This window comes from Chamaea fasciata, unplaced genomic scaffold (genome assembly GCF_029207755.1).
Source record: "Chamaea fasciata isolate MVZ Bird 193981 ecotype frontalis unplaced genomic scaffold, bChaFas1.0.hap1 SCAF_17, whole genome shotgun sequence".
Taxonomy (NCBI): domain Eukaryota; kingdom Metazoa; phylum Chordata; class Aves; order Passeriformes; family Sylviidae; genus Chamaea; species Chamaea fasciata.
Window position 1 is genome coordinate 7,347,289 of NW_027094102.1, and position 267,483 is coordinate 7,614,771.

The 267,483-nt window shown below is 57.2% G+C and overlaps 24 protein-coding genes across 44 annotated transcripts in view; 18 read left to right on the top strand and 6 right to left on the bottom strand.

Moving 5' to 3' along the window:
- The first annotated feature begins 15,350 nt into the window (after positions 1 to 15,350).
- Positions 15,351 to 23,078, top strand: RSPO4 (R-spondin 4). The gene is made up of 5 exons (XM_066198958.1): positions 15,351 to 15,864; positions 18,888 to 19,076; positions 19,355 to 19,498; positions 19,588 to 19,773; positions 22,711 to 23,078. The coding sequence occupies exons 1-5, from the start codon at positions 15,786 to 15,788 to the stop codon at positions 22,782 to 22,784; spliced, it is 672 nt and encodes a 223-aa protein (XP_066055055.1). The 5' UTR covers positions 15,351 to 15,785; the 3' UTR covers positions 22,785 to 23,078.
- A 1,759-nt stretch (positions 23,079 to 24,837) lies between these two features.
- Positions 24,838 to 36,230, top strand: ANGPT4 (angiopoietin 4). 4 transcript variants are annotated; one of them, XR_010723300.1, is made up of 11 exons: positions 24,838 to 25,597; positions 29,854 to 30,009; positions 30,228 to 30,349; positions 30,647 to 30,879; positions 31,369 to 31,484; positions 31,868 to 31,969; positions 32,048 to 32,214; positions 32,982 to 33,112; positions 33,199 to 33,616; positions 35,328 to 35,661; positions 35,851 to 36,230. XR_010723300.1 is itself a non-coding variant. In XM_066199063.1 (10 exons), exons 1-9 carry the CDS (start codon positions 25,280 to 25,282, stop codon positions 33,357 to 33,359), a joined length of 1,506 nt encoding a protein of 501 aa, XP_066055160.1. In that variant the 5' UTR covers positions 24,838 to 25,279; the 3' UTR covers positions 33,360 to 33,393; positions 33,497 to 34,223. The 4 variants fall into 4 exon arrangements, 2 of the variants coding, with proteins under 2 accessions (XP_066055160.1, XP_066055158.1); XR_010723301.1 differs by lacking the exon at positions 35,328 to 35,661 and having other exon boundaries at positions 35,719 to 36,230; XM_066199063.1 differs by lacking the exons at positions 35,328 to 35,661; positions 35,851 to 36,230 and having other exon boundaries at positions 33,199 to 33,393; positions 33,497 to 34,223.
- Positions 36,231 to 36,234: 4 nt separating this feature from the next.
- On the bottom strand, positions 36,235 to 40,541 carry FAM110A (family with sequence similarity 110 member A). 2 transcript variants are annotated; one of them, XM_066199078.1, is made up of 2 exons: positions 40,366 to 40,541; positions 36,235 to 38,031 (listed from the first exon to the last, which is right to left on the bottom strand). In XM_066199078.1, exon 2 carries the CDS (start codon positions 37,961 to 37,963, stop codon positions 36,968 to 36,970), a length of 996 nt encoding a protein of 331 aa, XP_066055175.1. In that variant the 5' UTR covers positions 37,964 to 38,031; positions 40,366 to 40,541; the 3' UTR covers positions 36,235 to 36,967. The 2 variants fall into 2 exon arrangements, with proteins under 2 accessions (XP_066055175.1, XP_066055176.1); XM_066199079.1 differs by lacking the exon at positions 40,366 to 40,541 and adding an exon at positions 39,159 to 39,295.
- A 3,871-nt stretch (positions 40,542 to 44,412) lies between these two features.
- SLC52A3 (solute carrier family 52 member 3) lies at positions 44,413 to 47,234 on the top strand. 5 transcript variants are annotated; one of them, XM_066199069.1, is made up of 4 exons: positions 44,413 to 44,465; positions 45,352 to 46,422; positions 46,677 to 46,800; positions 46,924 to 47,234. In XM_066199069.1, the coding sequence occupies exons 2-4, from the start codon at positions 45,395 to 45,397 to the stop codon at positions 47,134 to 47,136; spliced, it is 1,365 nt and encodes a 454-aa protein (XP_066055166.1). In that variant the 5' UTR covers positions 44,413 to 44,465; positions 45,352 to 45,394; the 3' UTR covers positions 47,137 to 47,234. The 5 variants fall into 5 exon arrangements, with proteins under 5 accessions (XP_066055166.1, XP_066055163.1, XP_066055162.1 ...); XM_066199066.1 differs by having other exon boundaries at positions 44,425 to 44,774; XM_066199065.1 differs by having other exon boundaries at positions 44,425 to 44,609.
- A 3,745-nt stretch (positions 47,235 to 50,979) lies between these two features.
- Positions 50,980 to 55,969, top strand: SCRT2 (scratch family transcriptional repressor 2). The gene is made up of 2 exons (XM_066199082.1): positions 50,980 to 51,103; positions 53,252 to 55,969. Exons 1-2 carry the CDS (start codon positions 50,980 to 50,982, stop codon positions 53,956 to 53,958), a joined length of 831 nt encoding a protein of 276 aa, XP_066055179.1. The 3' UTR covers positions 53,959 to 55,969.
- A 1,385-nt stretch (positions 55,970 to 57,354) lies between these two features.
- On the top strand, positions 57,355 to 58,776 carry SRXN1 (sulfiredoxin 1). The gene is made up of 2 exons (XM_066199090.1): positions 57,355 to 57,643; positions 57,811 to 58,776. Exons 1-2 carry the CDS (start codon positions 57,383 to 57,385, stop codon positions 58,012 to 58,014), a joined length of 465 nt encoding a protein of 154 aa, XP_066055187.1. The 5' UTR covers positions 57,355 to 57,382; the 3' UTR covers positions 58,015 to 58,776.
- Positions 58,777 to 64,480: 5,704 nt separating this feature from the next.
- TCF15 (transcription factor 15) lies at positions 64,481 to 67,391 on the top strand. Its single transcript, XM_066199089.1, has 2 exons — positions 64,481 to 65,109; positions 66,955 to 67,391. The coding sequence occupies exons 1-2, from the start codon at positions 64,633 to 64,635 to the stop codon at positions 67,027 to 67,029; spliced, it is 552 nt and encodes a 183-aa protein (XP_066055186.1). The 5' UTR covers positions 64,481 to 64,632; the 3' UTR covers positions 67,030 to 67,391.
- Positions 67,392 to 73,069: 5,678 nt separating this feature from the next.
- On the top strand, positions 73,070 to 95,848 carry CSNK2A1 (casein kinase 2 alpha 1). 2 transcript variants are annotated; one of them, XM_066199077.1, is made up of 14 exons: positions 73,070 to 73,156; positions 84,956 to 85,149; positions 86,150 to 86,261; positions 87,178 to 87,279; positions 87,698 to 87,748; positions 88,464 to 88,523; positions 89,144 to 89,227; positions 89,610 to 89,720; positions 90,527 to 90,628; positions 91,524 to 91,624; positions 92,324 to 92,472; positions 93,745 to 93,831; positions 94,487 to 94,639; positions 95,509 to 95,848. In XM_066199077.1, the coding sequence occupies exons 2-13, from the start codon at positions 85,049 to 85,051 to the stop codon at positions 94,600 to 94,602; spliced, it is 1,176 nt and encodes a 391-aa protein (XP_066055174.1). In that variant the 5' UTR covers positions 73,070 to 73,156; positions 84,956 to 85,048; the 3' UTR covers positions 94,603 to 94,639; positions 95,509 to 95,848. The 2 variants fall into 2 exon arrangements, with proteins under 2 accessions (XP_066055174.1, XP_066055173.1); XM_066199076.1 differs by having other exon boundaries at positions 94,487 to 95,848.
- Positions 95,849 to 97,193: 1,345 nt separating this feature from the next.
- On the top strand, positions 97,194 to 108,696 carry TBC1D20 (TBC1 domain family member 20). The gene is made up of 8 exons (XM_066199084.1): positions 97,194 to 97,350; positions 99,606 to 99,791; positions 100,926 to 101,006; positions 102,467 to 102,653; positions 104,246 to 104,347; positions 105,244 to 105,385; positions 106,043 to 106,221; positions 106,356 to 108,696. Exons 1-8 carry the CDS (start codon positions 97,308 to 97,310, stop codon positions 106,627 to 106,629), a joined length of 1,194 nt encoding a protein of 397 aa, XP_066055181.1. The 5' UTR covers positions 97,194 to 97,307; the 3' UTR covers positions 106,630 to 108,696.
- Positions 108,697 to 112,043: 3,347 nt separating this feature from the next.
- On the bottom strand, positions 112,044 to 114,323 carry SOX12 (SRY-box transcription factor 12). Its single transcript, XM_066199080.1, has one exon. The coding sequence runs from the start codon at positions 114,278 to 114,280 to the stop codon at positions 113,381 to 113,383; it is 900 nt and encodes a 299-aa protein (XP_066055177.1). The 5' UTR covers positions 114,281 to 114,323; the 3' UTR covers positions 112,044 to 113,380.
- A 5,795-nt stretch (positions 114,324 to 120,118) lies between these two features.
- REM1 (RRAD and GEM like GTPase 1) lies at positions 120,119 to 123,225 on the top strand. Its single transcript, XM_066199081.1, has 4 exons — positions 120,119 to 120,578; positions 120,724 to 120,806; positions 121,842 to 122,046; positions 122,231 to 123,225. Exons 1-4 carry the CDS (start codon positions 120,263 to 120,265, stop codon positions 122,506 to 122,508), a joined length of 882 nt encoding a protein of 293 aa, XP_066055178.1. The 5' UTR covers positions 120,119 to 120,262; the 3' UTR covers positions 122,509 to 123,225.
- A 162-nt stretch (positions 123,226 to 123,387) lies between these two features.
- Positions 123,388 to 138,745, top strand: HM13 (histocompatibility minor 13). 5 transcript variants are annotated; one of them, XM_066199070.1, is made up of 13 exons: positions 123,388 to 123,867; positions 127,242 to 127,340; positions 128,547 to 128,629; positions 129,715 to 129,803; positions 130,567 to 130,652; positions 130,765 to 130,890; positions 132,783 to 132,840; positions 133,385 to 133,468; positions 133,808 to 133,844; positions 134,836 to 134,938; positions 135,718 to 135,803; positions 137,749 to 137,938; positions 138,580 to 138,663. In XM_066199070.1, exons 1-12 carry the CDS (start codon positions 123,646 to 123,648, stop codon positions 137,897 to 137,899), a joined length of 1,224 nt encoding a protein of 407 aa, XP_066055167.1. In that variant the 5' UTR covers positions 123,388 to 123,645; the 3' UTR covers positions 137,900 to 137,938; positions 138,580 to 138,663. The 5 variants fall into 5 exon arrangements, with proteins under 5 accessions (XP_066055167.1, XP_066055169.1, XP_066055168.1 ...); XM_066199071.1 differs by lacking the exon at positions 123,388 to 123,867 and adding an exon at positions 125,695 to 125,916; XM_066199072.1 differs by lacking the exon at positions 137,749 to 137,938 and having other exon boundaries at positions 123,416 to 123,867; positions 138,580 to 138,745.
- A 5,209-nt stretch (positions 138,746 to 143,954) lies between these two features.
- On the top strand, positions 143,955 to 144,872 carry ID1 (inhibitor of DNA binding 1). Its single transcript, XM_066199091.1, has 2 exons — positions 143,955 to 144,343; positions 144,544 to 144,872. Exons 1-2 carry the CDS (start codon positions 144,023 to 144,025, stop codon positions 144,583 to 144,585), a joined length of 363 nt encoding a protein of 120 aa, XP_066055188.1. The 5' UTR covers positions 143,955 to 144,022; the 3' UTR covers positions 144,586 to 144,872.
- A 3,097-nt stretch (positions 144,873 to 147,969) lies between these two features.
- On the top strand, positions 147,970 to 151,869 carry LOC136298381 (bactericidal permeability-increasing protein-like). Its single transcript, XM_066199064.1, has 15 exons — positions 147,970 to 148,129; positions 148,361 to 148,475; positions 148,556 to 148,684; positions 148,767 to 148,922; positions 149,054 to 149,117; positions 149,231 to 149,291; positions 149,460 to 149,551; positions 149,637 to 149,870; positions 149,977 to 150,036; positions 150,491 to 150,658; positions 150,834 to 150,901; positions 151,160 to 151,202; positions 151,390 to 151,453; positions 151,535 to 151,611; positions 151,691 to 151,869. Exons 1-15 carry the CDS (start codon positions 147,970 to 147,972, stop codon positions 151,730 to 151,732), a joined length of 1,533 nt encoding a protein of 510 aa, XP_066055161.1. The 3' UTR covers positions 151,733 to 151,869.
- A 916-nt stretch (positions 151,870 to 152,785) lies between these two features.
- BCL2L1 (BCL2 like 1) lies at positions 152,786 to 171,346 on the bottom strand. 4 transcript variants are annotated; one of them, XM_066199086.1, is made up of 3 exons: positions 171,180 to 171,346; positions 169,536 to 170,201; positions 152,786 to 154,514 (listed from the first exon to the last, which is right to left on the bottom strand). In XM_066199086.1, exons 2-3 carry the CDS (start codon positions 170,088 to 170,090, stop codon positions 154,377 to 154,379), a joined length of 693 nt encoding a protein of 230 aa, XP_066055183.1. In that variant the 5' UTR covers positions 170,091 to 170,201; positions 171,180 to 171,346; the 3' UTR covers positions 152,786 to 154,376. The 4 variants fall into 4 exon arrangements, with proteins under 4 accessions (XP_066055183.1, XP_066055185.1, XP_066055184.1 ...); XM_066199088.1 differs by lacking the exon at positions 171,180 to 171,346 and adding an exon at positions 171,018 to 171,042; XM_066199087.1 differs by lacking the exon at positions 171,180 to 171,346 and adding an exon at positions 170,441 to 170,741 and having other exon boundaries at positions 169,536 to 170,196.
- Positions 171,347 to 172,278: 932 nt separating this feature from the next.
- TPX2 (TPX2 microtubule nucleation factor) lies at positions 172,279 to 186,883 on the top strand. 4 transcript variants are annotated; one of them, XM_066199057.1, is made up of 18 exons: positions 172,279 to 172,381; positions 177,155 to 177,307; positions 177,625 to 177,750; positions 177,935 to 178,043; positions 178,542 to 178,673; positions 179,157 to 179,207; positions 179,341 to 179,463; positions 179,901 to 180,034; positions 180,340 to 180,497; positions 181,446 to 181,617; positions 181,747 to 181,885; positions 182,339 to 182,555; positions 182,780 to 182,878; positions 183,558 to 183,734; positions 183,855 to 184,001; positions 184,550 to 184,661; positions 185,316 to 185,503; positions 185,951 to 186,883. In XM_066199057.1, exons 2-18 carry the CDS (start codon positions 177,205 to 177,207, stop codon positions 186,059 to 186,061), a joined length of 2,298 nt encoding a protein of 765 aa, XP_066055154.1. In that variant the 5' UTR covers positions 172,279 to 172,381; positions 177,155 to 177,204; the 3' UTR covers positions 186,062 to 186,883. The 4 variants fall into 4 exon arrangements, with proteins under 4 accessions (XP_066055154.1, XP_066055156.1, XP_066055155.1 ...); XM_066199058.1 differs by having other exon boundaries at positions 172,280 to 172,381; positions 185,337 to 185,503; XM_066199059.1 differs by lacking the exon at positions 179,157 to 179,207.
- A 5,067-nt stretch (positions 186,884 to 191,950) lies between these two features.
- On the top strand, positions 191,951 to 200,332 carry MYLK2 (myosin light chain kinase 2). Its single transcript, XM_066199133.1, has 12 exons — positions 191,951 to 192,011; positions 192,971 to 194,630; positions 194,752 to 195,062; positions 195,985 to 196,090; positions 196,325 to 196,418; positions 196,540 to 196,649; positions 196,832 to 196,973; positions 197,158 to 197,228; positions 197,454 to 197,582; positions 197,882 to 198,034; positions 198,404 to 198,536; positions 198,884 to 200,332. Exons 2-12 carry the CDS (start codon positions 193,027 to 193,029, stop codon positions 198,962 to 198,964), a joined length of 2,934 nt encoding a protein of 977 aa, XP_066055230.1. The 5' UTR covers positions 191,951 to 192,011; positions 192,971 to 193,026; the 3' UTR covers positions 198,965 to 200,332.
- Positions 200,333 to 203,347: 3,015 nt separating this feature from the next.
- Positions 203,348 to 204,864, bottom strand: FOXS1 (forkhead box S1). Its single transcript, XM_066198849.1, has one exon. The coding sequence runs from the start codon at positions 204,828 to 204,830 to the stop codon at positions 203,484 to 203,486; it is 1,347 nt and encodes a 448-aa protein (XP_066054946.1). The 5' UTR covers positions 204,831 to 204,864; the 3' UTR covers positions 203,348 to 203,483.
- An 849-nt stretch (positions 204,865 to 205,713) lies between these two features.
- DUSP15 (dual specificity phosphatase 15) lies at positions 205,714 to 218,680 on the bottom strand. Its single transcript, XM_066199228.1, has 15 exons — positions 218,183 to 218,680; positions 216,590 to 216,623; positions 214,606 to 214,688; positions 214,113 to 214,162; positions 213,424 to 213,498; positions 212,804 to 212,975; positions 212,423 to 212,632; positions 208,606 to 208,932; positions 207,959 to 208,148; positions 207,681 to 207,757; positions 207,357 to 207,462; positions 206,964 to 207,065; positions 206,487 to 206,882; positions 206,276 to 206,394; positions 205,714 to 206,173 (listed from the first exon to the last, which is right to left on the bottom strand). The coding sequence occupies exons 1-15, from the start codon at positions 218,201 to 218,203 to the stop codon at positions 206,033 to 206,035; spliced, it is 2,103 nt and encodes a 700-aa protein (XP_066055325.1). The 5' UTR covers positions 218,204 to 218,680; the 3' UTR covers positions 205,714 to 206,032.
- A 10,998-nt stretch (positions 218,681 to 229,678) lies between these two features.
- Positions 229,679 to 231,364, bottom strand: PDRG1 (p53 and DNA damage regulated 1). Its single transcript, XM_066199142.1, has 5 exons — positions 231,211 to 231,364; positions 231,040 to 231,115; positions 230,751 to 230,825; positions 230,371 to 230,451; positions 229,679 to 230,051 (listed from the first exon to the last, which is right to left on the bottom strand). Exons 1-5 carry the CDS (start codon positions 231,292 to 231,294, stop codon positions 229,969 to 229,971), a joined length of 399 nt encoding a protein of 132 aa, XP_066055239.1. The 5' UTR covers positions 231,295 to 231,364; the 3' UTR covers positions 229,679 to 229,968.
- Positions 231,365 to 235,769: 4,405 nt separating this feature from the next.
- XKR7 (XK related 7) lies at positions 235,770 to 242,760 on the top strand. The gene is made up of 3 exons (XM_066198992.1): positions 235,770 to 236,194; positions 241,472 to 241,671; positions 241,751 to 242,760. Exons 1-3 carry the CDS (start codon positions 235,770 to 235,772, stop codon positions 242,701 to 242,703), a joined length of 1,578 nt encoding a protein of 525 aa, XP_066055089.1. The 3' UTR covers positions 242,704 to 242,760.
- Positions 242,761 to 246,495: 3,735 nt separating this feature from the next.
- Positions 246,496 to 250,327, top strand: CCM2L (CCM2 like scaffold protein). Its single transcript, XM_066199037.1, has 10 exons — positions 246,496 to 246,616; positions 246,872 to 247,039; positions 247,333 to 247,416; positions 247,507 to 247,690; positions 248,035 to 248,486; positions 248,568 to 248,703; positions 248,827 to 248,890; positions 249,111 to 249,258; positions 249,439 to 249,577; positions 249,815 to 250,327. The coding sequence occupies exons 1-10, from the start codon at positions 246,587 to 246,589 to the stop codon at positions 250,087 to 250,089; spliced, it is 1,680 nt and encodes a 559-aa protein (XP_066055134.1). The 5' UTR covers positions 246,496 to 246,586; the 3' UTR covers positions 250,090 to 250,327.
- Positions 250,328 to 251,671: 1,344 nt separating this feature from the next.
- HCK (HCK proto-oncogene, Src family tyrosine kinase) lies at positions 251,672 to 261,081 on the top strand. Of its 2 annotated transcripts, none has more exons than XM_066198933.1 (13): positions 251,672 to 251,751; positions 253,180 to 253,309; positions 253,700 to 253,742; positions 254,014 to 254,113; positions 254,260 to 254,358; positions 254,487 to 254,590; positions 255,004 to 255,153; positions 255,257 to 255,409; positions 255,727 to 255,909; positions 256,355 to 256,431; positions 258,808 to 258,961; positions 259,187 to 259,318; positions 259,895 to 261,081. In XM_066198933.1, exons 2-13 carry the CDS (start codon positions 253,181 to 253,183, stop codon positions 260,095 to 260,097), a joined length of 1,527 nt encoding a protein of 508 aa, XP_066055030.1. In that variant the 5' UTR covers positions 251,672 to 251,751; position 253,180; the 3' UTR covers positions 260,098 to 261,081. The 2 variants fall into 2 exon arrangements, with proteins under 2 accessions (XP_066055030.1, XP_066055032.1); XM_066198935.1 differs by having other exon boundaries at positions 251,706 to 251,830.
- Positions 261,082 to 261,548: 467 nt separating this feature from the next.
- The window catches only part of TM9SF4 (transmembrane 9 superfamily member 4), a 15,642-nt gene continuing 9,707 nt past the window's right edge, over positions 261,549 to 267,483 (top strand). Inside the window, exons 1-2 of the mRNA XM_066198761.1 lie at positions 261,549 to 261,638; positions 266,638 to 266,751. Of these exons, the coding sequence (XP_066054858.1) occupies positions 261,549 to 261,638; positions 266,638 to 266,751 (204 nt within the window). The remainder of the gene's footprint in view (positions 261,639 to 266,637; positions 266,752 to 267,483) is intronic.

The following is a 267,483-nucleotide window of genomic DNA, read 5'->3' on the forward strand; positions in this document are numbered from 1 at the left end:
TTTCCTAATCTGAGCATCAGCTCCTTGGGGGATGCTCATCTTGACTTCATTATGCGTCAATTAATTAACTCGCACTGCTCTCTCTTTCCATTTCCCTCTCAAGAAGTCACTGAGGCTGAACAACCGACCACAGCCCTGCAGGTCCCATGGGAATCATCACCAGGAGCCACGACACCTCCTGCCATGCTCTGCCACTCCTTTCTTCAGGGAAGACAGCTGGACTCATCAGGAAAGCTGTTGTGGATTTTCCACAGGGCCGGGATTTCAGCACAGGAGCTCCATGAGAGAGGCATCGGATGGGGATGAGTTGGGAACAGCAGGAAATGCCTCAGCCAGTGCTTCTCCATTGCTGAGATGTGATTCAGAGCAGCAGCAGCATTTCCACCCCATGGCTCGGCTCACTCCCAGGCAGCAGCCGTGGTTTCAGGCTTTGATGGCATTCACATTTCACTTTCCCGGCACAGCCCAGCCCTGGGTGGGCTGGGAGCCTACCAGTGGCTCCATTCAAATGCCTACTTTTGAGGCAGAGTTTGCAATCATAGGTCTCCCTCCAGAAACCTGATCTGGAATTCTGTATCTCACTGCTGCTATTAGACTCCCCCTACGTTCCTGCAGAGCTGCTGCAGGTGCAGGAGCACAGGGTATTTGGGATCGGTGGTGTCAGGAACTGTCAGTGTCTCAGCAGGATCACACAGAAGCTCTGCTAAGTGCTTGCCAAGCTTTCAGTTTCCCATCCAAATTACTGCCATTCCTGTTCACCCACCATCCACTCCCCACCCTCTCGCCCTCCGCTACATGCTCCCATCCAGCCCTCAGCTTGTCCTCCTGTGGCCTCACCTCCATGTTCATCCTTAATTTATTTTCCCACACTGTATTGTGTCAGCTGCTCCAGACTGCTCTTGAGAAGTGACTTTTGGTGCCAAGTCCCCCTTGGCCTGGTCAGCCTCTCCATGGCAGGAGAAAGCAGGATGCCTCCATGCATCCCCTCACCACAGGACCCTCCTGAGAGTCAGACCCCTGCCATACCTGAGCCCATGGCCCCGGGGCTGACTGCCACTACATCAAAGCCATTATTCCAGCACCCACGGTGCCATGCTGGCCCACATTGCCTGACTCTCTGTTGTCTCCTTCCTCTGCTCCCGTGCTTCACTCACTCCATGGCTCACTGATGATGAAAACCACTGGCCACATGAAAGCAGCCCCCTAATGTGAGTTAGGGGCCTGCAAACTGTGTGGGAGGTATGGAGAGCCCGACCCTGGCAGGAATCAACAGCCAAGTCACTAACGAGGTGATGAGGATTGCAGAGCTGGCACAGTTATTCTGCGAGTGGATCAGGGCGGCTGCTGGGCACGCTGGTGCCATTGTCAGAGCAGCCATGTCCTTTTTGTGACTGCTGGAGCCTAGCTGGGAGCAGGAGCAATGCTGTGAGAGCTGAGCAAAGCCCTCAGAGCAGCCAGTGCCCCGATGCCATCCTCGCACGTGTTCATGACGATTCACACCCAGCTCTTGCACCAAGGAAGCTGCCCTTGGCCATTTTCCTCCCTCTTTTACCCAGGAACATGATCTGCAGAGACCTGCTCCCTCACAGAGCACGGATAGGGGTGATGTCCCAAGGGAGGCAGTAGCTGGAACTATCCCAGCCAGACAGCGGTGCTTGGAGCAGGTAAAAGGCTGCATCAGCCGGGGTCACCTCCGTCACACAAACCGCAGTCTCCCCTGACCTTCATACTTTCTCACTGCCTCACTGCTCCCATTGCATGCGCCCACTGTGGTGTCGTAACGAGCAGAAGAGGAAACAGATTTCCCAACCGCCCACCCCGCTGGCAGCCCATGAGCCCTCTGTGCTGGGAATGGCAGCCTGCACAGCCAGGGTGGCTGGCTTATCCCTGTGCAGTGCTGTGCGTGCTGGGTATGACCCAGAGTTTCACAGGAGAAAGCAGAGGGGCCATGGATAATCCCTGGCTGATGTTCAGGTGTTGCAGGCTGCTGCTTCCCTCGGGCTCAGCTTGCTGCTGCTCCTCTCCCATGGATAGGAAAGCCCCCCATGCATCACCCAGGATGAGCTGGGCCGGGTGATGGATGGCGTTGGCATGTTTTCTACCAGAATCCCTGTCCTGCTCCAGGCAGGCAGCAGTTTCCTAGCACACAGTGGGAGGGAAAGATGGGATCCCCTCCTGCATAGCGGGGAGAGCCAGCAGCACTGGAGTAGCTCCTCCACAATCTGCTCACTGCCTCAGGGCTTACTGGCTCAGAAGCCACCTGATTGTGACTGAAATCACCAGTGCCAAGGGACGTGGACCGGGGCAGGGGTTTCTGGAATGGCCTTTTCCCCCTACTGCCATCATTGCCTTGAGAGAGGAGGTAGTCACTCCATGAAAATTCTGCCTCCCCTTCATTTCTCCTAAATTCAATTCCAGGGAAAGACGACACTGAGGCAGGAGAAAGGGGTTTTTTCTCCGGGGAAGAAATGCAAACCACATGCAGGCAGGCTTGGACAGGAGGAGGGACCGGGGCTGCGAGAGCCGGCGCTCAGCAGCGAGGCCGAGCTAAAGTCAATTAGTGCTTCAGGACTCCAAACACGCCTGAGTGCTGCACTTCGAGCAGGCGTGATCCCTGTCAGAGAGAGGCTGCCAGTAGGGTTTGAAAATAATTAGGAAACCCAGAACCCCAGTGCTTCCCAGAAAAGCCTGTTAGTTCTGCGGTGGAAACCTTGCTTGCAGGGAGTGCATCGCACAAACAGAGTCATGACTCATCAACTGGATGAAGCTAAACTCCATTTTTCGAAGGTCAACATGCTCAACTCCTAATGAACTTTACCTTTGGTAGGGCTCCTACACTCCCTTTGTCAACCTGAGTTCCAGGGATGCCCAGCACACCTGAGAGTAATGGAGGACGGTTTCAGGAGATGTATTTCATCCAGAGACAACAAGAGCTTCCAAAAGGGCAGTGGTAATGGGGAAACTGAGGCACAGAGGGTTCACACCACCAGCCCACTGCGTCCAGCCAGAGTCTGCACCCCACCAGCCCCATCCCTGCAGCCTGGGTGGACTGCCAACCCCTGCTCTTGGGGGATCTCAGCTGTGAATCTGAGCAGTCCAGGACAGCCTTGGAGGAACAAAACAAGACAATCAATCACCCTTGCTTCATCCCGCCCCAGCCTGCATTGTGCGGAGCCTGAGGGACTCCACATCAAAGCAGGAGCAGCTGGCTGCCGGGGTGTCCCAAGCTGGCTGCCGGGGTGTCCCAGCCCCAGACGGGCAGCGCCCTGCCCACGGGCAGCCTGTCTGCACTGCCCACATGGGCTTGGCCTCCACTCACTGCCTGAGCCCCGGCAGCAAAGCCGGGATGGAGTGCTGCTCCCTGCTCCGAGTACGGAGGGAGATGTCCGAGGTCACGGCGGCTGCAGAGAGCACCAAAGGTGGGGGTGCATGGATGCGGGGACACCACTGTAGCATTCTAGGGTTGGCAGCACCTTTGCTCTGCAGGGGCGAGCAGGAGGTGGCATTGCATATGGGGGAAGAGCCAGTCCCATCCCAAGCTTATCCTGGAGCTGTGGGAAGCCTGCAGAGCAAAGCCTGCTCCTGCCACGCAGCTCCCGCTATCCTCACAAGACCCTTTTCTGTGCAGTTCCTTCCATGCCACACGGCAGGCGCTTCCCCCGGGCTGCAGCCCCAGTGCTGCTGCAGACAGTACATTAATTTTTGGATGTCTTTTGCAGCTCCCCAGTGTTTCTCCCCGTCCCAGGCACGCATGGCTGGGATGAGGCAATGTTCTCGGGGAGTATTGGCTTCCCAGCTGGTGAGGAATATTCCTTGATGAAACTGGTCCAACATGCTGTGTGGTGGGGCTGGGGATGGTGAAGGGGTACAAGGGGTCCAGTTGTGGTGGGCTGGGCTGCACCATGGTAATCCAGCAGGATTGACCATCTGGGATGGGGCATCTGGGCAAGGGAGAGCACCCATGGAGCTGTGCTCTGTGTGGGTCCAGCAGTGGAACAGCAATTTGAGTACAACCCTCCAGATATCCCCTATTTTCCCTCTGGCAAAGGGTCAGGGTCACTCTGCCCTGTGACCACAGCATGGGACAGAGCAGGGAGGACAGTCTCTGGCAGCCTGCAGCATACACGTGCCCATGGTGGGTAACAATTGACATTTTTTCCAGTTCATTAATTAAAACACAGAACAAAAGTCACTAAAGTGTGAGTCTGGGTGTTTACAGGGAAAATTCCTCTTCAGGTGCCAGGTTTATTAATAGAAGAGGAAAAAAACAAGGGGGAGAAGCAGGGCCACAGCTGGACAAGGAACATCTGGGAAGGATATGCTTTTGTGGGGGTGGATGGTGTTTGTGTGTGTGTGTGGGATGGGGGTGTGAGGATGGGGATGCTGTAAGCACCTGTGTCCCCCCACCACTGAGCCCCTGGGATGCTGAGTGGCCATGGGGAAGCCATGCCATGGGCATTGCGGTGAGGCAGGAGGTTCCCAGCTCACCCTGTGAGACCCTGGCAAGGCTGATTCAGATCCTTTGAAGTTTTCCCCATTAGCTGCCACAAACTGGTCAGGATCCAGGCTGATGAAGCAGAACATGCTGTCAGCATTGCCACCACACTGGAGCTGCTGGGACACAAGAAAGACATGCTCAGCCAGGGTTCATGGTGTGAAGTTTGGGGCATCAAAACCCCCCTGGCTCCTTCAAGCTGCCCCAGGAGTGCAGGAACTCCCAGCAGTGTTGGGGGGTGGCGGAGCTGTGCCCCCCAGACCCACATGCCACCCACCTCCGCTAAGTGCCTGCACACAGGCTGGCATTTGCACTTCCATATGTGACACATTAGGATTTGTTTAGAAGCCCTTTATTGTCATATTTTGTTCTTTATTTCCTTCAAATTCAATTTGCTGAGGGATATGTGCAGATTGTGAAATTATTTTGAGAATAGTTCCTCTGGGTTTTTTAATTTCCTTTGTATTAAATTTTTACAGTGTTTAAAAGGCTATGAAAATTTTTATGTTAAAAAAAAAATAAACAAAAACCAAAAAAAACCCAACAAAAAAAACCAAGAGGGCAAAATTCCAGGGAGGAAAGGAGAAGAGCGCAAGAAGGGGATGAGCTGTGGTACCAGCCACTCCTGCCTCTGTCATGGCAGGCGCCGGGGATGGTCTGGCACAGATGCCCCCTCCTGCTCCCACTTCATCCTGGATGGAAAACCAGGCTGGGAGAGATGTGGCCACTGCCTCAAAACGAGTGCCATTTGCTGAGGCCTGGATGATTGTGGTTTTTCCCACCACTCAGCCTTTCCCTTGCTCTCCATATGGGAGCAGGACATGGATGCTGTGCACAAGGCCATGGGGCTCCACTGAGCCCCCGCCTGCCTTTCCAACCCCTCACAGTCATTCAGTGCAGACATGAAAGCCCACAGCCACTCCCGGCAAGAAATTCCCGACAAGAAAATCTTTGAATTATTCCCAAGCTGTGACTGTGGAAAGCCAGGCTGCCCCTCATGAAGGGCTCCACAGCTTGGAGGCATTAGGGACCCCTTTTGCTGCTGGGGCAATGGCCAGTCGGGAGCCACCCTCCCACCCTCTGTCCCCTATGCTGGGTGTTTCCAGCTCCTTCAAATCACAGACACATTTTTCATCTCTTTATTTCTACCATTGTCATTGTCATTGTTCCAAGCTGGTGCAAATTGGGAACTGGCCGCGCACTGACACTGCTGCTCCCTTCGCCCGCAGCCGCCCTTGTCCCCAGAACCAGCAGGAGGGCCCATTCCAGGGATTGGGATGGTACTGCATCCTGCCGCCAGTACCCCAGCGGCTTTTGCACCTTGGTCCATGTCCCTGCCTGGCACAGGACCCCTGGCATGCTGCATCCTGCCTCTCTCCAGCATCATTTCCTCTTTGCAACCTGCCCGAGGAGTTCTTAGACGAGGGTGCAGGGGCTGTACTGGTGTCTGGTGAAGGTCTGGCTGAGACACCCCCCCCCCCCCCGAGTTTTGCAAGGGCTTCTGGCACCTCTGCAGCATTGAGGAGGGGGGAGGCTTTGGAAATGATAGAATCATCCAGTTCCAACTCTCTTGCATGGGCAGGAACTTCCTTCACAAAACCATTTCTACCTGGCCTTGAACACATCCAGGGACTGGGAAACTCAAACCCAGCAGTATCCTCAGTCTCAAGGGACCAGGGACAAGGACTCCACTTTGCCCATCCCTTACCACACCCATGCAGGGATCTGTAGGGTAGTTGGTGCCTCTTGGCACCAGGGGAGGGACATGATGTGGAAAATAATTATGCAACAAGATTTATCCATTATTAACATGGAAACGGAAGAATTCAGTGAATGTGTAACTTTGATCAAGAGCAAGATGCCATGGCTGCAGAGTTGTCCAGTGCAGTAGGATGTGCCAGACAACCAGCAGCACCGACCATCTGGGAAGAATGACAGGATGTTTGAATAAGCTGAGAACAGACTTCCAGGGCTGTGGGGAGGCAGGGATGCAGGGATGTGGGGATAGAGGATGTATGGATGCAGGAAAGTGGGGATCTGGGGGAGGCAGATATGCAGGGATCCAGAGATGAAGGGATGCAGAGATTCAGGGTTGTGGGGATGCAGGTCCTGACCTGATGGTCCCTTTGCCCATCACTTCCCTCTGCCCATGCAAACCCTCTCCCTAACCCCAGTGTGCCGAGGCCTTCTCAGATCAGCCTCACTCTGCTCCTCTAACCCCTGCAGGGAACTTGGCAAAATGATGGAGGAGGATTGCTGAGCAGATCCCAGCTTTTGATCTGTTCTAGGAAAAGAGAGGCCACACCAAGAACTTTCTGAAATTCCTTCCTGAAGCCTTGGCTGGGAGCCGCTGCCGCTTTGCTGAGACATTCAGACCCTGGCAGCATTGGGGCTTGAGCCTGGCCTGGTCACGCCATCCTGCCTCTTCCCAGCACCCAGGTTTAGGGAGCTGCAGCCTTCGCAAGGGCTCCCTGCTCCAGCCTATGCCCCTGTGCAGGTGTCTGGGTGTGGAGCCTCTCTGCCAGCCACCTCCTGGCTCCACTTTGTCCCTAGAGTCACGAGGTGATGGCTTCTTCAGGCCACCAGCATTGCTTTCCCCGCCACATGCTGGCAAATTCCTTTCACATGAACAGGAAATACGATTTCTCCTCTTCTCTTTGTTTTTTCAGGAAAAAAATATGTTTAAAAAATAATCTAATCAGATGCTGTTTGTTTGTGGTCTCGGTGATCTCCAGTTGTTTGGTTGAGGCTCAATGAGATGCTATTGGGATGGCCAAGGACAGGGACACTCGAAACCTGCTGCAAACCAAGCTGCTCCCAGCCCTGCCACTGTCGGCAGAGCTGGGGCTCATCCCCATGTGGGGATGGACAGACATCCCCATGGCTCCACTGGAACTGGGAGCACTGGAGCCAGAACTGGTTTGGCTGATGGAACCATTGCTGGCCCTGCTTCTGTCGGGCTGGCTGGAAGAGTGTGGGAGCACAGGGATTGTTGTGTGGTCTTCCAGGAGGGCTCAAATTAACAAACCAGCATTGTTAAACAGCTCAAAACATCAGTAGCCTTTAATTACCCCTTTTTCTTAAGGGAGGAGGCATTTTGCACCTGGGGAGGGCATGCCACACATCACTCATCACAGTATGATGGGATTTTTCCTCAATGTGATGTCTGGAAGCAGTCCTGCTCCAGGCCCACAGTGGGAAAGCACTGCTATGCCAGGACCCTGGAAATCCCCATCCGTGGGAAGCACTGCTGTGATCCTCGCAAGACCCCTGTTCCTGGAATATTACACAGGAATATCTCTCCTCCTGCAAAGAACTGATGCAAGTTTATTCCCTGTCTCTGGGGCAACCATGAGCAGCATCAGTTCCCCTGGGACTGAAATCATCCTTTGCACCCCAGAGCAGGGTTGGGACCTCAGCAGGACAGACCCTCTGCCTGCAGGAAGGTGCCGGAACATCCCTACTGCAATGGATGGCCGTGTTGGTTCTGTTGGGAGCCTCCCAGACAGCCAGGGAAGAGTGGAGATGGATGGAAAGAGATGAGGGCACCAGGTCATGATGTCTCTCCATGCTGTGGTTGCCTCAGAGCTGAGACAGAGCTCTCCCCTGTGGTGGGGAGCCATGAACCCCCAAAATGCACTGGGAAGGAGAGGTGGCAGCTGAGAGCGCCTGGAGTGCGTGCGGGGTGCAGAGGAGGCTGGGGATATTTGGAAATGTTCTTTTTCTGCTTTCATAGCGTGGTGTGCATTTTTTACTTCATTTAATCTTTTTTGCTCAAATTCCCAAGTGAAGAATTCTTTCCATGAGCCAGATCCTGCTGCCACGGCTTTGCGCCCGGCCATGGCACTGGGGACCATTTGGAGACTGTGCCCCTGTATCCCTCCTCCAACTGCAGCAGCACGGACACTCAGAAGTGGGCATGAGGCTCAGGGCACCCACCTGGCACCCTGTCCATCACTGTTTCAGCTCCACTGTCCCACCCCAACCCCCTTTCCTCCCCACTCCTGCGATTTGGTGCTTTTGGGGTGATGAACCTCCTCTGTATGCTTCGAGCAGGAGCTGCCCACAACCCATTTTAAACAGCTCAGGCTTTGTCTTTATTCCAGTTCCTGAAAATTGAATTTGTTAGTGGCATAAACAGGATATAAAACACTGAAAAAAATAAAAAGGAGCAGGGAACATTTTTCCTCATGTCTTTTTATTCAACCTCTGAGGACCATATCTGCTGGCACTCCTGAGTGTAAGTCAAACCCCTGATGGCAAACAGGCCCTAGGGACCTGCTCTGTCCAGCATTCCAGGATGCTCCTGATCCTGGATTTTTTAATACAAAGGTCACAAATTCTGCTCTTTTCCTTTTTTTTTCCCCTGGTGTTCTCCAAACTAATGGTGGTTTATGGTGCTCTTTGACGTCAGCCACAAATGGGGCTGCCAGGTGGTAATAATTTTCCTCAATGTCGACTAAATACAATTATCACTCCATTTTCACTTCAGAAATATTAAAGTTTGTGTTCCTCCTGTTATTAATTCTGAAAAAAAGCCTTTATAAGTCACCGTGGCACACGGCCGCTGGCCCTGGGGCGCTGGCAGCCACAGCAGGGCTGGTGACCATAGTCCAGGCTGTGCCACGTCCCTGAATTTTTCTGGAGGTGAGGGATGGGAGGCAGTGCCCTAGAGACCCAGGGACAGAGTCAGGAGTTGGGATGTCAGCAGGACTGAGGATGGATCCTGAGGCTGGGAGAGTGAGGAGGGGCCCATGTCCCCGTGGGAGACCCAAATTCCAGTTCCTGTGGACCATGAACTTCAATTGGGTGTTTCCCAACCCCGTGCCAGCACAGCAGGGTCCATCAAAGGACAAGATCCTAGACACGCTGTTTCCTCCTGGCTTGGTGTCCAAAGCATGAGCACATCCCTGCAGCTTTGGCCAGGGCAGGCAGGAGCTGAGGAGCTGCTGGCTTTTGTCACGGAATGATCACATCCTGCTGCCAAGAGGGGTCCGTGAGGGTTGGGATGCTGCAAAAGTCCAAGTTCAGCTGCAACCAGAGGATCCAGGGCAGTTTCCAGAGCTGAGACATGGGTTGGATTATCAGCAAAATGGCATAAAAGTAAATTGTGAGACACAGACACCATCATCGCCTTTGGTGATCGAGTCCCAGCTGAGTGATGCCAGCACCAACATCAGGCTCTCAGCCCTGGCACAAGCTGAGGTGCAGTTACACATCCCATTTTTTCTTCCCTGAGGGCACACAGATGGGCACCCTGCTTGCCTTCCACTGCCCAGGGTCACCTCAGCCTCTCACCACATCCCCTGACTGGGAGCGTACACACTGGGAGCTGCAGCTGCTGCAGGGCATGGGCAGGACAGGTCATGGGCAGAGCAGGTCATAGCCACCGGAGCCACGACTGCAGTGGCTGCTTCCACAGCCCTCCCGGTCTCTGTGGCTATGGGGGGAGGGGGAGGAGGGGGGGAATTTCCCCATCCCCAGCCAGCAGCCTGCCCAAAACCTTTGTCTTCTGCTGAATTCCAGCTGGTGAGAGTCATCCACCAGAGTCAGAGGATTTACCCTCCTGGGGAATGATGTGCAAGAGGGAATCATGTAGTCACATTAAAATTATTTGAAAAAGAATGGGACTTCTGAGTGCTGTCTCACGTGGAGCCAGGAACATCCATCTGACTGATACTTCCATCTGTCTTTCTAAATAGTTTCCTTAAATAATCCAAATATTTAAAAAAAAAATTGAATTTGGCATATATGGTTCTTAGGAGAATAGAAGAGGGCCAGATACTAAAATACCACTGCCTTGCTCCTTCCAGTTACAAACACATGATTTTCATTGCAGGGAAGGCAGAGGCAGCTGATAGTCACATCTGGCACAGAGGAGAATGCTCCATGGTCACTGATGCTTTGGCTTTGCTGGGAGAGCAGGCTGTGCCCAGGCTGAGGAGTCCTGTTTGACACAGTAGCAGCACCCGACTCATCTGGGGAATTCCAGCTCCCTACAGTAAAGGAATCTGCAGTCCAGCTGCCTCAAACCCCAGGCTCCCTGTCCTGCACTGCAAGTCCCATCTCCTGCCTTTCCTTGGAGAAACCTTTCCTGAGCCCCCATTGTGCATGGCCAGGGGGAGTGGCTACAATGGCGGGAAGAGATTCTGGAACACTTTTCACACCACGTCTCAGTTCCTTGAAGACCTTGCCTGCTGTTGCTCTTACCATCACCTCCTGCCAGCTCTTCCCAGGAACCCTGCAGTGCCCACAAGTGGGAATTGGTTTATGGCCTGGCTCAATGTTGGTGACTCCTCGCCACTGTGTTTGTTTGTTTGTTTGTTTGATCCATTCAGCTCTGCTCAAGAAGCGATGAGAGAGTTTCAGTGGCTCATGTGGGATGGAGACTGATGTCGGCTTCAAGGATGTGCTTGGTGCAAGTGCTTTCCCACAGGGATGCTGGGGCTGGGGGCCTTTTGCTGCCCCAATGTCACCCACTGCTGGGGCAGAGTTGGATAAAACCTTCAACAACCCCCAGCCTTCACATTCATCTCCTCCTTTCACCTCCTCCAGCGAATACCAAGGTCACAGTTCAACAGTCCATGCAGCGAGCAAGCACATCCTCCGTCCTCCCAAGGTTCTCCACATTCCACTATCCTCATCTCCTGGCTACCTGAGAGCACTGCCCCAACACCACCTCCCCTTGGGAAATCCCAACTCAGCCGTCACCACCAGCCCCGCAGAGCAGAGGAGTCCAGCGTGGGGATGCCGTCCTTCCCGGCGCCCATCAGCGCTGGCCGGCGCTGAGCCCACCCCGCGCCAGTGCCGGGTGTTCCCCCTGCTCTGACAGCTGTACGGAAATTGGAAGGCGACGCTGACATGTGTCAACAATAACCAGCGAACAAGCGCCAGCGGCGGCGGCGGCGGCTGTCCCCACCACCTCGAGGAGGCTGGCCACTCTTGGCTGAAATCACGGCACGCTGCGGCTGGAAGAAGGAGTATTGTTTCAATTATTTCCATTATATAAAGTCAGGCCATTTAATATATTCTGCCTCAAAAGGGCTCAACTAAAGAGATAAAATAAACACTGGAAATCTGCTCTGCTGACATGGACCAGAAATTCAGTTTCGACACCGAGCCTTCCCTCCCATCCTCATTGCTCATCTTCCCTTTCCTCCCGGCTCCCTGTCCTACTCTTGCTGCCCCTCAGCCTTCAGCGCCACTTGATGCCAGTTCCCACTTTGGGCTTTGCTCCTGTTTTGGCAGCTGGAGCACTCGAGGGCTGTGCAGCCACTCTGGTATCCAGGACTGGAGTAAGCCAGAGGAGCCAAGAGGAGAGATGGAGCTTGAGAGCTCGCTCTGGGATAAAGGACTTGATTTATAGTAAATCTTAAGCCTCTTCGGATACCACATTCTCTGAGAACAGCAGAATGGCGGGTGGCACAAACCCAGGAATGGCTGCAGTGTGGCATGAGGAGGAGAAGGAGAAGGAAAAGGAGAAGGAAAAGGAGGAAGAGGGGGAGGAGGAGAGAGCAAATGTGCCATGAGCACGCTGTGGGCTGCACTTGACCGTGTCAGCACTAAAATCAGCCATCTTCACACCTTCCTTCTCATCTGGGAGAACTGATGGCACCCCAGCACTAAGGGACCTCAGTGGCTCTGTGCTGGCATGGGAGGTGGTGAGCTAGGCTGCCAGGAGGCTGGAGTTGCTCCTACCAGCTCTGACCAGACAGGAGCTGCTTCCCATTAATGCTTCCCACGGCATCCGCCTCCCCAGAGCACTCCTCCCTTGCAGGGCTGTTCTAGTCCAGGTATTCCCAACATGTTGACATGTGGGAAGGAGCACCAGCTACACCAGCTGTAAATCTGTTACTTGGTCTTTCCCAGCACATTTCCATGCTCCAAACTCTGCCTCTCCTGGAACGGGGTCATGGGCAGTGCCACCACCAGGGGCCCGGGTGATGGAGGGAGCCGTGTCATGGGATGCCAGTGAGGGCTGTGGTGCGGCGTGAGGTGGAACTGGCATTTCATAAGAGCAGGGAAAGGGCCTCTGCTGAACTGGCGTGAAAGTAGCTGTGACTTTCCATTCCTGTGGGAAGTGGCTGCCACCGTCCAAGCATCTGGGCTTGTTATGATGGGAAAGGAATGCCAAATATTTTTCTTCCTTATCCACTACCATCCGCTCAAACCCTCCCCTGATCAAACCCACATTCATCGCCTGGGATGCACTGGGGAAGATCCCTCCCAGCCCTCGTGGCTGCTGAGAGCTCATGGCACCTGAGGAGAAAACCCCACCCTCATCCAGGAGCTCCCTCCATCCCCCTGCCCCTTCCTGTCTCCTTCTGCGCCTAGCCAGCTCCAGATACTTAATTTTCACTTTACTACCTTTGCTAGGAGCATCCCTGCACCTGCATCCCTGTGCCTGCATCCCTGTGCCACCACCTCTGTGACCGCATCCCTGCTGACCTGTGCACCCGGCGGGACCACACTGTCCTCTCCAGAGCCCTGAGCATCTCAAAAGCAGCCACTGGGATGGTGCCACGGGCGTGTGCCCTGGGGCGCCTGCCGTGCCGGGAAGCAGGCGGTGCAGCTTTGGAAGGTCACCAAGATTTTTCCGAAGATGAAAGTGCGCTCAAGTGTCAAACAAACTTTCCAAATTATCTTTCTGGACACTTTCTCCCTTCTGCTTTGGAAGACGGAGGAGGAACATTTCATTCCCTCTGTGCTGGCGTGGAGCGGGGCTGCGTGAGCAGCCGGGAACTGCCAGCAGCACCCGCGGCTCAGCCTCGCTTCTCGCCGACATCATCCCTGAGTCACCGCGGGTGCTGCCCTGGCATCATCAGCTCGGCTTCCCCCTCCCCGCAGCCCCCCCAAACCCCTTCCAGTACAACAGAGGGCTGTCAGGTGCCCAGTTAAACAGCAGACACCACCTCTCCTCCCGCCGACAGTTGGATTTGTCATAAACAGACAAATAAGGGAAAGGTGTGGATTTCTCTGCTCTCTCAGGGATACCTGGCACACTGCAGCAGGAGCATTCGGACAGTGGCTATGCCGCCCTTGGCAAATCCCCCGTGATCCCAAACAGCTGGGGATGGGCTGAGCAATGACCAGTGGTGCCCCCAGGATCCAGCAGTGATGAGAGCTGTCTAATTAGTGTGTCCTCCTGTGACAGGTCACCCTGGCAAGGCTTGTGCCAACATCCGCTTACCCATGCCAGCAGCCAGAGACCGTGACCAGGTATGAGGTTCTTCCCTGGCCCTTGCCTAGTGTTTGCCTTCCAGGTCTGGACAAGGAAATTCCCTATCTGCTCCAGGGCAGCTGGGCTGGCACCCAACAGAACTTGTGGAAGCTCCTTGCCCTGCGGCACCTGCATCTCATCTCGGTCACTGCCATCCACACCAAAGCAGCTGCCTGCAGCCAGGATTTGGAGACACTCAGATATCCCCAATGCCATTGACATATCCCTGTTTTTCTGTTTTGGGATGGCACCAGCATCCCCATGTCCACATGGGCCCCCCAGCCCTTGCAAACTCCTGATGGTGATGGCATGCTGCAGGTTTGATTGTTTGTGGAAATTTCAGCTGAGCCAGATGCTTTAATTTATGCGTTTTATGTGTAACTTTTCAATTTATTTCATAATTAGAAAAAAAACCTAAAGTGATCCCAACCATTATTACTCCTGGTTTCCTCGGTTATTACTCCTGGTTTCCTACACTGAGGCCAAAGGGGTCTGAAATGGCTCCTTTGTTGTCTGATCATTAACCCTTCAGGAATGGAACGAAGCAGTGCCGGATGGGAGCGGTGGGGAGAGAGGCTCAGGGGGCTGGGGGAGAGAAGGGAAACAGGAGGGAGAAATTCAAGGGTAGAGAGAAGATTAACCCAAATGTATTGTCCCTGGGCATGGTTGGACACCCCAGGACACTGATGGACACATCCCCTGCAGCCCTGTGGGTGGTCCACTCTGGTGCAGTGAGTTTCCTGGTTCTCGGTGGCCCCCAGCCCATTCGGCCCTCCCAGGCAATGCAGACTCAGAGAGGTGGAAAGCAGCCCTGCAGCTCGTTGGCGTGGGGGATGAGCAGGTGGATGATGATCTGCCCCAGGGTGCTCAGGGGGGTCCTGTGTGCTCAAAAAGTCTCTGTGTGCCCCCTCTGGGGGGAGGAGAGGGGTAGCATGTGCTGGTTTGTGCATGGTGATGACAGGAGTGAATGTGCTGTCACTGGGGCTGTCACTGGTGGCCAGTGGCCTTGGAGCCCTGGTTGGGATGTCACCAGGCTGTTCCAAGGTTGGCACGACGGGACAAGCACATGGGGCTCCCAGGATGGGGACCTGCACCTACAGGTCACCTCGAATACCTGGCGAGTGAGGTGTTTCCCTCCTGTCCTGCATCCCACTTCAAGCACAGCCCCTAAGGTGGGTTTTGGGGTGCACAGCGTGGGACAAGGGGTGTGGACAGCCTCATGGGAGCCCGGAACAGCTCAGTGAGCTCGTCCTGGCTTGGAACAGCTTGGCATAGCTCGTCTCGGCTCAGCTTCGCTCCCGCAGCTCGGAGGGAGGTGAGTTAAGAAGCGCTCGGAAAATCAGAGTCAGCTGCAATCCTGGGGACAGCCGGGGCAGACCCACAGCCGCCGCCGGAGCTGCCGGAGCCCCACCACGGCTCCGGGGGACTCAGCCCTGCCCGGGGGGGCTCAGCCCTGCCCGGGGGCTGTCACTGCTCCCCCAGCCCTGCGGGGACAAGGAGCGGGGGCTGAGCCGGGGGGGAGCTGAGCCGGGGGGGCCGGCACAGGCAGCGTCACCCTCCTGGCTCCACCCCCCCAAAATCGCAGGGGGCTTCGCTGTGACCCCGGCGCTGGGATGGCAGCGGGACAGTCGGACCGCGGCGGGACGGCGGGACGGTTCCCAGCCGAGGTGGTGGCTGGAGTGCTCCGGGGGGATCCAGCCAGGGCGTTTGCCAGTCGCTTTGTTGCTGCTGGGGGATTTTTTATTTTTTTTTTTAGGATTATTATTATTTTGAAAGGGAGGGTGAGGAGAGGGGGCTGACACTGACTATAAAGGCAGAGCTCCCCGGAGGAGCCGGCACTTCCCCGACACCATGAGCACTCCCCGGGCCTGACAGCCCCAGCCTGCCCCACTATCGCCGGCTCGAGCTGCCTTGAAGTGTGGCTGTGTGTCCGAAGCTCGGGTTGGGATGGTGTGAGCCCGGAGCCACTCGTCGCTCTCCAACCACCCCTCACCAGCTCTGGCAGGACCCGAGCCCGCCAGCCGCTTGGATGATTTGATCTCTTCCCTGTCCGACATCACTCCTGCCCAGATGCAGTGGATAATATTCATGTTGCTGTTATTCATCAGCTCCATGGAAATGCTCACGCAGAACCGGTGGAAGAAGCAAGGTACAGTGTGCGCAGTGGGCTTGTCCCGCTCGGGTCCTGCGGGGTGGCTTTGCGACACCAGGCTGACTGTCCTGCCTGCAAGGAGCAGAAATGAGTTGTGAACCAGGGCTGGAGATGCCAGGAACCAGCTTACCCCCATCCCCTCCCCCTGTGCCCCTTTGGGGACTATCTCTGTTCCCCTCTGGGTGCGTGGCACGGGGCTGGCTTGGCAGTGCGGGCAGATGCAGAGCGCAGCCCCATAGCACTGCCTGCCCAGTGCCAGCCCTGCCTTTGGGGCTGGCAGGAGACAAGGGACACTGGCTGGCACTGGGACCAGCTCTGCAAACCCCAGCAGAGCCAGACACAGTGAGGATAGCACAGAATGGGCTGATTTTCCAATATTTTCTTTCTCTGCATAACACACTAAATGCCTTTGGAGTAAAACCTCCTGGAAGGATGCTCAGATCCAGGGCAGGCACTGTCCCCTGCCCCATCCTTTCCCCAGGAAGAGGCAGCAGCTGAGCCACTGCTTGGTGCCTGGGCAGGGTGTGCTGGGGCTGTGCCGAGGCACGTGCCCCCTCCCTTGGGCACTGGCTCATGTCGCCTCACCGGGCAGTGCCAGGCACTGCCAGCTGGTTGTGTGGAGTGGGTCTGGGCTGGTTCTCAGCTCTGTGCCAGGAATGCCTTGGGTTTGGGGCCAACACGTGCCAGCGTAGAGGCAGGACCTCCCAGGACCAGGGCTCTCAGGGCTCGGGCCCGGAGAGCTTCCCTTGAAGTTGTTCCATGTTAAAGGCATGCGGAGGCAGTAGGTGTGTGTGATGATGTGGGTGGCCAGGCTGGTGGCCAAAACACCCCTGATGGGAAACAGCCAAGCACCAAGAGGGGCTCCAGCTACCAGTGCCTGATGCTGGGTAGCACAATGCTCCAAAGGCCTCAGGTCTTGCCAGCCTGGGGGTCCGGCCATGGCTTCACATCCCAGATATGTTATATACCCTGGGATAACCTGCACAGAAAAACCAGCACAGGGTCCAGGAGCCACGAAAGATTCTGCAGCTCCCTACTGCCATTGGGAGCTCTGGTCTGGGCAGTCCAGTGCCCCAGGGACTCATGGTTCCCAGCAGGACTGGGCGTAGGGTGGGCAGAGATGGGGAATGTCACACCCATGTCCAGCACAACTCAGGTACCCACTGTGCCGCATGCCCAGTGCCCATCCCAGCTCAGCCCTGCACTCTGCCATCACCACTGGACAGGAGATGAACCCACCACTTGTCCCTAATCCCCAAGCCCATGGTTTCAGAGTGAGCCACATTCTGTTGTTCTCTGTGGTGGCTCCCAGTGTCACTCCCGGTGGCAGAGATGTGTGTGTCATGCCAGCAGCACTGTGGAGTGGAGGAGAATGACCCCATGTCTCCCACCTCCTTGGGATTATTTCCAAAGCTAGTGAGAGGAAGGAGGCCCCAGAGCCCATCCAGGGCTCCCCACTTTCTTTGCCCTGGCTGGAGGTGGAAGGAGAGCAGCGAAAACCCCCCACTAAATATCAAAAAGAATTAGGGAAGGGAAAGAGGCTCGTAAATCCATGGGTCTCCAGGGAAGCCACTCCAGCTGCAGCCAGGAACACAAATGTTGTCAGCATTTGGTAAATATCTAACAGAGACCATAACAACTTAATGGATCCAAGGTGCTTCGTTAGTGCTCCCAGCAGACGCAGCTCTAATGAAGGCTCCTGGCAATGCTGCCGTTCCAGTGTGCCCCAGAGAAGGGACTGGGATGAGCCAGCTTAGGGACAACTGCATGGCGCCACAGCACCGTGGGCTGGCTTGTGCCAGAGACCAGCTCATGGGGCTGCGAGGCATCGCCCAACATCCTCATCTGACAGAATCCTCTGCCAGCATCTCCCCGGCTTTCCCAGCACCTCTGCCCCAGCCCCACAGCTGTGGGACCCTTCTGATGCAGCTTCTGGGGTCACAGGGACCAGTGCCAGGCATTGCTCCCAGGGCTGAGTCTTTGTCCGTGCCAGGCAGCACCCAGCAGGTGGCTCGGGCTTGTAGCAACCTTGTCTAGTGGAAGGTGTGTCTGCCCGTGGCAGGGGGGTTGAGATGATCCTGAAGGTCTTTTCCAACCCAAACCATTCTGTGGTTCTATGGTTGTACAGAGCCTAGGTCCCAAGCATGCTGTACCGGGGCTTCTGGCACTGTCACTGCTATTCAGGCTGTGGTGCCAGAGCCAAGCAAACAGTTCCCAACACAGGGGCATGGTGAAGGTATTGGATACCTGCATGCAGGAGTTCAGCGGCCCCTTTTGTGATGCCCAGACAGCCTGGAGTTGCAAAAAGACAGAGGGCATGTGTAGCCCCCAGAACTCGATGCTTCCTGGCTCCCAAAGTGCCCCTATGCCAGGAGCATCCCTCCAGGCTGCTTTTCTGTGGGCTCGGAGAGCAGGAGCACTTGGTGGTGTCTCTGAGGGCTGGTGGATGTTGGCACCCTGTCCTTGTCTCTGGGAACAGAGGTCACGCACCTCAAGGTCAGTCACCCACAGGCTGGGAGTAACAGCACAGGCAGCCAGAGAGGCAGCAGAGACTCTTGAGCAAACAGACAGATCCTCTTCTCAGCTCCTCTTGAGTGCATCCAAAATGCCCTTTGTCCTCTGACACTTAACCAGCATCAACTGATTAATCCAGGTCAGATCATGTTTCTACCCGCTGACCCAGTGGTTGTTCCACTTCCCACGGGATGGGCAAGGCTAGCTTGGGATGTGGCTCAGACTGTCACCCATGGGCAGTGCTGGGCATGGGGCAAACCCTCAGTCTGGATCTTGGAGTGATGGAGGCCATCAATGATGATTAAGCTGGGAGCAATGGCTCCATGTGTCCCTTTGCTGCCAGCGTGGACAGAGGTGGGGATTTGAGGAGCAGAGAGAGGTGGGGTGGCATTTGCAGGGAGACAGGACAGTGCTGACACCCTGGAGAATCAGGAAGGGGCTACCACGGGGCTGGGACCCACCTCGGCACCTGTGCTGCAGCCCCTCTCCTCCATTTGTCCCCGCAGCAAGTGCCAGCCTGCTGGAAAACTGCACGGGCTGCGTCCTGTGCTCTGAGGACAACGGCTGCATCACCTGCCACCACCGGCTCTTCCTGCTTATCTGGAGGGACGGCATCCGCCAGTACGGGATGTGCGTCCACACTTGTCCCCCAGGCTACTTTGGTGTGCGGGGTCTGGAGGTCAACAGATGCACAAGTAGGTCCCGCGCCAGCCGGGGTCCCCCTGCTCCTACTAAGTGCCCCCTGCTCCCCTCGCCACCCTGCGGGTCCCAGTGCTGCGGGAAGGGCGATGGCTTCGTTTCCCACAGCATCCTTGTGGCACTGGATCCAGGGGCGGCCGGGTTGTGGGGGCTTTCGTCCCCTTTTCCCTTGCCCAGAGCTGCAGCCTGACCCCGCAGGTTTTGGGTCCCCGGTGGGTGCCGGGGATGCCGGGTGCTCCGGGCTGTCCCGCTGACCGGCCGTCCCTCCCGGCAGAGTGCAGGTCGCCCAGCTGCGAGAGCTGCTTCAGCAGAGACTTCTGCATGAAGTGCAAGGACAAGTTTTACTTGTACAAGGGCCAGTGTTTTCGGCAGTGTCCCCCCGGCACTGCGGCACAGCCCGGCACCCGCGAGTGCCAAGGTAAGCTGCAACCGCACCCCGTGCCCGCCGTCCCTGGGGACGCGCCTGGCGCCGAGGGTCACCAATCCCTTCTGTCGCTGTCCCTGTAGAGACGTGCGAGCCGGGGCCGTGGAGCGAGTGGAGCGCCTGTACTCACGAGAGCCGCACCTGCGGCTGCAAGTGGGGCGTGGAGACGCGGGTGCGGGAGGTGCCGGAGGCTGCCCGGGAGGAGAGGACTGCCTGCCCCGCGCTGCTGGAGACCAGGAGGTGCCGCATGAAAAAGCACTGCCCGGGAGGTGAGCAGCACGCCGCCGGGGCTGGGGACGGCTTCGCGTCCTTCCAAAGTGAGCCCGAGGGGCGCAGCAGGAGGACCGTGGCAGCAGGGGTCTGGCAGTGGCCGGAGAGCCATGCTGTCATCTCTCAAGCATTTTGAAATTCTGGGTAAAACCGTCATCTCAGGCACATGTGCTGAGCAGCCCTAGGGCTGACCTGGCAGTCCCCGAGACTGCCTGGGACAATCCAGTGTCCCCTTCCACGCTGGACTGGGCTGGGCACTGGCATGAACCGCCGTGGTGGGATGAGGCCGCCAAGCTCCAGCTCCCATCCTGCCACGACGTGAAGGGAGGCTTTCTGTACTGCAGCTGTGGGTAAGGAGGGTTGAGACACACAGGGGAGGTTCCTGCAAAAACCTCTGAGCTCCCCAAAAGCTGGAATTCTCATGGGGCAGGAGGGCATCACCCTGGAGATTTCTGTGGCTAAAGTTTTGGGAGACTCCCAAAACAGGAGTTTTGGGCACCATGTCTTATATGGCCAGATGTTCACTCATGCTCCTGCACTTCCCCCCACCTCATTCCCAGGCTGGGGGCTCTCTGGCTCAGGGATCTCCCCACCTTTCACACACCAGACCCGCTGCAGGGTCTGTCCAGGCGGTGCGTGCACGGGTGCAGGGCTGGCGATGGGAACCAGGACGTGGCTGATGTCATTTTTGGATGCAGGCATCTGGACTGAAGCTACCCTAATAAATCTCCACTTAATAACTGGCAGAAAGGGGGATGCATGAGATACCGATCTGGCAGCAGATCTGAGCCACCGAGGGTTGCGGTTCGGAGCTGCGGGATCACTCTGTGCTGTGGGATGGACTGGCCGGCACCGCCAGCGTGGCAGCGATCAGAGAGGTCAGGACTGTGAGGGTGGAGAGGAAAAGGATGAAGAAGGGGGGCAACAGCAAAGGACGTGCATGCTGGGTGAGGGCCACGGAGCCAGGAGAGAGGCTTCATCCCAGCACCATCAATCATAAGTAATATTTTCCTGCTGACAGTGCAGAGAAGCTGATTCCCTTCCCCACCCAGGTCCCAACTCACATCTTTGGGGTGCCAGGTGGCATCAATTTTGAGGATGTTCCCCTCCCTGCTGGTGTGTGCCAGCTCCAGACCCGCAGAGCTGGTGACAGTTTGATGCAAGAAATTTAATGTGAGAGGACAGGCTGCTCAAGAGCACTGTGTCCTGGAGCATGGTGCCCATGCCCTGCCCTGCCTGGCACACAGCAGGTCCCACTGGCAAGGACTGCTGTTGCCAGTGTTTCAGCACCTCATCCTGTGAAGTTACTGGGAAGGCACTGGAACCCGAGAAAAGTGCTTGGCCTCCTGCCTCTGTCTGTGTTCCTGCAAGCTGGAAGCCCTGGGGCTACGGTGATGGGCTCAGGGACTGTCAGGACTCTACTCTTGAGGCTGCTGTCTAGGATCAGCTTCAGAGACAGGCCTGTTCCCTGTCCAACAGAAGGAATCCCATGAGTGTCCCCCAAGCAGCCCCCTCAGGAGACAGAAGCCCCTCCATGTCTCCCACTCCTGGGCAGGCTATTCAGAGTCCCTGCCACGGCAGAGTGTGTGTCTGCCCTTGCTCCCAGACTCCTGCCCGCCTGGCCAAGTGCTGGGTTATAGGATCCAGATGCTGGAGGAGGACGAGGAGTTCACTTGATGCATCTGAGACACCCCCAGCCCAGGCAAGCCAGGGCAGGCAGCCGAACCCGACCGTGTGATGAGAGATTTGTGCCACCACTTCTGAGCCATCCAGGCGGCTGGAAGGGAAAAGCCTCCATGCTTGGCCATGGCACAAACCCCTTGCGCTGCTGTAAATCTGCCTTGGGTGTCTGTCCCGCTCTCCAGACGCTTGGCGTGCGTGCCATGCCCTCTCCTTTGTGGGTGGCAACTGTCTGGAGATCAGAGCCGAGAAACAGGGTTTCAGAGCCAGGCAGGACAAGAACTGGAGCCCTCAGAAAGGACTGGGGACAACAGTGCTGGCACACGCAACACCAGGGATAGTCATGGCCCCTTGTGCCCCTCACCATGTGACTCTAATTTTAGTGGGCACTGGGGGACAAGGATCGACAAAGCTGCCCAGTTTTTGGGGCAACCATTCTGATCTGTAGCATAGATTCCCCCTCCCACTGGAGCCCATGGCACAGCAGGGTTTATCCTGAATCCCCGTTTCTTTGTTGTCTCAGCACCAACACTTCAGCCAGGTGGAGGGTGTGTGGCAGCTTCTCGGGGTGAGCAAAGATTTGGGTCCCAACAGCCTGACCCTGGAAAGCTGGCAGTGGGTTTACCTGGGTTGCATCCAGGCTCTACCAGCACCCTGGTTGTGCCACTGGGATGGGGACAATCGACACATGGAGGGCATCCCCAGGGAGAGAGAATTAGCACCTATGCAAGGGTGCACTCTAAAGCCACCTTGCTTCCCACCATGCCCAAATCCTCGCAGGGGCTTTCTGGGCCCCATGGTGCTGGGCAGGTTCCCACCTCATGGCAGAGCTGAGCACGGCTGTGCCATGGCTTTGGGGTGTTGGTGCAGCCACTGCCCCTCTCCCAACACCCACAGTCCTTGCTCACAGACAAGCTGGGGTTTCTCCAGGAAGCTTCCACTTGGGTTGAGCTGCCCCACCCCATTCCTAGGGATTTTGGGGTACCAGGACTGAGAGTCCAGCCATGGGAGATGTGGGGACAACATGCCAGGGTCTCTCTGCCCATGCCAGCAGCACACCCAGACCCCCCACAGACCCACACTGCTGTTTCATGACCAGGGCAGGGCTCTGGGGTCCCCAGAATCAGAAACTGGGTCCAGCACTAATACCCTGAGAGAGGATACGGGATCAGCATCCCATGGATGGGACTCAGGTCAGATCATGTTGCCTGGCCAGCGAGTGAGCTCTACTTTTCTCCTCTTTTTTTCTGTTTCAGAGAAAACCGAACCCAAAAATAAAGGCAAAAAGCGGCAGAAGAAGCCGAAGACAGAAAGGCACACGGGCACCTAGCAGGCACCAGCATGGAAGCTGGGGCACCATGGCAGGAGCTCCCAGCCAGTTCCTGCCATGATGCTCCAGCCACATCACCCCTGCTTTTTCCATCCACAAAAAAAAAAAAAAAAAAAAAAAAAAGAAAAAAAAAGAAAAAAAGAAAAAAAAAGAAAAAAAAAATTGCACAATTTTCTCTGCCCCCCCGCCCCCCCATCCCCCTTTTCTTTTGAGACAATTTATGGCCTGTAAAACATTTCCTTTTCAGAAAATCTAATTTGCAATGTCCAAAGCAAAGCCCTAGGGCTTGGGGAGGGGGTGTCTCCTTTTTTCCTCTGGTCTTCCCTCTCCCCAAGCCTGCTCCATCCCTTCCCTTCATCCAGACGGGTGGGATGGGGTTAGGCCAGGGTTGGACCATGCTAATGAAGCTGAATCTTGCCTGGATAGTGTTCCCCAGGGCTGGGAGATGCCCTGGCACCACAGGGTCCTGATTTTATGGGAGTGCTGGGGGGCACAGTGCACCACTGAGCTGCTCCTGGTGCTGGATAGTGTCCCCCATCCTCAGCCACAGGCACGGGAAGCAGCAGGACTCCAAGGGTTGGGACCCCACCAGGGACCGTGCCATTGCTCACAGCAGCCCAACCTGGTGCTCAGCATCCCCACCAGCACAACCAAGGGCCAAATCCTGCTCTCCTGGGACTCAGAGGGTAGCTGGACCTCCAGACTGACAACCCTTCCATGCCAGTCCAGCACTCAGCACCCTCATTGGGCCAAATCCTACCGTCCTCAGGCTCACAGAGAGGCTCAAAGAGCTTCCCTCCCAGCTGAATGTGGGCACAGGAATTTGGGGTGACTGCTCTGTATTTGGTCTAGGGACACACACAGTGCAAGTGCAAGTGCAAGCCTGGGCAGGGGATGCTGCTGCCTCCTGCATCCCCAAACTGGGATGCATTGGAGGCAGAGCTGCAACCCCCTCCCAGCCATCACCAGGGGCTGACCGTGGGGTGCTGAGCCCAGGCGTACCAGTCTGTCCCTCCCTGCCGCGCTGTGTGTGTCCACAGGCACAGAGGGCTCTATCGGGATATGTACCATATGTGTTCTTCAGTCGCTGCCCAGCCGCAGGCAGCTCTGCATTTGGGGTCCGAACTCCCTGTCCCCGCCCTGAGCGTGAGCCGGGGGAGGCCGGGACTGGCCGCGGGGTGTCGAGGCTGCGGGGGCTGCACAGACCCTTCAGGACGGGAGCGCTGGGTGTCAGCATCGAGCCAGCCCCAGAGCCGGCACAAAGCTGCCGGAGCAGCTCCTCCGATCGCTTCATGACAAATAAACGGATTAAACGCCCGGCATCGCTCCTGCGTCCCTGTTTTCCCCATTCCCACGAGTTGCTGCCGAAGGGGGTCGGGGATGCTGGCCTTGGCCGCAGTGCAATCCCGCATTCCCCAGCTTTGCAGCTTGGATCCCTGTGGGGGGACACCCTGCACTGGCCCCCCAGTACTGGGGTACTGGGGAAAGATTTTATTCCAAGATTTTATTTAAAATACCACCAGCATCGCTCATTGCCTGAGCCAACGCTGGGGCAAGCGGCAAATGTGACGCTGGGACTGCCATTCCACAGGACTGGAAACCACTAGGAGGTTTTTCTGGGTGTTGGAGAAAATCCCCCTCTGCTAAGATGCTTGGGCATCCCCTTGGCAGCCTGTCCCCACCACCGGGATTGTCTCCTCCTGGGGGACACAGCCTAGATCCTGTTCCAGTACATGCGCTGGCAGACGTGGTGACCCCCAGTTCTGGCTGCAGTCCATCAGCCCCCCCCAGCCCGGGATCTGGGCACGCCGAGCCCCACGCACAGTCTGGCTGTGTCCTGCCAAGCTCTGCCTGGGACACAGCCCTCCTCCTGGTCCCCACGGGCCCATCCCATGGCCAGAGCAGCGAAATCCAGGCCTGGCTCCCGCTGGCATTATAAATAGCCGGGACTCGGGGCGGGAGCTGTGCTGCCCGGGACGGGGGTGCCTGGGTGTGGTGAATCCCAGCGGGTGCTGATCGGGGGAACTCGCTGCGTGCAGGACTGGAGGGTGGGAGGGCTCGGTGCTGCTGTGGCGCTGTCCACCCCGGGACCTGCAATGAGTTCTGCAGAGCACGGCCGGGGGAGGGACGGGGCTGCGTGTGCGTGAGTGTGAGAGTGTGTGTGTGTGTGTGTGTGTGAGTGAGAGAGACATTTATAGATCACGTGTGAAACTTGATCTCCCCGCAGTGGACTCAGAGGAAAGAAAAAAGATAGAAGTATTGTTTTTAAACAGATTTTTTCCTTTGTTTTTCTTTTTTTTTTTTTTCCTCCCCTCTCCCCCTGCGAGGGCTGGCGATAAAAGGCCGGGGCGGCCAGCGCCGGCTCAGAGGGAGGAAATGCCGAAATCGCCGCGCTTGGACGCGGCGGCGAGCGCCCACTGACCCATCCCGGCACGGAGCAAGCTGCCGGCGCATCCCCCGCCGTGGCACCCCGGCCCCGCGGGGACCCCCGCGCCATGCGGGCGCTCAGCCTCGGCCTCGTGGCCCTGACCTGTGCCACGACGGCTCTGTGCGCTGCTGGAGCCCAGCGCCGGGCTCTGGAGGGCGGCGGCCGCCGGCGCTACCACCGCGTGCAGCACGGTCACTGCAGCTACACCTTCGTGCTGCCCGAGGCCGACCCTGTGCCCTGCCCAGCCGGCCCCGCTCCTGTCCCCGGCCCGGCCAACGTGCTGCTCCAGCGGGACTCGCCGGCCGGCACTGCAGGGCACGGGGCTGCCCAGCGCCTGCGGCACCTCGAGAGGATCCTGGAGAACAGCACCCAGTGGCTGCTTAAGGTAGGGTGCAGGATGTGGGGGATGTGTGTGCGGGGACAAGCAGTGGGGTGGTGTGGGCAGGGATCTGTGTCCAGCACCCACTCATGCAGCATCCCTGTGGCACAGCTGTGGGCATTGTGCCCACCTGAGCATCCAGGTCAGCTTTTCTCTGCAGGTGTGCAGCTGGCATCAGGCACTGTCTGCACGAAGGGGATGCGTGCTGCGGGTTCTGCGGGGGGTGCAGCTCATGTGTGCTGCAGATCACTCACTCAGATCACTTCCCATTGAGGCTATATTCCCTGTCCATCCTTGCCATAGGGCTCCTCATGGTCCTGGCTGGGTTAGCTGTGCCAAGCATTCCTTGGGGGATCAACATTCCAAGTTCTGGGCAAGGAGACTGGGAAGGGGTTTGGCCAGTGGTAGGGCAAGGGTCCCAAGAGCAGGGGCCACCAAAATCTCTCCGGCTTCATCATTTTCCTTCTTACAGGCTGTGCAAAAGCTCCCAACACTTTGTGAGATTTTGTGTGGGACCCATAGCTCCTGGGTGGCCTATGGGTGCTGCACGGTGGCAGCAGTGGGGTGCCACACCAGAGGGGCTGTGTACCCACAGGGCTGCCACCCCCAGCCCCCACTGGCTTACCCCGTCCCCAATGTCTGAGGCAGGAAGCAGCATTTCCTTCCTGGAGCCCCCACCAGCTGAGTGCGGCTGCCTGCGTCAGACCCAGGAATAGCTCATCCCAGGGGACACATCCCTGGGGGGGCCCCAACCCCACAGCCCGTGCCAGGAACACTGGGTACCTGCACTGATAAGAGGGGAAATGCCTTGTCCCCAGCTGTCACTGACCCAGCAGAGCCAAATGGATGTCCTGTGGTGTCCCACCAGGCTGCAATGGGACCTGTGTGCCTCTGCACTCCCATTTCCTGGGTGATGTCCCTGTGCCGAGCCCCTGCAGCACTCAGGGATCAGGATGGGGCCAACACACTGAGTGGGGGTTCTGGGGATGGCCTGTGCCAGCCATGCTGCTTGGCTAGCCACCATGGCTGTGGAGGACAATGCAGAGAGCAGGGACGTGCAGAATGTTGTTCCTTGTCCCCTCAGCCATCCTAGAGAACAAATTCCTCAAGAGCTGGGAAAACGCTGAACCGTGGCTCTGCTGGAAGCCAGCCCAGAGCATTGCAGAGGGGTCAGCAGGGCCAGTGACAACCTGGCTGGTGGCACTGAATCTTTATCACTGTGCAACCTGCTGGGTCTGCTGGGTGCACAAAAGTCCTGGGGTCCCTGTGCCCTGGAATCCCTGTGCCCTCAGCCCTCTGCCTTAGTGTCCCTGTGCTCTGGTGTCTTTGTGCCCTGTGTCCCCAGGCCAGCTCTGGGCTTCCCTCGGGATGAGGGCACCCTTTGAATGGCCAAGCAAGGCAGGGGAGCAGGGTCCCACCACAGGTGCACATGGCTCTGTCCAGAGCAGACAGCCACCGGCAAAGTGGGACTGCACATCTGGGCAGCTGTGGGCAGCAATGCCCCTTACCACAGGCCCAAGGAGCACAAGGCAGTGGAGCACTGGCCAGTCAGTACCCCATCCCTTCCCCATCCCCATCCTGTTCTATCCATCCCATCCCATCCCATCCCATCTCATCTCATCCCATCCCATCCCGCTCCATCCCACTGCATCCTGCAGTATGGCTCTCTCCTTTTAGAGGCAGCTTGCAGCTATGTTTTTTTGCTGTTGTTCCTCAGCTTCCCAAATTTCAGCAGAACTGCCCAGTAACGCTTGTTTTGGTCAGGCTCCAGCCCTGAACAAACAAACGAGGGCTCAAAAGAGGCATTGGGTTCAGGGACAGATCGTAAACAACGTTGCATCCCTCTCTGTTCTGCCCTGGCATGGGGAGCCCAGCAGGGCGCTGAGAAATTGGGAGGTCTCCTGGTACCCAGCAGGGTTCCCCAGACCCCCCTCAGCATCTCCAGCACCAGCCTCCCCCAGGACCCCCACCCATGGCACTGGGGGGCTGGTCCACCCTCCCCACTCAGCATCCCTCAGTGGGGACATGGCGAGGACCCAGCACATAAGGGCACACCAGCTGCTTCTATCTCAGGAGGAATTAATTTTAGTTCAAACACAAACATTTGATGGTGCCGCTGGGTCTAGAGGGGGACTTGGGGTGAGATGGGGTCTCCAATGGGGCACTGGCATTTTGGCAGCTCTGAGGTGTCTGAGGCACAGGGGCTGATGCTGCTCACCCTGGGATGTGTGCAGTGAGCAGGTGAAGGGTTGTCCACCCACCTGTGACTCAAGGATTCCTGGGCTGGTGCTTGTGAAATGTTTAGGAATGCCAGGGCAGGATAGGAACTGGGACACAGGGGAGGGATGTGGCTGCAAGAAGACAGCACAGGATGATCCAGCTGTGGGCAGTGGGATCCCAGCATGGGCACAGCGAGTGGCTGAGTTTCCTGCTGCTCCACGGTGATGTTTTGGGGTGACCAAAACAGCACTACAGCTTTTCTCCCAGCGGCTCTGCTCCTATGGTGGAGAAATGAGTCTCTGAGACCAGGAGAGCCCAGCTCACAGCAGCACCCATGAGATGAAGGAGGGGAGATCCCGGATTCCCTGTCCTTGGCACAGAGCCTGTCCCCCTTGTGTCCTCTATGCCAGACATGCCTGGGGACACTGTGCCCCACTCCAGCTCCCGGGGAGCTGCTGGGGCCAGGATTCAGGGCTCCATCTCCAGGGCTCTCAGCCTTCCCCATGCCAGCTTGACCTTTTCCATGGGTATGTTCTGCCCTCGGCTCACAGACATGTTTATTTAAAAAAAAAAAAAAAAAAAAAAAAAAAAAAAAAAAAAGTGAAAAGCAAGATTGAGAGGGAGAAAAGGCCTCCCCAAGCCCTGTGAAGCAACAAGATTAACGACGTGGTTAAAGGGAAACTCTCCAGCAATCCCTCAGCTCGGGGAAATGTTTTCCAGACGCGGCTCTCCGACCTTTCTCTGCTTCCTCCCTGAGAGCATGTTCCTGCAAGGGAAAATCCCCTGGGAAAGGGGTGCAGGCAATGCTGGCCGGGATGGTCAGCCCTGGGACCTTCCTGCCCCGAGATCGTCCTGCCCCACATGGATGCTCACAGTGGGGTGATGGTTTTGCCACTGCCTGGTGCGGAGGAGGAGGGAACAGTGAGATTTCATCATGCCAAACAAGTGCAGAGCCCTGTGCCCTGGCCTGCTGCAATCCCCACTCCCACGCTGAGTATCCCAACACTGCTGCCTGCAGGATTGCCTGAACATCCTGGTATTTCATGATGCCAGACATCCCAGCACTGCTGCCTGCCTGCAACAGTGCCAAGCATCCCAGCACCCCTACATTCCCACCATGGTGCACAACATCCCGGCGCCACTGCTTGCTTTGACACTGCCCAGAGAGCAGTAGCCCAACCCCGCGGATTCTGGTCCACAATCCCACAAGATGCAGGAGGATGTGGGGCTCTGCCTGCACAACTGGGGAGCTCAGGCAGGGAGCAGGATCTGGGCATTGCAGGGACAGCAGCATCTGTGGGATGCAGGGAGCTGTGCAGCCCCCATCCCTCCTGCTCTCAGGGGCTGCTTTCCCAGCGTGGGCGGCAGCGCGGCCCCTTCCGCTCCCTGTGGCCCCCGCCGAGGGACCGTGCCCCCAGCGAGGCCATCGCCCTGGGGAGGGGCTGAATGGGAACCTCATGGCGGGGCTGCCAGAAATAGCAAAGCCTTTGGGAAAGGCGGCTCCCCCGCGGGCTGGGAAAGCGGAAGCGTCATCTCAGCTGTGTCTGAGCCGTGTTCGCAGCCAGCTTCTTCCCAGCCCCGAGTACTTCCACGTGGTGGAGCAGTACCGGGTGCCGGACACCCACCTTCCCTGGGTGACGGTGTTCCCTCATCCTCCACATCCCCAGCCCTGGGAAACCAGTGACTGGGGGCTGGCAGCTGATGCTGATGCCAGTGCCAGCCGCTCCCTGCCTGGCCACCCTGGCTGGGCATCAACCCCAGCTCGCCAGCACACCTGGGCACACAGAAGCCTTTGCCAGGCCCCAGCTGGTACCACAGCCCAGGAATCTTGGCAGCCGGTGCCTGAGGAGCCTCCCCTGCAGCAGTTCAGCTCTCTCTGTCCTCTGATAAGATTCTAAGGGCCCTGAGGTGGGTCAAGCCTTGTGGAGACCCAGGGCTGTGCCTGAGGGCTGTGCCCAGTGGTGCCAGGCGCAGCTGGGATGCTGAGACCGGACCCGAAGAGGTGCCCAAATGACCCCCTGCACCCTCACTTCCCTGCACAGCTGGAGAGCTACATCCAGAGCAGCGTGAAGCCAGAGATGGCAGAGCTGCAGCAGACAGCAGTGCAGAACCAGACCGCCACCATGCTGGAGCTCGGCAGCTCCCTCCTCAACCGCAGCGCCGAGCAGAGCCGCAAGCTCACCGACGTGGAGGCACAGGTATGGCACAAGCGTGCCTACGTCCCCACCACCCTGAGGCTGGTGGGTGGCATGGTTTGTCTGCAGATAAAAGGAATTCCCTGAGGTGGCACAGAGTTTAATGCACCAGTGGCAGAAGTACCAGGGCTGCGTGCCACAAACCAGCCAGCCCGGTGACACCATGGGTGTGGTGTGGCTCTGGCTGCTGATTCCAAGACTGCCCTCTGCTCCCGAGGCAGGTGCTGAATCAGACATGGCGGATCGAGATGCAGCTCCAGGAGAATTCCCTGTCCACCACCAAGCTGGAGAAGCAGCTGCTGCTGCAGACCAATGAGATCCACAAGCTGCAGAAAAGAAACAAGTAGGGGCTGGGGCAGCTCAGGGACCCCCACAGCCCTTGGACCCCACAGGGAGGCTGGTGTCTCCCAGCTCACACTGCACTTTGAGGGGGCTTGAACCCCTCCAGGTGCTGGCTGTAGTCCCTAGGGGGTTGCACAGCCCCAGCACGGCCACTGGGCTTTGGGTTCCCATTGCTGGGCACATCCCAGAAGTGAGGGCACAATTCAGGGGGTGCAGCAGGGGATGGGGACAGCAATGGGTCCCTGCAGACACACTGGGACCACTCTGCCACCCCATCACCGCTGCATCCCACTCCCAGCATCCTGGAGGTGCGGGTGCTGGAGATGGAAACGAAGCAGCAGGAGGAGCTGGCGGGGGCCCACTCAGAGAAGGAGAAGCTGCAGCGGCTGCTGAGCCGGCAGAGCAGCACCATCGAGGAGATGGAGAAGACGCTGCTGGCTGCCAGTGCCAACAGCAGCCTGCTCCAGCGCCAGCAGCTCCAGCTCATCCAGTCTGTCCAGAGCCTGGTGCGCCTCGTCTCCCAGGGCAGAGGTGAGCGGGGTGTGCAGGCAGAGTGGGGGACAGTGGGAAACCTCCTCATCCTCCCAGGAGTGTGCCAGGGTGCCCCTGTAGTCTGCTCAGCTTGAGTGACTTCACCTCAAAAATCACAGACTCATTCAATCACAGAATGGTTTGGGTTGGAAGGGATCTTAAAGCTCACCTCATTCCAACACCCTGCTGTGGGCAGGAACACCTTCCACTAGAAAATGATCCATTCATTGCAACCAAGGAGCAGCTTGGAGCCCCAAGGGGTGGGTCTATAGCCTGATGCCATTCCCAGCCATGGCAAACCCCCAGGGGTTAGGCTGGCAGCAGCCCTGGTGGCACAGCTGCCTTGCCCAGCCCTCTGGAGATGGCGCAGAAGGCAAAAAAATAATCCGTGAGCACAAAGGCATCCAAAGGGAGAGAGAAGAGCAACAAAACCAGGCAGACTGCACGGCAATCAGGGTTTCTGCCTTCTCACTGTCCCCTCTGCCACAGCCATGTCACCTGGGCAGGAGCAGCAATTCCAGGACTGTGCCGAGGTGCACCGGGCGGGCATCCATGCCAGTGGCATCTACACCCTGCACATTGCCAACCTCAGCGAGCCCAAAAAGGTGAGCACAGTCCAGACAGGGCTTCCCTGCAGCACCCCGGGGTGTTGCCCACCCAGCCCCACACCAGATCCCTGTTGCTTGGCACATCCCAGGGCATTTTCTCCACCCCATCCAGCCTTGGGGGCTGCACAGGGGTGAAGGCAGCACCCACGGCATGAAAACAGGGCTGTCACAGCCTTCCAAATGGGGGTATAAAACTGATATTGAAGGCACCCTGACCTATGAGCAGCAGACCCAGCCCCTGCCCATGGCCATGGAGGGAGGAGAGACCCCTCAGCCAGGCACTGGGCACAGCACACCCTCGCCAGCCTCTTAGCTAGCTCTATCACCCATAGAGCACCCACGCTGAGCTGCCCCCAGCCTGTGCCTCACTCCCCTTGCAGGCATACTGTGACATGGAGACGGATCGAGGGGGCTGGACCATCATCCAGCTTCGTGCCAACGGCAGCCTCAGCTTCCAGAGGAGCTGGAGGGAGTACAAGCAGGTGTGTGCCTGACCGGGGAGGGGGAAACCCTGCGGGCACCCCAGGCACTCTGAACTCACCCACCCTGCTGCTCCACAGGGCTTCGGGGACGCGTCGGGGGAATACTGGCTGGGCAATGAGGCCGTGCACCTGCTGACGAGCCGGGTGCCTTACGCCCTGAGGGTCGAGCTGCAGGACTGGGAGGGCAGCCAGGTGTATGCCCACTACGGGAAATTCCAGCTGGGGAGTGAGCGGCAGTTTTACAGGTAGGGGAGAGGTGCTGTGAGAACAGCCACCCTGCACTCCCCACCTCTGACTGTCCCCAAGTTCTGTGGGCAGCAGTGGCCAGGGGGAAGGGCTGGGTGTGGTGCCCCAGGGATGGGTAGGATCACATGGGTCTTCACTCTGTTGTCCTGTTGTAGTTATGATGCCTGGTGCTAGGCACATTGCTGTGACACTTTCATCTCTCCCTGGGCTCCTGAGAAGTAGATTTTTAATGTATAAAATTGCACCAAGGCAGTGGGATTTGCCATCTCAGTGGAAGAGACTTGCACACTTACACTGAGGCTGTTTGTTTGGGCCAGGGAGGTGACACAGCTGTGGCCACCAGGCATTCCAGGGCATGTTTGGCATCCCCAGGCTGTCCTTGTCCAGGGAGGGATGCTGTGCTCCTAACACTTAGCTTGCCATGACCATAAGCTCCTGGCCATGGGCAGGAGGGTGGAAAGCAGCTGGGGGCCTTCACTGCTGGACTGGAGGTAGAGCCAGACCCCAGACACCCCCTGCACCATCCCTCCCCTGCAAGCACCAAGCTGAGCCTCAGCAAGAGGACTGGAGGAGACTTGGGAGTCCTCTCTGCCCCAGCATACCACAACCTCCACTCTTGGGGACCAAGGACAGGAGACCAAGCTGGAACTGCAGCATCTCTGCCCACATCCCTCTGTGCTGTGTTCAGCTCATGGCAGCCCTGAGCAGTGCTGGGGGCTCTGTGACCCTCCAGCAGTGACAGTGGCTGTATTCCTGCTGGGCACAGGCTGTCGCTGCAGGACTACAGTGGTACGGCTGGGCAGCAGAGTGGCCTGGCACTGCAGGGCACCCAATTCAGCACCCGTGATGCTGACAATGACAACTGTCTCTGCAAGTGTGCCCAGATGCTCTCAGGAGGTGAGTGGAGCAGGGGGACACCCCCATGCAGCACTCATGAGTGCTAGCCTGCAATGTCACCTTCCCACCCTCCTCCCTTCCCACAGGATGGTGGTTTGATGCCTGTGGCCTCTCCAACCTGAATGGCATCTACTACCCGGCCCGGAACAACATCCGCAAGCTCAACGGCATCCGCTGGCACCACTTCCAGGGGCCCAGCTACTCCCTGAAGGGCACCCGCATGATGATCCGACCCTCCAGCTTCTAACGTGCCTGCAGCCGGTGCCAGCACTGAGAGAGAAGTCTGGGACAAGGGATGGTTGGGGGCGGCTAAGATGCCCCAGCTGCTGCAGGGAACCTTTGTCATGAGTTTTATTTTTTACTCTTCTTTATCCCGTTTTTCAGAAGTCTGCGGTGTCACCACGGCCGTGCTGGAGGAACCGTGGGCAGGGGTGAAGGGTGCTGCTGGAGCTGCAGGAGCTGGAGCTGCAGGAGCTGGAGTGGGACGAAGCCAGACCTGCCAAAGTGGGTTCCAGCACATGGAAACCCCCTGATCTCCCTCAGCTTCTCTCCCTGAATTTCTGCTGGGTCTCAGGGTTTAGTCTTGGGGACAGGGCTCCAAGATCCCCCCAGGGATGGGGCTTTGAGAACCCCTGGGACCATGTGCTTTCAGAGGGACCCCAGATAAGGTGGGGACTTTCCCTTTTCACTGGTTTTGGATATTGTAAATCCCTCACCATTCCACTTTCCTGCAGGATGAGAGGAGCTGGGTGGGACAGGAGTCCTGATAAGCATGGGAGCTGGTGGTGTCTCTCCTTCCCCTTTTGCCCAGACACAGCCATGCAGAGGGCCACAGGCTGTCCCCTTCCAAGCATGTCTCGATCCACTGTCCCCATGTATGGCAGGACAGGCACTGCTCCTCATGGGATGGAGCTGGGTTTCTCCAGCTCTCAGAGAGAAGGGAGAGCAGGGAGAGTCCTTGGGGACCTTCACGGGGAGCAGTCCTAGGACGGCCAGTGGCCCAGTTCTGGAAGGTGCTTGCTGGGAGCAGACACTGCACTGGCAGGGCCTGGCAGGGCCCCAGGATTGGCAGGAAGGGGCTGGAGGGTCGTGGGTGGGGAGGGGACTGTGGGTTAAAGGGGCTGGGAGGTGGGAGGTGGTGGGTGCTGGCACCGACACCGGCTGTGCACGCAGCAGCAGAGGGGGGCAGGGGGGCTCCTGCTGCCTGCCCTCATCACTGTCCCGAGGCACCCGCTAATTAACACTGATTAAAGCACGTGACGTTGTTGGCGCTTCCAGAAGATGCTCATCAGTGGGGAATAATTAAAAAATGGAAAACACGGGGGGCGGTGCTGCCGGTTTTCCTTCTGTCCTGGCTGCCTGCCTGCACCTCCTGCCTGCACATGGGGCACCCACGGGGAATCTCAGCACAGAGGGTGAGGGTGATGGACATTTCCCCGGCTGTCCCTCCTCCCTGGAAATAACTGATGGCCTCAGCTGCGCTCCCCACGAAACCGGAGCCACCGGGAAGCAGCTGCCAGGGAAAGCGATAGGGAGCATGGGGCTGTCCTGCTGTCCCCAGCAGGGACATGCAGTGGAGGGGGGCAGAGGGGGAGGGGCATTCTGGGGGGGGACACGTGTGTCTGAACACGTCTGTGCTGGGGTTTCATGCTGGCAGTCCCATGGGTGGGAGTCAGATGGAGACTCCTGATCCTGGAACAAGGCTGCTGTGTGTGCATCTGTGTGTGCACATCAAAATACTGCTCACAAACGCATGTGCACATGGACACACAGACATGCACACGCCTTGCATGCACAGGATCATGCACGCACACATGAGTACACAGGGCTTTGGATGGCCATGTCAGGTCCCATTCATGCAGGGCATGGGACACCAGAGCCACACCAAGGACTAACAGCACCTGAGGGACATGTGGCTGCTCAGCCCTTGCCTGGCTGGGGGCTGGTGGGCCCCCCCACCTTCTCCTTAGCAATAGCAACAAATTTAGACCAAGCCCTGGGACACACCATGCTGTGGAATCCAGCAGGACAGCCGGTCCCAGCCACCAGCAAGGATCTGGTTCCCTCAGAGATTTCCCCAAGGGCAAAGACTGTCCCCAAGCGAGTGCCCAGGGTCCCTGTCACCCTCTGGTTTCTGGGGTGTTTTCCTTAGGGAGGCACCCAGTGCCCCATGTGCCGTCATTAAGGATCCCCTGGGTGTGCGTGTCCTCCCCAGAGCACTTCATCAGCCTGACTCACAGCCAGATGCCATCCCCATGTCCTGTCACCACGTCCTGACACCACATCCTGCCCTCCACATTCCCAGCAGCTGGACCTGACAATACCCCAGCAGGAGTCAGATAGATCCTGCACCCCAGGCAGGGGATCTGGGTGGACACACAACAGGGCAAGAATCAAGCTGGAGTGGTAAATTCTTTTTTATGACAGCTCTTCTGGGGACCCCAAGCGCTGGATGGAAGCCCCAGTCAAGGGGCCCATGGTGCTGCCTTCCCCAGCAGCTGCTGAGGGGGCTGGCACTGAAGGGAGGCAGTGGCAGGTCCAGGGTCCAGGTAGGGTCCCTGGGTGCAGGTGCTTGCTGGTGGCTTTGATGTCACTTTCCCCAGCAGACACCTGCCTGCATGGGACACATCAGGAGCACGGGGACCGCAGGGCACAGGAGGCACCTGAGGTGCCGGGAGGGCTGCGGTGCCATGCGAGGCTGCCCTGGGAGAACACACGGGCGCTTTTCATCTTCAAAGCGCTCCCTGCACCAGCTTTCATCCCGGCCCACGTGGGAGGTCTCTGCTATTGCCGCCCCCATCTCGCAGTTCTTGGAGAGCCGGGACCTGGCCAAGCTTTGCAGGAGTGAGGGAAGGAGGCAGGGGAGGGTGCATGGCACAGAGGGGAATCCCAACAGCTGGGGCTCTGCTGGGACCTGCCAGACCCAACCGCCGCCCTGCCGTGCCCGCCGGGCCCCGCGCTGGCACACTGCAGTGTGGAACCCATGATTCCCTCCCAGCACTCATCCACTCAGCACCCACAGCCCTGCAGAGCTACAGGCACCTCAAGGGTCCGTGTCCCATCCCAACCTCCACCGCCCCAAGAGACAACACACAGCCTCCAAAACACAGGCATTTAATAAAATTGGCTGCATTATAATAATTATTATTTACAGATCAAACATAAGGAAAAGAGTAGGAAAGAGGAACTGTTGTCTTCATAAATACCAGGCCCAGCATGGTGGGGGGGGGGCTTCGTGCCCACTGGCAGCTGGGGAGGGGAACACAGGCACCCGCAGACACTCACACACACAGACACAGCCCTGGGCAGCTTGAAGCAGGGGGTCTGGTTTCCCCCTCACCCCTCAAAGCACCAGGCTTTTCTTCAGCAACAAGATGGGACCACAAGGATGTGGCCACCACTCCAGGCAGTGGGATCCCTCCCATGGGGGCTGCAAGGGGGCAGCTTCTTCACCAGTGCAGTGTCCCTGCTCCATGCAGGGGGGAACCAGCCCCTTGCACCCCACCCCGGGGTGCTGGTGAGGAGCAGGACAGGCAGGAGCTGCCAGCACTGCAGACAGGGCAGCCACACGAGGCCCTGTGGGTGTTGAGGACCAGCCACACACCCAAGGACACCTGTCTTCGGCCTTCCCATGGGCTTGCAGGGACCTGGCTCTCCAGCGCTGGCACAGGGGTCTGACAATGGATCCCTGGCCACCACATCAGGCCAGTGATGCTGTAGCACAGCAGGACTGTGTTCAAGGGTGCTGTCACCACCAAGAGGTCCCTGCTCCTGCCAGGGCACAGCCCGCGCTTTGTCCCCATCCAGCATCGCCCACTTATGAGCAACCCATCCCCGGTGCCCACCATGGCACTGCTACACATCGGAGACCTGCTGGGGCTCCCTGGCCTGGCGCAGCCCGTAGAGCCACTTGATGACACGGGCATTGCGCTCGATGATGGAGATGCCGTAGGGCACACGCTCCGCCGGCCGTCCCTCCGGCGTGGCAGCACTGGGTGGCGAGCGGCCGCCCTCCGAGCTGGCCGTGCTCACGCTGTGGAACTTGAGGGACACGATGTCAGAGCTGGCGCGGGCGAAGCGCTCAGCCCCCATGTCCTGCATCTCCTCGGGGTCAAGGCCACAGTAGTTGAAGAAGCGCTCCAGGTCGGCGGTGGCCCGCGAGAGCCGGTCGCTCAGGTCCGACTTGGAGCGGTGCAGCAGCGGCTGCCGGCGGGCGCTCTCGGGGCGGGCGGGTGAGCTCCGCGACGGGGTCACGGGCAGCCCACCCAGGATGGGGGATGCAGGCAGAGGTGTCACTGGGCTCCGCGGAGCTCCACAGGGACGGACGTCCACCCTCCGCACGGCCACACTGCCGGGGGGCTTGGTGGTGGCCGGGCTCTCGGGTGGCTTGACAGCCCTCTCCACCGCTGGCGCTTCCGCCCGCCACCTGCACTCCCTGCCCAGCGGGCTCTCCGCCTTAGGAAAGGGGCTGTCACAGAGGTTGATGAGGTTGTTAAGGATCTCCAGGTCAAGGGAGGTCTTCGGGCTGGCAGCATCGGCGCGGCGTGGCCCCGGGGGTGCCCTGCGGCTGGGGGTGAGCACAGCCCGGCACACCCCGGGGGTGAAGAGGGGCTGCTTGAGCAGCAGTGGCTTCACCGGCTCCTGCTTGGTGCTGGCGACCTTCTGGCTCTTCACGTACTTGGCCTTGTCTGCCTCCAGCCTCTCCACTGCGCTGGGCTTCCCGGCCCCCGGCTCGGCGTGCTGGCGGAAATACGCGGGCCCTTTGCGGAGAATACGGACGGGCATGGCCGAGGTGAAAGGCACCGTCACCCCCTTCATGATGTCACCGGCTTGCAGCGCCTCGACGGGCATTCTCCGTGCCGGCAGCGGGACACGGGTGGGCGGCCGCCAAGAGCAGCGAGGGGCTCAGGTGCCGTCGGCTGCGAAGAGGGGCCGGAGTGAGAGCGGGGCCGGAGTGAGAGCGGCGGCGATGCTGCCCCTGCCCGCGCCCCGGCCCCACGGCAGACAAAGACAGCCCAGGCTCAGCGGTACCGCACTCGCTGCGCCCCCGGCTCCGGGCTGCCTATTTGAAGGCGGTCACCACGCCTCCGCCGCCGCCGAGCCTCCCCGACAAGTCCCCCGGCCAATCCGCGCCGCACGCCTGCTTCAAACCGCACCGGGGCCAATGGCGCCGGCGGGGAGGGTGCCCCGGGCCCGGAGAGGAGCACCCCGGGGACAGAGTGGGGGCGGAGAGAGCCAAGCGCCCCTCACTGATGCTCTGCCCAAGGCGCAGGTGCCGGGGGTGCATCGCCCGCATCAAGGGGTGCGTTGCATGTGCCCATCGTCTGCGCTCAGGGGTGCACTGCTCACGTCCAGGGGGGCATTTCCTTCACCCAGGCGTGCATCACCCACTCCCAGGGGAGCATTGATTGCTCCCAGGGTGCCTCATATACATCCTTGCGTCACCCATGCCCAGGGGGGCATTGCCTGCTCCCAGGCGTGCATCCCCCATGCCCAGGATTCCATCACCTACCAACCACCCTGCCGGGCTGATGGATTCAGTGCTCCACTCGCTCTGCTGTTCCCTCAGCTCTCAGCCCTCTCGCAAGCTCCGGGGCTGCTCCCAGGCTCCCTGCTCTTATCCTGGAGCTTTTTGGAAAGTACGTGGAGTACACGGGGGTTTCCACTCGTGCTTCCCCGGCCGCGGTACGCTCGGGGCAGAGTGAGGCCCTGTGCACCCCGTGTCCTTGGGTCCCTGCCAACCCCAACAAGCGCAGCCGCCACAACGGTCGCGCAGAGGCACCAGCCCGCCCACAAAAAAACGGGGGGGCAGGGCACCCAAACCTACACCCTACACCCTTCTGCAGCCCCCTGACCAGAGGTGGAAATACCTAGAGTAGCCCAAATAGCCAGAGAGGCTCAGCAGTGGCAGGGCACACGGGAGCATATGTGGGTTAGACCCCCTCCCCCCCAACCCCTTTCCCAAGCTGCTCTAAGATTCCTCCTGAGGGTCCCGGTTTGGGGCACTGATGAGCCCGAGGATGTGACAGCAAGCCCCAGCACTCACCAGGTGCAGTGGTGGGCAGGACGGGGGCTGGTGTGCTGTGGCCTCACTCGCTCCCGTGGCAGCCCCGAGCAGGCAGCTGCCACCGTCACCACTCACCTGCGTGCACAAACTTCCTGGGAGCAGCCCAGAGCCCGTCCCAGCACTGACCGCCGGCGGCAGGAGCTAGCCCCGGCACCCTGAGCCACAGCTGAGCCATTTCTGCACCCCCTACCAGCCCACGGGTGCCAGATTCCCCAGAATCTGAACCCCAGCAGGATCCCTGCACAGCACACCGTGCACCCCCCTGACATGCTGTGACAGATGAGTGCCCATGGGGGAGGCTGGCTGCCCCTCTCCCGGTCCTCATCCCCTGCCTGGGGGGACATGCTGCCTCCTGACCCAGTCCTCGTCCCCTGCCTGGGGGGACATGCTGCCTCCTGACCTGGAAAATGTCTGCAGGGGGGCGGCCAGGCGTGGCGACAGCTGGGAACGGTCCCAGCACCGGCACAGATCCTCCTGCCTCCTCCCCAGGGCAGCTTTCTGCACCCCTCTGCCCGACTCCTTGGGTCCAGTGCTGCCCAGCCCCTTTCCCAATGGCCAGCTTCACTGCCCTCATAGTTGTGCCCAGCACAGGGAGGGCTCCCCGGTTCAGCCCAGGGGTGCAAAAGTGTCCCCCAGGCAAGGCAAAGCAGGAAAATGTCCCCATGTCACTGGAGCTCAGCTTCGTACCAGACACTCAGCCAAGCCACAGAGGAGATGGCTATCAAAGTGCAAGGACAAGGACACAGGAGCCCCAGCACAGCCGCCAGTGGCCGGCATGGGGTCCCCTCCCCAGCACGGACAGCCCGGCCGGGCACAACCTGCTGCTCCACATTCCTGCAGTGCTGAGCCACTGTGCTGGCACGGCCACACCGAGCTGGGCTGCACCAAGCCGAGCTGAGCCGAGCAGAGCCGCCCTCCGAACAGCCCCAAAAACCCGGCAATATAATCCCATGCCCCAAACCCAGTTGGAGTGCGGGGATCTGAGCTCTGGGCATTGCCCAGTGTGGCCCCAGCTCCTCTTCCTCCTGGGATGGGCAGTCCAGCCAGGCTCACATGGCACCCCCGATCACCTCCTGGCTGGAGGAGCTGCTCCAGAGGCACACGGCTGTGACCCCTTCGCAGACTCATCCAGCCCCATTCTGCTGGCACTGGACCAGCACGGGACCAGCACCACCTCTGCACCCACCTGGATCGGCCCTGCGGCGTGAGAGCCTCCTCAGCACGGATCAGCTGCCACACTTCCTTCTCCTGCTCTCTTTCCGAGAGTGTCCCGATGGTGTCCTGATGTCCCCAAACCTTCTGCTCCCCAGCCACCTCCTCCCCGTCCCCCCGCGTGACGGCAGCTGGAGCGTGCTGGAGCAGTTCTGCATGCGGCGGCTGCCGCTGACTCAGCGCCGGGCGAGGGAGGACGCCCTCCGAGGCAACTCAGCGCTCACATGGGATGGAAACCACGGGGCATTCCTCCATGCCAGGCTGCGTCACGCAGCGTGACGGTGCCCGGTGACGTCCCAGGTGTCGGTTCAGCTCACGGTGCCAGCTGGGCACCCTGGATGCACACACGGCTCGAGGCGCTCGCAGTGACAAGGCCAAAATGCTTCTGGATGTCACTGCTCGCTGTGGGCAGAGGGTTCTGGTGCTGGGTTAGGGTTTCAGGGACACGGGAAATTCTCAGCCTTCCTGTGGGCACCCAGATTCCCTCGTATCGCTGGTATGGCCAGTTGGCAGGACCTGCTCTGATTTGGAAATCTCACTTTGTTTCCCCATGCACCCAGTAACAATAAACTCCAAAACGTAGGAAAACAAACTGGGTAGTAGGAAGGGAGGTGACAGACTGGAACAAGGTCACCAAGCCTGCAGCCACCTGGACCTGTTGGCCTGAACCCAGCCCCAGGGTGGCTCCTGCCCCATGGTACAGGTATCTCCGTTCAGCTCTGCACGGAGGGATCGAGCATTTGGCTCATGCTGTGGAGCTTAATTGCAGGGCTGCATTGTTCAAACGGCTCCTGGAGCAACACAAGGAGCTGGTGGAGGGAGAAGGGCCAAGGGAAGCACGCAGTCTGGAAGCCAGAGGGCTGCCCTGAGCCCAGGTTCGCACAACGGGCTCAGCTGGAAAATCCCAGTCAGTAGGCGAGGGCAGAGCCCGCAGGCTGTGCCCCCCCACAGGTGCCGAGGCCGTGCGGGTGCAGGCAAGAGGCTGCAGGAGCTGCTCGGGCACGTCTGGCCCGTTGGAGCGGGGCGTTGGATCCAGGCAGCGCCCCAAGCCTCGCCCTCCCCCGGAGCATCCCGGGACATGCTCCGGGAGCGCGGCCTCCTGCAGGAATGCTCATCCAGCACCCGGAGCGGCATCCCCATCCCTGCCCCAGGAACACGTGCACGGTGTTTGTGAACAGAGGGACAATCAGGTGCGGGCAGTGCCTTTGCTCTCACCTTCTACAGACACCCTCGTGCCACTGCCAGGACCTCCTGGATGCTAAATTAAGCTGCCAACGAGTAGAAAACACACCCAGCGGCCAATTCCCCCCCTGGAAGTGCTGGGCGGAGGCAGCTACGGGTGCCTGGCAACACCTGCCAAACCGCAGGGCTGGGGCTTGGCAGTGTGGGCACCCCCACGCAGAGGCACCCCCAGAGCTGAGAGGGGTCCCCAAACCCTTCATTTTGGATGCCAATTCCTAGTGTTTTATTCCAGCCTGTTGCCATGCCCTGACCCAGGATAGGCCACCACCTGCTCCCGCCTCAGTTTTCCCCATCAAGAGCTCTACAGAGCTGCTCCAGAACGAACATAGGGACAGAATGGGGAGGCACCTGCTGCACCCAGCATCACCCCATTCCCTGTGGGCACAGGGAATGATGCTGCCTGCACCCGGATGTTCACACTCGGTCTCTGCTCAGGGGTTCGGGAAGCAGGGAGGTAACAGATGGGGACATGCTGGGCACGAGGCCTTTGTCTGGCCGGTGGTGGCGGCGGCGGCACAGACCCGCAGATGGCGGCTGCCGTGGGGCCGTGGCCACAGCCCATGGCCAGGCGAGCACTGGGCCCTGGGGATCCAGCCCTTTTGTTGGGGTCTCACCTCCGGCAGCGGCCCCTTCCCGGCTGCCCCCCACCAGCCTTTCCACTTTCAACTTGACCTGCTCCTTTCACATGGAAATGAAATGCAAATAGGGCTGGGGCTGCCAGGGTCGAGGCTGAGACCCGCCAGCAGGTTCCCAAGTCTGGGGGTCATACCCTCTGAAATAGGGTGGCCAATAGTCCCTGAAGTGAGGGGGTCCCCTTGACCCCCAGCAGTGGAGCAGCAGCCACCCTCTGCCCAGACAGACCATCCCCACTGCTCACACATGGAAGAAGGTATTAGGGGATGGGTCTCACTAGGGCTGAGCTCAAGGACAGACCCCTGCTTTTCTGGGCTGCCACCGTGTCACCCCCATGGCATGGGCAGTGTGCCCACCCTGGGGATCCCCACTGCACGCCCCTGGCATGCACTGGCTGCAGTTGGAATGGGCTCCCCAGCCCTGGCTGGGTGAGAAGGGGGCTTCCTGGAGGGATGGTCATTACAGCCCAGCAAAGTCCCGCAGGCAGGGACCACTCGGCTACCAAATGCTGCCATCTGCTCCGGAGCCTTCACTCGCATCTGCCGGGGGTGTGGAGGGGCGAGGGGCCGGGGGGCCGGGAGTTCAGCTGCAGGGCGGGCAGGGGGCGGAGAAGGCACAGGCGGGGCAGGCAGCACGCGTCGGGTGGATTTAGGTGAGTAGCGTGAAGGGACAACACGGGGGTCCCACACCCAACACCTCCTCGAATTGTCTCTGCCCCGTAGCCATTCGCCCTTGGGAAAGGTCTCGCTTGCCGGCTGAGCCGCCTCTTTGTGCTGACAAATTAAACACAAGACAATTGCCGTCCCCTCCCTGTCCCCATACCCATGGCACACAATGACCTCAGCTGCCCCACGCGCACTCCAAGCCCTCTGCGCCTGGACCTGTTCCCCACTTTCCCCAGCACCTTGGACCTGTTCCCCACCTTCCAGGTCCCCTGGGGTCCAGTACTGGTTTGACTGGGATAGAGGTAATTTTGTCCATAGGAGACAGTGAGAGACTGTTTTGGAGTTGTGCTGAAAGCGGTGCTGATAACCCAGGAGTGTCTGATCATGGCTGAGCCATGCTCACAGAGCCCCAAGGACTTTTCCACTCCTCCCGCTGCCCCACCAGCGAGTGAGAGCACTGGGAGTGCATAGGAATTGGGAGGGGACGTGGATGGGACAGCTCTGCCCCTCTCCCTCCCGCCCCAACCCCGGGATACCCCATATTATGGGACATTCTTGCTTTTCCTATTACACTGATTTTCTCTCAACCCGTCATTTTAGTCCCTTTAACCATTTTATCTTTTCCCATTTTGTATCCCATCCCACCGGGTGTGTGTGTGTGTGTGTGTGTGTGTGTGAGCAGCTGAGGGGGGCTAAACTGCCTGCTGGGATTAAATCACAGCAGTACCTCAAACTGTGACCATACCCCTGCCACTGTCACCCAGTGTCCCTGCAGCCCCGGGGACAAGAGACACCCTTGTCCCCACTACATCCAACGGTCCTGGCTGCCATGGCTGTTCCCACAGGCGCAGGGCAGGGTGGAGGAGCAAACTCTATTCCCCCGGAGGGACAGGTACGGGTACTGCAGACAGGTAAAGCAGGGAAGCAGGCAGGGAAGCAGACGGGAGAAGGAAGGCAGCCCCAGGTTTTGCAGGGCTGCAGCCCGCTCTCCCAGCGACACCCGGTGGGTGCTGGGGGAAGAGCTGCCAGGAGGCATCCTGGGGCGGTGGGTCCTGGGATGGGAGAGGGGGGGGTTGCTGCTGGGGGTGACCAGGGGTCTGTCTCCTCACCCGCGTCACCTCCCGACCGGTGCAAATGGTTCATCTGCTGGCTCACGGCTTGGTCCCCGCAGCGTCCCGAGGTGGGACAGCTGCCACATTCGGAGGTTCCCCAGCGCCCCATGCCAACCCGTGACCCCGCAGAGATCCTGATGGGGACAGGAACCGTCATCGGGTGACACTTGCACCTGCAAGGAGAGTCTGTGATAGGTGGGACGCAGTTCAGCCGGGGACAAGGACAAAGTCCAGGACACTGCCAAGAATAATAACCCCCCTGAGCTGGGGACTCTGCCAGCTGGGACCAAGACGAAGAGCAGAGCAGGGCCAGGCTGTCACCCGTCCGCATCCGGAGGTGGTGACGCGCCCGCCTCACGTCACGGCTCCGGCAGCCAGGACTGGCTCCCGCCCGCGTGGTGCTGCCGGTTCCTCAAACCGCAGTGAGTTGCCCTTGGGAGATTGCCGAGGGACCGGTCAGACCGGAGCCCGTTTCCTTCCCGGTTCCTGTTCCAAGCCCGATGTCTCCCCGCGGGGCCGGGGCCATGGGTGGGTCGTTGTGCTCGCCGGGCTCAGCCCCGTGAGACGTGAGTTTCCTCTGGCGGCCTCAACGGCCCGGGAGAGGGCTGGAGACGGCTCTGCGCGTCCGCGGGGGCATGGAACGTAGGGACGTGGGACGTGAGAGTTCTTCCCAGGAGCGGGATGGGAGTGGGCAAGGGATGTGCCCGGATCCCAGCTGGCTCAGCTGACTGGTACGAGCAGAGGCTGGGCTGCAGGTTAGGCTGCTGGGGCCTGGCTCCCGCGGCCACCGGAGCGTGACGGGATCGCGCGGGTCCTGACTGGGAGGGACGGGCGCTGCGTCGCCCTGCCCTGCAGATGCGGTGGGAGGTACGAGGCGTCCGTTCCCAGCAGAGCCGCTGCCCAGACCACTCAGCCCCCAGGTGAGAGCCCTCTTCACCCTGCCCCCGGCTGTGCCGAGCCCTTCCAGGCTGCACGGAGCTGCAACGTGAGCTGGCACAGGTTCAATGCCCTCCTGGGTACCGCACCTGGTGCTGCCAAGCCCCAGCCCTCCGGGATGAGACCAGGTGAAGCTCATCAGGATCCACACCCAGGGCAGGAGGGCACCATGTCATCACTTTAAGGGAGCAGAGGGGTCCACAGGGCTTGCATAGGGCAAAGTGGGGCTGGGCTGGGCTGTGGGTCCCACACCCCCACAGCACGTAGGACGGAAGCTGTTCTGCCAACGCAGGCAGCGGTCATGGGAGGACAGGGCCAGGATCTGGAAGGGTCAGATCGCACCTCACAACTAATCAAAGCCTCTCCCCACAGCACAGCAGCGTCACTCCCAGGCCCAGGCACCCAGCCCTGAGCCATGGCACTGCTCACCCACCTCCTGGCCTGTGCCTTTGGCATGGGCTCCTGGGTGGCCATCAACGGGCTGTGGGTGGAGCTGCCACTGCTGGTGACAGTGCTGCCAGAGCAGTGGTACCTACCCTCCTACATCACCATCATCATCCAGATGGCCAACGTGGGACCACTCTTCGTCACCCTCATGAATCGCTTTCGGCCTGGCTTGCTGAAGGAGGTGGCTGTTATCTATGTAATCGTGTCCGTGGGTGTCATGGCCTGCTTGCTCCTGTCTTTCCTCTGGAGCCACACGTCCCTCATTGCTGGGACGTCCCACAGCATCCCCTTTCTAATCCTTACCTTCTTCCTGGCCCTGGTGGACTGCACCTCCTCTGTCACCTTCTTGCCCTTCATGATGCAGCTGCAGCCCCAGTACATGAACACCTTCTTCATAGGTGAGGGGCTAAGTGGGCTGATCCCTGCTCTCATTGCCCTGGGCCAGGGCTCTGGTATCTCCAGCTGCACCAATGTCAGCTACGAGGTCAACATCACCACCAGCAATGAGACCATAGAGAGCACCGTCTTCCAGCTGGAGACCCGCTACCTCCCACCCAACTTCTCCACCCTCATCTTTTTCCTGTTCATGACTGCAATGATGCTGATCTGCTTGCTGGCCTTCTTCTTCCTCACCCGGCAGCCCAAGGTGTGGGAGCTCTCTCAGCAGCACCTCTTTCCCAGCAACATTGTGCTGAACTCATTTGACCAGATCCTTGATGAGGGAGGTGACTTGCAGCTGAGCAGAGGCTGCTCATGCCCAAAGGATCTCAAGGGACCTGGGGACATCCTGCCACAGAAGGTCTCCTACTCCCTAACCCAGCTCACCCTCATCTACCTCCTCATCACCTGGGTGAACGCCCTGACAAACGGAGTCCTGCCATCTGTGCAGTCCTACTCCTGCCTGCCCTATGGACACACCACCTACCACCTGGCAGCCACACTCAGCTCTGTGGCCAACCCCCTCGCCTGCATCGTGGCCATGTTCCTGCCCAGCAGGTGAGTTGCAAGGCCCTGGGGTTTGCAGCAGGGTGCACATCAGGGGCTTCTGCCCCGAGAGTGGCCCCTACTTTGCAAGGGTTGGGGGTGTAGGCTCGGGGTGGGAGAGGGCCTGTGGGGTGCCCATGCCCTGGCAGCAAGGACACCCCAGGAAAGGAGGATGGAGCCAGCAAGGAGCCGGAATGTGCTGCGTGTCTGTGCTGCTCACCAGGGACAGGTAGTGTTCTCCAGTGACGCTCACATGTCCCTTGCAGGTCCCTGACCCTGATGGTCATCCTCACCATGGCAGGGACAGGCTTTGGTGCCTACAACATGGCCATCGCAGTGATGAGTCCCTGTCCAGTCCTCCAGCAATCCCAGTGGGGCGATGCCATCATCGTAAGTCATGGTGTTCCTCTCAGTCAGGGAGGGCTTTGACACCACACCTGGATGTGACCTCATCACGATGTCCCCACAGTGGGGAACCCCTGGTCCTGACTACTTTTCCACCTGTGCCACCAGGTCCTTTCCTGGGTGCTGTTCACCGGGACGCTCTCCTACATGAAGGTGATGGCCGGGGTGATCCTGCGGAGCCGCAGCCGCAGCGCGCTGGTGTGGTACGGGGTGCTGGAGCAGCTGGGCTCCCTCCTCGGGGCACTGCTCATGTTCCCCCTTGTCAACATCTACGGCCTTTTCAAATCTGCTGACTACTGCACCCTGCAGTGCTCAGCATGAGTGGGGTGGACACCCCGAGATCGCCACTCTTGCCAGCATGAACTCCCCAAATCAGCGAGGCTGGCTGGCTGGGAAGCAGCGCTGGGACCGGCACGGCTGCAGACACAGCTCTCTGACAGGCTCTGCCAGGGAGCAGCATCTCCAGGGCTTTGTCTCCAGCCTGGGCACGGGATGTTCCCATCATGTGAAAGCAATAGAAGGTGTTTTACTCAGCTCTCTGCCTCCCTGCTGCTCACACTCCCCATGCTGAGGGGGCTGTCTGTGCCAATGCCCCCCCACCTGGGTACCTCTCAACTGGGGCCATGTCCTGTCCCTTCCCTGGGGGGTTTGGTACCATTTGGCATCGTGCCCTAAAGCCCCCCTGGAATCTGTGGGTGGGCACAGCCCCAGCTGCACCCGGCAGCACCGGTGTTCCCAGCCCTGTGCTTTGGCAGCTGCCCCCAGACAGGGGGTTTGCAGCCAGCTGGGGGGAGTGGGGACAAAGGCAGCCATGGGGAGGGGGATGGTGGGGAAACATGGAACATTCACGAGACCCCCAATAGCAGCTGGGGAAACTGAGGCACAGCCGGACTGGAGCGATACAAGTGATATTTACCACCTTCTGCTGTGGTAATCCATGCTTTCTGCTCCCTCCCCATAGCCCTGTGCCCCCCTGCACCCCATTCCAGCCCCACTGCACCCTGAGATGGGCAGAGTTGGAGAGGGGCCACAGCAGAGCCTCGCACCAGAGCAGTGCGGGCACAGTGCCCATAGCAGGGGTGGCACAGCACCAGTGCCAGGGTTGGCCCACCTGGTACCCAACTGTGCCCCAGCCATGCCAGCCAGGGCAGGGGCCAGGTGGACACTGGGGCATGGCAGGAACAGGAGATCAGGGCAGTGGCAGCCCCGGGATGGGACAGCACCCGTGCCCTGCACGCGCCTGCGCCCCTTTCCTGGGGCACGAGGCAGCCGGGCCTTTGTCCCCGGCCCTTTGTCTGGCATCTGCTCCCTGCGCCGGCAGCAGCACCAGACCACGGATTGGAGCCACTTCGGGGCTCCGGCTGCGACCCGGACGCCTCTGGGAAGGACGAGATTGGAATACCTAATGGCCAGCAGCCCCCCAGGCTGGCAGTGGTGGGGGTCCTGCAGCTGAGGCAGCAGGGAGGAGAGGAGAGGAGTGAGGGCTCTGCCTCCTGGCACTACTGGGCATCCTCTGGCAGACCCTGGCTGACCCCGCAGCCTGTGTCCAGGATTCATGGAGGATGGGGGAGCTGAGGAGCAGTGGGAGGTGTGGGGGCACCACAGGGCAGCTTGTCTCATTCCAGTAGCAGGATTATGTCCCTTGTGGGTAGGCTGGGAGCTGGAGTAGGGACCTGACCTCTCTCCTCCTGCCCCTCAAGAGGACGATCCTGCCCTTGGGAGCCCCCAAAACCCCTCACCCACAGTACCCCCACAGCCCCCCTCCCTCTTGTCGGGGAAACAATTGCCTCCGATGGGAATTATTTCCATACAGCTGCTCAGGAAGGCACAAACCCGGTGGAGGAAGGCTGAGCCTTTCTTCTGGCGCTGCTCCCCCTCCCCACAGTGGCGGGGGCAGGTTTGGGGGGGCCCAGGCGCTGCCGTCAGCGCTATCAGCTCGGCAGGGCTGGCTGCGGTTATTACCATACATTATCGCAGTCCCCTGCCTCCGAAAGGAGCCGGGGCTGCTCCCCCCTCCCAGCCCTCCCTCCTCCTGCCTTTTACACTTAATTACCTCCCTTATTACACCGCAGCCTGGAGAGAGACAAAATCCCAGGGCAGCGGGCAGGCAGGCAGCAGGCAGCGGGCGGGCAAGCAGCGGGCAGCGGGCAGGCAGGCCCAACTAGGGCGTAAGTAATCGCCCGTTCTGCAAACGTGCCTTCCAGGAGAGAGCAGGCACACGCACGGATAAATAAATCAGGGAGTGGAGGCCGGGAGCCCAGTGTGTGTGTGGGATGCCGCGAGCAGCCCGGCAGGCAATGTCCCCTCGGGGCCGCAGCCCTGCGGGAGAGGTGACCTTGAACTTGGCAGAGCCTTGACGTCAGGGCAGCGCTGCAGGGACAGATGGAACTTGTGGTGCTGCCGGCAACCCCTGGCCAAGTGCTGCGGGAGCAAGTGGAGAGACCCCAGCCCACATGGGGAGCAGCCCTGGGATCCTGTAGGATGTGGAGTGCTGTGGATATGGGATGCTCTGGGATGGGGATGCTGTGAGCTATGGGATACACTTAGTTGTGGGATGCTGTGAGATGCTGTGAGATGCTGTGGGATGTCAGATGCTGTAGCATGCTGTGGGATGCTGTGGTCTGTGGGATGCTCTAGGCTGTGGAATGATGTGGGCTGTGAGATGCCCTGGGCTGCAGGATAGTGTGGGATGCTGTGGCATGCCCTGGGCTGTGGAGTACCACACAAAGCAGTGAGCAGGAGCACTGCGATGCAGGGCTGGCTCCAGATGTGGCTCTGGGCACGACTGAAGGAGCAGACATGGCTGTGACCAGGCAGGCCCATGGCGCTGCCTGTGGAGATGCTGCTTTTGGTCCCCAGACCCGGTGCCACATCCCTGGCCAAAGGGGCTGGTGTGCCCAGGGCTGCCCCGTGCCAGCTGTGCCAGCACTCTGCCTGTGGTGACAGCGGAGGGACTGTCCTTCTTAAGTGCTACAACACTCTCGGCATTGCACGAGGCTCAGGGAGAGCACGGCCAGCTGCCAGTCAGGTCCCCGTGTCCCCCACTGGCCCTCAGATGGCACAACTCTGGCCTTCAGATGGCACCACTGCAGGGAAAGACAGCCCCGTACCACCAGCTGCTTGCAGCGGAGCGCAGAGAGGAGGGGGGGAGTGGGAGTGGGGGCTCCAATGAGACGAGGGGGGAGTAGGAGTGGGGGCTCTGCCCGGGAACAATGAACTGCCACGAGCCCGGCTATTGTTGTGGCTCCGAAGGTCACAGTGCTTCCTGGGGACTGGGAGTGGGACCGGGACATGGGAGGGGGAGAGAAGGTGGGAAAAGAGGGATGGGAACAGTGAGCAGGGATGAGGACAAGATAGAGCTGGGACAGAGATGAGAGCAAGGGAAGAGGGCAAAGGGTTGAGGACAGAGAAAAAGGTACAAGGGAAGGGAGAAGGGAAAGAGAAAGGGGTCAGTGGAAGGGGACTGTGGACAGAGATTAGAACAGGGAAGATGGATGGGAATGGGAACCGGGAACAGGGCTGGGAACAGGGAGCAAGGACAAGGAAAGGAGAAAGGGACAAGAAGCAGGAACAGGGACAGGGATGGAGACAAGACAAGGGACAGGGGACGGGAATGGGGACAGGGGATATGGATGGGGACAGGGATAGGGATGAAGACTCCCGCTCGGCAGACCCGTCCTTCCCTGGCCCCGGGGACTGGCGGCAGGGAGACAAAGGCGGTGGGAGGCAGAGGCATGTGCCCCCCCCTCCCGTCCCCCCCCCGTCCCCCTGTGTCCCCATTGTCCGTGGCCGAGGTGGGGGGAGGAACCAGGGGGAGGGACCAGGAACCCCACAGTGTCGTGATGCCCGGGGCACCCCGCGCTGCCGGCGGCTCGGGGGGCTCTGGGGGGGCTCCGGGCGCGGCCGGGCGAAGCGGCCCCCTCCCCCCCCGACCGCCTGCCTTCCTCCTCCCCCTCTTCCCCACCTCCTTCTCTTCCTCCTCCTCCTCCTCCTCCTCGCCGCCCTGCCGCCTCCCCGCCCCTCGCACTCGCCTCCCCGCGCCTCTCCGTGCGCACCGCCGGGGCCGAGCGCCGGGGCTGGGGCGGGGGGGGCCGGGGCCGGTGCGGCGGCCGGGGCCGGTGGTGGTGCCGGTGCCGGAGGTGTCCAGCGCTGCCCGGCCCCGCCATGCCCCGCTCCTTCCTGGTGAAGAAGCTGAAAGCGGAGGCGTTCCCGGCCGCCGGGGCCCCCGCGCCCCCCTACGCCCCCCTGGAGCCCCCCTACACGCTGCCCGGCCCCGCAGCCGGCGATGGTGAGTGCGGGGCCGGGGGTCCGAAGGGGCCCCCCCGCCTCTATTGTCTGTGCGCCCGGCGGGGCACCGGGAAGGGGACACGGGGGGGACGCAGAGCAGGACGGGGAGGGGGTCCCCGCGTTGTGTCCCGCGACGGGCGAGGGGTGCGGAGTGGGGTGTGTCATCCCTCGTCGTCTTGTCCCCGGCTCCTGGGCCACCGGCCGCTGCCGAAGTTGGTCCTTTGGGAAACATCCCCTGCGTGACAGCGTTAGCCCCGTGGGCAGCCCCGAGTCCCCCCCGGCCATGGGGCACCGAGGTGGGCTCCTTCCCACGACAAGTTGAGGGGGTAAGAAGCAACCGGTCTGCGGGGACGGCGGGGGGCGGCGGGGGGCGGCAGCCTCGTCGTACCGGAGGGTTTCATTGTTCGCAGCGGTGCCCCGAGCCCCCCTGGGAGCGCGGGGGGGGGCCGGAGTGCTCCGGGGCACGGGGAGCGGGGAGGGAGAATAGGGGGTACCCCCAGCAGCGGGTGAGGTGCAAAGGCTGGACTGGGGGTGGCCGTGGTCTTTGGAATCCCGTCCTGCGGGGGAACACTGGGGTGGGCTCAGAGTTCCCCGGGCTTGGCACAGCCCCTCAACGGGGCAGCCCAGGCACTTGCCCAGAGAGAGGGGCTGGCCGTGGATCGGGGGGTCTGTTGCATAGGCTGGGGAGTCCTGACTGCTGGTGGATTGAGAAACGGAGCTGGATGCGGGAATGGGCCTGATCCAGCCACTCACAAGCTATCATCGCCCAGCCGCTGCGGCACTTGTCCCCCCTTTCCTGGTGCTCCCCAACCCTTGGTGGGCTTTCCCTGCCAGGGGCTGGGGTGCAAAGCCTGTCTGGCCTGGGGGTCCTCTGCTCCCCCTCATCAGCCAGGAGCCAGTGGGGGAGGGATGTGCTGCAGCTGGGCAGAAGCTGCCGACGCTGCTCTCCTGGAAATAACCTTGCTGCATGCTCGGAGGCAGCGTGAGAAATTGCTGAGCAGAGCGCTTTCTGCACAGCCCGCGCTGTCAGCACGGCGCGGGGGATGGGGGGGGCCCGGCTCTGCCCCTGTCACACAGCCCCCTCCCCACAGTAGGCACCCCTGGCTGCCACGGGACAAATGGCAGCAGTTGTTGGCCAAGGGGTTCTGTGGGTGCTACCAGAGGGCGTGTGGATTTAGGGGATGCTCGGCTGCGGCTGTGCTGGGATGTCCCTGCTGCCCCACGGTGTGCGTGGGTCAGCCCAGCTGTGCACTGACCCCAGGCCTCCAATAGCCACTCTGTCACTACCATTGGGGATGAGGCCTCTGAAACAGCTTGCAAGGACCAGTGTGCACAAGGCAGGGGATTGCTGGGACCAATTTAGGGGTCTTGTGGTGCCTGTACATCCCCAGGATTGCTGGCCTCAGGGGGAGGGAGCTGCACTGCTGCTCCTGCGGTGACCTTTGTGTGACAGCGCAAAGGGACTGGGATGCCAACGCAGCACCCACTCTGACAGAGATTGGGAGTCCCACATACAAAGCATGTCACGAGCAGACTTGCACCAATGTCACATGTGTGTGATGCCGGTGGAGTGGTACCCGAGCCTGGCTCCACATCTAGGGGGCTGTGGGTTGCTCAATTTGGCAGGAGGCCAGGGACCTGGTGCTGCTGCCCTCCTGCTGCTGTCCCATTTCCAGGGAATAGGCCCTGCAGAGAGAGGTGGGGGGCTTTCCCAGCCCCTTTGCTAAGGAAGGGGAACCTGGAGCAGCCTCATTCCCCTCATCCCGGCTGCCCACAGAGCATAGCTCATTACCGGCAGGGCCCCGGTGAACAATGAGCTCCCAGCACTGACAGCTGTCTGGCAGCTAATGGCCCCCGGGGGCTGCCCGCAGCCGGGGCAGGCGCAGCTGGACATTCTGCAGCTCCATTCCCAGTTCCCATCCCGAGCAGCCCTACGGGATGGGACCCATCCTGCTGACAGATGCAGACAGGAGCCAGGGCAGGACAACATAGCTCTGGTGCCCAGTGGCTCAGCAGGGACAGGACCCAGTTTGAGGGAGGGACAATCCTGGTTCTGCACCTCCTGTGGGAAATTTTAACTTGTGACTTTTTCCTGTCCCTGGTGAGGCTCCTCTGGAGGGACAATGACCCTACTGTGTTGTCCCCACAGGGTACCTCCAGCACTGCCTGGCGCCAGCCGGTTATGACACTGACAAGAAGCAAGGCCTGCCACCACCGCCACCAGACCCAGCCTACGCACCCGGCCACGAGGAGTACAGCGATCCCGAGAGCCCCCAGTCCAGCTTTTCCGCCCGCTACTTCAATGGGGAGGCAGCAGTGACAGACAGCTACTCCATGGATGCCTTCTTCATCACGGACGGGCGGTCGCGCCGGCGCAGCGAGAGCCAGCGCCGTGGCAGCCACCGTCACTCCTGCCCCGAGTGCGGCAAGACCTACGCCACCTCCTCCAACCTCAGCCGGCACAAGCAGACCCACCGCAGCCTGGACAGCAAGATGGCCAGGAAATGCCCCACCTGCGGGAAGGCGTACGTCTCCATGCCCGCCCTGGCCATGCACGTCCTCACCCACAACCTCAAGCACAAGTGCGACGTGTGCGGCAAAGCCTTCAGCCGGCCCTGGCTGCTGCAGGGCCACATGAGGTCCCACACCGGGGAGAAGCCGTTCGGCTGCTCCCACTGCGGCAAAGCCTTCGCCGACCGCTCCAACCTGCGCGCCCACATGCAGACCCACTCCGCCTTCAAGCACTACAAGTGCAAGCAGTGCGAGAAGACCTTCGCCCTCAAGTCGTACCTCAACAAGCACTATGAGTCCGCCTGCTTCAAGGGCTCCGAACACAGCTGTGCAATAGGGAACTAGCCCCCCAACCCCTGTGCACATCCCCATTCCCAACCTCATCCTTCTATCCAATCCCCTTCCCTGTCCCCATCTCATCCCATACCCACCCCGATTCCCCTATACAACCCATCCTGTCCCCATCCCCATCCCTATCCCATCCTGGTCACAGTACCTGTGCCAGCGCTCCTGCAGCAGCAGCCAGCTGGTTTGTTGCTGTGCTGAGGCTGGAGGATACATCCCCACAGACTGACTTCCCATCTGCTCCCTGGGATGGAGGTCCCCCACTGTGGGACCCAGCTCCTTTTCCCTGGGTCCCAGAGCCCCCCCGCAGCCAGGCAGGTCTCTCTGCGGGGGACTCACCTGGGGACCTCTTCCACACCCAGGAGAGACTTTTCTCCCCTAGCTTGTGACTTCCACCTCTATTTATTTAATTTATTACTATTATTTATTTAGAGCTGCTGCTTCTCTTCCTGGGGGATCCCAGGAGAGAAAAGACACTTTTTTGCTCCCCGCTAGGAGCAAACCCTCCCCTTTGACCCTAATCTTGATGAGACCATGGGCTGGTGTTACTGCTGGCTTGGCAGGACTGATGGCCACTGAAGCTGACAGAGGGCAGGGCTGCCAGTCACCCTTGGAGCCTGGGGTCCCTGCAGCCCACCACACAGGGCACCCTGCTGCCTCTCTGCCCCGTGGCACAGTATTCACCCTGGCAGTGCAGATCCACAGCCCTGGAGTCAGGGAAAGAGCCAGGGGCTTCCAGCAGAGATCCAGAGGACATGTCCTCCATTGGCTCCCAGCCCATGGCTTGGCCAGGCACAACTGGCCCCTGCCACGGTGATGGGGAATAGCCCCCCCAGGCAGGTGCAGCCCCCTTCACCATGCAAAGGGCTGGGCTGGCAGCTGGGCTGGAGACCCAGCCCTGGGGCAGGTAGTACCCGAACCCCCAACCACCCCCCATGTGTCCCCAGCCCCTTGTCCAGCCGGCTCCCGGCTCCCTCGCCATTGCCCCCCACCTGCACTCAGGAGGAGGGGGTCAGAGTAGCTGTAAAGTTTGGGTGAGTCTATTTAAATGTTCTTATTTATATTATTTATAACTTATGCTTTTCACTATTTATTTGTCAAGACTTGCCGGGCCATGCCAGCGCTGGCTCGCAGGAGGTGGCAGAGCTGCAGCAGAGCTGCCGTGCCCAGGACACAGCCACGGTGACACGGACGGGGACAGGACCCCGAGAGCGGACTGTGTGACGAGCACGGAGGCAGGAGGGCACAAGCTGGCCCGGCAGCCCAGGCTCCATGTCCTGCAAGCCTCTCCCAAAGGCAAAGCCTTTCTTCTTTGTCTTCCTTGCTGCCACGGGCTCCTGCTTTGCTCCGTGCCCCGCGCCAGCCCAGTGGGGACGAACCAGCCACTCTATGCAACCTCCCGGCGGAGCGGCCCCGCACCGGCCCCGGAGCAAGCGCCGCGCACGGCATTCCGGAGCGGGGCCCGACCCACGCCTCCGCTTCCTACCTCGGGCCGCGAGTTGCCACAGCCCCATCACCCTGTGCCGGTCCCCAACGCTTCGGGACTCAGCCCGGCACCCCGCGGGGCCGCACTCGCGCACCCCCACACCGTCTTCCTGCGCCGTCTTCCTCCTTTGCACCGTCTTCCTCCCGCTGCCTCGGTGCCTGTGTTGGTCACGGGTTGGGTGGGGATGTCCCTGTCATGGTCCTCGCTGCCGTGGCACGGTGACCACACGTCCGCACCCCACAGAGGGGATGAGCATCGCCCTGGCCACGCGGGCACCCCACCGGGTTTTCCCCACGATGCCGGCGCCGTTCCGCGGAGCACGGTGTCCTGAGGCCGGCAGGCTCGGAGCACTGCGCCGCTGCCCCTCTCTCCTGTAAATAGCAGATACTACAGCAATAATTTTCCGTGCATGATAGATTTTTTTCTGCCAGGTTTTGTACTCGCCAGCCCCAGTATGACAAGTCTACTGAGATCCGGCCACCCGCAGTATTACTTGTAACGCAATTCAGGGATATAAAAGGGATTTCTGCCACTAACCATGTGTCTTGAGGGATTTGTGTCGGCGGTGGTGGGTGGCGGCACGCGAGCTGCCAGCCTGCCCATCCCACGGTGCCCGGTGCCCACGCCCACTCCTGGGCTGGAACATCGTGGAGAGAACTACCCCAAAGAAAGGGGTGATATCCTGGCAGCCCGTTGGGAACGGGTGGCTCAGGCGCTCGGAGTATCCCACGCTCCCTACGTGGCCCTGCCAGCCCTTTAGCCAGTGGGCAGCAGCCAGACAAACCCCTCCTGTGACACGGAGGGATTACGATGCCACACTGCCAGTGAGAGCGCCGGGGGCTGTGAGCGCGGCAGAGCGCTGACCTGGAAATAAAGCGGCGTGTGAAATCCCGGCAGCGGGTGCAGAGCCCGGCGGGCAGCCCGGGGAGGGCGCCGGTAATGCTCACACAACCCCCGGGGCGCCGCTGCGCTGGATGGGGAGGATTCTGTGAGCAAATTTTATTTGAACTCGCCGGTGGCAACAACACGGCAGAGCCTGTGCTCCCAGAGGCAGACAGGCATTCCTGCTCCCCACCCCTTTCCTCATCCTTTCCCAGATGTGGGTGCCAGTGGGGGAAGGCAAATTATTTTTAGCATCCAGCTCGTCAGCAAAGACCTAGCTGAGCCCTGGGCTCCCAGTGACATCAGTGCAATCATTCACTCGCAGAGTCATTACCAGATTCACCTTGCAAAAAACTAATTCCAGAGCCTCACAAACCCATCCCTGACCATCACCTGCATACTTCCGAGTCAGCTCTGGGGCTGGGGACCTTCCATGACACCAGGGAGCCAAGGTGAGGGCACTGGGACCAGCCATCCACTATCAACATGTCACTGGTGTGGATTCAGGGTGTCCCGATTGCAGCAGCCAGAGGGGTGGGAGACCCAGTTCTTCCCGGGAGCCTCTTCCCATTTGCAACACTGGTCTGAAGAAATGACCTAGAAAGGCTCAGGGCTGAAGTTCTTTAGTGCCTGCCCAGCTGTGGAGCATCCCAACATCATTGCACAGCTCTGCAGTTGCTGTTTCATGCCTCATCTTCCTTGCCGTGGACCCCTAAGTGTCAGCGCAGCCGGGAGGGGGCTCTGAGTCGGGGATGTGTTCCTGGTACAGCCAGGCAGGTGGGGGGCAACTCACAGTTGCAGGATGATCCTGAGTGCCCCGGCACGGCTAGGTGAGACCCGAGATTCCCAGGGGGCAGGATAGGGACCCCCAGCACACATGGTGGGGGGCTCAGCTGCCGCGTGCCCATGGGTGTCCCATGGGAAAGAGGAGCCGAGGGCAGCCCTGACCGCAGCTCTCCGGAGCAGGCAGCGGGCCAGCCGGCTCTGGCACCCGGCCCGGAAGTCTGTCCTGCCCCTTGCACTGTGACTCTGCAAAACAGTGGGGCGGCGGCCGTGATGACGATGGCTGGGCCAGGAGGAAGCAAAGGGGCCCGGCTGGGCGCTGCACTGCTCGGGGCAGAGCGGAGGGCTCGGCTGAGCAGGACAGAGGAAAGCCAAGGCCGGCCGGCAACCACAGCCATGGCTGAGGCCGAAGACAGGAGCATCCATACACAGCACATCGCGGCCGTGCACAACGTGCCTATGCGTGTCCTCATCCGGCCCATCCCGTCACAGCTGGAGCCGGGAAAGGTGCAGAGCCTGATGGAGACCCTGCAGGTGAGCACAGCCCCCGGGATGCAGAGGCAGCCCCTCCTGCACCCACTCAGAGGACACCGCTGGGGAAGCTGACAGCACCCAAACCCTGGCACAGTCAGGTCGGGGGTGTCAGGGCAGGTTAAGAGTACCGGGGTGTGTTGCTCTTGGACGTCTCTCCCCTTTCCCAGGAGGATCCCGAGCGGGTGCCCCCCATCGACGTGCTCTGGATCAAAGGCAGTGAGGGCGGCGATTACTTTTACTCCTTTGGTGGCTGCCACCGTTTTGCTGCCCACCAGGCACTCCGCCGGGAAACCATCCCCGCCAAGATCATCCCCTCCACCCTCAGCGACCTCCGTACCTACCTCGGCTCCTCCACACCTCACCTGCGCTAGCCCAGCAACCCGAGGATGCCCAGCTGCCCCCTCTGTCCCTGTTGGTTCCGACCCGTGAGCCCCTGGTGAGGATGTGCTCGGGGTCCCCAGCCCTGGGGAGTCCCCGGGGTCCCTCCAGCCGGGATGGGTCAGGGTCCCCCAGATTTGGAGGGTCCCCGCAGTCCCTCCAGCCGGGATGGGTCAGGCTCCCCCAGATTTGGAGGGTCCCCGGGGTCCCTCCAGCCGGGGTGGGTCAGGCTCTCACCGGTACCGGGCGGTGCCCGGCGGGGCCGGCAGGTGGCGCTATTGCGCCGCGCTGCGCCGCCCGGACCGTCCGCGAGGACCGGGACGGGACGGGACGAACCGGGACGGGATGAACCGGTTGGGGTGGGATGAACCGGGGCACGGCGCAATCGGGAATAGCTGAACCGTGATGGAACAGGCTAAACCGGGGCACGGCTCAACCGGGAATAGCTGAACCGGGATGGAACGGACTTAACCGGGGCATGGCTCAAGCGGGAATGGCTGAACCGGAGCGCACTGGAACTGGGACAAGTCACAGCTCATTCGGGGCACAGCTGAACCGGGAAGGGTTACAGGCGAACTGGGACACAACAGAATCAGGACACAGGGAAGGGACACAGCCGACCCGGCATGGCCGGTCCCCAGCCCTCTCTCAGCGACTCTGGGCTCACCTGTCGTCCCAGGCTCCATGGGGGACATCTCCAAAATCTTGCGGTGGGGACACCCACTGCTGCACCTGGAATAAAGATGGTCAAAACCCCTGCAGCTCCTTGGCGTGGTGCTAGAGGGTGCTGAGGTTGGGAGCAGGGATGCAGTGGTCCAGCATGGCACCGCATGGTGGCCTGGCACCAGTGAGAGCAGTGGCTGTGGGCACACAGAACAAGGACAGATGGTTTGCAAAGGGATGGATCTTCTGCAAGGGGATTGATGCTGTGTTTGGAGATGGATGCTGTGCTGGGGGGTGGATGTTGTTACAGGACAATGCTCTGCCAGCCTGCCCTGCCATGCAGCTGAATTCAGGGTCAGTTCTGGCCCATCTGTGGGGACACATGAGGTCCTGCCATGCTGGGAATGCTGTCATTTCTGCAAGCACCACGTGCAGCCTGGAGAAAATGCCTCGAGCATCCCCTGGGCATCCCAGCATCCCTCTAAGTCGAGAGCCTCCATCCAGGGAGGGGAAAGGCCACTGACTCACTCACCACGCCGTGAGTCAGCAGGACTGGGACAGGAACTGCGGCCGGACACTTCTGCCCCATCAGCCATGCTCCTCCCTGAACGGATGCTGTTCCCCCAGGGCAGAAACGGGCTGGGAGAGGAGGACACGGCCGGGTCGTTTGCATGGCAGGAGCTGGCAGTACCAGCATCGGGCAGGGAACAATTTACCGCTGCCTCCACGTTTCCGCAGGATCCACTGGGGAGGAAAAGCCGGGTGGGCTGGGGGTGCTGGATGAAGGGGAGGGAACCGGAGGGAGACTCCGGCGCGGCAGAGCTGCATGTGCCGCATGAAAGAAGCTGTGTGACGGGAGGAAGCCCTGCAAACACTCACGGAGAGCAGCCCTGGCCCGCGGCTCCCTGATGGGCCATAAATTTCTCCTAAGAATTGTGGCGTGCTAAAAAGTTTCCTCCTGTTAGAGAGCGGGGGGTGGAGGGAGGAGGTAGCAGCTCCTGCAGCAGCTCCTGCGGCAATGTGGACATTTCCAAAGTGCCCCCAGAAGGGTGTCCCATGGCAGTGACTGATGTCTGCCCATATCCTGTGTGCCCCCACTGCTGGGCATCTCATATGAACTCTGTTTGCCCCATTCTCACGGACTTGTGCCCTTCATCCCTTGGATAAGAGGCAGCTCAGCAGAACTGGAAATTCCACAAAGTGGGAATAAACTGAGGCTGCCAAGATCCTGCAGCTTCTTTTCCTGCAAGACACGGAGGCTTCTTCCACCTGGGAAGCCTGCTGCAGGATCTGCTTTTCCGGCTTACCATCCCCTGCAAACAGTGCTGAAGGTCCGTGCCAGTCCCAGGGTGTCCTGACATCACTCCCAGGGCTCCCTGGCACCAGCTGGGAGCCAGGACCCGGAGCTGTGTCCAAGGTGTTGTGTGAGCTTCTCCATGGCTGGTTGGTGCATCCATGTGGCTGGCATGGTGTGGGCAGTGGGAGCTGGTCCCCAGCTGGGGCTGCTGGTGCCACAAGCCCCTGGCAGGCACAGGAATAGGTCTGTCCAGAGCCCTGCTTTGCCTCCATGTATCCGTCCTCCACCTGTCCCCCTTCCCTCTGCCTGACCCGCGGGGTCTCTGGTGTCGCCGGCTGACAGCTGATCCGGCTGCCTCCAATCCATTCGTTCCAGGGCAGGAACAAAGGCGTTTTGTGGGCTCCCCCCAGCCCGGGCCGGGTGAGGGGGGGTCCCAGCTCCGGAACTAGGACAGACTTCCCCGCGCGACAGGCGTGTAATGCCTTCCAGACCAGCAGCCCCAGCCCTCAGGTACAGCCCGGGGGGGAGGGGGCCTGGTGCTTCCCACACTGCCTGGAGACCCACCAGGTCACCCTGATACAGCCCTGATCCAGGAAAATGGAGAAACTCTCCTGTTCCCCCAAATGTTTCACAATGCCCAGTCCCCATGGGACTCACCACTCTTCCCCACCCAGGGGGCTCCGGGGGCTCCCAGATTTGCCATCTCTGGTCTCCCAGTGTTGGAGAGCAGGGATACACTACCCTGGGATGAGACCTCTGCCTCACTGGGCTCAGCGTGGGGCATGAGGCAGCTGGACTTGGAGGCTCTGTGTGCCCAGCTGGACAGGACTGTGCATTTGGGATGAGGTAGCTCCCAGGCCTGTGGCCTCACTGGCCTAAGCACCCTGAAATTAGGGAGCCATAGACAGAGGAGCCAGTCCTGGACATCCCCCAGTGCCAAGATCTGGTCAGGGGCTGTGGACTTGGGGCACACAGTGGGATGAGATGAGATGGGATGGACCGGATGAGACAGGACAGGATGGGACGGGATGGGTTGTGATGGGACAGTATGGGATATGATAGGACAGGGTGGAATGGAATGGGATTGATGGGATATAGTGGGATGTGATGGGGTGGGGTTGAACGGATCAGTCCAGCACTGCTTCACCAGGGCTCAACAGGGTCAGGCCCACTGTCCTGGTGGCCACATGTTCCAGCACTGCTGCAGGTCTGGAATCCATTTGCCTCGCTGGCTGTGGTGTTTTCCCAGCAGGGCTGAAGCAATCCCATGGGGCCAGGGGCAGTCCTGGCCCCTGCCCCATCTGCTCCCTGTTTATTTTCTTACACTTAAGTATCACCTCGAAGATAAACACTCCCTGGTGTGGGGGGCAGGGGGCATTTCCCTGGCAGCAGAGGAGGGACCCAGCCCTCAGGGTGCCCAGCACCCTGACCCCACAATGCCCGCCAAGCAGAGGATGCCAGGTTGGACTGGGATCAGGGCTGCAATCCCATGCTCAGGCCATGTCCCCTCCATGCTGTATATCCCATGCAGGGTCCCATGAAAGCCCGACCTCCTGCCCTCTGCCCAGGGGTCAGTTAACTTGGCTGGATCAGCTGGGAGAGCTGGGATGCCAAACTCCATCATGTCCTGGCACCCACTCAAGCTGGCAGAAGGTTTGTGATGCCACAGCCTCAACTGCATCTCACGCTGCCCAGCTGAGTCAGAGCCCAGGCCACAGTGCTGGGGGAGCTGGGGGGGCTCAGGCACAGGGGCTCACGTCCTGTGCCAGAGGCCTGCCAGGCAGCACAGGAAAACCCGGATGCTGCCGTGCGTCCTCCTGCCCTGCAGTCACAGCATCCACAGGCAGCTGGACAGGCAGGGAGCCTGCAGTATTCCCTGCTTCCCATGGCTCCTGCTGTTCTCCCAGTCAGGGATGACAGCTCCTGTCCATCCATCCTTCTGTATGCAGTATCTAGTGAGGCGGTGGTCACACATATACACATCTGTGCCAATGTGGGGATGTCACTGCAGCAGGAGGTGGTGGCATTCGGGGTTTACATGGCACCCACAGGCACACATCCACATCCACGTGCAACTGCACAAACACGTGCACACGCCCTCATACTGACATATATTCCTGTGCACACACACACACGGATATACACATCCATGCATGCTTGGATGTACAGATGTGTGCAGCTGCACACCCACACACACACTCCTGTGTGCACACACGTGTGCTGTCCTCCCTGCCCCCCCGAGCCATCTCCTGTCTGCTGCTCCATCCCCGCCTGTGCCCTGCCATGTTCCAGACTCCACAGGCCACCATGCCCCCAGAAAAGCCCTGGGTAAGTTTGGCTGGGTGTGGGGACTGGGTGACCCCCCCAGCCTGTCCCTGTCAGCTGGTGGCCATGTGTGGGACGTGCAGCTGAGTACACAGCCCCTGCCATCCATCTTACTGCCTGTCAGGGCCAGGGGCTGCTGTGGACCCACAAGACATGTCTCAGCAAGACTCTGGGGTGAGAGGAGAGCAGAGTGGGGGTTCCCCTCTCTGTACAGGCACCTGTCTTCCCCTGCCTGTTCTCTGCTTGTCATGCCAAGGGTTTGCCCATCCCCAGCTTTGCCCCTGGCTCAGCCTGCATGTACCCTTTTGTGGGGGTCTGCACCTGGTCACGGACTACAGAAGAAGGTTGGGATCCATCATGGGGACTGATGCATGGTGAGAGCTCTCAGTGTGGACACAGTGCAGATTCCTGCCCATCCTCATCCCCAGGAGGATCCCTATCCTCTTGCTCAGCCCTGCATGTCCCCAGCCCCTGGTGTGGCCCTGCATGTCCCCTGCCCCAGGGGGACCCCTGGCCCTTGGTGCAGCCCTACGTGTCCCCAGCCCCAGCAAAACCACCAGCCCCCAGCCCATCTCTCTGCCCCCCACCGCGTGATTTACAGGCTCTGCACAGGCAGACAAATGGTAAAGGAAAACAGGGCAGGGGGTCCCGCCAGCCGGGGGCTGCTTGTGCCCTGCGGGGGGCAGAGGGGCCGTTTGCTCACAGCCAGCAGGATGGGAGGCACTGAAGTGGTGCCGGTGCCAGGCAGCACAGCTGCCCCTGTCATGGTCCAGCAGCCACAAGCCCTGGAAGCACTAGGAGAGCTCGTGGGGAGACCCAGACCCCAGGAGCCATCGCACAAGCTGCAGTCCTGCAACCAGAAGCTTTTGGCCATGGGACATTGAGGAACATGATGCCACCCCATTCCACGGCCCCCAGGGCACTCCACTGATCACCTCACTGGGGTGTTTGTGATATACCGGCTGCATTCCATGGCCACTGTCTCAGCCCTGGCAAACCTCCAAGATTTCCCCCAGCATCCCTCTCTGGCTTTGGAGCTGCTGGACAGTGGGGACTGCAGCTGGCACTGCCATATCCCCAGCAGCCCTGGGGCTGTCTGCCAGGAGCCAGATCCTGCCCTCCACATGTTTTTGCAGCTTGACCTGCATCATTCCTGGAGCACCGTGGAGGAGGAGGAGGAAAGGGAGGAAGGCAGACAGGAAGCCTCCTGCTTGCTTGCCTTGCTTGCTTCAGCTAGCTACCCCCCTGCCTGCTCCTGGGAGCATTGGGTTCAGGGCTGGGGGTTTGAAGGCAGAGTGGGACCTGCACAGACCTCTGGTGAGGAACAGGGCCATAGTCTGTGGTATTGAGCGCCAAGGAACGACAAGGAGCAACAGTCAGTCTGGTGATTCCCACTGCTGCCAGCACATCACTCCCCTCTCAGGAAAAGACTCTGTGTTTCCACTGCCGGCACACGCCTTCCTCCTGGGCAGGAGGAAATGCTCCTGGCAGTGCTGCCGGCAGTGCTGCCCGTGCCTCTCCATGTCCCCCGTCCCGTCCCACGGTGGGCAGGCACAGTGCCAGGCCCTGGGAATAGAGGAGCAAGGAGTGCATCCCTGCGGGGCTCCCTGCCCTTGCTGCTCCCTGCCTGCCCCGGGCATCCTCCTGGGCACAGACCCTGTCCCAGTGGGGCATGGCAGGTTGTGGGCTGCACCGTGTCCTCCGCTGGCATCCCTCTGATAAACACCCCAGGCACTGCACCAGTGCCACCCACTCCTGGTTGCCTTCCCCATCCCAGCTCCTGTGCCCCATGTTCATCTCATGCCACCCTGTGCAGGACCCACAGCTGGCAAGGGACAGCCAGGCAGGAGCTGGGGACAAGCTGCCTGTGGGCTGACTGTGTGTGACATCACTCTGCAGGTGACAGAGGCCATGGCACAGGCAGCACTTGTTGGACAGTGGCCCTGGCACTGCCACGGTTCATTTACCACCATGGGCATGACCTGAGGTCAAGGTGCCCGCAGCCAGGCCAGCATGCCAGAGTGGGGCCAGGCCAGCGGCCAGAGCCAGCACTGGCTCTCAGGGCTGGGGTGAGGACGCTGGCCGCTGGCCGCTGGCCGGAGCTCGGGGGGCCGGCTGGGGGTGGGCTCCAGAGCCAGCCCCTCCCCGGCCGTATAAATCCCGATTCCCCCTGCAGACAGTCGTCCCAGCCCTGCTCAGCTGCCGCAGCAGAGCGGCAGCGGGAAGGCGTCCGGAGCGGCCGTCGCAGCTGTGCCGGCGGGGGAAAGCTCCCCGCAGCCCGGGGGGTCCCCCCAGCAGGGCCGGGGGTGCGGGCGGGCACCCCACCATGGCCTTCACCATGCTGCGCCCCGTGGCCGCCCGCGTGCTCTACCCCGACCTCAGCATGCTCTCGGAGGACGAGGAGAACCGCAGCGAGAGCGACACGTCGGACCAGTCGTTCGGCTGCTGCGAGGGCGCCGAGGCTCGCCGCAAGCTGCCGCGGAAACCGGGGCCGATGGTGATGGTGAAGCAGAGGCAGGCGGCGAACGCACGGGAGCGGGACCGGACCCAGAGCGTCAACACGGCCTTCACCGCCCTGCGGACCCTCATCCCCACCGAGCCGGTGGATCGGAAGCTGTCCAAGATCGAGACCCTCCGCCTGGCCTCCAGCTACATCTCCCACCTGGCCAACGTGCTGCTGCTGGGTGAGGGCTGCGAGGACGGGCAGCCCTGTTTCAGTGCCATTTATGGCGCCAAGGGCGACCTGGACAGCAAACAGCCCCGCAGCATCTGCACTTTCTGCCTCAGCAACCAGCGGAAAGGGGTGAGCGGGGTTCTGGGATGGGTTAGGGTTCCTCCTGCCCCTCCTGGCCTGAGTGGGGGCAGGAGGCTCAGCATGCCCCAAGGGATGGGGGGCAGCAGACCCTGCCTGGGCTTAGGAGGGCAGGAGACTCGGCATGGCTCAGTGAGAACCACAGCTTCTGGCTCCAGCTCCCACTGGAGGTTCCGGCTGCTCCTGGCCAAATCCTGCTTGTGGCCACACGCCTACAGCTCCTGCTCACGTCAGAGGGCTGGGCTGCTCCCCCACGTCCATCCGGGCTGGGAGGCCTCAGGGGTTAAACAGTCACCCCGGAGCTGGCTGCATTGGTTGTCCCAGGGGGAGCTTAGAGTTCGCTGGCTGACCTCTTCCCCATCCCTATCCCTGTCCTCTTCCCCTTCCCCATCCGCATCCCTGTCCTCATCCCCATCTCCATACCCAACCCTGCCAGCCCACCAGCACTGCAGCAGGGCTACTCCAGCAGCTCTCTGATGTGATGAGGACAGGAAGAGCCCAGCAGACACCCCCCAAGAGGGGCCAGACAGAGTTCCCCATCCAGTGTTCCCATGCAGGGTCTGCTGGCAGCACCAGCACAGCTCCTACACGGGGCTGAGTTGGGCCATGGCAGAGCACCCCTGGTCTGCCCACCCAGCTGAGCTCCCCCAGCACCCTGTGGCTTAAGGGACACCTTTCCTGTGGTGAGCTGCCCATGCCAGGGTCCTGGGTGCCTTTGGCCTAGGATATGCTATAGCTGTGCAGGATATGGGGTGCAGGCTGCGGGGCTGGAAGGTGCCCGACCTCTTGGACATCCCTTGGCAGGGCAGTTAGCAGGGACTGCTGTATGTGCTGCTGTCCCCACAGACCCTCAAGATGTCCCATGTGTGACCCCAAGCAGTACAGCCATGGGTCACACTCCAGCCCTCAGAGCTTTTTCAGCTTTTGCTGCTCCATTTTTAATTGCTCCCCTGTTCCTTCTGAGCCCCTCAGCAACCTCTCCATCCCTCCTGGATCCTCCAGCCCTGGTCCCTGGCATAGCTGGGATCTTCTGGGCTGCTTCCTGGGGCTGCAGCCAGGGGTATGGCACAGTGCTGGATCCTCCAGGGGACCTTGTGCAGGCACTGGGGCTGGGAAGCTCCTTCTGGAGGGCAATAGGGGGAGCTGGGTTGGGATCCAACTCTATGCATCCCAGCCCTGAGGCTGGGCTGGAAAGGGGCTGTACTGGGCTGGAAATGGATTGTACTGCCCTGGAAATGGGCTGTACTGGGCCATGCTGGGCTGTGCAAGCTGGAAATAGGCTGGGTTGGAACTGGACTTTGTTGGGCTCTGCTGATCCATGCTGAGTTATACTGGAATGTTCTGGGCTAAATCTGGACCATGCTGGTCTGTGCTGGGTTATACTGGGAAGTGCTGGGCTGATGATGTTCTCATTAACTGGGAGGTAGGGCTGAGTCTCCCCATCCCTGTTTGGACTGTGTGTGTCTCTCTAGGGCTGTGGATCTGTCTGGGGCTGTGTGTCTGTCCTGGGGTGCTACTGGCCCTTGCCACAGGTCTGAGCCCTGCGGTGATGAGCAGCCATGGGGCTGTGTCCTGCAGGGTGACAAGGCCAAGGGGGACCCACCTTGGAGGGATCCACCACAGCACCCACCTCCCAGCCACCCACTCAACCACTTGTCAGGTATAGCCCCATCTGTCTGTCTGTCCACTCCAGGCAGCACAGAGCCACCCCAGGACTGAGCCACTGGCCATCTCACAGTGGGTCCCCACGGAGGAGTCGGTGTGGTGGACAGTGGGCAGGAGCAGGGTGCCCCCCACCCAGACACCCCATGGTAGCTCTCCCTCCTCTCTCTGCAGGGCAGTCGGAGGGACCTCGGGGGCAACTGCCTGAAGGTGCGAGGGGTGACGCCCCTGCGAGTGTCGCGGAGATGAGCCGGGGTCCGGCAGCACCCACCTGAGACAGCGGCAGAGGCAGACGGAGCCAGCACACGCCAGCCCAGAGACCGCAGCGGGGAGGGAGGGAGCTGCTCACCCGAGGTGGCAGCGGCCGAGCCCAGGCTGGCACCACACTGACACTGGCCCTGGAGCTGGCAGTGGGGCGGGAGGATGCACCCGTGGCCGAGGCTGCCCACGCGGGGCAGGGCCGGGGAGGGGGGTCCCCGCGCCCCAGGGCTGGGCTGGAAGGGGCCTGTGTGCGGCCGGCGTCAAGGCGCTCCGGGGGGACACTGTCGTGGCCCTGGGGATGCTGGTTGTGCACGTGCAGCCGCTTGGAAAATAAAACCTTATTTTTCTGATGGGCCGGTGCCTGCCTGTCACCCCAGTGTGGGGTGAGGTGGGGGTCCCTGAGATGGTCCTGGACCCCCAGCCCTGCACTGCTGCTCTGTGCTCTCCACCTGGTACATCATGACTGGTGCAATGTCACTGCCAATGCAACTGCCACCATTGCCACCGCTGCAACCAACACTATGACTGCCAGCAGCACAATGACCGTCCCTACTGTGACTGCCACTACCACCATGATGACCGTGCAGAGCCTTGCATGGTGGGGCTGCAGGCAGCAGCCCCTGCACGGGGTCAGGTGGGGACATGAGGGGTTTCCAGGCCAGATCCCCACATGGGACTCTGCTTGAGGGGGCTGGACTGGCTGGGCAGTGCAGATAGCTGAGCCTGGGAACGGTGCTGTGCCGGGGCTGGCGGCTCCCAGGGGCCAGCGTGTCCCACGGAGCAGAGGCAGCTGTGGATGGGGCGGCCGGGGGCTCCCTCCAAGGGCTGAAGAACTGGAGCTGCCCTACCTCCCTGGGGCCCTGGAGCCAACCTGGGGCAGGGGGAGCATGCTGGGGGTCCTGCTGAAGCCTGCTCCAGGGCAGGGGCTCTGTTGGGAGCCCACAGCACCTCTTGGCCCCCAGCTCACCGAGGTGAGCCTGCCCCAGGCTCCCTCCCCCGGGTTTGATTTATGGAGCTGACAGCGTGGTGCAGCTGTGAGAGCTGGTCCCAAGCAGGGACCGGGGTGGGTGGGAGAGGTTTGTTCTCAGCGTGGCTAATGTGTCCCAGACCCCAATAAACAGCCGTGAGATTCTCCAAACAGCCCAGGACACAGAATCCCTGCCCCCAGGTTTATCGGGGGGCAGGGGCCGTGGGGGATGCTGTGCTCTGCAAACAACCTGACTCACACATAAAAGGGGACCGTCCTCGTGAAGTAGCAGCTCTGGAGCCCCCCAGGGGATCAGCAAGGGCTGGTGGTCCCAATGCTGGGGGCACAGCAGGTCCCAGGCACTGAGTGTAGAGGTGACAGTATGTCCCAGGGCTGAGCAACAGTGTCCCAGGATGTCCCAGTGCCAGCAACTGGAGCCTCAACGAGCTCCAATATGAAGACCATGAGCCCCAGTGAATCCCTGCACAGGAGCTGTGCATCCAGTATGTCCCAGTGTCAGAGACTAGGGCCCGGGAAAACTCCAGTATAAAGGCCATGCATCCCAGTATGCCCCACTGCTGAGGCTGTGGATGTCAGCACACCCCAGTGCCAAGGATGGCACAGTGACCCCAGAGCAAGCTCCAGTGTAACAGCCCTGGGTCCTAGCATGTCCTAGTGCAGAAGTTGGGCACCCAGTAACATGCAGTGCTGGGGTTGTGGATTCCAGCACATCCCACTGCTGAGGCTATGGATCCCAGCACGTCCCAGTGACAAGCCTGTGGGTCCCAGTACATTCCAGCCCCTCCCAGCACGGCGAGAGGGAAACGGTGACTCAGAGCAGCCAGGCTGGTGGGAGCTGGGTGCCCCTTTGCCCCGTGTGGGGTGAGTGTTGCGGCCACCGATCGCTCAGGGCCACCGCCGGCTCCCCGGCAGCCACAGCCCTGCGCCGAGCTCAGCCACGCTCCCCTCCCATCCTCTCCCCTTCCTGCGTGCGGACACCCTTGGAAAGGCTCTTGGCCGCTTTCTCTGAGACAGGAAGGTGTCCCCGAGTCTCAGGAAGGAAAAACACTCAGTGCTGAACCCACAAAGACCGTCTCCGAGGGGCCAGGGCTGGAGAGGCTCCAGGCCTGACATCACCTGGGAACTGGAACCAGAACCGCAGCTGCACTCCGCGCCTGGTATTTTTTTTTTTTTAACTTGTGTTTTTAAACTTTCTTTTTATAGATTTTTATTTTATTATTTTTTTTCCCCTTTCCCTTCTCCATTCCCCTCCCAAATATTTCAGCCTCCCCGCAGGCTGGCCAGCCAGGCTGGAATGCAGCAGGGCTGCACCCGCGGGTGCCGGGAGCTGCCTTGCCGGTGGGACAGATGAGGCTGGGTCTGGCCAGGCAGGAGCTGCTGGAGCCGTGGGCAGGGGGTCAGGCTGGGGCTCACCCCCAGTGACAGGGGGCCAGGACCTGATAGCCCCTGGTATTGCTGTGCACCAGGGCTGCTGGAAAAGGATCCACGGCCATGCAGGGACATAGGAGGGTCTGTCTAGCCATGAGGTGTGGGAGGACAGAGGGCAGAGGGGTCAGGCAGAGCCTGCAGTTCGTGGGCAGCGCTGCTTTCCCGACCCACCACCCCCAGGATGGGGCTGTGGAGTCAAACCATGTCTGAGTCTGAGTCAGCAGAGCAAGGGGAGCCAGACAGGGATAGAGGACACAAAGAAAGACTTTGGGCCCAGGATCCAGCCCTATTCATTCCTTGTCCTTTGGCAACACCTTTGGGTGCTGCCTGACCCTCCTTGGGCTTCCCCCAGAGTGGAGGCTTATTATAATGATCCCAGTGTATCCTGGAGCAAAGTTCAGCTGCTTGTTGCCTGGGGAATCCTCCCTGTGACAGTGACAGCCATCAACTGAGAGTCACAGCTCACTCTGAGCCCTGTCGAACCTGGGGACGAACGACTGGGAAGGAGGCCCCAAGGTCTAGATGGCACTGAGTGCAGATGGGGTGACATATCTCTGCTGCCCAGGGCAGGGTGGAGAGAAGGATCAGGGAGGGATGGGCAGTCAGGGATGGGATGGGATTGAATGGGATGGGATGGGCAGACCAAGGGGCAGACCTGGCAGGATGGTCCTCCAGGTTGGGGTGCTGGGCAGTCCCTACCTCCCCATGCCAGCAGGGAGTACTGACTCTCAGACTGTCCTGACTCTCCAGCACCCTGCCAGGATCCCGGGGGAGAAAACAGGCAAAAGGTCTGCTTGAGACCCCCAAGACACCTGCCAGAACCTCACCATCACAAGGGATGCACAGCAAGAATGCTGCAAGGTCCCACATATGCCAGTGGTGCAGTGGACACTGCTGCAGGGCTGCCACCACAATGCCACGTCCCCCCCATGCACCGGACCCCTCAGAGCCATCGCCCTGCTGGGACCTCGTGCCAGCTGCGGTCCCTGGGGACATGGGCCTTGCAGCAGGGACAGGGTGTGAGGCCGTGGCGCGGGGTGAACGCCAGGTTAATCTCCCGCTGGAGCTTCCCTCTGCAAACAATAAGACAATGCCCGGCCGGGGCCGCCTGCGTAACCAGCGGCGCGGAGGGGAAGTTGTAATATTTGGATTTAGCCCTCAGTAAATTAAGGAAGAAAAAGGAAAAAGCGCTGGGGGTAATCAGAGCAGGGCTGGCCCCGTGCCCTGCCCCACAGCCAGTGGCCCTGGGGGCTCAGCTCAGCCTGTGGACAGCAGCTGAGCAGGGCCAGCGGCTCCAAGTCAGTGAGGCTGGGCATGGCTGGGAGAGGGATACGTCCCTGAAGGCCAGGCAGAGGATAGGCATGTCCCCACTATGGGGACAGCAGCCTGGAGGGTCAGGGCTTGGATACCCAGCAGGGCTGTGGGCAAACATGTCCAGCCACATCAGAAAAAATGGATCTGGGCCAGGAGGTTATTTTAATCCAAACCTTTTCATGGGAAAAAAAATCCTATTTCTGCAGCTGGGGTGGCTGGGCAGGAGAGGGCCCAGGGGGGTCATCACCTTCAGCTGGCAGTGGGTGGCAGGGGATGACAAGGGAGGGGGCTGTCCCAGGATATCTCCATGGCACAGCCCCTTTCCCAGCACATGCCCTGCAGTGGTGCCGGCTCCCTGGGATCCCACGGCAGGGCCTACACTCCATCAAACAGGCAGCGTGGCTGGAGATGGGGCTCTGAGAGGGGATGGGAAAAGGTCTCACTGCAGGGGATCCCTGCAGATGCTCAAGGCAGGAACAGTGCTGCAGGGATGGCCTTAAACCCTCCAAAACATGGCCTTCCCATACATGGGCAGCCTCACTCCCCCAGGGCTGCCCCTGCCTGCCCTGGCCCCAATGGGGTGAACAGGGCAGGGGCAACCCAGGGAGCCGGTTTGGGGGGACAGAGCTGGACCCCACTCTGCAGAATCTGAACTGGGGTCTTGGGAGGGCTGCATGCCCCCCTCTGCCCTGGGAAGACACTTCCCTCAGTTGGTGACCCAGGGTGGTGTGGGGTGCGGGGCTGGCAGGAGGGCTGGGGCAGGTGGGGGAGAGGTGACCAGCAGGCAGCAGTGGCACGGGAAGGCCTTCGGCACCGTGCCTCGCGCCAGGAGCCCATTTCCCCACAACAGGGGCCCTTATCAGCGGCAAATCCTCAGAGTGGTCCCAGGGGGGACCTCCAGCCCTTCCCCTCCACCTACCCCACTGCTCTCCCGCTCCGGTCCACGTCAATGCCGCCGCGAAGGTGTCGGAACAATCGCCTGACAAAGAGCTATTTTTAGGGGCCGGGGCTTGGAGCGAGGATACGGCCCGGCCGCTGACAATGGGGGGAAGGGGGCTGGGCTTCCCCCGTGACCACTCGGCAGCAGAAGGACCTGTAAGATTTCCTCGATGACCCAGGCCCGTACAATACAAGGAAAGCGCGAGAGGGAGATACCCCCGCCAGGACGAGCTGCTCCTTTACCTAATGGGAGTGACCCGGGGTGAGGGGCTGCGAGGTTTGGGCCAGCGGCCTCCCCTGGGGGAGACTCCCACACCGGGAGGGAAGCGGGGTGAAGCCTGGCCCTGCTCAGCTTTCCATGAGCTCGGGGTGGGGGGGGGAGGCTGGCTGCCTTCTGAAGGACATGGGGAGATCTGCGGGGGTGGTAAAAGGGGTGCAGACATAGCTCAGCGCAGCCCCCTCCCCTCCAGGCTGGCTCACAGCTCAAGCCAGAGCCTGGACATGGTGGGAGGATGGTGACAAACCCAGGGCTGCACGTCGCCGGCTGGCCCTGGTCTGAGCATGCCATGAGCCCAGGCTCCTGCCCTTGCTCAGGCTGAACCTGGATGCCTCTCCGCCCACCTCGGCGTCTGCCCTAGCTCAGCCTCAGCCAGATGGGTCGTTGGACCATCCGCTGTGGCCAGTCCTTTGGGGGAAAAGGGATGTCCTGGGCCGCACAGGCAAGAAATTGGACTAAGAAGGTGAAACGCAGAGAGAGAAGGTCATGGGGTGCTGGAATGGGTCAGGCTTGACCTGGTTGCTGGGCCGGCTGCCGGCTCAGCAGAGGGAGAAGCCCCTTCCATGAACAGCGCCCGAGACCCCACACACCGGGCGGGACCCCACCGCTCTGCGGCAGTCCGGGGGTCTGGGAGGGCCGGGGCAGGGCCGGTGGAAGGGCCGGAAAAGGGCTGATAGAAGGGCTGAAGAACGGCGGGGACAGGGCCGTGGAAGGGCCGGTACCGGGGAGAATGGAAGGGCAGGGAAAGGGCCGGTACCGGGGCACCTCCGCAGGCCGCAGTCGCCCCCTGGCGGCGGCTCCCGCGCACAGCCCCACAGAGGGGCTGGGCCCAAGCGGTCACCGCTTACGGTCGGGCCTCCCGCCGGCGCCGCGGAGGCCGACACGGGCCCCTCCACCTTCCCGCGGTTCACGAGGACACACCTGGACACGGAGCGGGAACAAGCCCACGTCCTCCCCACACCGCCGCCACCATCACGAACTACAACTCCCGTAGCCCCCCGCGGCGAGCTCCACCCTTCCCTGCGCACGCCCCCGCGGCGCGTGGCGGGGCTCGCGCGGTTTCCGTTTCCGGCGCGCCTCGCTCTGGTCCCTGCGGCGGCGGCCGAGCCTTGTGCCTCCGCCATATTGTCTGTGTGCGGCGGCGGTGGCGGCGGTAGCGGCCGCGCCAGGTACCGGCGGCTCCGGCGCCCACGCGGGGCCCCGCGACGGTGGCGGGCGGAGCGGGCGGCGGGGGGGAGGCGCCGCTGTGCCTCCTGAGCTCCTCCGCCCCCCCGCCGCGGGCGCGGTGTGGGCCGGGGGGCCGCGGCTGCCCCTCAGGAGAGCGGGGCCGCGGCGGCGCTGAGGGGGAACGGGCAGAGCGGGCGGGTCCGGTGCGGCGGGGAGGGCACGTCCCGCCGCCTGCTGCCCTTCAAGGGGCTCCGAGTCCCCGGGGGGAGCGGGCAGGGGCCTTGGAGGGGCCGCCCCGCTGCCCCCAGCCCGGTGCGGGGCCGCGCTCGGCCGCGCAGGAAGGGCAGGGCCCCGCGGAACGGGAGCCGTCCCCTCCCCCGGCTCTCCCAGCTCGCACCTTCGGGCCGTGTAGGTGTTATTTACCTAAATCGCTCGATCTTGCCTCTTCCCCACCCTGCCCGGAGAAGCGCGGAGATGCGGAGGGGCACGGGAAGGCCTGTTGGTGCTCGCTCCCACCCCCGGCTGCGCAGGGACTCCGTTCTGGGCCTTTCTGGGTGGAGGAGAAGGTCGTTCTCACGGCTTTCCACACCCGTCTGTGGAAGGAGCGATGGTCAGTCTTGCCCTCGCTGTAATTTAGTTAATTGTGCCTTGGGACCGAGAGCAGTGTGGCTGTTGGTAAAATGTGGTTTGAAAGAGAGGGGTTAGATAAGATTGTGGAACCACATGTCTGTCAGGTCACTTAATTCTTTCTTACTGAGAGCTTTGGGTAAAACCAATAAAGTTTGGATTGTGAATATTCAAGCAGAGCAGAGGGGCAGGCACTGATCTGTGGTCAGTTGCAGGACCTGGGGGAACGACATGGAGCTTTGTGCGGGTGGTTTGGGTTGGGTATTAGGAAAAGGTTTTTCACCTGGAGGGTGGATGGAGACTGGAACAGGCCCCGGGGTAGTGGTGGCAGCCCCAAGCCTGAGTTCAAGGAGCATTTGGACAACGTTCTCAGGCCCAGGGTGGGATTGCTGGGGTGTCCTGTGCAGGGTCAGGAGTTGGACTTGATGTTCTTTGTGAGTCAGTTCCAACCCTGCTACCCCTGAGAGGGGTCTCGGTGATTTGGGATTTGTGTTGCTCAGACCTGACCCTGGGCCCTGGGCAGCTGCTCTTGCACTGACCCTTGGTGTCAGGTTTGGAACTGGGGATGTGTCCCTGGAAAGGGACATGTTGTGCCATGTGCTCACCTGGCTCCTCAGGAAAGCTCAGTCCTGGGTCACTCCACAGATGGGTTGGGAAGAGCCCCTGCCAGAGGGGACTGGGCATGGTGGCAGCTGTTGAGAGGAAAGCAAGTGGACACCCAGCGTTTCTGCTTGGGGCTGGCAGGGATTCCTTTGTTCTTTGAACACGCTCTCTTTTCTGAAACAGAATTGCTCAAATTATTCAGACTCAGAGCTGGGGCTTGTGCCATCCTGCCAGCAGACCTGGGCGTTGGATGTGAATCCAGTGTGGGTTCTGGGTGCATCATCAGCTGGGGCAGAGGAATAGCTCATCCTGTGTTTGCTGGTTTTGGTGTGATGTAGAAAAGGGCAAAGTTTCTGCTAGGTGAGGAGAGAGCGAGCTTGGGAAGACTCAAGGCAAGATTTGGGGGAAGTGTGAAGCTTTGTCAGTTCCTTAATTAGCCCTAAAAGCAGGATTAGGGTAATGTTCCAATTCCTGCACCACATGCTCTGTGGACACACACCGTGTCTGTGACTGGAAGATAAAAACTGGAGTTGGGATGTCCCATCCCAGGGACAGGGCAGTGCTCTGCCCTCAGGAGAGGATCTGCCTGTGCCTTGTGGCTGGAGTCCCTGCTCTCTTGGGGTGACTCCAGGCAGGGAAGGGTTTATTGTAAAGGTCCAGACCTTGCTCTGAGCGTGGAAAATGTCCATCTTTAGTGCTAGGCAGTGATCCTTTCCTTCCATCTTGCCAATGGGGAAAAAAAATCCATTATTTCACCTTTCTCTAGTGATTTATGTCAATACCTGATAACAAAATTTCTACTGTTAGTGAAATTTGCTGTCTCCTTATTGCCAGTGTGTGTGTTGGCAGGGTTGGGTGTCCTGCCCTCAGAGCAGAGAGCTTGGTCAGTCAGCTGCTGCCTACAGGGAATTGAAATAGGGTTGGGGAAGGGAACACAGTCTTGGCTTTGGCTGCAGCAAAGAAGCAAAAACTCGTGCAGCTGAAGATCTGGGTGATGTGTGAGGGCATGAGGCACAGAGCAGGGACAGATGTGATGAGAGGTAGATGCTGAGGGAGAAAGCAGACACTTCCAAGTGGGAGGTTCAGAACAGGTCTTCTGGTTTTGGCAAGGGTCACAGGTTCATAGATTGAGGGAAGGTGAGGCTTGCTGGATGTTGGGATTATGGCTCCTTGGAAAAGTGGTAATAAAATTTGCTCTAGGTTCTGGCAAATATGGAGGAAATCAGATCATGGAATGTTGCAGGATATTGAGGTGGTTGAGCTTTGTGCAGGGGCAGTTAATGGTACTTGTTTGCTTGAGAAAAGCTGGTGAGATGTGAGGGTGAAGATGCAAACCTGGGATTGGGGATTAACTTGGTAAAATACCATTTCCTGAAGGTTCGACGTTGAAAGACTTAGTGTTTGATATTTGGGGCATTTTCAAGCAGTGCAGATTAGTTTCATCAGCATGGGATGTGTTGGAAGTAGGAATCTTGGGATATCTAGGATGTTGAAAGGTGGTTATGGATTTGGGGAGTTGTGGAGAAAGGAACTTTCTGCTCTGATAAAAGGAACGTGTGCCATACTTTTCCTAATTTTATTAAATGGTGGGTGTCCTTATACTTCCATTTCAGTTATTCTCCATTTTCTCCTTACAGAACTAATTTTCTCTTTGTCTTTCCTCATGTCCTCTGAGGAATAAGGGAAAGGAAGACAGGAGAAGCAAATGGGTGACATTGTGGTGGTGTGATTAATTTAGTGTCACATTTCTGAAGAGGCAGGGATTTATTTCTGGGTTACCAGACCTGTCACCTCCACCATTTCTCCATTATGGAATTGCTTACATTAAGATATTTGTTTTAGAAACTCTGTGCATGAAATTGTTGCCATCTTAGATCTTACTGTCCCATAAGGGTCTTGAGAGAAAAAACCCCCAAGATTTTAAGATCAGAAAAGACTGCCTTGACTTAGTCCGGCTACATACATTTGTTGCAAGATAGCTCTTGGATAATTTTTCTCAGCTTGGATATCTCCTTCCAGGGGCTTCCAAGAGCTGACTTCCCTGGAATTTACAGAATGTAATTGGAGAAAGGGAGTTCTCCTTTGAACCTGAAAAAAAACTGCTTGGAAGAGGAGGCTGCAGCATTTTGAGCTGGTGTTAGTGCTGTTGCTGAATGTAGAGTGTTTTTCCAAGCTGGTTTTTGGCCCCTTTTGCCATCAAGGTGCCAGATTTACATATTGGTAGGAAAGACTGATGAGAAGTGGGATTGTTGATGTGGTTGTGGGGTCAGTGGTTCATGGATATTTTCGGGTTAGGAATCCAGTAGAGAAGCAGCAACATGAGCCTGACGCAAGTCTTACCTGCTCCTGTGTTCACGCTGTTCTGGACAAATGATTTTATTTCCCATTTCATGCTGCTGCTTTGAGAGGCTGAAGAGCAGAAGGGAAGCCTGGAGTTCTTGGTGGACTTGGTGCCACCACAGACTCACATTTGGAAGGTTATGACTTCAATAATTTTAACTTTCCACTGAGTTTAGTTCTGAGATTTAGGTTATGTCCTCCTTTACTGAGTTCTATTTTTTAATTAATATTACCATTTGCAGGGAGGTGGTTTCTAAAGCAGGCTGTCCAGCTCCTGCTCATGTAATGGCTGCATCATGTTATGGCAGTTTATTTCGTGTGAGTGGTGAATAAAATGTGTGCTAGATGGAAAACCATTTTGAGTCAAGGCAAGAGTTTGGCTGCAGGTTTCCCACTGGATAGTCTTGCATGTTAACAGCAGACCTGGAAAATTGAAGTTACTCACTCTGTTTTTGCAGAAAGTAAGCTCTGCCCTTGCACCTTCTGGAACAACCAAAGGCTAAATTAGTCCTCTTTTAATTAACCCAAGTGCAGGGAGAATCCAGTGTGCTAATACAGAATTCCGTGTCAAAACTTGCTTTCCCTGGGTGGGAAAGGTCTTCCCTGTGGTGGGAAGAAGTGGCCCCAGATCCTCTTGTGTGTCCAGGGAGCCCAAAAGGTGCCTCTCCCTGTTCCCAAAGCCCCTGGAGAAGGCGTTTTCTCAGAGCACATTTGCACATGTGCGTGTGAGTTGTCAGAAAATCTTTATTTTTAGTGCTCAGAAAATGGATGAGCGTGGACGCGCACAACAAATTAATTTCCAGTCTAGAAAAGCAGGGGCTCCTGCAGTGTTCCTTCTCTTGCAGCCTTTGTCACAGGTTTCTGTCTGTTACCAGTGTGCTGTTGAATTCCAGCCTTTCTTCCATGCTTGGTTGTACTCCAGAAGGAAAAAGACGGCTTTTTGCTCACTCTGCAGCATCTAGATTAATTTCAACTGAACTTAAAAATTAAGTTACGAGTTTTGGCCCAATAGCTTTACTGGGGGCTTGTAAGGTGTCAAGGAGAGTGCTGATTGCTGGAGTTTAATAGCTGGTTTTTCCATTTGATTCTTGGAATGGTGGTAGCTAGTTTCATCTTGTGTTAATAATGATAAATTTTTCGAGAATTATGTCAGAACTTCTTTTGCTGACAGGGGTTTGCACCGGGTGTCTCTTGCTGTGCCTGCTCGATGCTGGCTGAGTGAGGGAGATGGTTTGTGGTGCACTGCTTGCCCCATGGAACAGCTGGTCACAGGGGTTTCCTGAAGAAATACTTAGAGGCAGTGTCCTCTGGTTTATCCTTTGGCTCTGGTAACTGTTTCTGCCTCTAGGAATTGCATGATCAGATCAATTAAAACTGTAACTTTTTCAGATGGTTGGTACAGGTCAGTTTTCTGAGTTTTACCTAAATCCCACTCCGCATGTGAACCATAGGAGTCAAATCAGCTGAATGATTGTCCTGGCAGTACTCTGTGCCTACTAATTAATGAGGAAAACAACTGTGTCACTTAGCAGCAATTAGGGAGGTAGAACTTTCCAGACGATGCTGCCAGTGGAACCTAATGTCAGCTGTGAAGAGCCTGTAGTGCTGCTGAAATGTTCCCCTTTGTGAACCTCCAGGAAGAGTTCTCTGGTGTTGCTGGGGTCTCAGAAACTGTAGTTTTGGTACCTGGAATACTGTCCAAAGCTCCAGCAGTAGGAGATTGAGTTTTGTTAGTGCTCTTGGAAGAAAAAGGAACTGCTTCCTGTTGAAGTATTGCTTTGGCTTTAGGGCAGACCTATAGGGGTATTATATTCCTCCAGAGAAAATCCCCCTGCCTCTCCTGCGCTCCCTGCTCAGCCTGAACTGTCAGTTTGGGGAAGAGATGCAAGCAGAAGAGTTTTGTAGTTTGTTTCTGTTTGGTGTGTGCACAGACAGGTTAAGTTGGCAGTGCCTGGTTATGTTGCAGCCATTTTTATTGGATTGTGTCAGGAGTGCTTGGCACTGGCAGTGAGGATATCCGCTGGCTTTGTGGGAGGCTGGCAGTGGTGGCAGGAGAAGCTGCAGGCAGGGCCTGTGCTGGGGCTTGGGGGTCTTGCTTATGTTGCTGCCCCTGCAGCTGCATGGCCTCATCCGAGGTCAGCTGTGGGGTCTTTGTGTTCTTTCCCCTTTGCTCCATGTGCTGTTGGCTAACTTAGCTCTACAAGTAAGTGTTCATGACCTTGGGAAATTGTCTGTCGTGCACAGAATTCCTCAGGAGATGGAGTGAGCAGCATTCCTGTCACTGCTGCTGGAGGTGATCCCGGTGTTCTACCCCAGCTCCATGTGCTGTTGCCAGAAGTGGTGTTTGGTGAAGGACAGGTGTCCAGCCAGGCTGGGGTGCTGGAGACACATAGGGGGTTTGTGTGAGCTCTGCTAAAATTCACCTGTTACAGATCCAAACAAAAAGGAAGACAAAGCATGACAGACCTTCTGCCAGCAGAGTGTGTGGCACCAGAGCCACTGCCAGGGCATCCTGGAGGGTGACAGACACGTTAGACACTGCTCTCCAAGTTGGGAAAGTGGGACAGTGAAGTTTTCCCCAAGACTGTGGAGAGTATCATAAAAGATGGAGTTACAGTAAAACCATTCCTGTGGCTTCTGTATAGATTGTGGTCCTCATTACAGAGGATGACTTCTTCATTGGCAGGAATTGTGAGGAATTCAGAAAGGAATCAGTGGAGCTGATGTAGGAAGAGCCAATCTAAATTTAGGATGTTTCTAGTGCAGAATTACTCCAAGATGTTTCTTCAAGTATAACTAAACCTGTCAACTGCTTTCCCTACAGACTGGCCATGTCTTGTTTTGAATTAATCACAACAGTTCATGTTTCTTTTTTAAGAGAATGTTGAGGTCATTACATATCATTATTTCTCTACAGTTGGACACAACCAGCTATTTAAAAGAAATCTGGAAAATAGTTTTGGTGGAAAATGCAGTTAAAGCAGACTGTGCTGTTCCAAAACAATACCCAGAGAAAAGTTTGATTTCAACCCTAAGCTTTTTTTTTTTTTTTTAAATTCAAATTATAAAATCTACTTTTCTGTTATGTTGTCCCTTTAGTAAAAAATGATCTTCAGGAAAGGATGTAAAATGTCAATTTTGTTAATCCAGGCTTGTTTCTATTTTAGCTGTAAAATCATAGAAAAATATAGGTTGCAAGGGACTTCTGGAGGTCATTTGTTCTGTACTTGTATTGCTGAAGTTTCAGCATCATGAGAACACACAAATCAGGTTTCTTTTGTGAGATAGAGCACATTTTTTAATAAAGTTGATTACTATTATTTCTTTAAAAGTAAGCTGGGTGTTGATTGATGTTGACTGTCAGTAGGCAGTACTGCAATATTTTGGCATGTCTTGATATTTTAATTTCAGAGGTATTTCTCCAGTATTAGATATTCTCCAAACTGTGAAGGAGCAAGTGCACTTCCCTGGGAGGATTACAGGGCTATGTGAAGGAAATCATCAGCAATTTTATCTGATAATTGTAATTCTTGATCACCCTACCCAATCACATTGTACACTCCTGATTTTAGAGGCTGGGTTTAAGCTTTCTGCTATGAAAGGTAACACCTCGCTTGCAACTGTAGATAAAAGAAAGGGGAATAACCTTTTGATTCCAGGCTCTGCACTGTAATTCTGCTCTTCTCCACTGACAGAGCTTTTCTTCTCTCACAACAAACCCGCTGCTGTCTCAGCCTGTTTACAGTCTTAGGCTGGCACAGTCACCACTGTAATGAGCTTATGTGGGGAAAGTAGTAGTGAGAGGAAAGTCTCTAGACCTGTTTGGCCAATCTGTCCACCTTGCTTTCTCCTCAGGAGGCAGGTGAGCTTGTCTGGAATTCACAAAGCTACAGAAATGTTTTCTTGGCTCTTTGAGTCCAGCTCCCTGCAGTTCAGGGCCTGGTTTACTCCTTTGGGACTGCTGTGGGTTCACTGAAGCTGAGTTCAGGTGGGTCATTGGGAATAACCAGGTTTATGTGGTGTTAAAGAAGGTTTTCTGGGTTCACTCCACTCCCTCTGGATGAACTTGGATCTCTCTGGCAATATATTGTTCACACTGAGGGCAAGGCATGCTGTTAGCAGCAATCCACAGGGAAGCCAGTGTCAAGCGGTGCTTGTGTTCTTGGCTACATTATTTATATTCCAAACCTGATCCACACAAAGGTCATCACTTGGGTAGCACTTGCCAGTTCCTTGGGACACCAGTCTTCTGGGAAGCTCTTGGCTTTCAGCTCACTGGGAGCTCATGTAAGTGCTGCATCATACTGGGGCGACTTCAGAGGTTTTAAGGTCTGAGTGAGTAACTGCTTGAGAAAGGTTCCGTGCCAAGAACATTTTCCATTTAAAAGGAGGAAAAAAAAATCATTCCAGTAGCTCAGTTATTCTGGACTAAAAAAAAAAAAAAAAAAAAAAAAAAAAAAAAAAAAAAAAAGGCAAATTTTACTAGAGGCAAAGTAGGTGTGTTTCTCAGAAACTAATCTGTATGGATTTCTTAGCTGTGTTTTGTTGCTGCTTGCTGTAAGTGCATGCATCTGGAAGGACAGAGAGTGTAGGAAATTCCTGTACTAATTGGAGTAGGTGCTGGAAGTATGGGTCCTTCACAAAATATCAAATTCTTTATGGCACCGTAGTTGCCTTTAGAATTGGAGTGCATTGTAAGGACGATGAAATGCCTTTTTAAAAATGAGGGGGTTTGTAACTGGTTTAGATTAAAATGTTTTAAAAATCAAAGTCAAAGAGAACATAAAGAGAACATTTGAGAGGCTTTTTACCATTTTGTTGAACTTTAGGCACAAAATGTCTTAAGCTTGCCAAGCTGTTCAGACAACAGGCTACTGTTAGAAGAATTCAAACTTTTAAGAACTGATCTTTTTTAATTAGTAGGCCTTCCAATTAAAAAATTCCTATATGGTGGCAGCACAATAGTTTGTCTCTGGGCTGGGGCTCTGGGCACTCCTGTGGAGTCTGTCAGCAGGACAGGAGTTGTGTTTGGCTCTGTTCCTGTGTGGGATGAGCAGGATTCCTCTTGATAAGGCTACTGTGTAAGAAATCAGCTCATTATCAGTTTGCTAATACACCAACGGCATTTTTGAGGACAGGCCTGTGTAGAAAAAGCCAGCAGTGAAAGTTTGGCGTGGTGTTCCTTTGCTGTAGCTGTCATTTTGGGTGATATCACCCAAAGGGTGAGCTCTTTTGGGTGATATCTGTCCAAGGGGTGTCACCACAGGGGCTGAATGAGAAGCCCTGCTCAGTGTCCTTGCACAGGCAGGCCTTGGCAGTGAGCAGCGTGTCAGACTGTGGTTGGGAGCTTTGTCTTCCTCTCTCTGACCTCTGGTACATTGCCTGAAAGCTCATGGTTGTTTCCTAGTTAAACACTTCTCTTCCAGAGAAATTAAAATTTTAATGTTGTTTCTGGAGGTGCTCAAGGCTACACTGGACTCTGATCTCACTGCATCTACTTCGATTAGGTGATGTTGAGCAGACTCTCTCAATATAAATTATTCTATGATTCTGTCATTAATGCAGGAATTAATAAATGACAACATTCTCTTTGGATTCTGCAGAAATAGAACTCATCTTTTATAGCAGGCTCAAGGCACTTCTTTAGGTACAGTCGCTGCTCATACTGTAGATTTTTCTGCTTTAGAACTGCAGGCTCAACTGATGCTTGCATGTCAACACCTGTCCCCATTATCTGTCCTTATTTGTGTCATTCCTTTCTGCCAAAGAGCTTGGATCCTCTGCAAAATAATCCCCCTCCAGGGGCACTGAAGGCAAAAATCTATACAAATTCCTTGGCAGTTTTGAGCAGAGAGTGAGCCGTTTTCAGGCAGGGTAAGTTTGTGTATGTCTGTAATTCTGTTTGCTTTAAAATTAAGTTATCTGTGCAGACTCTCTCCCCTTCCTGTATAAGGAACAGTAGACAATAATACCTACCCTTGTAAATAGACATTGTGTGCCATTCTTAGAAGCTGCAGTTGATGATTTCCTGAAAAAGCCCTTCTCTGAGCAGCCTGTTACAATGTGCTGCTTGAGCTAGGCTAGAGCTACGTGACAAAAAATAGCCACTGTGAAATTTGATCTATCTTTAGATAATGTGATTGATTTTTCTTTTTTTTTTTTCTTTTTTTTTTTTTTTTTCTTTTTTTTGTGCTGAAACTGATCTTGCTAAGCTGGGTGAGGGGAGCAGTCACGTGTGCTTTATTTATACTGGGTTGTGCTTAAAAATTAAAATTGCTAAGTCATCTGAGACATGTAGAAGTTCAGTTAATTCCTTCACAAGGAGTATTGAGCAGAGGAAATGGGCTAGTGCATATCCTGCCAGAAGCACAGGGAGTGATGAGAAACAAAAACACAGTGATTGAACTTGGAAATCTAATAAATTTCACTGTACTAAACTGTTCTAGTAAACTTGTATGCTCTAGTAATGCCTGGGGACATCTAATTTCTAAGTGTCTGAGTCATGCCACATAAATGCTTTGAGGTTTTAGATGATTGCTGTCTCATCTTCTGAAATTGTGTTTTGTGAGAGGACTAGCATTTTGTCCAGGAATAGACTTAATATATTTTTAGGAATGCTTAATATTCTTCCATTAGCTGGACACACAGCTGAAGTGCCCCATCCTTTTATTGGTCTAAGGCCTCAGTCACCCTTCCATTGTGGACTTTGGGATAGTGCTGTGTCCCTTTTTAACCTCTGGACTGGATTACTACAACGCTGTCTACCTGAAGCTGCCACCAACACCATTTGTGTGTCAGTAGGTCAAAAAATAACCCAGTGCTGAGCTCTGTCCCACCTAAGGAAGCTTTGTCCATGTCAGAGAGCCCTTGCATGCCCTTCTGCCTCTGGAAGCAGGATCAGCTGCTGGTCAGGTTCTGTGACAGGGTGAAGGACATCAGATCTGTGTCCCCCAGGTCCTCCACCATCTTCACAACCAGCGGTTCTTGCTGGGTCCTCACAGGAGCTGAAGTGCTGCAGACCTCAAATAAACAACAGGTCCCTGCCTGTAGAGCAGGATTTTGCTTCTAGAGTTTTCTTCTGGTGTGACGTGTCCTAGTAGCTTAAGCTAAGTGCTTGGAGCAGTTTTCTAGGTCTGTCTCATTAATGTGTGATTAATGGGACTGTTACTTCCTTCTGCGCTCTGGCAGTTGCCCATTTTCTGTGAAGGGATAAGATTGGCATAGCAAATAAGTATATTAGTTCAGATAACAGTGTTGCCCACTGTTTGAGCACATACACAGAGGCTGTATGGCTCTGCCACGTGCTGCTACACACCAAACAATGCTCTGCCCTGCTCCATTGCAGCTCCCTTGCTTGTAAGTTACTTTGAAAGCTGACAAGGGGATTCTTGTATTTAAACATCTAAAAAGGTGTTAACTTCCCCCCTGTGAAAGATATGAGAGATGTAAGGGCACCACATTTATCTTAAGTAGGACAATATTGATTTAAAACAGTAGTGAGTTACTACTGTCTTAAATATTCACATCTGGATGATATTCAGGCATACAGGATAAAAATACAGTGTTTGTCTCTGACATAGAGACAAACTTTCTTTTGAGTGGTTTTGACCAGTCTCAATACTGACAAAACTTACCAGAAGCGTTTCAAAAATCGCATTGTAAGGAGGAAGGATTGGAGGTACTTTGGGCAAGCAGAATGCAAAGGGCATTTTCAGATCCTTGCAGCAGTGCATTTCTTTCATGTTTGAATAAAGCAGCATAATCCAGCACAGATGCTGCTGTCTTTTGGACAGTCAGATTTAATGTTTTGACTGTAGGAGGTTGTGATTAAAGCTGGTTCTCATCCCAGCAGAGTTGATTTTGTTACACTGGATGGCCCAAGACTTGGGGATGAGATTGCAGCCTGTAGCTGTTGCTTTCAGTCTGGAGTGGAAAGGAGAGGATCTGTCTGCAGATACAGAACACAGGGTGTTCTTTTCTTTTGGAAAGTTAACTCTACAACCAGCAGTTGGAAACAAGGTGCTGAAAGTTACTAGGTCAGGGGATTGGTTTGCTAGGGGCCAGTCCTGTGTGAGGGAGAGGAGACAAATGGCTTTCAAGCTCTGACACGCGATCCCAGGCCTGTGACTGAGCAGACTCCAGCCTCTCCTTTGCAGCAGCTTTTAATGATTAACTTAAATACTTCTGAAGTACCTTGAGAATTTAACCTCTGGTTTATATTCTGTCTGCAGGTGGAGGAATCTGAGGCCTTTCTCCTCTGTCAGCACTGCAGAGCAGGTCGCCTCTGATTTCACATCTCATTTCCTCCTGCCAAGCTGTCTGATATGTCGGGACCCGTGCCGAGCAGGGCCAGAGTTTACACGGATGTGAACACACACAGACCCCGGGAGTACTGGGACTATGAGTCGCATGTTGTTGAGTGGGGGTAAGTGGGCTGCTTCTGGATGTCCCTGCTCCAGGATCAATCCCTGTGGATCCTGCATGGTGGTACTTGGGGAGTTCAGGCACCTGTGCTGCCTGAGGCTTTTTCACGCTTCTTGGCAGATGGTGAGGGAAAGGATCACAACTTCTCTTCAGAAAAATCAAACTTTTAAATTCCCAGTTGTGGAGGAACATTTATATGAGCTGCCTTAAAAGTTTGAAGAATTTTTGCCAGGTAGTCAGGAAACATCCCCTTTCAGAGAGAAGAAAATCTATTTCTGAAACAATCTAAACTGTCCTGAGTGCAGGGCTGAAAAGAAATGAAAAGACTTTCAAACTGAAGTTGCTGCTGACTTGGATAAGTGAAGAAACTCCACAGGTTTTAATAGGTACATACTATTTTATTACTTGTTGCTCAGCTCTCTGTGAGTGCCTGGAAAAGACATGGCTGCTTCTCTTTGAAGGAAGGAGGTGTCTAAATTGAGCTCATGACTAAAGTGTCCCAGAATCAGACAGCAGTGGCAGCTTCATAGCTCTGCGTTCCTGCTGGGGTATGGAGGGCCCAGACAGAGTTCTGCCCTCAGCTGTGCAGTTCCCAGTTTCTGGAATGTACACAGTCGTCTGAACATAAGTGCTGCTTTGTGCCCAGACTGTTTTTAAACAGCATTGGACTTAGATTTTTGCTCCTGTTGGCTTTGTTGAATTTACATTATACAAAGAAAAATGGAGCTTCCAAATATAGAGAGAAGGGATAGTTCAAGTTTGCGAACACTGAAATACATAGTTGGGCTTTCAGTCCATAGTTTTGGCTTGAATTTGTCTTGGGCAAATATAAGCTCCCTGTTTCTCTCCTAATTGTTACATCATCCAGTTCCGGAGAAATAAGACACTAGTTAATCCCTTTTGTCTGGGAAGTGAGGCAGTGATTGAGTGTTAAGGAGCAGTTTAAAAATTGTGATGGAAATGACTGAGCCCTTTGGAACTCTAACCTTTTCTCTCCACAGAAATCAAGATGACTACCAGCTAGTTCGAAAATTAGGCCGAGGCAAATACAGTGAAGTATTTGAAGCCATCAACATTACAAATAATGAAAAAGTAGTTGTTAAAATTCTCAAGGTGAGCTGGGAATTGGGCAAAAGATAAAATCTGTCTTGAGGTGATCAGGAGGCCAGAAAGGTCTTTTTGATGTTATAAAGCTGAATTCCTTAAAGCCTGGCTTGGGAGTGTCACTCCGTGAAATAAGCCATCGTTTTGAGCCTCCTGATACAAGCCCTGCACTTTGTTATTAAGTGAGATCTCTGCCTGTAAGGAATTAGGCTCAGTCTTAAAGAAACTCTGTCATGCAACACCTTTTTACTTGGAGCTAAGCAACATTTCAGCAGCTGACTACAAAAATCTCAGCTTCTCTAAGAGCCGATGTCCTGGCAGGCTGTCACGGCCATGGCCTTCATTTAGTGACCCTCCAATAGCCCGTGGACTTCTCGCAGTTAAACATTTGCCACATGCCAGTTAAGAAGTCTTGGAGTATCACAGAGCTGTCCAGGTTGGAAAAGCACTCGAAGATTATCTAGTCCAGCCAACACCCCAGCATTCATGTCCCCAGGTGCCACATCTGCATCTTTTAAATGTATTCAAGGATGATGTCCTCACCCCTGGAGCAGCCTGTTCTGGGGCTTGACAACCTTTTCTGTGAAGAATTTTTTTCCTGATACCTGTACCTCCTGTGGCATGACTTGAGGCCATTTCCTCTTGGCCTATCAGATCATGTTCAGAGAGCTTTTTTAAAAAATGTCATCTTCCAACCTCTCATTCACTTGGAATTATTGTCTGTAGCTGTCAGTGTTGTATGGTTAGAAAAGAGACAGCAGATATGTGAGCCCTTACTGGGGTGATGCATACTTAGGTTAAATTGCAAAGGTTCCAATATCTTTTGCTGATCTGCAGTCACCTGGGTGTTGTCATCTGGGTGTTGAGCTATTAACCTCACTTTACTGCAGGGCTTTATCTTACACTTCGGGTTTTTATTCTTCAGCCTGTTAAAAAGAAGAAAATCAAGCGTGAAATCAAGATCTTAGAGAACTTGCGAGGCGGTCCCAATATAATCACCCTTGCAGATATAGTAAAAGATCCTGTGGTGAGTAAGGGAGGAACTCAGGGGGTTCAGTGGGGTTATGGGTGAAGTTGCTCTGTTTGATTTCAGCTCTGACCCGGCTTTTTGTTTTCCCCTGCTCTTAAATCCTGCTTTTGAATTGACTGATCAGATCAGCTCTTAATCTGATAAACTTCTTTTAGAGGGCCCTTCCCCCACAGGTCCCTCCAGCCCCTCACTCTGTGAGGAAGAGATACCAGTAAGCTGAGATGAGTTAATTCGCTCTGCAAACAGTGCTGCTGGAGGCTGTGGGCTTTGGCTCTGCTCTCTGTGTCTGTGGGGAATCATAAATATGTCCAAGGCAGAGGGGCTTTGTGCAGTTTTAGTAGAAAAAACGATTTAATTCATTATCCTAAGTGGAAACATAACTTAAAATGGCTGAATGCTTTTTTATCTCTTTCAGTCTCGAACACCCGCTCTGGTTTTTGAACATGTAAACAACACAGACTTTAAGGTACAGTGTGGCACGTGACTTCTCTTTTTTTTTGTGTTTGAAAACCACTTGTCTTTCTGGGGAAGGGAAAGTACATAGGGCAGGCATTTCCTTGCAGCATAAGAAATGCTTTTAAAGGTAAATGCTGGTGGGACAGAGGGTTGTAACTGGTCCATCAGTACCATTTTGCCACAAAAGTTGCAAGATGAGAATGCAGATTCCAAAAGGTATTTAACCTTGGGAGCAAATCAATCTGTTGGCCCATCAGTGCCTTTTTTTTTTTTTTTTTTTTTTTTTTTTTTTTGAGGCATTTGGCTTTTATGTGTACAACTATTTGTCAGAACCACTTTTAATGTGGACAGCTGTTTCTGTGGCCTTCCATACTCCTGGGACTGGGGATTTAAATGTTTCTTTGTTCCTTCATACTGACCTGCCTCAGAAGAAGAAAGGCTGTGCAATGCCATCCATCGTGCTTGTGCTGTGTGGGTACAACCAGAGGGAGATGGTTACAGGAACCGGGATGTGCTGTCTGAGCAGAGCTGGAAGTAAACTATGTATGGGATTTGCAAAGGGAGAGGAACAGATTGATGAGAGTCAGGTGTGAGATCAGAGTAGCTCGGGAAACTTGGACTATACCTTCAAAAAGGTTTGGAGAATGCCAGAAGCCCAGAACAGTGTTTTTTTTTTTTTTTTTTTTGGATGTTGAACACTGACATGATGTGTTTGTGTCCCACAGCAATTATACCAGACATTAACAGATTATGATATTCGATTCTACATGTATGAGATTTTGAAGGTAAGTTGGTGTTTTGCTGGTGTATTTCTAGTATTTGCTCTCAGCTAATCCTGTAGAGATGGTTCTCATGTCACTGATGATAGTGACATCATATCACTAAGGGAAGGAAAGAGAGAGCCTATGGAAAAATTGGGCAGAAAAATATCAAGTCAGTATCTATTTTTCAGCCTTTTTGGTACACTGAGATACCTTAAAATCCTAAATCAGGAGTACATGTAGCCTTTGAAAAAAGAACTGTGAGCTGTTACTGGCTGGGTTTGTGCTCTGGCGTAATGTGAGTCAAATGTCTTCATCCATTTTTCTGAACTAAGTAATTTATTTTTAGGAGTCTGGAGATGGGGTGCTGGTGTGATCATTAGTGCCTGGTAACTATGCTCTTAGAGACTCTGAAATTGCAATTTTTATGAGTAAGCACATGAAGTGAAGTCACTTGTATTGCTGAGACCTCCCTTTTAAAGGGGGCTCTGGAAGCATTTTCTGTGATCAGTGAGTCTAGTCCAGGATCTAACAGTGAACAGTATTGTCATCTAGTTAGACTTGATATGTGTGGAAATACTTTTGAATATGGTTAAACTAGAGACATTCTTGTGACTCCAGCATCTGTCCCCTTCCACCTGCAGGCTCTAGATTACTGCCATAGCATGGGAATCATGCACAGAGATGTCAAACCTCACAACGTCATGATTGACCATGAGCACAGAAAGGTAGTGTGGGCTGGATGGGGGGCGGGGAGGGGTCCTGCTTTTCTCTTAGCAAACTGGGGTCCCTTTTGGGTACTCCTGTGAGACCTCTGAGGGGGACTCTGCTCTCATGCTGTGGACAAATGTAAAATGAGAATGTTGTGCTGCTTTTTGAGGCTTTACGTGGTCACATGTAACCCACAGGCAGGCTTTTAACAGAGGCATTTAATTTAGACTGCTTGGTGATGTGGGTTTGGGGAGAATATGTAAGCAGACACTCTGATCAAATTAATTGAAAATGGAAGTCTTGCAAATTAAATTGAAACTAAGTTCACTAGTATCATTCAGCCAGTGTAAAGCTGGAGCATCCCTTGATCCTTTTTTCTTTGTTTTCTACCATTTTTAGCTTAGACTAATAGACTGGGGTTTGGCTGAATTCTATCACCCTGGCCAAGAGTACAATGTCAGAGTGGCTTCCAGATATTTCAAAGGACCTGAACTTCTTGTAGATTATCAGGTAAGAATTTCCAGGACTTCTTACTAACTTTTATATGGAAAGTCAGTGCCATTTCAAGGTAATAAACCCAAAATTTGGATGTCTAGGGAGTTGAAGCTAAAGACAGTCTGTTCCAAAATGTATGGCAGAAAGCAGTGGCCATAAAGCCACTGAATGAAGGAAGCTAATGAGTAGTCTCAGGACCTGAGGAAGAGCTGCAGAACGATCATTATGGATCTTGGAATACAAATGTTGAATATTTTTTTAGCAAGGCTGTGTTTGCAGTAAGGTACAGGAATGAAACAAAGCCCCTGTGGGAACAGCAAGTACTGCATGAACTTCTAAATTAAGCTATGAAAGCATTCCCTTATCTGATGGCAGTTTGCATTATGGAAATCACAGCGTTCTGGGTGACTTTCAGACCATGCTGGCTCTGGAAAAAAGCACATCCTCACCTGCCCATGGACCCTGGGGAGTCCACACCTTTTGTTGCTTGTTGCAATGCTTCCTTTCCCAACACACATTTCTCAGTGGTTTGTAACGTTGGAGTCTGCAGTGAAAATAGAAGAAAGCTCTGATCTTCATTATCCTGGCAAACAGGGATGGAATTAGGATACCTGCTGTCCTGCTAGTTGCTGTATCCCAGTTTGAGTAACTGGAACACTGAGCTTGAACAGTGGTTTAGGGATGAAGATAGTTCAACTTGTTTCCAGCATGACATGGCTGTGTTCATATCACCTTTGTGGGGGAGGGGGAACCCTTTTCGTTTTGGAGGTCTGTTTTGCTTAATTCATTAGAAATTGAATTGTCCTTCTGGTTTTGTACAGATGTATGATTACAGTCTGGATATGTGGAGCTTGGGTTGCATGTTGGCTAGTATGATATTCCGAAAGGAGCCATTTTTCCATGGTCATGACAACTATGATCAGGTGAGAGCTGGTCATGTACAATGTCTGTTCTCTTAGCACCATGAAGGTTTCCTGCTTAGGCTTCTATCGAGTCATCCAGAGAATTTTTAAGCCTTCCTCTAATGGCTTCTTTGCTCAGTTTGAAGCCACATTCCTTTTCTCAAGTGTGCAAGATTATGTAACCAATTAAATAGAAGTGGATTTATAGAGCTTTGTACTTAGGAGCTCCTCAGTAGGTGTCTGGGAAAAGCTGTAGAAAAAGTTGTATTAAGGCTGGTGTGTTCTACGACATAGTTTGACTATTCCTGAGGTTGTGTTATGTGGAAAGCCCCTGCTACTACTCACTCTCCCCTGACTCTGTATAGAAGCTGTGAATTTGGTACAGGTTTATACAGATTCTGAAATCTTAGTGTTGCCTTTAGGCCAAAATTTTTATATCTAAACCTTTATCACATGTTCAGCATGTGACTGCCATGCAAATATTCGGAACAGGGACCTTCTATTCTCAGACCTTTATTCTGGAGCTCTCTGGGGTGGTGCTACACCTTTCACAGGCAAGATCCAGAGTTTCTGCTTTTTTGACCAGTTATTCTTGCCTTCCCGAGTTGGTTTTGAATATTTTCTTTCTGCTAAGGGAGGTAGTGTTGCAAGGTCTCAGGTTTTAGAGATTTTAGGGTCTGTGGCTCCCTCCTGGCTGCCTTGGGGTACTGAGCTCCAGCTGTGAGTGGAGGCATGTTCTTGATGCCTGGGACTGTGTGGCTGGGGAATCCAGACCCACAGGCTGACCCTGTGGCTTCTGAATAACACTGCTGGGACCAGGTCCCAGCTTCCATGGGGATGTGCTGCTATATCTACGTGCATGCTCTGGTATTTTCATTCCTTCACAGCAGTGACTTGGTTTTGTGTTTATTCCCAGCTGGTGAGGATAGCCAAGGTGCTGGGGACAGAAGATCTGTATGACTACATTGACAAATACAACATTGAGCTGGACCCGCGTTTCAATGACATCTTGGGCAGGTGAGCTAAGGTCTGGAGTCTCTTTGGTAGACCCAGACAGTTACAGCTTTGTAAAGAGCCCTTGAAATGAACAAAATTTTATGGGAGAAATCAGCCAGGATTCTGGAGAACTGGCACTTAGTGCCTTTGGTCCCTTTTGCCACTGCTTCCAGTAGTCCTTTATATGGAAATGGACCTGAGGAAAGATTTTTAAATGTCATTCAGGCAATAAAGGAACTACTGGAGCAGAAAGCATGAAGGGCAAATGCTCTCTCCAGTCTGTAGGGAAAAAAACAAAATGGTGTTTCTCAGCATTAGAGTGCAGAAAGTCAGGTGCTGCTAAAGATGGAATTTATATGGTTTTTTTCCCCTCATAGCGGGACAAAAATTATGTTGGGTGCATACGAGATTGGCAGAACCTGCAATTTTAGGCCTGTAATCCATTCTGAACATTAGTCCTGCTGCTCTCTGGGGTCGTGGCAGGGCCACGCAGGGGCTGTGGTGGCCGGGCTGGCTGTGCTGGGGCTGTGACTGCTGTGCCACCGCGTGGAGACACAGTGACACTGCTTCATGTTGTGGAATGTCTCAGTCCCGTGGCTGCTGCACAGAGTGGTGGCCTCCCTCAGGGCTGGACATCTGTCACAGTTCTTGCTCCATAAGAAAGTGAGTTTGGGCATCACTGTCCCCTGCCTGGCCTGATTTGAGTCTGTCTTCCTGCAGACACTCCCGCAAGCGATGGGAGCGCTTTGTCCACAGTGAGAACCAACATCTGGTGAGTCCAGAAGCTCTGGATTTCTTAGACAAGCTGCTGCGATATGATCACCAGTCACGACTCACAGCGAGAGAAGCCATGGAACACCCCTACTTCTGTAAGTATCAGCTGCTGTCCTGAGAGTTCTGCCTCTGGGAAATCTCTGTTCCCGTGGCTTGTGCACTTGGGAGCTGAGAATGGCAACAATGATAAGCCTGGTCTCTGCAAATAATTGGAGCTGAGGCTGCTGGTCTCTGTGTGCCACCTCTACCAGCCAAGGAATCAGTGTTGGGTGCCTGTGTTGGGCCTATGAATTAGTAAGTACTATCAAGGAAAGTCACCTAAATCATGTGATTTGGGATTGCTTTCTGCAGGTGTGCATGGATTCCTGTGTTTGGATAAACCTGGAGAATTCTGGTTTGTTGATAAACAGGCATTTTAGCTCCTGTTGCTAAATTGCTTAGCTACTGCTGTATTCTGGTCTTGATTTTGCAAGCAAAAATGTAACTTTCACTAGTAAATGCTTTTAAGTGGTTGCTGTTTTTCGCAGATATTGATATCTAGGGCTGTGAAGCAGCTGCAACAATGCATAATGTCAGTATTTGCTCAGGTGGTTTGGTTTTGGGGTTTTTATTGCTGCTGCTGAAGAGACCCCTGTAATTAATAGAGTGTTGATCTGTGTTACACCTGTTGGAAAAATCCCAGGGAAATGTTTTGCAAGTATGAACATTAGTGAAGCCAATAGCTTGGAATGTGAGAGCTGGACAAACAGTTCATTAACTTTTGTCCACAAAAAGATACGCATAGTGCTGAGCTCAGCAAAGTTTGGAATTCCCTTGTCTGACACAGAAGGTGTGGGAGGCAGGACGGGTTTGTCCCTCTTCAGGTGAGAGAGCATTATTTACATGCAGCTGAAAATAAAGAGTAAGTTAGTTGTGATCATCTCATGGAAGACAAGTTCTAGTGACACACCTGACAGCTCACAGAGGTGTAAAATGTGTATAGAGACATGACACATGATAGTAATTAGTGATGGTCTTTCTGCTTGCTACACCCATATTCTGGGTTTGGCTTTCTGCAATTACACAGTTGCTTAGCACAGAAAGATCAACTTTGCGATAATATCCTTCAGCTTTTCCTGTCAGAAAGTCCTGGTGAGCCCCAAATCACATCATTTAGCTGACCTTCCCCAATATCACATGACCTCGGTACCATCTTGAGTGTTTCCCGCTGGAGTTGGTGGAAATGTCTGTATGTTGATAGATGATGGTTGATGGTATTTCACGCAGGCAGAGTGCCAGAACTGGCTGAGCACAGAGGCCACAGGCAGTCTGTGTGCCTCAGCAGCTCTCTGGCAACACAGCACTTATTGATAGTATGCTCTTCCTAGATCCCATTGTGAAAGACCAGGCTCGGATGGGCTCGTCCAACATGCCGGGTGGCAGCACTCCTGTCAGCAGTGCGAGCATGATGTCAGGTCAGTTCTGTCAACTCCCCTTGGTGCTTGGTGTGCTAAAGCATTTGTTTCATGTGGGGTGGCTGGGAGGACCCAGGAGGGAGAGTTCAGCAGGCAGGGCAGTTTTGGGTCATCTCCCAGGACTGAGGACAAGGGCAAGGAGAGCTGCAAAGTGGGTGGGAGAGTCTGATAAGTAAGGCCTTGGGCAGCCTGACCTGTTTTTCTGGTCTCATTTTAAGAAGTTATTTGCAGTTGATTTTCTGGCAGCAGCTTGAAGGACAGTCCATTGGCACAGCCTGCCCAGAGAAGTTGTGGCTGTCAGATCCCTGGAATTGTTTAAGGGCCAGGTTGAACATGGCTTGGGGCAACCTGGTCTAGTGGAAGGTGTCCCTGCCCATGACAGGGGGGTTGGAACAAGAGGAGCTTTAAAGTTACCTTTTCAACCCAAACCCTTCTGTGATCCTGCCACATCTCTTCCCGTCAGTGACACTCAGGGGTGTGCAAATCTGCCCTTCCCAGAGCTGCAGAGAATAGTGACAGATCTTTAATCTCAGCTCATTTTGGCAGCTCTGAAAACATAACTGACCCAGCAAAGCTCCCACTTGATTACAGAAGCTGTCCTGGATAGCCTTGTGCTGTTGTTACTCTAATTCCTGCTTACCTGTCTCTCTTCCAGGGATTTCTTCAGTGCCAACACCTTCACCCCTTGGACCTCTAGCAGGCTCACCCGTCATCTCTGCCACCACCACTCTGGGGATGCCGGTTCCAGCTGCTGCGGGCGCCCAGCAGTAGTGACGGGCTCTGTCTCCTGCTGCCTGAGCTGAGTCAGGTGGGGAAGAGGTTTCCCCCTCCACCTCTCCTCAGGACGCAGCTCGTGCCTGGCAGGGGAAGGGAGGGGATGAACGCTTTGGAGACACCGTGTCTGAACTGTTGCTTGTGGATTTATAGTAGTTCAGTCATTATATACAAAATTATTATAGGCTGATTTTTCTTTTTTTACTTGAACTTTTCGTAACTCAGGGGATTCCCTGAAAATACCTACAGATGGAATACTTCTTGGACAGTTTTTCTTCCCCCTGCCCCCACCCCTCCCAAAAAAAACATAACAAAACAAAAAAAACCACAAAAAACAACAAAACAGCTCTTCATGTAATAACAAAGATGAATCAACAGCATTTCCAAGCTCTTGCATCCTGCTGGAAATCTCTTCTCTTCATGTTCCCACCATTATTCCTCCACAAGCCTACACCTTGGGGGATTGTGCTGTTCTCCAGAGACTACCAAATCAAGTCTTCATGAGGCAGGGGAGGGGATTCTTAAAAGTACCACTCACTTGAACCCCATGTCCTGCATATGTCCCAGCCAGGGTACACTGAGGAGACAATTCCAGTAGGGAGAGGTGGGATAAGCTTAAAAGGAATAAATGCAGATAGTGTCCAAAACCCTAATTGGATTGGATAATGTCTCCTTAGGAGTCAACCAGAATGCTAACTCACCCTTTGCATGTAATTTTAGTCTTAAAAATGAAGTTACTGATCCAGTTGGAGTCCTTGGCACCTCCTGAGACAGGTTTTCCTGTAGAGTAAGCCCTGCTCTGATCAGCCCCTTTCTCGTGGAGGATTCTTCCAGCCATTGCTTGGCCTGGATCTCTGGAATTAGTTTGTTATTGGGTATATTGTTTTTAAATTGTTTCTATAGGTTTCGAGCTGGTGGCTACTTAAAGCTGGAAAAATCAGACTGCGCCAAGTCCGATCCCACATCTTCACCCACCATCCCCTCCCTCACGTGCCATGTGGTGAGAATACCAGTTACCTCACAGTCTTGTAAATATGCACTGAGAGGAAGGAGCGAGGAGACGTTAACTTAAACTGAAATGGTAGATCAGTAATTGTGGACAAATATTATCATTGACAACGGAAAAGCACCCTTGTTACAGCCCTGCTACCCCTTGCTGTGTATATATACTTTGTCCTTCATATGTGAAAGATCCAGTGTTGGAATTCTTTGGTGTAAATAAACATTTGGTTTTATTTATCGAGGTTAGATTTAAGTTCCCTGTGTAGAGGCCTCCCTGGGGTGGTCATACACTGACACAGGCGTGGTGACAGCCACATGTGCCCTGGGCAGGCCATGTCCCTGTCACACCCATGGGGAGCAGTGCAGAGAAGCCTTACACAGATGTCACAAGCCAAAGTATCTCCTGGGAGAAGGATCTTTTGCCATAACAGAAAACCCTCCTTTTCTGTCTCAGCCATGATGGTGGGGAATTGAGATGGTGAACCAGTTATTAGGTGTTTGTGCCTGTTGCCACTCACTGGATTTCTGTGACTTGTTTTCAGTCACCTAATGCTAGGATGGCACAGCTGGTGTGGCTGCAGGCACAATGGCACCTGTCCCTCTCAGTGACCTCACATCCCAAAGCCATTGCAGCAGTTGTTCCCCTGGACATTGAATGATCTTCACGTGCCTCAGTGGGTGCTGACACCTTGGCCTGCAGCTCCTGCTTGTCCCAGGCACCCATCCCTCGTCTGTTCTTGGGAGAGGATGGACATGTGCTTCCACTTTGCTTAGTTAATTTGAGGATGGAGCATGTGGGCTGGATTAAACTGATTTGTGGGACATGGAACACTGCCCCTTACTGTGAGGATTGCCAGCAGGGAGATGAGGTTTTTCACATACACCAGGATAGCTTTCTCCTCCATGCCATCATCCAGTGGAAATCCATTGTACTTAATCTTTTATATCCTAAAGTGATGTGAAAGTTGGACTGTGTTGACTGTTACCTCAATGTGCTGTAACGTAAAAGCACCCAGTATGACAAAATACAGCTTGTTTGCACTGGTTCTGAGCTATGCAGGACATTTTACCCAGTTCTTTTGTTATTCCAAGCGAGGGAGGTTTGCATAAAGACGTGTGGAAGAGGAAACTGGGAGTGGTGGATGGCCCCAGTGCCTGTCAGCCCTTGCACAAGGAAGCACGGAACCCTGTGCACGGAAGGAGCTTTGTGGACTTGACAAACCCTTACAGAAGCGCCGGGCGCCTGTTCTCCCACTGCGGTGCCTCAAAAGCATTGACGGGAGAGTTTGGAGGGTTTGCGGGGGTTTTTTGCGTGGTGGCAGCAGCCACTGTGCGCAGCACCATTGTGGGCGTGTTACCCGCTCCCGACAGCGCGGGGAATAAGCTGTACCGGGGACCGGGGGGAGGGTTGGGGCTTTGGTTTCTTGTTTCTCTTCAACAGCCCCTGAGGCGCGCTCCCGGCGGACACGTCCAAGCCGCGCGCTCCCCTTTGCGCATGCGCGCCTGCCTCCCCTGCGTGGCCCGCCGAGCGGCGCCGCGCCTGCGCACTGCGGCGCCGTGACGTCCCGCCCGCGCGCCGGCGAGCGAGGGGCGGGGGGAGCGGGTGGGGGCGGGACGGGACCGGACGGCTCGGGGAGTGCGGAACCCCGGCCCGGTCCGGTCCGGTGTCCGGCCCGGAATGCGCCGCAGCGCCCGGGAACATGGGCCGGCAGAGCCCGCCGCGCAACGGCGTCGGTGGCCACGGTACGGGCTGGGCCGGGCACGGGGGGCGGTGGTTCCGCTGAGGGGGCGGGGGCTGGAGCGCCCCCTGCGGGCGCGGCGACGCCCCCTGGCGGCGGGGCGGCGCCTGCGCTGCGCTCGGAGCCGCCCCGGCGGGAGCGGACGGGTGAACCGGGGGTCCCGGGGGTCCCGGGGCCGAGCCGGGGGCCCGGCCAGCCCTGCGGCTGTGCGGCCGGCGTGGGCTCGGGCGGACGGGAAGCAGCCGGGCGCAGTTGGTGCTTCCTGATCCGAGCCGTGCCCGAGGGCGGTCCCCGGCAGTGACCGGGGGCTCTGCGGCGGCGCCGGGCTGCCCAGACCTGGTGAGGCCGTGTGTCAGTGCCCGGTGCCTGCAGCGGTGCAGAAACACCCACGAACCCATGTGGGTTTTAGACCGCCCTCACCTTGGGTTTGTGTCTCTTCTTCCAAGGGTGAACCTGCGACCTCAGGTCTTGTGGTTGCATAAAACATGTTTTGAAATGCACTGGTTTTGGTAATACACGCAGCTATTGTCCTCTCTGCGTTTGAAAAGTGTAAATATGGGGGTCTTTATTGGTAAGTTTGAGAGGAGGAGGCCACAAGATGTGCTCCTTCCTTCCCACTACTCCTTTAAGTTCTTTGTGCGTGAACAGTTCTTTCTTCCATAGGCTTTGTCTCCTTCCCAAGGCATCGGTATGTGACAGCCCAGTGTGTGCGTGTGGCAGGGGATCAGGAACAGCTGGGGGTAGGGAACTGGCTGGGAGTAGGGAACCGGCTGAGCAGAGCTGGCTTCTGTTGTGCAAATAACTCTGCTTGCACAAGGGGCGGGAAAGGAAATAAACTGTAGGCACTGTGTGAGCGATAGGAGATTTAGTTACGAGGAACTTGGAATTTGGAGGGAGGTGGAGCTCTGTCGTAGGTTGTTACAGCTTGTTTTGATCCAAGAAGTGTTTTAAAAGGGTGTTTGAGAAGGAACAGCATCTACTGCTCGACCTACTTAGCGTCCGTGTGTGTGAACGGCCTGCCGACCTGTCGGCTCCCTTCAGACCTCGCTGAGAGCTGCACTTCCAGCCAGGAGCTCGCAGGAACAGGGCCGGGGCAGTGGCTGAAGTGCCACATGGGCAGAGGAACGAGCTCCCCTATCGCTGCCGGGAGGGCGCGGCCTTGGGAAACAGCTGTTTCTCCATCGAAATCCTTTTGATTCCTCCCACCCCAAATCCTATTTGGGCACATCCCTTATAGAACGAATCCTGTTTGGATCCCAAGAGTTGTTACATCCATGGGAAAAGCCTTTAGGAAAAGGCAGCGTTTGTGGCCTCATCCTGCACTCCAGTCCCACAGCTGCTCAGCAAAGCCTCCTTTACTGGGAACTCCTCCAGTGTGGGATATCGAGTAGCTCTCGGCTGCTTCTCTCTTTCCTCACATGAGGCAGTGGTGACAAATTCCACCATGTGGTGTGAAGTAGTGTCCCTTCTCCGCTCCCTGGGAAGCGCTCTGGTGTCCTGTAAGTGTGTCTAACCCAAGCACTGTGTGTTTTTTGTGTTACCCCCTTCCCGCCCTGCTCTGAGTTCCTGTGCTCCTCAGAACAGTAGGAATTGTTTCTTACTGGCTGAGCTGTGTGTGTACTGATGGCTGGCAGGTTTGTGTTTGTTGTAGGACAAGTCAATGTGCTTATGACTCTTTTACCCTGGTATAATTATGTCCTTTCTTGTGTCTGTTGCTGTCAGTGGAAATACTCAGGCTTCTTCCTAGGACGGCTGCACCTGTGAGTCGGTAGGAACACAGTTTTGGGAACACTTTCCTAAGCTTTTTAGAACACTTTCCTAAGTCCTGGTCTTAGGAAACACTTGACATCTGAGCTGGCTGCTGCTTCAGAGAGCAAAGAGTTTCCGGATGGCTTCACAGGGCTGTCTTGTTCCTGGATTGAGCCATGAGCCATTGGGAAGGAGAGGAGCAAAGGGCTCTGTCTGGGCACTGCTAGTGGCTCCGGTGTCAGGAGGAGCAGCATTTGCTTCCCACAGTGGGACCCCCAGGGTTGATAGGGAAGTAGTGAGAGTGCCCTTTGAGGTGCTCCCAATGCTGAGCCTGCAGAAATGGGGACACTCAGCTGGAGGGGTCACCACCAGAGTCACACTGTCCTGGCAGTGTGATGACTGTCCTGTGTCATCTCCCTTGCGTATGTGACATCGTTGTGAGTGGCTGTTGCTAGCTCCCGCTGTGTGCTGGCACTGCCTGTCAGCTCACATCTCTGTGACCTTTTGCAGACTTTGATGCTAAGAAGAAAAGAAAAGTGGCAGAGATATACCGGGCTCTGAACAGCGACCCCATCGACGTGGCAATGCTGAGGCGGATGGCGATCAGCGAGGGCGGGCTGCTCACAGACGAGATCCGCTGCAAAGTGTGGCCAAAGCTGCTCAGTGTAAATACAGATGACCTGCCCCCTCCTCCAGGTATGGAACTACCTGGACTCAGCTGCTTGGGAGGAACAACTGAGTGACCTTTGTCACTAGAGTAGGGACGTGCTTTCTGACCTGCCTTTTCCCTGTGTGTGTTGCATTTCCCACTAAGCTCACGTACAAAAGGGACACACTGCAGCACCAATACTGTGTTGTATGTAAACAATACATGTTGACTTCTAAAAACAACATTTGTTGTTTTCTATAGTGATAGTCATGGAATCAGTTCATTGTGGATGCAGTCAGTGTGGCCCTGAACATTAGCTGACGTATGTAAGTTCACCTGCAGCAGAGAGAATCAGACTTGATTAGTTTTGCTCCCATGAAGAGGTGGCTGTGCTTAGCCCTGGTGTGGCCAAAATTCTCCCCAGGCGTCTCTCCCAAAAAGCAGTTTGTTGTGTGAAGGATGCTTGGTTTTTGGTCAGAATAGGCACAGGGACAACAAACTTCCTGGTGAAGTACCCACATGGTTTTTAAACCTTAGTAATGCAGGAGCTCTAGGCCTGTAGCTTTTACAGTCACCCAGGACAGATTTTGTTGTTGTTCCTGATTCTGTGGTTGTTTGGAAACGGGATCGTCCCACCTCAGTCAATAGCCAGGTGGCATTAGGGTGATGTGAGATGACCAGAGCTGCTGGAAGACAACGTTTAATTTTACATGATTGCACAGAAGGAATTTGCTGGCTCACTGAACTTTTCTGTTTTAACTGTCTTAGCTAACCCTGGGTGAGATTTTCCTCTGAATTGTTTCTTTTTTGTAAATGATTCTTTGTGGGATTCACAGCACTCCTCTGGTGCTGCTGCGGACTACACATTGAATTGCACAGCAAAACTGTGGAGCAGAGATGTTTCTAGGAGTGCTGGGAGTGTTGCTGTCAGTTTAAGTGTTTTAACATCTGTTGTCTAAAGAAGTAATTGTCTCATTTGCTGTTAGTGTCAGAGTGCATGGCAGTGAAAGTACAGGGACAGGGCTGAGGTGTGACATGGAAAAGGGGGCATACAGTGGAGTAGGGAGTGTGTGGAGCTTCTGTCCACATTCAGCAGGGATCTTCCTGGCTCCCTCACCTCACTCTCTTCCCAGTACCATTGCACTGCTTCATGTTAATCCTGTTCCTCTTTTTCTCACCAGGGAAGGAACTGCGAGAGGACAGTAAGGATTACCAACAAGTGCTACTGGATGTGCGGCGATCCCTGCGCCGCTTCCCACCAGGTGAGGGGGGATTCTGTTCTTCCCACTCTGCCGGGGCAAGGGCAATGCCATGGGGCTCCTCCTGGCTCAGACCTCCCTGGAAGGCTGCAGAAGGTGACACTCCATTACTCCAAGGGCCTGACTTCTAGAAAACCTTTCCCCTGTGAGCTCACAGCAGCTGCTTCTTGCAGCAAAGCCCTTCTGCAGCCATCAGTTTCCTTCAGCTGTCTCTGCACAGATGGTTTTTGATGTGGCTCTTCCAGCGTTCCACTTCCCTTGCCCCACTGAGCCCCTCTACCAGAAGGCTGCTACTGGCAGACATTTGCAGCAGAGAGAGGACGGATCCTGCATGGATCCTGCACAGATCTTGTGCACCATGACCTGTTGAGATTAGGACAGATGGAAAGCTTGAGAAACATGCCATTTGCTTTGGTTTATTTTAGTCCATGGCCTAGCTCAGGGGCAGACAAAGTGAGTTTGTCTGTGCTTAGAACAACCCCTGGTATAAAACAGTCTCAAAATCAGGTTCTTGCACCAAATTTAACAGAACTTAGAACATTTAGAAGCAAAATGGTTTTGCAGTTGTTTGGTTCTGATGCGAGGCTGGTGCTTTGTGTTATTTATAAAACACTAAATCCAGCAGCTCTCTGTGCAGAGCAGTCGTTATTTCTGGCCAGAATCTGCTTCCCCCTTCTGCCACTTTTATTTTGTATAAACACTTGATTCACTGTGATTCTTGCAAGCGTGGGTGCTATGTGCAGTCCTGATTCCTGGAGGCTCTGCTCCTACGGATTTTTTTGCCCTTGAATGGCAGCCTCCTGCCTATTTTTAGCCACATTAGTGAAGCAGAGGAAAAGGAGAACTTTGTCATTGCAGGATCTCCGCTGGGACTCTCTGCTTGGCCTTTGGGCATTTTATCTGTTGACAAGGACTGCCAGAAACTGGCTGCAGCTGTGCAGGGCTGTTTTCCCTGTGACATCCTGTCCCTAAACACATGTTGTTAGCAGGGGACTGATAGGAAGTTGTGCCAGTGGAGGCCTCACAGTCTGATGCAGTTTGCATAGTTTCTGTGAAAATGGGTTCTGTTGAATTTTTTTCTAGAACTCCTGGGAAATTAAAAATTACTAAAACGTCCTCATCAGTGCTAGATGTGCAGAGCAATTCTCTCTTCACAGCAGCACTGTGCAAACATCTGTAAACCCTGCTCCCGTCCTCCGCAGTGGCTTTCTTGCAGATAAGGGTTCTGCATATCTGAAGATTAAACTTCCCAGCAACTGACCAGATTCCCCTGGTCCTGCAGTTTTGGGAGACAGCATTAGGGCCTTGGATAGATTTTTCTGCCAGTTTTACCACCCTCCCCTGTGCACCAATATCCCTTGGGATCAGGCAGGTTAGTAAGTGCACACATGCTCTGCTTGCACACCACAGTCACCCTTACTCCCACAGCAGACACAGCTGTGCCACCTCTGCTGTTCCCACAGGGATGCCAGACGACCAGAGGGAAGGATTGCAGGAGGAGCTCATTGATATCATCCTCCATGTCCTCAAGCGCAACCCCCAGCTGCATTACTACCAGGGATACCATGACATCGTGGTCACCTTCCTCCTGGTGGTGGGGGGCAGGCTGGCCACAGCACTGGTGGAGAAGCTCTCAACGCATCATCTCAGGTACTCAGTGGGAGGAGAGGAGCCAACTGCAAGTCCTCAGGCTGTGGGGACACCTGTGCAGGTGGACCAGGCCTGGAAGGGGAGCTGGGAAGGCAGAGCCTTGGGTTAAAGTGGCTGCCTGTCATGTCTGTACCCAGAGGGGTGATTGAGAGCAGCCTGACCACACAATAGCACATGGCTTTGCAGGGAGCTGTGCCCTGGGGAAGGGATAATTGCAGGCTGTCACGTAATTTGTAGCATCTCTTGGAGCTGGAAAAGTCAATGCACAGGTATTAGCCATGACTGTGTGGCTGTCAGGGCCTCTCCAGGTCCTGTGGGCTGGCTCAACACTTGACTCCCATTGTCCTTGCATAGCCCTGGGCAGTGTGGTCTGTACTAACAGTGTCCTGTACCCCCCATGAAGAGTCATTCCTGTTTCTGCACTGAAATAAGAGCAAGCTTCCAGCTGGAGAATGTGGTTTGGAGGGATTATCTTTCCTCTCCCAGACAGGAGTCAGATTTTGGGTGTTGGAAAGGCTTTACAGTTCTTGTGTGCACTTGTCTTGGGTTTTGTAACTGAAAAAAAATGTTTCTTCTATTCCATCTATTGAAACCCGGTTAGGGAGATTTTTCTTTATCTGTTGTAACTCCAGAAGGGAGAAGGTAACTGCCTTCTCTAATAACAAACCAGCTGTTGAAAACCGAGTGGGGTAGTGTTGCTTATCTTTGCTCAGTGGGGCAGTGTTGGTTATCATCTCTGCTCAGTGGGGCAGTGCTGCTTAGCTCTGTTCACTCTTCCACTACCCCCATGAGGATATCTTCTGTTAATGGACCATTAAAGCTCACCAATGGCACGACACATTACATCATACTATTGTAAGGTACTCTACCCAGGGAGGAGGAGCCAAACCATCTTCACTTAGAGAAAAGAGCCACAAGTGTCACCAGTCATGTTGTTTTTCCACTGGATTCCTGGAGGAAGATCAGACCCATCTCACCATTACTGGACCCTTTTTCTACAAGACCATCTCTACTCCAACAGAACCACATCTGCCACTCCAGGAGGGCTTACTTTAGACAGCTTCCAACACCCTGACCAACAGGGTGTCAGATGGTATTTCTGACTCTGTCAGGGTTTTCTAGGATTTCTTGTTTGCTTGTTTGCTTGCTTATTCTTCTGTACTACAACATTTGTATTTTTTATATCCCTAGTAAACAACTGCTATACCTATTCCCAAAATCTTTGCCTGACAGCCTTTTAAATTGCAAATTTATAATAATTTGGAAAGGTGGGGAGGGGCTTACATTCCAGAGAAGACTCCAGTCCTCCCTGGCAGATACCTGTCTATCTACACCAAGACAGCACTGCAGCAAAATGAGAAGTGTCAGCTGACAGCAGTGTGATGGTCTGGGCCTGGGTTCTATGTGCAGGTTGGCCCTGTGTGTCCCAGACTAACTGGAAGGAAGGTGCTCCAAAGAGACAGAATTCCTTGGGGCTGGGGGCCACCCTGCCAGCAAGGCTGTTTATTGCATGTACTTCACCTTCTGCTGCCTCCCTGGAGGGAGAGCTCGCTGATGTTGTTTGAAAAAGCTTCTTTTAAATCTTTCCGCAGGGATTTTATGGACCCAACGATGGATAATACCAAGCACATTCTAAATTACCTGATGCCCATCATAGACCAGGTGAACCCTGAGGTGCACGACTTCATGCAGAGGTATGCAAATGTTCCCTTAGAGCCTCTTGGCTCTCCCGCCCTGTTTCACAGGGCTGTTTTCACCAGCACATCCCCAGCACCACAGTGGCTTCCTCAGGGAGTCAACAGCTGTCCCACAAAGTGACATGGTGACATGTGAGATGGTGACACCCCAAAGCCACATGGCACTTATTTCTGAGCAGGCTCAAACCTGTGCTGCCTGTCTGGAGGGGTTTTACATGGTGCCACCTTCAGCCTATTTGTCTGCAGTCTCTATTGGAAGGGCTGGGGATCTGAGGACAGTGTTGTACAAATGCTACAACTGCTTCACATGACTGCTTGTGTGGCTGGTGGGACTCTGGTGTAGTTTGTTGTTAGTTCTGGGAGTAATTCCGAGGTTTTTCATTAGGAACACACAGGTGTGCCTGGGCAGATCAAATCAGAAGCAGAAGGTGAATGGGAAGAGGCAGTTCAGAGCCCTTTTTTGGGCAGGTGTGTCTTTTTTTCACAGCCAGAATATCTTTGGCTACCGACCCTGATTGCAAACTCCCAGAATTAGTAAGCCCTCAGGGTAGGAGGGGACCCAAACACCTGTCTGTGCTGCAGGACTTCAGTTGCCCTCAGGCCAGCAAACCAGGCAGTGCCACGATACATCAGGGTTCCCGGAAAGCTGCGTTTGGCCTCTGCTGTGGCCCCCACTGGATGTGACACAAGTAGTGGCAGCACTTTGTCACAGGGGGTGGCACAGGGGATAAACACTTTTTTGTGTCAGAGGTGCAGTTCCTGCTCTGGGAGGGGTTCAGTGCTCCACTGACAACCAGCTCTGTTACCCCGAGCACGGCTGTGCAGCACAGGGGTGGCTTGGGAGCATTTCATCCCTGTTTCCAGGCTGACCTAATGGCTCTTTCTCCCTGTAGTGCGGAGGTGGGAACCATCTTTGCTCTCAGCTGGCTGATCACCTGGTTTGGCCACGTTTTGTCTGACTTCCGGCACGTCGTGCGATTATATGACTTCTTCCTGGCCTGCCATCCGCTGATGCCCATTTATTTTGCAGCTGTGGTAGGTATTGATGGCATAGTCAGGGATTAACTGCGCTGTTATGAGGTGGTAGGAGTTTGGGGCTGCAGAGGGAGGCTGCACCCAGTGCTGGTGCTGTCCCCAGCTGTACCCTGTTCTGCAGATTCAGTCAGTGATGTCCTTGGACATGGTAAAGGGCAAGTGGGATCCAGGAGAACTCAGGGCAGCCTGAGGATGTCCAAATGTGCAGGTTGTACCGGTTCAGTGCTGTGGAGGCAGCATGACACAATGTTTTTGTTTCCTTTCATGTGCTCATCCTGCTTCTTGTTACATACTCGGATGTCTGGCTAGCTGGGGATAGCTCTGCACTGTGCATCCACCTGCCCATCCTCCTATGGCAGAGGTCAAGTCATGAAGTCAAACCCTGTGAGGTTCTGCCCACGTCTCTGACCTGCCAATAGCAGACTCTGCTCAGCAGACAAACCTAAGTACCCTGAAAGAGGCTTTCAGTGGTCTCAGAATTTAAGACGGGGTTTGGCATTTCTCCTCCAGTGAATGCTTCACTGCAGTATGTCCTCTTGAAGAAGGTCTTTCAGCTGGAAGTAAAGTGTTTTTTTCTTCTGGCTCTGAAACAAGTGCCGACATGTGCCAAAGAGTTGTCCCCACTTCCTTGCCTGTCCTCCTCTCACTCCTCTGCAGATCGTGCTGCATCGGGAACAGGAAGTTCTGGACTGCGAGTGTGACATGGCCTCTGTCCACCACCTCCTGTCCCAGATCCCACAGGACCTCCCTTATGAGTCTCTGATTAGTAAAGCCGGGGACCTTTTTGTCCAGTTCCCACCTTCCGAACTCGCCAAGGAGGCAGCTCAGGCGGAACGGTGAGTGCTGGGCAGCCCGTGTGTTCCCTACATCCCCTAGCCAGGTCTTGCCTCCTTGTGGAAGACCTTCCTGACTGGAGGCTGGTCCCAGAGGTGAGCGGGTGACACTTTTTGACGTGTTCCTTCTCTTGCAGAACTGCGGCTTCCACTTTTAAGGACTTTGAGTTGGCATCAGTGCAGCAGAGACCAGACACTGTGTTGAGGCAACGCTTCAGAGAGCGGCTCCGAGGGGAGGAGCGGCTCCGAGGGGAGGAGCGGACAAAATCCATCTTGACAAAGCCCCGGACCAACCGCTTTGTCAAGCTGGCAGTGATGGGGCTGACAGTGGCACTGGGAGCAGCTGCCCTGGCTGTGGTGAAGAGCGCACTGGAGTGGGCACCCAAGTTTGAACTGCAGATTTTCCCCTGAAGCCGGAGGAAGGGCCTTTGCTGTCACTGCATCCATACCCAGCAGGAAGGGCTGATGTTTGATGAAGGACGTGTCCAGAAATGCCCTGTCTGAAGATTGTTTTTTATTCTTACTGTGTCCAGTAAGGCTTTTGGCCTTTGTGACAGAGACTGAGGGATCCAGCCCAGCAGGAGGGTTCCCCACACCATGCTCACCTTGTTCCCCTCTCCCTGTTGAGGGTGAGCAGACAGGCACTCCTGCTGTCCCCTGAGGAACCAGAGGTATGGACAAGTTTGGCTGTTCAGGCTGTGCTCCAGTGACTGTACAAAGGGAGAGCTGTGTGTGGGCTGTGCCCAAATGGTCCTGCATTCTCCATTGGGGAAAACTAGTGGGAGTGAGAGCTGATCCTTGCCTGGAGTGTCCAACAGGGTCTGGTCTGGGTGCTTGTGTGTGTGAAGGTGGAGGGCTGTTGCACTCCTGAAGAGCAGGGCAGCCCTTCAGCTCTTCATTGCTCCAGTGTGCCCCACGATCTGCCTTCAGCTTTGCTGGTGCTCCAGCTCTTCCCTGTCTTGTGGATACCCTCTGAGCAGAGCCAAACCTTTCCCACACCCCGGCCAGCACGATGCTGTGAGCTTCTCTTCAGTGTGTAACAGCCCCTGGCTCTTTTTGCTTCTACATCTTTGCAGCCTGATTTGTTTACAGGGGCCAGGAGCAGACCTTAGCTCCCCTCAGCTCTCAGGCACTGACACTGCTGTGCTGGCAGTACTGTGACCATATCTGGGGTCAGAGAAGTAAGACACAAGTGCAGTCACCCTGCCGAAGGTGTGTACTGTCATGTGCTGGGTTATGCTACCACAAGTCTTAGTGGCTGTCATTGCAGACTTCTTTAATAGCTCTGGAAGTGGACACTAATGTGCCCACATGGAGAAAGGCTTTTTCCACCTTGGGAAACACTTTGCACAGGATGGAAGTTGTTGCACTAGGAAATGTGTCAAAAACCTCACCCACAAGCTGATCAGGCTTCAGTATTGCCTCTGGAAATAACAAGAGGGGTTTCCCAGAAAGGCCACTCTGACCCCTGCATGCTCCCATCTCCCCACCAGTCCCATTGGCAGTCCCAGCGCTCCCTGCCCTCCAAGCTAAGCAGCAAATCCTTCTAGACAACTCAGTGTCCCACTGAGACAAAGCCAATAGACACTCTATGCCTCTACCTCTCCCCCAAGTTGCTAAATCTCCCTCAAGTGCCCTTACCTGACCCTCACAGCTCCCTCCTGCTGCCCCATCATTGCTCTGTTGTGCCCAAAGCCGTCTGTGCCATGCCCAGGGGCTGCACACATGAAAAGGAGGTGTTGTTTGAAGGGATTTTGGGATAGAGAAGAAAACTCATGCCCTGCAAAGCTCAGCACCCCCCACTCCCACCCCTCTTGGTCCATAACCGCCTTGGATATGTTCTGGTTTGCCCCATGGGCCCTTGCTCATGGAAGGCCTGTGCCTTTCTGGCCAGAGACTGATGGGCAGTTGTCATTCCTGACTTGCATTCCCATGGAGCTCTGAGCAGGAGTTCCCTTTGCCTCTGCAGGTGAAATGTGGAGTGCGTGAAACTGCCCTTGTCCAGGCAGGCAGCAAGACCTGTTCCCTCCTCTCCTCAGTGGTGCCAGTGCCCTTGGAGAGACCTGGGGCTGCTCAGGGGGCTTCTCTCCTTGTGGCTGAAGGCAGAGCTCATTCTTGGCCCCTTGGCACCCCGAGAGCAGCAGAGCAGGACTGGGGGCTGGGTCACTTAGCACTTTACAAACCATTGATGCAGGAGAATTCCAGCCCTGGGAATGCAGTTGGAGGGCCCAGGACTGCTCTGTACACCACCCTGAAGGAGGGGATGGCTGGAGCCCCCCAGGGGGGACCCCCTGCAGCCCCTCCGTTCCCTGGCCATGATGCACTTTAGTTCTTGCGTTGTCCCCATTGTGGGGAGAAGGGCCTGGGAGGAGACCGTGGCTGCAGGTGTTTCAGTTACCCTGTACAAAGACTTGCACACTCCCTGTAAATGCGGATTTCTACAAACACTAAAACTGTAAAATAAACAGTTACTAAACACGTTTCCTGCCCTCCCCAGGCCTAGGCTGCCAGAGCTGCTCTTCTGGCACTTTGTGGCCCAGAACTGGCACCTTCCCTGCAGTGGTCAGGCCAGCTAAGTGTAGCCTCACACCCAGCAGCCCTGTGGGAAGAGGAGCAGGAGCAGAGCCAAAGGGTGGGTGCATGCCCCGGTCACTGTTCTCCGTCCATTTGCCTCTGGGCCAATGCCAGGCCTTGTGTGTGCTGCTGGCTCTCCAGGGTGTCCCCCCCATCAGCAGCGTGGGGCTGGAAATAGCCTGACCTCCCAGCCTGCCCTGTACCCCAGGCCGGGTGCCTGGCTGCAGGAGGAGATCCCGGGCATGGTGCCCAATTCCCAGGGCATGCTCCACAGAGCTGGGGTGATGCAGCCGCCTTTGCCAGGCTGGAAGTGGGTTTGGCTGGATGGCTCAAGGCTGGCAGCAGTGTTGGCTGTTTTTAATTGCCTGTGGCTTCTCCAGGAGCCATTTTCTCAACAGTGCTTGGAGCCCTCTGGGAGGGACACCCAGGGGGGAAGGAATAGTGATGGAGGGAAGTGTGTGGCACCTTTGGGGTAGCCAAGAGGCCACTGCCACATGTGACTCAGAACCAGGCCAGTGGCAATGTGTGCATGTGCCTGTGTGGGCCACGTTGGACACTGGACAGGAGCCCCGTGTGACCCTGACCTTTGCTAAGGTCAGAGTGGCAGTGGTGATGGCCAGTGAGCTCTGACTGTGGCTGTGCCATGGTTCCCCCTGCTCCCAGCAGTGCCCCTGCACAGAGACGAATCCCATTGCGGGGGGCTCCAGTGACGCCACACGGGGGCATTGCTGCCCCTGGGGCTCTCCCGTGGGTGCAGCCTGCAGACTTGGGGAGTCACCGTGGCATAGGCAATCCCTGCACTTCTCCCTCCCTCGGGGACAGCCCGGTCCCCAGCAGCACAGGGGCAGCAGGAGGGGCTGGCAGTACCCGGGGATGCTCTGGGCTCCTCTTGTTGCCGTGGCAACAGCTGCGGCGAGACTGGGGGCGGGGGTCTGGGTGTGATGCAAGTGGCGCGTGTCCTCGTGCCCTCCCCCCCCGGGCCCTCCTGTGGGTCTGGGATTAGCACCCCCGGTTCCCTCCCTCTCCGGTTCCCCCCCTGATTACCCTCGGTCCCCTCCCCCCGGCTGAACGGAGTCGGGGGCGGTGCCGGGATTGCCCGCACACACACGGGTGGGGCGAGGGGCTGCGTGTGCACAGCACATACGTGCACATACATGCACATGCTCACACTGCTCCCAGGGACGCCCAGCCCACACTGACTGATGAGGGTGAATCCCCCCGCTGCAGGAGAGCCCATAGGAACCGGGGCTCACGGTGGGAACTGATATGTCTGGGAGCTGGATGCTGGCCTTTGGGAATCCCACATCTCCCTGGGGATCTCACATAGCCCTGGGAACCCCAAATTCCCCTGGGAGGAGTAAGGCAGCACAGAAGGAGTCAGAGCCGTGGGGAGCAGACCAACACACTTTATTCCATAATCACAACAGTCAGGATCATTGTTAGCCGAGGTTCTGCAGAGCAAGGGCCAGCCGTGTCACACCCTCAAGACGGGCCCAGATAGGGTCGTCACTGCCCTTCGGCTAAAATCTTGTTTCTCCAAGATAACAGACACAGGGATCCTTCACTAACACAACACTACAAAGGTGACCCCGAGCACTGGCGCCCATCCGCAGGCTGCGCTGGGGCCCCGCCAGCTCCGGGGACCCCCGGCCCACTCGGCTGCCTCCAGGGCAGCTGCTTCCTGAGAGAGGTTTGGTTTATTTTTATTATTTATTATTACTATTATTATTATTATTATTCGCTTTGTCTGGAGTGATGACGGGATGTCGCACGCGCACGCACACACGCTCGCACACGCATGCCAGCCAGCACCGGGCAGCGGGGGCGCAGCGGGAGGGGTCGCACGCTGGGGGGGGGGGTCTCTAAGCACTACAACCACACGGCACAGAAAATCCACCACTGTCCACGACGGTTCTCCCTGACAAACACACCCGGCGAGACTCGAGGAGGGGGACAGGGGTGAGGACAGGGACAAAGCGGATGATGTTGTGCTTGCGGCCGGGGTAGGAGACCCCGGCGCTGGCTCTAGTTCTGGCACTGATCCAGAACCTGCTCCTGAGGAAATATTTCGCCTGACAGTCTGTGGAGGGATCACCCTGGCTCAAGGGTGATGCACAGCATGTAGGGGACCACAGGGATCCGTGTCCCCCCTAGGAACGAAAGCTGAGCCCTGAGCTGCAGGGTCAGCAAAGCACATGTGTGATGAGAGACCCTCAATGTGGCCTCAGGCCTTGCTGGTACCTGGGGGCTTTGGCTTCCCCATGGACAGGGATGGAGGGCAGGTGACTGAGGTGACTGAGGGCGCCCTCCCCGAGAACCCCTGGCCACAGCACGGGGTGGCTGTGCACCCCAAGAAGGCACCGAGGTGCTGGGTGAGATCCGTGTGCGTCAGAGAGCTCTGGGGCCGCCGGACCCCACGGGAACCCCAAACCTTGCTCACACATGGGAGGGGGCATCAGATGCTCCCAACGCGGGGCTGCCCAGGGGGTGGGAAGGCAAATTCTGGGAGCAGGCTGCCAGAATCATGACTGTCCCGGCGCTTATTTGGCTTTTCCACCTTTGGGGGCGGGACTGGGTCCGGTGGGGGACGGCCGGGGAGGGAGGGGACGCAGAGAAGAGGACGCGCTCTATCCAGGGAACGTGTCTGATGCGTGATGCCCGCCTGGCTCCGCAGGCTGGCACCCGCACGGGGGTACCGAAACACTGTGGCTAATGCCAACACACACGCACAGCTACCGCTACACACCGACACATCTACACTGCTGATGGTTGACCATCGCGGAGGCCTCGAGGGGCTCCCAGGGACTGGGCTGGGGGATATCAAGCATCCCTGCAAAGGGCCACACCTCTCCCTGCGCTGCAGTGCCTATCCCCACGGCTGAGCCAGGGCCACCAGCAGCTCCAGCAGCAGGGCCAGGCACCCTTAGGGGATGCCAGGACAGGGGAGGAGGATGTCCTTCCCCTGGTCATGGCTCAGTCCAGCCTGACAGCAAGGGGCAGGCACGGGTGAGCCTGCAACTGGGGGAACCGGCAGCCCCAAAACAGGGAGGCAGAGCTCCAGGCAGCAGGTGCTCTGCTGCCGCCAGCACCCCACTGGCAGGGAAGGGTCCAAGGGGCCCCCACAAACCCAGAGCCCCTGGGGAACTGGGGTCGTGGGGGACTGCAGAGGCTGCTTCAAGCAGCTGTTGCTGCCAAGCCCAGTACAGCTCTTGCAGACGCTGCCAGCCCCAGCCATGACCACGACCCCAGGGATGTGTTCCCCACCCAGCACAGCTGTACCAGAGCGCAGCCCTTGCCCCCCCAACCACAGCCTGCAGCAGCTGCCGAGCCAGCACTGCAGCCACGTGCTCCCGGCAATGGGAGGAGGCGGCTGTCGCAGGAAGGAGCCAAGGAGCCATTAGGAAAAGCAAAGAAAATCCCAGCTGGAGGAGCCGCTGCAGCAGCATCTTCCCTGCCAGCATATCCCTGCTCTTGGCGTGGCTGGCAGCGGAGCCCAGCGTGTGTGCTGTGTGGAGAAGCCCTGCACCAGAGCATCATCCACACCCCACACGCCCACCAGCACTGCCTGCAGCTGCTCTTGGACTAGTTTGGGTGGTTGCTTAAGGCAGATTTCCCAAACCTGCCCTTCCCTGCTACTCCCTGCCATCCCGGCAGCACCACACACCACGGCCGGGCACAGTGACACCCGGCTCCACTGGCCAAGGTCAGCCAGCCCACAGCAAGTCCCACACGGGCACAGGCTCCAAGGTTAAAATGAGGGCTAACTGCTTAGTGAAGGGCAGGTCCCCATACAATTTTGGGGTGACTCCGGACATGGGCTCCCTCCATGGCACAGCTTTCCCTGCACAACTGCCTGGCAAGAGAAACAACACAGCCTCCCGCGCCCACGTGCTCGTCACGTGTGTGCAACTTCACTCTTCCCAAAGCGAGTGGCGGGGAGCACGCGCCACAGGGAAGGAGACACTGCTGTGGGACACTGAACCCCCCAGCCAGGGACCCCTCACAAAACAGGGAGTTGGGAAGGGACAGTTTGGCATGGCTTGGCATCCCTCCCCAAGGGCTGCAAAGAGGAAGAGGAGAAAATTGAAGCCATGCGTTCAATGCAGTCAAAAACCAAACGGAATCAGCCATTCTCCAAGGGATGGGGAAGATGAGGTGGGCACCAAGAGCTGGGGTGGCATGGATGCTCCTGCTTCCTGGAGAGCGGGAGGGCACAGGGTGCTGGCAGAGATGGGAGCGGCCGGGAGCAGCCATGGCTGTCAGCACCGGGGCCATGGGGGAAAGCGGCCGGGTGTGACAATGAAATCCCGATGAGATGCATTTCACGGGCAAATAACCGCAGCAGGCGGCCACGCGTCCCGCAGACATGAGGCAAGAGTCGGACAGACAGACGGATGGAGAATGGGTGTGTGCCAGGGGGTGGGGGGAGCAGGGGCTCTGCCTTCCAGCAGCTTCAAGGCAAAATACCTGATTCCTGCATGTAAACAGCTGGTTTCGGTTTGTTTGTTTGTTTTTTCCTGGGTTGTTTTTTGATATGACCTGATTGTGGGTGAAAATAAAAATGAGCGTTACCTGCAGAGCGTGGGACTCAGTAGGTAAAGACCAAGTCCGAGATGCTGGACATGAGCCAGTCTCCTGCTATCATCTCCGTCACCTCGGGCGTGCAATAGTCCGGGAACTCGAAGTGCGAGGAGCCTCCCCGCGGGTAGAGGTCGTGGTCCTTGTCGAAGACGGACCAGTCCAGAGCACCACAGGTGGCACTGGCAGGCGCCCGCCCGGGCATGATCCCCAGCAGCTCTTCCTCCAGCTCCTCATCGGAGGAGCTGAAGGAAGAGGGAGGGGACCCAGCCGACATGGGAGAGGGGGACCCGCTCTCTGGGGACCTCCCTGGCTCCGGGCAGGGTGTGGTAGGGCTCAGGGGTGGAGGGGGCTCCTGGGGGCTGTGCTCCCCGTCGGGTGTCGGGTGCCAGGCAGCCGTGCCAGGCACCACAGGGCTGTCCTCAGCGGGCACCTCTGGTGCGGGCTCCTGCGGGGTGTCGGGGCCGGTGGGAAGCTTGGCGGACTGCCTGCGGCTGGCAGAGACACGGCCCAACACGGAGGGCTTGATCTTCACTGGGAGCCGGGGACGGGCTGCTCCGGTGCCCACCTTGCCCTTTTTCCGAGGCCGGTACTTGTAGTCGGGGTAGTCAGCCATGTGCTTGAGGCGCAGGCGCTCGGCCTCCCTGACAAAGGGGATCTTCTCGGAGTCGTGGAGGAGCTGCCAGCGCCGGCCCAGGCGCTTGGAGATCTCGGCGTTGTGCATGTCGGGCCACTGGTCCATGATCTTGCGGCGCTCGTGCTGGGACCACACCATGAAGGCGTTCATGGGCCGCTTGATGTGTCCGCTCGGCGTCTTGCACCAGGCGGGCTCGGTGTCACGGGCGGGCAGTGGGGCGCAGGGCTCCCGCCGAGCCTCCGCGCCCCGGCCCCGCGGGCCGCGCTGCACCATCCCGGAGCCGGGCACCCCGCCGCCGCCTCCGCCTCTTCCTCCTCCCCTCCCGCCGCCGCTTCCCTGCCCGCCGCCGCCTCCCCGCCCGCCGCTACGCGCCGCGCCGCGCCGCCCCCATTGTGCGGAGCGGGCGGCGGCGGGGCGGGGCGCAGGCGGCCGCGACGGGGCCCGGGGGCGCACGGCGGAGCCGGCTCCGCCGGGGCGGCGGCCGCGGAGATGCTCCGGAAGGGCCCTGGGATGGCCTGGTGGTCTCCGGCTCGGAGATGCTCTGTAGCGGTCCTGTCTCGGAATGCTCAGAACCGGTCCGAGGATGCTCCGGAATGCTCTGTAGCACCTCAAGGATGCTCGGTACCGGTCTCAGGATGCTCCGGGCTGCTCTGTAGCACCTCGAGGATGCTTGGTACCCGTCTGAGGATGGTCTAGGATGCTCCGTACCGTCTCGGGGATGCTCCGCACTAACCCGGGGATGTTCGGCGCCGGTCCGAGGATCTTCCGGAATGCTCTGTACCGGCTCGGGGATGCTCTGCACTGCTCGGGGATGCTGCACGCCGTGAGGGCTCCGCCCCGGGGTTGCTCCGCTCCCCGCCGCCCCGGTGATGCCTCCCCGTTTAAGTCGGCAGATGCTTCGGTCGGGAATGGTGTAGGGTGATTGCGGCGGGTCCGGGTGCGGGTCGGGGGTGCGCGGGGGCGGTACGGGCAGCCCGGGAGCCGCACGCCCCTCGGTGCCGCTCTTATAGACACCGCCGCCCCGCCCCCGCCGCCCCCGGTAAACACCGCCGCGCCGGGTCTGTCAATGGAGGACCCCGCCCCCCGCCGCCCATTGGCCGCGGAGCGGGGGGGCAGATCCCGCTCAGCCAATGGGCGCCCGCCGAGAGGGGTTGCTGGAGAGAATGGCAGGGCGGCACGCCCCGGTACCCCGGTACCGCCCGGCCACCCGGCACGCCCCGGTACCCCGGTACTTCCCGGTACCCTGCCGCTAGCCACGGCACGCCCCGCTACCCGAGCATGCTGATGCCCCCGATACCGCCCGCACGGCAACCCGGCAGCCCCTAGTACCTCGACCAGAGCGGCACAGAACCCCGGTGACACCCGGTACCTTCAGACAAGCATCCCGGTACGCTGGTACCTCTCTGTGCCCTCAGGAACCCACCCAAGGATGCTCCAGCTCCTGCCAGTAACCCACTGGTCCCCCGGTCTAGGCATCCCGATGTCCCCAGTGACCCTGACATCCACACCCACGGGAGCACCCACACCCCTCGCGGTTTGCCGGGGACCTGTGCACGGGTCTGACCGGCCGGAACACCGAGAATCACCCCGGAATGCTGCGCTTGAGCCCTGCCCTGCCGGCCCACCGGGCTCCCGGGACACCCGCTGCTCCCGGTCGTCCGGGCAGAGCTCCGGCCCGGAACAGTCCCCGGGCCGCTCATTAGGGGCTGCACCGCTCGGCGCCATGCGTTGTGGAAACACCGACGCCTTCGTGGACATGTCTCCGCCACCCATTCCAGCGGCGTTTCCCCGTGGGTCGGTCCCCGGCGGGGACGGGAGCGCCGGGCGGGGAACGCGCAGCCCACGAGGCGGACACGCGGCTCCCTGGTGCCACGAGTGGGACCACGCCCCTCCCGGTCAGGCCCCGCCCCTCCGCTGGGCGGCACCAATGGGGCGGCGGCGGCGGCGCTGTTGCCCCGGAGACCGCGGGCTGCCCGCCGGGGGCCGCGCCCATTGGCTGTGGCCACAGCGCGCGGGCCCGCCGGGGGCCGCGCCCATTGGCTGCGCCTCCGCCGCCAGTTGCTGTGGTGACAGGGAACCGCGAGGGGCCGCGCCCGACCCGACCGGGCACCGCGACTGACCGGGCACCACGGGCTGTGGCCGTCCTGTGGTCTGAGCAGGAACTCTGGCCTGTCCCGACCCTGCCGGCTGCCCCGACATTGCGGCCAGCCGGGGCACCGGGGCCTTCTCTCCCGCCGGCGCGGTCCGCAGCCCCGCGCGCTGCCTACGCTGTCCCGGAGCCGCGCTGCGCGTGGAACATCACACAGTTCTCCACGGCAGCTTTGCCGGGCCTGCGGGCGGCGCCTCCCCGAGTCGTTCCCGCTCGGTATAGCCGGAGGTCATGCCCGGCACCCGGCACCCGCATGGCCCTGACACGGAGCACCTGCTCGGCCGCTCCCAAACACCTCCAGTCTCCGCTGCCACCCCGCCGGCAGGACCGGCTGGGTGCATATTAGCACGGAACGTCCGTGGCGTCGAGCAGCTCTGCGGGGCTGGAGGCGGTTGCTCGTCTCCCTTGGTCCCGCATACCGGCCCCGCCTCTACCCGGGCTCCCCGCGACTGCCCTTCCTCTGCTCCTTGCCGGCCCCGACCGCCCCGCAAGCAGCCCGGGTCCAGTCCCGCCGGACTGCTCGGGCTGCCACAGCTGCTTCCAGTCCCGGACACCCAGACCCCGCCCGGTGGATCCCGTCCCGGTGATCCCGTCCCGGTGCGGTGCCGGGGCGGAGCCGGCAGGGGGCGTCCCTTCCGCCCGTTCCCGTGAGCTTGGGCCCCGCCCGGTCCCCGAGCCCACCCGCTGTCGCCGTGGGGACCGGCTCGGGTTACGGGGGATACGGGGTATCCCCAGAGACCTTTGCGAAGAGGAGTTCCCAGGGTGCGATGGAGTCCGGGGGTCCCCGGATGGCAGAGGATGGTGAGGATCAGTGGGATGTGGAGGTGTCCCAGGAGGCACAGAGACTGCCACAAATGGACAAAAGAGCGAGCCGGGAGGAGTTCCCCATCAGCAGCAGTATCACCCCTGCAACAGCCAACTAAATCCATTCCTTCGTACTGTCCCTGGCTCCAGCTGGCTGCTGGAGCACCACTCTGCTTCCCAGAGCCACTCCTGTGCGGAGTGGCACCAGGCACGGTGACAGATTCCTCAGTGCTGCCAGTGCAAGCAGCAGTGCCTGAGGGTAAGGTCAGGGTTGGTGCAAGAGGACATTTCCCAGCTCTGAGGAATGAGTAGTGACTGGATTTCTCCCTGTGCAGAGGATGAAGGCAGTGGTGCAGACCTGCTGTCAGAACTGGCTGGACACAGTGAGGGCAGAACTCCAGGAGATAGAAAAAACAATGGAAAATAATCTGGGAAGCTAGTTGCTCACATCACTGTGAAATGAGTCTATACAGTCATGTTACCTTTGCTTTCCATCCTGGCTAAAGACAGTGTTGATCTTATAAATGTCAAACAATTCCATTTCTGAGAATGAATCCCATTTGCCCTGTGGGGATGATCTTCCCATCAGCCTGCCAGGAGGGAGAGAGCCCTGTGACACACGGCAACCTGTGCTCAGGGGGGGATCTGCTCATGGGATCATTCCTTTCTGGTGTATCCCAGCTCCTGCCCCCCGGGTGCATACAGGGTTTATTTTTCATGAAAATATCACCCTGTTGGGCAGTCACTGACCGAGCAGAGCAGCAGTGATGTGGGTGTCAAGGGTGGCTGGATCTCCTGCACCAGGGTCTGGGTCTTAGCTGGAAGATAGGTATGGCTGTAGCTATGGAGGCACGAAATGAAGGAGGAAGAAAGCCTGGAACATGTCAGGAGGGAGAAGGCTGTGTGATAGATTAGTGGAACTTAATTTTTTTTCTGTTTTTTAAAAAAAGATAAAAAAGGGGAATTAATTAGCCTCAGCAGCTGGTGGGGCTGGGGTTACTGAGGGTGGATGGGAGAAGAGTTAAAAATAGCAGGAAGGCCCAAGTGGAAAGTTTCTGTAACATCACAAGTCAGGCATTTGGTGCTTACCCGCCCTGACAGGCGGGAGCCTGTGCCAGAGCCCTCTCCACCATCCTCAGCCCTTTCCCACTGACCTCCCTGCAACTTTTCACACGACATCACCAGCCCTTCGTTTTGCTAATTAACCCTTTGCTTCCAGACACTGGACTTGCATCTTGAAAGAGAAAAATAAGCCGTAAATTGCTCAGCCTGGTAATGTGAGGGTGCAGAGGAGCACAGCACTTGTACTGGCCTTCCCTGGGTCCCTGCATATCGATGGCAGTGTGTGGAGCCCAGAGGAGCTGTAACCCCCCCCCCCCCCCCCGTATCCATTCCCATCTGCATTTTAGCTTTCCCTCCTTAAAAAATCCTCGTGTTTCCAGAGGCCCTGGGTGGATTTCACTGATAGGTCTGAGCCCTATACTGGGACACTCTGGATGCACAGTTTGTCCTTTGCTGAGACGGAGATGGATGAGGCAGCTCTGAGCAAGCCCAGCTTGCTTCACTTGTCCCCACTGCGAGAAAGCAGATGTACCTGTCTGCTCCAACAGGCTTTCTCTGCTTCTGTTTGTCTTTCAGGATTGACAATGAGAGCAGCTGAATTCATTCCTTCTCCCTCTCAGAGCCCCAGTTGTGTCTGGCTCTGCTGCTCTAGGAAGGCTGGCAAGAGCTGAGCCTGCCATACAGAGGGTGGTCTGAGGGTGGTGGAGCAGGACTTGGGCTGGAACCAATTTTGGTGTTTGGCAGAGTGGTCAGTGACTGTGGTAGAGCATGAGGCATGAGAAAATACTGCCTGGTTGACTGGGGGTCAGATTTGGCTCTGGTTTCTACTAAACAGGAGCTGGGCACTACCCTCACCTGGTTTAAAAGGGTTTCCCTCTTGCCCTAGCTGCTTGCAAGGTCCTGGGTCCCAGAACAGGCATCTGGGCTGACCCCACTGAAAGTCAGTGCAGGACCCTGGGGACAGAGAGAAGGTGGCACAGCCGACACAAGGCAGGCTTCCCTCCATCATTGTGCCTGATGACAGGACTGCCATACAGGGAACGAGACACCTCTGAGCACAGACTATCTGAGAAGTCACCCTGCTCCTGCTTCTGCTCCTTCTCATGCCAAGACAGCCAAAACACAGTGGCTTATTCCCCCTCTGTGCTTTGGCCTTCCTAACTTTCCTCTCTCCCAGCTGCATGCTTAGTAGTGAGGTCGTCCTCAGAATTCCCACCAGGGAGGTGTCACTCATCTGGTGACAGCCCCTTGCCAAGACCCTGGAGTGCCGAGGCTTGGATGAAATGCCAAGGTGACTTCATTGCCTTCAGCCCTTCTTGCCCCCAGTCCTGCTCAGCACCTTGGGCATTTGCTGATGTGGTTTTACAGCACAAGAAAGGTGTTACAGTCATTCCTGCCCTCCCCATCACTGTGCTCTGATCATGCGGGATGTCCTGGGACCCATCCTGGTGCCATGAGGCTCTGCCAGTATTTCCCAGTGTGGATGGACTGGTGATCCAGTGTAGGCTCAGAATAATGCCCGCACAGGGACACTTTGGGACACTGCTGCCAGTGTCCGGGACCAAGAGACAGGTACAGATAAAAACAGCTCCTGCTATTGCCCGTGCCAGGAGAGCCCCAGCCTTGTATTCCATCACTGCATCTTGGAGACAGAGCTGCACAGCCGGGCTCCGAGCTTCTAGGTCCTGAAAAAAGCACATCCTCCCCTGGGCAGGGCAGGACCGGACCGGGCTCGGCTCGCTCCTTTCATGGCGGAACCGAGCCAAGGGGTGGCGAACCCACGGCCGGGAACCGGGGGACGCTGCACCACACAGGACCAGAGCGCGGTGAATACCCCGCCCGCGGCAGCGCATCCCGCAGCATCCCGATGTAACCTTTGCTCCCCATGACCGAGGTTCGGGTCCCGGGGGAATTCGCCGTTCCCCGGCACCGCAAGCCCTGAGGGGACCTCGGGGACCGGCACAGGGCGGCTGGGCCGGGCCGAGGCCAGTGCGGACGGGGGTGTGTCTGGTGGGGGAGGGATCGGAGCCGAGAGGGGCTCCACCTCCCGGAGTTTAAAACCCGGGGCGGAGGGCGGTGCGGGTGTCCCGGGAAAGTTGTGCCCGAGTTCCCATCGGCTTAGAGCGGGAGCGGCTCCGGGAGCGGCAGCGGCGCGGTCGGGGGCTGCCGGGTGCGGGTGGCCTTCGGGGAGACGCCCACTCCCCCGCCCACCCTACGCCCCCCTGCCCTTGGTGCTGGTGATGACCCTGAACACGCAGCCCGGGAGCAGGAGCCCGCTGCGGCGGAGGGCCAGCACCCCGCTCCCGCGGCCGGGGGGCTCTGGGGCCGCTTCGCGGGGTGTCACTTCGCCTTGTCACCCCCAGCTCGGCCACACCGCCTCCGAACCGGGCAGCAGGGCCCCCCGCGGCAGCTGCTCCCCCGGCTCCTCAGGCTCCCCCAGCCTCAGGAAACCCCGGTACCGAGTGGTGCTGCTGGGTGACCCCGGCGTGGGGAAGACCAGCCTGGTCAACCTCTTCGCCGGCGTCCAGGAGAGGGACCTGCTGGACCAGCACGGAGGTGGGTGTCTGGTGGGGGGATCTGCTGCAGGGTCACCTGCGGGGCATCCCGTGATGGGACAAACCCATGTGCGAGGCGGAGAGGAGCCCGGGACCCGGCTGTCTGGGAAGTGCGGCACTGACCGAGCTCCCCTGGTGTCCTGCAGGGGCCGCGTACGAGCGCAGGCTGACCGTGGATGGCGAGGAGACCACGCTGCTGGTGTTGGACACCTGGGAGCCAGAGCAGAGGGTACGGCGGGGCTGGGTGTTGGAGTGAGCTGGGTGAGCCAGGATGTGCCCAGGGGACAGTGTATGGGCACAAGTGCTGTCTTAGGGTGTCTGAGCACTTTGAAGGGCAACCTGGGGCCTTCCTGTCCATGTCTGGGACTCACCAGTGTGGAGCATGGGATACACACTTGGCAAGACAGGCTGGGCTCACATCTCTGCCCAGCTCTGTGCCCACCCTCCCCAGGCACGGGAGGCTGCCTGCTGTGTCCTCATGGATGTGGGTTCTTATAGGATATCCCACTTCTAATGTATGGAAATGGTTTGGGAATGAGGCCGAAGGATCCAACTGGGTACATCCACAAGTCAATATAAGCAGCCAGAACACCTTAACGGACAGAATGGTGCCCCCAAGAGCCTGGCATAGGGCATTCCTCATGCCCAGAACATGAGGTATCTCCTGGGCAGAATACCAGCGCTGCTGTCACTACCTCCCTCCAAACACCTCCTCCTTCCCTTCATGCCAGGGCCCTGCACTCCTGTAGGTGCTGTCAGGCAGCAAGTCCCTGGGAGTGGGGATGGAGTCAGTGCCCACATTCAAGCTGTGGACAGGGGTTCAGCACTCACATGGACTGAGGCTGTGTTTGGCACTTACCTGCACTGCCCAGAGATGTCCCAGCACTCTAACATGCCGAAAATGGCCCCTTTTTTCCCACTGTGGCTTATTTCCCACACTGCCCAGCAGGGCCTGGATCATGCAGGGTGCGGTACCCACCACACTGTCCCAGGGCATTTCCAGGGACATTTCCATTTCATCTCCCCACACCGTGAGCCCATAGCCCCATTTTGTTGTTAATATGGAGGAAAACTCCCAAACACTCCCCTCAAAATCAAGAGCTATTAATCTGCATTTAATTAATAGGGTAACACATCTATTCTCCACAGTGTGGGGGCTGGCGGGGTGTGCTGACAGGTTCCACCAGCTCCAGGGTGCTCTTCTGTCCCCTGAAAGTGGTCACGGCCACGGATTGGTGACATCTTGTTCCCCATGTGGTGACAGGGTGAGGAGAGCCAGCGCTGCAGCCACTGCCTGCAGATAGGGAACGCTTACATCATCGTTTACTCTGTCACTGACCGGGACAGCTTCGAGAGCGCCTCCGAGCTGCGCATCCAACTGCGCCGCGCGCGCCAGGCTGAGGACATCCCCATCATCCTGGTGGGCAACAAAACAGACCTGGTGCGGTGCCGTGAGGTGTCCGAGGAAGGTGAGTATGGGGTGAAGGGTCTGCCTGATGGAGACCCCTGAGGGGGTTCCATGCCCAGCTGCTTTCCCTACATCTGCCCCCTTGTCCCCGGACGTGCAGCTGCCATTGTGCGTGTGGCAGTGCCCGTCCCACAGCACTTGGGGTGCCAGCAGAACCCTGCCCTCTCCCTGCCCTTCCCTTGCAGAGGGCCAGGCCTGCGCCGCCGTCTTCGACTGCAAGTTCATTGAGACGTCGGCAGCTCTGCAGCACAACGTGGACGAGCTCTTCGAGGGGGTGGTGCGGCAGATCCGCCTGCGCCAAGGGGGCAAAAAGTCCCACCTGCACCCCGCACCTGGACAGAAGCACAAGGAGAGCTTCACCAGCAGAGCCCGGCACTTCCTCGACAGGCTGGTGGCCAGGAACAGCAGCAAAGCGGCCCTCAAAGTCCGTTCCAAGTCGTGCCATGACCTGTCTGTGCTCTGAGAGCCACGGTCCTGTCCCTCCACATATGCCAGCTGGGAGTCTGCTCTCTGCCAGCAGTGTGGCCAGTGGCTCTGTGGAGAGCTCAGACAGGGCTGGAGTGATGCTGAGGATGTGGAGCTGTTTTTACTGGTGCTGAGGGTGCAAAGGTGCTCTGGATCCAGCCACTCCTCTCCAGGAGAGGGGATAAGTGGGACCAGATCCATGGAGTGGAGGATGGGATGGGTACCTGCATCTGGGGTGGTGAGAGTTTGGATCACAGCTGCTCCTGCAGAACCAGAGGTGAGTGGCAGCTGTGCCCCAGAGCAGGGCTGGAGGCTACCAGGAGTGTGGCAGGTCCCACTCGCAGTGCCATCCTTTGCAGGGCAGCAGGGACTGGCAAGGGCACCATGGCATTGTCCACCTTGGACAGCCTGGAGCCTGGCTGGGAAGAGGGGGCAGGGGAGCACCAGCAGCATCACCTGGCACCCTGATCCTACTGCGCCAGGGCTTTGTGCCATGTCTCACTGGCACCAGTGTTTCTGTGCTCTCTCTGTACTGGTGGGATGGGGAAACCCTTGATCTGCAGAATAAACCGCATCAGGGAGGTGCTGTTCTCTTCTGGGTCCCTGCCCTGGGGAGTCACATCCCAGAGCCACATGGCCAGATTGGAGCCCTGTTCCTTGCCTATGGCAAGAGCTGAGGATCTGCTTCCTGCTCTAGCCAGGCCTTGGCTGGCTTCTCCGTTAGCTGGACTATCTTGGGGCAGGGAGAGCCTCTGTCCAAGGCTTCCTTTGGCAACCCTTGGTTGGAGGTCCCAATTCCTCACCCAATGGTCCAGCATCGTCCCCTGTGAAGGCTGCTGCATTTCCCAACTCTGGGAATGCCTCTGGGAAGGGCTGAGCTCTGCTGAGCTGCAGGTTTAAAGCCCCTAAGCACCGTGGGAGCCACAGCCTGGGCAGGGAGCTGGGCACATGGTGGCTCCTGGTGCCCCAGGAAGGGGCAGGGAGCAGGAGCCAAGCGGAATGGCACAGCCAGGAAGGGACGTGCTTGGCCGCAGCAGCAGGGAATGACCCTGGGCACCCTGGGAGGCGATGCTGGAACTGTGTGGGCTTTGCCTGTTGTTTTTAGGCTGTGCTGCCATCCAGCAGCTGGGATTCCATGGGGGAACCTGCTCAGCATCTCGGGCCTGATGCCAGGGAGAATCAGCAGTGCCCTCCTACCCGGGTCGGGAGTTTCCACTCACTCTGTGGTCAGACTGTGGGGAACCACTGGCTATGGCTGGCACAAATGGGACACTGGCATGGGGCAGCACCCTGTCCCTGTGGGAAACTAGTCTTTCCAGAGATGCAAATCCCAAGCTTTGCCCTCAGAAATGGGGAGGTGAGTGCTCAGATTTTTTTTTTTTCCGTGCTGCATAGTGCCCATGGCATTGCTGCTGTGTCCTTGTTGCTGCTCTGCTCCTCTTGTTCTGCCCTGGAGCTCCCGGCTCGTCGATCCCTGGTGCTGCTGGAGGTGATGCTGTGGTTCACACAGCATCAGCCAGGCCGGGGTTGGGGGCTTCACCCGAGGGACAGCGGCTCCTTGCTGCTGCCGGTCCCTCCCGCAGCTGCAGCTGGTGTTTCCCTGTGGCAGGAGACGGGGGAGGGGGGCCACGGGATGGAAAGTTGGCAGTCAGCAGAGAGGGGAGTGGAAAGAATGAGCTCAAACCCAGAAAAATGCGGCCGTGCTGGAGGATGGGAGGAGTGGGAGGAGAGGCCAAGGGGGGCCACGGTGAGGCGCTGGGAAACGGAGGGAGGGTGGAAGGAACAGGGAGGGTGGAAGGAGGAGGTGCTGGCAGGGGGCCAGGCACTGCCTGTGGCCTCCATCTGGGCCCACTCCTGGGAAAGGCGCTGCCAGGTCTCGGAGGTACCAGCTGCTGCAGTGGGTGCTCTCGGGGCTACCCCAGTGCCATCTGCCTCTGGGTGGCCACCGGCTCCAGTGCTATCTGTCCCTGGGTGGCCATCGGTCCCAATGCCATCCATCACTGGGTGGCCACCAGCTCTAGTACAGTCTTCCCCCATCCCATGGGTTCCCTGGTGCCACCACCACCACCCTGCTCCCACCTCCACGGGACCCTGCTGGCTCCTCTCTGGCACGGTGCCACCCTGGGACAGCAGCCCCGGGCTCCCCCATCTCGCTCTGCACAGCAACACTGCCCTTTGTGAGGATCTCCAAGCCAGGCTGGGATTTAGAAGGGGGCAGTGACCAGGTCAGGAGCTGTGCTGTGCCAGGCTGGGCCGTGGCAGGCAGCAGGGTGGGATGCAGGGGGATATGTGGGGACACTGCCTTCTGCTGCCCATTCTTCTCGGCTCTGGGAGCAGCAGTCACAGGGAGAGGGCAGCATCCCGGGCAGGAGGCCAACCCCGCAGAGAGGGGCTCCCAGGAGGCCTTCCCATCTGCCCTCCGCCTGAAACACGGAACTATGAATCACCCCGGTCCTGAAATAGATTCCTTTTATTTAAAATATAAAATTTAAAGGACATTTAAAAAAAACAAAACTAAAGACTTGTGTTATAATCCGTGCTGTGCTCCCATATCCTGCCCATGGCTCAGATCTAAACTGGGGGCAGCACCATTTCACTGCACTCAAATCTTCACCAATTTTTGCTCCTCAGCAGTCTCATCTCGGTGAGGAGGAGGAGATGGCTTGGTGGCCCAGCCGAGCTGCCAGTGGCTTGGAGTGTTTGCGAGAAAAACACATTTTTCGGCCAATTTTCCAGCAGAGCCCTGGTCCCAGTCCAGTGTGTGGGGAGAATTTGCTGCCATTTATAAGGGATTATATGGGATTTTACAGAGGGGCTGTTTGCCGTGACGAGTGGGCTGGCAGCACTCGGGGGCTTCCAAGAACAGGGGTGCAGGTCCTTGGAAAACGGTGAAGGGCAGGAAAACCCAGGGCAGCCCAGCAGCCCCCGACTCAACCCGCTCGGGTGGGTGGCACCTGCAGCTGCCACCTCCCCGCCCGGGCTCCAGGGGGGCTGCGAGAAACCGGGACCCGTGTCCGCAGTGACCTCCTCGGGCTTTCCCCGGCCCGTCGCAGACAGCGGGGCCGGGCAGGGAGGGTCGGGCGGGGCCCGCGGGGCGGCGGCTCCGGCTCTGCCCTTCTCCTGGCAGCGGGGCCGGGGGCGGGGCCGCCTTCACCGCCGCTACGCGTGACGCACTTCCGGCCGGTAAGGGGACGTGTCGGTGCGGACCGCGGTGGGAGCAGCCGCCATGGAGGAGCCCGCGGCGCACAACGGCAGCGCCGCCGGGGCCGCGCCCGGGGCCGGGACCCCCGCCCGCCCGCCCGCCACCCCTGAGGGCATGGCGCTGGCCTACGGCAGCCTCGTCCTCATGGCGCTGCTGCCCATCTTCTTCGGGGCGCTGCGCTCCGTCAGCTGCGCCAAGAGCAAGGTACCCCCGCGGCTCGGGGCAGCCGGGCCTGAAGGCCTCGCCCCTCCCCAAGGGTTCCCTCCGGGCGCCTCGTTCCACGGGCGGACCGGCAGCTGCATGGCCCCGGCCCTGGGCCTGGAGACGCGGGGGACCCCGGGGAGAGAGCTGGCTTCCCCCGGGTCTTCTCCAGCCACGTCGTCTCCGCCCCGATAAATTCAAGTGCTGCAAAACACAACCTTGTCCCTTGTCCCTCCTCAGGAGGAGCTGTGCTGGGGGGAGTCGTGTGTGGCTATGCCCCGCGGCACTGGGGCTGCTCCGGGGGTGCTCTCCTGCCTGCGCACCCTGTTCCGTCCTGGTACTCCTGCCGCTGTTCTCTGCATTTCACAGCAGGGACTTGATCCCAGCAGTTGAGCTGCTGTAGCTCAGGAGGAAGGGCTGTTTTACACAGTCTGATCTATTTTTAAAATCTCCTTGTGTACCCTTAAGCCTCATATCAGGGGCTTCAGCTGATCCTGGGGGGCTTCTGGCTGCCCAGATAGTGGGAGGCTGTGAGCAAAGCCCAGCCGTGGTTCAGGCCGGGGGCTTCTCCTCTCTCATTCTGCAGGGAGCAGCAGAAATTTGGGCACCTCTGCGCTGCCGGGCACAGCATGACAACTGCTGTGCCCAGGATAAGCTGCCCAAGGGCTTTTGAGGTGCCCTCGATCTGTGCTGGCTGCAGGTGTTTGCCTGAGTGAGATTAGATCTCCGGGCAGCAGCCAGCTGGGCCTGGAGCGGGTAGGGAACAGGCAGAAAACAGGCAGCCCTCTGCTTCTGCTGAAAACTGAAGGTTTCCCATGGGAAATGGGTTAAAAAGGGCTGGCTGAGTTGGTGCAAGGATGTCTTGGAAGGGGGTTTATAAATCTGGGGCTTTTGGGCGTGAGAAGTGTCCCAAGAGCAAAGTGAGGGATGAGAAGGTGACTGGAGAGCTGCGTCGTGCACAGGGTGATCACAGATGGTGGCACAGATGGGGCTGGCTGGGCGTGAGCGGTGAGGGAGCCCAACTCCCCTCTGGGCAGGGGAGAAAGGAACAAGGCCAGCACAGGATTTTTTCCTTCTCCGAGAGGAGAAAACCAGTAAATTGTGGCTGTCCTGGGAAGGACAAGTGCAAGATTTGTGTTTTCCAGCTCAAGCTCTGCCTCTGACACAGCCTCACCTCTGGATATAGCAAGGGCCAGTGGGTGTTTTGTCGTGTTTTGTCCCTCTTAAAACCACTGTGGAGCCCTGCAGGTTTTGTCTGCTCACCCCTTGCCCAGGTGTGAAGCCAGAGCAGGGGCTGATCCATTCCTGTTCCATCCTTCTCTCCCCAGAACTCCTCGGAGATGCCAGAGACCATTACCAGCCGAGACGCTGCTCGCTTTCCCATTGTTGCCAGTTGCACCCTCCTGGGGCTCTACCTCTTCTTTAAAGTAAGTGACTAGTACTGGAGCTGGGGCAGGATGTCCTCCTGCCTGGCAGGAGCTCCCATAACAGGGTGACTCTGTTTTTGGCCCTTAGTGTTGGGACAGAAGGTGCGTAAGGCTGCACAGATCGAGCTCTTCGGTGTCGCCGTGCAGGAGGACGTCAGTTCTTGCCTGAATTGTCACAGCTTGGGGGTAATCAGAGCCTGTTTGTGCACAGGTTGTTTCTGGAGAGGTGCCGAGGAGCAAATAGCCCTGAGCTCTTCCTGCCTCCGTGGGCCAACCTGACAGGGCACAGGCTGGAGCCAGAGGGTGCTAGGGCTCTCAGGGGCAGATGCTGCTTGCTCTGTGTTGTGCTCCATGCTGTGCACCTGGAGTCATTTTGGAGCCCCTGTGTGATCAGGTGAAGTCTTTTAGATGTTCAGAGCCCACAGGCAGAGTCAGATGAGCTGAGTAATGGATGGGAGCTCTCGGCAGCACACGCTTTTGGTAATGTGGAGAAGATATCTTGGCCTCCTTGCACTCCCCATGCAGGCGTGGCACATGGCTGAGCTCCCAGAGGGGTCTGGGGAAGCTGCAGCACAGAGTGGTCCTGTGGGCATGGCAGCTTCCAGCTGTGCTGTTTTGGGATACCTGCAAGGTGCCAGGGTGCTCCTGGCTGGTCAGGAGGTGAGGGTTAAGGTGCAGAGTTGGGAATGGTACAGTTCAGTCCCTTCTCTGCCAATGGCTGTGTGCCATGTACTCTCCTGTTCCAGCATCTCCCTTCCAGGAGAGCATGGAGGGCCCCAGGACCCTTCCACACTGGTTTGTAGGGGTGTGATTCAGTAAGGGAGCATGTGACTTGGAAGGCAGGAGTTTTAAAACACCCTGTTTAATTAGGGCAGGGGATGCTGCTGCTCCCCTGGGGCTGGGCAGCCCCTGGGAGCAGTGTCTCTCTCCCTGCTCTGCAGGGGAAGCTCTGGCCTCCTTTCTGCAGCACTGGAGTTATTTTTTGACCTGAGCTGCTCACAGATGCGCAACAGCTCACGGGCCCATTGTGCTTGTTCTTTGAGCACATGGCTATTTCCAACATATTCTCCCTCAGCATGCAGGAATTTGGGTTATTCTAGCTATTCTTCTCATCTCCCTGGAGCACTGTCACAGCAGCTGCCAACAGGAGCATGAGAATGGGGAGGATGCTGTGGTAACTAACTCCTCTGTGGTTTTGTGTTGCAGATATTCTCTCAAGAGTACATCAATCTTCTGCTTTCCATGTATTTCTTTGTGCTGGGGATCCTGGCCCTGTCCCACACTATCAGGTACAGCACAAGGATGGGTGTGACTGGGGCAGGGCTACCCAAGGCTTCAGTTCATTTTATTGGGAGGATTTTAGAGCATCACTGCCCTGCAGCAGAGCCAGGTCTTCAGGGTGTTTGCCCAACCTCTTAGGGTGTTGTCCCTTGGTGGTGGGAAGCAAAGCCCTGGGGGTATTGGGAAGCCAGCACCCTGTACAGCATCACTGGGAGAGCTTGTGGTGATGTCAGTGGACACCATAATGGGACAAGGCCAACTCACCCTAAGGAGCTTCTCTGGCTCAGAATCACAGAATCAGAATATCCTGAGTTGGAACAGACCCACAAGGAGTGAGTCCAACTTCTGACCCTCCACAGGACAACTCCAAAAATCCCACCATATTCCTGAGAGTGTTTTCCAAGCAGTTCTTGGAATCTGGCAGGCTTAGGGCCAGGATCATTTCCCTGGGGAGTCTGTAACAGCGGCCAGCCACCCTCTGGGTGGAGAGCCTTCTCTTGATATCCAGCTTAAACCCCTCTTGGCACAGTCCTTGCTGCCCTGCAGAGGGGAGAGCTCTTCAGCACCCTTGCTGGGATGGGTGACACAGGCAGCTGGAGCTCATGGTAGTGTCTCTGGCCTCTCGTGGCAATGTGTGGCACGAGATGTCGAAAGCTCAGGCTGTTTCAGTAACTGAAAAACTCAAACTGGTTTCCTGTTTCGTGAGCTCTGGGGCGTTGAGGACCAGATGCTTTCCCTAGAACGGTGCTGGGCAAGGGCTTTGCTCTGCTCCTGGCTCTGCAGCAGAGTCAGGCAGTGCTGGGTACCCAGAGGGTTGCTAGAGGGCACAGGGCATTTGCTGGGGTGGATCCTCCTTTCTTGTGGGTGATGTTCTATTTTCTTGCCCTGGAATATGTGGGGGACTGTCATGTATAGCCAGACCAGAGATCTCTGTGCAGGATGAGTTGCTGTGGCTCCTGGCAGTCCCTGATGGAGCAGATGGCATTTCCCCATCTTGGGAGGGGGTGTGGGGCCCCCTCAAATGCAGAGGTGCTGGGCAGCACGTCTTGTGAGGTTTCTGTCGAACTGCCCTTCTCTACACCTCTCGTTACAGCCCCATGATGAACAGATTCTTCCCTGCAAATTTCCCCAACAAACAGTACCAGCTCCTCTTCACCCAGGGCTCCGGGGAGAGCAAGGAGGGTACGTTGGCCCGCCGGTCTTGCAGGGGAGCCTGAATGTTTTCTGCCTTTACTGTTCTTTTTTTTTTTTTTTTTCTTTTTTGTACTTATGACACTCAGCCCATTGAAACAACCTTCTCAGAGACTCATCTCTTGCTCCCTGCTGAGCTTCCATAGCCAGTGTGAGCCACATGTGTCCCTGCAGAGCTGGGCTGGCACTCTGCCTCTCTGCTGCCTCTGGCTGGCAGGGAGACCCCCGAAGCAGCTCCCAGAGTGCTGTGGGGATGGAGCTATGGCTGTTGTTAAATGCACAGCCTTTATTTAAGCCCCTTAGAAAGCATAGGTCTGACTGGTTTGTGCTGCTTTATCTGGGCCAGATCTTTGCATTGGCAGGAGATGCTTTGATAAGTATCTTGCCCTGTAGTAGCACTATTGGTAAGGGAGTATTTCTGGTGATACCACCAGGAGTTAACTGGCACAGGAAGAGGGAGAAGATTTGTCTCTCCCTGCCTTAGGCAGTGCCTGAATCCAATTTCCTTACTGACAGCAGGACCATGGATGCTGTCCATGTGCACAGTCTGGCTGAAGGAGAAGGTCCGAGCTTTCCAGGGCTCACTGCTCATTCCCAGGCAGTTTGCACATGTGTACCACGGGTACAGTCCCCTTATTTGGGACATGAGCACTGAGCTCTGGGCTCCCCAGCTGTGGAATCACTCATCTCAGCCCTGCACAGGAAGGGGAGCTGCCTGGCCTGCTCCAAATCTGACTTCTTTGTTTTCTTGCAGAAATAGTGAATTACGAGTTTGACACCAAGGATCTCGTGTGCCTGGCCTTGAGCAGTGTTGTGGGGGTCTGGTATCTGCTGAGAAAGGTGAGAGAGGCACAGCTGGGGCCTGGGCTGGATTGGACATGGGCTCATTTCTGTGCAAGGTGGGGGTTCCATGTACAGCGGGACCCAGATCTCCTTTTCCTGTCCTTCTCAGCACTGGATTGCCAACAATCTCTTCGGGCTGGCATTCTCCCTCAATGGGGTGGAGCTGCTGCACCTGAACAACGTCAGCACTGGCTGCATCTTGCTTGGGGGCCTCTTCATCTACGATGTGTTCTGGGTAAGTGGGAGCATTCTGCAGGCCATTGGTGGAAGCATGTGCCTGGCATTCTGCCTTTCTGGAGGCACCACGCTGGCTGGACACACACTTGAAGTCAGGATTTTCACTTTCTCAGCGCAGAGGGGTGTGGCAGGGTTGATGACAGAATCCACAGTGGCAGAATGTGGCTCATCAAGTGCGTGTTCTTTTGTTGTCTCACTCAGAGAGCCCAGGGTTGGCAGGGACCTTATCAGGGCCATTGTGGGGTAGTTAGTGTGTGTCATATCCGGTCCTATATTCCCCACTATGGTCTTCCCAAGGCCTGACAGCTGTTGGGTGGGCTGGAAGCTGCTCTGGGGCACACTGAGCCTCCTTGTATGAGCTGTGCCTTGGCTCTGTCATCTGCTGGTTTCGTTAGTGTCCTTCTGTTCTCTTGTACAGAGGACCAGACCCTGGAATGCCTCCAGTCTCTTTTCCTCAGCCAGTGCTGCACCCTGACTTTTTCATTGCGAGGTCTTCCTTATTTCTTGCAGTGTATTTGAGCTGCTTTTGTAGAGGAAAGGGGGGTGAGGAAGGCAGGAATGCAGTCGTGTGCTCTGCTTCAGGCATGGAAGAATGTTTCTCCTTGTAGTGTCCATATTCCTCAGTCCTTCCTGCTGCCTCCACCTTCTGAATCACCATGTTTCCAAATGTCTGAGAGCCTTGTATGCATTGAAGTCTGTCCAGCAGCTCTGCAGCTGCCTGTGTAATCCCTCCATATTTACGCCTGGCTACTGAGAGTTGTTTTGTACTTGGCTGGTGGTGCCCCTGTTTCCCAGGCTCGTTAACAGTCTGGGCTCTGTGGTTTTTCAGCCTGTGGGCCACTTCCTTCACAGCTCTCAGCTGGAGAGGACTCAGCCTTCTGCCTTAGCACACCTGGTGCCCCAGGTCCTGCTTAGTGTTTGAGTGTCTTCCCAGTGCTTTGGGGACAGTGAGTGCACTCCTCTGCTCTCCACTTGCTGGCTGTCTCCCATCTCAGCTTCCCCATGGATCAGAGTATTGCTGGAGACTTACGGAAGGGCTGCCTTGAAGTGGAAGCCCTCGTACTGGGCTCTTCTGCAGGAACTTTGATCTTGGCCTGGATTCAATCACAGTGAGATCCCAGGAAGGCTTCAAGGAGGAAGGAGATCTCAATGGGTTAATGCTATTGCCCCCACATAGTCTTAGGGGGGCATGTGGTGCTTTTCCCTGATCCCAGTGTTGAGTCCAGTCACTCCATGGCAATGCTCAGAACTTGCTGCACCTTATGGCAGTTAATCTGATGCTTTAAGATTTCCCTTCAATCCAAGTCTTCAGGATCTTGCTCACCCTGTGCTAACCACCACCTGTTTTTTTGTGCCTGACAGACTGGAAGCTTGGAGATAGAAAGGTGCAGAGATCAGGGTGGCTGCCCTCAGTGTTTACAGTCCACCCCCAAATGCTGCCAATATTTACAGCTGATAGGGCTGTGCAAGTAAATGACCTCAGAGCAAACTGCAGCTGGTCTGACACTTGCCCCTGTCCCTGCTGGAAGCTCCCAGGCTGGGAGATTCTGCTGGAAGCTCATGCCCTCCAGTTGGACTTTACATGGAGCTGACTGTATAAAGCTGAACTGAGGTGCAGGGCTGGTGGTGGGCAGCAGCTCTGCCATGTGAGTGCCGTCCCCATGCTGCTCTGGGAGCAGGACAGCCATGAAGCGGCCACCTCCCCCAGTGCCATTGTATGCCTCCTCCCCCAGACAGTGGGCTTGCTTTAGGGTGCCTGCACCCACATTTTGGCAGGTCTTTGGCTGTTTTCTGCCACTGAGGCCCCTCCTGGCCCTGGGGTGAGGCTGTAACTGAGCGTGGGTGTGTGTTCCAGTGCAGCTGTGGTCACCTTGGCCTCCTCTGTTCTAGGTCTTTGGCACCAACGTGATGGTGACAGTTGCCAAATCATTCGAGGCCCCAATAAAACGTGAGTAGATCTTCCCTGTGTGCTGGGGTCTCTTTTGCTGCAAACCCTGCCCCACTCACCCTCCACCTCGGGAGGTGGCTCAGGCTGGGATGTGTGCAGGAACATTTTCTGCTAGTGACCCCTCCTCCCTGTCACTGGCCAGCCTCAAGCCAGGGCAGGTGTCTAGAAAGGGATGGTTTGCAGAGCCCTGGTCTGTCTGGGTCACTCTGCAGCTTTGGAGTGTGCAGTTTCACCTGCTTGTGAAAATAGTCCATACCAAATAAATACCACGAAAAAAAAACCAAAAAGCCACAGAGCCCCCAAGCAGCAAGAGGGGTGAACTGGTGCTGCTGTGGAGCATGCAGTAGTTTGGGTCCTGGGATCCCTTGTCTACTTGTCCTGGAATTGTCTCAGAAAGAACAAGGACAGCTACAGGGAAGGAGGGGACTGAGGGCAGGGACAGGTCCCTGGTCCTGCTCTGGTCCCTCTTTGCCAGGCCCAGTGGGGCTGGGGTCTGTTTAGTGGGGACACTCCCCCTCACTGTGCCTCACTCTGCTCCTGGCAGTGGTTTTCCCTCAGGACCTGCTGGAGAAGGGGCTGGATGCCGACAACTTCGCCATGCTGGGGCTGGGAGACATTGTCATTCCGGGTGAGGACTGAAGAGGGTTGATGGGACTGGGGTCTCCTCTGGGGGGACTGTGGGGAGCTGGGCAGGTGCCTGGCTCTGCCCTTGGCCGGGCGCGGCCCTGCGCGGCTCTCCCGGTGGGTTGGGAGTCGGGAGTCTCCCCGCAGGTCCGGCTGCTGTCCCGGTGCCGCGTGCCACGAGAGGGCACTGTCACCCCGGGCACAGCACCGCGGCGCCGCGGGCCCTGCCCTCCCTCCCTCAGCCTGCCCCTCCAGCCCCTCGCTGTCCCTTCCCTGCTCCTCCGGCCCCTCGCTGTCCCTTCTCTGCCACTTCCAGCCCCTCATTGTTTCCTTCTCCCTGCAGGGATCTTCATTGCCTTGCTGCTGCGGTTTGATATCAGGTGAGCAGGCGGCAGGGAAGGGTCTCTGGCAGGTTGGATCTTGCAGCATATTTGAGCTGCTTTTGTAGAGGAAAAAAGGGAAGGGGGAGCCAGGAGCACAGTCGTGTGCTCCCTTCTGGAGCTGGGTGTGGGGACACCCCAGGGGGTGTAAGGAAAAGCTCTTGGAAGAGGGGGCTGGCTCTGTGGGTTTGTCCTGAGCACTGAGGCTAAGTGGTTTGAGTTCAAGCATAGGTAGGGCAGGCAGCATAGCTCTGGGGATCAGGGCAGCAGCACATAGCAGCCCCACAGAGCCTCAGCAGCTCCCTGGAACCAAGGAGCAGAGGACAGTGAGAGGAAGCAGTGACAGCGTGGGAAAGAGCCGGGGGTGCTGGCACCGGGGAAGTGCTCGCGTGGATGCAAATCGGTGCCTGGCAGTGCTGGCTGCCTCCAGGTTGCCACTGACATTGGAGGAAGCAGCTCCTTCCCACGTAGGGAAGCTGCTGGGCTGCAGCAGTTGCCCCACACTGAAAGGCTCCGGGGAACAGTGTGCTCTGTGACTGCGGTGGTGTGGCCCCACTCCCACTGCTCTTGCACAGACCCTCTGGTCTGTGCCAGCTCTTCCAGGTGTTACCACCCACATCCTGCCTGCACCTGCTGGGAATCCCAGTTCCTGCAGCCTGCCCTGTGATAAAATAGCAATTGCTGAGAGCCAGGGACAGGCCCATCTCCACCAAGACAGTGGGACCTTCTCTCTGGGTTCCAGCCCCAATTCCTCCCTTCTCAGTTGCCATCCAGCAGCAGGACCGCTTGCCTTCTTCCCTTCTCCATCCCCTTACGTGGGTGTTACTGCCTTCAGTCCCACACTGCTCCTACAACTCCAGGGTCTGCACAGGCAGAGCACTGCTCCCTACGCTCCACTGTGGTGGGAGATGGCTAAAAGTACCAGGCCAGTTCCATTTCAGCCACTGGCATTCTAGACCAGAGGTTACTGAGCTCTTCCATTTCCCTACAGCCTGAAGAAGAACACACACACGTATTTCTACACCAGCTTTGTGGCCTACATCTTTGGACTGGGCCTCACCATATTCATCATGCACATCTTCAAGCATGCCCAGGTGAGCTCCACCCTGCTGCCCCCTGTGGATGCACATCCAAGTGGGTCAGGCCAGCTTGGCCACAAAGTTCCTGCATCCTGCCAGGAAAAAGTAGATTTATTCCTTCTCTTGGCTTTGGTTCTCCAGTACCTGCCTGTACCTTTCCCTGCCCAAAGCTCCTGTGCCCAGCTGGAGCAGAGGCTGGCCTGGGGCAAGGCTCCTTGTTTCCAACAATAGCCCCTCAGCCAGGGGCCCTCTGTTTTTTGGCTCTTTGCAACCGAGCTGCCCTGAGCACCCACTGGCTGTGCAGCAGGGGGCTCTGGGAGCCCATACGCTGTGGTCTGCACAGGGGCTCTTGGTGTGTTTGTGGCCCACTGGGACCTCACAGTGAGGATTTTCACAGAATCCCAGAATGGTTTGGGAAGGGACCTTGAAGACTGTCTTGTTTCAACTCCCCTGCCATGGGCGGAGACACCAACCACTAGAAGAGTCTGCTCCACGCCCTGTTCCAACCTGGCCTTGAACACTTCCAGGGATTGAACATCCACAGCTTCTCTGGGTAGCTTGTGACACGATCTCACCACCCTCACAGGAAAGAATTTCCTCCTAATATCCAATCTAGCTTCATGCTGCTGCAGCTCTAACTTTGGTCTTGAAGCTGCTTTTTGTGGTGTTAACTCCCTGGGTAGCCGTGTGACAGATGCCATGGGTGCAGAGGGGACAGGGCTATGAGCTCGCCTTGCGCTCTACCCTCAGGGTGATTTGTGGTTTGGTTTAACAGTTGTTTTTCTTCCCTGCAGCCTGCGCTGCTGTACCTGGTCCCCGCCTGCATTGGATTCCCGCTTCTCGTGGCCTTGGCAAAGGGAGAAGTAACCGAAATGTTCAGGTGAGCCTCAGCTGGTGCTGGAGCTGTTTTGCCGGCGGCGCTGGAGCACACGAAGCGTGCAGATGTTCCCACGCCTGGGCACAGCTGGAGGGACGGGTTCATTTGGGCATGCTCTGGGTGTGCGCCGGCACGTGCGTGGGTGGAGGCAGCGGGTCTGTGTTTGTACATGCCGGGCCTGGCTCCAGCCCCTCCCGGGAGCTGGGTGGGAGCCGTGGTGTGGTACCAGCAGGCAGCACCTGGTATTGCTTTACACCCCAGTGACAGGCTCTTCCCATGTGCTGGCAGGCAGGGGAGGGTGGGACTGCACACCTGGTGTGGAGATACTTGGTCATTGTGTCCCAGGGCTTGTGGGTGGGGAAAAAGAGCCAGCTGTGAGAGCAGCCGAGGCTGGTTCGAGCACACCCCAACCTCCCCACTTGGGCAAAGTCTCCTGGTTTGCAGCAGTGTCCCTGCCCCAGAGGCTGTGGGTAGAGAGGAAGGGGGACTGGGCTGTTGTGCTCAGCTGTTCACAGAGCCTGTCCAGGCTGTTGGTGGGCAGCTCTGGCCTCCTCCCTGAGAGCTGTTTCTCTGTCATGCTTGAGACTTGGTGGTGGCTCAGCACAGTAATGATGATCGATGCAGAGGAGGGAAGGGAACATCCTAAAGCAGGGCTGTGTGTCCTCCAGCCTCCCCAGTGCCCCAGCCCAGGGAGTGTTCCTGAGCTCCCAGCCTGCTCAGAGGGAAACTGGGTGCAACGGGAAGCCAGCTGTCCTCCCTCCTCCCTCCCCTCCCCTGGGAGATGCAGGTATGCATGTTCCCAGCGGCTCTCAGCTGGGCCGTCCCCAGCCCTGCCGCACCTGCCCCTCCTTTGATGTTTGCTTCTGACAATTGCTGCTGCAGGCACTGAGTGTCCTGGGATCGTCCTTCCTGTGCACCTGGGATCCTGCAGCCGCTTTCCCCAGTGCTGTGACTCACCAGCTGACAGCAGCAGCACCTCCTGCCAGGAAACTGGGGATAGATGAGCTGTGAGGCCGGGCCCGCTGGGCAGCAAGGAGCGCAGGGAGCCTGGCAGCCAGGGACTAGTGCCCCACCAGAGCAGTAGCACAAGCTGCTCCAGCAGCAAAGTGTTGCCAGGACAAGGGCAGGATGCTGGAGGGTTGCAAACTTGATGGCCCCTGGAGGCCAGACCTCCCTTGAAGTGGCTCCAGTTGCAGGCAGAGGAAGTGGGATTCAGAGGCACTGATGCCTGGAGGGCAGTGGCTCCCACCGCAGGAATCCCACCAGGTGTAGCTCTGCTGTGCTGCTTTGGTGCACCCTGATCCTCCCTGGAGCTGGCAGTTCCTGTGGTCTCTGCCTGCACATGGTGTCTTACAGCAGTGAGGCTCTGCAGGCAGGGTGGGAGTGAGCAGATCTGTGCTGCAGGCCCAGGGATAGGGGTGCTGGTGGAGCAGAGGTGGGTGACATGGGGATCAGCTCCATGGCGCTCAGCCTTGCCAAACCTCCCTAGGCTAGGCAGGAAGCTCCCCTCTGCCTCCCTCAGCAGTGGGAACCCATCCTGCCCCCCACATCTGCTGTGGGCACGCTGTCCTCAAGTGGAAGGACAGGGTCTGCTGCATCTCTCTTTCACTTGCCCAGCCCTTGGGCTGCTCCACTGCTACCTCCCCACTGTCCAGGTTTGCTCTCCCTGGGTTCTGCCTGCCTGGCTCTGCTCATGCCGGTGGGAGCTGCCTCATCCCCGAGTTTCAGTGCTCACTTTCCCATGCTGCAGCCCTGTCCTGGAGTCTGCAGGCAAGGGGAGGCCAGCGGGTGCGAGCAGGTGAATGGGGATGCCAGGCTTCCTGCACAGGGCGGTGTGTTCTCAATGCTCTCACTCCAAAACTCTTCTGCTTTTTCTCTCTCTCTTCCCCCCCCCCCCCCCTTATTTCTGTCCTTGTCTTTCCCCTCCTGCTTCCTCTCTCTCCTGCAGCTATGAATCCTCTGCTGAAATCTTGCCTCACACACCAAGACTTACCCACTTCCCCACGGTGTCTGGCTCGCCGGCCAGCCTGGCTGATTCCATGCAGCAGAAACTGTCCTGCCCCCGCCGACGCCGGCAGCAGAGCCCTAGTGCCATGTAGCCACTGCCGCTGGGTCCCCTTGTCTGTCGCTCTGGCCAGGTAGGGGCAGGTCCTGGCTCTCCCTGGCCCAAGCTCTCCCTATTCCCAGCTCTCCTCACTCCATGGGCAGAGACTGGAGCTGTTGCTGTGCTGCTGTGGGCCGGCTTCTCTCCCATTCAGAGAGAGGAGACTGGGAAGGGCAAGAAGATTTGATATCCCAGACCTTGTCCTTTCTGCTTGGAGCAGCATTCCCATTTCCTTAGACAGAGCCCTGGGGCCACTGCTGAAGGGGATTTGCAGCCAGAGGAGTGAGAACCAGGGAGGGAACACTGCTGTTGGTCTTGCTGCAGTTCCCCTGTTAACTGGCCCCACTGGCACCAGTGCTCAGCCAAGGAAAGCATACATTTTCCAGGATATCTAATAGTGAGTAAGGGAACAAGGATAGATCCCTGGGCACGGAGCTGGTCTCTGGCTGGGTCCACCCTATCCTTGGAGATGTCCGGGGGGGATGCATCCCTCATCTCCCTGCCTGGGCTCTGCCCCATGGGGCTTTCTGTGCTGTGGGCTGATAGCTGGAGCCCACCTTGTCCTCAACAACAGCAGGGCAGAACCCAAGGCCACAGGTTGGACTGTCCCCATGCTGGCACAGGGCTATGTCCCCAGGGAGGAGCTGGTCCCATTCATATCCCTCTTGTCCCCAGCTACGAGGAGAGCTCAACCCCCAAGGAGGCACCAGGGGCTTCCAAAGAAGAGCCAACAGAAGCCTCCAAGAAGGAGAAGTGACCTTGCCCGTGGGCTGTGCCTGGCGCTGCTGGGCTGGGGCCCTTTAAGACCCTCTGCAAGTGACAGACGACGAAACAATTGTGCAAGAGCATCGTGTTGTGTGTGTCGGAGCAGCCACCCAGGTGGGGTATTGATGTATGCCGGTTTTTAAATTTTGTATTGTGCATTTGCTTTCTCTCATATTAAACCATACTGAAGGAAGGAGTGCTGGTGTGGCCCTGCCCCTGCTCAGCCGCCCAGCCGGCACCGGGATTGGCATCCAGCTCATCCGCCTTCTCCCAGGGGAGCCGATGGCCATTGTCTGGCTGTTTCCAAGTGACCAAGTGACCGTCCCCTTCCCCCTCCCACTTCTCTGGCACTGGGCGTTCCCCCAGCCTGGCCCCTGCTGTGATACCCAGATTTAGGGCCGGAGTCACTGAGCCCTGTGTGGGTTCAAGCTGGGATCTGGCCCCAGAGAAGGGTGGCTGGGCAGGGATTGGGATACAGGAACCCCACAGGGTCGGGATGTGCTTTGCCTCAACTGCTGGGATGCTCAGCGAGCTGAGGCTAACGCCCCATGGCCTGGGGGAGCAGGAATGGGAGGGGTAGGGGCGGGTGGCCCCAGACCCAGCCCTGGAGCAGAGTGAGGACAGCATGGATTGTCCCACTTCCTTGCAGGGAGCCAGGCACCATCCTGCACCCCTTGGGGCTGGGGTGGGCAGAGGATGCTGGTGCAGGCATGGGGGCTGAAGGGGCTGCAGGCAAGGGCAGCTCCAGCATCCACTTCAGCTTCTATTGGGACCAGCTGCCCTGTGTCCTGCAGCACTGGCAGTGTCCTCCCTACCCCTCGTGGGGGCCCTGTGGAGGATCCTGCATCCCTTCGGCCATGCCCACTGCCAGAATAAATAGAAAGTGTTTGCTGGCTTGGCAGCTCCTCCACAAAAGCCGTATTGAACCATTATTCCCTGCGCCGGCTGCGAGCACTAAAAGTGGCGCCTCGCGTTCTGCCATCTAATGACCCTTCGCAGGCTCCTACAGATGTTTTCTATGACTTACAGCTCCTTTTCCAACAGCCCTGTCCGCAAAAACAAGAGGGGCCACTTTAATTCCAATTAAATACCTCCAGCTAAGCAAACAGTGTGCAGCAGGGTCTGGGTACAGTGCGGCCGCCAGGCCCAGCCCACCGAGTCACTGAGTCTAGACTCCAGATGTGATTTCACCAGCCTCCAGTGTTCCGTGGAAGAGGACTTTGGCTCTGCCGTGGGGTGCAGGACCCTACCCTGAGTCAGGACCCCACTCTCCAGCTTGATGTGTCCCTTGGTGTGGGGCTGGCACTGCATCTTGGGAAGCTCTGCATCCTCCCTGGCTTCAGGTGGTAGGAGCTGCCATCCCCATGCAGCCTCCAGGGGCCCCAAGAGTGCAGGAGCAGGCTGGGGGTTGCAGGGTACCCTCCGTGCCAGCATCACCCTCCTGCCTTGCTGCTGCCCTGCAGAGCTCCGAGCAGCTCCTGCCTGCTGTAGGTGTGGTGGAAGCGTGGCCGGGAGCTTTCCCAGGGCTGCAGGGAGCGGAAGGCCTGGGAAGGGGAGCGTGGGGTCACCCCTCACCCTGCCTGGCCGATAAGCCGGGGCCGACCAGGAGGAAGGAAGTGTGCTGGGCCCTGCAAGGAGCCGCCAGTGGAGCCGGCACTTCAGCACTCCCAGCACTTGCCTGCTGCACCTGGGCCTGTGGCACCTCCGGTCCCGGCAGGGCTGAGGCCACACGGCTCCACTGTGTCTGGGCCACTGCTGGGCCACTTTCCCCTCTCCGCAGGGTCCCTCCGGCTTGGTGGGGGCTGCGGAAACGTGGATGTGCCGACTCCGGCAGGAAACCTCCATCCACTTAACTGCACCCAGCTAGGGCAGGGGCCAAAGCTGCCTGTTCTGCTGCCAGCAGATGTGAGGTTTGGGATGGTCCTCATCCACCCACTCACCCATGGCACCTCATGACAGTGGTGTAGATGCCTGTTGGCTAGGGGAGCTCCTGGGCACACACCCCTTGTGCCAAGCTCCCACCAGGAATTGTAGTGGGGTTGCACAGGGTCCAAACTCCAGGCAAGGGGAAGGTGGTTTCATGTTTGGAGTGTGCTGGTGCCTGGAATGAGGGGGGACACACCAGGGCTGCTTGTCTCTAGAGCCCTGCAAAGCCTCCCCACCACAGCAGGGGTGCTGCTGGGTGATGGGTGCTGCAGTTGCACCTCATGCTCTACCACGCAGGGTGTGGGATGCTTTGCTGTGATGGTGGGTGTTGGTGATGAGCGCTGGGGTCCTGTGGAGTGGTGGGTGCTGGTGGTGAGAGCTGGGGTCCCGTGTGATGATGGTACTGGCAGTGGCGCCCGGCCGGCGGCTGCGAGCAGGGAGAGGAAGCAGCCCAAGGCAGCCCCAGCCCCAGCCGGCCGGCGAGGAGGGGCAGGAAGCTGGAATAAATCCCAGGAAGGGCTGCCTGGCTCCAGCTGGTCTGGGCTGCAGCGGATGGAAGCTGGGAACGGGAAGGGAGAAGGCGGGAGGGGAATGCGCAGGGGCTTTCTCAGGCCTCGGCCTCACTCCAGCTGTGCCGGCGGCCCCGGCACATCTGCAACCCTGGCTCAGCACTGTCATGCGGACATGGGGGGGGTGGAGGCTCTGTGTAGCCTCAGGGATGACCTGCGGATGGCACCGGGAGAGGGGATCTGAATGGAGCCCAAGCTTAGCCAGGGCAGGAGCAGCCCAAGTTTGGGGGTCCTGGTCACTGGTGGGGGCCCAGCCTGTCCTGCGGTGTCCGTGCTGCCTTCTAGCCCTCCATGCTGGAGTGCGGGGCTGGGTGCTGCCGGTACTGGGGTGCCGGCTGTACCCCGTCCACCCTATCACAGCAGCACAGGCAGCCCTGCGGCCCCTCGGCGGCCTGGCGCGGCCGTGCCCTGTGTGGTCCCGGCGGGCTGGGGACGGCCGGGGGCTTTGATGTACTCGGCTGCCGGGCAACCCCTGCTCAGCGCAAAGCAGCCGCCCCCCGGCTGCCCCCCCGGCCGGGCTGAGCCCCGCCAGCACCATATGGCCGAGGCTGCTGTTACCGCGCCGCGCGCCCCGTTCCCAGAATTGAGATGGAAATGAAGCTCTGTGTTCTGCCGGACAACACTGCTGCGCCGGCCGGCACGCCGTGCCAGGCCGGGACCCCGCGGCCAGCTGTGGCCAAGGCAGTGTCCCGGTGCCACACTGGCAGCCCTGACCCCAGCACCCCATCCCCAGCACCCCAATATGCAGAGGGATGGGGTGAGGGTGTCCTGCTCTCAGGGGCATCCCATGGGCTGGGGCAACTGGAGTGGCTGTGCCGGAGTGGCTGTGCTAGGGCGGCTGTGCCATGTGTGCCATGACACCCACCACGGTCACGAAGTCCATCCATGTCCCTGCGCCGCTCGGGGTGGCCGGTGGCAGGGGCGCGGGGTCCGGCTCGTCCTGGCATTGTTGGCGGCGCAGCTGGCGGTGGCGGCGGCCGGCCGGCGGCCCTGAAAGACATTCCTGTGCACAATGTCCCCGGCCTCCCGCCGCGGCCCGGCCACTGCCGCCAGATGGGGGCTAATTAGCAGCTTTGAGAGCCGCGGTGGGAACCGGGCAGCACCGGGCCCTCCGCCGAGTCCTGAATGGAGGGGGCGACCCCAGCGCCGTGCCCACCCTGGGAACCGCCACCGCACCAGGCTGGGGGACACAGGGAGGAGGGACAGAGGGAGGGACAGGGGAATCCAGCTCCCCCCAGCCAGGCTTGCAGGGCTGGAGTTCATGCATGTTCTCCAGGATTGCTGCCCTCCTCAGAAGAGGAAGAAGAGGGGGAGGCCTTCGGCTCCCTGAATGCCTTGGGACGTGCACCAGGGTCTGCCCCCCCCCAGACCAACCCCATAAAGGGCAGGGAGAGCTGCACAGGCACTTGGACACACGTGTTGGTGTGCAAGGCAGCGTGTATGTGTGCATGAATGAGCATGTGTGTACACGTGTGTCTGTGTGTGTGTGTGTACCCGTATGTGTGTCTATCCGTGTGTGCCTCTGTTGTGTGCATGTACTCGTGGCTGTGTTTGGGCTCCAGAGGTTTGTGTATGCGCGTAAATCCTCGTGTGCACATATTTGGGTATGTCCCACACACACCTGTGTGTGCAAGCACGTGTGTGTCCCTGGCTTTGTGTGTGCACACGCACACCCACCCTGCGTGTCTGTCTGTACACACACCCAGGAGTGTCTGAGGCTGCAGCTTTGTCTGCCTCCCTCCCTTCCCACACCATTTCGTGCTGCTCGGGGTGTGCCGGGGTCTCGCTCGGGTGCCCTCCCCGGGCGCTGCCTGCCCTCCCCGCAGGTGCGGGGTAATTAGCAGTAACGCTAATTACAGCCTGGACCAGAAACCCTTCGGGGGAAGGATCGACTGCCTCGCACAGTGGCGGAACCTCCATCGGTTTCCCCCGCGGCAGGGCCGTGCTCACAGCCCACGCACCCAGCGCTCGACCCCTCTGCCCGTCCCTCGGGTGGACCCGAACCTGGCGACCCCCGCCCCGGCAGCCGCCACCGAGCAGCTCTGCGGAGGTTTGAGCCCCGGGAGAGGGGGGAAACGGGGAACTCCGAACTTGAGGCGGAGCACGGGCTGCCCCCTGTGGGGATGCCCGTGTGCCTGTGCCACCGTGAGGCCCCCCGTGTCCCCGTGAGGGTGCAGATGTCCCCCGGGGGCCCCTGTGCCTCCTGTAAGGTCCCGGAGCCCCCGTATCCATATGGCGATGCCAGTGTCTCCGTGGGAGTGCCGGTGTCCCCGTGGGGGTCGCGATGTCTCCGTGGGGGTCCCGGTGCCCCCCGTAGGGGCTGCAGGTGTGTGTCCCCCGCCCCGCCCCCGTCGCCATGGGCGCCGCCCGCCCGGCGCCGCGCTGACAGCGCGCGGGGTTTTATGAATGGGTGACGTCACGACCCTGGCGTCTCACGGTCTGAGCCGCCGAGAGCCGGGGGGGCCGCGGGCAGTGCGGGGGGGCCGAGCGCCCGGAGGGACACCGGGGGCTGGAGGGGCCAGCGGGGCTGCGGCGAGCCGACACCGGGAGCCCGCGCGGCGAGCACCCGCGTGAATTGCGGGGCAGGGTGGGCGCTCCGCACCGCCGGTGTCCCTGCACCGCAGCCCAAGCCCGTCACGGCTCTCTCCGCGCCATTGCCCCTTTAAGACGCTGCCCTTCGGGGCGAATGAATGGAGTGGGCGGGGCTGTGTCCGCTGTTCCTGCGCTGCCATTGGCCGAGGGGTCCCCGCGGCCCCGCCCACCGGTCGGCGGCTCTCTATAAGTGGCGCGACGGGGCGCGGGTTCGTTGTCCGCCCGCAGCGTCCCCGTCCTGCCCGTCGCCCTCGCAGCCCCTCGCCATGAAGGTCGCCGCTGTCGCTTCTTCGCCGCTGCCCGCAGGCGCCGGCGGCCCGCTGAAGGCGGTGCGGCCCGGGGAGGCCGCCCGCTGCGGGCCGGGCCCAGGGGTGTCCCCGGTGGCGGCGGAGCAGGCGGCCGCCGCGCTGCTGTACGATATGAAGGGCTGCTACTCGCGGCTACGGGCGCTGGTGCCGACGCTGCCGCGGCACCGGCGGGTCTCCAAGGTGGAGCTGCTGCAGCACGTTATCGACTACATCTGGGACCTGCAGCTGGAGCTGCAGTGCGGCCCCCCCCGCCCCGCCGCTGCTGGGGACTCCCCCGAGGTGAGTGCGGACCCCACGGCACCGGCTCAGACCCGCGCTCCTGACGGGCAGCACCGGCGTTCCTTGGAATCTCCTTCCCCCGATCTGCACCGCGCCCTCTCCTTCCCGGGGGTGTCCCTTCCTCTTGCCCCTTTTCCATCCCCGTCCTCTCCGGCACCCTGGCAAGTATTGACCGGCCGCCTCGTGTCACTTTCCCGCAGGCTCCGTGCATTCCCGCTGCCGATCGGATCCTCTGCCGCTGAGACCGCTCTGGACCCTGCACGGACATCATTCCCGGGATCCCGGTCCTACCCACCACGGACATCGTCCCTGGGACCCCGTCCCTGAGCACCGCGGCTCACCTGCATCCCTGGCTCCCCGGCGGGGCTGCCCTGGGGGTCCCCCCGCAGCCTGGGCAGGGGGTGCTGTGGGCCGGATCCTTCCTTCTCAGATTGCTGAGAGCATTCCCCGTATTGTATATTACAATGATGCTGGAGAATATTGTTCTACAATAGCTGGAGTTTTGTTATTAAACAAGCCCTGATGACCACACGTGTGTTTTCTTCCTGCCCCTCACGTTCCCCCCCTCTGGGTTTTGGGCATGTTTAGCCCTGGGGATATGTGTCCCGTCAAACGGGGGGCAACTTGTGCAGACAACTGTGGGGTGGGTGGGCCGGGGGATACAGGTCTTGGGACCCTGTGGTGGTGCTGGGGAAGAGGTTTCTCACGGGCTGGTCCCAATTCCCCGTGTTCCCAATGTTCCCCAGCACTGCCCCCACAGAGCCTCTCCCAGTGGTTCCTGTTGGGTTTCACCCCCTGGGCTCAGACCTGGGGTGTTGAGGGTCAGACACAGGAGGAAAGATTGTTCGCACCCTTGTATCTTCTGTGGTGGGTTAATGCAGCAGCACTGGGATGCATCTTCCCCTGATCAGGGACCTTGAGGGGATGATGACAGGGGACAGTGCTATGAGCCTGGTGTGGGGTTCTGCGGCCAGATGGGAGTGTGGTTTCCCAGTCTCCCTGGACTGTGGTGTGTTCACAGCCTGGAATTCCCTTCACTCCCCTTCCCAGTTGGGCCGCCTGCATTCTTGAGCCTTTCTGAGGCTCCCACGATTGTTGCTGTGTCAGGACTGGGGGATTACAGGAATGATGATGCAAGGGTTGAACCCTTTACAGGGGAGAGCAGATACAAGTCCTGGGGTGCTTCTCTCTGTGGCCCTGCCCCTGTGGTTCCTGCTCTTCCTGGTGCAACCTCTGCCTGTGGGGACAGACCTCTTGGAACAAGGAAATTGCATCAGGGGGTTGTGCAACCCTGAGGGCTGGGGGTGCCCCGGGCAGCTGCCCTGACCTGAGCTTCCCCTTGACTCACAAACACCCCGAGGACCTCACAGCCTCCTGTTCCAAATCTGTTCAGACCTTCCTACGGGCCTGGCAGGGGAGAATTGGGGTGCCTGGAGGGGCTCATGTGGGACCAAGGGATTTGGGGCTGGGAGGTATTGACCAGCCCTGGGTGCAGGTGTGTGCATGTGTGAGGATCTGCACACCGTTTGTGTGTTCACAGACACAGCTGCGAGTGTGTCCGTGTGTGTCTGTGCCTGTACGTGCCCACTCGTGCTTTCCCAGCCCAGTAGACCCGCTGGCAGGGCCTGTGTCGGGGACAGGTGACTTGGGGTATCAGGACACTGCCTCGCCTGTCCGTCCCTGTCCTGGCTGTGACACAGCAGCAGGGGACATGTACCAGGGCCAGGGGCTCTAGGTCTTTGTCGATGAACTCGTCCATCACTGGGTCCCCTCCATCACCCCCTAGATCTCTTCATCGCCCCTACTGCGGTCTCCTCCACTGCGCGCCTTCCTCCCGGCCCCGGAGCGCGGCGCGGACGGGGCGCTGGGTCCCTCTCCCGGTGCCCGCTCGCACTGCACGGCCCGGGCCGGCCTCCTGGAGAAGCCCGGAAAGTCCCGGGACAGGGAGAACCGGGACTAGGGGCTCTGCTCGGGCCGGGGGCGGTGCGGGAGGCGCTGGGGCTCTTCCCGTGCCGTCCTTACCTGTTCATTGCCGCCTGATGCGGAAGCTCCCGCTGGAGCGGTGAGGAGAGGAGCTCTGTTGTGTCCGTGTGTGTCCCCACGTCTCAGCCTGACCCCTGTCCAAGCCCTGTGCACCCCACGACCGAGCCCTCGCGATGCAGCCCTGGCCGTCATCCCCTCCTCAGGGGACGCGGGTGGCCACCCCCGGGTACCTGGCACAGGAGAGCTGGGGTAGGCGCTGACGGAGCCAGCCCAGGCATGGAGCGGGGCTGACAAGGCTGAGCCGCCTGCACGTGTCGGGATGCCGGATGCGGCAGCACCAGGATGCACCGGAGAGCCCCAGGGAGCGCCCAGCCCGCGGGCACCTCTGCCCCAACCGGTCCCTTGGTGTTTTCATGGGACCTGATTCATCCCGGAAAGGATTAGGGACGGGGGAAATGGGTGACGTTGTGGTCTGACCAGGACCCGGGATGGACATTGGCGTCAGAGCTGGTCCCTGCTCTTCCCTGCCACGTACAGTCCCGGGGACACGGAGGAGCTGGGACCATGGTAGGACCCGCGGTGGAGGGCACCGCACCCGCCTGTCATGGTGAGTGCTGGTGCAGGGCAGAGGCACCCTGGGATAGAGGGGCAGTGGGTCAGGGTAAGTGCTGGCCTCTGGGTCACTGCTGGGGGCTCTGGCCACCACTGCAGCCATGGCTGGTGGCTCTGGGCCTCCCGGGCCAGTGGGCAGCTGCTTTCAAGGCCTCTGTAAGGTACATTATGTGGGGCTGTGGTCCCTCTGGTGAGGTTGCCCGAGGCTCTATGTGCCCCTGTGGTGCTGAGATGAGGCCCTGGCCCTCCTAGAGGTACCTCTGGGTCTGCCAGGCTGGATCCAGGAGGGCTGGACCACTGTCATCCATAGCCCATGGCATTGGAGGGGCTCACCCTGGCTAGGGGACAGTCCCGCTGATGGTGGGTGTGCAGTGCAGGTGGCTCCTTCTCCACAGCTGGGGTTTTTCAGAGAGGATTGCACAGTTCTGCTCTCACTCTGTCCCTACCTTTCCATCACTTCCTTGGGGGCTGTCTCTGCACCCCGGACACCCTGATCCCCACTGAAATTTAGGCAACCCTACACAGGGTTCCCAGAGCCCTTCCCAAAGTGGGAACAGCAGCTGCTCCCTGGTGCAAATGGGTTGAGCCCTGTTTGCCTTGTTGCAGGCCCCCCACCCCAAGACCAGCTCATTGTGTCTCCCACTCCTCCATTGCTCCCAGGCAGGGCACAGCTGAAGCTCTTTGCGACCTTGGCCCAGCCGGGTCTCTGTGTGTCCCCACATGCTGGTCCTGTGGGGAGCCCCAGCTGGTGTCCCTGGCTCATTTGTCCCCCTGGGGTGGGGGGCTGCCAGGTGGTGCTGTGGGACCCCCCATTCCCCCGCTCCCATGGCGGCTGCGAGTGCGGAACAACAGGGGATCCGGCTTCCCCTTTGAGTCATGTGTTGGGCAAGGCTGGGCTTTCGGTGGCCAGAGCACTGTGGTGTCCCCATGTGTGCTGATGTCACCCGGGGCTCCCTGTCACTGATATAAGTCCTGGCTGTGCTGGTGCACAGGGAAGGGGTCTCTCTACACCAGCTGCGGGTCCCCCAGTCATGTTTTCTGCTCCAGCCTCCAGGTCCCAGGACCAGCCTCGAGGTACTGTATGGCTCTGCCTCTTGCTCGTGCTGCCCATCTGTGTCTCTGCCACCCCCACCAACCCTGGCACCAATCCTGGCATCAAGGCCTGGCTGACCCAGAGGACACTGGAGTTCGGTGAGTCTGTGCTCCTGAGCAGGCAGGGGTGGGAGGGACCAGTGGGGGATGATGCCCAGAGTGCTAAGGATGGGGAATGAGGGGAACCAGTGGGTAGTCCCAGGAATTATGCCAAGTCTGCTGGGAATGGGGGATGGAAGGACCATCCTGGACCTGGCTGCTCACTCTCGTGACACCCCAGGTACCCCAGCCCCTTCCTTGGCATCACCCCAAATTCCCACTTTGCCCCAGGCCGGCGCTTTGGGCTGGAGCTGCTCCAGTCAATGCTGCAGAAGGAGCATGAACTGAACCTGACAGGTTCCTACAAAACCCCGCTCCTGGGAACTCTCACCTATGCTGTGCCACGGTAAGAGCCACCTGTGGGGTCCCTGTCCCCATCCCTGTCTGTGCCACAGCCGCAAGCACAACTTTTCCTGTGTTGTGCAGGATTCACATCCATGAACTGCAGATGAATGAATCCACTTTGGACTTTGCCGAGGACGTGGGGGTGAGGCTGATGGTGCAGCGTGCCCGAATCCAGCTCAGCGCCGACTGGGCAGCCCAGCTGGGCGCCATGTGAGTCCTCATGGGGACAGGGACAACACTCAGGGTGGCTCAATGTCACCGCTGTCCCTGTGCTCACCCACTCTGTCCCCAGCCAGGACAGTGGTTCTGTGGAGCTCCGCATTCAGGACCTGGCCATGGCAGCGGTGTTGGGGGTGAGTGAGGATGGCAGTGGCCGCCCCACAGTTTGGAGCGCTGGCTGTGACACCCACGGCACTGACCTGCACATGGAGTTTCACCGTGGATACAGGTGATGCCAAGCCCCCTGCTCTGTCCTGTCCCTGGCATGCAAACACTACTGGTGCCCCAGCCAGGGTGGTGGGCTGGGGGCGGCTGGGTGGGTGCCATGAGGTGATCTGAACACCCCACTCTGGCCTACAGCTGGCTCTACAACCTGCTGGCACCTCTGCTCCAGAGAACCCTGCGGCAGCAGCTGAATAAGGAGGTGGGTGCTCAGCCCCTGTGCCCTGGGGTGTCGGTGTCCCTGTCCCCCCCCAGCCCAGTGAGAGGCTTGGAGAGCCTCATCCCTGGGTTCACTGACACCTGCTCTGCTTCCAGCTCTGCCTCGTGCTCCACAGGGGCATTGACAGGCTGGACACTGTCCTGAAGCACATGAAAGGTGGGTGAGAGGAGCCCAGGACTGGGGACAGACAGGGTGGTCTTGGGGGGCTGTGGACAGGACTGGTGCCCAGCAGGGTCTGCAGGACCCCCCTGTGGGGCCAGATCCTGACAGAGCCAGGCTGTGGGAGGGGGCTGGTGGTCTGACTCCTCCTGACTGTCCCTGCAGTGTCCACCCAGCTGGACACCTTTGCTGCCATTGACCACTCCCTGCTGGGATCACCGGCCTTCACAGAGGAGTATGGGGACATTGCCCTCAAGGTAATGTCATCCTGGGCATTCCTGGGCCAGATCTGGGAACAGGGGAGCCTGGCTGATCCTCACATCCATCTGTGTGTCTGTGCAGGGAGAGATCTTCAGGGTGGGCACGTACCAGCAGAGATCCTCAGCACTGCCTGTAGTGCTGCCTGTGGCATTACCCATGGCACTGCCTGTGGCTTTGCCCATGTCCCTGCCCAAGACGCTGCCCATGGCACACGAGCCCATGCTGCTCTTGGCTGTCACTGAGCTTGTTGCCAACTCAGCTGCCTTCACCTACTTCACAGCCAGGGCCCTGCGCAGGAACTTCTCCAGTGACATGGTAGGGATGGCAGCAGAGCAGAGCTGTCCCCACTGGGGTGCCACTGGGGTGTCCCCATGCCCACCCCTGCTCAGCCCCAGCACCCTGATCCCTCCCTGCCTTCCAGCTCCCTCGGCAGTTCCCGCTCCAGCTGAGGACCAAGAGCATGGAGGTCTTCTCCCCTCAGGTGAGTGGGATGGGACATGGGGAGAAGGGGATGCAGGTAGGACATGGAGAAGGATGGAGTGCAGGTGGGATGGGACGTGGGGCACAAGGGGGGATTGCAGGAGGAACAGAAGATGCCATAGGATGCTGGAGGGTGGGAGAAATGATATGATGCGGGAGGGATGGGACAGGAATGGGGTGTAGGAGGGATGGGATGCAGGAGGGAAAGGTTGCAGGTGGGATGGGACATGGGACGACACAGAGGTCAAATGGGATCCATGAGGGACAGGGCAGGGAATGGGGTGCAGTGGAAATGGGATGTGTTGCAGGCAGTTTGGGATGCAGACAGAATGGGACACCACAGGATAAGGATGTGGGCAGGGCAGTGATGGGCACATGAGACCTGGGCAATGGTGGGGCCCTGATGGGGGCATGGCCAGCATGGCTCTGTGTCACCCCTGCCCTGTCCCTCCCAGCTGCAGGAGCGCTATCCAGACCAGCCCATGGAGCTGCACCTCTGGGCCCGCCAGCAGCCCCTGATCTCCTGCCATCCTGATGCCTTGCACGGGACCCTCTTCAGCTCTGCTGAGGCCTTTGTGGTGCTGCCCAACACTACCCGTGTCCCTGCCTTCCTGCTGAACATCGTGAGTGGGTGCTGCTGCCACGGCTCAGGGAGCCAGGGGACCCCAAAGAGCTTGGCTGGTGTGCCTGTGCTCCTAGCTGGGACCAGCTGGGTGCTATGGGGGATACTGGGGCCAGCTGGGTGATGCTGGGTTGCAGGCACTGCCCTGGTCTCTCCAACGTCTCTTCTTGCTGCAGGATGCCAACGTGACTGGGAAGCCAACGATCACCAGGAACAGGCTCGGGGGCACTGTGAGACTGACAGGGTTAGTGCCTGACCCTGAGCTGGGTCTGAGCTCCCCTGGGACATACCCAGAGAGCTCCCCCATTGCCCACCTCTGTCCAGTTGCCTCCCTGAGTCCTGCCCCCCGTTCATATCTGTGCCAGCTGCCGTGGCAGTAGGTTCTCAGCTGAACCTGCTGTGCTCGGGTCCTGGTCCCACCATGGAGCTCAGCCTGTCCCTACCCTGGGATGGGACAGTTCCCATCCCTGTGCCTGGCTCTGACCCTGGTCTTGTCCTCCAGGCTCCGTGTAACACAAGTGGCATCAAATGTGGGCCCAGTGGAGGTGAGTGGCTGTGCCAGGGAAACCAAGGGGAGCCTTGGATTCCACATCACCTTGGGAGCAGGGTCTGGGGGAATCTGGGGTGCTGTGGACCCCATGCACGGCAAATCTGGCAGGGGGCTGAGCCCTGTCTGCAGCATGGACCCCTCTGCCTGTGCTGTGCCGAGCTCAGGGCCTGCCTGTCCCACAGGTGAAGCGTCTGGAGACCCTGCTGAAGTTTGGGCTGTGGCTTTTTGGGGTTCCCCGGGCAAACAGTAAGTGCTGTCCCTGTGCTGTCCCCATCCTCCCACAGCTGCACCAGGGCCATCCCCTGCTATGACTTTGTCTCCGCACAGAGTGGCTCCAGGCTGGCATCCCCCTGCCCCTCCCACGTGGCCTCAGCCTGCTCAGACCCCGGCTCTCACTGCAGCAGGTGGGTGAAACCACTGTCCCCTTACCCCAGGATCCCCCATGTCCCCCATATCCCCCCTTCTCACCCTGACTTCCTACAGGGCTTCGTGCTTATCTCCACGGATCTGCAGTACGAGCCATGAGACCACCTGCCTCGTGGGAACCCGCCAGCCCCCCACCAGTCGTGTCCCCATCACCATCCCGTTGCCATCGTGCCCCTGTGGCTGGCAAAGCGCCCAACCGCGGGACCCACAGAGCCCCCCATCCTCGGCAGGGATTAAAGCGGGAGCGTAGCTCAGCCCGGTGTGCTCTGGGGTGTCTCGGGGAGCCCCCTCAGCCGCATCTCCCAGGCAGGGTCCCATTGCCGGTTCCACGATGGGGCATTGCTGTGTCCTCTGCTGCGAGGGGCAGTGGCTGTGCCGTGGTGGGGACGGGGCTAGTGGCCCTCGGGGACTGGGGTTCCCCCCAGACCTCGCGGCTGTGTTGGTCAGGGGGGTCCCCGTGCTCCCGCTCCCCGCAGCCGCTGCGGCCGCAGCTCCGCGGCAGCTTCTCCCGCTGCCCACGGGATGGTGCTCGTGTCCACGGGCTCCCATCGCGTCCCGCCAGCCCACAGAGCCCGCCGGGCCCGGCCGCTGCCCCTCTGCTCTGGGGGTTCCCCGGAAAGGACAGGGGAGGGGGTCTGGGGAAGGCTGAGCTGACCGTGTCCTGCCGTGAGAGCGATGTGGGGTGCTCGGTGTTCCCCACGCTTGCAGCATCCCAAAAAAGCCCAAGTGTTTGTGTGGTCCGAACCGTGCTGGAACGAGCCCCGGCACAAAGGGAAGGTGCCCTTTTGAGGCGTATACCCCGGACTGTGGGGGGCTCTGGGTCCCAGTGAGGCTGTGAGTCCCCTGCCCTCCTCCTCCCAAAGTGACTATGGGTGCTGAGCTCATGTCCCCAAAACCAGCAGCCCCAGCCCAGCTAAGAGTCTGCCCTGGGCTCTCCTGTCCCCATCACTGCTTAGTGCCACCCCATCCTTCCACCATCCCTCTGAACCACAGCAAACTGCCCTTGGAGCACCCCAATGCTTCCCTGGGAAAGGAGAGGACTTGATCCATCCATCCATCCATCCATCCATCCATCCCACTGAAGCCAACTCCTTTGGGTCCAAAGTTGCTCAAATTCCCAATGATTGCAAAGACCACAGCACCACCAGCAGCTCGAATGACAAATTTATTTGTGGATTCACCTCCACCTGCAAACCGAAGCGCTCAATGGGCTAATGCTAATCCTCGTGCTCCCCATGCGGGATCTGAGCGGGTCCGACATGAGGAGCGCGAGTCCGTGCTCAGTGGCCAAGTGAGCCCCCCCGGAGCCTCCGGTTCTCCCCCCACCTCCATCCCAGCTTGGCCTCTGCAGGGAGCACGGTCCCACACATAAATACGGACAGACAAGATAACAAAAATAGCATTAATAGTATTCACAAATGAATTAAAAACTACTCGTATATGTACAGCAGAGCGCGGGACGTATGTACACGGACAAGCTGTGGACAGCTGTGTCTGCCCGCGGTGGGCTCCCAAGGATGAGGGCGTTTATTCTGGAAGCTAATTTCAGCTCAAAGGCTGGAGGTTCCCTGCTCCAGCAGCAGAAGGAGCAGCACGGGGATGAGTGGGAGGGAAGCCAGACACCTCAGTCACTGCATGCAGCCGTCACAGCCACACATGGGGACAGGGATCTGCCTGCACTACGGGACTGGGAACATGGGACAGCAGCGGAGAGGCCAACAGCTCCTACTGTCCCCAGAGAGGCTCCCCAGAGGTGGAGCCAGTGCCAGCTCTACTCCCATCTCCCCTGGGCTTGCTTCCCCGCTCATCCCATGAATCATCTGCTCCCTGGGCTTTGCCACCCATGTGAAGGTGCTCCCCCTGACCCTTCCAATCCCCAGCTCGGGATTCCTGGACACCACAGCCCCAGCTCTCTGCAAAGCCCCTTGTGCCAGGGGCAAGCACTATCCCCCTCTCCTGCCTCCTTCCTTTGCCAGCCCAGAGGAGCAGGCTGGGAAGGGATGAGCACTGTCCCACAGCCATCTACATTTGGAGTGAGGAGGAGGAAGAGGACAAAGAACCCTTCAAACCACGCACAGCCCTGGGCCTGGCACACCATCCTCATCTGGGACAGGCCACAGCTCCCAGCAACTGACTGTGTGGGGATAAAGGAATTCACGCAGGGCTGACCAAGGGCAGAACTCCTCACCCCTGGCCTCTGCCTCTTCCTCCTGCTCCTCCTGCCACTGGAGAAGCAAGGACAGGATAGGGATGCTGCAGGGAAGCTCCATCCCGCTAGGCAGCCTGCCTCTTCCTGGTGCCTGAGCATGCCAGAGACGGGGGCATGGAGCCTGACCCTTGCTCTGGCTGGGGAACTTTATATTAGTGACACATCTACACACACGCACGCACTCACACATGCAAAAATAAGTCTGTTTATTCTCTTCCAAATTATCTAGAGAACCCTGCAGGGCTGGGACACCTTCTAGCCTGTGCCCCCCCCAGCTGCCTGGATCTCCCAGCGCTGGGAGCCGGTGGCTGAAGTGCTGCATTGGCCTCAGCGCCTTTAAAACACAACGGAACAGTAAATAAGACGGGCTACAATAAAAGGAGCTGGCGGCACGAGGGAGAAAACTCCATGGAGCAGGTGCTCGGCCGGGATGGAGGGGCGGCCCCGGTGCCGGTGGTGGTGCTCGGGAGCGGAGTGTAGTGGATGTGGCGGTGAAGGCGCAGCCGTCCTGGCTGCGGGGGGCTCGGCGGCGGCTCACTTGCGGCTCAGCAGGGATCCCAGCAGAAGCACTCCGGCCACCGTCGCCCCGGTCAGGAGCCATTTGTTGAAGGTCTCCTGGCCTTTTCTCACCTCGGCAGCAGCATCGTTCCCATAGAGGTCCACAAAGCGCTCCTGTGGAAAGAGGAGGGTGGTGAGCGCAGGGGTGCGAGCGGAGCGCAGAGGGAAGGGCTGGCAGGAAAGCGGTGGTGGGGACCAGGCTGATGACAGATGCCTTGTGCTTCCTCGCTCTGAATCATCCACACAGGGCAAGGGGAGAAGCACAGTCATGAGAGAAGAGGATGCCAGAAAGGATTTGCGAGGAGAACACCACGCGGGCAGGGCAGGGGATGCATCACGTGTTCTTGGCTCTCTAAAATTAGCATCCAAGTGTGATAGAAATCATTGCAGTGGGAACCTGCTGGGCTCCATTCCCTGGCTAAGGCCTGTGGAAGCAACAGCAGGGCTGGTGCCCATGGCTACGGAATTCCACACCATGCATCCCCCCAGTCATTTTGTGTCCACAGTGGAGCCTCCCACCTCCCATTCCTACATCCTGGCCATTGCAGGTTACTCCACAACACGAGCTGGATTTCACAAATCCCTGTGGCAAAGGCAGACATTGGGTCACCAATCTACTGCCTTCCCACGGCTTCAGGATAGCAGGCCAAGCACAAGGCTTGGCCAGGAATGCAGTCACTCCAGCCCAGCTCGTCTGAGCCGGCTGCCTCCAGCCCTTCATCTCCAGCAGCAGCAGGAGCTGGGAAGACCTCAGCCCATCATAGGGAGAGCTGTTGGGGTCCCTGAGCTGCACACAGCAGGGCAGGAGGGGTCCCTGGGCAGGCAGCAGGGAAACACATGACCCAGGATCTCCCAGGTTTATCAGGGCTGAGCAGGAGGTGCAGGGCTGGACGGAGAGGAAGCTGCGAGCTCCGGGCTCGGGGATCGCCAGCAGCTCAGCGTCAGCAAGGGCTTGATGCTGTCGCACCTTGAGCCCATCTTCCCAGCAAGATCCCCTGTTCCCTGATAAGTGAGTGCAGTTCCAGTAACTCGGCTGCTCTGGGAAAGCAGAGATAAGCCCGGCTGACGCTGTCACGCCTCGTCACGGCCTCTGTGCAGGCAGGGGGAGCATTCCTGCCTGCCTGGTATGCCAGCACTCTGCCTCCCACACCTGCCCACAGCCTGCGGCCTCAGGGTTACAGGAGTCTGGTGCCCAGGTCATGGCTGGCATCCAGGTGCCTCTCTTCCATGGAACACGGTGCCAAGTCTCCCAGCTCCCACCAAACAGCCCCAGGATGGTCACAGCTTGTGGGGTATCTCCTCACCTTGCCCCATACCTATGACCAAGCTCACACACAGTTTTTCAAAGCAGGGTGTGCAGCAGACCTGCATGCTTACTCCCAGGGAGCTGGGCTGTGTCCCTCTCCATGGCCACAGGGCTCCCCACCACAGGGGATCCGGTCCATGATAAGCTGTGCACCTCAGCACTCAGCTCTGCCACCAAAGCTCTTCTCCATCTCTCACCAGACACCACCCCCAGCTGCCTTCCACACCCCATGACCATGAGGAGGTAGTCACAGACCCAAGGGCAGTGTTGGGACACAGGGACTTTGCTAACTCACCGTGGGGCACGTCACTGCTGCCACCTCACTTAGAGTCCTCTTCAGGGGTATGACAGTCATCCCTGTGACTTCCACCACCTACACAGAGTGGCAGAAGGCAGCTTGCTTCCCACCATGCCTGCCAGCTGGCACGGGATCTGTGGAGGTGTTGTACTGTGTCCTGGCCCTGCAGGAATGGGCAGGATGGAGCTCACAGGCAGGTACTGTCCAGGGAGAAAGGAGAGGGCAGCTGCCTGCTGCCAGTCCGCTCATCCAGGCAACAGTGAATGATGGAGAGGAGAGGGACAGGAGCAGAGCCCAAACCCAAGAAGGAGATATTTTGAATTCTGGCACAGGAAATCCCTCTGCTGATAGGTGGTGATGGGCATGGAGCTGCGGCAGGCCATGGCAGGGGCAGCAAACTGAGAGCAGGCTGGTAGGGATGGAGGGCACAGGGAACTGGGGCAGAAGGTTCAAAAAACACCACCCCTACAACATTTGTGTCTGGGGAGATTTAGGTTGGATGTTAGAAAAAGGTTCTTCACCAGGAGGCTGGTTGGGCACTGGAATTGGCTCCCCAGGGCAGTGGTCATGGTACCAAGCCTGAACCACAGTTCAAGGAGTGTTTGGACCACGCTCTCAGGCATATGGTGGATTGCTGGGCAGTCCTGTGCAGGGCCAGGAGTTGGACTTGATGATCTTTGAATCTTCCAATTCAGCATATGTTTTGATCTCTCTGTGCAGGGGCCCTCACTCCAGGGATGGTCCTTCCCTTGGACACACATCCCAGCCACTTGCTCTGAGGCTGGGATGAACAACCTGAGGCAGCAGAATGCTCAGATGGAGGAAGGCAGCTGCATCCTTGTGATGTATTCCCCAGAAAATCTGATTTCCTCAGGGATTCAGTAGGACCCACTGCCCCACTGAGAGTCCCACACATCTCCACAGGCTCCTCCTGACCCACAGCAGGGACGTCCCCACTGGGGCCAGGAAGGCTGCAGTGGTGGACAGGGCCACACATCTAGCCAGCCTCTCCGTGGGGCAGGCACCAGGAGAGGCCCCCCTCGGCAGGGCAGGGAGCCAAGGAGGGCTGGCAGCCGGTTCTCCATGCTGCTTTTTCCATGGCATGTGCTGCCGAGCTTGGGGAAAGGCAGTTCCAAGAAGCCCTTGCTTCCAAGAAAAGGAAGTGTTTGCTGAAGGAGAGATAAATGGCGCACAGTGAATGCAGAGCTATCGGGTGCTACAGACAGAGAGGAGCACAGCCAGAGCCCGGCACAGGCAGGGAGGGGATGTCAGCCCCTCTCCTTCCCTTGGGAAGGGAGCAGCAGCTGCTGGAGCCACAGCTGGGGGCTGTAGGGGACCGAGGAGAGTGCCTTGCCCTTCCCGGAGGAAACCACCCTAGGAGCTGTGATAGCTCAGTCTCTGCACAACTTTGATCCCAGATGTGTCCCCTGGGAACTAGATCCCAGGCCAGAGGGAGTGGGAAAAAAGGCAGGAGCGTCCTCCCTGCCCATGCTGGGGGCGGGTTGAAGGTTAGGGAAAAGCAGCTTGCTCTGTTCCCACACCATCCAGGGCCTCGGCCGCTCTGCACCTGAAGCCCAGCACTCCCAGGACTGATCCTGACCTCTCTGTCCTGGTGTTTGGATCTCAGGCTTGCCCAGACAAGTCCAGATATTTCTGGCCTCCCCCAGTCACCTTTATCTGAGAGGAAATATTTGGAATTCCTGAGTTGATCACAAGGACTGTGGTAGCAACAGCACGTCAGTGTCTCAATCCGTGGGCCTGTTCCACCCGGGAGAACAGGCTGTTCCATCAGAACGCCCGTCACATCCCCTTCCCCACCCCGGGTGACTGACACGTCCGAGAGGAGGATGCTCCAGAGCAGGCAATGAGGAAGCAGAGATCTTACTCCTATGCAAGAGTCAATCCCCTGCCTTTGCCTCTCCTCCCCAGAGCAGGGGAAGGAATCCACATTTTCTCGCTGGAGCCTAAAAAACCACTTGCTGGAGGAGTTGGAGCAGGGAATGCTTCCCACCTGCTGCACAAGCTGCTTGCAGGAGGCAGAGAACCTGGAGAGTCAGGGTCTACCACCCCGCAGAGCTGGGGCAGGGAGGTTCTGCAGTGCCAAAAGTTCTCTCGACATTCACAGAGCCCCAAACTGCAGCCCAGCACTGTGGGGGATGCAGCAACCATTTAAACACTGCCCAGTGCCCACACATAACCCTGTAGGAAAAAGGCAAGCGGAGCAGGTCTGACCTGAAGCGCTCTGCCTCAGGTGGGAGAGCAGGCTAAAGAAGTACGTCTTCTGGCTGAGACACTACTCACATCCTGGCCTGGGAAGGGGAACAACTAAAATTTGAGGCTCTCCTTTGTTTGGTTGGTTTCATTCACCAGTGCTGCCCGCGCAGGAGGGAGAACAGTTGCTGGATCCCATTCAGGCTGAGCAGAGCAGGTTCCTCTTTCAAGATAAGCCCCAGCACTTGGGGAAAGAGGATTCGGTGGCACTGAGCCATGAGGGCAGGTGAAGAGAGCAGATGTGGGCAATAAACTCCCATCTGGCCTCTGGTGAGGCAGGAGAGGGGAGAGGGGAAGGCTCTGGCAGTTTGGATCTCAAAGCTTGCCCTGCACAAGGGGGTGAGGGGTATGGAGGTTGCTGAGATACCAGGACAAAGCTCTGAAAACCAGCAGAGAAGAGCCAGGCTCTACTAGGAGTATTCAGCTGAACTCGGTCAAACTTTGACATGGAGACTTGGGACTCCAGCAGGAGCTTTGGAGCTTCTCCAGCCAGCCCAGGGAGACAGATACCTCCAGCCCCCCACTCAGCATGCACAACAGCCTTTCCAACCCAAGGATCCTGATGTGCTTTATCAAAAACGAGCTGGTTCCCCAGAACCTCCCTTGAGATAAGTCAGCATTGTTCCCAAATGGATCAACAGAGCCATGGGGAGGTTAAGTGCCTTTTCCAGAGCTGTGTGAGAGCCAGCAGCATGAGCCACAGCATCTGACTCCCAACCCAGGCATTCTCATCACGAGGCAATGTTTCCCTTGAAAACAAGGCTGTTTCTGTTTTACCTTCACCGTAAGCACAGCTGTGTTCCTGCTCAGAGGTCTAACAGCAACCACCGGCCGGGAGCAGAGTCATCTGGGTGACCAGACATTTGTTAATGAGATGCTGGGAACAGTTTTGTGCTGAGCAGCAAGACAAGGAGGGAAAAAGAAAAGCAGCAGCTCAGCACAGACCACAACAAAGCCCTGCATCGACAGCAACCTGCTCCCAGAGCCCCTTTGGGCTGCCAGCTCACCACATGGGGCTGGCATATGTGAACCTGGAGGTGAAACACAGGGGGGAAAAGGCAGCTGAGAGCTTTAAGAATAAAAGAAAACATAAGTCTTCCCAAAGGCATTGGGAATCCTGTAAACACAGCTCTGTGAGTCCCTTTGCGATATGAATAGAAGAGACATCCTAGAGATTCTCCCTCTGCCCTGCTCCCCCTGAGGCTGTATCCATGTGTGGCCCCCACCACACTCAGCCCTGAAAGGAGGGCAGCAGGGACAGTGTGATCACAGAGGTCACAGGACTGCCTGCAGTGCTGGGCAGTGGGGGTCAAGGGGAGCACCTGACTCAGGAGCATGCCAAGGGAACCTGCCATCCAAGGCAGGTCTGACCATCTCCATAGAAACACAGATCTTAGAATGGTTAGAGGGGACCTTAAAGCTCATCTAGTTTCAATCCCCCTTCCTTGGGCAGAAAAGATCTGCAGCTTCACCCCACTGGTCTCCACCAGCAACCTCAGGCAGGCTCAGAATGGGGTGGGGAAGGGGCTCTGGGACACAGAGAGAGGAAGGGGCGCTGGGGACAGCAGCTGCAGGTGCAAATACTCCAGAGACTCAGCGCTAACTGTTATGCAAATGGTGACCTCCAGGGAAGCAGCTGCTGATCTCCATGACAATGGCAGGGAATGCCACCCACCCACCGCCTCTCCTGCCTTTCCTGCCCTTGGAGCTGGTGCTGGGGTGTTGTGGACCCTGGGGTGCTGTCCCTGCCCAAATCTCAGGGCAGTCATTGAAACCTTCGACTGGGAAGGAGGCAGCCACAAATTCAAAAGAGTCAATTAAATAAGAACATCCCCTCTTCTTTCTCTTCTCACTCAGGCTTTGCTGTGGGGCTGCAGAGTGGGGGGGACCGGCAGGGAGGCTGTCCCTTGGGCCAAAGCCCAACAGACCTGCGGGGCTCCAGCCTAGCCCAGGCCAGAGCCAGCTCTTTTCTAACCAGAAACAAACCCTCACTAGCACATTCCAGCCCTAATCCTTGCCACGGCAGCCTTCTGTCAAACTGGTTTCATCACCGGCTCCAGGGAACCTGCAATAACCCCACACCATTCAGCACAATTCCAGCGTTTTCCAAATACATGAAAGAGGCTACGGTGACAGCTGTAACCCCCGTCCCTGCCCCGGGAGACTGCTGTGCACAGCACGAGATGGAGAGCAGGGAATTGCACTCTCCGTTCCAGAAATCTGCTGAAACATTCATGTGTATTAAAGCCGGAGACGATGTGAATGACTAATCCACTTGCATCCATCTTTCATCAGTGTTCCTCCCAGAGCTAACCAGGCTGAGGGCTCCCGAAGGTGCCGCAGCCCTGACCGGCACCGGGCCCGCTGGGCAGGGCAGGCAAGGATGGCAGGAGACAGGGCTCTGGTACAAAGGCACAGCGAAGAACACATTGGCTGAGCCGGATCCACTCAAGAGATTAGCACCTGCTGGGAATGGGATTGTTTTCCAAAGGGCATTAAGTGGAATAGTCCTAGGAAAGACGGTCTCTCTGATGCTTCTCCCCACCGGACAGATGGTGTCTGAGCCCCGCAGCAGAGCAGCCTTTGTGCGAGGGGCGCGCTCGGGGGGCAGGGAAGGCTCCTGCTTTCCTGTCCCGGTTATCTGCTGCCCGCGGGGCCGCCGAGCAGAGCGCCATGGCCAGCTCACTGTGCCGGACAGCACCTCGGCAGGGCCACCGGCACCCAGGGAACAGAGCTCAATTTTCACCTTGTCATTGCTCTTCCTGGACGTCAGAGCTCCTGTGCAATCGCGCCCTTGTGTAACCGTGGGGAAACCTGTGCCGGGGAGATGTGCCATGCTCACGTGTGCCCGGCTGCTGAGCCACGTTCCCTCCTGCCAGGGGATGAGTGGGCGATGCTGACAGCTCTTTCTGGTCCTCACCCGCACTGTGAGCCTCACCAAACCCACCCCCATAGGGAATGTTGGTGTTACCAGGGCTCAAAGGAGCCAGGTTGGGTGCAGGGATGGTCTCCAGAGAAGGATCCTAGGCAAGAGCTGCCTGGTGCCCCTGCCTCAGCCACTCGTCCACCAGCATCCTCGAGGAGCAACAGCCAAGCTGTGTTACCACTTCCCACTTCAGCCCTGGCACCTCACGAGGCTGCTGTAATTCTTACATGCCTCTTGAATGAAAAAGGGGAAAGGGTGGAGGTGCAGGAAGAGGAGGAAGATGTGCTCATTCTGTTTTCACTTCCTGTTAGCTCCATAAAATCTCAATTTATTCAAGCCACAAAGTCCCTTTTAGCAAAATCCTTGCTGACTTGAGGGCAGGAAGCGCAGTAGGCAGCTGATGCAGCAAACACGAGAAAGAGCAGTGCAGCATGAGAAGAAGACTTTGTGCTCTGCCCTGGGCTCCTCCATGCATGTTGCTGCATGAAATAATCACTGGCTGGTGCACTGGAAGCTTCTAAATGAGGTCAGTTGCTCTATTAAAAGACATTAGCTCTCCAGCCAGTTTAATACACTCGTGAGCCATATAAGTATAGGATTGGAGGCACTTGCAACACTCCATGATGGCTGATTTACAGGTAGCAACACCTCATTTTCTCCAAATGTAAGTCATATGTCACCCAGGCACTACCCAGGGCCACACACACACCCAGCCCAAACCCTGAGCCAGCTCACCACGAATCACACACAGAGAGTAATGCCACGTACTGCCACCAGACGTGCTCCCTACACAACACTGGTAGTGTCCCCAGTCTTCCTCAGCCTCAAGTGTGGCACAAACCAGGGAGATGGGCAAATAGGATGGTACTGCTCAAAGAAGCAATGTAGACAGCTGTCCTGCTCCACCTGATCATGGCATGAGCTGCATTCAAACCAAACCAGCTCCATGCCAGCCCAGATCTCTTCTCAGCTTCACAGAGAGCCCTTCATCTTCCAAAGAAACCCCTTCCATGCTCCTTCAGGAAGCAGCCAGTTCCAGCAGCTCCCTTTCGAGCCCTACGCCAAGAGCCAGGGCACTGCATAGCTCTGACCATAGGCCCCTTGCACAGGCCCAGCATGAGCAGCTCCGGCTCCAAGCCCTGCCTGCTGCCAGCTTGTCACGTTTTGGAGTATTTGATTTCACTCTTAAAAGCACCTGTCTGGCAGCAGTAGGAACCAGGTAGGAAGAACCTGCCTGCTCTTTGTTCTTGGCCAGGCAGAGCAGGGAGCAGGACACCTGCCTCTGTTTCCCTCTGAGCTCAGGTGCACGGCTGTGAGCCAGAGAACTCTGGGTCCATCCTAGATCGGGAACGGGGGCTGAAAGGCTGAGCCCAGCCCTGCTCCCACTGGAGGCTCCTCATCTCCGGGGCTCATCTCCCCAAGCAGGATACTGATGCCAGGAGCTAGCTACTAATTGGATCTACTTAAATCAGCAGCTACGTCTGCAGACACAGCTGAAACACAAGCTTGAGCAGGAAGGAGGATAATGCAATAAATTCAAACAGCTCTCCCCAAGGGAATCGCACAACCCCCTGAAACTTCCCTCTTTGCAGATACAGCCCATTACCCTTCCCTGGGCATGCTGTGCCAGTACAGAGACAAGCAGCAGTCGAAAAAGTAACCAGCCCAAAGCCCCCTGAAACACCAAGCTCCCCCAGCTTCCTGCTCCCAGCAGCAGAAGGAAGGCAGACCAGTTACAGCACAACATTCAAACAGTCCCTGTGGCCACGGGAGCCTCTCTGGTTAACGCTCCGAATCCCGCTCCTCCCTCCCTCCCTCGCTACCCCGGAGGCAGGCAGCAGCGCTGAGTGCACTGGGTTTCCCATTAAAGAGATCCTGAGAGACAGCACTGGGCTGGTACACGTGAGCACGTGTCCGAGAGAAGACACGGGCGGCTGGAGAGATGCTGGCTGCACGGAGCTGCAGCGGGCGTTCCCGCCTGCAGGCAGTCCTTCCCAGCACTGCTCAGCCCTCTGATTCTTTTTTTGCTAACTAAATTAAACATGAGGATAAAATAAGCAAAATACCTAAAAATAAAAAATAAACCGAGCATTTCTACAGCACAACTAGGTCACAGCTCCCCAGCATGCGAGTTGTGGCAGCTACGGCTCAGCCCCTTGAGCCTCCCGGGTTCAAAACTGACATCTCTCTTAAAAGGCTGCTCCCGAAACCCACACCTGCTCTCCGGTAAGCCCAGCTGGAGCCATCTGCTAACGGCTCTGCCTCCCAGCAGCCCCTGGCACCCTCGTTCCACTGGGCTGTTCTGCTGTGGTAGAGTAACCCTCCTCCCCACCTGACCACGATGGGTGCCAGCCCATGCCCTGAGCCTGCCCCACTGCCCCCCGCCATGGGTGCACTGTGGGAGAAGCTCTCCCGCGTCTCTGGGATGCATGTTCCCTAACTTGAGCTCTTGGCTTCTCAAGGATGATTAGGAGCAGGACTTCAGAGGGATCTTGCACCAAGAACCCCTCTGCACATCCTTCCAGTTGAGGAGCAGGGAGGAGGAAGTTTCCCTCTTGAAGGTCAGGGCAGTAAAGCAAGAAGGTGCTCGGGCACTGAGGGACTCCCCTTTCATGCCCTCCTCCCTGTGCGTTAATCTTCAGTGGCTCAGAACAATAGTGTTTAAGGGCAACATCCCTCCCTTGCGGGAGGGTGGAGCAGGAGAGTGGAGGGTGGAGGAGAGTGGCTGCTCTCCTGCCACTGCGAGGCAGAGCCACCCGCATGAATACCTTCGCTCTGAATCAGCAGGTAGGTCAACATCCTGGCTGCTCTGGGGTCCCCCAGAGGGGACAGAGCAGCTGCCCCCAGCCCCGTTCTGCTCCCACAGCAGAAGCCACCATTAATCCCTCGCCTCTTGGTTCAGCAGGTCTGCAACACTTCACCAACTGATATCCATCCTTTCCCTTCCCCCAGCTTCTCCTGGGAATACTCCGGCTTTACAGCTAGTGGGGAAAGAGCTGCTAGAGAAATACTCCTTGTAATGTCAAGATGGGACTGTGCTTACAGCCGCCAGCTGCTTGGTAAAAACCAAAGGAAACCAAACCTTCTCAGCTTCAGCAAAGGTCTCAGAGCACCACACCACCATTCAGCTGCACTCAGTGTGTGCTGCAGGCGTGTCGCTGCTCCCAGGGGGAAACCATGTACACAAACCATATCGGAGCTCCACGGAAATCAGGCACAGCAGCCCAGACACACACAGTATAAGCTGCAGCTTCCACTGGGGAAAAAGAGAGCTCCCACCCACCCCTTCTGCTGTGCTGGGACACCCCACTGCTGCTGAAGCAGGGAGAGACCCCGGGCAGTGCTCCAGGGACCCGGCTCCAGCATCAGAGAGGAGCAGGATGAGCAGGCGGAATGACATTTCTGAGAGCAGCTGTGAACACAGAGCAGCAAGAAACAGTTTGTTAATTATTTCACAGGTCTTTTTTTAAATGACACTCAGCTCTTCGGATTAAAGAGCCTCAGAGTGCTTTACGAATCAGAGTTGCCAGTGGCTCCCCTGGGAGCAAAGGAAACGCTATCCCTTTCGCTCAAAGACCCCGGGGTTAAGTGGGCTGCTCTGAGCCACAGCCAGCCAAGGGCAGGAGTTTGGATTTCCAGGCGCCTGCTGTAATCACAGATCTAAGGAACGTAATCAAACTGCACCACACACCGAGAGGCAGCAAGGAAAACAGGCAGGGCCCCAAAGAAGGAGAACGAGTAAAGGGGGTAAAGAGTAAAGCTCTGAAATCAGCCTCTGCATTGCTCTTGGTCTAGCGGCAGGAATGCTGCTGTGGGCCGGGCAGGAAGCTGCAGTGGAAGTCATTCCAATGGCATTTCCTGGAGAGCACTGCAGAAAAGCCTCCCAGGTCGAAGGCTGGGTGAGGAGCTGCCAGGGATCTGCACACTGAGCCCAGATCTCCAGCAGTCAGTAAGGATACAGCTACCTGGGCTGGCTGCTCCAGGCAGGACAGCCTCAGACAGGACACTGTTGGCAGGTCCCACAGCCAGGGAGGAATATTTAGAATTGAGAAGGGACATGGGGAACCCCACTGGCAGGAGGACAGTATTTTTTTCACCCCGTGCAGGTGATGACAGCAGGGCCATCGTCTCAGCTGTGAAGGGATTAAGGCTGTAAAATAATTACTAAGGACAAAGTGCAAAGCAATAGTACAGCTGAGCACCACAGACCAGGTTGCTCAAAGCTCCATCCAACCTGACCATGAACACTTCCAGGGATTGGGGGAGCCACATCTTCTCTGGCCCACCTGTGCCAGTGTCTCACAAACCTCACAGGGCAGAGAACTTCCCTAATATCCAATCTAACTCTACCCTCTGTCAGTGGGGAGGAATTCCCCCTTGTCCTGTCACTCCATGCCCTTGCCCAAAGTCCCCCTCCAGCTCAGTTGAAGCCTCATCAGGCACTGGCGGGGAGCTCTCTCTTCTCCAGGCTGAACAACCCCAGTTCTCTCAGCCTGAGATGAAGCCATGAGATTCATCTTCAAGACTGCAAAGCATGGCCTTGGCTATGCTCAGTCACTTCCACTGAGTCAGTTCTGCTGCACGTTGACCAACACGTGGAATGGATGGCTGTGATCTCAAACAGGATTAGAAGTGCTGAGGCATCCCCGAAACCCAACCTGTAACACTCAGAAGGGCAGAACTCTGGCAAACCACACTCCCAGGAAATGTGGTAGTGGCAGGGACAGCTTGTGCAGGATCACCTGGGACACAAGGCGCGAGGCCAAAAACCATTTCCAAAGAGCTGAGAATCAAAGTCTAACTCAGCCTGAAACCACTGAGGAGCCTGGAGCCAGAGCACAGGACGAAATCCCAGCTGTGTGCTGTCATATGACACAGGCTGAGTCATTTCCTACCATTCAGAAAAAAAAATTCAAAAGATAAAAATGAGCTTGCTATATTGACATCTTCAAAGGGTTTTCCCCAAAGAGAATCACAAGCTTCTAGTCCACTGCAGGGTGACAAAACACATGTCCCACCACACCAAGTACTGTGTGGTCACGGTCAACTGAGAACCCAGGAAGCACTGAGCCAGAAGAGGTTCATTCTCCATCAGCCTAGTACAGTTTGTAGGGATTCATGCATCATAGACTGGTACTAAAGATCCTATTTACTTTCAGTTCTAGCCTGACACAGCCCCTTCATGTTGGTCCTCAACATATGCCCCACAAACCTCTTGACACTATATCCACAGATCTAACTCCAAGCTCATGCAGAAAACCCTCCATAAAATCCCACTCTGAATGTGGATTTAGCCTTGAAGGAAAAGCTGTCGTGCACTGGAGGGTCACAGCCAGGCAGGAACTACTGCTCACTTTCCTTTCTCAAACAGATTAAGCACGGTCAGTACATCTCTGCCTGCCAGGCTTTCTCCTGTTTACCCTGTGCTTCCCCCACCTTCCTTCCCACTCACCAGATTTCTCCCTCCATGACTCCCAAGCCCAACTGGCATCACCATTTCAGCTTCACAGCTAGTGGGACCTGGTCCTGGTCAAAGCAACTGCCCCAGGAAAGCCTCTATTTTGGATGTGATGGCTTGCCAAGGCAGCAGCTCTCTTCTGGCTGCTTATTAAATGTTCCCCTTGGGTTGTTCTTGTTTGTTTGTTTTCCCAGTGCCAGATTGCAGAGCAGAGGGCAAACCAAGGCAGAGCCAGTAAATGTGACAAAACACTCCTATGTTAACTTTATGAAGCAAGATTTACTATTTCCCCTTGCCTCAAAACTTGATTTCTCAAGAGAACTGCTACAGCCCATCACACAGCAGCCTCCAAAGGCACTAGCACCCCATGGCCCTCTTATGCTGCCTTTGTTCCCCTGGTGGGGAATGAAACAGAGCTTCCTACACAACTGGGCTGTGCAGCACTTGTTATGGAGCCATGCTCCTTCCCTCTTTCAGAGGGGCTTTCCAGGAAGAGAAGTGCTGCAGTGCTCCAAAACACAAACCACCTGGGGCCTGCCAAGCAGGCCTGCCACAACTTGCATCTCTCTCACCAGGACCTGCCTGCTGCACCTCTCGGGAGTGCTTTGTTTGAATGGGACAGGCTCTAACAGCTCCAATGCACCAAACAGACTCCCTGTGCAAATAGGGCGGCAGGAGAGGGACGACTCCATCACAGCCAGGGCAGGGTGGCACTCCTCTTGCAGGGAGAGCTGGCTGAAAGCCAGCAGCTTTCTCCCTGCAGCTGGAATCGCGCGAGAGAGACGGAAAGCAAAGCATCCCCCTGCACGCCCCACACGTCAGGCACTCAGGAGCTCTTATGGCCTCTATCCCTTGGTGTGGAGTGGCATGGCTGCCTCCAGGAAGGGACATGAAGAAAGCTGAGAGTGGAAGAAAGCTACAGCCAAGATGTCAAACGAGTACTCAGGGTTTGCAACAGGCTGGCAGCAGCAACACTGCCCAGTGCTGGTATTTTGGTGGCTGGTGGTGTGGACTTCCCACACTCTGTCCTTCACCACCCTGCCTGGCTTCCATTCAGCTCCCAGCATAGACCAGGCAGCGGCACAGCCTGGGCAGGGAAGTTAAAAGCTCGGTTCAAGGTTAGAACAAGAGAGCAAGGCAGTCCCCTGAGTGGGAACCGGCGCTTTTCAAAGCGAGAGCTGGTGGGCGGGTCAGATAGAGAGGAGTCCTGACCCTTCCGCAATCTGTTGAACAAATATTTGTTCCAAACAATTAATTTAGAGACAGACACAAAAAAATTGAAGAGTCTGAATCGTGATGGCTGGGGGTGGGGAACAGAGGGAGGAGGTGTTTCATTCCCCTCATGCAGGGACCAGTGATTTTCCACCAGTGATTTAATCTAAATCCCCCAGAGAGTTCATTTACAAAAAATCAGATTGCATTATCGCCTAGGTCTCCAGGATACAGCCCAATCCGTCACTAACAGCAACAGCTACACTAGCTTGGAAACCTCAGTTTGATCACTTAATTCCAAGACTAATCTGTGGCTCTAAAAGCCAAAAGCAGAGGGAGGGGGAAAGAACTCTGCATTTGGCCAGGGTTATCTGCAGGATGAGAGAGCTAATGGGCCACATACAGCCAGATGAAATGGCCAGCAGAACCCGGGTTATTAATCGAAACCAAGCTCCTCTCCTTGCCTGAGCAGCCCCACCCAGGCAGTGCCCCAGGGCGGTCACATTCCTGGAATTCCTTCACCCTTCCTGAACCAGCTCCCTCTCCCTGGGTGCACCAGCTCCCCTTCTTCTCCGGGGTCCCCAGCGTTGCTGGCCAGACACGGGGAGCTCACAAGAGCCTATTCTCTGTCGGGAAGGTGCAGAGGACAACGTTGGGCTAAAACGCTCCTGTCCCCTTCCCAAAATGCTGGGTTCTGCCGATGGACTGTGAGCTGAAGGGGGCCGAGAGGCCCCAGCTCCCAGCAAGGAGGCAATTCCCCCACTGTTTAGATGCCAATGCTGACAGCATGAACTCTTTCCAGTGGGAACCAGTAAAGGTTACAACAGCAGGGAATCACTATGATGCAGAAGCAAAATGAAAACTCAGACATCTGTAGGTCATATACCTCCCGCCGGCAGTCCCAGGCTGCACCGCACAGCCGGACCCGGCATTTCAAGAATGCTTCCTGAAGAAATGCTTATTCATGTTAATACCTCACCACTGAGAGCTCCCAGGGTTTGCTGCTGGGGCAGCTGGGAGCACTGCTCCCTGCCAAGGGAAAAGCAGCTGCGGGCTCAGCAGCTCCCCAGCACAGAGGTTGCCTCCACCTCAGCTCCGGCTCCCACCACACCAGCTCAGACAGTCCCAGAAGCCCACCCACCCACCGGGATCTGCTGTGGGATTCACTTAACCATGAGCAAGGCAAGTGCTGTTTCCAGAATGAAGAAGTAGCTGTTACCTCTGCAAACCACCAGCCAGCCCACCACAGCACTGGCTTGGAGAGGAGGAAGCTCCACTCCCTGCTGTTAATGACACCGGGAACATGCCCCAGAGGCAGGGCTCTGCTTGAAGAACAAGCTTGGATGACATTAGATTTCCAAAGGCTCTTGGAAAAACAGGTCTTTTACATAACATTCAGGGAGATGCAGAGAAAGCAGGGATGGAGAAAAACCTATCTGGGCACAAACTATTTGTGTCAACAGGGTGGACTGACCCTCTTGGAACAGAGTGTTAAGAGCACAGAGGGCAAGATCACACACTCCTTTTATGCTCTCTGCAAGGGGCAGGACAAGCTCTAGCACAAACATTGCAGAGAACTGCACTCCGGTTTGACCAGCCCCACTGCCAGCCCGGAGTGAGGGAGGGCACGGGCAGCCACCCCCACCACAGAGAGGTGTTCTTACCCATCCGCCATTCTCCTGGATCCAGGGATCTAAGTGGTCGGTCAAGTACGTGGTCATCCAAGACACGATGCGTTTCACCAATACCCGCATCTCCTTAACAACGCTCTCCACGCACAAGGCTCCTCCGAAGGAGAAGAAAGCCACGATGCGGCCCCAGTTCACTCCATCGCGGAACAGTTCGTTCACTACCTGCTCAAAGCTCTGATACGCCGTGCTGGGAGTGATGTGGAGCTGGGAAGTGAGGTCGCTGAACGCCCGCCGGTACCTCAGCTCAAACTCATCCCCTGCCTCTCTCAGCGCCTGCCTCACGTCGGCTGCTCGACGGATCTCGTGGACTTCGAGGCTGCTCTGGTGCACGGTGGCTCCGTTCACTATGTGGCTGGTAGGCGCGTGCCAGGAGGGGCTCCCGTTGAGGACGCCATCCACCTCGTCCTCCTCCCCTGCAAAGTCAGTCCTGTTCTCATCTTCCTCCTCCAGCTGACTCCAGCTGTATCCTTTCTGTGAGAGCTTGTAGGAAACAAAGTCAATCACTAACTCCCGGTTACTGCTGTACATTTTCACACCTGGGACACCCTCAATGAGTCCATGGTCTGGAGCACAAGCAGATCAACACTTAGCAGGTTCCGACTCCGCTCCTCTTCTTCGCGACCGATGGAAACATCTGACCTTAGCACAGAGGAGGAGAGAGGCACCGAAACGGTTAATGCCACAGCTCTTAGATGCACCCGCGCCATTACCACCGATAGCTTATCATTATACTGAGATCACCCCGCAGCTCTACGCCGAGGCTCAGGGCCACCAGATTGAAGCCGCACGGAGAACCCACCACAACACCCCCTTCCCCGGAAACCAGCCTCGAGCCCCGGGGACCCCCAGGCTCGCTCCGAGCAGACCCCAGATCTCACCGGGTGCGGGCTGCGCCTGGCAGGCCGGCTGCGGGCCGGGGCGGAGGCGGTTCTCGTTCTGCTGAAGCTTCGGGTCGGCCCGGACCGCGACAGCAACGCCCCCGCCTCGCCCCGCCCGTTAAAGGGCCCGGCGCCCCCGCCCCCTCCGCCGGCGTTACCCAACGGCTGCAGCGATGGCAGCGGGCGGGCAGAGCTATCCAAGGATCACGGCAGCCCCAGGAGGGCCCGGTTTGACGGTAACCGTGGGCCCGCCGCCCCGAAGCCCCACACTCCCCGCAGGCGGAGAAAATAAATCTCTCAAAACCGGCGAGCGCTCGCCACCGGAGGTGCCGCCACACGGCCCTGCGTCCTTACGGGAGCGATTCCAGTCCCGGTTAGCGGCGCGCTGCCGCTGGGGCCGGAACGGTGACACGCCGGGCAGCGGCAGGCGGGAGCGCCGCAGGGGGTAGCCGGTCCTCCCGGCCACCGCACTGCCCACCCACCACCGGACCGCTTCCCCCAGACCCCCGAACCGCCCCCTTCCCGGTCACCGCATCGCCCCCCCCAGGTCCCCGGACGGCCCCACCGGTCGCCGTACCTGGGGGGCGGGGCCGCGCACGAGGGCCGACACGGCGCCCTCGCGGACGACACGCCAGCCAATCAGCGGCCAGGAGAGCGCCGAGGGGCGGGGGTCCGGCAGCGCCCTCTCCCTTTGGCTGAGCCGCGTGTCACTCAAGGTTTACCCTACCCCGCCCCTCACCTCACCGCCCGACAGAGGGTCCGTGTCCTTCCCGGCTCTGCCGCGCGGGTCCGGCTGGCAGCGACGGCGGAGGTCGCCGGGAGCCCCGGCGGGCCTCGGCCCGCTCAGCAGTCCCGGGACTCGTTCCACATCGCCCGCCGAGCGGCCGGGGGGGTGCGGTAGGGTGGCAGGGGGCAGCAACGGGACGGTGCGCGTGCGCACGGCGCCTCGAGGCTGGGCGAGGAGCGTCGGTTGGACGGCGCGAGGGCACAGTGCGCATGCGCCGTGCCGGCTGTGCCGGCGCGCAGGCGCGGAGGTGCCGGGCGGAGGGTGGCGTTCTGGCGCCCCCTGGCGGAGGCGACCGGGTGATCTCCGGCCTCCGCTCTCGCCGCGCCCTGCGGGCACGGCCCTGCCGCTGACACGGCCACCGTCCCTTCACAGCACTCCGGGAGTAGCATGGGGTGTTTTGTGTCTCCACAGTGCTCAGGGACCCCGTGGCGGGGCTGTCAGGGGAGGTTTGTGCAGGCAGTGCTGGAGCAGTGAAAGCGACTGTGGCAGCCAGGGTCTGCCCCGCCGTTAACAGCTGGCTGGCTACCCATCCCTCTCCAAGGCGACGGGGAAGATTATGCTGCACATGGGGTCGATAACGCGACTGTGCAAAGGGCACTTTCTCCTCACAGCATCGAGAAACCTGTCTGGGCTTACCAGGCGGTGGAAGCCGCCTTCCCCGGGCCTAGCAGTTAGAAGGGCTGATCTGCTGAGGAGAAGCGGGAGGAAGTCCGGCAGCAGACACGGATAAAGCCGCAGTACTAGAGGCCGGCTGCTGTAGGCTCTTGCTCGGCCCCGCAGCCGCGGCTGACACTGGCACCGGGGACCCGCCCACCAGTCGCTGATAGTCCGTCCAGAACGACACTCAAAGCACCGTCTTTTCTGATTGGTCTAACGTGTCCCGCAGTGCGTTATGTGAGTTGTGGTTCGGTTCTCGTCCGATCATTGTGGCGCTGTGCGAGCCTGTACTACATTTCCCGTCAAGCATTGTGGGTACAGCGCAACTGCGTCGCTTGGCGGCTGCTGATCCGGGTCCTCAAGCGGTCCAGCCAATCAGCGCGCGTCGAGGACGTGTGCCAGGCGCTGATTGGTGAGTTTGGACGGCGGAGCCCCGTTTGAAATCCGTTAACGGCGGCGGCAGAGGCGCCGCGCGGAGTGGCGGCGGCGCTGCTGAGGTGAGTGCGGCGGTACCGGCCGGACACCCCCGGCCTCACTCTTCTTTCCCCGACCCACAGCCCCTTCCTATGCCTGGTCGTTCGCTCCGGCCGTGGCTGACGCGGCTGTTCCCTGGGCCTACTCCCAGCCCAGGTATTGCTAACGGGGCCGAGGGCTCGGCTGAGAATCGGATGCGGAAGGCGGCTTTGGCCGCTCAGCCCATGGCCGGAGCCGCTGTCGCGGCGCCTGGCGGGCGGGCTCGTAACGGAGCCCCGGGGGCTGGTTGCGAAGCCCTCGTTCCCCGGGGCAGCCGGGCTCAGAGCCTCCGGCCGGCAGCGGCAGGAGCCGCCGTGACGGGAGGGTTCCCTCTCCCCTGGCGGGATCGCGGTACCGGAGCGCCAGGCCTGTGCCTTACGGTGGGGTGGGTGCCTCGGGAGTGAAATAAAGTGCTAAGTCTTTAAACAATCACGAAATCTGATGAAGCCGTGTATTTCACGATGAAAGCTCTGTAACTTCTTCTCAGTCCAAATCCTGCTTCCCAGGAAAAGGAGGGAAGCAAACCAGGCAAAATCTGGCCCAAGTAACAGAAAAAGCGTTAGGGGAGCTATTTTTATGCGGGGCTCTTTTTAAACTAGTGGATCTTCAACTTAATGTAACAATTAGTTGAGGTTATGCTAGCTAAAAATAATTTACTTTTCCTTGAACATCTATTTTTAGAATGTCCCATCTTCGTGTCTTCTGAAACTTGTGGGATCTTTTTTAGGGAGCGCGACATGTCAGGGTTGTTTATTTTTGGGCATGGGGGCGGGTCTGGGCCGGTAGCAGAGCAAAGGCTGTGCCAGTAGTTCAAGTTTCCCATGGTTGTCGATCGGGGTGGTCTGCGGGCTCAGTTCTCACCTGGAGAGCGTTAAAGGTTAAAGGCTTTGTCTCCCAGTTTGAGCATTGAACGATGGGACAGCAGAGTTCTGGAGGATGGTGAATCCAGTGTCGATTTTGTGCTGTAGGAAAGCCCCACTGACCTTTGAGCTATGGGCATGAGAGAGGAGGGAGAAGCTGTAGATACAGACTGTGTTGTAAGTGTTCACTTAACCCTGCTCAGGGATAAGCAAGGATGAAGCGTGACTTTCTGAGGCTGTTGGCATCATGCAGAGGGAGTTCAGGTGATGGCTTTGTGGTGGGATGGTTCTTACCAGGCTGTGGTGACAGGGCTGTAGCTTCAGAGCGGCAATTACATCCCTTTCTAATGCTCCAACTTACATGTTAACCCCTGAAAAGCATCCCGGAACTTTGGATTACTATCCCAATAAAAAAAACAGAATACTCTGGGTTGCAGGACAATGAAGAAGCTGCCTGGTTAGTGCAGCATCCTGTGTTTAAGTGGCAGCTGTGTTGAAGCTCAGCAGAAGGCCCTGGAATTGCTGGAGCACTTTCTCATGCAGCTGCCTCAGTCCTGGAGAAGCTACTCTTGCTTATTCCTGGTTGCCTGTCTTGGGTTCTGAGGCATGTGGATCAGCTGGCTTTGTATTTATCTGCTGCTGTAACTTAGAATAGCCTTCTTGTGTGTCTGTTGTTGTTTATTGTGCTTTCTGATCCTGTTAGGATTTCCCATAAGTAACATCTATGACTTGTGAAGTTCCAGTGGTGTGTTGTGATAAGGCATCCTCTCCAGTTCACCAGGGCCTTATCTACATTTCAAGGTGGCAAGAAAGAGCATATCTCTCTGCTTTCCTCAGGATCCTGACTGGTTTGGGTTGAAAGGGACCTTAAAGCTCATCTTGTTCCATCACCATTCTGGGCAGAGACACCTTCCACTGGACCAGCCCTGCCCAACCTGGCCTTCAGCACTTCCAAGGATGGGGCAGCCACAGCTTCTGTGGGTGCAGAACTTGCCAGAGCCTTACTGCCCTAACAGGGAAGAATTTCTCCCTAATACCCAATCTAAATCTCTCCTCTTTTAGTTTGAAGCCTGTCCTATCACTTGTCCTATCGCAACCTTTTGTGTCCCTATTGCTATTCTTCTGGCCTTGCTACTCTCCCAAACTCCTCCATTCTCTCTCTCTCTGACCTTGATTTCTCATCTTGGAATGCTGCATCCTATCTCAAACACCATGGCCTGAATGGCTGAGAGGCTTCTTTGCCTAGGCAGTTTGTGCTGTTGGCACAAAATTCACAACTACATTGAGACAAAGACACTGAACACATCTGTGATGGAATTGTGTCAGTATTTTAAAGCTAATTTGGACTAGAGTGAGGTGTGAAGTTATTCCAAAATACCTATTGCACTTGCTGTTGGATCAGTCTTATTCTGAGATAGGAATGCTTGTTCCAATTTAGAGTAATCCTTTTTCAAAGCTAACTAATCTAAACCATGCCAAGGCACTCTTCTGGAACGTGCCAAAGTGTAGTTACTCAAAAGAAACCTGATGTCCAGAGGAACCCACTGCCTATTCCTCCCTGTGGATATGGCTGTGCTGCTCTGGAGGCACTTTTAGGTCAGTGAGAGAGCAGAACTAGAACGAAAATGAAGGTTTTAATTAAGAGCTGCTTTACAGAAGGAATTTGGGGTGTTTTTGCAAGCATGAAGATTAGATCCTCCTTTCCTCAGCAGCTCTGCAAACCAGGTGAAAGCTGATCCTGCCGAACAGGGGTGAGGGTTCCCTGGCTGGCTGCAGACACCCGTGTCGACACAGGAGGTGATGGATGTGGGGGAGAGCAGGGTCAGGCTTTAAATCCACGCCGAGCTGTGTAGGATTACAGCGTGCCTGTAATCACGCTTGGGGAAATGTATGCAGTGCCTGCTAATTAGGGAACGTCCCTATTAATGAGGAAAAATTTCCACGCCTCCCTTCTGGTGGATGAATGGCGCTGTGGAGAGAAAGAATTTTGGATTGAGATAAATGTGGTTGTGCTGTCAAAATCATGACCGGGTGTTTTAAAATGCCTGCAGGGAGTGGGCAGCGGGTGTCAGGCTGTGCTTGGCAGAGCCTGTTGGGATTGCAGATGCCTTGTGGTGGGCACAGGGGCGATAAATCCCTGGAGCGCTCCTGGCTGATCCCTGTCCTCGCCCCTGTCGGTGGGTGGAGGAGCAGGATGCCTCTCCGTGAACTGCTGCTTCACCGTCAGTCCTGTTCCAGGCAGGACTTGGAGGATATGTAGGGATTTGAGAAGTGGATGCCATGAGTTCATCTGACTGAAATGGACTTTCTGGAGTTCAGTCACAATAACTTTTATCTCCCTGTCGTCTCTTTCAGGAAACAGAGTATAAAACTGAGGCAGTGATACATTCCTTTTCTTTTCCTGACTATTCTCTTCTCTCTGGGATAGAGGACAGAGAGAAGGGGTCAGCCGTGAGGGTGGTGACACTGGGGAATACGGACTCTACACAGTAAAAGGCTGCAAACAGTGTAGCAGTGGGCACAAGTAGCTGTGAAACACGATGCCCGGTGCTCAGACTGTGACTGGAGAGGGTGAGGGGAGAATGCAGATGACGCATTTGATTTTTAAAAAAGTCTAAAGTGTTGACAGAAATTCTATCTTGATTAAGGGCAGTAGGAAAGCATTTGATTCCAGCCGTGTCTTGAGCTCAGTTACAGTTGGTTTTGGCTTCAGTTCTTCTGTTTGCCTTCTTTGGGCTCTACCTTGACATCTTCCCAGCCATGTAGCTGGTGCTTCTCTAACGACATTCTTGCCTTTAACTATCACAGCTGTGCTCTGGGGAGCTGGAGGCTTCTTAGTGCACCCATCCTCGGGGGCCAGTGGTTGTGACCAGCATGGTACCCCCTAAACACTGCTTTGCTTTACTCTTGACCATTTTCTTATTTATTGAGGAACCCCATCTGGGTTTTGAACCATGTGTGGTCTGCCTAGACAGATGGTTTAGGGCTGAGGCTCTGAGGGTTAGGAATATACTGCTTTGGAATTGCTTGGGTTCCTAAAAGCAAAGTTCAGGTGATTTCCTGGGGGAGTGTTTTATAACATCCTCGTGGGCTTTGCCTCACAGCTGTTCAAGGCCGCACAAAAGCACCTTTGCAAGAAGGTTTTGTTATAAATTCAGGGTTTATAACTTTGTCACTGGGCTTTATTCCTGTTCCGTTGAGTTTAATATCACCTGTTGACACAGGGACTCCTCTTGCTGTCAGTGCTTCATTAATTAACTGCAGAGACTGTTTGACATGGGTCACAGTGCTCAGTTTGTTTATAGCCTGGCCAGCCTCGGGCTAGTGCTGTGGAATGCCAGAGGGCCTGACACTGCCCTCCTTCTGACTGTTTGCCCAGTAACAGTGTTCTACAGAACCCTCTTCCTGCTTTGAAAATGAATTTGTTCTATAGAAGAGCACCATTGTGTTGTTAATATTTGTTTGTAGCCCTTCAGAGAGAGAGGCTATGCATTGCAGTTCTCTGGAGTGAATCTCAGCAGCTTTGTAAATCCTTTAAGGGTAAGAACTCTTCTTTGTGTGTGGTGAGGGAAGGAAGTTTAAACCAATCGCTCTCTGGAAAAGCTTTATACTTCTTAAAAAATACAATTCTAGCACCTACAGGTACAAAAAAAAATCCTGTCAAAACTTGATCTTCCTGATAGTTTTGAACCTGCAGATGTCAACAGTGGTGAAATATCCTTAGCTTTGCATATCAGCAGTAGAATAAAACTCTGCATTGCTCATGAGGAGTTCTGCCCAAAGGTGTGAAATGCAAGAAGTGGGGATGTACCAAAGGTGTCCCAATGCCTGTCCCTAGAAACTCTGCAGAGAAAGAGGTGGGGGATGATTCCACTGATACCCTGTTCTTGTCTAAAGGGCTGTAGCAGTGCAGACAGAGGACTCCTGGGGACAGTGTGACTGTGAAGATGTCTAAGCCAGAATCCCGTTATTCTTTTGATGTCCCAAACATCTGCATCAATTTTGCAACTCTGAATGAGGATGATGTACACAATGCAGATTCCTGGTTTGGTAAGTTGCTTCCAACTCCTTGAGTTGTTTCCTCGTGGGATGACACCGTGGTATGATCCTTGTTTTGGACCTGGCTTCTGTGCCAATTAATCATGATGTTAACTGCATCATTCATTATGCATGGGGCTTCTTTTATTCTGGGGTTTGGTTTTTTTTGGTTTTTTTTTTTGGGGGGGGGGGGTTGTTTGTTTTTTGGTTTTTTTTGTATTTAAATTTTGTCATCTGTAACTTGATTTTGTTAACCTCATAATGATATTCTGGGGTATTGTTAACAATTCCTCACAGTGTTTGTAGTGAAAGTCTTTCTGTCCTTACAGACCAAAAAGCCAATCTGGAGAATATTCCTCCTGCAGAAAATCTGGCAGAGGTCTCACACTGCAGCCCTGCTTTTTCAAAGCCTGATGTTATTCTGTCTTCTGTCCCATCACAAGAAGCAGCAATGAGTAAGCTGGCATGGTGCGGCAGGGAGGGAATAAATTTTATCTGCTTTTCACTGGCAAAATGGAAAGGCCTCTGTTGGGATTTAATGGGGCCATCTTCATAAGCTCTTATCTGCGAGGTCTCATTTTTCTTGCTGTTGTTCTGTATATGTGTTTATAGATGAGCTGACACTTGCCCCTTTCTCAGGTGAAAGCGATGGTGAAGCAGAATGTGCCCAGGGCAACATGGTCCCTCAGAATATCGTTGGGTCCTTGGCAACCTGGAGAGCTGCTGCCCCTGCAGAGGCCCCTCAGAGGTGAAATATTTGTGTTCAGTTTGTACCATGATTGATGATGGTGTAACTAAGCAGGTCCTTGCTCTCAGGATCTGCAGTTCTAGCTGTTCTTGGGGCATCCTGTGGGGCTGGAGTTCTCCAACACGGAGATCATGTACTGGGACACCTGATCTGCTGGCTAAGCTGGAGGGGCAGTCTCTAGGGTGGAAATGTAATGCAGTGTCTCACATACTTGTCAAATGAGACTCGGCAGCACCAGGAGCTTCTGGAATGTGAGGATATCTGAAACTGAGGTGGCTTATAAAGTTTCTTTGTTTATATCTGCAGAACTCATTCTTGCTATGAATGCAAGGGGCTCTGCATGCTCATATATAGCAAAGATTGTTAAACTTTTGGATTGTTGTAAACATGATTTGTGTGGTGGAATTAGGGGATGCACTGACATAAAAAGTGTTCTCCAGGTTTGGTGTCGTCTCAGATCTGTGGGAAAACTCACCTCTGCTTTCTGTTCTGCTCTAGACCAGGCAGGAAACTGGCTTCAAAGCAAGGGAAAACCCAGCAGCGCAAGCAGCCAGGCAGAATCAAGGCAGAGAGAATTGCCAATTCCCTGGATAATAAGGAAGATGTTCCACCCTTGAAGAAAATGAGAATGTACGTCATCCAAGTTCTTTTGTTTAGGGCTGGGAAAAGGGATACAATTGTTTCTTTGGAAAGGGTTTCCACCTGGCTGACAAGGTTCTTACAGGAAGGTTAGGGGGTGGTGGCTGGAACTGATTGCTGATACTGGTTTCATTAACAGGAAGTGACTGTAAATGCTGAAGGAATTGCTCTGTGTGGTGGTAGAGATGTGAATGAAATAAGCATGGGCTTCTTCACCTTCTTATTCAGTGTCTATCAGTTAGCTTTATATTTGTCTGAACTTATCCATCCGGAGGTCATTAGCTATGAAAGAGTCAGAGCTCTAAAAATATTTCTCAAATTAACTTAACCACTGAAGTATCATATGGTGATAAGCTTGAGGTCAGGAAATTGAAGTGTGATCTTTGAAACACCACTCTATCTTAATGATCTACAGTATGCCTTCCTTCTTCAGAAAAGTTCCAAAAACTCAGTAATTCATCTTCCCTTCTGCAGCCTTAGAGTACCAGGGAAATCTGGATGGTCTATACCTGGGCCTGGGGTGAGGTAAGGCCAGCCTGGCATACCTTAGACCTCACCAGGTGTTGGGATGTTATGCATGGTGGTGAGAACTGCAGGTGGTCATTTATTTAGAACACAGTTAATTCAAGGGGTTTGCCCTAACAATGTTTTCTTTTAGTTCTGGTAGCAGAGAGAAGGTGACAGAAGCATCCACAAAGAGCGAGCCTCTGCAGGATTCTGACCTCTCCCCAGGGAGAGGGAAAAGCAAACTGACCATGCCCTCCACGCCAACAATGTTGAAGTACGTGGCTTTCTTGTGACTAGTGTGCTAATCACAGTTGATTTAGGTGACAGTCTTGGCTGAGTGTTTTCAGCTTCAACTTAGCATGTGATGGTATCACATTTAGTAAACACTGGGTCAAGGCAACAATATTATGATGAAATGTACTTCACCAGCTGAACCTGTGCACAGGAAAGCTTTTGCTTTTCTTTTGAGGAAAAATTTGTTCTTCCTAATGGATCGAGAGTGTACACAGCAAATAAGTCTGCAGAGTAGCAGCTACCTGTGAGATTTCTTGAACAAACAAAACCCAAGCAGATCTCTTCTAAAGAGAATGTTTTTATAATGTGTGAGGGTCCTGCAGTGAGATTGGAGATAAGCATGTTCCTTGCACTAACATCATGCTAATAACCAGGGAAGCAGGAAGGCATATCTTAATTTTTAATGTGATTGTGCAGGAGGACCAAACCTTCTAGCAAGCCAAAGAGTACAGAGGAGCAGGAGCTGGAAAAGATGCAGCAGTTGCAGCAGGAAGTTATGGAGCTGCGGAAGAAGAACGAGGAGTCTCTGAAAGCAGCTATTGCTGGAGCAGGTGGGCTCTGCCTGAATTGCCAAATGAAGCTGCATTGGGCTCAGCTGGAGAGTGCTGCACAGAGCTGTGCAAGTAACTTTGAAAAAAGCATTTCAGACTTTGCAATAAATATTAGGAGCCATTTAATGTAGATCAGCTTCTAAACTGCCTGGATACAGGTGTGTTTGGGTTATGTCATGTTTTGAAAAGTTAAAGATGAGCTCTCTAAAAACTTACCTAGTTTTAGAAATTAAATACTTTTTTATTTCCACAAATCCTACCCCACAGCAAAAGGCTTCCAGCCCTTACATGTTCTTTTCCTCTAGGGCAACCCATGAAGAGACCTGTTGGTCAAGTAACAAAGCCAATTGATTTCCACTTCTGCACGGAGAATAGAATTAAACAGAATGTGGAAAGCCAGCCTGGGAATGAATACAAGGAGCTGGATTTTGCAGCAGTACTGAGGAAGCATCCCCCTTCTCCGGTGAGAGCCAGAATGTTGCCAGCACTCAGCTCACTGATTCTTGCCATCAGCTCCCTGCTGCTTGTGCAATGCTTGGGCTGATACCCACAGAGAGGTTACCACAGGAGAGGCAGGTGTTGTGCAAATGTGACTGCAAACTTCCTGTGTGTCTGTGTTGCCACAAGACTCCAAAGAAACCTCGTGGAAAAAGGAGCCCTTTAATGTCAGATTTTCCAGTCATTCCACTTTGTGCTTTAATCTGCTTGATACAGTTTCCCAATATAACTTGTGCATGTTCAGACTACTGTAGTAGTTTGAAGGCAAAACAAATGAGAGGCTTCAAGTCAGAGATACAATTTAATAGGAAAAAAGAAAAAAAAAAGGAAAGAAAGTAAAATAAAATCGATGCAATAATACAAAAGACCACTGACAGAGTCAGAATACAACCTGAGCGTAGTGATGGAAGCAGTTCAGATGAGGTGGTCTTCCTGAAGCAGTGATCTTGTAGAAAGGTCTGGTAGCTCGGGTCCTCTGGGAATCCAGTGGGTAAGCGCCCCTCTGGTGTTCAGAGTCTCAGCTTATATCCAGGCTGGAATGCTTGGTTTCTCCCTCTGGGCGGAGCATCCCACAATGGGATGGTGAGTCATGTGATAAGGCCTGATGGGCCCATTAACAGGAGGTAGTCCAGGAGGGGGTTATCTGTGAGCTGTGTAGCAAAGGTGCTGATGGCCCATTAACAGAAGATAAGCCAGAGTGGAGGAGGCAGGGAGCACTGCCTCACCTGGTTTCAGCAGTTCATGAAGATGGTGATAGAATATACTTCAACCTAGGACAACTACTAACAGTCGTGTTAATGTGAGGTGTTACCTTCTTTGCAGTGAGAGGAAGAGACAGATACTGTGCTTCAGTGGGGAAAGGAAATGTCATCAAAGCCTCCTGGCCATACTGACACTGGTTTTCTGTCTCCAGGTGCGAATGCCAAAGGGGCCCACTGTCCCTAAACCTTTCAATCTGTCCCAGGGAAACAAAAGAAAACTTGAAGAAACTGCAACAGAATATGTGTCCTTTGCCGAGCAGGTAGAAGCATTCCAAAAACGCACACCTCCTCGTTACCATTTGAGGAGCAGGAAATCTGAGGAAGGTGAGTGTCCTGGCTGTGTCCACAGACTTGGTGGTAGAGAAAGAGATGCTTTGGCTACTCTGAGCAAACAGCTTGTGTCTGTTACAGGCCTTGCCATTAACTGCTGATCTCTGTGACTTTAATTTGTAGGCTCAGTTTCAAAAAAGCCAGTGAAGGCTCGGCTCACACACCCCAAAACACCGGTGCTGCGAACAAAGCAGCGCTTGAGACCGGTCACCTGCAAAACTGCTGCAGAGTTGGAAGCAGAGGAAATAGAGAAAATTCAACAGTAAGTAAGGGCTTGCTCTAGTCCTCCAGGGGATGATTGTACCATGCTGAAAATATTTTTGGATACCAAAATGTCAGTTCCCTGGAATACACTTTTTGTGTAAAAGAATGAGTAGCATCCACCGTTGAGATTCCTTTAGGTTGTTCATATTTCTTTAGTTCTGATTGTAGGGAGGTGAAATATAAACAATTAATTTTGAAGAAAGTGCTCTTAGAAGAGCTGATCTGGGGTTGAGTGTACCTTGTGATGAGTAAAGCAAACCCAGTATAGCAATGCAGCCTGCCTGCACTTCAAAACTTGCCTGTAGGCAAAGTTTTGGATTTCTATGAAGACAACCTATAAAATTTCCCTTACTAATCTTGCTGTTTTGAAGGTAAAGGAAGAATTGCTAGCTAGAACTGCACACTAATATACAATGTACAGTTGGTAACTGTCTCCATTGTTCCTGCGCAGGTACAAATTCAAAGCTCGAGAACTCAATCACAAAATCTTTGAGGGTGGACCACTCCTGCCCAAGAAACCCCCTGTGAAGGAGCTCACCCAACCCATCGGCTTTCAGCTGGAAATAGAAAAAAGGATTCAGGAGCGTGAGAATAAGAAGCAGCAGGAGGAAGAGCGTTTCGAATTCCATTCCAGGCCGTGTCCCACAAAAATCCTGGAGGATGTTGTGGTAAGAAGTTTAATAACACTCAGACTTGGGAATTGGACCTCAGGTGGCAATGAGCTTCAAAATGTTCATAGCTATGTTGCATTATGTGTTTAATGATCTTAGTAAACAGTGTCGGTCATTAGGTAAGAACCGCAGTAGGTACGTCCTTTGCTGTCAAGTTGTTTCTCTGAGGTGTTTTCTTGGCACTTGGCCTTGGGTAACTCCTTACTGGCTCTTCTGAACAGGGTGTTCCAGAGAAGAAAGCACTTCCTCTTACAGTCGCCAAGTCTCCAGCCTTTACATTGAGAAGCAGAACCCGTGTGTCTGGCAAAAAGGAGGAAAAGGTAACAGTTGTGATGAGGCTGGAGCCAGGCCCAGGTCTCCCTGCAGTGCCTGCTGTGCCTCTGGATGTGGGTGGGATGCTTTGGGGCTGGAAGCCTCTTCCTTCTCTCTTGTGAGCAGTTCCTCCAGTGGTTACCTTTGCCTGTGCCATTCACTTCAAGCAATCTGGTTATTGCTAGTCATTTTACAGAGACTGAATTCTCATTAAAAATTAAATTATTTAAATGCTAGAGCACTGATGAGAGCTTGAAGTGTTGCTGCTATGAATAAGGAAAGTGCTGAGAAATCTGCTCAGATTTCTCATCTTTCCCTATTCTGTCACGGAAGGCAGATATTACACCTGACCTTTTTTCCCCCTGAGGTCGGGAGCAGGATTCTGAAAGCTTCACATCCTTCTTCCTTTCCCACTTGTCAAGAGGATATTAAATAATTACACTCTAATTTGGATGACTACCAGAATTGAGAGTGGTTTCAAAAAAGGAAGAATTAGGCCTGTGGTTCATGATGCCAATAAATTGGTACTTCTTGGATTCCTAATTTTTGCAGTGTCCACTGTTTGTGTGACCCTGCTGTGCCCCTTATTAAAAGAGCTCATTCAAAGCTCTTTGTAGCTTTGCTTGGCAGGAATTACAGCCTATACAAAAGTAAAAAAATCAGATCCTAACGCTAATATCTTTTTAGGAAAAAGAGGAGGTGGCTGTGATCAAAGCTAATCCTATGCCACATTATGGAGTGCCCTTCAAACCCAAAATGCCAGAGCAGAGGCACGTGGAAGTTTGCCCCTTCTCTTTTGATGCCCGGGACAGAGAACGACAAATACAAAAAGAGAAAAAAATAGAAGAACTACAGAAGGAAGAGGTAAGAATTAAATGCTACCTTGGATTCCACTCCTTCAGTAAAAAGAGTGTGACAGAATTTGCTGTTGTCTATTAAACTTCCAAGGAAAGGACAAGTAATATTTGGAATTGTTTATTTTAGGTGCCAAAGTTCAAAGCGCTGCCTCTGCCTTACTTTGACCAAGTTAAACTGCCAGAAAAGAAGATCAAAACCCCAACTCAGCCTGAACCATTCCATCTGCAGGTGGATGAACGGGGAGCTGCCAAGCTCCAGAGCTGGAAACAGCAGGTAGGATGAAAAGGATAATGGGAAGGACCAGACTTAAGTCAGCTGGTGGAGTTGTGGTTGACTACAGAAACTGTCCTCCTTGAATTGAATCAGTAGCTGAGTTGGAGCAAGGAATTTTTCTGTACTTGGCATGAGACTTGTGCTATGGGTTAAGGATTGGTCAATGTTTGTTTTTATTTTTCTTGCTTTGTGGTTAATGATGGGATTTACCACAACTGTATGAACAGCTGTGGGTTGTTTTCTAAGCAGCAGCTTTGTGCAGCTGAAATCCTTTACTGAGTATCTCCAGGAATTTATTGACACATAAATAATATACTGCTTTTCTCGTGTGAAGTCTGCAGTGGACACCTGAAACTTTCTTCAGGCTATTTTTGGCAAAGCAACTGTTGGGCAATAAGAGACACTGCTTTTTGGCTTTAATATCATTTTCTATAGAAATGATTTAAGTCAGCATGGCTTTTCCAGTGTAGGATGCACGTGCTAGAGTCTGGGTCACAGGGAGATGGTCTCTTTCTGCCTGGCACTGGACATGCTCTCTTCTCTTGCAGCTTAAAGAAGACTTGAAAAGGCAGAAGGAGGCAGCATGTTTTAAAGCTCGTCCCAACACAGTGATGTACCAGGAGCCTTTTGTGCCCAAAAAGGAACATAAGATGCTATCAGGTAGAGTTGCAAGTACTTGCTACATGGGCTTGGCTGATAGCTCAGAACTGATGCAATTAGGTGATGTTTTTTCTGGCTGCTGCCTCTTCTTCATCAGCACAGCCAATAATGGCCTGCATTTAATCAACTAATTGCCTAGCAGCTTGTATCCCCTGGGAGCAGGGGGATTTCCTCTCCGCCCCCCTGTCCTACTCCGGCATGGCAGCTGTATTTAGCAACTCTGCTGCAATTGGCAGATGATTGATGTGTGCCAGCTTAGGATAAGGGTACTGAGAATGTGAGGAGCTCCCTGCAGAGACAGCTGGCATTTCTACAGCGCTGTCACTCTTTCCCTCCCGTTTCTAATGAGATGAAGGCATCTACTGCTTGGGTAGACTGAGATTTGTAGAGCATAAAACCAGCCAAAAACTTGTTTGTACTAACAATTGTGTGCTTGCTCCCTCCCATGAGAACACCCATGACGGGGTGATGTCTGCATTAACACTGCTCACGTCTGGGAGTAAAGTTTTCTCTTTTCCTGAAGCCTGGAGGTATCTCCTAACCACCCTTGCCAAGGGGAAGCTCTCCAAAGGGAGGCTTCCATTGACATTAGTACTGCTCTGCTTTACCTGACTGTCTTTGAACCAATGTTATCTCCTCTATTTCCAAACTTAGAGAGCCTTTCTGGTTCTGTAGTTCCTGAAAGCTTTGAGCTGGCAACAGAAAGAAGAGCAAAAGAACGGCAAGAATTTGAAAAGCGATTGGCAAACGCAGAAGCCTTAAGGGAGAAGTATGAAGAGCAGATCAGGCAGCAACAAGAGGAGCGTGAAAAGGAAGAAGTTGCTAAGCTAAGACAAGAAATGGTAAGTGAGCTGTTTCTGAGCAAGGGCTGTAAAGTAACCCAGAGGAATGTGGGAATATCCTTACGGAGCTAATGTCACAGTTGAGCTGTGCTAAAACTGCCTTTTCAAGGTTTCCTTTTGCAAACTGATGACTCACTAACTTCACAACTGGTTTAAAAAAACCAAACCTACAAAACTATGCAAACAAAGAAGGCAGCTGTGCTGAGATGGCTGAGCTTTGGAGCTGCACATGTGTAGTTATCAAAGCAGAATGATCTTAGTAAAACCAACAACCCTAAAATGTGCTGTGCATTTTCCCACTACCTCACTCCAGTGCCCAGGGAGGTGTGGTGGTCTCAGGCAGATACCTGCCTTCCCCTCATCCATAGCTCACCTGCAAATTTCAGCTTCATCATAACTGCAACCATTTGCTTTGTTTTGCCCTTGCTTATATTTATTTTTTCACAGGTTCACAAGGCAAACCCAATACGCAAATACCGCAGCGTAGAAGTGAAGCCCAGTGATCAACCACTGACTATGCCAAAGTCTCCCAACTTCTCAGACAGATTCCGATGCTGATGAGCATCCACATGATAACTGGAGGGAGATCCCATCCCTCTCCACTCCCTTGGTAGGAGAGAGGGAGCAGTTATTTTTCCATGACTGCTCAGTCAGAACTCCTGTGCTTGGTTCCATTGTTGTACTGAGTAGTTAAACTCCACCTGAGCCCATGGCATTTCAGCAGTGCCTCTTGGCCTTGCTGTGTATCCAGACCCCATCTTCTCTAGAGACTAAACCAGGTTTTGATATTGCATACAGATATTGTGTACCTAAATAAAAATTCCTAACCTGCTCACTGTCTCTGGCTAGTGGGCTGAAGCCCTTTCCTGCAGAAGAGTCTTTTGGTAAAGACTGACCACACAGCTGTGTGTGTCTGGCAGAGCTGTCTTGTGTTTGTACACTAAGTGCTATTTTCAAGTGTCTGTTTTTTAGCCTTTTAGTCTACATTTAGCTTGAATTGTGTTAAGTGAGGTTCCTTCAAGCCAGTGTGTGTGGGCCTGGCCTTCCTTGTTGATGTTTAGATGACCACGAATATAAATCTTGCCCACGCTTAAAAAGTAGTTCTTTGTATATATTAGAGCATTAAACCATCTTGCTGTTTTATAGCTGAAGTCCTTCTATTTGGGGAACCATTTATCTGGCAAGTGACTTGCTGTGAGCTGCTGCCCCAGCTCCTGTCAGTGCAGGTCTCTTGGCTACAGAGCCATCAGCATCTCTGGCCAGTTTGGGCAGTGAGCAGAACTAAATATAGTCCAAGTGCTCAAATGTGCTGGAGGACAAAACTGCTGGCATTGTGAAGAGTGGACACATCTAGATTAAAGTTTTAATAATTATTTCTTACTTAGTATTGTGCTCTGATTTCTTACGATTATATTTTGCTGAAACCCCCATGAGCAGGGCTGCTTGCTACTGCTGTGCTGCTTCGAAGAGGGGGGGGAGAAAGGGAAATTTAGAATTAATTTGTCCTAACTGGACAAACTTTCTTGTTTGGTGGTTATGGAAAACATTTGCTTTCATTCCCTCTGAACTGGGATACTGTTGAAGAAGTATTCCCAGTGTGTGTAGCTTTTTGTTCAGATTTTTGGGTGAAAAAGAGTTCAAACTTGGTGTTAGACTCCAGCTAAGGGGGTGGTTAGAGGTGCTGTCTCATTCTTGCCAAAGTACATCAAGCAATTGGTATTCTACTTCGAGATTGAGAGAGGTAACAGTGGAAGAAAGTCCTTAGAGACCTAGACTCCAAGATGAACATTTATTGTACCCAAGGGATGATGTTTCTACAGGAATTCTCCTAAAAAAGTGTGATGCTCAAGAGATGTCATTGCAGAACGGCTGGGGTCTCTATGGGAGTGTTTCAAAGAGCACCAGCCTCAAACTTCAGTGCTGGGATTAAAAGAGGAAAAGCCACCCACACTGAAATACAATGATTTAAAAAAAAAAAAAAATTAAAGGTTTTGTGCAGTTAGTAGCTAAGGAACTGGAGAATGAGAGGTTTAGGGAAGTGTGTTGGCACTAAAATGAGAATGACCCGGTGGCAGTGTGGGTTCTTGGAAATCGCGAGCTCAGGCATGGCTCCATTTTGCTCACATCTCAGCTTTTGCTTCCCTTCTTTTGAGGATCTTCATGTAGCTGCGGCAGAGGTTGACCCAAAAGCTTGATCTAATCACCCAGTCTGCCTTCAGCCACATTTTTCTGACTTTGCTGATAGCCCTGTGTCACTGAGCTGAGAGTTACAGGACAGCCAGAAAAACTGCTGTCACTGCTGCTGTGACAATTTGCAGGAGTGGCTGAACCACAAGGGACGTGTCAGCATCTTCTCAAAAATGAAAATCCATGTGGATCTGACCTGTCTGCCTTAACCCCATTTCTGTCATGGTGGAGCTGTTCCTTGTGCTCTGCTACTGGCTGGGGACATCGCAGAACCTCAGATGTGCTGTCAGGGAGCTCTTGCCTTTTCCTTGAGTGCCAGCTCTGGAGAAGGCAGCCTGTGGGTAGCAGGAGCAGTAAATATTTATGATGAGTCAGGGGGAAGCTGGAATGATGATGAGCTGCTGAAGAATGTGAAGGCATGCAGGATCATGATGCTGTGGAACTGGAGCAGCCACCGATCCCTGAAGGATGAAGCAGCTGGATTTCCCTGATAGCCCTACATGGCCTCTACTGCCTTGAGGAAGGGGTTGTGTGCCTGACAGCTTGGCAGTATTTTTTCCCCAATGGTATCATTGGGGTCTAATAAAAGACATTACATCTTCTCCCAAACATGGCCTCTTGTATTCCCCATGCACTGCAAGCAGAGGAGGAGCCTCAGGCAGCTGTGTCTCCAAGGGTCTGGGGTGTTTGTATGAGCTTGGAGTCACCCACCAGGTTCTCACGGGCCGGGGTGTGGGACCTGTTCTCTTAATTAGGAGGGAAGTGGTGACATGGTGGGAAAACTGCTCTAGTGTACCAAGTGCAAAAATCATGTACTGAAGGAGTTGGATGTTGGAGAGGATGGGATTGGGGTAAGGCCTTCAGCAGGGTGGTAGGTGGTTTTTCCAGCTGGGGAGAACAAATTTGCAGGATGGGAGCAAGAGTCTGGGATTTAACTAAGTGCTGTTCCAACACCTCCCTTTAGAGTCAGGGTAGGTCGAGAAACTGATGTAAAATCTATATTTTCCCTAAGGATTTTGAAAAAACATTTTTGTACTCAAAGCCCATCACCTTCATGTGCATGCCTTGAGAGCGAGAAGTGGGAGGAGATTAGGAGGGAAGATCTGGGTACAAAATCTTCCTCTGCTCCCTTTCTAGTTTAGCTGCACTCAATTTGTTATCAAAATAATTTGCTGAACACAGACTAGAGTTGGAACTAGAAGGCAGCCAATGTTTTCCTGGACTTTCATGTTGAGTTGCAAGATCAAATTGGTGAATAAATTCTTACAAAAAGGCTTGATGATGCTCTGAAATCGCAGCTTTGCTTCTCCCTTCTGTCTCCACTGGGAAACTTTTGCAGCTGTTTGTGTGACCTGGCCTGAACCTGGTAAGAACCCCTGGACCTGGGCAGGCCCTGGTACTCCCTGGTGCTGCTGCTGGTGGCCACATCACTCTGGATGCTCTTTTGATGATGTTGGGGTTTTTCCTTGTCTTTCCCCATCACCTTGCTGACACCTGTCATGACATGACGGCAGCTCGTGGTGGAAGCCCTGGTTCTGATGGAAGCAGTTAAGCCAGACAGCCTGGCTGGTTTATGTTTCAGCAGCATGGCTGGGATTCAGGTGGGGATGTTGTTCAGCCTGCCCTGCCGCTCAGTTTAGCCGGGGTGTAGGGTTTCCCAGGAATGAGCCGGCTTTGGCCCCGCGGAGCCTCCCTTCCCAGGGTAAGCGTAAAGGTTAAAGTGTGCTGCCGCAGTTGTGACAACGGCGTCGCCAGGGAACAGCGTGCTTGAGGTGCTGCCAGATAGCCCCAGGACAGGCTGTTTCCCAGCTGCAGCCAATGTAGGCTCTGGCTTAAGTTCCTGAATGGGAAGGCAGGAAAAAAAAAAAAAAACAACCAAACCCAAGCCCAGGCTGAGAAGGCTGGGTGGTGGCTGGTTTGCAGAGCCCCAGAGCGCTGTGCTGCTCCTTGGGTGTGTGGTTTTGGACGAAGACATCCAAAATCCTGCGGTGCAAGAGATACTGTCTTTCAATTCTACAATTCCTTCTTCCCAAAGGCCTGATTTCAGCTTATTTCTCTCTGCCCACAAATGAATTCTATCTGTGATAATGATAAACCGTGGCCACCCATTGCCTTTGGACAATTATGGCTCCTCAGTATCTGTGTCCAGGGTTTTACTTCCTCACCTTGTCCCAGGGATTTGTGCCCAGACCAGCCTTGCTCCCAGGGAGCGTGGAAGATTGCAGGCATCCCAGGAAGGCTGGCTGGTGTCCAGATGCTTGCTCCTGCTCTCCTTGGAGAATTTTTTCCCAGCATCCACCACACCAAGAGCTCCAAGGGAGCTGTGGGGCATGGCTCTGGCTCATGGGCTGGGCATGGATGTGCTCCTTCCACCTGGGGTTTACCAGGAGGGTGCAGAGCCAAAAGCTGATGGGAGTGGTGGCTGTATGTGCCTGAAGTGACACTGGTGCCCTCCAGGTGCCTGGCAGCCCTCGACTGGAGAAGGGGAGAGGCAATTCCAAACTGTATGGTGGCGATGACAGTTGTTGGGCAGAGTCCCCGCTGACCAGGCACAGCATCTGGCCAGTTATTCCTGACTGTGGCCCTACAGACGCCAAGGTGGGGGACTCCCACTCATCACCACTCCTGTGCCAGGACTGGGCATTGTCACCAAGAGCTGTGGCTGCTGGTGATGCTCCAACCTCTGCTTGTACACAACTGCATCAGCACATCAGTGAGTTGGAGCTGTGTACCTGCTACTGCATTATTATCCCTGCTGGTCCTCATCACATTCCGGGTCCTGCCATGGAATGGAAAGGAGCTGGCCTTGCTGAAGCCATAAATTCCAGTTGTGAAGGCTGGAGTGGGAGAGCTCCATATCTGATCAGGAGTCCTGGCTGTGTCCCACTGAGCAAGTGTTGCTCTTCCATTGAGATGTTGATGGTGGGTGCCTCAGGCCAGGGCAGGGACAGGTGGAATGGCAGCAGGCAAGGACAGATGTGCTCCCATCCTGGTTTGTCTCGATTTCAATGCCACATGTGAACCACTGGCGAAGTTTGACCCCAGGCCAAGGCACACAGATGCTGATGGCTCACTGGGAGCTGGGATTTGTCAATGTGGAGCAGCAGCACTGCCTGAGCAGTGTTGGTCCTCCTGAGAGGTGCTGCAGGCAAGGTGAGCATTGCTCTTGGGGGGCTGCTGCTGTTTGTGGGTGGCATTGACTCAGCTCTATCGTGGCTGGTATTGGCCAGGGCAGGCTCCCCACCTACTTGGCTGCTGTAGCCTCCAGCCCTGCTACCTGCTTTCTCCTTTTAAGGTTTAAAATAAGGAGAAAGCGAAGCAAGGTTTAAGCAGATGGGTTTGGTGTCTGACAGGACCCTGAACTTTGTGTGACCGGGGTGGGGAGCTGGGAGGTGGGACCAGGCTGGCAGCTGGCAGGGGCTGAGGCTGGAGGAGCTCAGGGTAACCTCAGCCTCCCTGGGGGCACCTGGCCAGCCTAGGCCTGGGGAGAGTCCCACTCCTCCAGGAAACACCAGGATTCGGCCCCACACAGTGCCTGAGGTGTGTCCTGGGGTGCAGCATCCCAGAAGGAGCCGGCAATGCCTGTACAGCACCCATACACACAGCCCAACCTCTCTGGAACCTCCAGCTCCTCTGTTTCTTCCCCTTGATTTTGCAGAAAATAAATCTTTCAACTGCCTCCTAGGGAAGGCTGCAGCTGCTGGCCAGTCCCCAGTTCCCAACTGCTGTCACTTTCATCAAAGTCCAGTGGCAGTGCCTAGAGGTGCCACATCATGCCCACACAGTGCAGGGTCCCTTGGAGCCACTCTCCCAAAGGGCCAGTGCCAGTGGGCAGAGCTGGCCGCAGCAGCACAGCGACCAGCACCATCACCAGCTGCTCCTTGCCACCATCCCCACGGGTTGGCTAGCAGGCACCTTGTGTCACCTGTGGGCACCTTGGAGGACCTTAGCCATCTGGACCATGTCCAGCTCACCCAGGCCACCCCCATGGGATGGTTTTGGGGTGCCACTGTGTGTCCAGTGCCAGCCCTTCCTGTGGTGCTCTGCTGCAGCAGGAGGCAAATCTGTCCCTGTCCCCTGCCCCTTGTCTGCGTGTCCCCAGCCCACGGGGGACAGGCGAGAGTGGCGTGTCCTTTGAACGGGCTCCAGCAGTAACAGGTGCTGGGAAAGGCGAAGTGGGCCGGCTCCCGCTGCTGTAAGGGATCCTCCTCTGCCCGCACTAATCCGGCTCCGTTACACCCGGGATAGAAGAGGCTGCTCCCTCCGGCGCTGCCACAGTGCGGATGCTGCCTCCCTGAACACCCACTGCACCAGGACCCAGGTAACGGGGCCGGGGGGGTCTCCATGGCTTCTGACTTGGGGCGTGGTGGTGGGGGGTCCTGTGGAAAGTGGAGCCCTCAGCCCAGGAAAGAACACTTCCATCCCCACGGGCTTCCTGCACTGAGCTGTGGGATGTGGGAATGCTCCTCAGGCTCTGCTGCACCTCCTGTTCCAGTAGACCAGCAAGCAACTTCCCTGTTACTGGGATGGTCGCTGGTGGGTTTTTTCTGGGGCTGGGCTATCCTGGGCTCTGGATGGCTGCACAGGGGAGTGCTTTGGGATAGGGTGAGGAAAGACCACCGGGCACAGGAGGGCAGTGGAGCTCAGGGCAGAACGGGGATTTGGGGATCAGGTGCTGGGCTGGAGCCGAATGCAGGTACAGGGCACCAACAGGTCCCCTTGGCAGAGCTGGTTACCCCTGGCAGGGGGACAGGCAGCGCTGGCGCCTGCTGGGTGCGGGGGTCTGAGCGGCCCCTGAGCAGATGGGATTTGCCTGCATGGCTGGAACTCCTGTGTGGCTCAGGGGGAGCAATGGTGGGGCGGTGCCAGGAATGCTCACCTCTCCTGATCCCCACTGCCAGCTCGGGGCCAGAGCCGCTGTCTCCTGCCCGGCCATGGTGGGATGTGGCCTTAAATTGTCACCCTGGCCGCGCCGCGCTGGCTGTTCGCACGTCGGAGGCCCCAGGCACCCGGTGACAGGTGCCGGGGTCAGGCCATCGATCAGTCACCGCGGGGCAGATATCGGGGCACAATGGGACGGTGCCGGGACTGGTGGCCACGTGGGGTCCCTGGCTCGTTGCCACCAGCCCGGGAGCCGCCGGCTGGGCGGCGGGGGCACAGTTCCCGGCTGGATGGCAGCAGCTCATCCCTGCAGGAGCAGAGCTACTGCCCGAGTCCTGCCGTCCCTCCTGCAGGGCGTCGGGTCCGGCGAGCCCTCAGCTGCTGCCTTCTCTCCCGCAGGAGTCGCGCCGAACCGGGAGCACCGCAGGGCAGCCGCCTCCTGCCCGGAGTGTCCCATGGAGCAGGGTGGAGGCGCGGATGGTGCCGACACTGGGGGGGCTGCCGGCACGGCCCCCCCCGAAGCCGAGGGGAGTGCAGCACCTGCAGCTCCCCAGGCTGCCCAGCCCCAAGAGGGGACAGTGCCAGCCGCCAGCGTGGCACAGGACAAAGGCACAGATGAGCCTGGAGGGAAGACAGAGCCGGAGCAGGAGATAGCTCTGGCTGCGCCAGAGCCCCAGGATGGAAGGGAAGCAGCTCCAGGAGAGGAGGCTTCGGCTGTGCAGCACAATGGAGGACAGGCAGCATCTGATGAAGGGCAGGCAGCATCCAGCGGGCAGAAGGTGCCAGGTGCCACCGAGGCCCAGGGTGTAGGGAAGGATGAGAAAGATAAGCCTGGGAAGAAGAAAGTTCCAGCAGAGCTCAGAGGAGGAAAGGCTTCAGCTGCTACAGAGGCTAAGGATGGAGGGAAGGATGAGCCCAAGGAGGGGAAGGGCCTGGCTGTAACTAAGGCACAGGATGGAGGAAAGGACAAGCCCAAGAAGGAGGAAGCACCCGGTGGGTCAGGGGCTGAGAGTGGTGGAAAAACAGAGTCCACTGAGGAGAAGCCTCTGGCTGCAGCAAACTCTGAAGGAGGGAAGGCAAAGCCTAAGGAGGAGACAGCCTTGGCTGCTGCGCAGGCTCAGGATGGAGGCAAGGGAGAGCCTGCAAAGGAGAAAATCACAGTGGTTGCAAAACAGGAGGTCCCAGCCGCTGCTAAAGCTCTGGATGGAGAGAAGCAAGGTGCAAAGGCAGAGCAAGCCCCAGCTGATACCAAGACTGCAAAGGAGAAAACCACAGCTGCTGCAAAGGAGAAGGCTCCAAATGCTGCAAAGGCTCAGAGTGGGGAGAAGAAAGTGGTAAAGGCAGAAAAAGCCCCAGCAGTCAAAAAGGCTTCAGATGGAGGCAAAGAGGAGCCCATAAAGGAGAAGGCTCCAGCTCCAGTGAAGGAGAAAGCCCCAGCTCCAGTGAAGGAGAAAGGCATAATTCCTGCAAAGGAGAAAGGCTTAGATGCTGCTAAGGCTCAGGATGGAGAGAAGGCAGCAGCGAAGGCAGAGAAAACATCAGCTGAAAAAATGGCTCAAGGTGGAGGCAAAAAAGAGCCTGCAAAGGAGAAGTCCTCAGCAGCTGTGAAGGTGCAGGATGGAGAGAAGAAAACTGCAAAGGTGGAAAAATCCACAGTTGCAACACAGGCTGGGGATGAAGGGAAAGATCCTGAAAAGGAGAAGGTCCCAGCTACTGCAAAAGCTCAAGATGGGGGAAAGAAAACTGCAGAGATGAAGCCTCCCACACCTGGAGCAGAGGCTGGGGATGAAGGGAAAGATTCTAAAAAGGAGAAGGTCCCAGCTACTGCAAAGGCTCAGGATGGAGGAAAGAAAGCTGCAGAGGTGAAGCCTCCCACAGCTGGAGCAGAGGCTGGGGATGGGGCTGCGGAGCCCACAGAGGCAGCAGCCATGGCTGTTGTGAAGGCTCAGAGTGAAGGGGAGGAAGTGTCCAAGGCGACAGAGGGACAGCCACCAACAATCCCTGAGCCCCCACGCCCGGCTCTGCTGCAGAGCCTGAGCTGCCCAGCTGCCTGCCACAGGTACCCACACCCTGCTGGGATGGGGGGATCCCCCTCGCTGCTCCAGGCAGCCCTGGGTCTCTGGATGCTGGGCTTGGGAGCTGCTGGCTGGGCTCTGCTCACCTTCCACTCCTGCTTCCAGGGAGGTGCAGCCCTGGGCAGAGGCGGCAGAGATGGAGACGATAGAAGAGGACACCACAATGGTGGAGCCAGAAGAGGGTTCGACAGAGCCTGGCTCTGGCCCACCAGCCCTGGGGGACCTGCAGCCCCTGGAAGCCTCTGGCACCCCTCAGGAGAGGACATTGCCCAGTGCCACAGGGCAGCCCCCGGATCCTGCTGGGGTGATGGAGCAGCCTGGACCTGGGGTGCAACCATCTTTGACAGAGGCAAACTCACCCCAGAGCCCCTACCTCACCCCTGATTTTGGGAAAGAAGATGCTTTTGAGATATTGGGTAAGGCCATGAGGTACCTGCTTTTTCCTTATCCCCCAGACGCTCTGTGGAGTGACAGCCTGGGAACCCCATGGCCCTGCCAGCTGCCCACACTGCCCTCCATGCTGCCAGCTCCTGTCCTTGACTTGTCACCTGCCTAGTGGCCTCCGAGCTCCCCTTTCACTGTAAACAGGGCTAAATACATCACATCCCTTCCTGGCCTGCTCTGGCCACATTGACTGTGAGGAAGAGGAGCCTGGGGAGTGACAGTGACTGTCTGGCTGGTGGCAGGGGACAGTATGTTCTCATATCGTGCAGCACTGTCCTTGTGGGGATGGCAGAGCCTGGGGGCAGTGGGTGCTTATGTGGATCCCTGTAAGGCTGGGTCCTGCCCTCACCTGGGAAAGGGTGGCTTAGGAATGTGTGCATGGGGTGCCCTGTGAGTGGGATCTGTCCTGGGAGGGTGAGCAGGAGGTGGTGGCCTGGAGGGGGGTTGGCCTGGAGAGGGTGACAGACACCGACATGGCCTGGAAAGGGTAAATGTGACATGTGTGTTGGTGGGAGTGGCTGTCATGAAGTAAGGTGGGTGCCATACATTGGGGAGGGTGCCATACATGGGGGTGGGTGCCATACATTGGGGTGGGTGCCATGGAACAGAGTGGCATGTGCCGTGGTGCAGGGTTCCATGGAGCTGGGCTGGTGCCATGCAGCAGGGCAATGCTATGGGCAATAGCAAGGGACCCTTCAGGGGTTGCTGCATCATCAGGTGCAGTCCCAGCCAGGAACCTCTGGCCCACAGCCCAGCACTCAGTACCTGGCCACCTCCTGCACCCACAGGCTTGGCTGGATGCCTGTCTTCACACCAGGGAAGCCCATGGTACCCAGAAGTGGGGTCCCCTGGACAGGAGATTCCCTTCTCACCTCATCCTTTGTCTCTGGGCAGACGATGTCCCTCCGCCGCCAGCGCCCTTCGCTCATCGCACTGTCACCCTGCGCTCCGCCAGTGTCAGCTCCCAGTTCAGCCTCAACTCCAAGGACATCCTGGGGGGGTAAGGAGGGGCCCCAGTGCTTCTCCTGGCACTGTCCCAAGCTGCCCTCCAGCCTTGGGCAGTGGCCTTGAGTCAGTGGGACTCCTCTGGTCATGATGGGTGGGTGCCTCAGCCAGGATGGGGGCCTTGGACAGTGCAGAGCAGCACCACAGTGCAGTGTAAGGGTCCCCAGCAGCCTGGGTGGCTGATGGTGTGGGCACTTCTCCCTCTCTCCCTTCCTCCTTCCCTCCACAGGGGCAAGTTTGGTGAAGTTCACACGTGCACAGAGAAGGAGACGGGGCTCAAGCTGGCAGCCAAAGTGATCCGGAAGCAGGGAGCAAAGGACAAGGTCTGAACGAAGCCGGGCAGGTGGTGGCAGTGTTACACTCTGTGTGCCCCTGGTGTGGGGACACAGCCTGTCCCAGTGGCACAGCCAGGGCTGACACCCCACACTGGGGCTCCTTCTGCAGGAGATGGTGCTGCTGGAGATCGATGTGATGAACCAGCTGAACCACCACAATCTTATCCAGCTCTACGATGCCATTGAAACACCTCGGGAGATCATCCTCTTCATGGAATTGTGAGTGCCTGTAATTACCCTGGGGCTGTTCACCCCCAAAATGTTACATCCTACCCTGGCTCTGCTCAGCACCTCCATGGTGGAGCTGGGCCAGAGTCCTCAGGAGGGCAAGGAGCTCTACAGGAGGATGGCTAGGGGCAAGGAGTCCCCCCAAAGTGACCCCGTGGTCCATCCCCATGCAGTGTGGAGGGAGGCGAGCTCTTCGAGCGGATCATCGACGATGACTACCACCTGACAGAGGTGGACTGCATGGTGTTCGTCCGGCAGATCTGCGAGGGCATCCGCTTCATGCACCACATGTGCGTCCTCCACCTCGACCTCAAGGTGCGGGGCTGGGGTCTGACAATGACAGGGCCAAAGGTGACAGCAGGACACTGGCCAGCTGTGGGAGTGATGCCTGTCAGCATTGCTCTGGTGTGGGTCAGCTGCAGGACCCGTGGGCTGCTGGATCTGTGCAGTGGGAATGTCCTGTCTTGGTGGTGGGGCAATGGTCACCCTGTCCCCACAGCCTGAGAACATCCTCTGCGTCTCTGCCACTGGGCACATGGTGAAGATCATCGACTTTGGGCTGGCTCGAAGGTGAGGTTTTCTTTCTCTGCTCTGTCCCTCCTCCTTGTTCCCCTTCCACCCTTCACCTCTGTGTGCCTTTGGGTACCTGGAGCCCCAGAACTTGCTCTAGGCCATTGCTTTGGCCACGGCACTCCCTGTCTAGCTGGGGAGGGCAGCATCTGCTGAGAGAGGGCCAGTGGTTTGGGCGAGCAGCCTGTCCCTCTTCTGCTGACTTGCACCCCTTTTCGGCTGCAGGTACAATCCCAGCGAGAAGCTGAAAGTGAACTTCGGCACCCCTGAATTCCTCTCCCCTGAGGTGGTCAACTACGAGCAGGTCTCCTACTCCACGGACATGTGGAGCATGGGCGTCATCACCTACATGCTGTACGTCAGGGCTGGATGGGGGCTGCCAGTGCCATGCTGGGGAGCTGTGGGCACAGCTCCCCTGGGTGCAGAGTTGTCCCCAGGCACCTGGCTGCTTGGTGGCAGGTGGGGGGTCCTGGATCGGGAGATGGCTGTGTGGGGCTGGGGGGCAGGAAGAGGCTCAGCCTGGCTGCAGGTAGGAGCACAGGATGGTGGCACACATCCCTGGAACATCCCTGGCCAGGCTGGGTCTGTTCCAGGGGGTCTGGGAGGTGCTGAAGTCTGAGAGCAGTTGACTCCTCACCTCCCTGCACCCCCAGGCTCAGCGGCCTCTCCCCCTTCTTGGGTGATGATGACACTGAGACACTCAACAATGTCCTGGCTGCCAACTGGTACTTCGACGAGGAGACCTTTGAGAGTGTCTCCAATGAGGCCAAGGACTTTGTCTCCAACCTCATCATCAAAGATAAGAGGTGTGAGTCTGGCAGTGGCCATGGGGTCCTGGGATGGATTTCCCCAGAGCTGGCCTGGGTACCACATGCTGCCTCTTCATCAGGGCCAACAGCATCCCCCGGGTCCAGCACTGAATTCACCCCAGGGGGCTCTGCCCCACTCTGATTGTCCCCACCAGAGCCCTGTATCCGTGCAGGGACACCTGTCCCAAGCAGGATGTGCTCGACCCCTCAGAGTCCCGCCCAGCCCCACCAGTCCCTGGGTACCTCCTTCCATCTGGTTCTTCCCTGCAGGGTTATGGGGCTTGGGGGCTCTGGAGTGGCTGGAGAAGGGGGTGGTTGGGGGTGAGGGGCTTGAGCAGGGTTGACATGGGCTCCTCTTTCTCCCAGTGCCCGGATGAGTGCTGACCAGTGCCTGCAGCATCCCTGGCTCAATAATCTGGCAGAAAAGGCCAAACGCTCCAACCGACGGCTCAAGTCCCAAGTGCTGCTCAAGAAATACGTCATGAGGCGGCGCTGGAAGGTGCGGGGTCTGGCAAGGGCATGAGGGTCAGCAGCTTCTGAGGGGGCTGGGAGTGGGCTGCCAGACTCTGCCTGTCCTGGTGGATAGCACCTGGAGCATGGAGAATGGCTCTGTCTCGCTGTGCTGCTGGCAGCTGGGACACAGGGCTGGAGACCCTTGAGTGTGGACACCCCTGAGGTAACACCCTCATCAAGTATAGGTCTCTTTGTGGTGGTTATTCCTGAGCCAATCCCAAGAGCAGCTTTTAGGGACAGGAGTAGTGTCAGGCCCCAGAGCTGGGTTTGGCTCAATCTTTAGTGCCACAGCCCTTGCCAAAGGATGAAAATCTTTCCTCTTCCCTTTCACAGAAAAATTTCATTGGGGTGTGCGCTGCCAACCGCTTCAAGAAGATCACCAGCTCGGGGTCCCTGACAGCGCTGGGCATCTGAGCCCAGCTCGGGTTCCCAGGGGAGCCGAGGCCAGAAAGGAACCACTTGAGAGGGACTCTCAGCAGTCTGGAGCAGCTCTGTCGAGCGGGTCCCACTGCGCTCAGGACCACATCACCGCAGGGGGTGCTCGCAGTGGCCTTGAGGCTCCGGAGGCTCCAGCCTGCCCCACTCCGACCTAGCCGATGCTCCTGTCGGGATTTCCTCAGACTGCGAGGCTGCTCTGGAGTGAAGGTTTCTGATCTTATCTCTGGCCCTGGCCTGGCTTCGTGATGCCCGACCTGCAGCATCTGTGCTCTGCTCACGCTTCCTTCTCGTGCCCTCGGAGGAGGAAGGCCATTCCGGCGTGATCCCGCTGCCTCGGCCGCCTGGTTCTTGCTGCTTTTGGACTCAAAAAGTGCCCTCTCTGCCTGTAAATGCCGCAGTCCCGCCTGCCTTCACTGCCGCTGGCCTCTGCACTGCCCGACCTCCCTTCCCAGCTCGATGGCTCGGCGATGATGCTGAGGTGAGGCACCGCGGACCCTCACCCTGGTGCTTTGGCACCGGAGCCGGGGCTCAAGCACCTCCTCCTGGCCAGCTGGGCATGTGGGAGCGGAGCTGGCCCCGAGCTGCTGCTCGCACAGGAAGGGAGGAAGCAGCAAGCACGCTTCCAGCGGCGTCCCCAGCTGGGAGCCAACGAAGAAAGAAGGAGGCTTTGTGTTCCTCCTGCCCTCCCTGCCCTTCGGTTCTGCCAGCGGGGGAAAAACACAACCTCTGCTTCACCCGTCCCCGGCAGAACGCGATGAGCGAGGCGGGCTAATGCAGAGCAGCTGGCCCGCGCTCCCCGCTCCGGCCGGCACCGCTCACCCGACCACCAACACACAGGAACTGCTCCGCCGCTGCGGCCGCCAGCTCCCCCGCCCTGTGCGAGGGCTCCGCGGGACCTGCTGGGACTGGGGAGAGAGAGGGGTGCTGCTCCAGCTCCCGCGCCTTGTCCCGATCCCCGTCCTCTCTGCCTGCACCCCTTGGGCCTCCCCGGTGCTGCCAGAGGATGGGCATCCCCTGGGATTTGCAGCACCCAGCCTTGCTCACTGCAGGAGGGGATGGGGGGTTGGCAAGAGGACCCCCAGCTTTGGCTTCTGCTATGGCTGAGAGCCCCCAAGCCATGGCTGTGTGTTTGCTCTGGAGCTGCCTCTGCCCTCTGTGCCTGCTGGAAAAACACTGGGGAGAGACACAGGGAGACATTGCCCCTCACCTCCACGCTGGCTGCAGCAGGGAAAGGGGCTTCAGGCTTGTGCCCACCGGGCAGGAGCCACGGCTGGTGGGACCCTGCCTCATAATGGAGCCCTCCAAAGCACTTGCTTTCTTGTAAATAAATGTACAGGTCTGCCCACAGCCCACACCTGCCACTCTGGGGGCTGGGGAGGCCCTACTCCACCTGTGGGGCCTGGCAGTCGCAGGATAAGTGAGATGAGGATGGGATGCAGAATCTCATCTCTGTGGTAGAGGGGATGGGTTCGGGCTGTGCTGTGGACAGGGACCACCTGGTACATCCTGGGCAGGGCTGTGCAGGCATAGTGCCAAGGGTGTCTGGTCTACACACCCAACAGCTCTGAGCACCCCAGGGCGTGGGGGAAGGGAAAGTGCTGACTGGATGGGTGGATGGATCATCTGTCAGTCAGTCAGACGTGCCCTCACATCTTCAGCATCTGCCCATATCGGGTGGGATGCCCAGGCAAGGGCTGGTGGGTACTGATTCCCCTTTGCCCAGGGGAGCTATGGCTGGCCCTGAAGTGGTTAAGGCTGCCAGAGCCTGGACTCCAGCCCCCACCGCAGGCGTCCCTCCCAGCCGCTTCCTGCCGGCAGCCTTTGACCGGTTCCTGTCGGTGACCACCCCACAGGCCTGGACGCCAGCGCAGCCCCATCTGGTTTGAGTTATGCTCCACGGCGGTGACGTCTCCTTCCTGTCTGGCCCCAGGAGCTGAGCATCGTCCCGGTCCCGGCCCTGGCCCCGGATGGCCACAGGGGCTGCAGGGTCCTGCTGTGGGGTGACCATGGGGCTTCCAGATGGACCGTCAGCCCCGGACATTCCTGGAAGCCTGAGCTGCTGTAGGGGATCAGTTCCTGAGCACAGCCCTGTGTGTGTGCATGTCTGGATGCACAGACACCAGCACATCCCAGGGTGGGGGACCCCTACCCCACAGCCCAGTTTAGTTTCTCCAGCCCCCTCCTTCCTACTCTGGGACCCTACGGAGAAACACACTGGGGCTGGACGAGTGGGGCCACAGGGCTGACACCCATGGAAGTAGCTGTGATCCCACCCTATGTTCCCAGCTGAAAGGGCTCATGAGCCCCTGAAACTGCTTGAAGTGGACTGGTCCCACTGGCCACGACAGCCAGGTCCATCCCTTATGTGTGGGGTCTTCATCACCCCCACAGATGCACAGTGCAGTCTGGATGTGCACACGTGTGTCCTCAGCATCCATCCCCAGAGCCTGGAGCAGCACACATTTCCCCAGGCACCCTGTTCCTGTGGCACCCACCCTGCCTGCAGAGACAAGGATCCCCGTAGGCAGTGCAGGGAGGGAAAGGGAGCGGGCAGACCTCCGGCACTGGCACCTGGCAGCACCGCCGGCAGCTCAGCAGGTTCGCCCCGTGACCGGGTGCGGCAAGCCCTGGCCACGGCACGGCCCAGGATGGGAGCGGGCGAGTGGGCGGGGGAGCAGGCCACCCACAGCGAGCAGGAGGGAGCCAGGGAGGAGGCAGAGCTGGGAGAACAGCGGGTCCATGACCGGCGGTCGGGGTGAGGGCGGGAAAGGGGAGCGCTGATATGATCTGCACTCCCGGGCAGTGCAGGCTGTGCGGGACAGGAGTGCCCATCCCCAGCGGCGGCTGCAGTTTGCGGGGACAGTGGGATGCGCCACACTGCTCCCAGCACAGGGACCCCATCCCGGGCACAGCATGGGGCCGGGGCCGTGTGTTCCCAGCCGGGGCGGGCGATGGGCCCGGCCACGCTCCGTGGGAACCAGACGGCCCCTGGGCACGGCTGCGGCGCTCGCTTCCTCCCGCGCCCCCGGGGACCGTGCGAAGGAGGGGGCTGAGGTCAGCCGTGCTCGCCGCCGGCCGCTCCGGAGACGCCAGCATGATGTAGGCGCTCAAATATTGTTTTCCACTGGGTAAGGGGGAAAAAAAGGGAGAAAAGAGAGGCCCAGGGCTGAGTGGCGGTCCCCGATGATGAAGGGCGGCCCCCCCCGCCCTGCCCGGCGCTGGGACACAGCCATGGCCCAGCAGCCGTCTGGGGGCTGATAACAGCGCTGACGCGGCCGCGGTGCTCCTGGTCCCTGAGTGACGGCAGCGTTCCTCCGTGCCAGCACCGCCCCCACAAAGACCCCCGAGACTGGCCAAACTGGAGTCCCCCTGGCCTTGGGAAGCTGGGGGAACTTTGAAACAAGTTTGGTCCCCACATCAGCACGGAGAGCCCCTACCAGCCCTGTGTCTATCCTGGGGCAGGCTATGCCATGGGTGCTGGGTGTTGCTGCCCCTGGGATTGGCAGTATGAGGGGTGCAAGCACAGCCCCCCACTTTGCCAGCATCACTCAGGCCCCACTCCAGTGCTCAAGTGTCCCAGTGCTGTGTGGGAAGGGGCTGGTGGCCAGGTCCCATCCTGGGGCTGCTGGGGACCCTGCCCACCCCAGTGTTCCCCAGCCTGGCCAGTTGGGGCATATCCCTGTGCCCAGTGTCAACAGCGGTGACTCAGCTGGTGCCTCTTCACTGGCAGCCATCCTGCATGATTCAGGTCGGAGGAATCCACTTTCCTGGCTGTTCCCATCAGAGCTGCAGCCCCTGGCACAGCCCATCTTTGGGGCTGCCCTGGTCTCAGAGTCTTCAGGGACTATTTGGAAACCCAGCCAGGCACTGACACAGCCACAAGCAAGGACAAGAGAGGGGAAGGAGTGCTGTTGCCCCCACAGCAGAGCCTCCACACTGTGCCACAACCCCTGGTGCCTCCCTGCAGTCTGTCTGGGTCAACACGGGTCCATTTGCAGGGCCACACGCTGAGGCTGGTGCCACTTGTGCCGTGTGTGACATCCTATGCAAAACCAGGAACCTGGAGGGGTCCCAGGCACAGGGAGGTGACAGTGGGGCTCCACTGGGGGTTAACTTCTGCTGCAGCACAAGTCCCTGACCCCCCAGGACAAAGTTCCCTTGCACTACCATGGGATGGTGCTTCAGGACCTGTGGCAGGACCTTATCCCCAGCATCTCCCTGGGACACAGGACCTGGGTGTAAGTGCCCTGACCCAGGCCATGCCCTGTCCCCACGTGGCCTCACCATCCAGTCAGTGATCACTGATAGAGGGACTGGTGGGGATGGAGGCTGTGCCAGGCGGCCTTGGGCATGTGTGTCCCTCAGCCAGCACCTGAGCTGGGTACCCAGCTTGCCCCTGCCCACTGCCCACCTTGAATGGGGCACAGAGACCACAGAGGCAAGGTTGGGGAATGTTCTTTATTAGGTGCTGGGTTGTCCCAGGCTGGGGAGTCCCTCACTCGAAGAAGAACATGCCGGGTGTCCGGTAGAGGCAAGGGGGCAGCCCCAGGGCGTAGCCATTACCCCCCTGCAGTGGGATCGTGGTCCCTGGCCCCCACGGCTCCTTCTGCTCACCTGCCCGTGGCCCCATGGCCCCGAAGGGTGGCTGGCGGTTGGCAGTGGAGGCCGGGGGGGCTGCGGCCAGCAGATGCTCCAGCGCTGTGCTGCAGGGCCGCTCCTTCATGCAGAAGCTCAGCGCCTGCACCCGGCACTGGTAGCTGCTGCCCAGCGCCTCGGGGCCCGGCCGGCTGAAGGAGCCGAACACGGGCAGGTGGGGCTGCGTGTAGCCCTCTCCCTCCAGGAAGCAGGATGGGGGGGGCTTGCCCGTGCCGAGGAGGTTGCTGGGGAATGCAGGCGGCACCTGCCCGAATGGCTGACACGGCCCCAAACCAGGGGCAGCCAGCTCCTTGCCCTCCAGCTGCTCTGGGGGCGTGTCTGGGGTGGCCGGCGAGTCCTGCAGGGGGTCCCTGTGCTGGGTGGGCAGCAGGGCAGGCAGCAGGGCAGGGTGCTGGTGCTGGGCCGGGCGCTCGCTGGGCAATGGGTACTGACCTGGCCGGGGCAGCTGCAGCGTGGCCGGGAGCCCCCCGAAGACAGTCTCCTTGGGCGGGCGGCTCTCGGGGGCCGTGAAGAACGGCCCCTTGGGCTGTGGCATGTCCTGCAGGTACAGGCAGGGCTGCCTGGCTTTGGGCGGCTGACGCCGGGCACAGGGCTCAGCGCACCCTGGCGCCCCGGCACCCTCAGACAGAGCGGCAGGGCTCGGCAGGCGACCTGTGGCCGACGGCGAGGTGTAGCCCCCCTCTGCCTTCCCCTTCTCCGGCAGCGGGGCAGCAGGCAGCCCTCGCGCCTGCTGTCTGGGGTTCTTCCCGCGCCCCTCGTCTCCCTCAGTGCCTGGAGCATCCCGGAGGCCCCTCTTCCTGGTGAAGCGCCGGCGGCGCCGCAAGAAGCTGCCGTTCTCAAACATGTTGTAGCAGTCGGGGTCGAGGGTCCAGTAGTTGCCCTTTCCCGGCTTCTTGTCATCACGGGGCACCTTGACGAAGCACTCGTTGAGGGAGAGGTTGTGGCGGATGCTGTTCTGCCAGCCCTGCTTGTTGTCACGGTAGAAGGTGAAGCGGCCCATGATGTAGCGGTAGATGCCGCTGAGGGTGATGCGCTGCTCGGGCGCGCTCTGGATGGCCATGGTGATGAGGGCGATGTAGCTGTAGGGTGGCTTGGTGGCCTCAGCGCTGGGGAAGGCGCCGCCGGCCGGCTCAGGGGCCGGTGGGCTGCGCAGCGCCGCGTCGCCGACGGGGAGGTCCGGCTGCATCCTCCCGGCCGGCCCCCGCCGTTCCAGCGCTGCCGCTGATCCCGCTCTGCCGCCCGGCCCCAGCACGGCCCGTTAAAACCCGCCGGCCGGCGAGGGGGCGGCGGGCCCCTCCTCTGAGGGGCCGCCCAGGGCGGAGCGGGGCTCTGCCGTCCAGCGCTGGTCCCTGTGGACAGACGGACGGATGCGCCGCCAAGGCCTGCGGCCAGCAGCCAGTGGCCCCGGGGTTGGCACGGCCACAGCCTCCCCAGGGCAGAGGCGGGCACAGCCCCCGGCTCCCCCAGACCTTTTTCCCACGGAAGCTTCCCACGACCTGGTTCTCATCCTGCCCTGCTCACGGTGATCAGCCGGGCTCTGGCTGGGCCTGGAGTGAGGCTGAGTGAGGGATGTTGGCAGGACTGAGGGTGCTGCCTGCCCTCAGATGCCTGTCTGCCCCTGCCCACCCCAGTGCCTCAGACCCTGCCCCCCAGCCAGGGCTTGTGCTGGATGCTGTGCCTGGTCTCTTTGTTGTGCCAGGTCCCTGCATTGTTCCCAAAACTCTGGACGCAGCACAGGCCCCAGGAGCCCCATCACACCACTCATGAGTGTAAACTGAGGCACAGGTAGTGACTGCCTCTAGGACAGCCTTCTGTGTTGCCAGGTCAGCAGAGCAGCTAACAGGCACCTTGCTGCTGCCTTCACCTTTGCCAAGGGGCTGGGACAAGGGGCAAGACAGGTCTAGAGCCAGTGCTGGGGCAGGGAGTTGTCTCATGCTGTTTCCCTGTGGCTGGGGCTGAGCTGGCTTTGCCCACTTGAGGCTCTGTCTGGACTCGGCTACACCAGCCACCTGTGCCCTGCTTGGACCAGCACCAGCCCCCCACACCAGAGCCAGCCCCCAACACTGATATGAAAACACAACCTTTATTTCTAAGGTTTGCAATGGTGAGTCCTGGCAGCGCAAGGTGCAAGGACAGAGCCAGGTCTGCCCTGGCTTGCTGAACAGGCGCACGACAAATCCCACCTGGAGGACTCCTGGGGAATAAATACAGCAATCACAGGGGCAGCAGCACCTTCCCACTCTAGCTAACATCTGTCCTTGTCTGGTCCTGCACACTGAGCACCCTGAGCACACTGCCTCGGGACATGCAGCTGGAGTGGGGCCATGGGGCTCAAAGCCTCCCACTCTTGAGACTTTATGGCAACTGGGTTCTCCTCTCCCACTCGGTTCAGGGCTGGCAGAGCTGTTTGAGGAAATGGAGAACATGGCTGGAGGTGCCAGGGGCACAGGGCTGGGGGGAATTGGAGAGCAGTGTTGGCCTCAAGCGCTGGGCATGATGGAAGAGCTCCCGTGCAAACACTGGCTCCACCTGCGAAGACAGAACGACAGAGGATGGGCACAGGTCCATGTCCCCGCCCTGCAATGGTCCCTGTCCCTGGCTCAGGGGTTGCCAACCCCAGTGGGTACTCACGTGAGCCATGATGAGCTTCTGGAAGGGGTGCCCAGCTCTGGTGGGGTATTCCTCCCCAAAGCACAGGTAGATCTGGTACTGAGGCATGAACTGCCCGTTGCTCAGGTACTCCCGCACCTCTGCAAGACAATAAACCTGTCAGGCCCCATCAGCCACGCCAGGGCAGAACCCGCCCTTCTTCCTGAGGGGAGAGGCATCTCCAGGGACTTACGCTGTACGTACTGCTGTGTGTCCAGCAGCTTGTAAGTCTTCTCCCTCTCCAGCTTGTTGGGCCAGTTCTTGTGCGGGGCCAGTGGCCCATTCCAGTACACCCTGCCCTGGCACTGACGCTTCATGAAGACCCCCTCAGGTGCTACCCATAGCAACACCCCACGCTCCAGGTGGGGCAAAAGCCGCTCCAGGACGTCAGTCATGCAGGCCACGTGGCCATGGCCACTGAGCACCTGTGGTGGGGGGAACTTTATCTGCTCCATGCAGGAGGGGCCGTAGAGGTGCTCGCTGTTGGCCGGCATAGCACTGGTGGTGATGCGGCAGCCCTCAGCCGTGCGGGTGGTCACCTCCTTCACCAGCACATCGCAGTAGTACAGGCGGATGTGGAGCCAGCAGTCTGGGGCAAAGGGAGGGTCAGTTCATAGGCAGTCTGGGCTGGTGGGGCCACCCAGGGCATTGCCTGCAGCATGCCTCCTACCTGAATTGTTGATGTTCTCCACAGGAAGGTAGGGCTGGGGTCCAGGAACAAACTGGCCATGGGTCAGGTTCCAGCCATAGAAGACTCCCCTCACAAGGCACCCTGGTCCAGAGCAGAGATGGGGAGGTAAAAGGACATGGACAGTTACCCTAAGGGTCCCCAGGAACTCTCCTGGCCCAAGCCCCTGGGCCCACACTTCCCACTGAGTTTGCTCATTACTGTGCCTCATTATATGCCCTAATGGCATGGCTTTGCTGGGGTAGAGTGAGAGTCCTCAGCCCCTACCTCAATCCCCACAGGTGTTGCCTGCATGAATGACAGGAGAGCAGGATCCTGGCAGAAGCATGTGCTCCCTGTCCCCAGCCCCATCCCACCAAGAGGGACTCTACTCACCTCGCTCAGTTGGGTGGCCATAGAGCCGGGGCTGTGGAGACACGTGGGCACTCTCCAGCACGTCCTTCTGGCCTTCCTCCTTCTTTGGACTCCCTGCAGTGCTGCCCTGGGGGTAGGAGCAGCTTTGGTGAGGGCTAAGCTGGCAGCAGCGGATCCTGAGCCAGCTCCAGCCTCTACCATGGACCCCATAACCCTGCAGATCCCCTGCCTGGGTGTGGCAGTGCGTGGCACAGGGGACCCTCTCTGATGCCCCGTGGGACAAATGCAGGCAGTGTCCAAGTGGGGGAGCAGCTGATGGGTGAGGGGGGGATTTGAGGGTCCCACCTTCTCCCCTGCCTGGATGGCACAGGGCAGGCTCACCTGCTGGTCCTCACTGCCTGGGGACTGTGTGTCACTGTCCTCTGCAGAGAGCAAGAAAGAACAGATGAACCCCTGGCAAACAGCAGGAACAACCCCAGGGAAGACAGCTGGCTGTCCAGGACACCCAGAGAGGAAGAGGAGCGGGGAGGTAGGGTAATGTCTGTGGGGCACGGGGCTTGTACAGGCATGGTTCAGGTATCAACCCCACATCTGGCACAGAAGGAGGGACAGCAGGGATGTACCTGCATCACAGCCTCTGTCAGTCACGATCTGATACACCTTGTAAGGCTCGGAGATGTCCAGCTGGCTCCGCTCGGGCACCTCCTGGAAGTCGGTGCTCTTGTTGAGGGCGCAGCGCAGCCGCGTCTTCCAGGTGGAGGGGTCGGCCTTGTCTGTCCCTTCGTGGTACTTCCCCTTGTAGACAGCCCAAGCCTGAGGGGCAGAGGATGCCCTGTGCTGTGGGGGTTGCCACAACCTGACCCCCGGTGCGGCTGTCCAAGGGGGTCCAGCGGGGAATGAGTCCCCCGGGGTGCGGGGGGGGTGGGGCAGTGGGGAACTGGGCCTGTGTGTCCTGGGGGTCTGCGGGGAGCTGCGTGGTGCGGGGGGGTCGTAGGGGAGCACACGGAGCTGGGCAATGGGGAGCCCCGGCAGTGCACGGAGCTGAGCGGGGTGTGCTAGGGAGCCAAGTCCTAGCGCTGCGCAGTCAGGTAATGGAGAGCCCTGGAGGTGCACATGGAGCTCGGCTGCACAGAGCTGGGTGAGCGATTCCGGGGTGCGCACGGAGCTGGGCAGTGGAGACCCTCGGGCAATGGGGAGTGCACACGGAGCCCGGGGGCCAGTCCCGGGAACGCTCCCGGGCCGGGTGGGGACCGCGGGGAGCCCGGGGTACCTTGAAGAGCGCAGCATCCTCCTGTTGCCGGTAATCCTGCTTGGCCGCGTGCTTCCAGGGGATGCGGAAGAGCGTTCGGTGCCGGTTCTCCCAGCGCAGCCCCGGGTACCGGCCGCTGTCGATCTGCGCGATCAGCCACTCCTTCAGCCGCATGGGCGCCCCCAGCTCCGCCATCGCGGCCCGGCGGCGAAACCGAAAGCGGCTCCTGCTTTCACTTTCTCTTTCCTGGCCCACGCCGTAGGTTCTGGCTGCCCCAAGACGACGGGGGGGGGGGGGGGGGGGGACGGGACGAACGGGTCTTAAAATTTTTTCTCTGCTCCACTTTTCCTCACGCGGCAGCGTCAGACATCCGTGTTCAGGAAAAAGTGGTGTTGTAATTGAAGGTTACGGCAATGGGAAGAGCTGGAGCTGGTGCCTCCGGGAGGCACCCCCAAAAAAGGCACCTCGGAGGTTTCAGACCCTCACAGTGTGTGCACCTATGTACACCAGTGGTGATTTTAGGCTCTTCCCGTTGTTCATTGGCTCCTGCGGAGGGTCTGGGTGATTGACCCCCATCCCGGGAGGTGCCCTTTGTTAGGTAAAGGGTGGGCGCCTATTCCCGGCTCTTGCCTGGGGCTCCAGCCTTTTCCTGCTATGCAGAACACAATGTGCAGCTCGCACTGGTAATTTACATACCGAGATACCTGCACCGGGTGTATTTCTCAACACAGGCACCCTGCACTCGCGGGAGGGGGACAGGCAAATTGCATCCACGGGACAGAGGACAAGGCACCAGGAGGCACACGGAACTCTCCTGCACCCCTCCCAAATGCTTCCCCTAAAACTGTCAGGTCTCCCACACGTTCCCCGAAGGGGACAAGGGACCCTACTCCCTTTACTTGCTGCTCTGGGGATCCAGCTGGACACGTCCCGGCTCCAGGGTTTGCATCCTCCCGTGGGACCAGCTGCTCACTCTTAGGGTGTGGGGAGCTGCCGGGAGCTGAGGAAAGAGCACGGGGTTTCCAGGGTGGTGTGAACAGTCACATGTCCTCATCTCTCAAATCTCTCCCCTGCTCTAATGCTCACGTCTGCCTCATGGGGCTCTGGATGCTGAGTCGAACGGGAAACGGGTGGGAAGGGCAGATGAGCTGTGCCAAGGGCTACCGGGACCGGGGTGGGACGCATCCTGCACCAGCTCCCCACTGGCCCCCAGCAGGGCATGGGCTGGGTCACTGGGCCATGCTGAGGTGACACTGGTGTTGGTTCCTCCATCACTGCTGCAGAGTCTCATGTTGCTGTGCAGGGAAACCCTGCTCCTCTGCCTGGCTGCTGCCCCCAAGTCTCCTTTTGCAGTCCCCCAGGTCTCCTTTCCTGCTCTGAGTCAGAGAAAGTCACCTCTGGCCAAGAGGAGAAGCGAAGTTCCTGAGAGCTACTGGGGCTGCAAAGTCTCCAAATGAATAATCAGTGGCAGAGAGCCCAGTACTGGGTTTTCTCACAGGATGTGAGGACAGGGCACAGCCACGTGGCACAGAGGGCACATGGGGCCACACAGGGTGTACGAGCAAGCCCCACTGGCAGCGGTTTTCTCTTATTGAGCCTGTACGGGACCCCTTTGTTGCAAAATGAAGCCCAGGCACCACCTGTGCCCCCCATCTGGGTGAGCTGCGGGGCCACGTTCTGGGAAAAGGGCCTGGGAACTGACCGACAGAGAATCCACATCTCCCCTTTCTGCCTCGGGAAGCAGAGCGATGGCAACGCGTCACTGCACAGCCTCCCGGTGGCTTGCACTGATTACATCCAAGGCCGGGAGATAATCGCCGCCGCCGGCTCGTTTGTCAGCCCCAGCCCGCCGGGATAAGTTTTATCGGCCGGCCTTTTATCGGCCGGCCGGGGATTTCATGCGGTGTGGCAGCCGCCTGGTGACGCAGGGCCCGGGGGATCTAATTACCGAGGACGCTCAGGAGCCAGATTCCCCACTGTATTCCTCACCACGCTTCTCCCTTCCCAGGGAAGGTGAAGCTGCTTAACCCTTAAACTTTTCATGCCAAAATGAGCTTCAGAAGGGAGTCAAACATTAACTCATAGCTAACCCTGCCCTTGTCCGGGTTTTTCCAAGCTGTGTAAACCAGATCTGCCAAAATAAATACATTTTGCTGTGCTGTGGAGCCGAGCTGGAGGGGCCAGGGCCCTGTGTGGTTTACAGTGGGAAGAGGGGAATCCCTGGGTGTAAGTACCTTGGCATAAGGTGTCCCAGTGTGGGAGGGTGTAGCTGTGCATGGGGCACACATACATCCAAGATGTGTGGTTCTGGGCCGCAGGGCTTCCACCCTGCTGGGTGCTGAGGAGGCCAAAGGGTGCTGAAAACCCTGGCCTGGGGGCGAGGGAGTGGGTAGAGGAGCCTGGAAGGAACTGGGAGGAGTGTGGGATCCCATGGCTGATGGTGCAGGAGCAGTGGAGGATGATGAACCCTTGATTATTCAGTTCACTCAGTATTGCCCAGAGAGGGTGGAGCTCCCAGTCTGCCTGGATCACCCCAAGGCAGCACCCAGCCCAACAAACAGCTGCTGGCAACAGGAAGGAACCCTGGTCCTGAAGCTTTGTCCCCTGGGGGATCTCTTCCCTCAGGAGAGGGGGGGCAGGGATGAAGGGGACCCTAGAAACAAGCTCTGAGTCCCAACAGGGAGGGACAATGCTGATGATCCAGCTGGGCATCCTCAGAATTTTTCCCACCTGGGACTCTGCTCCAGGAAAAGGTCTAAATGGGACAGCTCTGGGGCTTGTGATACTCAGCTGGTGCCAGGCTTCCAGTACTCCCAGCAGACTCTTGGACCTGGTGCTCCTGGATCCAGTGAGTGGAGAGGCTACAGTGAAACAGACTCCAGGTGAGCTCCCACCTGCTGCTCCCAACCTCTCCTGGAGCAGAGCTTGTCCTCAGAGAGCCCTGCCCTGGCACTCACATTTCTTGCCTCCCTTGTCAACTTTCCACAAGGCAGCAGGGTGAGCCCTGTCCAGACACACTAGTGTCCCCAGCCCACTCCAGAGAGTGGCCAGCACAGCTCCACACTGAGCCCATGGGATCTTCCCCGTTGGCATCCCCAGCCAACCCGGCCATCACAAGAGAGTCAGACCACAGAGAAGGGTATTTATTACTGGGGGACAATAGAAAGTCTTTAAGCAAAATGGCTTAAGGCTCTGCTCTAGTGAGGTCTGGCCAGGTTAAATGCTTGGTTCCCACCTGTTACAGATTGTGCCCTGGGATAGGTGGGAATAGGTGCAATGGATTCCTAAAGCTACAGTGCTTGCTCAGGGCTTGTGCTTGGCCAGTCCAGAGCTGGACACTTGCCCGGGAGCCTGTGTGGTGGCATTACCTGCTGGCACACTGGTGTGTCCCTGCTCTGCAGCCACCTGGACACTGGGAGCTTGTGCTGCTGGTGGGAAAACTGCTCTGAGGGGAGCACTGGCTCTCCCATGCACCCTGAGGCCATGCAGTGGGTACCCAAGTGCTAAAGCTGCTGCTGGCAACTCCTGGGTTCTGCCTGTGGCAGAAGAGACCCCCTCTGTGTTCTGCCCCAAGCAGGAGCCTGCAGTGACCCAGGGGCAGAGACCTGTGTCCCCAGCACACTGGATGTGAAGAAGATGAGCCCAGCATGTGCTGCAAAGTCCAATGGCATCCATGAAACCCACCCAGACAGAGGGTTGCACGTTCCCACCCCAGAGGAGAAGGAGCTGGGCTTTGTGCAGGTTCCTTGCCCAGTGCTCTCTGTCCCACTGGGTTGGATCTCCTTCATCTCCCCCAGGCTGTTGGGTGATGCTCACTGCTCTCCCTTGGCTTGGGTCACTTCAGACAAGCCGGGATGCAGGAGAACGTCCTCTTCACCCGCAGCAGGAAGGGACTTGTGCTCCTCATGTCTCTGGCTCTGGGAACCAGTCCTTGCACAGCTCCCTCTGTCCTGGATGTTCCTTCTCTCCCAACTGGCAGCAAGGCCTTTATTTCTTCCTCATCATTGAAAGGGGATGTCCCATATCTCTGCTTCAGGTGCTTGCGGACCTGGGGAAGGAGCGAGAAGTAAAATATAGTGCTGGTTTGCAAGGGCAGGTCCAAGCCTGCCAGCAAGGGGAGCAGGGAAGAAACCGAGTCCCCTCAGGATTTGTCCTTGCTCTGAGACCCATGGCAGGCTCAGCCATGCAGCAGGGCACAGGTGGCAGAGGCTTGTCCCACCTTGCGGGCTGCGCTGCCGCCGAACTCAGACAGCTGCTGCCTGAAGCCGGGGTTGGGGTTGGCGACGGGCCGGATGGTTCGGATGGCATCCAGCACCTCCTGGCAGCTCAGCTCCGTGACAACCATGACGTAGGCAACGACCACGGTGGTACTGCGGGAGATGCCAGCGAGGCTGGTGAAGAAGAGCTGGTGTTAGTGGCACACCCTGACCCCATGCTTGCTTCTTCCTCCACCCCAGTGCCTCAGATATTTCAGTTCTTCTTCTCCAAGGACTTGCTCTCCCAGAGGCCTGAAACCTTCCAAGGTCCTGGCCATCAGTGCCTATAAATACCCACTCCTCTACAAGGAATGGGAGCAGCAGCCACTGCCTGGCTGCCTGCCCCAAACCCCGTTCATCCCGCGCACTCAGCTGCAGCAAAAAGCTGCCCCGGCTCCAGGACTGCCTGGATCCCACTGGGTTTGAGTCACAAGCCACAGCCAAGGGTGGATCCTGGGTGGGTCCATTGGCACAAAGCCCTCTGGCACAGGCTGGCTTTGATCAGGGGTTTCTGCTTAAAGTGAGGGGCTGTATCTGCTGAGCTGGGGGGACACAGCAGTGGGCACAGGGGAAGAAGCATTACCAGTGGACGAGGCAATTCCCTCCATGCAGGCGACACTGATGGATAAAACTGATGCATTCCTTGAAGTGCCTCTTGCTAGCAAGAAAAATAAACCAGACAGAATAAGAACTTCAGGGGTGGAACAGTGTTTTTAGCTGCAGGCAGAACAGCCCTGCACGTTTGAGTTGTTTTAGGGGATCTGCTGAGACCTGAGCAGCTCAGTGCTGTTTATTCCAAGGAAAGGTGGATTTGCCAGCTCATTCTGTGCTGGGGACACAGAAGGGGACACTGTGCTGGGGATGCACGGGGCTGCCCTGTGACTTGTGTGAGTCATGCTGGGGCAGTGGGAGCTGGCTGCTGGAATCTCCAGCCACGCCTGTGCCCTTGGCTGGCTCCACACCCTTTATGTGCCCTCCCCTCTCCAGACACTTCCTATGGGGACGTTTGCTGCTCCTCTCCATGGATGCTGCAGAGTGGCTGCCCCTCACCTCACCTCACCCAGGGCTCTTATCCTCACAGCAGTCACTGAACTGGGATGCTGTTGGGGTCCAGGGGTGGTCCCCTGCACTGTGGTATCACATCTCCAGCCTGTGGGTCATTGTGCTTGAGGAGCTGGAGGCAGCACATGGAGGGCTTGAGAAGCTGTGAACCCTCACCTATGGTCACCCTCCTACCCCCCTGCACGATCCCAGCCTCACCAGGGTACTCACATGTTGGCTTCAGGGGTGTCAGGCAGGGGGATGCGGAGGTAGGTAATGTCCTGGAAGACAGAATAGGAAGAGGAGAAGCTCAGGCACGGCAGCCAGGGTGTCATACATATCAGAGCAGGGCTGGCAGTGCCTTTGCTTCTCACCCACAGCTGCCTACAGGGTTTTGCTTCCCCCACACAGCATCCCCCCTGCATGGGGGTGGGGCCACACTCTCGCTGGGGTGAAGGGCAGGACAAGGGGACACCAGCAACTCGTGGGAGGGGGTGGGAAACAAGAGGAGTCTGGAGAGCTGGAAATTGTTTCCCGCCAGTGTTCAAGGCCGGGTTATAGTCACAAGGCAGCCAGTTTCCCATGCCGGGGGGCCGCCCAGCTCCTCTGGGATCAGTTACCAGGGAGAGATGTACGTGCCATGGGATGCTCAGAGGGGGAAGGAAGATGCAGCATGGAAGGAGCTGCAGGAGTGTACAGGTTAACAACTGGTGCAGGACCCTACCTTCAGCAAGGGCTGGGGGGATTCATGGATTGAAACAATGTGGGTGATCTTGTTCCGGCTTAGCTGCTCCAGGTCTTTGGCATCTAAAGGATAAAACCAGATATCAACATGTATTCATTGCCTACTCTTCTCTTCCCACAGCGTTCCCACCCTGCCTCTACAGCCAGCCAGCACACAGAGCCTTGCTCCAGCAGATCGACTGCATCCCACCCCCACATGCAGCAGTGCAGACACGGGCAAACACGGAAACCCGGAATGCCAATCCCATGATCCCAAACCAGAGGCTTCTCCCTGATCCCTTCTCCTTGCTGCTCATGCTGGTTGAACCATTCACACCTGCACAGACACACTCTGGGTCAGCAGGTAGTGTCCCTCCTGCCTGTACTTGTCCCCACATTGGGAGGAGACATGTGCCCTGCCCACACCTCCTTGAGCAGACAAACACGTAACACTGGGACTTGCTGCAGTCTGAGAGAACTGCTTTATCTTGTGAACTATGGAAGAGGAGCTACAGCAATTTATATCAACTCTGATTTTCTGTAGAAAACACCTGAGCAGTGGTTTGCTGCTCTCTGGTCTGTTCTCTCTGCTGTGTGGACTGAAATGGGGTGTCCTTGGCTGTTTGAGGCAATGCCCCGCCTCTCACCAATGCTTCAGCATTCTGGATGTGATCCTGGCCTCTGATCCAGCACAGCAGTTGTTGCACAGGAAGGGAAGCGTGCTTGTCTTGCTGAGCAGCTTCTGAGTGTCTCCCTTTCATGCCACAACCAGCAGATGCAGCAAGCGTGGCCAGAGAGGAGGGGAAACATTTCACCATCTCATTCTTTTGGGTTTCTAAACTTTCATGTAGTGTAAAACCTTGGCTCAGGAATCCAGCCTGGAATGTGCTAACAGCATGATGTGAATTTTAATAGGAGCGAGCCTCAAGGGAGATGCTCTGCAGGGAAGCTTCGATCTGTGTGGGGAGGGAGATGGGAACCCTGTGGGGACTCACACACTTGCCACCTTCCCATCCGCCTCAGCAGGCAGTGACAGCAAGTGGTGACACTGGAATCAAGGCTTACCGGTGCTGGAAAAGCTTCCAGTTGGAGGAAATGTCTCTGTGAGCTTAATGTTGCAGGCCTAGAATCTTGTCACCCTGGATTGCCCGGCACAGCGATGAGGAGTGTTTGGATGGCACCAGGCCTAGGCCCCACAGCAGAGGCTGCTCACAGGATTCACCTATTCACCCCCCTGATGAACCTGGCAGCTGGGTGCCCTTGTCCCTCTGCTCCCAGCAACCCACAGCCCCCCCAGCCCAACCCAAAGTGCTCCATGGGGCACAGGGAGAACAGGGCTGCCACTCCAGTGACATTTCCTTAGCAATTCACACCAGTGGTTTTAAACTTCCACAGCACTTACAGCAGGAATCAAGCTGGCAAAGGAGCCATCAGGGAGGCAGGAGTATTCATAATTGCTGGTTTGTCATGGCAGATGCCAACACTTGGTCATTAACTGTGCCCTGACAATGAAAACTCCTTAAAATAGTGACTTGATGTGAGAAGGGGTGACTGCCTCTGGGAAGTTCCCTCCTGAGGATGGGCAGGCCCCTCTGGCCTCTCCTACAGCGGCAAAACTGGGGAGCATTACCCTGATGTGCCCCAGTCCTGCTCCCTTGCACCTGTGTGGTACCATCAGCTCCTCTGCTCCTGGCACAGAATCCGTATTTCCTCCTTGGCTCCTTTCCCCCATGTATTCCAAGAGCTCAGCTGTTAAATAAGGAAACCATGCAAACACAGGGGTCTCTGCCTTGCCTTTCCCACAATGTCTTCACTCCCACTACTGCCAACCCAAATTGGGTGACAGCTGAGCAGGCTGTGGGCGCAGGCAGGGTGGTGGGTGCAGGCAGGATGTCAGGCAGCATTTGCAGGCAGGGAGACACCAGCTCAAGCAAGCCCCACTCCCCAGCTGGAGAACATCTCTGCAGCAGCTGGGTTCCACTTACCAACAAAGTTCCCAAGGTAGAGGCCGGGAAGGATCTGCGGGACACAAAGGGAAATGGCAGTGTGAGCAGAGACCTTGTGCTGTGGTACCCATTGTGCTGGGTCCCACACTGGGGGGCAGTGACCTTGGCCGGAGGGGCCAAAGCTCTGGTATTGATATGACCACTGCCAGCCCCAGGGTAGAAACGGTGCTGGGGCAGCTGGACCTGTGTATTCCCAGGGCTGCCACTGCCCTGGCATCCAGGACGTGAGGCTGGATGAAGCCCTGGCACCTGCAACTACCTGGCATTGCACTCTCATGGGCACTGGGAGCCAGACATAGCATTTTTATTGCTCCTCTTGCTTATCATCAATTAGTGCTCCACTGAGATTTATTGCCTGAGCTCAGCAAGTCACATATACCTTTGCACAGCCTTGGACTACATCTGTGACCTGTGAAAGCCCTGCTGCTCGAGGGATGGGAAAGCAACAGGCACAGAGAACCTTGTAGGGGATATAGCTGTCCCCCTCCCAGCCCTGAGCTTTGCTCCCCTCACTCTGCACTGCAGGAAGCCCGTTTCTCACAGCCCAGGCACAGATTGCTCTGGACACCATGCTTTCAGCTCATTTCCCCTGGGAAATTCCACTTCTCATGATGAAAAGATAATTACTTGACAAGGCCTCTGTTAACAGCACTGCAGATGCAGAAGCAGGACACCTTGCAAACCTTGTCAGCCAGAGCTATTTTATATTCTCTCTCACTCACAGCCTGGGCAGTGAGTTAAATCCTATATCCAGCCAGTGCTCTGCCAGTTTCTCCCTGCAGCAATATTTGGTGTTCTGGGCAGGTGGAGGTGATTTTCACCAGCACAGCTGGACTCACACTTGTCTCACTGCTCACATTTGGAAACGTTTCTCTCGATTGAACAGCTTAAAGAAGGATTTTTTTGTGATTCCTGCGATTTTAGATCAATTTCCTATCGACGGGGTGCCTTTAACTCGCAGCTGCGGCACTGAGAGGAGCAGTGGGAGAGCGCCAGTTAGCAAGGGCAGCTCCCAAGGGCAGGACACTGAACCATGAATAAACAGCATGTGCCTGTCCCCAGCACCCTGCTGACCTGCTCCTCAGAGGAGAAAACAGGGCAGCACATAAATAAAATAGTGCTGATCCCCTCCGCCCGTGATGCCGGGCCCCACGCACAGCCAAGCCCCGCTGAGCAGGGGGTGCGGGACCACCGGGGTCGGGGTCATACAGGGCTCCCAGCGTGTGCTTGGTGCTGGTTCCTTGGGATTAAAGGTGTTGGGAAAAGTTCCCCCCTACCTTGAAGGAACTCGCTGTGACCCCTGCCCTCCACCCCTCCCATCCCCCCACCGCGCCCCCGGCAGCTGTCAGCTGTCCCAGCGCAGTGTCCCTGCCTGTTTCACCTCCGGTGTTGCTCTGCCGGCAGATAAACAAACAAAGAGCCGAGCCCTGTGCCGGACCCGGTGCCGGCAGGTGAAACGCCACCTGGCACGGCAGAGGCAGCCGCCAGGTAAGGGTCTCCCACCTCCGGCCCCGGACGAGCCGCCCGGGCATGGCCGAACTGCAGAACAGCCGCCCCAGCGCTCCACGTTACCTGGCTCATGCCGTTCCCCATGGCCGACGGCGGGCGCCGGGGGTGGGGACGGAGCGCGGGTGTCCTTGTCCCCAATGCTGCCGTCCTCCTCCCCGTCCCTGGGCGCAGCTGCCGTCCCCGCTGCCTGGTCGGGTTCTCGTCATGAAGAGCTTGGCTCCCCCGGGATCGCTGCTCGCTCCCAGCGCGGCCAGGCCGGGCCGGTGGCTGTGCCGGGGCAGAGCGGACCGTGGCCGCCGTCCTCCGCGGCTCCTGCCGAGGCCCTTCCCCGGCTGCTCCGGCGCTGCCGCGCACCGGCTGCTGCCTGGCCGGGAGCAGACAAAGGAGGAGAAACTCCCCCCCTGCGCCGTGGCGTGGGAGCACGGGGCCGCGCTGGCTGCTGCCTGTCGCCGCTGCCCGCGGCCGCACAAGGCTGCACTGTTGGGAGAAGAACAAAACCTTTGTCCTGCTCCATCAAGGAAAGTCTGTGCGGCCACGCGGCGAAGCGCCCGGCAGCGTGCCCACCCCTGCCCACGCCATGCCCACCCCTGCATGCACCATACCTACCCCTGCCCTGCCCGCAGCGTGCCCACCCCTGCCTGCACCACGCCTCCCCCCGCCCTGCCCGCGCCCACCTGCAGCCAGGTGCCGCAGGATCCCGGCGCTACTCACGGGGCCGCAGGAGTGTCCCGGGCACTTTCGCAGGGCCGCAGGAAGGGCAGTGCCAGCGAGGAGCAGGGCCGAGGGGTTCCCCAGCACTGCCCGTGGCCGCCAGCCCGCAGGGAGGCTCCGGGCGGGGGTCCCGGGGGCCGGGACGGCGCGGGGGGATCAGGCCGGGGCTGGGGGCGCCGTGTGGGGGTGCGGGTGCCGAGAGCGCCCCCTGGCGCGCGGCCGCGCTGTTGCCATGGGGACGGGCGGGCTCCGGCGCCCTCACGGGCGGGAGGCTCGGGGGTCGCGGCCCGGCTCCGAGCGGGGCCCGGAGGGTTCCCGGCGGGCTCCCGGCGGGCTCCCGGCTTTGTATCACAATTCCTGTACACCCCCGGGGCAGCGTGTTAAGCCCCATACGCTCCGTGTGCAGGTGAGGGCAAGGTTTCCCCATCGCTTCCCAAGCCTTCCACCGTATATGGGGCGTGTGGTTGGTACCTATGGGCAGGTTTAGATGCTACACGTGTAAGAGAATTAATTAGGTTAGAAAAGACTTCTGAGATCATGGGGTCCAACCTATGACTGTAAACCACCTTGTCGACCAGACCAGGGCACTGAGTGCCACTCCAGTCTTTCCTTAAACACCTCCAGGGACGGTGATTCCACCACCTCCCTGGGCAGTGCCTTCCAATGTGTAAACACCTACAGCCCTGTCCTCTCCTGGCCAATGTCTCCTGTATCACACTGGCTGAGCGGGATGTGATCCCACTGGGAGCCTTAGCCCTCACCAGGAAAGGCATTTGAGCAGCCTGGTCTGGTGGAACGTGTCCCTGCCCATGGAAAGTGGCTGGAATGGGATGTGCTTTTAAGGTCCCTCCCAACCCAAACCGCTCTGTGACTCTATGGAGGGAGGTTGAGGGTGGTTTGTAACACCGGCTTGACCGATGGTGGTTCAGGAGTGCTGTGGCTGAGCTGCTGCAGGGTCACTGTGGGCAGCTGCCTGCCCGGGAGAGGGGGATGCTGGCTGCACAGGAAAGCTACAGCAGGAGTGGTGGAATGTGGATTGTAAGATTTATTCTTTTCTAGCTCCCGGTGTTCATGGAGGGAGACGGAAAATTGAAGTTGATCCTCTTCCTCCACAAAGAAAAAGTAGTTCTCAGTGGTATCCATATTTATTTATTTTTCCTTTCAGAATATGTGGTGCAGTTGATCCCCAGAAGCTTCTCAAGGGCAATTAAAGCAAGTCATACTGTGGGTGCATTTGTTGTGCTGAATCTTATATTTCTCTTTCTACCCAGCTGAGTCAGAACAGCTGCTTAGCAAAGGATCTGAAGAGGTTTCGGAAGCAGTTAGAAAGGGAAGCGGGAATGCCTGAGGCAAGAAAATGTGCCTTTATTCTGAAGACCCTCAAAATGCCTTCAGAGTACTATTTGTTTGTGGAAGAATCTTGCAAGAACCCTGGCATCACTTGGGTTATGAAACTGGTAAGTGTGTGCTCTCGTAAGGAAAGTGGGAGATGAATGGATGCCTTCGTTCTTCAGAGGAAGAGGAAAATATGCAGGAAACCCTCAGGAAGAATTGGGCAGAGCAAGGTAACATGGAGCAGCCGTGCTCCTGGCCAGGTTCCTGATCAACATGTACCACAAAAACACTGCTTCTTGTGTAAGAGTTTATTTCAGCAGCCAAAAGTCAGTTCAGTTTATTTGTCGAGCCAAAGTTAACTCAGTGGTGAAGGTATAAAGTGCAGAGCTCTGTGTGGAGGAACAGACTGTGCTCCCAGGAGTTCTGGCTGTGGAGTTATGGCTGAGTTCATGGTCTGAAATCTTTCAGTTCAGCTGCAGGAGTACAAGAAGGTGGAGGTGTGTGCAGGACAGGTGGCTAATTTGGCTTCTGGTTAACGAGCATTAGGGCAGCCCCCAAAGATGGAGCTGTGAAAACATCTGCTTGGATTTAGGGAAATCTCATTGTGTTAGATGCAAGTCTGGTGGAATTCTATCCTGAGAATATGAAAAGATTACAGGAGACTCCATTATCACAGAAGCCCAGAATGGTTTTGGTTGGAGGGGATCTCAAAGTTAATCTCATTCTATCCCCCTGCCATAGGCAGAGACAACTTCCACTAGACCAGGTTGCTCAAAGCCCAGTCCAATCTGGCCTTGAACACTTCCAGGAAGGGATATCCATTACCAGTCTGGAGCACAAACTGGGGTGAATTTGGTTCACATGAACTTCTCTCTGCCCTGCTGGTAGAGAAGGGCAACCTTATGCTCTGAGTCATGTTTGTCCCCCCAAACCTGGAGCTGTGCTGAACACTGCAGCTTCCACTTCAGCCAGTGATCTGGGGATTAAGGAAAATTTGTGTTTCCTTTAGAAATTCTGACAATACCATGGGACACTGAGAAATGCCTTGCCTGTGCCAGAGGATTCAAGCCATTTAACAACCTAAGTGTTGTGCTGTGGTGCATAATTAAAAACACGCCCCTGCGAGTGAGCAGTCCCTCTGTTTTGTGCAGCAGGTCTGGTGAGGAGGCTGGGACAGGAGGATTTGTCTTACCCTTGTGAGAAGTGACTGGGAGGTAATTATGCAAACTAACTCGTGAATTACAACCAGGAGGATAGCAGCTAGTGATTATCTAACTCTACAAATGGGAAGTGTTAATTGGCAACAAAACCCTTATATTAAGCTGATTTTATGCCCCACAACCTCAATTAACATGGTAAATAACCAGAACACAGTAAATAAGGGTATATGAAAAGCCTGTGATTACTGAAATTATACCAACAACTTAAATAGATTGTGGCTGACCTCAAAACTTGCAGGCAAGTAAAAATAAACTCCATGTTACTCCTTCTGTTGGTCTGCTCTGGAGCAGCCCTGTGTTGTGATGTCCTGGGTTGCCCACTCCCACACTCAGAGGCAGTAGTAGGTCAGGATTTGCCCAGTGCCACGTCCTGGGGTTGGAGGAAGCTGGACCTGGGCAGCAGTGTGGGAGCTCTGCTCCTTGGGTGCCTTATCTGGGCCACTCCTCACCCTCTTTTATGCAATGTGCAGCCTAGGCTGTATTCAGGAATTTTCTGCCCATTTGCCATAGCTTCCCAACTTTTTTTTTTTTTGTCTTTCCTGTTTAATTAAGTTCTTCTGTAACATACACAAATTTAAAATGGGACTTAAAATTCCCAACAACATATGTTGCGTTACATATATTTCTGGAAGCGTGTGACAGAGTTTGTTTATTTGGTGCTATGGGAGTTCCCCATAGGCTGCCTGCTCTGCCTTTCCTCCAGGAGCCCTCCAAACACAAATATTGAGGGGGTTTTTGTTGAATCTCCCTGCCCCCATAACCTTAAATAAACGTGTTTGCACATGAGCAGCTGATGAATCAGGTTATGTAGGTCTTCTGCACTGAAATTCTGGAAAACTGCAGGAAATGCTAACGTTAAAGCCACTAAGTCTGCTTTTCCGTCTGTAGGTTGGCAAGTCACAAGGTGGGGGAATGTTCCTGAAAACTGAAATGTATAATTGATTGAAGAAGGTGAGAACGACTGTCTTTTCTTTGGGAATATCCAACAGGCATTTTGTTCTTTTGCTCTTTTTTCACCCTCTCCTTCTGCTCGTGCTCAGTCTGTTCTCCCTTGCCACCCTCCTGCCACATTCCTTCACCATTCTCCAGGGTAACAATAAAGTTTTTTACAATGGATTTTCCCAAATGGCTGGATACTTTCTTTGGGATCTGATTTTTTATACTTTGTGTGCATATTTATATATAAACTTCCAATCTCAGGTACATCTAATGCTAGGTAGCAACTGGATTCTATTATTGTATGTGTGTATATATATATATATATATATATGTGTGTGTGTGTGTGTGTTAAAAAAATTACCCATGTTTTATAATATATTTATACTATACATTCTTTGGGTGGTCCTGCACAGGGCTGGGAGTTGAACTTAGATTCTTGTAGGTCTCTTTCAACTCAGAATTTTCTAAGATTCCAGCAGGGTAAGAAAAGAATTGTGCAGTTCTGCTGCTTGGTATTAGATGCATCAGATGAACCTTGTCACTTCCAACTCCTGCAAACACCTACAGGACTCAGCTGGCCTGTCGCTGCTGCTGCCACCCTGTCTCTCTCCAGTCCTTTTTCATTGGAAGACTGGTGTCACCAGATCACTGGAAATGTCAGTGTGACAAATCAGCTCGGAACAAAGCTGAAATGTCACTCCTGGTTTTACTTTTAGTGGTTGAATTTTGGCAGCCTTTCTTCTTCCTTGGGTTCACAGAATGTAAGGACAGGGTGATTCATGGGAGAGAACTATTTGATTTTCAACGTGTCACACTTGCTGCTGTATTGAGTTTGATAGCTTTCATTTGATTAACACATCTTCCCAAAAGGTATGCCACCTCAATTCGATGGTTTAGGAGACAGAAAAATCCATCAGTTCTCTCTGTGAAAGTTCAGCAGAGTTCACACTCACTCTAAATGACCAAAAGCCTTTCCAGAGTGCAGGTGCAGCAAGGCTGCCTTGGGAGAGGGTGTGCCAAGGTTTGGAGACATGGTGATGTGAAGATCTTGTTCCAAGCCCCCTGCCCTGGGCAGGGACATCTTCTACTATGGCAGGTGACTCCAGACTCCATCCAACCTGGCCTCGAGCACTTCCAGGGATGGGTGTTACCACCCATCTTTGAGTGGTAACTGAGGTTCTTGTTAAGAGATCCCTTGGGCTGAATTAGAATGAAAAGACACTGAATCACGTATGCGCAAATATGAGGCAGGTTTGTTTTAAAACTATTTAAAAGAAAAGGAAGCTGTTTTGATTATTTTCTATAAAAATAAAACTAAGTGAAAATGCAAGAGAAAGAACAATAGAAGATAGGGAGAGGAAAAATATCACCACCCATGGATCCAGTGATGAGATTTGATCATTGCAATTTCAATGTCTGTGGTCTGCATGATGGTCACAGACTTCATCCATTAGGAGCCACACACAACAGTGTGCTGGATTTCAGCTCAGGTGGCTGAAAACTGGGAAAATAGTTAGGGACAGACAGGGAAAATAATTGTTGCTGAGGCACAGAGGACAGTCAGAGTGAGAACTGCGTATTTGCTTGTTCAGTGTCTGTTTGTCTTGGATCTTTATCACTATTTCAGCCCAGATGTTCCTCTCACAAACGTGGCAGCACAAAAGCCTGCACCTGACTGATCCTGGCCAGGGAGGGGGACGTGCTGCCTGCAGGCTATTCCAGGCTGCTTGCTGTGGGGTCTCTGGCAGGTGCAGGTGTGCTGACCTCACCCTGCCAGCTGCCACGTGTGCTGCAGCCACTTAACTGTGCTGCCTCTTCTCCTGACACACAGTCAGGTGATTTCCTTGGTGGCAGCCTTGGGTGTGAGGATGGGTCAGCCTTCTGCTTTAATGTCGCTTTGTCCATCTATCTTTTTTACTTGAGACTCAGTAATGTTCTGGTTAGTGCACTCCTGAGAGGTAGATGTAGCTTTAGCCCTTTGCTTCTGAGATCTCAGAGGTGCAGCAAGGCTGGCATTGCTGCACACAGCTGTCACTGTTAAGCTGCCTCTCTCAAGAGGTGGCAGCTGAGAGGGAGAGAGAGAGGAAGGAAGGAAGGGAAAAAATAGGTTGTCAGATCCCTCGTGAATCTGAGAATGCTGTTTGAGCATAATGGAGGATGGTATTGAACATCCCATTTTATGGGCAGCTCCCTTCTATAAATCTCTCTTGTCAGTAGGGAAAGGAGAGGTTTTTGCAGTACCCTGATAGCCGAGAGGAGGTCAACTGCTGTTGGGGAACTTCTGGGGACTGTTTTCTCCTGTAGGTATATAGCAGTTAAGCCTGGAGAATCTAACTGCTGAGTGTGGTTGGTGGCCCCCGCCTCCTGATGTCCAGCCTTCTACTCAGGATTCTTGCTGGGCTGTGGAGGTTATGATTGAAAACCAGTCACATGGACTAAATGTGTGGTCATCTGTTGGGAATGACTTTGTGTAATTGTTTGGATGTCTCAGGGCTGCAGGTTGGTGATCGAGCAACTTGGACAGTGCTTGACTCCCAAGTGTGAGGCAGGGCCAGTGGAGGTTCTCGTTGTGGATATGGACAAGCACTTTCATCCAGCGTTCAGAAGGGGATTAGCAGTGACAAATGCTACTTTGAGCTCCTGGGCTGTGACATCCCAACCCATAAGGATCTGAAACCCTCAATGTGTTATTAAGCAGACAAGGGATTACAGTGTCAGGTCAGCCGCTGGCCCTGTACAGGGGTGTCTCGTGATGCTTTCACACCTTGCAGGTAGGGGTTTGCAGGCTGAGCGAGCTGGTGTGATGCTGCAAGTGAGGTGTTCAGCTGTGTGAACTGGTTCTGTGAAGGAAGCTGCCACCTGGAAGGATATAGCTGCTTTAAATCAGAGTATCAGACTTCAGCTGGGTGCAGCACCACATAATTCTGTCAGATCTCTAGCCCTGTGTTGTGAAACCCTGCCAACTTGGCTATTTCTGGAAGATGTTCCCCTCCAAGTACCAGCAAATCACAAGTATCCGAGCACTTGCCAGAGATGGAGGGTTATGATCCTCTCTCCTGCTTATGTGTCCCACAGCAGTGCCCCATCAGCACCAATAAACCACCCCCCAGAGTGGTTTGGCTGCCAGCAATGAACATCACTAGGTCCATGGTGTACTGACTGAGATGCAGGCCAGGAACTGAGGGTACTTAACAACAAAAAGCCCCTTTAAAACAGAATTTGACTCTGTTGGTTTTGTTTGGTTGGTTTTTAAGACAGGTTTTCTCCCTGGTTAAGTGAAAAATATTTATCATGAAATTCAGCTGAAATTCTCAGAAATTTATCTGCTACATTTGCAACCCAAGTATTGCAACAGCAGGAAGCTGAGAACGCAACTGATTTGTCATTGCAAGAGTTGAGAGAAACAGAAACAGCAAACAGCACTACAAAAATGACAGGCAAAAATATGATTATTATTCTTTCAGCTTTATTCATGTAAAGAGCAAGCAGAACCATAGGTAAGGCAATTTCCCTTAGATGTGACTTATGCTGATGGTACTCTCCTATGAAATGCCTCTAATTGAACTCTTCCTTCTAATAAGGCATGGTCACTGGTATTACTTGTTACAGCACTGTGTCCTGCCAGCTTCAGCCCAATATTTCATGTGGTGCCACTGGGGACAGTTTTATTTCAAATGAACAAATAAATTCAGCTCAGTTCTGGTCTGGGATAGCTTTAATGTGCACAGTCTACTCTATTCACAGCCTCAAACAAAATTACTGCTAAGGCAGCCTGAAGGTAAAGGGCCGGAGTAACTTCAGTTAGTCAGGAAAGAAATGAACTGGAATGAAAGTCCTCGATGTCATCACAGTGCTGCTGGGCTCTGAGAGAGATATCTGAACACTCTGCTGGGAACCTGTTCCCTGCAGACACCCACATCTGCAATTAAAAAGGGTTAATGCTCATTCTGTTAATCTTCCTCAGCACTTAGTGCTTCAGCATGACTTTATTTTTCACTCTTCTTTCTGGAACCCAAAGGGATTTTTTTTTCTTTAGTATCATCAAGAACAGGAATAGAAACTTTGCAATAAGCTCAGAATGTTCTTTGGCTCAGCACATGGGAAAGAGATTTAGGGTTGGATTTCCTATTGCTTCACACTCACTCCTGCCTGCTAGCAGGGTAACGATTTTGTGGGCAGGCATTTTTCTTAATGAGCCATTGGCAAAACTGCCTGTTTCTCCCTAATTTACTGTTATATCTCCTCAGCTGGGCTCTGGAGGTAAACACTTCACCTTCCCGCACTGCCAGCTGCCAGGGAGACTCTGAACTCAAGTTCATCTTCTGAAAGACACACTTTGCATTGTGAACAGGGAGAACAGGAGGGGTGAAGATGTTTATCACTTTCTGAGGGGTTTTATTACAGTGTTTGGGATGGATGGTCTGGTTTCATGATTTTCTTGGCAACTGATCATAATCCTCTAACCTTCATAGTGATTAAATGATGAATATCTAGAAGCAAAGTAAGGAAGCATGTTGCCCCTTCAGAGGGGGAAAACAAGGCAGCATGGGGCTGCCAAGGGACTGGAGCCCGTGTTGGAGCCAGGACTTGCACAAGAGCTCTCTGTCAGAGGTCCTTGTGCACTGTGCCTCCCACTCGTGCTGCTGTTGGAGAGCTCTCTTCCCAGCAGCTGGTCTTGCAGGATTTTGTCATTGACTACACAACTGTGCTAACCCCAGATATTAATAGCAGAGAGATGTCTCCTGCTTTCAGCTGTTCAGCTGTGTCCCTGGTTGTCTGGGAGTTGATTCCTGCATGCAGCTGGGGAATTGTCATTGCTCAGGTACTTCAGTCCATGAGTTTGATGCCATAGGCTGACAGGGAAGGAGCAGCATGTTGGAGGCTTTGGCCTGGGCTGGAATGACAGGCCTGTCAGCACAGGGGGAGATGTGGGTGTTCTGGTGAATGAAAACATCATGGCAAACACACGTTTAGGTGCAGAATTCATCCAGTGCTGGCACGTGTCCTGCTTGCTCCTGAAGCTGTTGGCACCAGAGGGGAATGCACATCTTCACGGAGGAACAAGAATGGGTGTGTGAGCTCTTATGGAATTAGGAAATCAAAAACACCAAATGTTTTCCAAAAATTACTCTCTGCAGTTGCTGTGGTGGCTGTTTATTGGGCACTTTCCTGAAGTTAGCTATGTATTTTACTTGGAGAAGCTGATACACACTGTACCTTTTGCCATGCACACCTCACTGTGTCTACCATCATCTCTGGCAGTGGATTCTAACCAACAAAACATGAATAGAGCCTCATCTGGAAGTCAAACATTACCTCGCCTCTACAGGCAGGAAGACGAAGGTGCTGTGTAACTCGCCTGTTAACGTTTTTATTCTGGCTGCTGTGTCCTAGGAAGAAACAAATGAAGCAGCTTTTCAGGAATCTTGCTGCACAGCAGAAAGCATGGTGCTGGTCCCAAGTTTGGGGTGGGAAACTGTCGCCAGTAGGGATACAAAAGAACCACACTCACCCGACAGGTTGAAGTGAGGAAAGAAAAAAAGGGCCGTTTATTGTCGGTTTTGGGTTTAAATAGGATTTGGAGTTTGGTCTAAGATTGGAAGACAAAGGGGACACCCCTCTGACCCCAGTAGTCATCTCAGAAGTCCATCACATATTAGTATGTGAAAACAATCTACTTGTTTATGTTCATTCATGAGAAACTTCACTAGAAATATGTAAACAGTCATCAGAAGGCTGAAAATCAAGGCGACAGGAAACACCCTCATGGATGAAGTTCACTCTCCCCTCCTGTTGGGCAGCAGCAGCTCCCATTTCTTTCTGGACACAACTGGCTCAGCACAAGGCACTGGCTCCCTCGTTTCTCCGAGTTTCCCAGTTTGGAAGCTGCAGTGGGCTGGAATGAGGTATTTTAGCTGACACAGGGATGCTTGACTGCTCAGCTGGCCCTCTGCACTGCAGAGCTCAGTTCTGTTCCATGTAAGAAAACAAAAGGGCTAAACACATTTCTGCACAGCAAAACAAAGCTTTTAGGGCAGGCAGGCACCTGATCCTCCTCCTGCTACTACTATGGAAACATGTCAGAGCAGAAAACCTGTTGCCATGAGACTGTAAAAATAACCCTGCCATCACATTACGGAGACACGGACTGGCTGCACCACATGGGTTATGTAAGAGCAGCTCCAACACTGGGATGTGGCACTGTGAGCTGCCTCTTGCTCCCAGGAGACAGGCAAGCTGCTGAAAAAGCTGCAGGCAAGACAGTTCAGATAGTAGCTCTGTTATTTTTAGTCTGTGTATCTGAAATGTTAAGCCTGAAGTGGACAGAGACACATTTAGGGTATGTAGCGTCAGCAGCAGAATTTTAAAAGTTAGACCAAGCAATGGTAGTTGGGTTTTTTGGTTTAAAGAAGTCACACCTCAGTTTTAAGGGGTCAGATACAGGGTATTTTTTTGAACTCTGTAATTTGAAGCCTGTTTAGAACTGGCCAGGGCAGGAGAAAGCCTTGCTGAGTTGGAAGGTGGTCAGGGAGTCAGGGAAATGGTGGTGCTCTGTTTGATGTTGTCATGGCTGGGAAAAAGGAAAGAGAGGAAGGGACCAGGCCCAGGAACCACGCCCAGCTCTGCTGCTCATGCAAGATTTGGCAGAACAGGTGAGCAGCCTCAGGGCTGGAAAAAGGACAACAGCCATGTTTACAGTTATGAAACTCTACCCAGAAATACCTCTACAGAAGTTCAAAAAATTAAGGGCTTGGCTGGACCCACACACTTCCCCGCACATGGAAAAAAAATCAAACTCACTGCAGTCATGTACTAAATATCACTAATTTTTCTTTTTAATCTTATGCTCTTGACCAAGTTAAACACTTGGGGGAGCAAATTCAGAGGAGAGAGTGCAGAAAACAGCAAATTTTACCACCTTTGCAGAAACTACTACTGGTCACATCAATTGTCCTTTTACTACAAGACAAACTCAGTGACTATTCCTGCTCAGCCCTCCTCAGGCTGCTTTTTAAAACATACCCAAGTTTTATCCCTCCATCCAGTCCTGAAAGCCTAATTTCTGTCATCTCTTGCCTTCCAACAGTGGAACATATTTTCCCAGCAAAATTAAAAGGATGCTGCCTCCTCCTGCTCCTCCCCACACATCCTTAGAGATTCCTGACGTGCCTCAGATGTACAGCCTTGCTTTGTTTGAATGCCACGGGCGTGCACAACTCCTCTTCTGTGCTTCAGGCATGTGGAGGATTCCCAATCCCTCCTACTCCTGTTCCCAATGTGACAAAGGAGCAGCTCTGAAGCCAAACCCCAGAAGTGTTCACACAAGCCCCCAACAAGCAACACACACATGGAGTCAGGAAAGTCCCACTGCTCTGATTTTAATGATCCCACTTCCACCCCAGCTGTGGGCCTTTGCCCAGTGCTGTACCCAGCACAGCTCTGCCACCTGAATTCCAGCAAAGAGCAGGAAAGGGTCGGTGATCCAAAGAAACTGCGGAGTTGTAGCTGAGGAGCCAAATGATTCCCAGGGTCCTCACCTGGGTGGGCTCTGGACACACCAACGTCCTGCAAATCCCAAGGACTGTGGCTATTGAAACATGACAATAACACAGTTATTGAAACTGTGACAATGGCACGGCCACCTCAGCCCTCAAGGATGCGGTTGATGAGCTTCATTTCCTCAGCAGACATGGGATTCAGGTTAAACCCCTTCAGCTCGGGTTTACCTGAGAAAACACATTGGAAAAAAATCAGGATTTTGCCACAAAAGAAGTGAAGCAGTTCATGGTAAACTCGAAAGGGGCTGTGGGGAGGGCAGGGGCTGCTCTGGATGCTGAGGTGGGGTCACCCTAGCAGTGCTGGAGGGTGTTTAGGGTGCTGGTGGGTGACAGCTCCACACAGAGACAGACAACGCTGCTGGGGCAGGGAGGGAACTGGAAAAACAGTGGAAAAGAGGCTGCAGGAACACATGGAACTAAGGAATTTCTGGATCCTCCTGATACACGAGGCTGTTCCCAGACACTGAGCAGGCTGCAGGGCGTTTACCTTGAGCTTCATAGAGCCGGTTGACCTTCACCCGCAGCTCCTTCCGGAGATTGTTTATCTCCTTATCCAGCTCCTCCTGGTCTGGGATAAGAGGAGGGAGTGAGGAGGACTGCGGTGGGCTCTGGAATGAAGGCTCAATTCCCCATGGGACACAGCACAGGCACAGGAGGGTCCCACCCTGCCTCCACCAGCCCCGGGGCCGAGCAGCTTCTGCATGTGCTTCCCAGGGCAGAGCACGGGCCAGAATCAGCCTCTCGAGAGGCTTGGGACACCTCAAAGCCCATCCCTGGCCAGAACCTCGTTAACTGAGCCAAGATCTTGTTAATTATGGTGCTTATTAAAACGCTTATAGCTACACGGAGCCCTCGGGGTGACCTCACCCTGCCGCAGCATCTCCCGAGTCTTCGCCTTCGGCAGCTCGATGAACATGTTCCCGAAGCAAACCATTGCCTTCTCTGCTGGGAAAAAGGGAAGGGAAGGGAAGGGAAGGGAAGGGAAGGGAAGGGAAGGGAAGGGAAGGGAAGGGAAGGGAAGGGAAGGGAAGGGAAGGGAAGGGAAGGGAAGGGAAGGGAAGGGAAGGGAAGGGAAGGGAAGGGAAAGGGTTGTCAGCAGAGCCGCTCCACGACCCGCGGCCATGAGGTCACGGTGGGCGCAGCTAGCCGGCCTCACCATCGGGCTCCGGGTCCTTATGCAGCGCCCGCAGGGCCTCGCGGTTGCGGTTCCGCTTCACGTCCAGGTCCACGATCTGCAACGGGAGCGAGAGGCAGGAGCGGCGGGGCTCGGGGCTACGGGGGCCGGGACAGAGCGGGCCGGCGGAGGCCCGCCGGAGCCGGGTCGCACCTGCTGCCGTGCCGCCAGCACGTCCTCGGCCAGCTCCTCCACCTCGGCCAGGTAGCGCAGCACGAAGGCCGGGTCCCGGGCCATGGCGGGGCCTCCACCGGGGCCGGTCCCGGTCCGCCGCCGTTCGGCTCCGGGCCGCAGCCGCAGCCGCGCGGGCGGGTTCCGCGGCAGGAGCGGCCGCGCTCAGCGCGCCCTCTCGCGGCCACCGCCGGGAGCGCTGCCCGGTTTGGGACCCCGGGATAGCGGCGGCGGCTCCGGGGCGGGCGGAGCGGCGGGGACCGACCGAGGCTGCGGACACGAGTGGCCGCGGGGGCGAGAGGGGCCGCGAGTGGCCGTGGGCTGCGAGAGGGGTGCCCGCCGCCCCGGTGCCAGCGTGGGATCTCGTTCACGGTGTGGACTAGCGATCCCGGGCTTGGCTCCGGGCTGCCTCTATGCCCAGGGGAGCGTTCAGCGTGGCCACGTGGCGCTGAGCCCCAGAGGGCGGGTCCTGGCCCCGCAGCCGGCCCCCAACCCACCCCGCTCGCCACAGCCCAGAGGGACCGGGGGCTGAGAGCCCTGCCTTGCCTGGTCCCCTTGTGTATGAATTATTTATAACTTTTCACCGCTCGTCCCCTCGCCCCCAGCATCACCGTCTGTCTCCTCTTCCTCGCTGCTTCCCAGCACGGTACCGCTGTTGGCAGCTGGGCCCTCGGAGCATCAGGTGGCCTCTCTGTTATCCCAGAACGCAATAAACGGCACTCTAAGCGCGGGGCAATGAGCTCAGATTTCCTTTCGTGCAGCTGGTGGCTCATCTGTAGCTCAGCATCCAAGACCTGCCACCCCTAGGGACTGGAGCCAGTTGTGGTCCCGGCTGCTTGACTCACCCTCAGCCAGCCCCGGTGCACCCCAGTCTGTGTCAGGCAGGGGCTGCTCCCGGGAATGCTCTGGAAGGGCATCATATCTATCTGCTGCCCTGAACGACCCTGCAGGAAGGGAAATAAATTGCCCCTCAAAACGCTTTTTATCCCTTTCTTTCTTCCCTACCCAGCCACGAGCAAGAGGAGTTGGAAAAATGGGGTGTGGGACATGCAGGGAGACCCAGCACTGACAATGAGAACTGGTAGGTCCTCACCGTGTGCACCCTGCACTGAGAAAGGGGCCTAGGAGCCCACTCTGGGCTGGTGGGTAACAAGGGACACGGGTTCTCATTTCCCCTGTCCCTACTCTGGACAGAGCCCTGGAACAGCATCTCAAGTTTCTGAATGCAGCCCTGTCCCCAGATGTCCATCTCTGCCACCCTGGCTGTGCCACTCAGTTGCTGCTTACCTGGTGATGGTGGGGGGACCTCTGATCTGTTTTAGATCAGTGCTTTGGGGGGAGGGAGGGAGCCCCATTAACCTGCCTGAAGCAGCAAACAGGGGCCGGGGAGAGGAGGACCCCCAGCACTTGGGTGCCCTGGCATATGCACCTCATGAAACTCATTTGACAAGGGGCTCCCCAAAGGTGGTGACCCTAGTGCTGCAGCCCCTCTGGGCTGCCAAAGATAAGGACCACAGGGGAGAGGGATGGAGGGAGCGAGGCAGCGGCTGGCTGGTGGTCACCACACTTCTGTGGGCAAATAATCCCTTAACGGAGATTACCCAGATCGGAAGATTACTGGCTCTAATCCCATAAGGTCATTTGTTTCAGTTAACTGAGATCTCTGTCTGTGGCAGCATCGAATGAACTATGGCAGCTTCAGGGGAGCAGTGGGAGCAAGTGCTGGGGCACACATGGGCACTCCAGGCTGGGAATGATCCACACTCGGGTTAGATTCCTTCCTGACATCAACCAGAAAATGTGCTGGGATTGGGGCTGGATGCCAATGCTGGGAAATGCTCATTTGTCGGTGGGAGCAGCTGGCTGGAGATCTGAAAAAGCAGGAAGGAGGGAGGGAGGGCTTTCAGAATCTGGGCAGGAGGGATGGGGATGGGGATGGGGATGGGGATGGGGATGGGGATGGGGATGGGGATGGGGATGGGATGAGATGTGGCATGGGAACAGGGGTGGGAGCAGGCTGACTGTGTCCTGGCAGCAGTGTGACTCTGGGGTTGCCAATGACAGTGCAATGAAGGCAGGGTTTTGCCAGGAATGTTGGGCTGCATGGAAGGGTGGGGGCTGCTCTCCCTGGGAAGGTGGGGCCCAGCTCAGCACAGGCATGGGGGAAGCTGCAGCTGAGGGATCACAAAGCCATGGGCATCTGGAAAACATTCTCAGGGCAGTGAGAAGTGGCTGGTGCTGCACTCTGTGGCCTCTCCCCAGCCAAGCTCTGAGCCAGCCACAAATCATCATGCATTTCTCATCCTGGAGCCAGCGCCAGGGTTAGACATTCTGCTTGATAGCTGGACTCAGACTGGAACCAGAGGTCCATTTGGACCAGTTCCCCTGGGAACTGGGCAGTCAGAGGGAGCGGCCACCCGCCCGCTGCTGGGAGCTGCTTTGCTTTGCTGTGTGTTTTGTGGAAAGAGCAGGTTTGGTTTCATCATGTTCCTTTTTCTTCCTTGCAGCCCTTTTCTGTATGCAGCCAGAAACCCTCCCTGCCTGCTGGCAGCTGCACAGGAAGCTTCAGGGATGTTTATAAGGTTTTTTTTCTCTCTTCTCCTTTCATGTGGCTGCTGGGGCCTGTTGTTAAGATAAATCAGACTTCAAACCACGGTCTCCATGTTCTCAGGCTGTGGATCTTTAACTTCTGCTTCAGAGAGGGTGTTTCAGGGTCAGGGGAGAAAGGTGGATCTGTCTCTCCCTGATTTCCACGTCCTCCCTCTCTGGCGCTGTGCCCACCGTCATGGCAACATAGTTCCTGCTTCATCACCCAGCCAAGAGAGTCCCCAAGGACCAAGCCCAAGGAGGTCTGGAGTGGCCAGGTGTGGATAGGGGCTCTGGCAAGTGGAACCCATCCTTGGAAGGGGCCCTGCCCTGCCTGGCTGTTGATGAAAGGCTGCTTTCTTCAGGCTTTGGGATGTTGGGAGCATCCCCTCCCCCAGGCAGGCATTTGTGGAGGGGATCTGTAAGGAGCATCTCAAGGTGAGGTGTTTCATTATCAATGCTAATACATGCAGCACGGGGAGAGCCTCGCCGAGGGCTCGGCCACTCCCTCGTGCTGAGTAACATCTTCACCCCCCGGACTGCATCCCAGGAATCCAGGTTTACCCCACCCCCGTTTTTTGCTGACCCTTCCAGCCACCCTGCAAGGCAGAATTTGGAAGTTAGCCGTGTTTCCCGGGATCAAACACACTCTCCCTCTCTGTGTGCCACAGTGTGCTGACCACGGGCCAGGCTCCAGCCAGGCTCCTCCGCAGGCAGATGCATCAGGCTGAGCCGCAGAGCCAGAGCCCGGCCCCGTGGGCTGGGGGCTGGGGGCTGGGGCTGCCTCCAAGAGGCAGCTGCCTGTATGCGGTCACCCTCCCTGGAGACTCACCACAAAGGAGAGAAAGCCCTTTCCCTCGCAGCCCTTTCCCTCCCAGCAGTGCCGGGGATGCCGGCACAGGGCTGCTCCTCGTATGGGCACCCCTCCCGGGGGTACAGCCCCTCGCTCTGTCGGACACTTTGTGTCCAAACTCCCACGGGCATCAAGCGGAGTAGAGCTGGGCAGGGCTGAGGAGCAGTGCAGCATCAGGGCTCTTGTGTACCCAGACTCCAGTGGCCTGGGTAATTCACTTTCAGGGACATTCCCAAGGCTGGGGAATAACATATGTAACTCTTCCACGAGTTTCATTTCAGGAACAACAAAAGCCTGCTTCCAAACCCCATCTTTGCTCTTTTCAAAGAGGATATATCTTCTTTGAGCAGCCTGGTCTAAGTGGAAGATGTCCCTGCCCCCGGCAAGGGGTTGGCACAAATTGATCTTTGAGGTCCCTTTTAACCCAAACCATTCTGTGATGATTCTGTGACTCTCCCTCCAAAGCAGGGCTCAGGTCCAGCCCAGCCAGTCCTTGCTGGGACCCTCTCTGGCTGCATCGGGCAGCATTTTGGTGACCTGTGGTCCTGTCTCAGCCCGAGCGGAGAAGAGGCACCCACACCTCCACCCACCCGCACCTCGGCCCAAGCCTGGACCCACGGGCAGGGTCTTGCCTGGGCTGAGCCTCGGGGCTCGGGGGGCCGCGGGGCTACCCAGGAGCTTCCCGGGAAGCTCCAGTACTCGGTGGACTGGGAAGGAGTGGTCGGACAGCACGGACAGCGTGGTTCCGCCGGGACGGGGTGGGCTGCAGGGTGCGGTGCTCGGCGGGTCGGGGCGGTCCTTGCCGGCGGGGACCCGGCGGGCGGGGGCCGGTCGGGGGAGGGGCCGGTTGCCCTTCCCGGCGCGGGGCGGCGCCCGGCGGCACCGAGCGCTCCTCCGGGACCCCGCGGCGCCGGCGGGGGGGCGGCTGCCCCTTCCGGCGGGGGAGCGGCGGGACCCGCCGGGGGCTCCCGGCGCCGGGCGGGGGGGAGCCGGTGTCGGCGGGCGCGGGGCGAGGCCGGCGGGGGCGGGCGCTGCCGGGGCGGGCTCCATCCCTCCGGAAGTCTCTCCCGCTCCCTCCTTTCTCCTCCTTTCCCCCGACAACATGGCCGCGAAGTCGGACGGCGGCGGCGGCGGCCCGGCCGTGCTGCTGGAGAGCCCCGAGGGCGGCGGCGGGCGGCGGGAGGCGGGCGCGGAGCCCCCGGCGCGGCGGTACCGGCTGCGGGACGGGTGCTGGGTGTTCTGCGCGCTCCTCGTCTGCTTCGCGGACGGTGCCTCGGACCTGTGGCTGGCGGCCCATTACTACGTGCGGGGGCAGCGGTGGTGGTTCGGGCTGACGCTGCTGTTCGTGCTGCTGCCCTCGCTCGTGGTGCAGATGCTCAGCCTCAGGTGGTTCGTCTACGACTTCGCCGCCAGCACCAAGGACAGCGGCGGCGGCACCAAGGACAGCGGCCCCCGCGGCTGCTGCCGCCTCTGCGTCTGGCTGCTGCAGGGCCTGATCCACCTGCTGCAGCTGGGGCAGGTCTGGAGGTACGGGGGCACCCGGGGCTCGGGGGTGCTTAGGGGGTGGGGGCACATCGGGAATGGGGCGGCTGCAGGGCCTGGTTCACCTGCTGCAGCTGGGGCAGGTCTGGCTGTATGGGAAGGTATGGGAGGAATGGGGGCATGGGGGTATTGGGGTGATAGGGGTGTTGCGGGGAAGGGTATGCTTCTGGGCTTGACACACCTGCTGCAGCTGGGGCGGGTCTGGAGGCTTGAGGGTACCTGGGGGTGTGGGTATAGGGGGTGGGATGGGGCTGCTGCAGGGCCTGATCCACTGGCAGCTCAGGCGGGTCTGGAGGTACAGAGGGAGGGGGGAACATGAGGGTCACGGAGCCAGGAGGGGCCTGGAGGGAGCGGCACAGTGCAGCAGGGACATGGGTGGGGATAACAGCATGGAGGGGTTGGGAGGGCATGGGGGAAGTGTTTGGGGATGGAGAGGTGAAGCAGGGGCCTGGGCAGCTGGAGGAGGCACAAGGATCAATCTCTCTGCAGCCCCAGAATGGCTGGTGGAGAGCCCCTAGCCATGGACACAGAGGGATGTGGTTAGGACGTGTGGGTAGGAGTTGTGTGTGTGGGTGAGGAGCTGGAGCCCAGCTTGGTGCCACAGCCCCACCATCCCTGCTGCCAGGTGGTTCTGGGCCTGGTAGGGACCTGCCTGGCCACGGCAGTGTGGTCCTGGGGGTGTGAAGGGATTACACTGGGCCCTGAACACCTCGAGGCTCCTGTCCTGATCTCACTGTATTTGTGGGGTGGTGGGGAAGGAAGTGCTGGTGGTTCCCAGCCTGTCCAGGCTCTGCTGCTGCCCCATCCCAGTCCTGGGGACAGTCTGGTGGTGTGGGCAGGGCAAGCAGCAGACAGACAGGCTGGAGCAGCTCAAGGCCCTTCATCCGCCTCTCTGCAGACCCCTCAGGATGCACAAGGTGATGTTTTCTTGGCACCTTCCTCTGCTGTGCCGGGGACCCAGCCTGGTGCCCTCCCAGCTCCAACCCCGTGTGCTGGGGCAGAGCTGGGCACTGGCACCGAGCAGCTCTCGAGGAGCCGGTGCCGGGAGGGCAGACAAAGGCAAATTCCCGGAACAATGCCTGGAGCCGGCAGCACTCCCGGCTCGGGTTTCCATCCTGTTTCCCCTCCTGAGTGCTGTAGTAGAGGCTCTTTGTTGGTTCCCGTTGGTGTCTGCATGTTCATTCCTCAGCTGCTCCTTCTTGGATGCTCCGGGGTTTTTAACTTTGTTTGACAGTGTAGCGTGTGCCGTGCTCAGCACACCTGCCAGCACACCTGCCCTTCCCAATCCCCGTGACAACGGGGCCACTCTCAGGGTACTCTGACTGCAGGGTGGGTGCAAAACCTGCTTCAGTGTGCGAGGGGAGTCGGTGAGGGAGAGGACAGGAGCTCTCTGGCCCTGCCTGCAGCTGGTGTGAGCCCAACACACCTGATCCCAGCCCAAGCTGAAGCTGAGCTGCAGCCGGGGGCTTTGCTCCTGGGGGTGTCAGTCCCACTCTTGGATCCGCTGTGCCATGGAGACTCCTAAGCCAATTAAAGCGGTAACTCTCAGCACTCACCCTCCAGGACACGTTGGTCTCAAGCAGCAGCTGAGGCTCTTTCTAATCTCTGGATTTGGGATTAGTTCGGGTGACCAGTTAAATGCAGTTTGTTAAACCCATTAGGGAGGTTGGATCCGGTGCAGGAGGATGTGGCAGTTAGAGAAGTGTTGGATAAGTGCTGCAGGTGAAAGAAACGATTTTCCCCGGTCAGAGCACTGTGCCCCTTGCCAAACATCTCCCCTTTCCTGATTTACCTGCCTTCGCCCTCACCTCTGCAGATCTCACCTCTACCAACCTCACTGCACAGCCCCGAGCCCCACCTGTGATAAAGACCCCCAATCCCAAAAAAGAAAGCTGATTCCCACCTGCAAAAACAGCTCTGAGCACCAGCTCTGTGGCTATCCCTAATTAAAGCTGTCGAAGTTAGTTGTCGTTGGTATGTTCATGGTGCACAGGTACAAACTCCATCACGGGTGGTCTCTGGAGATGCGGCTGGTGGCATGGCCATGTGCCCGTGTAAGCAGCGGCAGCATGGGCCTGTTCCCAGCTGGTCCCACACCACTGTGCCTGTGGGCCATGCTTGGATGGTTTCGCAGCTCAGGAATTGTTATCCATTCACAAAGTCCCCAGTTTCTCCACCAAATCAGCTCTGCAGGGCAGGGATGTTGCTCATGCCAGTGTGCCTCCTGCCTGGAAGTGTGTCAGGGTCCCCTGCCACCTCTGTGGGCTGGCAGCTGCCCAGGGTGTGCTGCAGGTCCTGTGGGGCTGGGGACAGCCCTATCTGTGCCTGTGTCTGTGTTAGCCCAGAGTCACACATGGTTTGGCTGCCTGAGGTCACTGGGGCCAGACCTGCAGTTCCCTGTCTTCCTGAAAGCTCCCATCAGCCTGTGTACCTCCATCCTCCACTGGCTTGGTGACCCAGTGCCACCCCTCAGTCCTTGTGCCAGTCTGGCAGCAGTCCAGGAAGGCAAGGACATCCTGGGCAGGCTCATGAGTGGTGGTAGAGCTGGGACTTGCAGATTTCCCCACCGCTCTGCTCCCTAGAGCTTTGCTCTGTCTGTGTGAGGGCAGGAGTCCTTCCAGCCCTGGGAGCACACAGCTTTGGGGTGTCAGCTTGTTCTGCTGCAGGACCCAGTGCTGGCAGTCCCCACCTGGCCCTAGTGCGAAGGACAAGGGGTTTTTAGGGCCAGACAAAGCCTTTCCCTGAGCACAGGTGCCCTCAGGTAATCCCCTCTGCCCTGAGTAGCCAGGGCATCTTGGAGTGTGGGGCTGGTGGGACATAGTGAGTGTGGTGACATGGGCACACGTGCACCTCTCCCTGATGACCTGACTTGGTAGGATGTGTAAGGGATTAAAACGGCTGTAACAGAGAAGCAATTTTCTCCTTGTTTAAATACAGGATTAAGGGATGAGATCCCAAATTATCTTCTAGGAAAATCACACTTCCTATTGCTCACTCTGGGACCAGAGGGTCCCTCGTCCTTTTCCATCTGAGGATGATGATTAGTGGATTTGTTTGTAAGCAGTGTTGGGCTTTTCTCCTCATTTATTTTTTTCAACACCTGAAAACTGGGCTCAGTAGTTGGGTTCTGGGGGCAAACAGTGACACTGGTGACAAATCCAGCTGTAGTGGGGCTCTAAAAAAACCAGTGCTCATCCAAGCCACCATCTTCCTGCTGCAGGGTTTTTGTTGGATCACTCTTTGCAATACAAAGGAGGGAGCAATTAGCCCTGAGAGCTCTTGCTGTCGGTTTCTGCCTCATCATCGGTTTTTTTGAAAATTAAATGATTTTTTTTCAAGTGATTGATTCTGTGTTTCCCGTGCAGCTGCCGCGGTGCAGGGCTGGGGAGCGCCCGCCGTGCTGGCAGTGCCGGGATCGCTCACTGAGCTGAAACACCACGGGATGATCAAATACACAACAAATAAGAATCAACATTTCATTCGGGCGAGCTGATGGGAGATGAAATCTTGTTTTAACGAGACCTATGGAGTTGGCAGACACAGGGATAATTGTGCCCTTGCTGAAAGCCGGGGAGGCCACGGGTCACTTGTTGAACAGTGCAGGACCCAGGGCTGGGGCTCTGTAGTGTGTGTGCGGGGGCTGCTCTGTGCCATGGACAGGGGGATCGCTGATGAGCCCAATTATCAAGACTAATTACAGGGACAGGATGAGGTCACCAGCTCCCAAGCCTGGTTCATGCATGGGCACCCTCTGACAGCAGTGTCCCCCTACAGCAGCCAGAGCTCTACATTGCTTCCCCAGATGTTTCCCCCTCTGCTGTGCCTTCCACCCCTGGGCTGCACACTGGTTTGCTCCCCACCAGAGAGGGGGGTCCTTCACTGGGCCCTTCTGGGAGGCAGTGGCCGTGGTGGTGCCACAGTGGCAGCACTGGCCTGGCTGTCATGAGCAGGTGGCACTGGGATGCAGATCTGCGCCAGGAGCCAAGAGCCAGGTGGCCACAGCCTCTCCCCACCCCAAGCAGTAAGGGACAGGCTGCAGCAAAGGCTAAAATTAGGTGCTGCCCCGGAGGTGGAGGTTAAAACGTCACTTTGACACCAGCACACAGAAGATGGTGAGGACTGGGAGTGGGGCTGGCAGGTCAGAGCAGATGGCAGCAGGGTGTCCTGAGGGCTCGGTGGCCCCAGCTGATGGCCCTCACTGTGCTCTCCAGGCTGTGCAGCCCCGGGGGTGGGAGCACTCTGCTGTCCCTGCAGCGGGAGCAGAGCTGGCTCCTGCCTCCTCCTGCTGACGGATGAGCTGAAAGTGCTGTGATCAGGCTTTCTCCCATGCTCTGGGCTGATGGAGTTGTCTGGCAGCACATTCTGGAGCTGATGGAGAAGCCGTTGCTCTGCCAGAGGATTTTATTCACTGGGAGGAATCTGTGGCCTGACGTCCTCCTGCTGCACCTGTTTTCCTCCTCACCCAGCTCGTTTCCCCTCCTCGCCAGCAGAGCCCTGGCCATGGTGCAGGCAGGGCTGCCCGGGGAAGCCCTGCCTGGCCAGTCCTGTGTCCCCTCCTGTGGTGCCAGATCTGGCCCGGTGCCTGGGGAGGGTCTCTGGTGGCGGTGACTCAGCCGGGCGTGCGTCGGTGCCACGCACACCTCCCCTGACCCCCGGCCGACGACCAGATGGCCGGGGCCAGCGTGTGGCTGCGCCCACAGCCCTGCCAAGAGCCCAGGCAACACCGGCATGAGCGCCAGGAGCTTCCTGTGGGCAGCACGGCACAACCAGCTGGTTCCTCCATCCTGGCCGGGGCAGGGGGAAGCAGGGTGGGCTCCACGCCAGCTGGGACCAAAATATCCCATTTGATAAGCAGCCGGATGTGGTGCTGAATTGGAGCAGCCTGAATCCATGGGTGGCTGGAAAATGGAGCTGTGGATGGGAACCCCGGCTGGGACCACGGGTGGTTAAGGATTGGGGTGATGGGTGGGTAGGCACTGTATGGCTGGGTGTGCAGTGGGGTGATGGCCTGGGGCTCTGGGGTGCTGAGCTGGCTTTGCACAAGCTGCCCCTTCCCAGATTGGAGCCCTGGCCTGGGACAGGGATGTGTTCATCATTGCTGCTTCCCTGCAGCTCTTGGCACCCCTGGCCTAGGGAGCTTTCCATGGTCCCAAATCAGCAGGAACAGGTTGGCAGTGATCACAGGGCATTCCTGTGTGGGCAGAGTGGGCTGAGCTCACCTGGCAACATGGGCTCATCACACCTTTCCCCTGCCTCGCACAGGTACCTCCGCACGCTGTACCTGGGGCTGCAGAGCCGCTGGCAGGCTGAGCACCGCCGCCGCCACTTCTACTGGCGGATGATGTTTGAGAGCGCGGACATCAGCATGCTGCGGCTGCTGGAGGCCTTCCTCAAGAGCGCGCCCCAGCTCGTGCTGCAGCTCAGCATCATGGTGCAGCAGAACAGCATCGAGCCATTGCAGGGTAAGGGACAGTGCTTGCAGGGGACAGGGTAGGGGGAGGGAGGTTGGCTCCTGTGGGCTCTCATGGCCGCTCCCCACAGGACTCTCAGCCTCGGCCTCGCTGGTCTCACTGGCCTGGATGATTGCGTCCTACCAGAAGGTGCTGCGAGACTCACGGGAGGACAAGATGCCCATGTCCTACAAGGGCGCTGTGGTGCAGATCCTCTGGCACCTCTTCACCATCGCTGCTCGTGCCATCGCCTTCGCCCTCTTCGCCTCCGTGTTCCAGCTCTACTTCGGCATCTTCATTGTCACCCACTGGTGCATCATGACCTTCTGGATCATCCAGGGCGAGACGGATTTCTGCATGTCCAAGTGGGAGGAGATCATCTACAACATGGTGGTGGGCATCATCTACATCTTCTGCTGGTTCAACGTCAAGGAGGGACGGAGCCGCTACCGCATGTGCATCTACTACATCATCACGCTGTCAGAGAACGCCGCACTCACCATCCTCTGGTTCCTGTACTACGACCGCCAGACCTACTCTGACTTCAACGCCTTAATCCTCGTCTGCGTGGTTAGCTCCAGCTTCGCCCTTGGCATCTTCTTCATGTTCATCTACTACTGCCTCTTGCACCCCAACGGCCCCATCTTCAGCCACCGCTCCGTGGGCTGCATCTTCCGGCAGGAGCCGCCCCCAGTGCCGGGTTCCCCCGTGGAAGCCGTCACCAGCCCCCCGCGCTCGCTGCCGCGGACTACAGGGGGGGAGCGGGACGGGGCGCCGGGGGAGCGGGACAGCTGCGTGCCCGTCTTCCAGGTGAGACCCTGTGCCCCGCCGGCGCCGGCCGCCCGCGCCCCGCGGACAGAGGGTCCCGTCATCCGCATTGACCTGCCCAGGAAGAAGTACCCGGCCTGGGACGCCCACTTCATCGACCGGCGCCTGCGGAAGACAATCCTGGCGCTGGAGTACGCGTCGCCCACCACGCCCCGCCTGCAGTACCGCACCCCCGGCGCCCCTCAGGAGGTGCTGGAGTACGAGACCACCGTGTAGGTTGCGGGGCGTGAGGCTGCGGCGGGAGCCCCCGGGGCCACCCTGGCCACCCTGTGTCTCCACAGCTGTTTGCCTTCCTTTGGGTTTGCCGGCGCTGCCGCGTCGCCATGCCAAGCATCCCGTGGGCGGTGGCTGGGGAGGTCTCTTGGTGCTATCCCCTCCCCGCGCTGCATTCCCGCAGCCCAGACCCGTCCCACCTGACGGTTGTCGCCCCCACGCCCTCCAGGGCTCGTCCTTGCCAAAATACCTCACCGGTGCCTGAGCCCAGGCGGTGGGTGCTGGGGCCCATATCTGGTGTGGCCCATATCAGTGGTGCAGGATGGGGACCAGGGGCACCCTGGGATGGGGGCTGGCAGCTGTCAGGGGCACGGTGTGGCACGGTGGGGCATAGTGGGCAGCACACGGGAACACAGGTGCCTGTGCCACGGCAGACGGGGTGGATGGATGGGGACGGAACATGGCTGCACTGGGGCGTGCATGGGGTTTGTGACCCCAGGGAGCTGGGGCAGGGACAGCCGGGGTCCATCCAGTCCCCCTCCATGTCTCCCACTTCCCCCACACTCTGCCACACCAACCCTAAGTGAGTCCCTTCATATCCATCCTCAGTCCCCTCCCCCAGCTCAGGGTTGAGCCATGTCCTCAACCCCATGGGGTCTCCAATATCCTGTGGGGGGTAGACCCTGGCCTGGGGGGGGCCCTCGTGGGTGGGCACGAAGCTTGCACCTCTGGTTCTGAGCTGGGACCCCAGCTGTGTCCAGGATGGCTGCAACCCATCCTCCCGCCATCCCTACAGGAACTGCTTCATCTCATCGGGTTTGTTTTCACCTGAATGGTGACATTTTGTGTGACATTTTCTACCTCCGCTGGGGCCGGGGGTGGCAGGGCCTGGCTGGCACCACTGAGGGGTGTGTGCGGGGCCGCCGGCGTTCCCGGATTTCCCAAAGTGGGATTCACCCCCAGCCGTTCTCCTCTCCTGGGCTGGCATCCCTTCCCATCCGGGAGCATTTCCATTCACTCCTTCATCAGCATCACCTCCCTCCAGTTCCCCAGTGTAAACCTGAGCTAGGACCCTGCCTTCCCTGACCTCACCCTGTGTCCCTCTGCCCATCCCCAGTCCCTGCCCCGCCTGCCCCTGTCTGCTCATGCCTCCCCAGAGGAGCGGGGCTGCTGGGGCTCCGGGTTTGAATGTGTCCCTGGTCCTGCCCAGACCCGCTGGCCCCCACCGAGGGGCTGTGCCGAATGTACCCTGTGCCCCCCAGGCCGGGACTGTCCCGGGGGGGTTGTGTGCATGTGTGTGTGTGTGTGAGTGTGCAGGGGCTGGCAGGGGTTTGCAGGGCAGGGGAGCTGTTGGGCCTCCCAGCCTTGTGCTGCCCCAACCCCTTACCCCTGCACCCATGGCCCCTGTGCCTTCCCTGCATCCCCTGTGCCCCCACCATGGCTCCACAGGGTTCCAGCCTCTGGCTGCCCTGAGCCACAGTGCCAAGCCCTGCCAGGGCTGGGGAGCGTGGGCAGCACTGAGAGCCCCTCTGTGCCATGGGGCACCGTGTGAGGCACTAGAGGATGGAAGGAGTGGGATGGGTGAGCTGCACCCGGGAACGGTTGGGATGTGGGGTCCCCGAGGGCCAGTGTGGGTGCCCGGCCCTGTGACACGGCCGGGGTGGGTGGGTGTGTGGGGGCGGTGGCATCACATTGCTTTTGTTTCCCATTTCTTGGTAGCTGGGGTGACAGCAGGCTAGGCTGGCCATCGTTGGGTTCACTGGTGCTAACTGGTGCTAACTGGAAGCCTTGGAAACCCTTTAGGAGGACGGTGCAGAGCATGGCTGGGGCTGGGCAGTGGGCTGGGCCCCTGCCACCTGCTCCCCTCCTTCCCCGCCATCACGGGCAGCCCCTGGTGGTGTGTGCTGGTCGTGCGGGGGCAGCCCCGGTGTGGGGCGGCTCTGGGGCGGGGTCTCTTTTCCTCAGGGAAGGTGGGGGGCAGCAGCCAGGGGTGCCAGGCTGGCCGGGGGCTCACCGCTGCAGGCATCAAGCAGTGTCACCGCAGCCCCTGAAGGGTGCCCAGGTGGTGGCAGCTCCTCCCTGGGTCCGGTTCACAGAGGATCTGGCGATGGGCCACATGAGGACTGTGTGCCAGCTCGGGGTGGCTCCTCTGGGCCCCCCTGCCCCTGTCCACCCCCAGGCCAGAGATGCCATTTGACATGCCTGTCATGCCGGGGTTTGTGTGGGGACCCCGGGGCCACGTTGGTGGGTCAGAGGGACACTTTTCTATGCACTCAAGCCACGGTATCCTCAGCCCTGGGCTGCTCCGGGCAGAGGAGTCTGGCCACATGTGGGGTTTGGGGGAGCCCTTAGTCTCCTGCCCCAGGCCACCCCCCTGCCCTCCACCCAGCCTGTGCCACAGTGGCAGCCAAACCCAGCCCTGTCCCCTCCCTGCCTACCGGGGTGGCAGCGCCTGCCCACTGGGATGACAAGGGGGCATAACCGGAGGCCAGGATGGGCACAGCTCCAGGGGTGCTCGAGCTTCCACTGGGCATGGGGGGGTCCTGGTCCCCGGGGGTGTCACCCAGGGGTGGCAGCAGGGCTGCTCCAGCTTCAGGGAGTGAGGAAAGGTTGTTCTGGCAGGGGCTGCCGCAGGGTCTCAGCCACATCCCTGAACCCCCAGTGCTGGGACCTGGCGGCTGCTGTCACGTACTGTAAATACTCTGTGTGCCACCTTCTTCTCTGGGACCCTCGGCACGGGCGGGGGTGAGCGGGAGGCCGGGGTCCGTCCCGAGACTTTTTTGTATACCACAAACTTTTTGTATATTTTTAATTTTGCTGCAACATGAGATATTAAATTCATTTCAATAAGGCCTGCCTGCAGAATCCTGTCCTTGTCGGCACCTCCAGCTCACAGCTGGGGCTCCAAAGCAGGGCAGGATGATGTGTCTGTCCCAGACTGCTCGGGGACATCACTCACAGAGCAGGATGGCTGTAGAAGCGCTGCCTGCCTGGTGTCAGTGGCCCTGGCGTGGTGGCCGGCAGGGAAGGGGTGCACAGGCAGGATGCAGCATGTTGGGGAGGAAGCAGCCGGACACGGCCACTGCCGGGCCAACCTCCTCCCTACCCGAGGCCCCCATCCCCAGCCAACCCCCAGACCCACAATGGGTTTGGATCCCATGGGCAGCTCTGGGGACGGGGTGCTGGATGAAGCTGTGTGGGCTCCTGCCAGTGCTGTTCCCAGTGCCAGGGCTGTTCCCAGTGCCAGGGCTGTTCCCAGTGCCAGGGCCCCGTGTAAGCAGGACAGGATGTGGGCAGCGAGGGCTGGGAGCCCCCAGGGTTGCCCCATGAGGACGGGGTTGATTTGGGGTCATAGGGAAGCAGAACCAACCCCAGGAAAAAGCCCCGCAGAGAGGGGCAGGGGCTGCTCCATAGTGGAATCTCGCAGGCACTACCAGCACCTGCTCTGGTCCCAGCACCTGCTCCAGTCCCATCTCAGCCTGCTTCAACCCCAGTCAGCCCAAATCCCAGTCCCAGTCTGGGTATAGGTGTCAACACCAGCCCCAGTCCCAGTACCAGCCCCAGCACCAGCACCAGTCCAAGTCCCTGCTCCAGTCCCATCTCAGCAAACTTCAGCCCCTGCTTCTGCCCAAGTAACAGTTCAGCCCCTATCCCAGTCCCAGCCCCAGACCCAGTCCCAGTCCCAGTCGCAGTCCTGTCCCAGCCCCAGTGTCAGCCCAGTCCCAGTCTCAATGCCAGCCCAGCCCAGGCCAGCCCAGCCCAGTCCCAGCACCCCCCAGGAGAGGCAGGAACTCACATCCCAGCTATCCTGGTGGAGTTTCCGACACAGGAAAGCGCCGCGGCGCCAAGCGGGGCAGTGGGGGCGGCCGCAGCACCGCGTCCTGCCATGGACAGCGAGGCCAAGAAGGGGAAGAAGGTGCGTGGGGCTGGGGCTGGTGTCCAGGGGGCTGGCAGGAGGGTGGGAGCGGGTGACATGCACAGGTTTGAGAGGCTCCGCACCCCTCCCACAGCACAGTGGGGAGAAGTGGAGCCACCCAAATAGTGCGAAGAGCCAGCAGAGAGGTGCTCAGCTGTTGCCCCCCTCCAGGTGCTGGGTGTCACGGACCCTGTGTGTGGGGGCCAGGGTTGGGTGCCCGGTGCTGACCCGTCCCCGTGCCCGTTCCCCTGCCAGGGTTTCGTGTCACCCATCAAGCGGCTGGTTTTCCCGAAGGCTGCGCGGAGGGCGGCGCTCCGCAGCAGCGTCTATCGGCGCCCGCTGCACTCCGTGCCCCTCTACCCCCCCGACTACCTGATCGACCCCCAGATCCTGCTGCACGACTACGTGGAGAAGGAGGTGAAGGTAAAGGGATCCCCAGAAGTGCCCGGGGTCACTACTTGATTGGGGTGGGGATATGAGGCCACCACACCTTGCTGAGAGCCACGCACAGAGTGCCCAGAAGGGTCCTGGTCCCCTCCCTGCCCAGGCAAACACCCAGGGAGGAGGAGGGTGCACTGGCACTGCAGGTGGGACCTCCTAACTGCAGGGTCTCCCTGAACCCCAGGGAGATGTGTCCTGACCTTGGGGGCATGGGACCGGGGGAAAGGGTGCTTGCCCCAGCCTCCCCTAGCTGCCCTGGGTTATTTCCCCTCCAGTTTTTAGGTCACCTGACATGGGTGACATCCTCCCTGAACCCCTCCAGCCGGGATGAGGTGCTGCAGCTGCTGGACACGGCCAGGGTAAGAGGGGTCCTCACTTCCCAGAGGGTGGGCACTGGGTACCCGACACCACCGGGTGCCCCACGCAGCCCCTGCATTCTGTCCATGCAGCAGCTGAAGGAGCTGCCGCTGCAGACGACGCCAGAGCAGGACAGCATCCTCAGCCTCTCGGCGCGCTGCCTCCTGCTCACCTGGCGCGACAACGAAGAGCTGATCCTGCGAATCCCCACACACGAAATCGCGGCGGCCTCCTACCTGCGCGACGATGCCCTGCACCTCCTCATCCTCAAAACCGGTGCGGCGATCCGGTCCAGGGCCACCAGCCGAGGCACAGCCGGCCCCGAGTGGCCGCTGTCCCCTGGGCACGAGGGGCTGGAGCAGAGCGGGTGATGGGTGCCAGAGTCTATCAGGGCGGCAAAATCCCGCGTTGTTCCTGTCTTGGTCTGTCCTATCCTCTCCCAAATACGGAGTCCCGGAGGGGTGTCCCCAACCCCCCGGGGCTCGCACATCCCCACCCCACACCCCCATTCCTCTGCATCCCACTGGGCTGGTGGGATGGCCAGGGCAGGAGTTGGGGACCCGGCAGGGTGGGCAGCGCAGCCCCCCGCCCTGACACCCTGTCTGTCCCCGTCCCCCCAGGCCTGGGAGTGGACCCGGTCCCCGCCGGGGCGCACCCCGAGGCGACCCCGGCCGGCTTGCCGGAGGCGTTTCCCGCAGAGAAACGTGCGGGGGGCTCGTGGCCGGAGGGCCGGCTCGGGGGCCCGATGGAGCGGCGGCACACGATCTGCAGCCTGGACTGGCGGGCGGCGCGGGGCGGCCAGGAGGGCCGGCAGGGCGGCAGCCTGGAGCGGCGGCGGGGCGGCAGCTGGGAACGGCGGCAGCGCGGACGGCCCTCGGGCAGCTGGGAGCGGCGGCAGCCGTGCGGCGGCAGCTGGGAGCGGCGGCGGGCCGGCACCGCCGGCGGCAGCTGGGAGCGCGGCACCGGCTTCGGCAGCTGGGAGCGGCGGCACGCCGGCAGCAACCCCCTGGACCCCCAGGAGCCCTGCCCTGACGCTTACTCCAACCTCATTATCCTCGCCGTGCCCAACAGGGTGAGCGGTCCCGGCGTGTGCCACCCGCCGCCCGCTCGCCCACCCCCCGGCACTCACTGCCCTCCTCCCTTCCCGCCGCAGGATGCTGGTGAGGAGTCCTGTGCGCTCATCTGCCAGGTGTTCCAGATCATCTACGGCGACCAGAGCATCGAGTGCGTGGACCGCGCCGGGTACCACTACACCTCCACGCCCACACGGCCTTGGCTCTCCAGCAGGAGTGAGTGGCTGGGGACAGGAGTGGGAACATCAAATGGGGTGTCATGGGGCTGATGGGTGGGGGTACATGGACACATGGTGGGGGGTTTGCCTCTGCTATGAGGTCTCAGCTCTCCCTCCCCAGGCGAGAGCTGCCGCACAGATGGGACATACGGCTACGATGCTGACTACAGCTGCTGCAGCTCCTTGTGAGTCTGCCTCCCCCAGGGTGCCCTTGGACTGGGGTGGGTCCCACTGGACAGGTGTGGGATCCTCCTGCCCCTGGGTGGGTGCTCCTGCCCTTGGGTGGGTGCCAGTCCCCACTGCAGTGATGCCTCAGCCCTACCTGATGGCCGGTGCTGTGCAGTGTGGGGGGGCAGCTGGGCACACGAGGGGTACAGGGACCCACTGACCTGTGTCCTCCCACAGCAATGGCTCCCACGAGACCTTTGAAGCCTATTACAGCGGCGCCTCCTCGCCCTCCTTCCACCACTCCCACCACAGCCTGGCCACTGCTTGCAGTGGCAGTGACCAGAGTGGTGCAGGGCTGGAGCAGCTGCAGGACTACATGGTGACGGTGAGGGCACAGGGATGGGCACGGGGACAAGTAGCAGGCCAACAGTGCAGCAGCTGGGGTGGGAGAAGCAGGCAGGTCTGGGGTCCCTGTGCCAGAGAACAGCAGTGGGACACAGGGTGGAGGGCTGGGGCTGTGGGCTGCTGGTGTCCCCAAACCCAACTTGTCCCTGTGTCACCACAGCTGCGCAACAAGCTGTCACCACAGGAGATCCAGCAGTTTGCCATCCTGCTCCGCGAGTACCGGCTGGGCACGCCGGTGCAAGAATACTGCACTGAGCTCCTGCGCCTCTACGGGGACCGCAGGAAGTTCCTCCTCCTGGGTGAGTGTCAGCAGCCACCCTTTGTCACCATGTCACCCTGGTGATGTCTATCCCTTGGGGACATGGTGTTGGTGCTGGATGTGCTTCAGAGGATGTCAGGACCCCTTGCTTAGTGAAGACAGGATGGGACAAACCTCCTGCCAGCAGCCAGTGGGGCTGGCATTGCACCCCAATGGGGTAGGTACTCCAGTGCTGCCCACCCGGGCAGCCTGCTGAGGCTTACGGTGCCTATGACAGGAATGAGGCCCTTCATCCCTGACCAAGACATCGGGTACTTTGAGACGTTCCTGGAGAGCATCGGGATCCGGGAGGGTGGGATCCTCACTGACAGCTTCGGCCGCATCAAGCGCAGCATGAGCAACACGTCGGCCTCGGCCGTGCGCAGCTACGACAGCTGGTCTCTGCGCTCCGAGTCCGAGTCCTTCAACCGCATGATCACGGACATCACCCACGACATCGAGGCGCTGGCACGGGATGAGGAAGAGGAGGAGGAAGAGGACAACTACCTGTGAGCCAGTGCCAAAACCCAGCTGTCCCCTCCCTGCTTGCTGATGTGGTGTTGCACCGCCAGGACCAGAGTCAGCAGGTCGCAGAGGCAGGGAGGGTGAATTTGTCACCAGGGGAGGGGACAGGCCTCTGCACTGCACTGCCAACTCTTGTCAAGCCTATTGGAATCACAGGGCAGCCGTGGCTGTGGGGAAGACATGTGCTGTAATTTCTGCAGATTTCAATTAAATGCTGGGGCTGAGAGCAGAGCAGGTTCTTCCCTGGGGAAAGGCTCTGTCAGAGTGCAGGGGCTGCTGCGGTGTGGGGGTGAGCTGGGGCAGGGGGCTGCTGGGCTGGGCTGGGCACCTGCCCGCTCCAGTGTCACAAGGAGGTCACCACCAGTGTCAGGGTGCTGCCGGCTGTTCCTGGCTGGCTCCAGGGAATGCTCAGAGCAATGGAGGGAGTCAGCTGGGAGAGGAAAGGACTGGTGGCCGCAGCTGGCCCGCTGCTGCCTGCGGCGCCTGCGTGACACTCGTCCGGCAGCGGGCTGCGGGTGTTTCACAAAAGGAAGTTCCTGCGCCGGGACCCGGCTTCCTGCGGTCCCGCCCTGCAGCCCCTCCGCCGCCGGGGGACCGGGCCGTGCTCCCCGCCGCCCGAGGGACCTCAGCTGATGTTCCCTGGCCACCGTTCCTGAGCCGATTCCCCCTGGCCACTGTCCCCCAAAATCCCACGACTGCTGGCCCTCGGCTGATGGCCCCGAGCCAACATTCCCTGGCCCAATATCCCCTGGTGGGAACTACGGCACGGCGCCGCAGCCCCAGGGTGGTGTGTGGGCAGCAGAAGCTGGGGCTACCAGAGCAACTTATTTTTATTACAAAAAAATTTACATATGCAAACCTTCATGAGGTGAGGAGCTCTTGCACCCTGGCTGCTTCCTCTGACTCAAACAGTCCATGGTCAGAGTCACATAGAGCCGTGGGTCCCCTTGATGATGCTGCCTCCATCCCAAATTGTTGTCCTGGGTTGTCCAAAAGAAAGGCTGGAACACTGCGGGATTGGGTAGGGCCAAGGGGAACTTTGGCACGGGAATACCAGGGCCAGCAGGGACACCACAAAGCCCAGGGATACCTGGACCTCTCTGAGCTGTGCTTCACAAAGCCAGTCCCATGCACCCCACTGCGTCCTGGACCCCCTCATGTCCTGCACCCCACCACGGATGCTCAGGGCTTTCTTTTCTCCTTCCTGGGGACAGAGACTCAGGCTGACCCAGCCGTGTCCTGTGCTCCCCTCGTGTCCCCCCACGCCCTCCATGGCCCTGCTCCAGGCGAGGAAACATTCTGGGCGCTGCCCTGGGGTGCGGGACCCAAACCCGTCGGGTATCCCGGGGGCAGCAGATGGACAGACGGGCTCTGGCACCCGTCGGGGGGTCCCTAAGGGCAGTGGGGCCACGCAGGGCTGAGATGCCCTTGCGGGTGCAGTTCCTGGGGTGGTGGTCTCCGCTCCCAGCTCGGCACGGGAGGCACCGGCCGCACCCGCCCCGTCGGAGTCGGGGGCGGGCCCGTACCGGCAGGGGCGGGGCCGTACCGGAGAGCAGCCGGGCAGAGCGGAGCGGCGGCGGAGCCCGGGCTCCCCGACGGGGACTGCGAGTGGGACCGGCGACAGGGGCGTGCCCCAGGACGGCAGCGAAGGTGAGAACTCCGGGATCGGAACCGTGCGCGGAGCCTCGAGGGCGGCGAGGGAGCCCCGCAGCCAGTCCCGGGCAGCCCGGTGGGTCCGACCCGCGCCGGGCCGGTCGCGCTCAGAGCGGCGGACACTGGGTGACAGGGATGAGGGGATGGCCGGGAGTGTCACGGGTCCCGGTGCAGCCCCGGTTGGGCACAGTGTAGCCCCGACGAGGGGGTTCCCTGCCGGTGACTTTGCAGGGGCTGTCGGGGAGCGAAGGCACGGGGCAGCAAGGGCAGGGAGCTGTGGGCAGCCTTGCTCTGGGAACGAAGGGCACCCTCATCCAACCTAGTCCTCATGACTGAGGACACCGCATGAGCCGTGGGGTCTGGCTCTCCAGGGTGGGACACATCAGGAATGCCAGTGGGAATGACCCTTGCACCGCCCGGGGTGTTTGTGCTTTGTAGGGCTGGATGCGCTGTGTGGGACAGGAACAGCAAATACCTACAGTGGTGATGGTGTGAGCCACGTCTGAGTTTAAGCTGGGCACCATGTGGGTTTGCCAGGATGGATCTGACACAGTCCCCAACCTGTGCGCAGGGTGTCCCCGGTGAGGGTTATGAGCTGTCCTGGCTGCCACCACTGCTCCTGCTCTGCCCTCGGGAGCAAGGCTGACCCAGGCTTTGGCAAGCAGGGAAAGGCAAGGAGTGACCATGGGGTGTTGTGGAGGTGACAGAGATGTCCCTCAAAAGCTATGCTGTGCATGTCGAGGATTCAGCCCTGAGCTTCCTCCTTCACTGTTACCACCAGCACCTTCTCCTTTCTCTGCACCCAGATCTTCCTGGCCAAGGGAAGTACATTTGCAAGGGGTTTACCACTCTTGCTGCTTCTTGCAGCTTTTTTCCCACTAAGTTTCTTTGGGTACTGGGAAAGTTGAGCATTTGTCTTTGCCCCGAACTGGCTGTTTGGGGCAGCTCCCACCCAGCAGAGAGCAGGGGAGCATAGTGTGGAGTGGTGACCTGTGGTGATGGGGGACCATGGGCACCAGGGGTGCTGTGTGGGGATCCCCAAGCAGCAGCAAAGCTCACCATGATCGCAGCCCCTCTTTGCAGAAGATGCCGAGTGTGACTCTCTGCTGCCATGGTGCCCAGTGCCTGCACCCTGTCCTGCATCCCAGAAGGGCTGGGAAGCTGCTCCACGGCTGCTGCTGCTGTCTCCCCAAATTTCACCTCCTATGACATCTCCAGGAGATCCCTTTTCCTCTGGCGTGTCACTGGGCACCCCAGTACCCTGAAGCTGTGGCAGAAGCAAAGCTTTCTCTGTCTGGCAGAGCACCTGGGTGGACCTTGTGGCCCTGTGCTGGATGGGAGCAGATGGGAACAGGGCTGGACTGGGGTTTGAGTGGGGCTTTCACCTCTGTCGCAATGGCCTCACTTCCCCTTCCTTGGCTGCAGCATGGGTTGCGTGAGGTCAAAGGAAGCTGGTGTCCAAGAGAAGATGATAAAAACTGATCCTGACCCTGATCCTGGCCCCACCATCCAGCAGGGCCACTATGTGAGGGACCCCACAGCCACCAACAGGAGGGTAAGTGATGAGGGATTTCAGGGCTGAGCTGTCACAGGGGGCTCAGCCCCTGTCCTCAGTGGTGCTACCAGCACTGAGAGTGGAGCCAGCTGAGGGCACTGGCAGTGCCCATGCACTAGGGCAGAGACTTGGCTATGGGGTGGGAGCCCAGGCCACACTGAGACAAAGCACAGAGTGGACCTGATGTGAATCCAGGAATTACAGAGAAAGGGAGAGAAAAAGGGAGTTGTTGGGAGGGGGTGGAGATGCTGGTGCTGGTGTCAGGTGATGCTGGTGCTGCCCCTTGGGTGCTCTCCTGCTACTGTCATTGCTGTTGGGGCCAAGACCCCCTGTGGGAAATGAGTCTCTGCCAGCTGTGATGTCACTCTGTGGTTTTGTTGCACTTTCCAGAACAGTAGTGTCCCCAGCATGGCTGTGCCCCTGCCCGAGGATGGTAGGTACAAGGGTGCTGCAGGTGGGTGCAGAGGGTTGGAGCGTGTGGGGGCAGCGTGGCTGGATCCTCTCTGACCTAGGGGCAAGCACTGCCAGCCCTGGTGGGATGGAGGCTCTGGGCTCTCCTGGAGGGCCAGATGTGACACGTGAAGACGGAAGTGCTGGGTACTGTGGGGGTCCCAGCCCATGTCCTGGCCAGTGTTCATGGCAGGAGTGGCCAGGCACCCCCTCCCAGCATGGGGAGGGGTGCCCAGGGAGCTCCCTCACTGCAGGCTTGGGGGACACAGTGGTGCTGGCACTCTACGACTACGAGGCAATGAACGCTGGGGACCTCAGCTTCCAGAAGGGGGAGAGGATGAAAGTCCTGGAGAAGTAAGTGCTGCTGGCAGACCCCCGTCCAGGGTCTTCAGATGGCTTGTGTGGCCCTGTTGGGATTTTTTTCTGGAATTTGCCCTGGAGGAGCTGATGGTGCCTGGGTCCAAATGCCAAGAGCCAACCCAATGCCACTTCTGTCACAGGTCAGGGGAATGGTGGCAAGCACGGTCGCTGGTGACAGGATGTGAAGGCTTCATCCCCAGCAACTACGTTGCCCAAGCCGACTCACTGGAGACAGAGGAGTGAGTGTGTGCCTGTGTGCCATCCCTGTGTGCCAGATCCTGGCCCATGCTGTCCCACTCCTGCCTCATGTCCTGCCCCCAGCCCTGCCCCACACCAACATTCCTTGGTTCATTTGGTTCTGCTGCAGGTGGTTTTTCAAGGACGTCAGCCGGAAGGACGCGGAGCGGCAGCTCCTTGGCCCTGGGAACATGATTGGGTCCTTCATGATAAGGGACAGTGAGACAACAAAAGGTGTGGAGGGGTGTCCATAGCACAGTGGTGGGGAACAGCTGCCCAAAGGGCTTCCCTCATCCACCTTTGCCTGGAAGAGAAGCTCCCTCCCGAGCTCTGGGGATGTGCTGTGCTGCAGGGAGGGACTGGGGGGCCCAAGCTCTTGCTGGAAGTGCCCCTGCATTAGCCTGTAGTGCTGCCACATGTCCAAACCCCACGGCAGGGATAAGGAGATGTGTCCCTTTGAGGCTGCTTTGGGTGTTTGGGGTGCAGGCATAGCTGGCCTGGGGCTGAAGGGGTGGTGGCAGCACAGTGGGATGGGTGCTGCTGGCTCTGCTGGGCGGTGGCTCTGTGCGTGCCAGGAGCACCGGGATGGCCAGGGGCATCAGGAATGTGCTCCCGTGGGAGGTGCCAGCTCACCCCTCCCTGCCCAGGCTCTTACTCGCTCTCGGTGCGGGACGCGGACGAGCTGCGGGGCGGGGCAGTGAAGCATTACAAGATCCGGACTCTGGACAGCGGTGGCTTCTACATCTCCCCGCGAAACAACTTCAACACGCTGCAGGAGCTGGTCCAGCACTACAAGGGTGAGCTCTGGGGTGCCCGGCCCCCCTTCCCAAATGGGGTTTTGCCCCCGAGCCAAGCAGCCGGTGAGACAGGCTGGCTGATGGCCCTGGATGATCCCCTCAGGTCAGAGCGACGGTCTGTGCCAGAAGCTCACCTACCCCTGCCGTGTACCCAAACCACAGAAGCCCTGGGAGAAGGATGCCTGGGAGATCCCTCGAGAGTCACTGAGTCTGGAGAGGAAGCTGGGAGCTGGGCAGTTTGGAGAAGTGTGGATGGGTGAGAGTGAGGGGGAGGTGGCTAGGAGGATGATGAAGGTGATGGTGAAAGAGGAAGGGTGAGGGATGTGAGAGATGGTAGAGGGATGGTGGGGTGGAAAAGACAGGGAGGGAGACCTAAGGGAGAGAAGCAGGGGATCATGCAAGTTACCCTGCCTTAATACAGGGGCTGGTTGAGGCTGGGCATGTGGGGACAGCCCTGGGCTGCGTGTGGTCTCCAACCTTCCCACAGCAGCTCTGTCTGCAGGACTGGGACTTTGGCTCCAAAGGCCAGTGCTCCCAGGGCAGAGTGGGAATGATCTGTTGTGCCACCCCCAGCTACCTACAACAAGCACACCAAGGTGGCGGTGAAGACGATGAAGCCGGGCAGCATGTCCGTGGAGGCCTTCCTGGAGGAGGCAAACCTCATGAAGACACTGCAGCACGACAAGCTGGTGAAGCTGCATGCAGTGGTCACCAGGGAGGAGCCCATCTTCATCATCACTGAATTCATGGAGAAAGGTGCAATCCGCATCCCTGAGTGATGACTGTGGGCCAGGCCAAGTGGCAGCACTCAGGTTCCTTGGGATGGTGCAGGATCAATCCCTTCCACATCCCCAGGCTCGGCTGTGGGCTCTACATCAGCTCCAGGACTCTGGGAGTAGTTCTGGTTCCTGCCACAGCTTGTCAGTGCTCTGGGACAGGGTGCTGGGAGAAGGGATGTGTTGACAGCACTGGGAGATGAGGGATGTCTAAGAGGGGACAGATGAATACAAGCACTCCGCAAGGCAGGAGGGAGCCTGCAGAGGTGCTCCCCCTTGGCCCAATCCATGGGAGTGGGATGGGGGGTCAAGTGTGTTTCCAAAATCCCCTTGTCCTGCTTGGCTCCTTGGGACCCTGTGCCACCCTAAGAGTGGGTGCAGGCTCCAGCTGAACCATCAGCTCTGGCACCTTTCCCTGTCTGCAGGGAGCTTGCTGGATTTCCTGAAGAGCGATGAGGGGAACAAGCTGCCACTCCCAAAGCTGATCGACTTCTCTGCCCAGGTGAGGAAGGAGCAGACCTTCCCTAGCTCTGATTACCCCTAGTCCCTCTGAAAAGGGTGGGTGAAGAGCCTGGGAACTTACCTGGGGCTGGTGCAGGGCCAGGCAGAAGCCTGGTCTGAACAGTGCTGGGCGTGCAGTGAGGTTTGCTTGTGGGCAGCCACTGCCTGCTCACCATTCCCATCCTGCTGACCTCGCAGGAGCAGAGGTGTGTGAAAGGAGAAGTGGCAGCTTCCCCCTCACCACACTGATATCTGCAGCACTCAGCACTGCACCTGAGCAGTGCACAGCAGAGCTGCACAGAGCCTGGAGAGGATTGGCTATTGACTTCCATGTCTGCCATGGTTCCTGAAGCTCTTGCAGACCATGGGGCCACTGTACTTCGTGGAGAAAGTGGGGATGAGGATGGGGCTTGTTTCCACAGCTCACATTTGCACAATCCCTTCTCTGGGATGTGCCGGTGCTGGCTGGTGTGCCCCAACCAAGCCCAGGGCAATGTTATCAATTTCTCTAATTGATAACTATTGATACTGACAACTATAATTTCTAATTTGCTGCTGCTGTGACAGTGACCTGCAAACCTTACCTGCAAACTTGGCCAAAGCCCCACAAACACAGCATGGCCACACACCCACCCCATCCCACCCCATCCCCAGCCCTGCTTCAGGACAGTGCCACGGTGGTGTGAAGGCCAGTGGGTTTAACAGGAATCCTGCAGCATGATCCTGTGTGCTTCCAGTGCCTGAGAGGTTGAGTCAGGCACAGTTCCCAGTCTCCTGGAGGGAGCATAGCGGGCTGCTGCCCCAGGGGAATGCCTATGGGAGGGCTGTGGTTCAATAAAGTCACCAGAGGGCTGTCACGGGCAAGGGAAGGCAGCTGGAAGGCAGCTGGAGAGGCAGACTCAGCGATGATTATTTCAGGGATATTTTCAGGAGCTGATTCTGAGAACAGAGGAATGAGCTGTTAAACACCTCACTCCATGTGAAACCGTTTGCACAACCACTGAGTCCCTGCTGCTTCTCCAGTGCCTCTGGGTGAGGACTGAACCCAGGGAGCCTTTGCGCTGAGCTCAAATATTTCATAGAGGCACCTGAGCAATAGGCAAGCCAGGATGGGAGCCCAGACCCTGTGGGCTTAGACCAGGTCACTGGCTGCTGGAGCCGGCTGTGCTGGGGTGTGTGGATCAGCTGTGCACTCCTGCACACCATCTGTTCTCAGCAAGCTGGCTCGTGCCAAGCCCAGCTCAGCCCATGGCTCCGAGGGGCTGCTCGGAGAAGCTCTGGGGAGCAAAGGCTGAAGGGCTGTCAGGGGCAGGCAGCAGCCTGGCCCTTGAGCTGGGGCTGAGTCACTGCGGGCAGAAATGCCTCTGTGGTCATGGAAATGATCCTTCCGCTCTTGCGCTGCCTGGTTACTTCTGTATTTAGTGGGAAGAGCTCTGTGAGAGCTGCACTTCACCCGGGCCAGCTTGTGTGTGTGTGATAAGGATGGGAGGGTCTCCCTTCTGGCTGCTCCAGCCCCTTCTCATTCTGGATTCTGGTCACATCCAGGCATGAGGTAACAGAACAACTTTGGGGTTTGGTTGTGCACACACCAGGTCACCACTGCCTGGTCAGGGCTGAGACCTGCACACACAGCACTGAGTGCAGAGACTTCAGAAGGCAGAGTGGTGAGGGGGGATTGTCAGGGCCCATCACAGCCATCCTGTCCACAGGCAGAGGGGACTCTTCAGAAACTAGTCCGGAAGAACTCGGGCATCTTCCCCTATGCTTTTCTGCCCCGGCTAAGGAAGCTCTGGAATGCTGACCTTTGCTGCAGCAATTACAGTGAGCCATTGTGGGTGTATTTGGAGACTGCTCTCACATCTTCCCTGAGCAGAGAATGATTTGCTCCTCCTCCACATCCTCATGGCTGTGGATGAAGCTGTTACACCTTGCCCTGCAAACACTCACAGACACTCTATGGTGATCACATGAGATCCTCAGCTGTCAGTTCTCACAGCTTTTCTCACACAGCAGCTTAAAGGTGTTATGTTGGGCTGGTCACCCAAACCCCAACCTCTTCTGCTAGGGATTCCCTGCTTGGAGAGCAGTTTCCATGCAGGAAAGTCACAGAATGGTTTGGGATGGAAGGAACCTTAAAGCTCATCTCATTCCAACTCCTTGCCATGGGCAGGGACATTTTCCACTAGACCAGGTTTCTCCAAGCCCTATCCAGCCTGACCTTGAACACTTCCAGGGATGGGACATCCATCTCCTGCTGTGGTTCAGCCTCCTTTCACCCTTTTCTGAGTGCTGGCCAAAAGCAGTTGACTTCTTCGGTGCTGAGGGCGAGTGTTATTTCAAGCAACTTTTTTGCATTTGCCTTGTTCCCCTGTGGCAGATTGCAGAAGGAATGGCTTTTATTGAGAAGAGGAACTACATCCACAGAGACCTGAGAGCTGCTAACATCCTGGTGTCTGCAATGCTGGTGTGCAAGATTGCAGACTTTGGGCTGGCCAGGGTCATCGAGGACTCCGAGTACACAGCCCGGGAAGGTGCTGGGGGTGAAAGGCTGGGGAGGTTCCCTCAGAGCTACTTACCACCATGGTGGTCCCGACCCTGGGAGGGATGTGCTGGGTACAGGGGGAGAGGGAAGCTCCTCTCATTTGCATCACTACACTTGTTTCTCTTCTGTTTGTTTTCCTGTTCCCCATATTTCACCACCCATTTCTCAGCACCTGGAGTTGAGCTCATGTTTCCCATTGGATCTCTTTGTCCAGGTGCCAAGTTTCCCATTAAATGGACCGCACCAGAAGCCATCAACTACGGATCTTTCACTATAAAATCTGATGTCTGGTCCTTTGGGGTCCTCCTGACTGAGATTGTTACTTATGGACGCATCCCCTACCCAGGTAAGGAGGTGAAATGCCACCTCTAATCTGGTTCCAAAAGACACATTCCACCTTCTGGGCCCCATGCATGTGACCTGAGCTTCTCCAGCTCCATGGGAAAACCCTGTAAATCTTTATCATTAGGGACCATCCTGTATTTTATACTAATAATTATTTTGGTACCTTTTTTCAATGGGAAATTACCCTGCAAATGCTACCACAAATGGACCATGAAGGATCTGGGGTGGCACAAAGGGCTGTTCTGAGGAGCAGCTCTGCCCCCACACTGACCTGTTTTCATTGGAAGCAATGGCTTGTCCCAAACTTAGCACATAGAGATTTTAATTTATACAAAGTGATTATAAACCCCATCTGACCTGGGCTACAAAACTCCATCCTACAATAATCCAGCATCTCCTTTGTCCACGTTTCCCTGACCAGGAACAGCAGTTCCCCCTTCCCAGCCCCTCTAACCACTTTCTCTTCCTTGAGACATTGCCCAATGGGAGAGAAGTTTTGGGTTTGGGGATTTTATGACTTTTAAAGAAACCAGTGATAACTCTGATGATGTTCCCCTGTCCCACCCTGTTTTCCCAGGGATGTCGAGTGTGGAGGTGATCAGGGCGCTGGAGCGTGGATACCGGATGCCCCGCACGGATAACTGCCCCGAGGAGCTCTACGACGTCATGATGAGGTGCTGGAAGATCAAACCCGAGGATCGTCCCACTTTTGAGTACATACAAAGTGTTTTGGAGGATTTCTTTACTGCCACAGAGAGCCAGTACCAGCAGCAGCCGTAGCACGGGATGCTTGGGGCAGACACTGCCAGCTCGTCCCTGTCCTACCTGTGCCCTGCTTCCCCTGGCAGCCTGGCCCAGGAACCACAGCCTTGCTGGAGTGGCTGGGCTGGAGGAAGTACAGGAGGAAGTGCATGAGGGAGGGAGAAGAGACCTTGTGCTTTTCCCAGGAGCCTGAGTGTCCGTGGGGCAGTGGCTCCAGGAACTGCTGGCTGGATAGTGGATGCCCAGACCCCAGGAGGATGGACAGGGATAGAGCCAGGCCTGCTTTTGCTGCAAGTCAAAACCCAGATCAGTATCTTTTTAACCCTTCTGAGATCTAATCACATCGTTCTGCAGAAGTAGGTGCTTTAGCGTGCTGGCCTTGGCGAAATGCCGTGCAGTGCCTGTGCTCCCTGTGTGACTGATCCCAGGGGATTCCCACGGAGCACGCTGCAGTGCAGCCCCTGCGCTCACCATCAGCACGGGATGCTGAGGTTTGGATGTCGAGTGTCACGGACACGTGTTCTCCTCTCTCCCTCCTGGGTTTCCTTCCCCAGTATTTTCACGGCAGCCCCTGTGCAGAGTGCAGGTTTCGTGAGGCTGTGCCACAGGGGCAGATGGACACAGACGGTGCTTTTCCAGGTCACCCCTGCACGGATCCCCCTCCGCTTGCCTTGGGAGGAACCTCCGGAGCCCAAAGCCACGGCAAAAGGAGCCTTCTCCCCCTGGGCAAAGCTCACAGGCAGGATTTGTTGTCTGTTGGGGTATTTGCAGTGCCAGCCCGGGCCAGGTGCTCCCTCACTTTATGTTATTGTTTATTTTTAGCATTTCATGAGGTTATTTGGGGAAAAGGAGTAAACAATATATTTTTTAAGACAGCCGTGCACCTCTCACAGCACGGAGATTAGGGCCTATGATTATAATTTTGATACCAAGAGGCAAACGCCGTCGCTTCTGCTTTGGGATCTCTTTTTTTTGTAATTAATAAAGTATTTGTAAACCTTTCCTCTCCTGGCCGTTCCTGCTGCTCCGCAGCGCGGGCGGGGGGGACTCGGATGGGGCAAAGCTGGGGTCCGCAGCGCCCCTCGGAGCGGGGCTCCAGAGCCGGGCAGACCCGCAGCGCTCTCTGGGCAGGCCCCAGGCCGCGGCCCGCCCGGGTGGGACCGGAGGAACCGGGAGGTTCGGAACGCTCCGAGCGCTCCCCGCCCCGGCGCCCTCACCAAACATGGCGGCCGCGGCGTCGTGCCCGCTCTCCATGCAAAGGCCGCTGCCCTCAGCAAAGATGGCGGTGAGGCCCGCCCCTTCCCCGGCCGGCCTCGAGGGGCCGGAGACCCGCTGGGGGCCGAAGCGGAGACCCCCGCCCCACGCCGCCCGGCAGGAGGGCTGGGCTGACCCGGGGCTAAGCCGGGCCCGGGCCCGGCGGCGCGGAGCGCGGCCGCCCGGCGTGGTGCTGCCCGGCCGCCGCGGTCGCCATGGCGATCGGCCCCGCAGCCAACCGCGCGCCGCTTCCGGTGACGTCAGCGCCGACACGTGGATCCAAGATGGCGGCGTCGGCGGCGATGGTGAGTGCGGCGGGCCTGGCGCGGCCCCGCGTCCCGCTCGCTGTCCCCGGTCCGGCCCGGCGCCGGTCCCGCCGCGGGGCTCGGTTCGGGGGCTCGGGGCTGACCTGCACCGCGCTGGGAGGGATGCGGGCCCGGTCTCTGGCCGGAGGAGGCTCCCCGGTCCCGCCCGGGGCCTTGCAGCTGCCCCGGCGGTGTCACCTGTGGAGGGCAGGGCTCGGGCCGCCGCTCGGGGCCCGGGGCCCCGCGGGTTCCTGCCCCGCTGCCCCGCGCTCCCTGGGCAGCAGAGTTGGCTCCCGTTCTGCGGTTCCCGGCGTTGTCTGGGCAGGAGGGGCCGGGCGGGGGCTCGGAGCGGGGTGGGGTACAGGGAGCCCCGGCAGCTCCTTTTGCCTCCCGAGGTGTCGGCCCGGGCCCGCTGCTGGTGCCGAGCACGGAGTCTGTTGCTCTGTGTGTGCTTTTCACAAACGTTTGGTGGTGCTTGTCGACTCCGAGTCTGAGCAGCTGCTTCACCTTCCCGCCTCCCAGCATCCCTGTTATTGCTATTGAATTATTCCTTGAATCCTCAGAGAACTGAAGGTGTTCCTGGTGAGCATCAGTGCTACTTCACAGAGGAGAAAACGAGCTGCTGAGACATTTGTTATCTCCCTTGAAGTCTTGTAGGAGTAAGACGGATTTCCTCCTTGGTTTCATAGGAGGATATTTTTGTGGCAATTGCAGGAACAGTGGCATGGATAAAGGATGTGTGCTGATACAAAGGTCGCTGCTGGCTGGGCTGTGAGGTGTCTCACGGAGTGACTGGGAGGGGATTGGGAGAGCCGAGGTTTTACTTTAATTTGCTTTAAGCATCTTCACACCCTGCTGGCTTTCCCCCAGGCAGGGAGGAGGAAGTGCTCAGCTGGCTTTGAAAGCTGGGGATGGTCCTACTGGGAATTTCCTCGTGGCTCTCTGTTGTGTGAAGGGCAGAGACTGCTGTCAGAGGAGCTCTGAAGTCAGTGTGAATGCAGCGTTTGTCTCCTGAAGGGTTCTCGGTGGCCCCTCCAGTGCAGGGTGAGCAGGGCAGGGATGTAATAAAGATGAGTTTATCCAAACAGTTGTCAGGATCATCCCAGGAGGCGGCCCTTGGAAAAGGGGACTGGTGTCAGGGTGCCATTAGCACTGTTCTGTCCTGCTAATGTGCCTGGGGGCAGAATGAAGGTTGAATGTGTGAGAGAGCTTGTTTCTTTTCCCTCCCACAGCTTAGCGTTGTGGGTTTCCTCCCTTTCTGTTACCATATTTGAAAAATTTCAGTAAGTGAAATGCAATAGGAGAGCTGTGTGAATCCATTTAGACAAATGGTTCTGCACAGGTCGTTTTCCCTGTTTTCCTTCTAGGCTGTCTTTGAAAGTTAATAGCTCCTGATTATGGCTCTTGGATGTCCCTCTTGCCCTTCTCTGTCAAAGAGAGATGGGACAATTCAAGATATCCATCACTGTCACTTCCTGCTTCCTTTTCGTCTCTTTGAACAAATACCGTGTTCTGTTCTTCAGTTCCTGTGTGGACTGTGAAACTCTTAAGACCTAAACCAGCTCTGGTATAGCAGCAGCTCAGTTCAGATGCTTGAAATCGCTGCTGCTTGAGGGTTTCTTCAAGTTGTTGGCAATAACCTGGGCAGGGATTTCCTGGGTGCACATGGACCCTCTGGAGCACGTTGGAGCTGTTGCAGAGTGCCCCAGGGAACAGCTGCTGTTTCCCCTTTCCCTTAAATAAATGCTGGAGTTCAGACTCTGGCAGTGGTAGCTTGAGGGACCACGAGCTCGAGGGAGGACAAGTGTGGTAATAACTGGATGTTTTCGGGCCTCTTCATGCTGGGTCAGACTGGGATTTAGAGAACAAGTCCCGTGTTTTGGCAGCGTGGTTTGTGAATTCACAGCAAGTGGTAATGTTGTTATATGTCTTTGTGTATGGGGTAAACCTGGGGTTGTCTGCAAACCCCAAGACTAGGGATCATTGTCCAGAAGGGCCTTCTTGGAGAGGGTTTGTGTGTGAACTTTTCATCTGAGGGACAGGAATGGGTGATTGTGCTTCTGCAGTTACTTCTTTTATTTAGATCATATTCTCCTAAGAAGGGGTGTCTCTGCATGTCTGCAAATAGGAGAATAATCAGGCTTAAGCAACCTGAGCTATTTTTGCCTAATTGCAGCTGGGTTTTTCTCAGTCTGGGGTTGTGCATATTTGTTGTGCTACTTGTTGCACCATTACACGATTTCCTGGGACCTCAGATGCAAGATTGTAATTTGAGGGGGTTTTATGCATGTTTTTGAAATGTAAATAGTTGGAAAAGGCTGTGAAGCCGTGTGTCCTGTTTGCTGGAAGTCTGGGCCTTGCCAGGGCTCTGTGACTGAACCAAAACAGAGCTCCCTCCTGGAAGTTCTGACCTGGCATAGGAAAGAGCTCAGCTTGCAGGCATCCCCTGTGTGAGATGATCACCTCATGAGTTACACAGATGTTTTGGGTGGTGTCCGTGTGCCATTTCTAAGCTGCTGCCTTCATTTGGAGAAGATGAAGCACATTTGTCAGTACAAGAGCAAAGGCCTGGTGAGAAAGGCCCCTGGCTTCAGCTTCCCTGTGCTCTGCCAGCTCAGGAGCCTGCACTGGGCATTTCCTTCTTATTTCACTTCCAAAGCTTCTCCCACTTGTTGCATAGCAGCTTCCCTATTTCTTGCTACCAACTGTTTTTTCCTGGCAAGGCTTTACAGAGTCACCCTCTTGTCTTTCCTGTTGCCTGGTGCCGCCTGAGTCATCATCATCGGTATGCAAAGACAGCTGTATTTCTGCCAAAATTGTCATCAGAAATTTCATCTTCTGCATGCTCCTGTGTCTCCTGAGTGTCTGCCAAAGTTCTGTCCTGGTCTTGTCACCTCCAACCCGCTGGGACACAGGTGGCAGTGGTGTTGTTTTGGTTTTTGAGTGACATTGTGTAGGTCTGTCACTTCGGTGACAAGGTAAGGGCTGCAGGTTGCTGGCCCTGCTCTGGAGTGCAGGGTGGGACAAGAGTACAGGTTCCTTCTAGTGCTTTCCCTGTCCAGGAGACCTTTTCCTACTCTCTGGAGAGCCACTGAGCACTCACTTTAAAGACTGGAAATGCAAAATTTAGTGTAGCACAGAAAATAAGCCCCATGTTGCCTCAGGGCAGATCAGTATTGAAGGTCGGGCAGTTTTAACAAGAGTGTTTCCAAGCTGGGGCTTTGTGCCTGCTCCAAATGTATTTGGCTGTGCTTAGAATAGATCTGAAAATCCCCTTTGTAAGCAAAAAAGATCACAGAATTACAGAATGGTTTGGGTTGACAGGGTCCCTAAAGCTCCTCTCGTTCCACCCCACTGCCATGGCAGGGACACCTTCCCCTGTCCCAGGTTGCTCCAAACTCCATCCAAGCTGGTCTTGAACAGTTCCAGGGATGGGGCAGCCACGGCTTCTCTGGACAGCCTGTGCCAATGCCTCACCATCCTCACAGGGAAGAAGTTCTTCCTAACATGCAATCTTACCCTACTCTGTCAGTTGAAAGCTGTTCCCCCTTGCCCTGTACTCCCTGGTCTTGTAAATAGTCTCTCTCAATTTTTCTTGTATGCTCCCTTCAGGTACTAGAAGCCCACATGTATCTGATGATTCAGTATTCATATTTTCTGTAGGTGCCTAGCATTTGCATCTTAAATACATTTTAGACTTTCAACCCCTGATATTTCTGCCTTTTTTTTTTTTTTTTTTTTTTAAATCCTGCTCAGTTCCACTAATTCTGGATGCTCTGGTTGGCCCTCACAGGTATCTGGGCCAAACATACTTTCCTTCCCTTAGAGTGAGACAGGAGAAAGGTGATGAAGAAGAAGGGGTGTGGGGACAATAAACAGAATTTTTTAATTTTTTAAAATTTTCCCCCCCAACCTGAGGAAGGATCCCATGGTAGAGCTGCTGTTTGTCCACACCTGGCCTGTGGCGTGTTCCCTCTGGTGCTGTCAGACTGACTGACGGTGCTGAGGACACACAGGGACAGTGGGGATTTTGTTTCTTATGTCTGCAGCATTAGCTCAAGAGTTGTCCCAAACCAAAGCAGGTTTTATGTGGTTTTCCAGTGGTGCCATACACACAGGGAGCTCAGGAGAAGGGACTGAAGCTAGTAGTGCTGTGAGATTATACCAGAGCTGATGTCCTAATCCAGGCAAGCTGCTGCTGGCTAATACTCTTTGAAGCTCAATTTTCATTTCACAGCCTTCCTGCCAGTGCTGGGTTACCTGAGGTGACAGGAGGGGCTGAGGAGGCAGCAAGGTGTGTTAAATAAAGGATTTGCTGCAGCTCTGTTGGAGTCTGAGTTCTTCTGGAGCCCCCATGGGGCTGATTGAACCTTGCAGCCTGACTTGTCGCCCTGCTCCCTTTAAAAAGGGTGAAAGGGTTTTTGCCATGTTACTGAGCTGTTTTGTGGCCTGGAGGGGTGAGGAAAGCAGAGTGGAGCAGGAGGAGTGGTGATGTGACCGTCCCTTTGGGTGCAGTTACTGGTGTCACACCTGATTCCACAGTAACTCTTCTCCAGGTCGTGGTCTGTGAGCATCCGTCTGTGCTCAGCTCCAGGGTAACTGCTGCTGTGCAGGGCTGACACACATCCAGTGCCAGGGCTACAGCCCTCTTCACTGCTGATCCATGGAGCCTTCTAACACAGGGAGCTCAGTGGGGGTGAGCAGAAAAGTAAAATAATGGCCTGCTTGATGCCTCATGATACAGATAAAAAATGGCATTTTTCTTGTGGTTGAGCAAAGCCAGAGTTTTCCTAATTGCAGATGAAGAGGCAGAGACACGCTGAGTGGAAAGTGACTTGATGAGGGTCACAAAACAAAGCTAAGAACAGCTTCTGTGAATTTAATTCCTGTTTAGTCACCCGACTGCGCATCCTTTCTAATGTCTGGGATGAGCATTTCCAGTCTCTAACGTTGTTCCAGTGTTTCTGTTGTATTTTACTGTTCCTTTTCCTTTTTGCAGGAAAGGCTGAGATATGTGCTGGGGCTGCTGTTGTTGCTACACAGCACAGACTCGTTCTACGTACCCGGGGTGGCTCCCATCAACTTCCACCGCAATGATCCCGTAGAAATAAAGGTAGGATAAACTCAGTGCTGTTAGTCTGTTTGGTTTGGGGTTTTTTTTGTCTTTTGGGTTCTTTCTTTTTCATGGCATAGCAGCTAAGAGAGGCTGAGAAGTTAAATTTGGGGATCCTGATGCTGAATTTCTGGGTTCAGATATTTCCTGTTTCACAATGTTTGGGTCCCAACATGATTCCTGTTCTTGCCCCTGATCTCTTCTACCAAATTCCTTCAGCACTTGCTGAAGGTCCTCAGGATGTTGCTCTATTTGGGAAAAGGGTCCCTTTCTCACTGTGGCTTTGAAGGAAATTTAATTTCTCCAGCATTATGCTGACTCTAAAACTGCTCATGCAGAGTGTGCCTTTGGGTGGAAGGTGAATGGTGGAATAAGGTCTGAATCAGATCTTCTCAATACCTAGTTCGCTCATGTTGTGCCTTTAGGGAAGTCCACGGGAAGCTCTTCCCAAGTGGAGGTGTTTGTCCTTGAGCCTTGCAAATCTTTCGGCCCAGCCTTGCTGAGAGCTGTTCCTGTGCAGCGTTACTGGTACTCAATGACAGAGCTGCTGCACCTATCCGCAAGGAAGCCAGGCTTTGCTTTCAGACATCAGTGATTTATAGCCCATTTCATTTATTTTTCTGAAGCTGTGGCCTCTGTCTCAGCAAATCCAGCACCTTTGGGACTGCTGAGGTTGGCTGCTCCCACGTGAAGCATGGCACAGATTTCTCTTTGGCCACAAACTGCCAGACG

Excerpts from the sequence above, each read along its gene's own strand:
- HCK (XM_066198933.1), top strand. The coding sequence starts at position 253,181 with ATGGGTTGCGTGAGGTCAAAGGAAGCTGGTGTCCAAGAGAAGATGATA. Across the intron at positions 254,359-254,486 it reads GACTCACTGGAGACAGAGGA|GTGGTTTTTCAAGGACGTCA; the intron begins GTGAGTGTGTGC and ends GTTCTGCTGCAG. Across the intron at positions 258,962-259,186 it reads CGAGTACACAGCCCGGGAAG|GTGCCAAGTTTCCCATTAAA; the intron begins GTGCTGGGGGTG and ends CTCTTTGTCCAG.
- LOC136298381 (XM_066199064.1), top strand. The coding sequence starts at position 147,970 with ATGTTTTCTGCTCCAGCCTCCAGGTCCCAGGACCAGCCTCGAGGTACT. Across the intron at positions 150,902-151,159 it reads GGCACTGTGAGACTGACAGG|GCTCCGTGTAACACAAGTGG; the intron begins GTTAGTGCCTGA and ends CTTGTCCTCCAG. Across the intron at positions 151,203-151,389 it reads CAAATGTGGGCCCAGTGGAG|GTGAAGCGTCTGGAGACCCT; the intron begins GTGAGTGGCTGT and ends CCTGTCCCACAG.
- HM13 (XM_066199070.1), top strand. The coding sequence starts at position 123,646 with ATGGGGGAACCTGCTCAGCATCTCGGGCCTGATGCCAGGGAGAATCAG. Across the intron at positions 129,804-130,566 it reads CTCCGGGGAGAGCAAGGAGG|AAATAGTGAATTACGAGTTT; the intron begins GTACGTTGGCCC and ends GTTTTCTTGCAG. Across the intron at positions 130,891-132,782 it reads TCATCTACGATGTGTTCTGG|GTCTTTGGCACCAACGTGAT; the intron begins GTAAGTGGGAGC and ends CCTCTGTTCTAG.
- FOXS1 (XM_066198849.1), bottom strand. The coding sequence starts at position 204,830 with ATGCAGCCGGACCTCCCCGTCGGCGACGCGGCGCTGCGCAGCCCACCG.
- ID1 (XM_066199091.1), top strand. The coding sequence starts at position 144,023 with ATGAAGGTCGCCGCTGTCGCTTCTTCGCCGCTGCCCGCAGGCGCCGGC. Across the intron at positions 144,344-144,543 it reads CTGCTGGGGACTCCCCCGAG|GCTCCGTGCATTCCCGCTGC; the intron begins GTGAGTGCGGAC and ends ACTTTCCCGCAG.
- TCF15 (XM_066199089.1), top strand. The coding sequence starts at position 64,633 with ATGGCCTTCACCATGCTGCGCCCCGTGGCCGCCCGCGTGCTCTACCCC. Across the intron at positions 65,110-66,954 it reads TCAGCAACCAGCGGAAAGGG|GGCAGTCGGAGGGACCTCGG; the intron begins GTGAGCGGGGTT and ends CTCTCTCTGCAG.
- XKR7 (XM_066198992.1), top strand. The coding sequence starts at position 235,770 with ATGGCCGCGAAGTCGGACGGCGGCGGCGGCGGCCCGGCCGTGCTGCTG. Across the intron at positions 236,195-241,471 it reads CAGCTGGGGCAGGTCTGGAG|GTACCTCCGCACGCTGTACC; the intron begins GTACGGGGGCAC and ends TGCCTCGCACAG. Across the intron at positions 241,672-241,750 it reads CAGCATCGAGCCATTGCAGG|GACTCTCAGCCTCGGCCTCG; the intron begins GTAAGGGACAGT and ends CGCTCCCCACAG.
- BCL2L1 (XM_066199086.1), bottom strand. The coding sequence starts at position 170,090 with ATGTACAGCAGTAACCGGGAGTTAGTGATTGACTTTGTTTCCTACAAG. Across the intron at positions 154,515-169,535 it reads TCCAGGAGAATGGCGGATGG|GAGCGCTTTGTGGACCTCTA; the intron begins GTAAGAACACCT and ends CTCTTTCCACAG.
- TPX2 (XM_066199057.1), top strand. The coding sequence starts at position 177,205 with ATGTCTAAGCCAGAATCCCGTTATTCTTTTGATGTCCCAAACATCTGC. Across the intron at positions 180,498-181,445 it reads GGAAGCATCCCCCTTCTCCG|GTGCGAATGCCAAAGGGGCC; the intron begins GTGAGAGCCAGA and ends TTCTGTCTCCAG. Across the intron at positions 182,556-182,779 it reads AAATCCTGGAGGATGTTGTG|GGTGTTCCAGAGAAGAAAGC; the intron begins GTAAGAAGTTTA and ends TCTTCTGAACAG.
- SOX12 (XM_066199080.1), bottom strand. The coding sequence starts at position 114,280 with ATGGTGCAGCGCGGCCCGCGGGGCCGGGGCGCGGAGGCTCGGCGGGAG.
- CCM2L (XM_066199037.1), top strand. The coding sequence starts at position 246,587 with ATGGACAGCGAGGCCAAGAAGGGGAAGAAG. Across the intron at positions 247,417-247,506 it reads AGCTGCTGGACACGGCCAGG|CAGCTGAAGGAGCTGCCGCT; the intron begins GTAAGAGGGGTC and ends CTGTCCATGCAG. Across the intron at positions 248,891-249,110 it reads TACAGCTGCTGCAGCTCCTT|CAATGGCTCCCACGAGACCT; the intron begins GTGAGTCTGCCT and ends GTCCTCCCACAG.
- SCRT2 (XM_066199082.1), top strand. The coding sequence starts at position 50,980 with ATGCCCCGCTCCTTCCTGGTGAAGAAGCTGAAAGCGGAGGCGTTCCCG. Across the intron at positions 51,104-53,251 it reads CGGCCCCGCAGCCGGCGATG|GGTACCTCCAGCACTGCCTG; the intron begins GTGAGTGCGGGG and ends TTGTCCCCACAG.
- CSNK2A1 (XM_066199076.1), top strand. The coding sequence starts at position 85,049 with ATGTCGGGACCCGTGCCGAGCAGGGCCAGAGTTTACACGGATGTGAAC. Across the intron at positions 87,749-88,463 it reads TAAACAACACAGACTTTAAG|CAATTATACCAGACATTAAC; the intron begins GTACAGTGTGGC and ends TGTGTCCCACAG. Across the intron at positions 91,625-92,323 it reads TTCAATGACATCTTGGGCAG|ACACTCCCGCAAGCGATGGG; the intron begins GTGAGCTAAGGT and ends GTCTTCCTGCAG.
- RSPO4 (XM_066198958.1), top strand. The coding sequence starts at position 15,786 with ATGCAGTGGATAATATTCATGTTGCTGTTATTCATCAGCTCCATGGAA. Across the intron at positions 15,865-18,887 it reads GAACCGGTGGAAGAAGCAAG|CAAGTGCCAGCCTGCTGGAA; the intron begins GTACAGTGTGCG and ends TTGTCCCCGCAG. Across the intron at positions 19,077-19,354 it reads GGAGGTCAACAGATGCACAA|AGTGCAGGTCGCCCAGCTGC; the intron begins GTAGGTCCCGCG and ends CCCTCCCGGCAG.
- SLC52A3 (XM_066199069.1), top strand. The coding sequence starts at position 45,395 with ATGGCACTGCTCACCCACCTCCTGGCCTGTGCCTTTGGCATGGGCTCC. Across the intron at positions 46,423-46,676 it reads GCCATGTTCCTGCCCAGCAG|GTCCCTGACCCTGATGGTCA; the intron begins GTGAGTTGCAAG and ends TGTCCCTTGCAG. Across the intron at positions 46,801-46,923 it reads AGTGGGGCGATGCCATCATC|GTCCTTTCCTGGGTGCTGTT; the intron begins GTAAGTCATGGT and ends CTGTGCCACCAG.
- MYLK2 (XM_066199133.1), top strand. The coding sequence starts at position 193,027 with ATGGAGCAGGGTGGAGGCGCGGATGGTGCCGACACTGGGGGGGCTGCC. Across the intron at positions 196,974-197,157 it reads TCCTCCACCTCGACCTCAAG|CCTGAGAACATCCTCTGCGT; the intron begins GTGCGGGGCTGG and ends CTGTCCCCACAG. Across the intron at positions 197,583-197,881 it reads GGCGTCATCACCTACATGCT|GCTCAGCGGCCTCTCCCCCT; the intron begins GTACGTCAGGGC and ends CTGCACCCCCAG.
- SRXN1 (XM_066199090.1), top strand. The coding sequence starts at position 57,383 with ATGACGATGGCTGGGCCAGGAGGAAGCAAAGGGGCCCGGCTGGGCGCT. Across the intron at positions 57,644-57,810 it reads GCCTGATGGAGACCCTGCAG|GAGGATCCCGAGCGGGTGCC; the intron begins GTGAGCACAGCC and ends CCCCTTTCCCAG.
- REM1 (XM_066199081.1), top strand. The coding sequence starts at position 120,263 with ATGACCCTGAACACGCAGCCCGGGAGCAGGAGCCCGCTGCGGCGGAGG. Across the intron at positions 120,579-120,723 it reads CCTGCTGGACCAGCACGGAG|GGGCCGCGTACGAGCGCAGG; the intron begins GTGGGTGTCTGG and ends GGTGTCCTGCAG. Across the intron at positions 120,807-121,841 it reads CCTGGGAGCCAGAGCAGAGG|GGTGAGGAGAGCCAGCGCTG; the intron begins GTACGGCGGGGC and ends ATGTGGTGACAG.
- ANGPT4 (XM_066199061.1), top strand. The coding sequence starts at position 25,280 with ATGCGGGCGCTCAGCCTCGGCCTCGTGGCCCTGACCTGTGCCACGACG. Across the intron at positions 25,598-29,853 it reads GCACCCAGTGGCTGCTTAAG|CTGGAGAGCTACATCCAGAG; the intron begins GTAGGGTGCAGG and ends TTCCCTGCACAG. Across the intron at positions 32,215-32,981 it reads AGTGAGCGGCAGTTTTACAG|GCTGTCGCTGCAGGACTACA; the intron begins GTAGGGGAGAGG and ends TGCTGGGCACAG.
- FAM110A (XM_066199078.1), bottom strand. The coding sequence starts at position 37,963 with ATGCCCGTCGAGGCGCTGCAAGCCGGTGACATCATGAAGGGGGTGACG.
- TBC1D20 (XM_066199084.1), top strand. The coding sequence starts at position 97,308 with ATGGGCCGGCAGAGCCCGCCGCGCAACGGCGTCGGTGGCCACG. Across the intron at positions 101,007-102,466 it reads CCTGCGCCGCTTCCCACCAG|GGATGCCAGACGACCAGAGG; the intron begins GTGAGGGGGGAT and ends CTGTTCCCACAG. Across the intron at positions 104,348-105,243 it reads GTGCACGACTTCATGCAGAG|TGCGGAGGTGGGAACCATCT; the intron begins GTATGCAAATGT and ends TTCTCCCTGTAG.
- PDRG1 (XM_066199142.1), bottom strand. The coding sequence starts at position 231,294 with ATGGCCCGGGACCCGGCCTTCGTGCTGCGCTACCTGGCCGAGGTGGAG. Across the intron at positions 230,826-231,039 it reads TAAGGACCCGGAGCCCGATG|AGAAGGCAATGGTTTGCTTC; the intron begins GTGAGGCCGGCT and ends TTTTCCCAGCAG. Across the intron at positions 230,452-230,750 it reads TCGGGAGATGCTGCGGCAGG|ACCAGGAGGAGCTGGATAAG; the intron begins GTGAGGTCACCC and ends CTCTTATCCCAG.
- DUSP15 (XM_066199228.1), bottom strand. The coding sequence starts at position 218,203 with ATGGGGAACGGCATGAGCCAG. Across the intron at positions 208,933-212,422 it reads GCATCCCGGCTTGTCTGAAG|GAAAAGTGGAGCAGAGAAAA; the intron begins TGACCCAAGCCA and ends CTGCCGCGTGAG. Across the intron at positions 206,883-206,963 it reads GGAGAACATCAACAATTCAG|ACTGCTGGCTCCACATCCGC; the intron begins GTAGGAGGCATG and ends CCTTTGCCCCAG.